General features: G+C 41.7%; 6 protein-coding genes across 13 annotated transcripts; 5 read left to right on the top strand and 1 right to left on the bottom strand.

Annotated features, from left to right (window-relative positions):
• The first annotated feature begins 21,749 nt into the window (after positions 1–21,749).
• erfl3 (Ets2 repressor factor like 3) lies at positions 21,750–73,687 on the top strand. The gene is made up of 5 exons (XM_038711040.1): positions 21,750–22,438; positions 57,397–57,631; positions 67,680–67,795; positions 67,978–69,119; positions 69,407–73,687. Exons 1-5 carry the CDS (start codon positions 22,417–22,419, stop codon positions 70,076–70,078), a joined length of 2,187 nt encoding a protein of 728 aa, XP_038566968.1. The 5' UTR covers positions 21,750–22,416; the 3' UTR covers positions 70,079–73,687.
• Positions 73,688–84,990: 11,303 nt separating this feature from the next.
• On the top strand, positions 84,991–122,786 carry cicb (capicua transcriptional repressor b). 4 transcript variants are annotated; one of them, XM_038711039.1, is made up of 22 exons: positions 84,991–85,208; positions 91,105–95,107; positions 107,479–107,628; positions 107,779–107,953; positions 109,500–109,611; positions 109,715–109,897; positions 110,050–110,182; positions 110,289–110,467; positions 110,795–110,933; positions 111,693–111,790; positions 111,916–112,090; positions 112,193–112,933; positions 113,038–113,177; positions 113,315–113,475; positions 116,084–116,274; positions 117,569–118,039; positions 118,129–118,448; positions 118,574–118,731; positions 118,837–118,997; positions 119,461–119,595; positions 120,400–120,531; positions 120,623–122,786. In XM_038711039.1, exons 2-22 carry the CDS (start codon positions 91,234–91,236, stop codon positions 120,910–120,912), a joined length of 8,118 nt encoding a protein of 2,705 aa, XP_038566967.1. In that variant the 5' UTR covers positions 84,991–85,208; positions 91,105–91,233; the 3' UTR covers positions 120,913–122,786. The 4 variants fall into 4 exon arrangements, with proteins under 4 accessions (XP_038566967.1, XP_038566966.1, XP_038566965.1 ...); XM_038711038.1 differs by having other exon boundaries at positions 112,163–112,933; XM_038711037.1 differs by having other exon boundaries at positions 111,916–112,933; positions 118,846–118,997.
• A 3,454-nt stretch (positions 122,787–126,240) lies between these two features.
• Positions 126,241–132,845, bottom strand: znf526 (zinc finger protein 526). 3 transcript variants are annotated; one of them, XM_038711033.1, is made up of 9 exons: positions 132,344–132,845; positions 131,674–131,834; positions 131,321–131,642; positions 131,011–131,180; positions 129,955–130,050; positions 129,042–129,835; positions 128,799–128,934; positions 127,068–128,699; positions 126,241–126,861 (listed from the first exon to the last, which is right to left on the bottom strand). In XM_038711033.1, the coding sequence occupies exons 3-9, from the start codon at positions 131,625–131,627 to the stop codon at positions 126,688–126,690; spliced, it is 3,309 nt and encodes a 1,102-aa protein (XP_038566961.1). In that variant the 5' UTR covers positions 131,628–131,642; positions 131,674–131,834; positions 132,344–132,845; the 3' UTR covers positions 126,241–126,687. The 3 variants fall into 3 exon arrangements, with proteins under 3 accessions (XP_038566961.1, XP_038566962.1, XP_038566960.1); XM_038711034.1 differs by having other exon boundaries at positions 131,321–131,834; positions 132,219–132,845; XM_038711032.1 differs by having other exon boundaries at positions 131,321–131,834.
• Positions 132,846–132,986: 141 nt separating this feature from the next.
• On the top strand, positions 132,987–151,816 carry gsk3ab (glycogen synthase kinase 3 alpha b). The gene is made up of 11 exons (XM_038711035.1): positions 132,987–133,087; positions 133,193–133,378; positions 140,627–140,814; positions 141,104–141,187; positions 142,750–142,860; positions 145,250–145,380; positions 145,674–145,878; positions 146,316–146,411; positions 147,238–147,424; positions 147,598–147,675; positions 148,970–151,816. The coding sequence occupies exons 2-11, from the start codon at positions 133,204–133,206 to the stop codon at positions 149,035–149,037; spliced, it is 1,323 nt and encodes a 440-aa protein (XP_038566963.1). The 5' UTR covers positions 132,987–133,087; positions 133,193–133,203; the 3' UTR covers positions 149,038–151,816.
• Positions 151,817–159,747: 7,931 nt separating this feature from the next.
• On the top strand, positions 159,748–184,322 carry znf574 (zinc finger protein 574). 3 transcript variants are annotated; one of them, XM_038711028.1, is made up of 11 exons: positions 159,748–159,829; positions 163,225–163,382; positions 163,984–164,049; positions 172,916–174,077; positions 174,188–174,405; positions 174,723–174,902; positions 175,181–175,275; positions 178,219–178,313; positions 180,262–180,410; positions 180,695–180,982; positions 183,288–184,322. In XM_038711028.1, exons 1-11 carry the CDS (start codon positions 159,817–159,819, stop codon positions 183,876–183,878), a joined length of 3,015 nt encoding a protein of 1,004 aa, XP_038566956.1. In that variant the 5' UTR covers positions 159,748–159,816; the 3' UTR covers positions 183,879–184,322. The 3 variants fall into 3 exon arrangements, with proteins under 3 accessions (XP_038566956.1, XP_038566959.1, XP_038566957.1); XM_038711031.1 differs by lacking the exon at positions 163,984–164,049 and having other exon boundaries at positions 172,919–174,077; XM_038711029.1 differs by lacking the exon at positions 163,984–164,049.
• An 8,440-nt stretch (positions 184,323–192,762) lies between these two features.
• Positions 192,763–276,813, top strand: grik5 (glutamate receptor, ionotropic, kainate 5). Its single transcript, XM_038711027.1, has 22 exons — positions 192,763–193,169; positions 193,439–193,595; positions 196,233–198,209; positions 240,451–240,612; positions 243,671–243,835; positions 246,399–246,496; positions 246,898–247,063; positions 250,872–251,050; positions 251,831–251,884; positions 252,617–252,775; positions 253,129–253,281; positions 254,703–254,807; positions 258,474–258,581; positions 260,448–260,651; positions 261,598–261,711; positions 262,317–262,426; positions 262,657–262,830; positions 264,619–264,784; positions 265,945–266,170; positions 269,331–269,459; positions 270,547–270,713; positions 272,009–276,813. The coding sequence occupies exons 4-22, from the start codon at positions 240,501–240,503 to the stop codon at positions 272,633–272,635; spliced, it is 3,216 nt and encodes a 1,071-aa protein (XP_038566955.1). The 5' UTR covers positions 192,763–193,169; positions 193,439–193,595; positions 196,233–198,209; positions 240,451–240,500; the 3' UTR covers positions 272,636–276,813.
• Positions 276,814–284,915: the final 8,102 nt, after the last annotated feature.

Here is a 284,915-nt window from a genome sequence, read left to right as displayed (position 1 = left end):
CTCTCTTTGGACTTTCTCCTTATTAATGATGATTTAGACTTTTGATTGTACTATTTATTCAGGGTAGGGTCAATTAATTTGCTTGTTATCTTTTTTGCCTTGCTATTTATTCGTTAATTTATTTCTAGAGGTGCTTTTTTCATATTCTGGGATGTATTTGTGATGGACTCTTTTGCCCCCTGCTGAAGTTCTTTCTTACTTCTGTAAACCAAATAATACCAGAAATGCAACCAGGGGTCCTATAGGGACTTAATAAGAGAATATGGCTGATTAGATGGTCAGCCATAAAGATATCCTCTTCCTCACTGAGACGACTCTCCTCTTAAAGGAGGAGTGAAGTGAGAGGCAGCACTGTGTGGACGAACACCTCGTAATTTACAGGAAAAATTGAATTCGGTGAGGCTCTCTGGACAGACACATGCCTTTGTGTCTCTTGATAAGAAGGCAAAAACGGCAAGTTGAAATCCTGTTTCAATGGAGAAAGTGTAAATATGATGTATGTGTGAAAACTGCCTTAGTTATAGCATGAGGTGTTCTTTGAGACACGGTGCTGCTTCTGTTCTCTGGATTTTCTCCACAGGGAGCTCACACTGAAAGCTTTACAGCTACACAACCAAAAACACAAACAAAGAAGATCAACTAGGGCAAAGGCTAAAGTTTTTTACATGATAGAGAGGAAAGAAGGAGGCAAGAGAGAAGAGGCTGATTTTGGATTCCCATCCATAAATTGCCCTCTAACTTCTCACTTTGTCTCTGTCTCTTTTTGTTTCCACTTTTCTATGAGTTAGTTTCAACTTTTTTCTTCATCCACTGTAGGATGTAAAAGAGAGATAGTTCATCATATACCTCATATTCTTTGATGATAAACCAAATAGATGAATGCTTTAAAATGCGGGGTTCAAGTGGGGATCAGGGTACCAGAATGGTACGTGTGGACAGTGTGTTGGTGTGGCCCGGGAGCAGACACAGTAAGGCTTGGTCAAAGGTCGTTGCCCTAATGGAGGTAAACATAGAGGTATGGGATTGAGCTCCCAAGTAACAGATCATTGAATAGATTGCAGATAGATTTTCTCCATGGGATTCAGAAGGAGCCATTTGAGGTCAAAGGGCACCGCTGGTTCATGCGCACACCCACACACTACACACACACACCTTATTCCCCTGAAAACTGCCCCCACCCGCTCTCTCTCCGCTGTCTGTGTTGAGCTTTGAACACAGCCCTTCCCTCATATCTGACCCCTCACTGCTTCCTCCCTGTCACAACACAGACTGGGGGCTTAAAGGTGCTCTTTGGCACAGATCCACGATCAGATCTGGATCAGTTTTTGACATAAAAAAGCTTTGTGCCTCAGAGTGACTTTATCACTAAGGTCGCTGAGCCCTCTCTCGCCTTTAGGTCTTCATAGCCTGATGAGGGGGCATATTGGCCAGTTGATACATGTGTATCAGGAAGCATTGTTGGGCAGGTAACTGGGGAACGGTTGAGACCGGGGTTCCTAGGTGACACGTCCAGACACTTCTCATGACTCTTTGTGGGTTGAGACGTTGGAAGTTGGAAGGAGAGGCGTACATGTGATCAAGCTGTCAGGATTCTCCTTGAGAGTCCGTCTTCTTGTTTTGCTCTCTCTGTCTCTCCATGTATACAGAGGAAATGGAAGCAGAGCAGCGTCACTCTGCTGTGTTTCTGATGGGGCACTTTTTTGTGAACCCCAGGGTTTGAGGGAGCAGGTGTAAAGTAAGGACCTCTGTAGTGGGGATACCCCCCTTAGTGAATGATACCAAAGTCAATGCCCTGCCATGGGATCCTGCACGCTCCCTAATATCCTGACGTCCACCCGAGTGTTCAGAAACTCCACTTTCCTCCATATGGTTCATACACCAGCAGATTAATTACTATTAATTACTAAGTCTTTCTCCACACGATCACATAGTCTCTACAGGAGAACAGGACAGATAGACTCAGAGATGTACCTTTACAACAGCATCTATAGAAGAATTTTTTGGGGAAATTCATTAATTTGGTTTATTTATTTTCTTGCTGAAAGTTAGATGAGAAGATACCACTCTCACATCTGGATGGTGAATGTGAAGCTAAAGCTAGCAGCCAGGACAACAAGACTCCAGGAAGTCATCGCAGCTGGCCAAGAAATAGTTCCAACACCGAACTCCTCATACAACCACACCATTTTTGTACACTATAAACAAACTATGTAACATCTCAATTACTGAGCTTTAAAGGTGCTGGTAGGCAGATTATGTTACCTGTGGACTGTAGTGGTGTTTTGTGAATGAATCTTTACACCATATTTAAACTAAACTGACTGTCCCAAATCAGTAGCTTTTAGCTGTGGAGCTCCCCTTACTGGTGACTCAGCCTTTATTCACAGTAAGTTCCTGCCTGATTAAAGGCTTACTGAAAGACACATAAAATAGTGTGAGGTGATAACTCTGATGCAAAGAAGTGTCTGCTCAGCTACTGACCTTAAAACAGAGCTTGAGTAGGTATAGTTCTGCACTAAACTGAAAGTAACAACTTTAACCAGCAACAAACTGAACTTCAGTGAGTGACTACTTATCTTTGAACTGAACTGAACGAAACTATTTGAATCAGCAAAGTGATTCGCAATTTCCACCGCATTTGGACAGAGTTTGTTTCCAGTCTTTATGCTAAGCTAAGCTAACTATCCCCTGGCTGTATCCACGAGAGTGGTCTCAATCTTCTCATTTAACTCTTAGCAAAAAAACAACAACGAATAAGCCTATTTGCAAAATGAAACTATTTCTTTAAAATGCACAATACAATGTTTGAAACCATGTCAAGACCATGTTAGGAAGCAACTTTCTCTGGACACAAAGGCACGAGAGGTGTAATTGTTGTTGGAGAACGAGAGACACAGCGAGCAGAGCAAAGAAAACAACAACAACAAGCTGCTTCTTCTTCCTCCACCCACTCTCATCCACACATACATGCTCTTCTCTTTCATCCCTTTATTCTTCTTTCTCTCTCTCCTCTACAATACAGCTTTAGTCCAAAGGTTTCTCCAGCAACACAAGCAAAAGCGAGTCAGATGTTAAAGAATAAAACCAAAGAGCTCTAACTTGACCTTCTCTTCAACACAAAGCTTCCACTGCACCCATTCACGTCTCTCTGTCCATCCTTTCCTGTCTGCTCTCCTTTGACTCCTCTGTCACCTAGTGAGCCGGTCTTTGAAGCATTAACCTCAGCTATCCAAAGGGGAATAATAATAATGATAATAATGATGATAATTAAGATGATGATGAAATGTATATTTTTAAGTATTTGTCATTGGAAAAATAATCTTAAACTTCTCATAATTATGATGATCATGATGACGACGACAACGATGATGATGATGATGATGACGATGATGATGATGATAATGAAGTTTCTCTTGGTATCTTTGTAGCTGTTGATCCTTCTTAAGTTCTTGTCCTTTCTGCTCATGCAGCCAGAGAGTACTGCTTAACTCCCATCAGTCCCCACTCTCCCCTTTTCATTTGCTTTACCCAATGTTTGGTCCTAATGTCTACCTGTCTGTCCTCAACCCCTGGATGTTTGTCTTTGCCCATATGTGTGTGTGTGTGTGTGTGTGTGTGTGTGTGTGTGTGTGTGTGTGTGTGTGTGAAAGAGTAAACTGTCAAACACTGATGAGAGAAGTTTAACATTAACATTTTCTCTGGAAGTGGTTTCTTGTTGTTTACTGTTAAAGAGGGGGAGCTTCAGTCTATTTTCACATTTCCACCTGTGAGCGAGCTTGAATATGTGTGTGTGTGTGTGTGTGTGTGTGTGTGTGTGTGTGTGTGTGTGTGTGTGTGTGTGTGTGCGTGACGGGGTGGGGTGGGGTGGGGTGGGGGTTGCTGGAAAGTGGCACAGGTGTGGTTTGCTGCAGCTATTTGCAAAAAATACAAAAAGATTTCTTGTTCTTCGGACAACAACAAGCCCCCACACATGACCTGTCAACTGTAACATACAGTTTGCCAACTTCCCAGTACATGTAGCTTTAATTCCCCGTCACAACAGTCAGCTTGTTTCCTTATTGTGTGTGTGTGTGTGTGTGTGTGTGTGTGTGTGTGTGTGTGTGCGTGTGTGCGTGTGTGCGAGCGCAGGTATGGTCCTCCCTTTGTGTCTTTCATCCTGTGAGCAACCCCCCTTTCCCTCCCCACAATACCCCCCTTTCCCGTTCTGTCTCCCCCTTCTTCTCCCTTGTGGTAGCAAGTTAGCCTTTTAGTGTATTTATCTTGAAAACCAAAAAAAGAAGAAAAATAACTCTACTTGTTCATTGTACAGTGTTGTTCATTTTAAGTCATTTTTGTAACTGAAAGTGTTTCATTCATCCAAATAAAACAGGAGACAAAAACTGTACAGATGATCCCCCCTCTGCCTCTTGTCTTTTTTTTTCTTTCAAGCTCTATTCTGTATATTCATTTTCATCTTGAACCACAGGTTTCACTTCGGTTGGTGAAACCTCACCCCCGAAACGGCATCGGTACACCAACGTGTCACACCACTTTTTAACCAGAGGAGGGTGCTATTAGACCTAATATCTTTCTCAACAGAGGCCAGCTCTGCTTCCACTCATGGCTGATGTTTCTGTTGCTCTATGACCCCATCAGTTATGGAGGACCACAAGTGTCATGTAAATAGCTAAAAAGCATCCATTAATTGATATCTTCTTGGACAATAAAAACAGGAGTTAATGAAGGATTTTAGAAATGAATGAATCATTTCATAAAGTACTTTTTTTTATTTTTTTAAATGGGGGACTTAAAAACATTTATATAAAATAATTAACAAATGAATAAATTAATTCATCAATAAATAGGTAAGATTAAAGAATAATGCAACAGTCTATACAAACATTTGATTATATATTAATGAAAACCTAAATAACTAATGGAATTTCTTCACAAATTGAATTTAGGCATTATAAAGGGTAACTCCATTTCCCATTAACATTTTGATTTTTTTCAGTGGAAGTGTAATTTTTTAAAATTACTTATTTACCTAAACTTAAATATGGTATGGTTTGGAGCTGCAATGATTTGCCAAATAAATGATCAGAAAATGTTTATTACAACACATTTACTTACCCGACACTTTTATCCAAAGCAACTTAGGTGCATTCAACCATGTGGACACAACCCCAAATTGCAAGAAATATGCAAGGACATCACCTTCATTAAATATGCTGTACTGCTTCAAGTGCTACAGGTTTGTTTTTATGGCTCAACAGATCAGATTTCAGTCTGCGACAGAAGATGTGTACAGTTTCTGCTTTCCTGATGTCAGTGGGGAGCTCATTCCATCATTGTGGAGCCAGGACCGCAAACAGTCGTGAGCGGTGGCTGGGCCCCCATCGTAATGAGGGAGTAGCAAGCTGGTTGGCAGTAGCAGAGCATATCAACGGACTGGGACGTATTATTTTACGTATATGTCCTGGATGTAGGGTGGGCCTGAGCCACACAGCACGGCAAGCAAATACCAATGTCTTGAATCCAATTCAAGCAGTTACCAGCAACTGGTGCAGGGTGCGGAGAAGCTGTGCAGTGTGGGAAAACCTGGATGGGTTAAAGAACAGTCAAACAGCTGCATCTGTAAGAGCTGCTGAGGTCGGATAGCACTTGCAAGAACACCAGCCAGAAGTTGAAGTTTGTTTGGCGCAAGATGATAAGATCCTAGATCAGTACCTGTGCCCTCTCCTGGGTGAGGAACGGACGTATCCCCCTGATGTTGTGGAGGATGAATCTGCAGGAGCAGTGATTTTGGCTGTGAAAAACAGGTCATCCAGTGTCACACCCAGGTTCTTTGCAGAGCTAGGGACACCACAAAGTTCTCAATGTTAATGGAGAGGTCATGGACATGCGGATGCCTTCCCTGGAAGACTGAGCAGCTCAGTTGTTGAGGTTGAACTTCAGGTGGTGTACAGACATCCACTGAGAGATGTCAGCCAGACACGCAGAGATTTGTGCTACCACCTGGGTTTCAGACCGGTGAAAAGACAAATTTAGCTGAGGGTCTTTTGCATAGCTGTGGTAGGAAAAGCCATGTGAGTGAATAACAGAGACAAGTGACTTGGTGTAAACAAAACCTGAGCGACTCAGAATGAAACTTTGAGGGACCTCAGTAGTGAAGGTAAAATGTTCAGACACAGATTATCTCCAAGTTACCCTGTGAGTGCGGTCCTTGTGGTATGTGAACAGGGAGAGTGAAGAGTCTAAGACTCCCGGTTCTCGGGTGGAGGGGAGGATCATTGTGTCAAACACTGGTTTGACACAATGGAGGAAAGAGAGAGGCTTCTCTAGCAGTTCCTCTGTGATGGCATGGAGGGCAGTCTCACTTGAGTGGCCTGTCTTGAAACCAGACTGTAGGGAGTCAAGAATGTTCTGGTGGAGATTTGCAGAAAGTTGAGTGAAGACAGCCAGCTCAAGTGTTTAAGAAAGAAATGGAAGAAGAGCAATAGTTATAATCAATTCATCATTTAGGTCATTGTTCAAGAAAAATGTAAAACACTTGCTGGTTCCTATTTTTAAAATATGGTAATGTGTTGCTTTTCCTGGTCTTGCCTCATTCTCATCAACACCATCTTTAGGTTTTGGTCTGTTGGTCAAACAAAACACGGCTTTTGATTATGTCACTTTAGGCTGGAGGCCCAAGGTGACTTTTTTTTGTCAACAGTCAAAACCCAAAAGAAATTTAGTTTACTATGATGCAGGAAAGACCAGGAAAAGTAACAAAATCTCACATGTAAGGGGTTGAGATAATCATGCAGTCAAGCAACTACACATTTAACTGACAAATTGCTGCAGCACTGATCCATACAGTATTTTAGTTTGGGTAAATAACCCAACAGTGATATAGAAAATATTTCACCCACGTGTTAGTGCTAAGATAAAGTTATTTATCTGAAAACCAATTTCCCTCTGGATAAATAAAGCTGTAACACTTGCAAAAACTATAAACTGGCAACAAGACAAAAGTGAGACAGACTTAAATACCTAAAGGGGGTGTGTGGAGACAAGGGTTAAACACATTAGGGCAGGTGAAAATAATCAATCTCGAAACAAAAAGACAGGAAGCAAAACCAGACACTGACACCAGGGGCAGAACAATTTCAAAATAAAACAGGAAACAAGAAACACCAACACCGCAGAACTGTGACAGATAACTCAGTATTGCATCAGTGCTATGTTGACCCAAACTGGATCAATTTTAATCCAGTGATTATAGACACTTTGAGCGAGAGGAACTCATGTAGACGAGCGCTGTGTCATCCAGTGTCCCCACACGCTGCATATAAGTTCTCACCCAGCAGAGTTGTTGTTTGTTGTGGGGTCATATCATCTTCATCTCTCCCTCCATTGATTTTCTCTCAGCTGAGTCAAGGGACATCTGCTAATTGACAAACAGCATCACATACGTTTGCCCTTTTCCTATCATCTAGAAGTGTATGTTTTCATCTCTCTGTCTGACTGTTTTTGTTGTCTCCTTCCACATCCTCCTCCTCCTCCACCTCCTCCTCCTCCCGCTCATCGCCCTCCCTCTCTTGTTAACTGCCTCTCCTTCAGTCTGTCTCCCTCTCCCGCGCTCCTGCTCCCCCCTGCTGTGTGGCACAGTAGGTGGATGATTAGGTAGGATGTTGGAGTGTGTAAGTGTGACAGCTTTCAGACACCCACCTCCAAGTTGAGTCACGGATGGCGGTGGTGAGCATGTGATCCTATCTCCAGGGTGACTCGGGTAGATCTGTGTTGCTGTGTTGTCACATCGATATGTAATATTTGTTCTTTTCCAAAAGTGTAGCCATTTTGAAGAACTGCCTTTAATATTAATATATCTCTAACATCAACTGTAAGTTTCATTTAAATTGTTCCTACTGTATATACTCAATGGTAAAATATAACTAAATACATTTACTCAAGTACACACATTTGAAGTACTTGTACTTTACATCTTTTTTTAATATTACTTTATATGTCTAATCAACTACATTTCAAAAGGGAAATGTTGTACTTTTTACCCCATTACATTTTTTAACAACAGTTACCCAACAATATATAAATAATAATAATCAAAATTAGCTCCACCTCAGCCCATGGCAACTAAATAAAAATGACATAACAGTGTTAATATTCCATTAATGTAAGACTCATACACATACATAGTTGTCATAGTGCTTTTCTTAGATCAAATGTTGTTGCTATGTAACAGCACTGAGTCAAAATGTCATAGTATCTCCAGATAGTTATTATAGGAGGGAGCAAATTATTTGCTGTGGCACTGATGGGCATCATAACTTTCTGCGTTCCATTGTTGCAGCACTACATGTTTGACATCATGTTAGAAATGATGCCTGTAAATTCATTCTCCATGACTGTAAAACCACACTATGGCATGAAGCAGGTAACTGGAGAGCAACATATCTGGTTAGGTGAGGAGTCAGTTAACACAGTAGTAATTCTATTGGCTTTGGAAGAGCCCCAGTAAAGGTGGAATCGGGTAGGAATAAGGCATCACTGTGTCAGTGGTACGAGACGACAGAGTGCCAGCTGTCAGTTTAACCAGGAACACTGCCAGTGTGTGTGTGTGTGTGTGTGTGTGTGTGTGCGTGTGTTATTGATGCCAGTGAGAGACAGTGCCAGTGGTGAAGTGCCACTAGACAGATCTGGTTTCCCTCGCTGAGCAGCAGTGTGTGCATGTGTGTTTTGTTGTACAATCTTGTGTGTTTTGTGTGTCCGCACAAGCTGCTGTTGCCTCACCTGTCAAACTCCTGCCCTCTACCAAAGCCACACATGGATAGAAAATTGTTCAGGTAGGAGTAGCTCACTGAAAAAAGAAATCCTGTTCTTTATTTGAACGATTGGGATTTATTTTACTATGGATCCTGAAAAATGTCGGCTGGTAAAAATGCCTCTTCCTGACATCAACAGACAAGTTAACACAGCTATTAGTTATTTATGAGGGGTGTCCATAACAATATAGACATTACTTGCCATTTTAACTTGTATTAAATTAGGGCTACAACTTATGATAATGAATAATTGTTTTGGTTAATTGATTATTTTCACCTATAAATACTCAGGAAATAATGAAAATGCCTATCAAAACCTCCCAGACATTGAGGTGATGTCTTTTAATTGTTTTTTTTTGGGGGGGGGGGACAATAAACAATCAAAAATCCAAAGATATTCAGTTTACAATGACATGAAACAGAGAAATGCAGCAAATGTTCCCATTTGAGAAGTTGGATGTAATTTTATGAGGTAAAAATGAAGAGAGAAAATTAAAGAGTTTGGCGTGGCAATAGAACAAAAACAACCACAGCTCTTAATACTTCAGCAGTAGTTGCTTTAGAAAAACCCAAAATACATTTTTCTTCCATTCATCAAACAGCTTTCTTTGAACACATTAAAGACAGATTTGGCCTTGTCTTGCCAGTGACATTGTTATCCAGTCAATTCAAGGAATGTGTGGTTAAATGCAAGAAGAGAAAAGAAACAGGTGTCTAAAGCAAGTCTTGCTTCCTAAAGCTTTAGGTCTAATGAACTCTCATTTTAAACTGTTGCTGTTATTTGACATATATTCAATATCAGTGAAGTGTTTACAATTTAGTGCTTCGGTATAAATCCAGAACAATAGCGTAATCAGCATCATGTAAATATGCTGCATTGAGAGTGTGGCTATGTTGTATGTTTCAGAGGCTCTGTTCCCTTATCCACCACCTCTTTTCTGTCATTCCCTCTGCCTTCACCTTGTCAATAAAATGCCAAAAACCTGAATGAAGGCAGGATGCTGACAGTCCATGGAAATTAACATCAGAGCGCTTTGGGAGAGATAAGGATGTAACAGTCATTCAGTACAAGTGCCTCCTCTATTCCTTCATCACAACAGTTTTATTGGGCTCTGAACGTCACTCAGAAAAACACACAAACTTGAACAGCACAGCAGGGATGCCGTCCGCCCCCTGAATGACACATCACCCAGAGCTCCCATTGCCCAGAGAAGCCCTCCACAACACTTACGCCTCCACTCTTCCCCAGAGTCTTACAGATGATGACTTTTATTATTGTCTTCACTGATTCAAAGCTCCTATATAATCGGGATGATCTTACTACCAACCTGCATCCAGAGTGAACAATAAAACAGTAAAAATGCTAATAAGTGGACAGTGATTTAAGATTCAAGGTCAAGAGTGAACTTTCACACTCAACAATGAAACAGGCATTTCTATAGGCTACCTGAGTATTGATGTATGTGACAGGGTTGTAGGAAACAGAGTTAGCTGCTAAGTGAGAAATGTACAAAATGTTATGCCAGATTAAGATCACATGACCAAAACATCATGATAACATGAATAAAAATGCATAATACATACTGTATCGTGTAACAACACCAGCAGCAGTACATTTAAGGTATATGTTAACAATTACATTTTTGTTTCCACCTGTTTGGTATTGATAAGGCTTCAACCAGCTGTACATACTGAAGATTTTAAGGTATTATGAAGACTAATAGTTAACAGCAGCTCTGTGAGGCTGTACAGCGGCCTTGAGACAAATGCTAATGTTATCCTGCTAAGCTGCTCACAATGGCAGTGCAAACATTCAGGTTTTTAGCAGGTATAATGTTTACCATGTTCACAAAGTTTGGTGTGCTAGCATTCTAACATATACTAATTGTCACTAAACACAAAGTAGCCTACAGCTGAAGCTTATGGGGAGGTCCTTTCAAATCTATTAGGTGTGTGGTGCCGGAAGGGGACCACCAAAGTTTTTGCAATGAATCCTCTGCGGACCAGACAAAGCCATTCCTGCGCTGGTAGCATGATAAAAACCTTAATGGAAGCGATGGTCATTTATTACAGTAAAAGAAAAACCTTTTTGAGATCTTGTGTGCATTAAGCAACACACATTTTAGATGTACACCTAGGTCCTAGGATTTTTTTCTCTCTCAGTAATGAAGAGAAATTAATGCTGGCTGGCTAGCTAGCTGGCTGGCTGGCGGGGTGGCTGTGAGTTAATTGGGACTATAGGTTGGCATCAGTGGCAAGCTCAAGCAGAGGCCCAACTGGCAGGCAACAAGATGGTGTTCGACAAGAAGTTAATGTTCAAGTTTTGTCGTTTGTGGTTTTTCAAAAAATGGAAACAAATCTGTAGGTATTCGGCTTAACAGTTCTAAGCAAAAGACAAGCAAACAACTGTAGGCTCTCTCTCAGCCCAACAGTGACACTGAATGTTGCTATGCATGAGCAGTTGATTCACTTAGGGTCTCTGAGTTAATTGATATGCCTCAACCACTACCAGCCAGCCAAAATGAAAGAAGGAAACTCAATATAGCGAGCTTAAACATACCTAACAATGTGGCCAATGTACTAGACAGCTAAAACATCTGCAAGGATTGCTTGAGAAAGTTCATTCTTGACCTTGGGAACAGTAATTTGACCAAAACAAATCTTGCTTTTTTCACTGTCCTCTTCAGCAAATTATCTAGTTATCCTTGGTCCTATCCATACCCGAAGAAGAAATGCAGTAGACAGGCCTGGTAATAGTGAGGCGACCTTGAGTTAAGATTCTTCTTTGACACACTACAAATAATTTTTGTAGCTTCCACTCGTATTAAAATGTGGATTATTCTATGGTCTATATTTGCAACTACGCTGTACTGAACATATACTGTGCACACTACGCAGCAGAAGGTAGATAATTAGCTGAGGATTTTCATGATGTAAAACATGAGCCACATCGGCACACACAGGTCAGAAAAAATGAATCAGTGCCACTGTATAACAGCAGCTCCCACACTGTGAATGAGCCCACTGCGCGGCACCTCCACAAAGGAACCTACAGTACAGCAACTCAAAAAGATTCACACACACACATACAGGCACGCACATACGGGTAGAAATCCGACAAAGCAAAGGATGATGGTGATTATGACACATAGCTATGCCACCCACAGTGGTGCCTGTGCGAGGGCAGAGCACATCAAACTGAGCAAGTGTAACACATGCTCTGTGTCAGTCCTCCTCCCCTGCACTGGCATGTAATGTATGACACATAGCTGAACCACCTACAGGCCTGCTGTCTCCATGCCCAGCTGAGGCCAAGGAGACGGATTCTGCCGGATTCTGCCGGATTCTGCCGGATTGTCCTTTGTGCAAAAGAAGGGGTAGTGTGTGTTTACAAGCTGCTCAGTATGTGTCAGTGAGAGAGTGTGAGGATCACTCGTTTTGGTTAAAATGTTGATTTACAACTTTTAAAATATCCCCAAATGTCACTTGGAGTAGAGTGCATGACTGTACCGCTGAACGTCATCAGCCTCTATGTGTTATGCGGCTGCAGGGGCATCTGTCCAGGGCTCAGGACTATTCTCTGTATGCGATGAGCGTGTGGTATTAGGAGGGGGGGTTGTCGGTGGCTGGAGGCCAAGAACCTCTGGGGTACCCAATCTGAAGAGGGGGTGAGTGACCCAGACTTAGCCCGGTGTGAGGATGACTAATTGAGGAGGGGAGAAGCTGAGGCTGTTACAGGATCTGACCTCTTCAGCACACACATACATCCCCCCCCAACACACACACACACACACACACACAACTACATAAAACAGGGAGTGATCCAGAAACCTAATCTAATTCTGCTATGACACATGTGGAAGACAGCGGGGAATAGAGTCAGGCATATTTGTACTGTACAAGATGAAAGGATGAAAGGTTAGGAATTACAAATAAAGTATTTTGTTCAATGACTTTTTTCATGAAGGATCACATCTGTAAAGATTTTTGTGTTCTCATCCTTCATTGTAATGTTGTTATTGTTAAAATTTATCATTTAATTATCTCCACAAAGCAGTGAAGGTTGTGATCACCTCCCTCCATCTGTTTGTAACTAACGTACCTTGAAACTGACAGAGAAGGTGGCATGAAAGAGCAGATTTTAGAAAGAAAGATATTTACCTATTCCTGACTCTTCGACCTTTTGTCTGCCGCCACCATCGGGCCAGACATCCATCCATCCATCAATTGTCAACCGCTTATCCTGCATACAGGATCGTGGCGTGGCTTGAGCCAATCCAAGCTGGCCCTGCGATGGACAGGTCACCAGTCCATCGCAGGGCCATACATAGACAAACCTATTGAGCCAGACATTCATTTTTAAAATGAATAAATTTCCCAACTTTTTAGCTGTAGGCTAAATTCGCAATACATGCACACAACACTTAATAGCTGATTTTGGTGTGCCATCATCAGGCCAAATTTAACAGAGTTAACAGAGCTTGAAAACTAACATCTGAGAACATTCACTGCGGCAGATTCTTGCATTTTAGAAACTGTCGAATGCGAATGTTGAACAGTTTCCTCTTGATGGATGACTTAAACCTGCAGTGACTGATCTGTTGGCCACTTTGGGGCAGCAGTAAGCACATCATTGACATCATCACCTTTTAAGTTTATCTGGCAAACATTCGTATTTACCCATACACCTGATATGGGGCAACTGTAGAATGAATTTGGAGTTGTGTTTTTCCTTATATCTCTGCTTTGGTCTCCACCAGCTCCTGAGGGAAATATTTGGCTCTGTAGCTGCCAGATTTCACCAGCTCCTCACTAACTTTGTCTGTGTGCTGTTTGGGGCTAAGAAGGTCGTGTACAGGTAGTTTTTAGAGCTTTTTTTTATTGAAAACAAAACAGTGCTGATAAGAGAGGTGACAGTTGGCCAGTTGATGGGAAATGGATTTTCACTCCTGTCTCATCCCGAACCCATGTCAGAATTAAAAAGATTCCTGTCCCATCCCAATACTGGAAAATTAACGCCCTTCATATCCCGTTCCCGATCAAAATCAGAGAATAGCATTCAGTCATATAAAACGGACCTATGATTCCGGTCCTGCCTGCTACTGATGAATTTTTTTCCTGTCCCAACCCAGTCCCATGATCAAGTCCCATCTTTTTTAACCATAACCACTTTAAATTTTAAAAATGAATAATTGTTACATAATTGTCTGTTGATCAACTAATCAATTAATCGAATAATTGTTTTCGCACTTACTGCTACGATTCTCTACTCTTGTCACTATGATACTGACAGTATAAGCCATGGCGATGGGAGAACAGGTCTTGGCAAAGATCCATCCTCTTGAGTGTTTAATTGTTGCTCTTGCAAGAATGGCTGCCTCTCTTTCATGCAAATAAATTGTAACTGAATTCAACTGACACAGAAAGAGGAAGAATAGGGAAATGTACAGTGAGTCCAAAGTGTATTGTACTGAGTGGAAAGTACAATTGCTCCCCAGATGTAGTTGTGAGACTGAGACATATTTATATCAAAGATAAGGGGATGTATAGGAGGAAGAGCACGTGCACTTTGGTCACTGAGGGGTAGAGAGGAGTTGAGAGGGGAAGAGGAAGCTCTGCACTGTGCCAATAGGAAGAGTTTGTTCCTCAGTGAGATACAGGAGACAGTGTCAACACACACACTGTGCTCAATATAGCTACTGTCACACGGCTAGGCATACCTCTTTCTCCTTTTCAGCCTGACACTTGCACCTTCCTGAACACCCCTCCTCACTCGCTCACGTTCTTCTACCCCTTCCCCATCTGAACAGGTTACATTCTTCCTTTCCCTCCCCTCTCAGTCCTCCTCCACGGCCCCCGTCCATCAATGTCCCGTCCCTGGAGCTAAATTAACTGATCTCCCTTCCTTTGCTCTTTCTCCCCTTCCTCTCCCCTCACTCTCTGTATATATTACAGGCTTGACACCCTGCCAGACATTGGTTTAATATAACACACATTCTCTGTGCCTTCCACCCGCTCTCACATTACCCTCTCTTTCCAACTCCCACCACCCCACTTTCATATGGGCACTGGCCGTTTGCTTTTTCCGTACTTTAACCACCGCAAAAGGAGCTTTTTGTTCTTGAATAGCTCCCTCATTGCCATGGTAATCCAACAGAAAGAGAGTGCGGTTTTTCTGTCTAGGGCCTCGCGGATGAAAATAGTAAGTCATGATGGGCTTCTTTAAGTGGCCCTGAATCTGAGAAATCAAAGTCAGAAGTTTATGCACTTATGTGGGTCGTGTGTATAAATGTCATAGTTTACCACTGTCAAGCCATTTCCCACAAGCCTTCTCCTACTTCTTCCAGGTGGACGTCTTTTGCCATCTCAGCCTTCCCGTTGATCCCCCTCTTCCTCTGTCTCACTTGTCCTCCAACGTCACCCTCCCCACCCCCCTCCTTTCCTCCTCCACCACCTCACCACTCGCTGTGGTAATCCCATTACTCATGTGCGAATACCAGCTGGGGAAGAGAGGGAGAGAGGGAGGGAGAATGTGGACAGAGGATAACTGTCTAGAGGCCTCGGGTCTCAACTAGACACTCTAGATGTTTTAAAAACTCTTGTCTAGGGAACAGAAGAAAATATTGATTGACACACTATAATTTAAAAAGTGTTAACACTAAGACCACTTATGACCCTATTTGGGTAAAGAGGGGGAGAAAAATAGAGTCAGATAGACAGAGGGAGTGATATCTGGCTGTGTCTCCTGACGGTTGGACTGGCAAGCTTGAAAATAAACAAGTTCTTTGATGACAAAGAAACCATTGACTCTCTTATTCCCTCTCTCTCTTCTCTCCCACTCCTTTTTCTCCACAGCTTGCTCTCTTTTCCTCTCTGTGTCCTTTATTGCTCTTGCCGTTTCGAAGGGGTGAGTTTGGAGGGTTAGTGCATGTGTGTGGGAGGGGGGGAGCATTAACCGCCACCCTGCTGCACTTGTCCCCTCAGCTGCCGGCTTTTTCTTTCATCTGGTCTGCTCTCACCCTACACGCCTTTTAGTCTAGCGACCCATCTTCCCTTCTCCTTTCACTGTCACACAAGAAGTTAAACCTTTTTTTCTCCTCAGTCAAGGTTCTCCACATGATGAATTAAAGCTGAACAAGGGTTTAACTTTGCAGGCGTTTCATAAAATACAGTCTGAAGTTGATTATGTAAGATCCCTTGCTGGAAATCAGCTCAAAGATGATTGTAGCGCTTACAAAGAATGAGGGGAATGGTAAAAGAAACCAAAGAAAGAGAGCTGTAAGGAGTAACTGAGTGTGTGCACATGTATGTCTGAGTGTGTGTGTGTTTGGATGTTTGTTCATGTCATCAGTGGTATGATTCATCACATATGTACATATTACACCACTGTTGGCTGTTTAACGCCCAGTCCAGGAATCAGAATCTTGCCTGGCTTCCACTGGTTGCTGAAATCAGGTTCTGTGTGTACATGCATCGTGTGTGTGTGTGTGTGTGTGAGTGTGTGTGTCTGCACTGCCTGTGGTGGCACTGGTTAGTGGGCTACCACACCCATTGTCCACGGTAATTACACTGACCCGAGCCATCTGTGTTGTAGAGGCACAGACCAGAAGGAACTGGTGTGTGCGTTAGTGCAGAGTGGATGGCATGCTATGCAGTTGCACCGCTGACATCCATTGAACAAAGTCTGTAGGGGGTCTTGACCTTCCTGTACACTAACTTGTACATCAGTTGTGATTGTTTGGCAGAGATCTCAGTCATATCGTCAATTTTCACTTGGGATGACACATCCCTTAGCTCACATAACATGCACAGTGGAATGGATGGGAGATGGGTGAGGGTCTCAATCTATAGGGAAGATATCTGGGGATGTTCACACCCACACCCACCCAACTGCGAGCATTCACAAACACTCCAGTGACAAAATCTCCGCACTCCCTTTCATTCTCCTTGTCTTTCTCTGCGGAGCGTCTGTCTGTCACTCTGATTAGGAACGGACAGAGTCACATAAAGCACGGTGGGGATGAAAAAGGGCGGGATGGGAGATAGAGGGAGTCACAGATGATGTGGAACCAATAGGACAAGGCTCTTCTGTGATACACTTTGTTTGTCAAACACACCATCAGGTTCACTCGCTAGGTCACATTAAATGGCATGACACAATTTAAAACATGAAATGTTAAAAACACACTGCAGATATGGGGAAATATGCCTTCTTTTACACTGATCCTACAAAGATTTTGGGCTCTGTTATGCTGTTAAAATGTTTATAATAGGATGATGACAGGGTATGGTGAAAGAAAGAGAGCAACGTGCAACAAAGGTCTCTGCCCACACATGAACTGGGAACTTTGCCATTACCCCTAAGCCACCAGGGAACCCTATAGATACTGCTTTTAATATGAACACTTTTTACAGTGTCAGACCTTTATTTCAGTTATTTATGCGTTTTGAGGCAAAGTGCTCAAAGATACTAAATATTTGGCAATTTCTGATATTTTACTGTGTATTGTACCAATTGTCTGCAGTGGCAGTTACTAAGAGACTGGGAATGTTTTTTTTAACCAAAAACCTAAAATCTTAAAAAAAAATCTATTGACTGGCAACGGCTCACATCCTAATGAGACTCTCAATTATAACTTTATTAAACCATCTGTTTGAATTAGGTCTAAAACAAAAAACAGACAGTACTAGCGTTAACTGGAGGACAAATACGCTATATGTTGCTTGCTGGATGTGCCTAATTATACAGAACAGGATCTTGACAAGTTAAAATTAAAATCTTGTTAATATTTCTTTTTTGATATTGTTTTAAGTTTTGAGGTATTTAAAATGAGCACACTTGTAGCCAAAACACACAAAAATGGAGAATGGCTACTACTGATTCTTTCAAAAAGGAAGAATGATTGTATGATCATGATCATACAAGGGAGATAATAGCAATAAATGACACGAAACATTTTCACATATTCAGTTCAAAGAGTCCAACAACCTTGAGCTTGTAGCTCTAATAATGACTTGAGGAGCGAAAGTGAGTGTGAAGGAGGGAAAGAGATAAAGGCATGGAGAGGTGGCAGAGGATGGAGCAGGAGGAGGAGTAGACGAGGTGTGAGAGTGAGGGCTGGACGGACGTATGGATGGATGAGTGGTAAAAGACGACGGGACAGCAACGGACAGAGTATGGCAGCAAAGTAAAGAGGATATGGGGAGAGAAAAGAGGAGAGGTGGATAAACAGCTAGAGTGAGGGAGGAGGAGGAGGAGGAGGAGGAGGACACGGGTGGGAGAGAGGGGTGGTGTTGAGTGAAGCACTGTGTTTATCAGTGTTCAGAATGTACTGTGCTGTAGATTTGTCTGTAAATGTCATCTCCTATTCTTGAGTTACATTAGAGTGTGTTCACACAAGTCACAGACAGGCACAGACACACACAAAGCCATTTGCCCACCCTGCACTTAATCGCTAAATCTCTCCTCTTGTCCTCTCTTTGATTTCTTCTTGCTCATCTTTTCCCTCTGCGTGGAGAGCCCGGGGGCCGCTGAAGAGCTCTTCACCTCAACCATAAATACAGACATCAGAAAATAGGAAAACGATAGATATTTGGTGGATGTGTGCCAAAACAGGTGACAACACATCAAAGACAGCAACAGAGAAACGGGGGGAATAATGCGACTCTCTTGTTCTCAGCTGATCGCCCTCTTGTCAGCCTCTGTGTGGGAAAAAAGCCACGCAGGTCTGTCCAGTGGTTTTCCTGCTCTGAAGAAGAAGACAGGACAGGATAGCAGTTTCCTGGATGTGAAGGTTCACCATCCAATTTAGATGCTCTTTTTTTCACCCCTTTTTTTGGTCCAGTTTCTTATCAGGCAGAGCAGAGTGGGCTTCCTCAACCTGTCAGTGAATGGCCAGCGAAGGGAGGAGAAATCCTGTTTGTAAATCACACCACAGGGACGTTGCTGCTGTCAGGGGACTTTGTTTACTTTGTTTTACTACCGCTGTTTTATCCTGTATACAAGGCAGGGCAGTGGTGTGTATTGCTGATGTAACAACACAGCAAGAAACGCACAAAAAACACACATAAAGCCCGTGCGCAGGTGCCGATGCACAAGAAGTCTAAAGAGGAGATGCACTTCACCTCCCATGTATGACGCCTCGCCCACTCATCTGCATTTATCCATAACACATAACAGCTTCATATCAGCGGCACGTGAGGAAGCAGAAGGTCGGTGTGTACCAGGAAACAAGTCTGGGCATGACACCGGTTCTTACAATCAAACAAACCATGAGATATGCTGAATATCTGATCAGGTGAAACATATGAAATGACCAGATGTCTCTGTGCATACATACTGTGCAGCATTATGCTAATGAATACTCTGGGTTGGTGTACATGTGTGCGTTTGATTGAGAGTTAAAGGCCATGATACAGTTGGCTTCACCTTAAAAAAAGAGGAAAGGGGAGTTAGTGCTTCATGAGAGACTGGCAACAGAACAGGATGCAGGGTCATAGTCAAATTAAGAGGTAGAAGGTTTTTTTTTTTTTTTTTTCACTTTTATTCATTGTTTATATGTGAAAAGGTTTTTGGTCTACATTGCTTTGATCCAAGGGCCCACGTGCTTCAGAAAATCAAAAAAGTAGTGACTATGGAGAAAGTAAGAAGTACATTTAATTGCAGTTAAGATTCACTCTACCTCAGACCATTTCGAGCTTTCACTCAATTACAATAACAGGTAATGGTTTAATTTACAGCCAGCAACTATTATATCTGTGGGGCACCATTACACTACATACTGGGTACTTACTAACATGGAAAAAAGTAGAAGGAATAAGTTAATAAATTTGTGTTCAGGAGCACAGAAAAAAATTACACTTACTGACTACTTTTTAAATTAACCACTTTGGTCCAGACTGAGATATCTCATCAGCTATTGCTGGGATTGCTGTGAAATTGCACAGATATTCATGGTTGCCACAGGATTAATCCTAATCACTTTGACGATCCCCCGACTTTTCCTCTAGCGCCACCAGCAGGTCAAATTTTCACTTATCCGGTGAAATATCTAGTATTGTACATGGACAGGGACAAAATGTGGTTGAGATATTCAAATTGTAAAAACTATGGTGATCCTTTTCATCTAGCACCCATATCAGGACAAAATTCAAATTGTCCAATTCTTCCAGTATTCCAGTCACAGTATATTTGTGTAATTTCACCTGTTCAAAATATGGGACTTTTTTTTTCTAATTTGGGAAACAACATGATCTGGACACTGAAGAAGAACTTAATTGACTTTCATGGGAATGACAGATTGTGTGAACTTTGTACTCTGCAGGACATGTCCTCACCACTTTATGTGTTGACTATGGCTATTGGGGCTGCAACTAAATATTATTTTGATTATTTTCTCAATAATATTTTGGAGTGAAAAATGCCCCAAAACCTACAGTGAGGTCTTAAAATGTCTTGTTTAGTCTTGTTTGCAATCATAGAGGAAAAAAGGAAAGCAGAAAATATGCAACTTTGATTAATTAGGAACTAGAAAATGATGAATCGATTATCTAAATTGTTGCAGTTTAATTCTCTGTCAATTAACTAATGGGTTAATCTACTCATCGCTGGAACTGATCAGCAGCAGATATATGTTATCCCCCTCTCTGTATAATTAAAAAAGACCTTCACTTCAGTTCAGTGTTAGCACAACTCTGTGAAAAAATAAGTTTTACTTTTGATGCGAGGGTATATTTCACCAATAACAATATAAAACAATATACTGTAAAACAAAAATAATCTGCTCTGAATAATCATTTGTATGATTTTTAAACAAAATGTTCAATACACTACTTACAGATTCTTAAAAGCAGATCTACTTCTTTGCCTGCATTGAAAAATTAACACGCAAGTTAACTGCTAGATGCAAGCTGTTTCCTACTTCACTGAAAGGTGTACATTATGCACTGGAGGTTTCAAGTTCGAATAATGGCTCACGATTGGCTTCCAAACCAGCTGTATGTATAGGCCTACATGTTTAGAGCTGCAACAATAAGTTGATGAATCGATTTGTTGTCAGTTGTTAAATTTATCGGCAACTGCTTTGATAAGTGATTAATCTCTTTGAGTCCTTTTTTTAAAAAGAAAAAAACGTCCAATTTCTCTGATTTCAGTTACTCAAATGTGAATATTTTCCTCCTATGCCTGAATATATTTGGGTTGTTTACAAAAGACATGAGAGGACGTCATGTCACCTTGGGCTTTGATCGACATTTTTCAATTTTCTGGACCTAACAAGTAATTAATTAATCAAGAAAATAATCAACAGATTATTTGATAATGAGAATAATCATTAGTTAGTTCATTAGCATGAATATGAAAAAAGCTAGTATCAAATTCAAACTCAAGAGCTTACATCACACAGTGAAGGTCAAGTAGCAATATACGAAACACATATTCTTAATGCAGAACCTTTGTTTTTAGTAGTTTTTTTCTGAGTAAAGGAAATTAGTATGTTTGCATTACTACAGAAAAGTGTAGCACAGTGTATCATACCTAAAAGGTGGCTGACTCCATCAGGTATACAGTGAGACAGAGTTCTCCTGTTTTCAGTGTTAATCACTAACTGACGCTTTGATATTTATTTTGCCATTCTAATAAGAGTAATTATCCTGATTATGAAAGAGCCTAATTAGAACCGTAGCCCCTGATTGACGTAAACGGACAATGTGAAACGAGCTGCTCTCGCGCCTCTCTTGGATCGTAGGATTCGGATGTGACGTCACCACGGCAGCGCTGTGGCGGTCTCCACGGCAACACCGCGTGCTGCAGTGACGCCAGCCCAGGCCCCAGCTCGTGGTGAGTGGGCGTGACTCGCCACGTTAGCCCCCCCCCCCCCTCCTCTCCTGTCAGTGTGGGCGGGCCCCGCTCAGAAGAGAGCGAGCGAAACACGACACCCCGAGGACGGAGAGAGGCACGGGGGGGAGGAGAGACTAGTGCTGAATGGTGTGAGAGAGTGAGTGGAGGACTTAAAAAAGTCTGTAAAGAAAGAAAGGATCTAATCAAACGTTAATTTCTGTCAAAGAATTAACAAAGCGTTGCGGTGGAGAGATGTCAAACAGCGACGAAGATGCGGTTGAGACGGAGTAAACAGCCACCGGACAGTTAACGTTAGAGAAAGAACTTGTTAAAAAGAGAGAGAAAAGCTTATTTCGGCTGGCTCGAGTCGGGACGGTTGGCCGTTTTCCGCCGCAACTTGAGCAGATTTCAACTGCTGCTGGTTACGGCAAGAGAAGCGAGGGACCGGCAGCGAGGTCTTGACCGCTCAGCTCAGCGGAAAGCAAGAGCTGTTTGGTCGGTTGGCTGAGAGCCGGGGGGAACGGACCGAGAGAGCGCGGCGGCTCGAGAAGAGAAGAGAGCGAGAGACAGAGCCGCTGAAGCAGTTCGCTGCAAAAGTTTGCCGTTTATCTTCACCTAGTTTTCCCAGATTGGGAACTAGAGGAGGAGGAGGAGGAGGAGGAAGAGGCCGAGACACTTAACTTTTCTTTCCACAAGCAACTTTGTGGAATTCATCCTGTTTAGCAAACTTTAACCGCTTGCTGCCTAGCTGAAGTAGCTATAACAGAAATCATGAAAACACCTGGAGATTCTGGTAAGTTTTGCGTGACTCATGCTCAGATTTTTTTTTATTATCCACCATTGTCTTTCTTGTTTACTTGTGGTCGTTGTCGGTAAAGATAACAGTAACTACACTGTTGATTAACGAACAAGCCAGATAGTTATCTGCATCCTCTTCCAATCAAAAACACGATGACAACCTGTTGATTTTAGTTTTGTTCAGGATAAGTGCAATAGTCCGTTGTTTAGCTAAATAATATACTAAAATCTGGTGCAGGTTTAGTACTGTACTCCGATTCAAGAGGAAGTGGTTAAACTACTGTACAGTTGTTATAGCGACATCCTCTGTGCCACACTGCCAACCTAATTTCACCATGCAGCACCTTTCAGAGAACAGAGTGAAAATCCTAGAAGCACTGTGTGCGTGTGTTTTTGTAGAGAGATGTGGACGTGTTGCTAAGTTGCTTGAAGACGCATCTCCTCCTGGCGGTGGTGTTGAGGTGATTGGATCTGGCCAGGTATCCACTGAGCAAGCTGATATTAACCTAGTAACTGAGCATACATTTACAAGGTACCTGGCCTGTCAGCATATTGAAGTGAAAGCAGGAGGGGGGGGATTTCCAGTAGTCAGCTGAGGTCTCTGTTTGTCTTATTATCTAATTCCTGAAATGCTTGCATGTGTTGGTTCTTGCTGAAAGCCAAGGCAATTTTTGTATAGAAATAAGGAAGTGGAAGTACTGCCTTTTGTGCCAGCTATTCACTTTTATCATTTCTGTCAGTGATAATCTGCCTGACATGACACTTTCTTTAAGTGACAAAACACTACATCTGTTTGATTTGTTTGACATTATTGGACAGGGAATATAAGAGACATGTTTGATAACGCCTGAAAGCATATAACAACTATTTATTGTCTAAGGCCCTATAAAACAAAATATACATATTTAATATGTTATTTTTCCTGGAGGGAGCAATGTGGTGATGACTTCCTAAGTTACTGGTAAGCATTTGGCATAGGGCCGTGTGTGTGTGTGGAACTGACAAACTGTGTGGGACCCTATTCCACTTGGGACGTTCCCCTCCCTTCCCCCACCCTGTCCCCTCATGACTCCGGCTGCACCCGCCTCAGCCCCTCCACATTCCTGCACACACACACCCACTCCCTGCAAGCAGCCTCAAGGAGGCTGCCATGACATCACACCACATCCCACCACAAGTAGCCCCTTTTATTAAAAGGAACTCAGTGTTTGTGTGTGTGTTGGTCATCAGTTAAGAACGTTAACTGGTCCTATTTTAGTGTGGTCAGTGTGCATGTAGTGTTATTTACCATTTATATTTGTTGATAGAGCATCCTCTAGCTATTTTCAGTGTTGATTGCATTTTTTTATCACTTGACTTTGTGTACAAAATTGTAAGCTTAAAGTTAAGTTTTGACACTGCTTAGTCTGACTTACAGTCTCAAAACCCAAAGTTCTCAATTTATACTGACTAGGGCTATAACAAGTCAGGAAATAGTGAAAAAAATAGTTGCTGACTAAATTTCTATTTATCGGCTAACAGATTAATTTACTATTCATTTCAACTGTAAATATTACAAATTTAGAAAATCAAGCAGCCTCTTGCAGCACGGTGGTGCAGTGGTTAGCACTGTCGCCTCACAGCAAGAAGGTCACAGGTTCAAACCTCGGTTGCCCTGGCCTTTCGGTGTGGAGTTTGCATGTTCTCCCCGTGTCTGCGTGGGTTCTCTCCGGGTGCTCTGGCTTGAGTGGTTGTTTGTCTATGTATGGCTCTGCGATGGACTGGCGACCTGTCCAGGCTGTACCCTGCCTTTCGCCCGATGTCAGCTGGGATAGGCTCCAGCCCCCCGCGACCCTGTACACAGGATAAGCGGTTGAAGATGGATGGATAAAGCAGTCTCTTGCGCCTGTGAAGCTATACATTTCATCAAGTGATTTGTCAGTTATCAGAAGTCAATTTGATTAATTCTCTGTTGATTAACTAATTGATTAATCCTTTCAGCACTCATTGGTAAACATAGCAACTCTGTCTCGTATCTAAAAACAAATCTGATCTTATAGCAGCACTTTCAGATAGTCAAATTATTGAACTGGTTTATCCGTGGTGCTGTGATATCTGATCTCCTGCTGTTGCTCCATTTGCAATCAGGACACAAGTTTTAACCCTTAACCTGTGTATAGCCCATCATCTACAGTGAACACATTTCTTGAATGTGGAAGGATATGGCACCACCCAGATATGTGCAGAATAAAAAATATAATCATCCCTTCCTGGGTTGTTTGGTGATTATGTCCCATATGATAAGCTGGCACTGCGTCTATGGATCTCGCCTCCTTTCTCTCCATCACCGGACACTTCCTCTTGCACCCCTGTTTTCCTCCACAGTCACTTCATTAACCTGAATGGATGAAAGGATTTATGCTGAGATAGAGGATTGATGTGAAGAAGCAGGAAATGGCAGAGCTGTAGCCGCATCTGTTGTTGCTGGCAGACAGGTGTTGGATTTGTGGTGGTGGGAAGTATCTGATTTAATTTCTGTCTATATCTAATCACTGCTGTTTACCTGGTCTTTTCGGTGTAGTCAGGGGAGTTGGTCAGAGGCAATGTATTCCATCGGTTGCATTAGTCAGCAGTCGGGGATTTGGTGGTATTTAATGTCTTCACTTACACAGCCATATATCTGCCTTTTTGTTCACCCCAAAGGCTGTGCTAATGAGCACAATAGTAACTTTCCTAATGTCTCTCCATCCCTAATATGTTATCTACACCCCCACGCCGTTACACTTACTCATTTTCCTCCATCCTTCCCAAGGGTTGCAATTTTTCTTCTGCCACCTCTGTCATTCTTTTCTCTCTCTGACGGGATAAGGACTGGTGTGTGTCTTTGTGTGATGGAATTGCTTAGCGGGACCCCTGGCTCTGGAGTTGTGTGTGTGTGTGTGTGAGAGAAGTGTGGGACAATGGTGGGAGTGGGGCAGGCCTTGGGGCTGATTGTGTGTGGACTTGTGGGGCCAGGGACCTCTCATTGTACTCATAATGGTGCGGAGTAGCTCATAGTTTGGTGGCGCTTTTGACAAGTGAAGAGACTGCACTTCGGCATGTGTGTGTGAAAGAGAGTGAAAGAAAGAGTGAGGTAAATGTGCACATCCCATTTTTTTCCATTACTCATTCAACTACATTGTTTAATCATGATTGTTTTGTGCTGCTTTTCCAAAATGATTGACATCTGTGGAGCCATTTAAACAATTATTCTAGACACACACACAGTCCTGCCTTATGATGTGGCAGGGCAGGAAACAAAAGGGTAGCTTGTGAGCAAGAAATTGAGAGGGAACATTTCACCTTTTCCCCGTATGGGTTTATATGTGCGATTGTGAGCATATGCTTTTCAATCTCAACACACAACCCCTGTGATAAGCGCAGTGATTAGCCTTATCTGTGAAAACTCCCTTGCAGTGCTGACCACAGCAAAACCACTAGCTCCCATTATCCCAATACAGTTTTACAGCCTGGTTTATGGGACAGTGCCCTGCTGTGATCAAGCTCAGCCAACATGCTTTAAGCCTGAAACAGATGATGTTCCATAACAAAACTGGTTATCTGCAATCTGAAAAAGCTGGCAATTTCTGTTATGTGCCAAGAATCCACTTTGGGAATCGTGGGTTAAAATCTTATGCAGCACTCTGTAGCTTAGTATTGACATGGTGACAACACTTGTGAGGTCATCAATTTTAATGTAGTGTTTTTAAGTTGTTGTAAAATATTGAATTTTACATTCTATTATAGAGATTGATTTTCAAAACAGACAGAATGAGCATTCCCAGTTCAGAGGCAGTGTGGCCCACTTTTTCTTGTCACAACAGTTCTTCATAGAAGTTTTGATATGGTCATCTGCAATGCTAAGTTGACTTCTGGTAGAGGGGGCCTTCAGTTGTGGAAATGTCTGTATTTAGCCAGGAATGTGACCAAAGGGAACAATGTGCTCAGCCAGTCGACACTAATGGACCTCCCCATCATTAGTCCTGTGCCGCCCTTGACCAGGGAGACCACAGCCAACAAGGCAGCACTACCCTTGACTGCCCGGGTACTTCTGACCGCTGTCCAGCACTGCTGGCGGCCTGTTCGCCCCCTGCCTCAGAGACCCACACATTAACCTCAGATCTGGCCATCCTAGAGATTATCAGCCCCTCAGACCTGTTTGGTCAGCTGCACGGTTGTAAGGTTCAACACTAAAGAGTTCCATTTAAAATTCGCTTTTTTTTCTCTGATAACACAGCAGCAGATCTACATGTGTCCTCAGGCCATGTGTGTATGTCTGTGATGTGAGTTGAGCCTAGTTTTACTGCGATGCCATTGGTTGTAGCCACAGCATGACCCTATATCGACTGTATTGGTTATTAGTCAGAGATGGTAATGGGGTGGGTCTACATGTCTATAACTGTAACACTTTGGGGAACATATGTGTGAGTACACATGCACAGAGCACACACAATCGCACACACTGCTGCTTTTTATTGGAATTCTTGGACCTCCCACATTCCTGCTTAGAAGGTTAATAGTTGCCGGCTGTGTTGCATTACACATGAGGGGAAAACACAACAGTTACTATCTCTGCAAGCCTTTCTTGAATACACTCACTCAGTGACTTGCAAAGGCATGCATGCGTAACATATTTTTAATACTGATATCATTTGAAGAATGCACTGAAAATATTGGCTATTTTAAGCGATGAGAAGTAACATTTGTAATTAAAGCTAGCAGCCTGAAAATGCACACATACCCCACCATGCGCGCACACACACACATACACAAAGAGGGTCTCTTCTCAAATGGGTATCAAAATTCATGTTGAGAATGCAGTAGGGTGTGTTTGCGTGCATGGATTGACCTGCACTGTTCAGCAGCTGTTTGTTTTTGCGCGTACATGTGTATTGTAATGTAATATGGGGGGTTTACAGAGCCACATTGTTGTAGAGGTGACTCAGAGTGAGGCACAGAATGGCATGTTATTGTAAAAGAATATCAAGTGTGTATATGAAGGAGACAGAGTTTTCTGGGTGGGCAGCTATGTAAAGTGTTACTTGTGAACAAAGCGTGTACGCTGGTGCTTGTGGGTGTATGTATAACAGCGTCTTGGTGATGGCGGCGCCGTTGAAACTGATCTGAGTGTGACAACGTGCATGCGCACGCACACACACACACGTTAAGATCAGGTAACTCTATTCCTGGGATCCTTCCAGGTGAGAGGTTTTATTTTGGATCCTCACATCACAATGACCTGTCCTTTAGGTTAGAGTGTCACCGCTTCGCTGGTTGGAGTCTAATCAGGGTGTAAGCTGTCAGGACCATGACTGCACTCAGTCAGTCAGAGCAAACTCTTCCTTCTTTGCCCCACCTCTAAACCACACCACAGCCACCTGTCCTGGCCTGTTACATGTACACACACACACACACACACACACACACACACACACACACACACACACACACACACACACACACAGAGTAGTTTCTCATAATCCTCTACTGATGCAGCTGCACCCAACAGTGGCTTTTGCCAGTGGCAGCAGTGGTGTTTTAATGTATACTCCTAATCTTCTTAGATTAACCCCCATGATAAGGACATCTTTACAGGATCAGCACACATTTACATTACATTCATTTAGCAACTTACAATTGCTATATATGTCAGAGGTTGCTCAGGGACACATAAGTGGATGTGTCACAGTGAGATTCGAACCCAGGTCTCCCACACAAAAGGCATGTGTCTTATCCACTGCTCCATTGTCACCCCGCCAAGCAATTACTCTGCCACTTAATCACACAATGCTAATGTACATTCTAGGCAGGAACAGAACAACAGGACTGGATCTTCTATGTACTGTAAAGTAAAATTAACTTAACTAAAATTAACTTATGTGTAAGGTGAGTGTCTTTTGAATATTTGCCTATTGAAACAGACAATTGGGAAGCAGTGTAGAAGAGTTAATCTGCACTTTGCATAGAAACCCCAACAGCATATTTTCTCATTGTTAATTATAAAAAAGCCCTAAAATTTCAACTTGTACACAGCAATTTGAACCGCTTTAGTGCCCATGTGTGTCACTAAGTGTGATAGAGAGTGGGCTGTCCCAGCCCCTCTGATTCACGGAGGTGGTGAGTGGAGCTCCTAACCCCGTTCTAACCCCTTAAGTCCAGTGCAGTCAGCAGACACTCCCTGCAGAAAGGCAGCAGTGTTTGAATAGTTCCTCTGGCTATTTTTATCTGGGAATCTGCCTCTGTGCTGGACCCAGGGAGCGGGGGTGGAGGGCAAATATCTAATCTAATTTCGGACGATGGGAAGTCACCAAAAGGACTTCTGTGCCACTTGCATAGTGTCGATATTTTGTGCTCGTGTCTGTGTGGTTGGCTCTCGGGTATTGAAATGCTGTCTGGCACCAAGTTAAACTTTCTCTCTTGTCACCCTCCTCCTCTTCACCCCTCTCTCCCTTCCCCCATCCCCCCCCCCCATCTCTCACTCTCCTTCCCTGCACCCCATGTATGGAATGCAAGATCACGTTTGCAGTTTGCTTTTTAACCAGTCTTTCCTCTTCCTCTGCCTGCCTGTCTTTCACTGCGCTGACTCCCAGTCGCTCTGTCTTTACCTTGTGCCTCTTGCTCCCTCCGTGTTCAGACCTGTTCTCTTTCATACGTCAGAGCTCATTTTGAACTTTGAGCCAACTCATCACAGCCTAGTGAATGTATGTATAAGAGTGTGAAAGTTATGTGCAAGGCAGGGCTTCGGGTAGAAATGCTGAGGTAAAACGTGTATCTATGTGGGAACAAACTCTCCCAAACTGTTGTTAATAAAAAGATTAATTTTGTGTAATTTTTGGCACTGTAAACGTATACACCTTCATGGCAAGGAAACAAGCACACAATCTGAGCACAGGCATACAGTACAAAATAACAGCTGGACTGTTTTCAGGTGTCTACATACAGACGCCACATAATTACTAGCCAAATGGCATGCTGTCCAGTAGCGTTAGGAGTAGCAAACTGTGTGTGTGTGTGCGTGTGCGTGTGTGTGTGTGAAACTGATAGGTGGAAAGAGAACATCCTCTGCTTTTTATCAGCTGCGACTGCTTGCTCTAATTTCATCCTTCTGGACAACCCCACATGTAAGCACTCTGTCTGTAGATTTAGAAACACAAACCCACTGTCTCAATCTAAATTAGACCAAGCGATTGTTTATCTACCTCTTGCCTGAATCACAGGCCTGTTGCTGGATTCTGCTCTTCAGCTACACTTCTGACGTTTAAGGCAGATGGAGCCGTCCTATGAAGTGTGTGTAGGATACACATTTCCCTTTAGGGGAGTGAAACCTTTTTAAGCATCGATTGACCCTCCCATCCCACCGTCCTCTCCTCCCTCTCACTATCATTTCTGTGTCACCAATCCATGGACTAATACCCCAGTGGCAGCTCCTCTTCCATTAGCCTCTTCTTACTCCTCTTTCCTTCTCTCTCCCCCTCTCTCTCCTGCTTCATGTCACCCTACCCTGTCTCTCTTTCTTTCGATGGAGACCCTGATTTACCAAGCAGCACGACTCGATGACCAGATACTGCGTGTTTGTCAGCTAACATGGCTTAAATAGTATAGAAACCTGTCAATCACTGTCAAAATGCTTCAGCAAGGCTGGTGTTAACTTAATCAAGAGTCAGACTAGAGCACAAGCTGGTATCAAGTGGAAATTGGCCTCAGTGCATGTAGCAGTTTGAACATATGTCCATAGTCACACAAACACAAACACACGCAAGGGCTCCTTCCAAGACGTGTGGTCATGGGCAGAACAAAACAGCGGGACAAACATCTGACTCCATTTTTGCCAACTAGCCATCGTCCTCTTAAACGGACATAAGACTTGGCTCCTACAGGGCACTGGCTTTTTTCTTAGCTTTCCAGGTGTGTGTCTGTGAGTTTCTCTGCCTGTGTATCTGTTTGTGTGCCGGCCTGAGAGAAACTGAATAATGCATTGGATCATTGGAAAGGTATTTATAGGAAAGCAGAGTTTTTAAACTTTAATGCCAACGCTGGCCATCAGTGCTGCACATTATATAGCATATCCTCCTCCACGCGCGCGCACACACACACACACACACACACACACACACACACACACACACACACACACACACACACACACACACACACACACAGCCGGAATTTCTCATCACATCACATATTTCTTAAGGTTTGCCAGGCAGTCTTATCTGCTGTGCTACTCTCGAGTCTTTTAGTGTCTTGACCCAAACATTTCCACAGATCCTATTTACCCAACAATGGGTATTCTGACTCAGACCTGTCATTTGATGGGATCAATTTTGAATTACATTTACACTTATTTGAATAGTTATGGTGTCAGCCATTTGCTGAAGAAGTAATTTTTCATGCAGGAGATGTATTACACTTTTTTTGATAAACTATAAGCCCAGGGATTGGTATGGGAACTGAACAAGTCAAATCGTTGCATCCCTAGTTTAAATTTTCATTGAGGGAAAACATGCATGGACACTAACATGACTGACAATCCTTTGGTTAGGCAGCTTGTCCAGCCCCTGCTGTCTGTGTATACATCTGCACATGTGTGCTGTGAGCGCGCCAATGCCTCTGTACAGTAGCCCTGCCCTCGGTCGCAATAGTTTGATCCATGTCCATTTTTAGCATCAGATGTGGACCAGTGAAATTACATAACAACATGCATGCGGGTGGGGGCACACACACACACACACACACACACACACACACACACACACACACACACACACACACACACAGTGATTGTTATTTTAGGGGATTAAAGCTTTTGATGAAGAGAACAGTGAGCTAGATCCCCTGACCAGTCACAGGTTGAGAGGGAAACGGAAAGTAGGGGAGAATGGATCAAGAGCTAGCAGAGGGATTTATATGACTTAATGGGAAGGATGGAAATATGACAAGCTAAATAAGGACAATCAGAAGTATGATGGAGGAAGGGGAAATGGCAAAATGTTCTTGGTCATAGGCGTTAAGAAGCGTATTGGTGATGGGCATGAAGGCTCTCAAAGTAGTAGAAGTAGTAGAAATTCATGCACGTTTTAATGCATATCACTGATTTAAACCTAATCTAGATGAGGGTGGTCACATCACATCAATAATAGTACTCAATGGCATCTAAAACACTTTATTTAAAGGAGGTGGCAACATGAATCTTGAGCAAAGAATCAAGGAGGAATTCAGATTTCATTGGTATATTTAGTGTTTCTGATTTTATGCATCTGTGGTAAATAATAATACTCTGTATACATGTTACCTTGGAAACAAATGCAGCATCTTTTGCCTGCCAAGAGATGTCAATCAAAATATTACAACCCTGACTGTAGGGCTGAAAGAGTGTGAGGAAAATTAGACTAAAAGATGTTCCTGGTTGACTGGTTGTCATTAGTTCAAACCATTAGTCAACTCTTTGTTGCACATTTATGATGTTAATTTAATTATTAAATATATATTTTTGCGGCATCAGAAAATGGCACACTGCTAGATTACAGAGAAATAAAACCATAATGTGCCTTTAAAATATAAATTTTACAAGGTGCATGAAGCGAGTCACCTGTTAATGACTAACAGCAAAAGCAGTAACACTTCTGAATGTGTCGGAACAACCAGTACATTAACATCACACAAGTCTCGTTGTTCAAAACATAGGAATAAATAATTTCCACAAGAACAAGTACATTAATTAACTAGCTACAAACCCTCTCCTCTCCTGCTGGGCGCCCCTCCTATCCCCACCTGAACCTTCAATGACTTCTTCGTCCCTGGAGTCAGAGTCCTGGCAGGAGCTGCTGTAAATCACAGTACTGGTACTGGGTTCCTTGTCAAACTGTGTTCGGTCCCTGTTCGTGTTCACTGTGAGGCTGCTGAACCTGGTTCCGTTTCCTAATCGCTCAGCTCCGGTTCTTCCGTATTACAAGAGAAAAGGTTTGTGTTGCAACACTTCCCTGATACTTTCGCCCCGGCCCCTAATGACAAGGTGCAGCTCCCGATTGAAGTTTGACTAATATAAACTCAACTAAGACTCTTCTCATCGACAAAAGGTTTAGTTGACTATTAGGGGGCAACCCTATTTGTAACCATGAATTTAGTGAATTATTTTTGCCCATACTCACTCTAATATACATTAGGGTCTTTATAGTCTCGCACTGGACATCTCACACACACTCTCGTGCACAGCTTTCTCTCCAGCTGGCCCCCAGCTAGTATCCTCACTGTTTGTGAGTGGGTGTTGTGTTAGTAGGGTTATTGTGTTCGTCTGGCCCAAGTATTAGCCGGGTTCTGTGCAAAGGTACACTCTCTCCCTTAGGTTAGTTGTGAGAGGAGGCAGAGTGCCGAGGTGTGTGTGTTTGTGTTTGTGCGTGTGTGTGGGAACGTGGGATCTGTGTGTGTGTGTGACTCATTGATGTGAACGTGTAAACTTGTTTCTCTGGTAATTTAGCGGTGGGCAGTAAGTCATACATTTTTGCCACCATCATGCATTTAATCTGTGATTGCCAATATTTGGTCCACTCCATTTTCTTAATTTGAGCAACCAGACTGTGCACTCATATTGCTTAAAAAATCCCCATGCCTGTTTCCAGTGTGCCTGCTGGTGGCAGGTGTCTTAGAGGCCTTTTATTTTGCCTGATGCTTAATTTTATTTCATTTTTTCATCAAGACGTACACTATTTCACATAATAATTTCACATAAAACACAACATTTGACAAAAAACACCAAAACAAGTACTACAAACATATATTACATCAGATTACAAAAAAGTGGCTGCAGTGCAGTCAGTTTAATTGCTCTCTTTTACATTCAGTGCTTAGTCTACACAAGAACGCTCAGAACCCAAACTCTGATTACCAGTTTGACAGGCCAAGGAACAAAAGAGTTCTTTAACCTGTTCAGTTGAGCCTGGTGATACTCTAAATCTTCTCTTTGATGTCAAAAACTGATATTCTTCAAATAAAATAGGAAATGGGTCTGGTGGAATACTACCAGCCAGAGACAGGCTATTTTACAGTATTGACATATAATCTGAGGTCTTCTGATTGCTAATAAAAAATTTAATTGGCAAAATTAAAAATATCCGCAGGTCAGTCTGTTGCCAATTGTTGGGGTATTTACTTAAATGTCACAACCCAAGAACCATCAATCAGCATATTTACTCACATTTCTGAAGAGTAAATAACCAGATTAAATGTAACAGTTTAGTGATTACGTGATTTACAATAACCAGATTATGATTTATCCAATGGCCTGGGTAACACGCAGAAGTAGTACTTCAAGGGAAAGAAAAATGCCAGGACATTATTGATGCCCTTTATTCGCATGTTAATTTTCCACTGCTGTTACAGTCCTCTGTTTGTGTATAGAAACACATTATTACATTTGTGCACTCTGCAACCTATTCTGGGTTGTACACAAACAGACATCTGTTACATGCTACAGTGATTTCAGAGGTTGAAGATCAAAATCTCTTACTCCAGCGTCTGACATAATTGAACTAAGATAACACAATTAAGATTTTAAATGTACAGAAATTGAAGTATTTCCTAAATCTGATTACACTAATTAATACGAGTGTATCTGAATGCATTGTCTGATCTATTATGTGTAGCTGTATGTGCGTGTCATCAAACTGGTATTGTGGAGGTGTAACTGTAAGCCAGTGCAGCTGTCACTTCATGGGGAACCCCTATGTTACCTTACACCTTGGATGGATGATCTGACCCCTTTTGAATCAGTGCTCAGGACAATAGCTTGCATGTGTGCTGTCTGTAATGTGTTTGTGTCTTTGTCCGTGAAATGTAACTGAGAGGTATCACCATTGTATGTCCGCTAACCCACGTACTACCAACACACACACACACACACCCACACAATGAGGCAGTGCCTCATGTTATGAGTTCCACCGAGCGGAGGTAATCGGTGTGTGTACACTCAGCTCTTACATAACACCATCCAAGCGGTGTACTGATGGAGGGGAGAAAGTTCATTGCTCTCTCCCTCTCTGCCAGTCTTTTATCTCTGAATTCACTTCCTTCCCCATTACTCATTCATTTCTCTTTTTTCACTTCCTTCCCTCTTGTCCTTTTGTCTTTCTGTCTCTCCGGACACCTGTTATTTTAGTTTTTTACTTGATATGCACGATTTATCAACAACAACATCTGAAAACCAGCCGTGTAGATAAATATAGTGTTGTAGCGCACTTAAATAGTGTGAAATAGTAGAGCTAAGTCAGCAGCAGTCGTAAGATAAGTGTGGTAGGACGGGGAAGGGTAACCGTGAACCTTGTGCTGTTGAATTATGTAAATGTTTATATTACATTTTGTGAAGGTAGTAGGACATTTTGCTTGGGGTGAATCAGTGGTTTAAGGTGAACATGTAACTGGATCGTCCTCTGTATTTGTCCAGTGCAGGTCCTTTATCTTATACTGTCTTTCAGCCCTTTCTCTTCCTTTTTGACTTGAACTGTTTAATAAAGGTAAAAATGTCCCCCAGCATTTTTGGGAGTTTTCTAATAATTAAAGCATGACAGCTAATTAACAAATTAGAATGGTCACATATAAACTATAATTTAATTAAACTCATGATTATCCTTTTGATAAATAGATTAGATTAGAATAGTTTATGAAATGTAACACAACAGCTGAGCCAAAGGTGATGTACAATGTTTTGTTTTGATCAATCAGTAGTCTAAGCCCACAGATATTCAGTTTTTAATGATATAAAACAAAGAACAGCTGCAAAGTTTCTCTTTTGAGAATTGACAATTATTACAAAAGAGTTGACGTTTATTTTTGTTGATCAGCTAATCAACTAATCATTTCAGCCCTAAAATGAACTTTCATTTGTGGTGCTTCAGCTGTCTCAGCGAATGACAAGTGAACAGCTGACTTTAGATCTGTTGTTGTGGCAGCGTTGCTGCAGGCAGTGTCGTTTTTCAAAGGTGACCAACTGCCCTCACCTTTATCCACTATTTTTCCAATCCAAATTGCTCCCACGCAATATTTGTCAGATTGTTTGGTGTCATGATTATCTGTTCAGTGTGGCTCACTAGTGTATTCCATTGTGTTAACAAAGAGGACAACAATTGTTTAATGTACTGACAGGTAGAGATGGGGATCAAGACCCGGTACCAGAAGGACCCGGTTCCAAAATTTCTGAAAACCCGAAAATCACTAAGGTTCGAGCTTATCAATACTGCTATCGAGACTTGCCGGTCCTTTGATATAACATTATGTCTTGAGTGTCAATTCTGAATTTATTTGAAATGCAGTGGATAAGGAATCATCAGGCTGCAGTCTGCACAGTGGCAGCAGAGCAAGAGCCTGCGCCGTCACGATGGAATACGGTGAGGGTTAAGTTGGTTCCAGGGTTTGAACCCATGTCGTTCTTGCTGTGAGGGGACAGTGCTAACCACTGCACCAGCAAAAATTTATGATCCCCATCCCTACTGACAGGGCAGGGTATATAGTTGATCAGATTCAAAGTACATTTTACAAACAACCCCTCACGGCCTGTTGCGCTTAAATACTGTGAATTTCTCATTTTTTTCTATGTTCAAATGGTAGTTTGAATTCCTAGTGAACGTTGACGGCCATTTGAGTCACAAAATCCATTGCCATTTACGTATGCAGTACTTCAGTGAACATTTAGGTAGTTAGTTTAAGCATTGAGATTCTGCTCTATTCAGAGCTACTTGCATTTTTGGGTCTGGCAGCCAGTCAGAACCACATTGTCGGTTGAATCAGTAACACGGTCCTATATATTTCACTCAGCGAAGCCATAATGATACCAAATATAACACTGAGATTGACCTTAAATCATGTCGTCTGGTTTTGTGTGTGGCTGGGGCAAGGATTTGAGAGAGCGAAGAGGACTGGTCTCTGCCAGTGTAGGGCAGCTGTGTGTTTACTGCTGAGCTCATTGCCTAGTAGAGCGGATTGTCAACCATTGTTCAGATGGGTGGCTGGCACCATATAGCACAGTAAGGTACATACAGCAGGCTGCGATGAAGCTTGGTCATTTTGTGAGGTCAGCTGCTTCACACACCTCTGTAACTCCTTCTCTTTCTCCGATGCCATTCATTTCTGCATTTTGCTCTCCTCTCAAGTTACATCATCATCAGCCTTTCTCTCCCCCTGTCTCTCTCTCTTCCTCCCTCTCCCGGTCTCTTGCATAACGTCCAGCTTTATTTGCTCCAGCTAAGGATTCTAATCTTTCCCACGAGGCAGAGCGCAAGAGCAAACCAGGAGAGGAGAGAAGAGGAGCCCGGCCGACCTTTCTAACCTGACTGCGTGCATTGTCTCATTAACTCAATAACTCCACCAATTAATGAGATCTGGAACAGGGCTTTGTTTACAGGCACCACCAACACAGTGTTAAAGCGTGCGTGCGTGCGTGCGTGCGTGCGTGTGCGCGCTTGTGGTTGTAAAGATCTTTTTCATCATTTATTCCCTCAGTATGTCATGTCAAGCACGTGTGTCCCAACCCCTGCTGCAGTGTTGTAGATGCATGGTCTCACTTGGCAGCCCCTTGCTAACTGAGGGATAAGCGGTGATTATCTACACATTCTGCAATAGGAGTGCACACACACACATGCAGACACACATTTACACACACCTGGGGAAACTATCATGATGTGCACATTACACCATTGTGGCCAAACGTGTTCATGTCAATGAGCCCATGCACTGACTTGGCTTCAATTCAAGAAGACAGTGTTACTGTAATACATGCACACTGGCTGTGTGTGTGTGTGTGTGTGTGTGTGTATGTGTGTGGCAACTGCAAATTCTCCATGCAGAGCAATGTTCATTGAAGCAAAATTTCCTTCTCTGATTTGCTTCAATCTCAGACATACACAGAGGCACAAAGACAGTGGGCTGGCTGGCTGGCTGGCAGCGACGTCTGTGCGAGGTGAATGTTATGTAAGGCTGATCAACACTACTTAATCAGCTTTAGGAGACGTGCTTAACGAGCTGACCAAGAGGGGTGAAGTTTGGAGGAGGGGAAGGAGGCTGTGAGGAGACGATGGGGCGCAACACAAGGCCACAGGGACGGGGCTTGATGGGGAAACAGTAGAAACTGAGTGAAGGGTGAGAACAGCAGGGTAAGAAGAGAAAGTGGTGACAGGCGGTGACACGGCATGTGTCTCTTGTCCCTGTTTACGATGGGATAAACACACAAACATAAACACCCTGTGCTCTGCCCTCTATGTCCCCCTCACAGCCCACTGTGACGCCCAGTGGTGGTTGCCAGGATCTGGTGTGTCTGTTTGTAGAGTGTGTTTTTTTCTGGACACTTGCTCTGTCCACTCGGGGGGTGAAAGACCCCACGCTGGTCAAGACAATAAATACGAGTCTTTGTTGGGGCCACTTTTTACAGAAGACATATGTTGCCTTCCGCGAACGTAAACCTGATATTTTCACAATCTGTGTTCAACACGACGAATGTTGAATTTACTGAAGCCGCCAGCATGTGTTGTTGCCATTCCAATGACTCACCACTGTAAACACCACTCTTGCAGGTTTTATGTACCGAGAAAATGAGCCAGTTACCTAGGCTAAGAACCAAGCTTTCAAGGCAAACAAGTCTGGTCTAGTTATAAAAATATAATTTTAATCGAAATTTTTGTAACTCTTATCAGGGGTAGGTGAGTTTTGGTTTAATTTCATCTTACGTAAATTTTTAAAGCAGTAGGCTATTAAAAAACCCTAAAGAAAAAGAATGTGTTAAATACTATAATCCTACTGTTTTTGTATTTGATTCGCACTGAGTTTTGACTTCTCCTGTGGCCAGCAGTTCAAAACCAAAGGTTCTGCGTTCTCCCTCTGTTTTTGTTTCGGACTACAAATTATTCCCATTTGGATGATTCATGATCATTAAAGAGAGCACCATTTCCAAGCACCCTGCCTTAACATTTGTCTGTGCTTTTTGGGGCAAATTGAGCTAAATTATAATGTTCGGATCATTTTGCATTCTCTTTACTTGTTATGGCTCTGTGTTGCTCTTGTGGTTCACCACTGTCAAGTAAATGCAGAGGAAATACTAAATCTAAATGATTGTATTTTAGTCATGATGAACATTTGCTCTCTTTACTAATATTTCCTTTTCAGCACTCATTCTACTTTGACATTTTCCCAGTTTCCTTTCTCTCTTCTCTCAATCCTAAACACACACACACACACACACACACACACACACACACACACACACACACACACACAGAGACCTCTTAAAGAATGACTAGCAGATGTGGACAGAGCCTTTTCCTTCATCTAAAATTAGCTTAGATAGAAGAATAGAAGGAAAGCACACAGGGTTGGACGCACAAACACGAGGGAAAACGGGGGTTTGGGATGGGGGACTGATGGAGAACTAGACTAGTGGAGGAAGGAATAGGTTGATGGGACTCGCGAAGAAGTGTGTATTTTTGGTGCTGTTCACACACACTACTGACGCACAGGAACCACTGAGGGCACATAGTCTACATCCACGTGAGACTTGTAATGCACTGTTTTTTGTATTGTTGCAGGTTTGTGGGCCAGTGTGAAATAATTATAATACATTTGGGGCACCAGATGTAATCAAATATGGTAATTGCTTGTCAGTGTGCTGGTTTGTTCCACACTTTTTTTTTTACTATTCTTGTTTATTACAATCTGCACAGTTTTGCAAAGTTAGCATCAGGGTCGGAAATTAACTTTTTGGCTCACCTGCCAAGGTGGCTGGTAGATGAAAAAATCTACCAGCCAAACATATTTTTTACTGGCCAAAATAATAAATTGCCTTTTGTGTCACATATAGACTGAACAAAATTATAAATGCAACACTTTTGTTTTTGCCCCCATTCATCATGAGCTGAACTCAAAGATATAAGACTTTCTTTATGTACACAAAAGGCCTATTTCTCTCAAATATTGTTCACAAATCTGTAAAAATCTGTGTTGTGAGCACTTCTCCTTTGCCGAGATAATCCATCCACCTCACAGATGTGGCATATCAAGATGCTGATCAGACAGCATGGGTATTCCACAGGTGTGCCTTAGGCTGGCCACAGTAAAAGGCCACTCGAAGATGTGCTAACGCAGATTTTTGTGTCTTTCTCGGACACTTTAAAATGCTTCCACACTGCCAACATAAGTAATTGTTCTGTAAAATTTAATCGGTCTTTTGACATATTAGGCCGAACATATATACCTGCTTTTTAGTTGTAAACGGCAAAGCGGGCCTATTAGCTTTTGTCTGTTTCTCTCACCATCATCATGATGCAATGCTGCTGTGAAAACTTCACATCCTTAATTTTTGTAATTACCCATCTGTTAGCACGTTTAAAGCTGGATGTTGTACACGGCTCCAAAGCAGATCTCCCCCAAGCAGCTGGAAGGTGTTAAGGACAACAGTTCTGGTTGGCAAGCTGCCGATGTCCCCTGTTCACTCATCACCCAAGGGCCCGTTAGAGCACCAGGTCACCAGCCCTCAGCATCACTCTTAAATAAGCTTAATCTCTCCCCTGATGATGAAGGGGTATGCTTTATGTGCTGGATTGGAGCATATTGACATGGTCAACAAGTGGTACTTCAGTGTTGTTTTTCCACATACAAGCACTTTCGGTGTACATTTCTTAACCTGTGCAGCTATTGTGCTATAGTTGCCTTTGTTTATCAGGAAACACTCTAAGTAACTATGCGTTTGCGTGTGTGTGCATTTTGTAACATAGGCTACTACTCACTGCGAATGCCTTGTGAATGCAAGCCATCATCAGCACAGTTTGTAGCAGCAGAGCAGTACCAGAGAAAAACATGATTCCCCAGGGCCAGACACCTATTCCACTCTCACCTCTAGTCTGAACAACAGCACGCAGCTCATAACAAAGCACACACAAACACACATATCTCCCCATTTGAGCTTTTGAGTTTCTGAAGATGAGTGTGAAGATGTTTTTCTATTCTGTGGCTGTCTTTGGGATTTTAAAGGTAGCTCCAGTTGAACAAGTAACGTAAAATAAAATTAATAGAAGCTTTTTTAGGCTATACCAGAGTATTGTATCAAAAGATTTCTCCATGCATGTATAGTTAAGAGGACTACCAGGGAATAATTTGAGCTGAAAATAGCTTTAGATTTTATTTATTGTAGTGAAAGATGGTTTAGGTAATGAAAGCTCTAGAAGCATACATGGGGCCCGATTTACTAACTTCCCGAATAAAGAGTACTAAACTGCGTGTGCATTCTAAAATATTGCACATGCAATTTTAGTACCTGTTATGGGTGATTAATTAAGAATTATTGCCTAGATGACAACAGGAGCAAACACAATGGAGGTGGGAGTATTTAAATGAGGGTTTTGCGTGTTTTAATGGTTTCCGCCATGGAGAGTCGGGAAAGAAAGCAGCTAGGTACTTGGGACAGCACACCTGGAAAAACTGCTTTGGGAAACCCCAGCAGAAACAGCTACAGTATGCTGGAATGACCCAGACGCGAGGAAATGCCAGCAGATCGTGCTTCATCCAGCCAGAGGGAACAATCACCGACTGTCGCTCCGCGATCTCCTGTCCCTGTCCCTGTACACACCCTCTTCGATACCTACAATTGGTTGTGTTGCTATATAACGACCGGCACGCTGTGAACAGTTGGTGATCGTTCCCTCTGGCTGGATGAATTTTACGCGTGATCCGTGCACTACTGCAGATGGTGGCTCTCCGCAGCGCCACGCAACTTTCTAAACTCTTACATCTCACGGAGAAAAGAAATCAGGTCGAAACGAAATTTGCTTTATTGGCATGAATGTTAATACAACAGTATTGCCAAAGCTAAAGGAAAATACAAAACAACTCTATTCATATAGTTCATCGAATAAATAAAATAAAATTATTGTATTTCTATATTAGATATAGAATAATATTATCTAATATTGTTAATTTCTCTACGTTTTCTTTCATTACAGCTGTGTCTCCTTCTTCAACAATAACACAACAGCACTTGGCGGTTTGCACCTTCCTTTCAAACGTATTAAATACAGAGGCTGTTGCACTCACATGAAATTGCGTTTAGGCTTGGTAGATCACATTGCGTGTAGTAAATAAATATTTGCATGTTACGCCCCAAATTTCATATTCATTAAGGCAAAAGTACTAAATGAACAACAGGTGCTATCTTGCGCTGTTGAAAGACGTCACTCTGCATGCACACCGTTAGTAGATCAGCTTACCTGCTAATTTGCTGGTGATATCAAGTTTTCACACGTTTTTACTCACGCAAAACTTTAGTAAATCAGGCCCATGTTGAACAAAACTGGAAAGTGTTTGGCAGGGAATGCAAACAAATTACAATCAAGCCATGTATGGCTCTTTCTCTGTTAGATGGGTCCTACATTTTCAAAACAAAATTGAGATTGATATATCTGTGGCACCCATAATTAATGTGTAATTACTGTGTAGGCAGGTAGTAGAATAATAACATGAGACTCCCTCAAGGTTAGGGACCTGTCTGTAGCTTTTTCTGATTGACCGCAGCATTACGCATGTAGCAAGCTATGTCAGGGGTTAACAACAATCTGAAGGCTTTCTGTGTATTAGGTCCATTAGTATATCATCATCAGAAACTACCTCTCAGTTAGATACTTTGCTAGCTGTTAACAGACTCAGAATAAAATGATAAAAAGAAAGCAGATGCATACCATAAATTTCAGTCTAAATAGATACATCACTTTGCATCTATTCAGAGGCTGTCTCCACATTATGTGTCATTGCTATGAATGTGTTTCTTTGTTTGGTCAGATATAAAAACACCTTTTCAGATGCAGAGCACCAGATGCTTGCTGCACTACTAAATGGGGAGATTTGAATTATTACGATGGGGGGCACTGGAAGCAATATTTTGGAATGGGGGGCGCTGAGCTGCTTTTGGGGGGCTTTTGTTAGTTGGAAATTCTAAGGCGAGTTTACACTAAAGATTCACAACAATACGAGTTTAAACTTTAAACTACTTGCAAAAAAAACCGTGGCCTGCCACATTAAAACCTGCCAGTTTAGTCCACTGCGACTGGACGAGACGGTGTATTTTTTCTCCGTCAGCTACTTGTGGTGCAGCTCCGTGCTGCCTTCACGGGAACGGGAAGTTAGAGAATCATCTGTAAAATTTTATCCACATGGCGTCTACTGTGTAAACTCTGGAAAATTGATGCTCTCTTCCTTGGTATTACCGTGGAAAAGAGTTTATTTCTCTGAGGAATACACCATGAACGTCTTGGTGCATAAAGTTTTGAAAATGAGCAGATAAGTTACAGTGTTTCCCATACGTTCATTTATTTGTGGCGGCCCGCCACAATATCAACGCTGACCGCCACGTATTGATTTTCGATAATTTTTTTTTTCTACTAGGCCTATTTAAAATCGTAGTTGATTGCAGAGCTTCAGGCAGTGCGTATTCACTCGTCCCTCTCTCTCTCTCTCGCTAACCCGTCCCTTGCTCTCTTGCTCCCTCTCTCTCATGAACACAGCTGCACAAATCTGTCCAACACAACGCTGTCATGTTGGAGACCCAGATTTAAAAAAAGTCATTAGCAAGCATGTAAGGAGCCTAGCTAATAGGGAGATCTAAGTTAACGTTAGAATACAACTGGGTTTTCGAGGCTAGCATGCTGTATATAGCTGCTCCACAGTTAGACTGTCATTTAGTGCTTGCTCTTGGTGGGAACTGTTGGGTTTCCGTAAATATCAACACAGAGTACAGTCTAGACCTACTCTTTTATGAAAAGCGCTTTGAGAAAACTGTTGTTGTGATTTAGCGCTATATAAATAAAATTGAAGTGAATTCTGTGGGAAACACTGAGTTATCATATGATAAGTTATGAATAAATGAGCTTCTAAAGTCCATTCAATAACTGAATTAAAACAGATTAATTTATCACTGAGATGAAAAGGGGCCACAAACACATTTAAATAGGTTACTTCCCCACAAAAGAGGAGGTAAGACTTAATCACGTGTGTTGACTCAGCAGGGATGATATTAAATAAGTTGATCTACAGTAGAAAAATATGGAAAAGCAATAAAGAATGCCCGCAAGCCTCACTACCTTATTATATTTATATATTTTGAATTGTCACCTGCCACATGAATTTTGTGTTTCCCTTTATATAATAAGACATTTCCACCATAAATTGGTGCAGAGAAGTCAGAAATTGGAGCAGAAATTTTCACCAGAATGCAGGAAATTAAGTGTTTAATGCTCAATCTTCTGGGGAAGGACCGCCATACCCCCCACTTATTAAGTGCCCCTTCCAAGAAAACAGTCTCTGGCTTCACACACAGTTTCTGGGAGGAACATTCACTTATTAGTTAAATATAATTACTTTTCACATAGCTTTTTTGTTACCTGGGAAAGTAAGTGATGTGATGTTTGTCATTCAATTATGTGTTTTTTCCATGTTTTTAATAACAATAGTAACAACAACAATTAAAATAGCAAACATATTTTTTGATGGGGGGCGGTAAGGGACCTGGATAATGGATAGGGGGACGCTGGCCCAAAAAAGGTTGAGAACCACTGCTTTAAAACATACTGAGCCTTCAGAAAGGACTGCTTTACCAGAGACCTAGCTCATCATTTGTTCTTAGCAAGTTTATTACCTTTTAATATCTGAGCATATATTCTTCAGAGCTCACTTTAAGAAACCTTCACATGCATTAGTGATTGTTCTATCAAACGTTTTTTTAATAGAACTATTGGACCAATGGAATCTGCGTCATTGGAATAATGCCCTCAATAAGATGTTAGTGTAATGCACTAGTTATTAAGAGATCACTGTTCATTGAATGAAACTGGGAGCCCAGGTAGGGGACAGAATAATTAACATTTTGCTAAGTTAATGTGATCAGAGGACCACACAATGTTTTAACTAGAGCTGAAACTGGTTGGTCAACTAATTAATTAGTTGAGGGCTAAATAATTTGTCATACAAGCTCTCAAATAGGAGATTTGTCTGTTTTTATAAATTTAATATCTTTGGGGTTTTGGCTGTTATTGAAGCAAAAAGACAAAAAAAACACCAGGCTCCAGGAACTTGTGCTGGGCATTTTCCACTATTATCTGACTATTATTAATTGTTTAACAAGTAATGGATTCACTGAAAATATTATCCATAATGAAATGTGCCGTTAGTTGCAGCAGCCCTGGACTTTTTCATATGAACATCCTTTAAGTTCAAGACCTTGCCAAACACAACACAAAAAAATACTGTGATAGTATTTTTGATTTCATCTTCAAAAGAACAAGAACAACTCTTCATAAACTGTTTAGACGTCTGGTGTAAAAATCAAGTGTCTGGCTGCTTTGTCTCTCACTTGCCATCACGCATCTGAAATGTTAATCCACTGTGGAATGTGTCGGCATCAGACTCTAGACAGCAGGCCTCTGTGTACGTGTGTGTTCATGACTCAGTTGTCTTTTTACTTTGTTTCATAACATTGTGTTTACTTCATAATGTTGTAAGAAGAGGAGGGGGGAAAACTCATAATAAAAGTGCTTGCCGTCAAAGACGGGCGAGAGAGAGAGGCCTTGGCGGGTCTTTTGACGTGGAGCATGTTCTCTTCAAAACCTGTTTAACACAGGCCTTGTTGCCAGCTTGTTGCAGGGCCACTGAGTTGGTTTACACTGGAGCCTTGTTTGCCTTGAGCAGCCCCTGCTTTTGGAGAGGGTGGAAAAGTTCTGTCTTGTTCCCAGCCAACGCTAGTGGGCACAAACACACACATTATGCACACACACACACACACACACACACCATGTCTCCTGACGACTACCTGTTGCTGGCAGATTCATCCTCCCACTCCTTTCTCTCTCTCTGTGTCTCTCCATCTCTTGCTCGCTTGTTCCTGCCCTGCTCTTCCCTTTCTAATACCTGGTCTATTTGAGTCCGTGTTCCAGGCTTGAAAGGATTAATTGCCGTTTATGCTTTATTTTTTTGTTCTGTGCGTTTCTGGGGAGTTATTTTTAGGCCTTAAGTGTCTCGTTGCTAGGAGACTGTGTGCGTGTGTGTGTGTGTGTGTGTGTGTGTGTGTGTGTGTGTGTGAGAGAGAGAGAGAGAGAGAGGAAAGCGAATGGAGAGTTTGCGTTGTGAAGGCTGAATTACAAACACATTCACGCACTGAGTCAGCACTGACACACAAAAATATACACACGCACAGGGTGTTTTAGTCTGTAGCTGTTATTGTGGACTTGTTTTTCTGGTTCTGTGGATCTGGATCTGTGTGTGTGTGTGTGTGTGTGTGTGTGTGTGTGTGTGTGTGTCTGTCACATACATAAATATACATAGACAGGCAGGTTTGCACATGTGCATGGTGAGTGCTGAGTTCATGCTCATTTGTATGAAAGAAAGTCTAGTGCAACGAGTTTGCGTCACTGTCCCTAGATCCTTGTTATTCCTCACTGTTTTCTCCAAAATAGTTCTATTATAATTATTTTTTAACAGTGAAAGCAATCCTCTCTGAGGAGAAATAATTATTATTTCTGAGTAGACTGAGCACGCTATGTTTAACGTTCGTGAAGTTCTTGCCTCTGTATTGCCTTTGTTAGTTTTGATTCTAGCCAGATTTGAATGTGTATAAGAAATGACATGCGCGGACACACACACACACACAGGAAATAGATCTGTTGTTGTGGTGCATAACAGTTGCTAACATCCTGTCCCGCTCTAGTGGCACATTCCAGGAAACCACCTCCCAAAAGTACCACCTATCTTTTAGACGCGCGCGCACACACACATGCACGCACGTATGCAAACACATGCACTCATACATATACACAGACCTCTGACAGATATATGGTCAGATTGCGATACATCTAATTTACTCCTGTGTCACCCTTTGACCTACTAACCTTACGAACACATAATATCCAACTGCATATCGTGGGATCACAACCACATACCCACTGCTCCATGGTCACACACTCTGTGCAATTGGTGCTGAAAGACTGAGTGATAGAATAAATGAATTAAATGGAAACACTGACTCAGGTAAAGAGATAAATATAATATGGTTGCAACTAACAATTATATGTAGTATTATTATCACCTGATTCTTTTTTTATTTTATCAGTTACACATTTGGCTATATAATGTCAGAAAATAATGAAATATGCCAATTATAATTTCCCAAATTGACATCTTCATGTCTTAGACGCTGTATTCATCCAGATATTTAGTTTACTGTCATTTAACAATTTATGATATTCCATAAATTGAGTATTGCCCGATGGACTAATCATTTCAGTTCTAAAAATTATGCTTTTTTCCTAGTTTGAATAAGATTTAAACAATACACACCATGTAGATATTGAGCTAATGTCTATATCATAATACCTATGCACTCCTACATACAGAGGTGCACACACAATCAAACGCACTCTTACAGGCAGTAGTGAGTGTAGGCAGTGTGTTGTTGAACCAGAGGTTAAGTGTCAGCTGGCAGCTCTCTGCCAAGCTGTTGGCTGGAGAAGTACATTAACACAAGCCTGTGAGGTGGGGCGACAGAGTGAAAGAGAAGAGAGGCGCCTGTGGCCTGTAACATGGTTATGTTAGGTCTTAACAGCTTTTCCCTAAAAGTAACTTTGAAGGAAATTATTAGCCTATCTTGGGAAAATTACACAAGAAAGCCACTTCCCTAACAATTTAAAACCATATTTAAATGAAGGTGTGGCAAAATTACTTTTAAAATTTGTATGTAAAGGTGAAAAGTATGACTTGCAAGATGATTGCAGTGCTAGATTTCACCGAAAAGACATTTAATCATGAATATGAAAAGAAGGTTATAGGCTCTCGTATAACAGTTAACCAACATATAATTAACTGTCTAAAACTAGGGAGGATTAGACCTGCCTGATCAGTATCGACCCCTGACCTGATTTAAGTAGACTGGGTTTTAGCCATATGTTGTCTATTGGCATTATATTTTCCACGTCAATGTGAATTTAAAAATACCTTTTCGGCCTCAACTTACATTCAACTCAGTTTTCAGTGCCACATCATACATACCGTCGTCTTATCTGTTGTAATAAGTTCCACTCCGAAAGTGGGCTGTTCCATTCTACATGTGGGCAAAAGAAAGGGACAGATTAGTACCTTAGTTTAGGTTTCTAAAATATTATTGGCAGAGAAGATCAACCATTATAAAGCACAACATGTTTCAAGTGTATCTTTGACAAGCCCTGAGTATATAGTACAACTTTAATTGAATACAGATACAATTATGCTAACAGTTGAACTAATACTACTTGGCTGTCATTAAAGTGAATTGGAGTATCACACTGTTAAATCTGGATCTGCCATTAGTTTGTAGTCTACTAATACAAAAACTAAGCTTAATTCCAACTTCTAAATTTATATGTATAAGTTTTGATCTTGGTCCTTTACATGGGTGCCTGTGCGGCTGCAGCATGTAGGAACTGTGTGTGTGTGTGTGTGTGTGTGTGTGTGTGTGTGTGAGTGTGTATATCTGTATATCTGTATATCTGTATGTGTGCATGTCGAAGGTTAATGTCCTGGGAGCAGTGCATCACTTTGGTGAGAGTAAATATACCTAAGGGTGCCTTGAGAGCAACAGGACTCTTCTCTTGCTGACACAATATTATTCTGCTGTTCTTAACACACTCTGGGGAATACATATACACACAAACACACAGTCTCCCACCAGGCTTGTTTATGAGTTTGATTACACAGAGCGAAGTCCAGTTGTCCAGCCCACCTGACAGGGAACATCAGGTACAGTGCCTCGGGGCTTTCTGTGTGTTTGTGCGTATAAAGTGTTCAGCGTTCACATGGTTCTCGTCCTACGTGCATTTGCGGCTGCCAATGACTTTTGCTCTTTTTAGTTTTCAAGTTCCCATGTGAAAAAGCTGGATAGGTGTGTATTTGTGCCTTTTCTTAGAGCTCCCATGTGTAGAACCGGCTGTTGTGTGTACATGTTGCTAGATACAAGGCTGGATAGTGTGTTTAGTTGTCTCATGTGGTTAGACACTAGACCACTTACAGCCTAATATCAAGCTCTCACCAACAGACTCAGCCTCTTTGGAAACCAGGCTCTTAGGTGATTAAATATTCAAGTTTCATTTAGTTTCACCTAGCGGTTAATCAGCTGAACTTGTTTTTTTCTTTTTGTTCTGAGCCAGGTGGTTGGGCACATTTTGGCCTTTAACTGCAAATCAGGTATATTATACATCTGGCTCTCTTTTTTCAAGCATGCAATAACTTTATTGATTCACCAGGCGGGAACTTATATTTATTTTAACTTGTGTTTGAAAATGAACTTAATACTTCCTTCTTGTCAAAGTCGTGTTTTGTTTTGTCAAAATTAGGAAACTCAAATAAGAGAGATATAAAAAACTTTCTCTACTTGTAACTGCACACTTTGCTAATGCTCATGTTACCAAATGTTCACTGTGTTGGATTAACTATTTCTATCAAGTTTCAAATCTTAAACTGATTTCCATAATGTACTGAAATAAATGGATGTGTACTGTTTGCTTCAAGAAATAGTTGACTCAACAGTAGTGTAAAATAATTAGTAGTTTTTTGGCTAAAATATGCAAAATAACTAGTACAGCCCTAAAAGGGTAACATTGTAGGGTTTTTTTTAAATAAAGTGCTAGTCAGTTGATAAACCGTGCATAGGCTTAGAGTTCCTGCTTTCAAAGTCAACCCTGAAACACACACACTTCAAAGCCTGTTCCTCCACTAATGGTTATTTAAACCATGTTGTGACTTAACAAGCTGTTTACGATCTAGCAGTCGTGCATGTGAACTAGAGGTGGAGGGATGCAGGAGAGGAGCTTGTCCGGAAAGAGAGGATCTCTACGGACGTGCCTTTTTTTCCCCCCCTTTTCTTGCTCCTCCCCTACAATTTCCTGGAAAAGACGTCTGTCTGTTCACTGAAAGGCGAGCTGTAGAGCCAAGAGAGGCAGAGACACAAAATCTTACTCGAGGTCCTTGTCATTCTCTGTCCCACTTGTTCCTTATTGCTGCCTCCGCCTCCTCTTCCTCCTTGAGCACTTCTGTACTTTCCCTCTTCTCCCCATCCATGTTGTGTGTTCTCTCTCTCTCTCTCTCTTGTTCTCCCACAGTTGAACAATAGCCCCAGTGTGTGTAAAGTGTGTGTGGTGCTATTTTTGGCCCCTCCAAGGCCACTCTCTTCTCTCTTGCTCTTTCTCTATTCACTGTTATGCAGCTATATAGGCAGTGAGTAAGAGCCTATAGAAAACGTACTGTGGTGGTGACCTCGCAAGAATAGTTGAGCAGCCTGCCAGGCTTACATGTTTTTGTGTTTTATGTGTGTTTAACCCCTCCTGGCATTCAGGTGAAACAAGGGGCAAGAGCATTCTTGGCTCGAGGACCTCCAGCAAGAACGATTGCTTCAGGGGAAATTAGTCTCCATCTGATTATTTACAGCAACCCACATTTCTCTAGAAGATAGTTTCCAAACCAGTAAAATCTACTCTGCATGCTACAATAAAAACATTTATAGTTATCTCACTCAAGTCCTGCAGAATTTAAAGTGTGAAATTCAAATGCAAACTTACTGTCATCAGTTACTATTCTAATTTGCATCTCTACTAGACATTTCCACTGGTGGCGGCTTTAAACATCTGATTCCTCCATTGCTTCTTGAATAGACATGAGCTGCAAAGAAACATGCAGCCAGACGCGGTAACATTTTCCTCTCTGTATTGAATTTTAGTAAGAAAATCCATTTTTAGGTGACCAGTTCTGTGCACATTTGAAAACGTAAAACTAAAGACTGATGTTGTTGGAACTGAAAACCATAAGTGGTTAGACAGAAAGTTTATCACTAACTGTAAATAAAAAAAATTTAAAAAGCCAAAAATTCCCTGCTTCCACAAATGTCAGTATTTGCTGTTTTTAACAAGAAAATAAATCACTTAATTGAGAAAACAATCAGCAGTTAATCCATGTGTCATTTGCAGCTTGTAATAATCTCAAAATACCATTTAGGATATTTTCTTTCAGTTGTGGCGATGTGATGGTGTATACTGTGTGTCCACCTGTAGAGATTTGGCAATAGGCTATGTAGCAAATCAGAGCTGGATTCTCCTGTGCTTGTGAATTCAGCTGTTTTGCATGTTTGTGTCATGAAGTAGGGTATGTTTAAACCTTTTCTTCTATTACTTCTGCTTCTTAATTGAATTTACAGAGCAGTTACTGTACTCTGATATTGATACCATGATATATATTTACATATACCCTGATAGAAGTTTTTGGCCATCCCTATTTTGAGTTAAAAGTTTCCTTCCAATTTAATCACTTTTTCCATCAATATGTTTCTCGTATCCCCAACTTTTTACTTTCTCTCCCCCATTCCCCTGTCTTTTTCTGTGTCTCTCTCTAGTCCTCCTTCAGTATTGGCCTAATGAATCTTTAATAGACTTGGTGGGAAGAGTCCAGACACTTTGGGATTCAGGGGTATGGGCTCTGATTACCCTCCTCCTCCATCTCATCCTGCAGAGCCCACCCTCCTCTTTCTCTCCCTCCTTTCACTCTTACTTTCTCTGTCTCACACTCCAAATCTTTTATTATCCTAAAATCCCTCCCCTCCACCTCCTGGTCTTGTGTTTCTGTCCTCTCTGTTCCCCAAGCTCAGTGCTTCAGGCAGTTTCACTTATCCAAGCAGCTGTGACAAATACAAGGCCGCGTATACTTGTGAATGGCTGCGCTTTAGTCAAACGCTGACTGTCTCTCAATTTTTAGTACTTTTTACAGACTCTCAGAGCCGACAGTGACCTCACCCCCTCACCCACGCGCACACTTTTGCAGTGGTCGTTTCCCACATCCACGCTAAAGCTGAGCTGGGTTAAAGTAGTACGGTGCTAGCCAACTGCCGCTAATGGCTGTTCAGAGGCCCAGTATAAAAACCTGAGTCTGCAACTCCACTGTTAGTTTGGCACCGGCCTGTCAGTTGATTTGCTGCTGAGTAGGACTCGCAGCTCTGGGAATCTCTCCTCCTCATCTCTTTTCTCACTCTACCACTTTGTCTGGCTGCCTGTCTGTCTCTGCCTCCTTCCCATCAGCTCTCACCCTCCTTGGCACATTTAGTCCCAGGTCGGTGTTCCCCTCAGTCATTCCTGTGTGGCGGTGAAGTTGACAAAGGCTTTAGAGCTGCAACTAACCATAAGAAGGAGAATCTGAGAATGTTTGGCCTTCTGCTTGTTAAACTGCTAATTGACTAGCCATTTCAGCTCTAAAATGTTTCAAGTTGCGTTAATGATTTTCACATGTAGTGTTGCCAGAATGGCATTTGGGAGAATGCAAGACAGACGAGACAAAAATAAAGAATGATTGAAACTGCAACAACACATCAGATGAATTATGAACTCCATGAAATTGGACAAGAACCCATGTACGTGTGCCAAAATGCAGTTAACCAGGAAGTTGCCCTTTACCCAGCCTTAGCTGTCTGTCCAGTTCTTCACATCTCAGCACCGAGTCGCTTCATCTTCACAAGTCTTTTGTCATTTTTCTTTTCTCTTTCTATCATTTCTCTTTTCTCACTCAGCTGCTTTTATCTCCTCAGCCCCCCCAACTCCCTGCTCTCGCGCTGTGTGTGAGAGAGTGGAGATCATTGTTGGACTGGTGAGCAGTGCACATAGCTGGAATAGCAGCAGTGTTAGAAGTCTGCTAGGGGCCTGCCACCAAGATCACACAGAGGAAAAGAGGCATCCGCACTCTGAGAGAGGAGGAGGAAGAGGAGGAGGAGGAGTGGGAAGGAGGAGGGGAGGAGGGGGATAAGCAATCTGATCTGGATGACAACAGACTACCAGACGAGCTATGATCTCATCCCTCCCTTAACCCCCCACCGCTCCCTCCTCCTTCCTTCCCTCCATGCACCCCCTCTCTCCTCTCCCATTCTTGCCATTGTCTCTCTTTCTCTCTCTTCCCACTTTTGTTTCCCCGATCTCCCTCCTCCGTCTTTTTCTACTACTTTTCTCTGTTCTTCACTTGTCCTAGTACTCACCCCATTTTGTCTTGCCTTCTTCTCTTTCACTCCAACGGAGAGGAGGAGGATGGGGGGCTCAAAGATAAGGGAAAGAGGGGGGCTCTTTCCCTCCTTTTTCAGCCCCCCATCCTCCTCCTCTCTGTCCCTTTTGCATCACTTTCTACCACCTGCCCCTCACTTGTCCCAACTCACAACACACACACTCACTTCTTGACGCACTTGCACTCTCTAGTGTCCCAGGGCAGAGATTAGGCACACCCCTATCGCCAACCTCCACACCAGTCTCTACATTATTGATGCCGAGTCTGTGTGTGTGTGTGTGTGTGTGTGTGTGTGTGTGTGTGTGTGTGAGACGCTTGCACATGCATGCTGTAATGGCTATCTGGTATCTCCCCTGGGAGGGAGGGGGGGGGGGAGGAAAGTAGCCAAAGAGAGGGAGAGTCGAGGTCAGAGAGATTAAGTGTGGTGGAGGTGGTTAGGTCGTGCTCTGCAAGCTCTTCTCTGCTGCTCCTCTCTCTTCGTCTTCTTCTTCTTCTTCATCCTGACGCACAGATCATATGCCCACAAGCACACAGATTCCAAAAATTCCCTGCTGAAATTCTCCGATCAGGTGTACAAGGCTTTAAAAACAGATCAGTGTGTGTATGTGTGTGTAATAGCTGATCCAGTGTGAATCAGGACAGCTCAGCCTGGGTTGGACTCCGGGTGGATAGAAGAAAGACACCTGTTCTTGCTTTCAGCATTCCTCTAAACATAATCCCTACCAACTCTCTCTCACACACACACATCACGTGGGCTCTTTGATGTAAAGGTTTTGACAGGTAAACTGATTATACAAAGCACCCTGACATGCACAGCACACACATATACACCTGTGCACTGTACTCGTCTATTTGATATACGCTGTTGCTGATGACAGTGAATTGTGCATCGTTTCAGGTAGGGAATGTCCCCTTGCCTTTATTCACACTCAGCCTGGCTGCCAGTCTGAGTCCCAAGTATTTACATGGGATCCATTTCACTCAAGGACCTGACATATGATGTATGTGTGTAGTGACCTCTGTGGTCCGTGCCAAAGTCAAAAAGATCAGATACATCTTGACCGATAAACACATGCACGCAAAGTCACTGACTCACATTTGCACACAACTCTGGCAAAGTAGCTTAACTGCTGTAATGTTTGCTGGCTCATTTTTTTTAGCAACTCCTGCTTTACATGCGGACAGTTACACACAAGGCCTCTGCTGTTGGTCACTGAGCAACGTCTGTGGAGCTCAACTGCAGCACCACGTGTGCGTGCGTGCGTGATTATATGTTATTGTTGGAGAACCATGCTCGGCAGAGCTAGTATGTTTGTGATTGCCCCCGAAGTGTTCCTCTGTGAGTGTAGTTCACTCAGGGGTTTGATCGTGCTACAAGTGTTTGAATGCTTGAAAACGAAAGAAGAGGAGGAGGGTGGGAAGAGAAAAGGGACATAAAATGACAGTGAGCGTTCATTTGCATGCTAACTTCTTCCTACATATGCAAGTCTGGAAAGTCTGAGAAATAACAGACACAGACGACACAGTTTATGCAGTCTTTACACCCATGGTCATTTCACACATTGTGATGTTTGTTATAAAGAACAATAATCTGTGGTTTGAATAAAGTGGCTAAGATGCCCTCACAGCTTGTTTCTCATTGGCCACCTACTATCTGCATATTATTCAACACTGATAAAATTTGGAATTTGGAGATGGAAACTGTGTAGGCATCTTGTCTACATGGTTTGACTGATATTCAGAATTTTGATTGTGATTTGCAAAATGACTCCTGAGTAGGCACAACTGAGTGATTCATTGACCATGCCTCACAAATACATCAGTGTGATGGGAGGAAAACCACCAAGAAACAGTGATGAGAAATAGCTTGTAGCCTACATTTGATGAGTATGAAGACACATGGGAAGATAACTTTCCTTTCAGACTATTTGTTTTTATCAAAAACTGGAAGCCTGAATATGCCTGTGTGTGCTTACAAAGCATAACAACAAAGCATAACAACAAAGCAAACAAATCATAAAGTAGTTAACTCATGCTGATGAAAGACTCCAGTAGCAACACTCATATACAGATTCATAGATGTCTGGCAGATGTGCTATCAGCATTATCTTGTGTTACGCAACAGTGACTAAATGGTCAGAACAGGCTAGTGCAGAAGAGATTATCAGGGCTATCTATCTCTGCCTCAGGCTGTCATCCAGCAAATCCATTGACAGGCCTGCACATCCATAATCTGATGATTTGGGCTGATGATTTGTTTCCCAATCTCCAGCCCAGCCTGTCTCATTTCCTCTGTTGCCATTTGCATGAGGTGCAGTTAAACACACTGCAAACACTGGTTTCATGCTACCCTTATGTTAGATAAGATAAAATCTAATATGCCTTTATTGATCCCCAGAAGGGAAATTCAGGTGTTGCAGAAGTACATAAATAAGTAGGCCTACAGATAAATAGAGAAAATGAGAGATTAAATAAAAGTATATAAAATGAAATAGACTATACATAAGCAATTTCACTTAAAATTGCAAGGCAACTAATACAGTACCGTCTCAAGCAAAGTTGACATAGTGGTTGGCATAGTTATTTTTGAGGGTGTAGTTTATGTTCTTTATCACACCAATCATACAACAGTCAACATACACACAATTAAAGAAGCAGGCACAACTAAAACTGTACTGTAGCATTTATTGAAGGGCTATTGTATTGCATTGCATTATACATCCGACAGGTAACTCCATTTTTCTGGTTTTCACTGTAATGTGACGCTAAACATTGCACAACACTCAGCGGGACTGACTGGCATTAAATGTCCTGCACAACGACACTTTAGCAGGGTGGATGCTATTTCTCTGTAACTCTACCTCCTCACTTGTTTATCATTGGATGATTGTTTATCAAATAACGTCCAGCCAAAGCTATATCTGGCTGAATATTACACTGTTAGTCTATTTCGCTCGGTCGTGTCAAATTTTCTTGACCACCCAGGCAACAGAATGTTGGTGGGAGACTTGCACAAACATTTTCAAACACGCGCACTGGCACAGCAACTCCTTCAAACTTGTACATTTGGGCACACACATGCTCACACAAACAGTCATATACCCACGCCCACAGTCTCGTTCTGTCTCTCTTACTCTGCGTTTCCTTCGAGCAGCGGGTGGGGAGAGATAGAATGGATAGACAGGAGAGATGACTGGCCATGTTGTTTTCCTCCGTTCATAGGAAAGTATGACTGCATGAGGGGAAAGAGGTGGAGGAGAGGTGGAAAGGTTTTTCATGTGCCTAACTGTTCCATGAAGCCCACTAACACTACAGCTTTCATTATTGTAGTTTCAGTGTGCGTGTGTTTCCTGTGAAGAGCTACTGTGGTGAGGTGGTGACCTAATGACAGTAGAGGAGTGTGGTTTGTAAAAAAGCCTTAGCCTTAATTTAAAAAGCAATTTCACAATCACATTTTTAGGTCATTTAGTAGAGACCTCTGTCTACATTGAAACACCGGAACAACACAAAACACTTTGCCCTGTTTTCATTCAGGAAAAAACAAACTGCATCACAGCCAACATCTGGTAATGACCGACAGCCTAACTGACCAAATCGGTATTTTATAGTCGCAACATCTTCTGACAAAATCATCATAAATACATGTTAGACGACAGAAACTCAACCTGTGACTAGGCCACACACACAGCCGGTTACTCTGCCAAGTGTATGTTACACCTGTGTCCTGTACTGTGTCTTAATGCAGCCAAATTTATAGTGTAGTTTTCATTTGCATATTCATTGTTTCTCATGTCAGACAGCTCAGTGCGCCTGTAACTATTACCTGTTAACCAGCAGTCATTCCCAAGCTGCTGTGCTGCGGTGATAAAATCATTATTTTATAATCGAGACGCAATCTGTCAAAATCAGTGTAAATCCAGGTTAAAGACGACAGCTCTTCTGTGTATTCAGCCATATTGACATTTATGATGAATAATCACAGAGAAAATTAGAGGCAACTGAAGATTGTCTTCGTAACTTTACCATCACACAGCCTCCGACCCTCATTGGGCTGAATTATGTCATCATTTTTGAAAAGCTGTGTTTACCCTGTACACACTGAAACAAGCAGGTGTTATAAGATTTACACTCTTAATAAAAAAACATTTTAGTCTGGACATTGTGTTTTATATACAATGACAATAAAGTCTCTATCTATCTGTGAAACGAGAGAAAAAGATGCATTTACAAATGTGGGCATACTCTTAGACTGTCTTGTAAGATCAAGACAATCAAAGTTATAAGGGCATCCGAGGATTCAGACGGGTTAAGGCATCTTACAGTGCTTCTCATGCCACTGTTTGTGACATATATTGCTTTATTCTCTCTCTTCTACTGTCTTTACTTTTTCCTGGCTTTCCTCTTGCTCACCACTGTGTCAAACTGTCCAATAAAAGAGAAATTGCTTGAGAATAACCCACAAACACTTATCAAAAATTGACTGGAGAATGAAAAATGCATAGAAGACTTGGGGAAGTAGTGAGGACAGCTAAGTGCAATGGGAAGTATCTCTGTGCTTGACTAAGCTGCTCTGTTGTATGTGATCTATACTTGGCTAGACACCCATAATCCTCTTTTATCTCATTGAACAGAGTGCACTCACCTGAAACAGCTACAACTGCTCACTCCTAATTTTCTTTTGCTTTGCTTTAAAGCTGTTTTCACCTACAGAACGCAATAAGATGTGTCAGGGTTCATTTGAGTTATATGTCACTCTATTGTTTTTTTCTGTTTAATGTGCTCTCCACATCATCATTCAGTGTTGTTGTCGTTGTGCTCCAGTGACCCACACTAACTCCCTCACTCTCTTTATTTTCTCTATTACAGGGTTTGCATTCCCAGACTGGGCTTACAAGCCTGAGTCGAGCCCCGGGTCCAGGCAGATCCAACTGTGGCACTTCATCCTGGAGCTGCTCAGGAAGGAAGAGTATCATGATGTCATCGCCTGGCAGGGGGACTACGGCGAGTTTGTCATCAAGGACCCAGATGAAGTGGCCCGGCTGTGGGGGGCCAGGAAGTGTAAACCACAAATGAACTACGATAAGCTGAGCAGGGCACTGAGGTATGATGGCAGAGAAACTTGCAGAATATGTTTGTTTCATTATGTATCTGTATGTGGGAGTGTGGATTCATTCATGGTTATTTACTCAGATTCTTGACCTTTAACTTCTTTTGTTTGAGGACCAGAAAAAGAGATATGAGCTGTTTTCCGTAAAGCCTAATTTTGCCTCATTATTATGATAACGATCTGTGGAACTTACGGGCGGCAAATTCACATAAATACTTATGATACGCTAAAATTTACCTACCCCTCATGCTCCAGTCGAATTACTAATTTACTGAGACCTTGCATTCAAATTACATAGCCATGGCGCTAATATAAATCCAAGATAGTGGGGTTGATGAAGCTGTACCAAATACATATAGTTAGGTTTCCCCTCCATCATCACTGTCTCTGGGTTCCAACTCATGGACAGGGGCTGAAATAGCTCCTTTTCCAGATAATTGAGGAAGGACAGGTAGTGCCTTTCCCAGGTTGTCACACCCCTAGTGAGGCTTTGCAGTGCCATGATGCAAGATTTATCTGGATTGGTGCAGCAGCAGCAGCAATCTTTTCACTGGACTGTGGACTTGGTGTATAGAGACAGCTGAGCTTGAAGTCTCTATGTTCCAACCCTCACCTGTGGTCAAGAACTCCTGAAGTGCCACTCCCTAAAATACTTTATCATGAGACCGAGTACACTATAATCTCCCTCCCAGTGACCATGTGGTTTCCATGTACATAAAGGATGTGTGCACACGTTGAGTGATCAGAGAGGTTGTTCCACTCGCTTAGATAAACAAGCACTAGTGCAAATGTTTAGTAAATGAGGTTATGGCTCTTAAACACACACCCCTGAGGCTACATTTGTTGTAAAGAAACATTCTGTAATCCAAATAGTGAATACCATCTGTGACCCAGGCAGTTGATTCCAGTCACAGCAATGACCTGCTGGAAGCATTTCATTCGGGCCCACAGAACCCAACAGCTTTGACTCTCTGGCTCTGTTTCATGCAGACATTCCCATTAGTCATGCCTGCCTGGGCACTAATAGCACTTAACCAACTCTCTAATAGTTTTGCATGAGTGACCCTGGCCACATGCCTTCACACGGTATTGACCTGGACAAGTAGAGTTACAACACTGACCCATTTGGGCGGTCATAACTTTAAGCCTTTTGATTAAAGTTTATGTCCATGCACCAGCCAGCTCAGCCAAGCCCCTTAGTACCTTGGTGACTCTTTCTGCTCATCATTTATGGGTTGATGTGTCTGTGGTTATTGATCCACAGTGTTAGTTAATGTCATTAGTCAGGTATTTTGATATAAACTAGGGATGCACCGAAATGAAAATACTTGACCGAAGCCAAGCACACTTTTTTCCATTTATTTTGAATTTTTGAACAATTGCATAAATTAAATAGTCAAGATGTGCTTTTTACTCAGTTTCCCACAGGATTTGGAGAGACTATGGTGGGCGGGTCTGAGGCCCAAGAGGGTCTGGTAAAGTAAATTACATGTGTCCATTTACTTTTAATGTACACATGATATGATAGGTTTTATACTTTCTGTGAATATAATCCAATTAATCTTATTTCCATACTGTATAGACACCTTATTTTGAAAAACGGACGTTGTCACATGTGTATCCTCATGCTGAATTCATCAAGTCTGACCCAATTTGATAAATAATGTTGAATGTGGTTCTTGTATCACGTAACATGAAGTCTTCATAGGCTATCTTCAGGTAGGACTCTCATACTGCAACATTTGTTCTTTGTAAAGAGAGAAACTGACGCTAACTTGCCTGTCAGTTTGCACTGGTCCATTTCAGTGGATTTACCATAAAGGCTTGAATACATGTGCGCTCCAAATTTAGATGCAGCTAGCTTAATTGCCTTATCACAACTGAGTGACAGAAACACTCAAAGCGCGTCAGACCGTTTGTTGCCTTTTCTAAGAAGTCAGCCACAGATAGTGTGGATGTGCTAGGAGACAATTCAGTGGAACAGTGTCTGCAAATGACTATTTTTGCATCTTTCTTGGATACTTAAAAATGCTTCCACACTGCCGACATGTCAATGTAACTGTTCGTTAAAATTTAATCGGTGTTTTGACTTATTAGGCCTAACCGAAAGTGCTATTTTCAGCTGATTAATTTCGGTGGCCGAACATTCGGTGCATCCCTAATATAAACTAAATTATGATTCATCGTCATCTGTTGACTTTATGGCTATCATGTGCTTATCCCTCACTTACTGTGAAGTATAGCCTACTATCGGGGTGAATTTTAAACTTTTTTTATCCGATGGTTAGTTTGAGTTATTCTCTGGCTAGAGCTGGTTTGCTGACTTTCAGATTGCGTTCGCTCAGTATGAGGTAGATCAAATTGACGTGTCAATAAGCAAATTGCTTCAAGACCAACAAAATAGTTGGGAGTTAAAGAAAACAACACAACAGATGCTTCTGATTTTCTTTGTACTTTTGGCTTTCAAGGTCACCAAAAGTTTGATTTTACATGTTTTACATTTTGTGATCTATACTATAACACAATGACCTCTCAGCACATTACAGTTCAGTATTACAGACATCACATATCCCTGGGGAACTCTTCTGTGTAAGCACAGCATCTTATTCACTGCGTCATGTGTCCCCGGCTTGTTGTTTACAGCCAAACATGGCCAAGATTAGTCTAAGCCACATAGGCCATTAAAGGGGGGAAACACATTGAATTGCTTAATTTAGGGTGGGAGGGCTTATTTTCACTCATTTACACTGGTGAGATTAAGATCACGTCTATTACATATGTCGGTCCTATGGGGACAGAGGGAATTAACAAGGGCAACTAATCATGTGTTCATACATGTGATGCACACACACAATCAGACTTGGAGTCCATATATAAAGTTCCTGAATTAGAGAGAAAAAGAATATGGATATTTGTGGTCAGGCTGTGTATTTATAGCTTGTCCATCCTCTAGAGCTGTAACGGATTTAGAGCTTAGGCTGCAGCCACTCTATCTATCTATCTATCTATCTATATATATATATATATATAGAGATATATATATATATATATATATGGATATTTGTGGTCAGGCTGTGTATATGTATATATATATATATAGAGCGGGTCTTAGTGCCCTCTGATGGACCGGCCTTAGATTTTCTATGCAGGAGTGGAGCTCTTGTGTCCTCAGCCACCCTCCTACGGCCAGGTTGTCTCCCTCTTTGCCTATAAATTGAGTAACGTCACTTCAGGCTTAGAGTGAAAAGGTCAGTCAACAAAACGGCACACACCCACGTCCATTTTGTCACCTGATTTGACACCAGAGCTCCTACCAGTCCTTCACCACAAGAGACACTGGAAATTAAGCCTCTCAAGACGCACATTAATAGTAATGTAGCAAGCAGATTAATGTCACTAAGGATTAAGAAGTTATAAAGGAGTTACACAAACACGTGCATGTGCATGGTAACAGTCCCCATATGGAGCAAACTGATGGAGAGCAGGCCGTCTCGTGCCCTTCATATGGAGAAAACCTGGAGTCTGCAAGTCACCATGTGGCAATTAGCATGCACACACATTCACCCATACTTAAAAAGGCAGGCCTGTTTTAAAGTATTCTTTTTATCACTTTGCCTTTTGTAATTATTATTTTTACCTCTATGATCTTATTCTTTCCTGTCTGCCATGCACATGGTGGAAATTCCCTTAATCAGGACTGCTGCATTGTGTGTGTGGACATGTGCGTATGTGTTGGCTTTCTGTTAAGGGGACACAGCCTCAGTCCATGCGTCATCTTGGTCTCCCGCTCCCATGGCCGGTGTGAAATTCCCACTCCTGTAGAGAGGATTATACTCACACTGTGCGTGCTTGTGTATGTGTTTATGTGCAAGTGTGCGCATGTGTGTGCATGTGGACATGTTTTGAAAGTGTGTTTTTGTCTTTTTTTTTTTTTTATTAAAATAATGAGTTTGTTGTTCAAAACATATAATATTAGGGCCTGATTTCCATAGTGTGTCAGGTCCTGCATGAATTCAGCTCCTTTCAAGTCATGCTTACCTTGGGCTTTGATATTCCTCAACATTTGAGGTGAGTGCTATCTGACATTTTTGATGCAAGTAATTAACCCATAGCTGCATTTTCATAATGAGGGATCATTTGGTAGGACGAGGAAGTAAACCTGTCCACTAATAAAAAGGCCAAGCCTTCTCTCCTTCTGATTCCCTGCACCACCGCCTCACTCTCATAAATGAAACTTGTACTGAACCACAAAGGAGAGCAAGGGAAATGAAGCCTGTTGCTAATCAGTCATTTCAGAGTGCTTAATGAGTGTAATCATGCTAAGAGGTCCCAGCTCCTAGAGACCTCCAGACCCCCCTGTCCTCCAGTCAGCAGCCCGCATTGGCTGCAGCAACATAGTGGTCAGAGGTCAGGGAGACTGCCACGCACAGCTGGCAAAGATTAACAACGCAGCACATGTGCACAAATGCACCATTGTACACAGACTCTTGCCCATGCATGCTTGCTTGCACACATGTTTGTAGTGTTTGCTGCATTTCCAACATTTGTGTAAGTGTGATTGGCCACAGCAGCTGGAAAATTGCCCACTGAAAAGCACATAAAGAGAATGAATGTTCCTCAACATTCCTGGGCATGGTGATGCTGTAGCTTCAGAATATTTTGTTACCAATATTTTTTTCAGTTTGTGCTAAAACTATACAAGAACATACATAACATTTAATACCTTGTTTTAAAGTGAAGTGATACATTACATTTGTACTATGGTACAATCCAAGAAAAGCCCATCAAACATTTTTAAACTGCTGCTCTAAAACTGGTTCTGATGTGCATTTAGAAGTAACCCCAGTGACCACATCTACAAAACACGCTGAAGGAAATACTGCTGCATATGCACAGAGTGTTACTCACCTAGCTGGCTGGGCCTGTTTGTAGGTCAGAAGGCCTCTCTCTACAGCAGTGCATTGTGTGGAAACACCTAGGGCCAGAGAGAAAGTGCAGCGGGAGCACCCAGGGACAGTACCACTGTATGACTTTGTGTTCAACTTGTGCTTGTGTGCATTGTCTTTCCATTGTCTCTATCTGCAGCATGTATGTGTTCAGCGTACATGAGCGTTGTGTGTATGTCATTGTCCCTGACTGAATGAGGCCTTTATTTTCTATGAGGGCGGAATGCACACACACCAGAGCGTGCTCGAGTACATATTCGCACCCACAGAGCATGTGACCAGTCTAATCATACCCTGACCAGATCCTCCTTCACACATATACACACCCCCCGACACACACACACACACAGAGCTTGTGACACCTTGCCTTATCATACCCCCTACCCAGCCCACATCCCCGCACAAACACATTTAATTTCCTTTTTGAGACTGTAAACACTCGTCAAACCTGGCTTCTGCACAAAGCACTCTCACGTGTGCAACTTGTAAACACACACACACTCACCTGATTGTGAGCAGCCGGTGTGTGTGTGTGCATGTGTGTATAGAAGGATCTGGCCGGGATGTGTGTGTGTATCAGCCAATGCTGACGAAAGAGGCAGAAAATAAACTAGGGGCTCATGGGGAGTATTGTAATCCCAACTTCCTGTCACAGTCAGCGCCTATTTACAACCCAACAATAGGCAAGGCACAGCCTATCCACGCAAACACAAGTGGGTTGGTTCACTTCATTTTTAGTGTTGACATTGTGTGTGTTTCTGTGATACTGAAATAGACTGGTGAGCTTATACACATATCATGTTAAAGGGTAATAGAGAGAGTTGTCCAGAGTGGGCAAGTCTGCCATCTGAACTGACTGTACAAATAGACCACATCTTGTCCCAAAAACATTCCTGTTCAGTTACTTTTTGTTTTTTACTTTTTATCTGAAACTTATCTGAATCTCAATATTTAGTACTGACCGAATTATATCTGTTTGCATCCACTGCTATGTCAGGTCCTGATATTTCATGTTTTAGACCTTGAATATTATTTTGTTGCACTAGCCATCGGTTCTAATAGTTATGTTAGCATCGCACTCTCCAAAGTAATTGCTGACATATCTGAACAAGGCAACGTGGCTAAAAAAATAAGTCCCAACAAACATTAGTGGTAATTCTTGGTGCCCTGTTGGACCTTTTTATAGTGATGTTGCTGCTTTTTGAAATCTTAGCAATTAATTGACGAGCACAGTGTTATCCTATCCGAGTTGTAATGAACAGTTTCCTTTGGGTCATAACTTTTCCAATTTTTATTTCATTAAGTTCTTGTATAGCTTATTTTGAGTGTTTCAGAAGTTTGTCTTATTTTGTTAAATTAACAAATGGAAGGGGTTTTACGTGGGGGGTGCTGTTTTATATTATTCGGAGTTAGAAATCAAAAAATCTGCTATTGTATTGACACCAGTATGAAAAGAATGTCAAATAACACAATTGTAAAAGATAATACTACCCAAGTTTTTTTATGTAAATGGCTTAAACCCTGGTTCAAGTGCTGTTTTGAAATATCTATGTTCATTCATTGCCTGTGTGTGTGAGAGAGACTCTCTCTCTGCTTTGATCATAATGTTTTGGACCACAGCAGGTCTGTGTAATCTAAGCCTTAATCCCTGGCCTAGAATCACACACAGTAACAACTGAGTTGATGAAAAGCCTCCCCTCTGTTCCCCTGAAGGCTTTGCCTAAATCCATACTTGCATTGATTGTTCAATCTACTCTTTTGGTTAAACAGGGAGCGGGATAAAGATGCATCTCCTGGATGATACGGGCAGAGGGTGTGTGGGGGCACACATGCACATGTGTAGCGTATGCCTGAATGAGATTGCAGTTATGGAGTCAGGATATGGGAGAGGTGTGTGTGTGTGTGTGTGTGTGTGTGTGTAAGCCGAGTGCGGTGGGCAGCTAAACACAGGCACTCAAAGAATCTCTTTCTTCTCTTTTGAAGTGAGTTCAAATGCTCTTCAAAGACTGTCTGCCCATATGACGGCGCAGGAGGAGGGAGCATGGAGAAGGAATGGGTGACCATGTGTTCTAAACACAGCTTCAGTTGCCTCGGCTGGGATTACGCAAAGTTGTCCGCTTCCAACTATGCGTTTCAGCGGGGTTTTTCTGTGTTAGCTGCATGTGTGAGTGCAGCCAAGCACACACAAAATTTTAGTTGGCTACCCTCCCTAGCATCCAACAGCCATGAGCCACGGTCAGATGTGTCAGTGATATTTTTGGCCTTTGGGATACGTCCATGTTTATGTCATTTATACACTCAGTTGCCAGTTTATTAGGTCCACTCATCTAAAATTAATAGATCCTACCATCATGAAAGTTAATAATGATTAAAAGTAATAAAATAAAAACTAGAGAGGTGTTGATTCAACTTTATAGTCATTTTGAAGGCTGTGGCCTGTGGTGATGAATAGTGTTATACTCAGAGGCATTTCTAATATTTTATCCTCCTCATTTACATCAATGAGGGTAGACTGAATATTAACAAGGCCGCTTTATGACCGTGGAGACGCACTACATGGGTTTGCCCCTATTCACTTTCTGTTTGAATCGAACAAGACTGACCAACATCAAAAACAGGGAGAAGTTGAAAGTTAAACATTTGTAACTTAAATAAGTTCGCCTGGATGCGCTACGCGGATTTGCTGAAAAACTGACAACAACAAGTCATGCGGTGTTGGGAGAGGCAGTTTGGTCTTTACCTGCTGTGGATAAATGTCTTTGGAGGAGAAGATCATTATTTTAGACTCTTGGATCCCTCTTATGTATCTCCCCTGCCTCCAGATAGAAACAAAAAAAACATGGTGCTTCGCATAAAGTCAGAGGAATAGTACAAAAAGTAAATTGTTGGAAAACATTTCAGGTTGCCTTTTTACACAGTGTTTGCTAACTAGCATGCTACTCACTAACGACGAGCTAGGAGCAGCGAAGGCAATGACATGCATTTTTGAGTGTTCACCATAAGACTGCCCTAGTTTAATTTGGATTCCCTAAATAAACTTGCAACTAATCTCAGAAGTTGTATTATTTATTAAAATTTTAGTATGTGTGGTGTTTCAGAAGCTGATAAAAACGCAGTGTGTCATGAAATTTTGCTCCAATTAGGGGTTGCAATGATGCTGTGTGAGACATAAAATAAATTAATCTCAGATCATTTTGTTTGTTTGTTTTCTACCCTTGCAATTCATATTCATATTGGGCCCAAATGTAGACCCTAATCCAGCCTGTTGACTTTTCAATCTTCAGCTAATTTGATCACAGTCCTGTTGTGGTTTTAATTCTGCTTGACTTCCTGCCTGTCTCTGTCCATCCCCTCGCTCCCAACTGCTCCTCTCCCCTCCTTCCCCGGCCCTTGTGAGTGTCTCCCCTGGAGCAGAAATTACATGCTGCTTTGTGCCTGGCGTAAACAATGTTTTCAACAGTGCGGGCTTGTCCTGTCTCTCTCTCCCTCTCGCCCTCTCCCATCGCCTCAGGGGACGACTGGAGAGCGCAGGGAGAGTGTATGGATAAAGAGGGGGAGGTGGATTGATGAGAGAGAGCGAGAGAGAGAGGTATCAGTAGGATAATAGGAGGAGGGTTGAAGAGAAAAGAGCAACAGTCTGTTCCCAGAACAAAAATGCCCCAAACAATCTGTGTAATAAGCATAGTAAGAGGGGGTGAAAGGCAAAACCTCCCTACTGCCAGACAGACACTCACACACACACACACACACACACACACACAGCCGTCTGGATAACTACCATTCAGTGTAATGATAGTCAATGGGCTCTGATTAACTCAGCATTACCTATATACCCTGAAGCCCCTATCTTTGTCAGCACACTCAACTTGTGCCAGCAGACACATGCTGGAGGAAGGAAAAGTGGTGCCTAGTGTTAGAAAAGCAGGTAGGCATGCAGACATGATGAGCAAATGTGCCGTCTGGTTAAGTCTTGTGTTTAATAGCCAGGGGCGGTGTTGAATGGGTAGGTGGTGGTTTTTGTGATCGTGGCGCACAAGCTTGTTATCTCCCTGACGGACAAACACATTTCGTCTTTGTTCCTTTCTTGCTCTTTATCTCTTCCTCTTTCCTTCGCTCCAGCTCCCTCAGTGTGTGAGGCTTGGCAGCCAGGGATCTAGAGGTTACATAAAGTGGATGTGGATCTGGGGAAGAAAGCAGAGAGATGTTACATAAAGCGCTGTAGCTGGACAAAGGTTAATAAAAAGTAAGGCTTGTACTGTAGGCAGGAGCGATGGGAGAGAGGGAGCTTGAAAAAAGAGAGAGAATGGCCATTACATAAACAGATAAAGATGGGGTGAATTATTGGTGGCTTTGCTTTGGTGTTACATAAAGACATGGGTCCATCCAGCAAAATGAATAACAGAATGTGATTTTGTGTGTGACACTGAGACAATTTGAACTTAAAGGACCCTAAGACACTTTTTTCAAATTCCTGACCTTTCTAGACAGATATACATTAATGAAGGTACCACACATACAAAATATACACAAAGTAACAGGAGTCGCACACACTTACAATCCGTTTACCATACACATTTTGGTGTTAACGCTGCATACGTTGACCTCTGATCGCTTGATTGTTTGTTTATCCCGCCACACAGCATCACTACTGCTCCACAGCTCAGTCCATCCACTGTTTCTCATCTATCGGTTTTCTCTCTTTTTCACCCCCCCTTCCTCCCGCCTCCACCCTTTACTGGGTCTGCTTTGTGCAAATGTCATACAACACTCTGTAATATCTATCATTAGAGATGGGGGTGCGACATGAAAGACTCATGCTTATTAAAGTGTGTGCTTGAGTGTGCAGGCGCATCTGTCATAGTCTCAGTGACTTCAGGAACAAAATAATACTTTAAAATGTAGATATATTGTGGATGTAACGTTTCAGTGTTGTTAATAATGGTGGGATAAATCAAAATGGTTGCATAAGAGATTATGCAGTCAGTTATTTAACCCTGATGTGTGCCTTTTATATGTGTCTTTACATGCATTAGGCATGTGTGAGCACAGGGTCTTACTGTTTTTATTTATCATGTCTGCTTTATTCTCTTTACCAGATACTACTACAACAAGAGGATCCTCCATAAGACCAAAGGCAAGAGATTCACCTACAAATTCAACTTCAATAAACTGGTTTTGGTCAACTACCCTTTTATCGACATGGGCTCAACTGGTAAGCCTGGACTGCTTAGGGCTGTGTGTGCATGCCTGTGCATGTTCATGTTATCTCCTAATCCCACAATAGGATCGCATGATTACATAGGATTACACAGGAGAACATTATATATGATTTCTCAGTATTCTTCCCCTCTTTTTTTTTTTTTTTCTCCTCCCTCCCCCCCTTAACATCTCCAGGAAGCAGTGTTCCTCAGAGCGCCCCTCCTGTACCCACTGGAGCAGGAACTCACTTCCGCTTTCCTCCTTCAACGCCCTCTGAAGTCCTTTCCCCGAATGAGGACCTGCGCAGCCCTGGTGGCATGTTCAGTTCTGTGGCCCGACGAATGGCACGTGGATCTGTCAGCGACTGCAGCGACGGCACCTCCGTCAATTCTGAGATCGAGGAGGGCAACGTGGGAGCGGGAGAGGAAAGGGGAGACAGGGGTGTGAGCGGAGGAGGACCTGGTGGTGGAGGAGGAGGTTACCGAAGTATCATCCATCCCCGTCTGTCTCATGAAACCCTCTTCCGCATGTATGGAGGACCAGGTAACCCCGCTGGGCACCCAGGCTCCCGTGGCCCCACAGGGCACCGCATCCATGCAGAGCCCCTGTCACCCTTCCCTGTGTCCCCTCTGCCAGGGCCAGGAGGAGCTGGCCTTCTAGCCCCTCCTTTGTCCCCGGCGCTCTCCATGACTCCGACATCTCACCTCCCCTACACTCCCTCACCCACCCTGTCACCCATGTTAGGCTCCCACTTCTCCTTCAACCCAGAGGACATGAAGCGTTACCTGCAGGCCCACACCCAGTCGGTGTACAACTACGGCCTCAGCCCCAGAGCTTTCCTCCAGTACCCCAACATCGTTATCCCTCAGCCCCATCGGCCCGCCGCAGACAAGGCTGGTCTGACCGGAGAGAGAGGCGAGAGAGCAGAAAGAGCAGCGACAGTGGGGGGAGGAGAGAGGGGAGGAGAGCGGCACCACCATCCACCTCTGGCTCACTCCGCCCATCACCACCCGCATCCACCTCACTCTGCCCACCCTCACCCCCATTCTCATCCCATGCATCACCCACTGCACCTGGGTGAGGAGCCTCCACACATGTCTCCCTTCAAGTTCAAGCTGCAGCCACCACCACTCGGCAGGAAGCACAGGGAGAGTCAAAGCCAGAGTAAACCTAGGCAGAGCTCAATGTCCTCAGGATCTGGATCCATGTCATCTACCTCTGGCCTGGGCTCCTCGCTGTCGTTCGGCAGTGACCTGAGCTCAGCCAGCGGCTCTGGCCTCGTATCTGCCTCCTCCTCAACGCAGTCCCTAAACAGTGCAGGGCTTCCCAAGATAAAGGTGAGATACATAGACCTAAATATCACTCACTGTAATGTATTCAGCAATCTCAAAGTTACACATAGAGAAAACCACAAGATCTTAAAAAGTGTGTCCTTTTTAGTAAAGCCGCATTGTGAATAATTTATTGATTTATCATAAACATCGACTTCAATGGTATTCACTGTCTCTTAAAACATTGCTGGACTAAAATGTTATACTAGTTCATTGTCAGTGAGTTCCTTACTTTTCTGTTTTCCTCCTGTGTTCACCTCTGTCTCTTTTCCCATTTTTATCCGACTGTCCAGGTGGAGCCCATCTCTGATATCGAGTCAGAGGAAGAGGTGGAGGTGACCGACATTAGTGATGAGGACCCAGATGACAGAGATGAGGAGTTTGAGCTTTTCTCCCATCGCCACTCCAGGGCCCCTGGCCACCACCACCACTTTGCTAACGGCACAGCCGCGCCGCAGCATCAACCCCATCCTGATGAGGACCTTGACGAGGATGTCTTCAAAGCCCCTGCTCCACCTCCACCTGGCCTGATGCCCTTCTTCACCTCGCAGCACACACACTCCAGCGTGCATCGCGGGCTGCTCACTCTCAAGAGTGAACCCACCGAACCGGGGGACAGTAACACACCCCCACCTCAGACGGGCTCGGTGGGAGCTTCCCAGACGAAGTGCATCCCCCTCAAGCTGCGCTTCAAGAGGCGCTGGAGCGAAGACCAGCGTATGGAGGCCTCACAAGAGGAGTCGGACGACAAAAAGGTGCGACCAGAGGAGGAGAGGGAAAGAGAGAGGCAAAGTAATGGACGGATGGAGATTGAGGAGGATAGGACAGGAAGTGGAGAAGGAGACAGTCCTCCGCCATTGGCGTACGAGGGCTCTTTAGCCACACCGTTGGCCACACAGCGGAGGGTGAGCGCTGAGCTGCACCGTGCCACTGCACAGCTATCTCTGGAGAACAAAGACTGCTGATGAGAGACACAGCCCAAACACTACTGTTCCAGTAGCACTAGAGGTGGTACAGGAGTATGTAAATGGTTCCTCTGTAATCCCTCTCCCACACTGACAAACTAGATTCCTGAAACCTCCAGTGAGCTGAGAGCACAGTCCAACATACACACATATAAAACAAACACCTCAGAGACAACCTGACTCTTGTTCTGCCCCCTATCAATCCTTTGTCTGGATCAGGACTCTTCTGGGACACATCCTTTGGGAGGTGGGAGTCACTCAGACTCAGCCATCTCAGGCACCCCGACTGTAACGAGGCTGAAATCGGAGGGAGACTCCCTCATGAAACTTCAAGTTGACCTCCCGTCTGGCCAGTGAAGCTCCAAATGCCCTGTCCCAGTAGCACAGCTCCTGCCTTCAGGCCCCATCAGCCAGTCAGCACTTTCCTCAGGGGACACGCACTCCCTTACAGCCCAGCACACACACCTAGGATGACGAAGTTCATACTCTCCTCTGTGCTACTTTTCCTATAAGCTGACGGGACTTTGATAAGTGCCTGTATCTAAAACCCACAGCCCTGGAGTGACATGGAAGACAACAAAGAAGAGAGAGGACTGCTATGAGTAACCATTCTTTCACTCATGAAACCCTTGTTAAGATTGGCACAAGCTGAAAAATCATTGGGGGGGGGAGTGTGTCTCCAAGACTGAAGAGTGGGGCTGTTTGGTGTTGTCTGACTGACTCTTAAGCCTGGCCCACTCCACTCAGGGAAGCCTATTGCTGTATGTTTATTGGAATCATGCACACAAACACACAAGCAAAAACAAACTAACAAAAAAAACAGCCAACAGTGAAGAGGACTCACAGTGGAAGCGCCGTTTATGGATGCTTAACCATTTTCACTGCGACGCAAAATCATCCACACATTCACATTAACACATACATAGACTTTGACTCTGGCACACTGTTTCTCTCAGAGCTTTTGACTTTTGTATAACCTTTCTGTCTCTCTCCTGTCTTGCCCCCTCTTTCTCTTGCGGACCACCTGTGGAAAGATCATGATTCCACTTAAAGAAATAATTTTAACCCCTGGGAGATGTGAGGAGAGCAAAAGAGAAGAATGAAGAAGTACTTCAGCGTAGAGAAAGGACTGCTGAGGGGACCACGAGGGGGAGGGAAGGGTTTGAGGGGTTCCAGTAATTGTTAACTAGACTTCTCACCTCACCCTAACATGGCTTGTATCCTGAAAATATTCTCATTCAAGTCCCAGCAGCACAGAATCCTAGTTCACCAGCTCAAGCTCCTCTAACAATCGTAGATAGTGTTTAAACTAAACCAGCAAAGACACACACACAGGACTGCCTTCAGCTATTAAACATTAACCTCTCTCTCCACCTCTGTAGTGGCGTCATCCTCTGGTTCCTGAGTGTGTGTTAGACTGCCAGGCCTGTTACCTACAAGTGAGAGCCTGAGAGAGCAGGAGACATCTTAGACCTCATATACACACACACACACACGCGCACACACACACACACACACACACACACGCTGCCTCTCTATGCCTTGTTTTTATAGCATGTAAAAAAAAAAGTGCAAACTGAGCTCTAATAACACACATACAGACTATATCTTTATATATTCTAAATGAAATTATTAAAAAAGTGAGATTTTAAAAGAACCATAGCATTTTAATGATATGATTTATTCAGGATTTTTTTTGTAAGTGGATTATTTTGAGTGGTGAGACGTGTTATGCACTGGGTAATATGGTGTGATTGGTGGGTGGACAGAAAGAAGAGGAGTAGGTGTCCAGGGTTTTCTTGTACATTTGCTTCATAGACAAACAAGCCAGAGAAAAACAGCACAGGCCAGTCTACCAGAACAAGACCAGCAAGAAGAAGAAGAAGAAGAAGAAGAAGAAAACAAAACAGGGACTCGAACAGACTGATAATGCTTCACTTTGTGTGGTTCATTTGCAGTAGCTTGCCCTTTTAGCACGCAGTACTCTGCTCTTTCCTGTCTGTACAGTCTTGCCTGTTCTAGCCCCAGGCCACCTCTTCAGGCCCCCCCTCCTTGTGTGAGTGTGTGTGCGCGCGCTCAGAGTTAGCTCATGGGTTATTAGCGAAGTAGTAATCCTGTCTTTTCTCGTAGGCCAGTTAGCATAATGCTCCAAAGTTCACAGCAGCTCTGAATTGGGGCATGGGGGGGGGGGCGGTAATCATTACTGCAGGACAGCCTGGAAAAAGTTGGACATGTGAGGCCCTGTCCTGAAAGGCCCTCTCCTCAAACTATGCACATTCAGACATACACAAATGATTTGTGATTATGTTTTCAAATCCCGGAGCTTTTTTGTCTCTGCGTCCAGGTCATCCAGGCGCCTGATGGGTTAACTGAGCCATGTTGACCCGCGGGCTGTCCCCAGCCTGGCCAGTGACAAGACGGATCTATAGCAGCGAACTGTGAGATAGATGACCTCCAGGCGGTCTGTGTAGCTGAGCTGATTGAATTTCCTCATCAGACCCCTGTGGTCTGGAATGGAGCATGTCACAACATGCGCACACACACTCTCGCACACTTACCCACACCAAGTCCTGTGTCTGTATTTGAACTGACAGCTGCCTTATTACTACTTTTCATATCTCTGCACCAGGTGAGGCCATCAGTCTTACCTGCTCTGCATTCTTTCTCTCTCCTTTCTGTTTCATTTTTCCTCGCTCTGTTTCAGCCGTTGTCTGACTTCCCGCTAACTGCAGCGTGATCTGACTCGGTCATGATATTGCAGGGTAAAAAGATTGATTTGGACTCTGATTGTAACACAGGCTCTCTCTCATCCTGTTTCATGCCTCTACAGTCAAAGAACGGTAGATAAACAGCACAAAGATTACATTTCTCTATCAAAAGAATAAAGGTTTCTCAGTTTATTTTTCTGATGTCAATATTGCTATTGATTATTGTTGTTGTTATTGTTCTTATTGGGTTATTTACCTCTCCACCTGGCATTATTATTATTCCATGGCTCTGTTAGCTGTTGCTTTTTATGTTGTGTACATCACTTTGGATGATGTGAAAGCCCCCCCCCCAAACTCCATTCCCTGTTTGAAACCTTTAAGCCCCCGAAACCAGAGACCTTGTTCTTGTCTTTAGTTTTTACAAATGTAATATAACTAAAATGTGTAATAATAATTTTGATGCTGACAGAGAAATAACATCGGGGACTGAGAGAGAAGGGCAGCGGCGGAGGATTTTATTTAAGAAGGGGGAGTGATCTTATCTTTTTTTGTCATGTATTGTAATTTTTATTTTATAATGTTACTTTTCTCTCTCTCTCGCTCTTGTATTTTTTTTTCTTGTTTTTTTTTTAGGGGGAGGGGTGGGGCGGGGTGGGTTGTATCATTTTAAAAGAAGAAAAAAGATGTGTATTGTTTGACTGTGTAAAGGTCTATCTTCTCCCTCTTTCAGTCTCTCTTCTTTCATCTCATCTCCCCCCCCGAGCAGTTACATAACACTCAGATGGAGAGATGAGAGTTAATACCATGATGTAACATTGAATTTCTCCACTTCTTTCATGTTTTTTTCCCAAACTTGTAATTAAGCTGTAATCAGGGTTAATTAAAACCAGTTAAAACCCAATATGAATATCACTGTGTTTGTTTATGTCTGCTCTTCTTTCATACATCCATATTTATTAATGACACTTAATCAGACAGTGAAGTTTTATTACAGGGTTATTTGTAAACAAAGAGATTAACCTGTGACATTTTGTCTCGTCAACAGCAAGCCAACTGTTATTTGAGGCCTTTTGGTATTTCTGTGGCAACATCAAAATTACAATATAAACAAAATGAAACTAAGCAACTGTACTTTAAGCTCCATCCAGCAGGGGGTTAACGTAAGCTTAGCTTAATGGTAGTAGAAAGGCTTGAATCGGGAAATGGCTAGCCTGGCTCTGTGAAATGGTAACAATCCACATACCATTACCTCTAAAGCTTATTATTGAACAAGTTATATCTCCTCTATTTAATCTGTACAGAAACCAAAGTGTAAAAAACATAATTTGCTTTTTTTATGAGCTGTGCCTGCCTATTTGTTGGCTGCGACCAGTAACCTCTGGTTGTCTAGCTCACTAGGACTTAGGACTTAGTACAAACCATAAAATGATAAATTGTCGTTTTTACACTTTTTGTACGGAATAAAGGTTCATTGTGTAGGTTTTAGTGGCATATAGTGGTGAGGGTTGCGAATAGCAACCATCGCTCAGCCACTGCTCACCCCTCCTTTTGCAATTTTCACGTCTCTTCTTACTTCTAACAAACCAGACAACTGTTACTACTACTTCTACTACTACTACTACTTCTTCGTACGTAATCAACGTAGTGACAAAATGCGCTCTGTAAAGCAGTTTGTCCGTTTGGGTCACTGTAGAAACATGGTGGTGCAAAACATTTTACACACCAGACCTTTAAACAAACTAGATATAACATGCTATTTAGTAATCTTTAGAGGTGCTGGTGGGCACCTGTAAATTACCTTTTAACCCCATGTACCATTTAAAGCCCATAGTACTAGCTCCCTTATCTTAAGCACACTTATAAGCACATGTAAGAGGAGGAGGAGGATCCACTGGAGCGAAGAGTTGCTACCCTTGAGTGAGACTTTTAAAGTTTTAAGTTAAAGTAAAAGAAAATGCATTCCATGTCTCAAACAGATATATGAGGATTCATACGGAAACATATTCCATTGTCTGTATGATCATAAAAATAGAAGAAAATAGGCATTTTTTTAATAGATGGACATTTTAATCCTGTAGTTAAGTGCAAAAATTAAATTAATTAGACATTAAATACCAGCCAATACCTTGTGACTCTGTGTGTGTTATCATGGCAAAATGTGGACCTGGAGTGACCTACGGGAACTACAACAGAGGTGGTTTTGAGTACTTTGCTAGTTGCTTATATGTCTGTGGACAGATTTTGTCAACTATAAGACATTAGTTAAAATCTGTGTGTGCATGTGTGTTTTATCATCGCAAAATGTGGTCATAACACCTAATGTAGCAGGAACTACCACAGAGGCTGTTTTGAGTTCTTTGGCAGGTGTATATATTCCTGTCTGTGGACCAGGGAAGCCGCCAAGGTGGAGGTGTAGGGGGGGGTCTCGCTGCCAGTCACATATGCAGAATAAACTTCTCAGTAAAGTAAGCAATGTATCTGATATTTTAAATCAGGCAAGGCAAGGCAAGTTTATTTGTATAGCACATTTCAGCAACAAGGCAATTCAAAGTGCTTTACATTAAACATAAAAGCAAAATAGGGAAATTGAAAAAATACACATTAAAATATAATTTTGGTGAAATAGAAAATAAAAACAGGATTAAAAAATAATAATTATAATAATAATAATAATAAACAGGGTAAAGCAGGACAGTAAAAGTTACAGTGCAGTGTACAATCAGGGTTAAAAGAGTTAAATATAATAATAAAAACAGGCTGAGGGGTTGAGCAAATAATTGAGTTACAATTATTTTGAAAAGAGAATAAACAGATAAGTACACTTAATCTACTCTCTCTAGCTAGTCTGTACTCGGGTCCATAGCAATCTTTGGGTCCACTGAAACTCCAAAAACCCTCGGACACTACAGAGAAATCAGGACATGTCTGTCCGCAGGCCACTTTAATTCCAGTTATACTCTGGACCCACTTGCGCGTTTACAGGTGGACAGAGGTTCCTGCAAATCACTCAGATTTAAGACCACTTCCTTCACTCTGTTCAATCTCACTCTCTTTATCTTTTTACTCAATTACCTATTCATTTCTCACCGTGTAAATATTTAATTAAAAACAATGGTAAAAAGAAAAGTTTTGAGTCTTAATTTAAAAGAACTGACAGTTTCAGCAGACCTGCAGTTATCTGGGAGTTTGTTCCAGATATACGGAGCATAATAACTGAATGCTGCTTCTCCATGTTTAGTTTTGACTCTGGGGACAGAAAGCAGACCTGTCCCAGATGACCTGAGAGGTCTCGATGGTTCATAACGAAGCTGAAGATCAGAAATGTATTTTGGCCCTAAACCATTTAGTGCTTTATAAACTAACAGCAGGATTTGAAATCAATTTTTTGACATACAGGAAGCCAATGTAAAGACCTCAGAACTGGAGTGATGTGATCCACTTTTTTGGTCTTAGTGAGGACTCGAGCAGCTGCGTTCTGAATCAGCTGCAGCTGTCTGCTGGATTTCTTAGGGAGCCCTGTAAGGACACTGTTACAGTAGTCGAGTCAACTAAAGATAAATGCATGGATAAGTTTTTCCAAGTCTTGCTGAGACATAAGTCCTTTAATCCTTGATATATTCTTCAGGTGATAGTAGACTGACTTTGTAATTGTCTTAATGTGGCTCCTCAAATTCAGGTCTGAGTCCATGACTACACCAAGATTTCTGGCTTGATTTGTGGTTCTTAACATTATAGATTGAAGCTGAGCACTGACTTTCAATCGTTCCTCCCTGGCTCCAAAAACAATAACTTCAGTTTTATCTTTGTTTATTTGAAGAAAATTCTGGCACATCCAACCGTTGACTTGTTCAATACAGTTACTCAGCGCTTGTATGGGGTCATAGTCCCCTGGTGATATGGTTATGTAAATCTATGTGTCATCTTCATAATTATGGTAACATACTTTGTTGTTTTTCATAATCTGAACCAGTGGGAGCATGTAAATGTTAAACAAAAGAGGCCCCAGAATGGAGCCTTGGGGAACTCCACATTTAATTTTTGTTAGCTCAGATGTGTGATTACCTATAGACACAAAGTAGTCCATGTCCTTTAAGTAAGATTTAAACCAGTTTAGTACTGTGCCAGAAAGTCCAACCCAGTTTTCAAGTCTGTCTAGTAATATGTTGTGGTCAACTGTCTCGAATGCAGCACTGAGATCCAATAATAGTAAGACTGAAATTCTGCCACTGTCAGTGTTTAAATGGATGTCATTGAAGACCTTAACAAGAGCTGTCTCAGTGCTGTGGTTTGGTCGAAATCCTGGAAGACATCAAAACAGTTATTTAGTGCCAAGAAAGCACTAAGCTGTTGAAAAACAGCTTTTTCAATTATTTTACTTAAAAATGGGAGATTTGGTATGGGCCTATAATTGCTCATTAGTGAACTGTCTAGATTGCTCTTTTTTTAAGAGTGGCTTAATGACTGCAGTTTTCAGGGCCTGTGGGAAAAAACCTGAGAGGAGAGACATGTTGACAATTTGTAGTAGATCTAACGCCATGCATTATTATTATTCATTATTATTCATTATGCATTATTCATTTAAATCCATCCTTTCTATTTTTCATAATACACTGCTCAAAAAAATAAAGGGAACACTAAAATAACACATTCTAGATCTGAATGAACGAAATAATCTCATTAAATACTCTAATACTTTACGTAGTTGAATGTGCTGACAACAAAATCACACAAAAATTATCAATGGAAATCAAATCTATCAACCCATGGAGGTCTTGGTTTGGAGTCACACTCAAAATCAAAGTGGAAAACCACACTACAGGCCCGATCCAACTTTGATGTAATGTCCATAAAACAAGTCAAAATGAGACCCAGTAGTGTGTGTGGCCTCCACGTGCCTGTATGACCTCCCTACAACGCCTGGGCATGCTCCTGATGAGGTGGCGGATGGTCTCCTGAGGGATCTCCTCCCAGACCTGGATTAAAGCATCCGCCAACTCCTGGACAGTCTGTGGTGCAACATGGCGTTGGTGGATGGAGCGAGACATGATGTCCCAGATGTGCTCAATTGGATTCAGGTCTGGGGAACGGGCGGGCCAGTCCATAGCATCAATGCCTTCCTCTTGCAGGAACTGCTGACACACTCCAGCCACATGAGATCTAGCATTGTCTTGCATTAGGAGGAACCCAGGGCCAACCGCACCAGCATATGGTCTCACAAGGGGTCTGAGGATCTCATCTCGGTACCTAATGGCAGTCAGGCTACCTCTGGCGAGCTCATGGAGGGCTGTGCGGCCCCCCAAAGAAATGCCACGCCACACCATTACTGACCCACCGCCAAACCGGTCATGCTGGAGGATGTTGCAGGCAGCAGAACGTTCTCCACGGCGTCTCCAGACTCTGTCACGTCTGTCACATGTGCTCAGTGAGAACGTGCTTTCATCTGTGAAACCGTAATTGAACTCCTTGCAAGTCATGAACATACTCAACCAATGATGAGAGGTCACAAGAGGACGCTGATTCATTTTAAGGGGTCGCCAATGAAAAATATTGGTCACCAGGCAGTCCTTAAAATTACTGACTGACACAAAAGGTTCTAATATGTCAGTGTGGGACATATGACTCATGTAACCTGGTTTTACCTTCTTTGACCTTGATCTTGGTCTGTGTCTGTGTGTAGAGATTCCTGGCCCCCATTACTGGCACACCAGGTCATCCAGGTGCTCCATTCACAGCAGAGGAGAGAGGCAGAAAGACAGAGACCACAGGAACCACTGTACTCTCTCACCTGTGCCACATCCCTCTTCCCTCGCTTCCTCTTAGCGCCTGCTTTCGCGGAACTCTATGCAGAGCCGGCTCTGTGCTCCACATATAACCACAACCTATGCATTATGCACATGCTGCACAGCAAGAAGCCTTTGTGAATGCACTCACACACATACACACACATGCTAGACTGTTGCATCTTCTGTGAGAGTTATGGTACGGTGACAAACGGAGGCATGCTAGTAAGTTCACCACATCCTCCACCATACAGAGAAAAGCTGCACCGCACAGGAGTAAGGTACGTTCACAGTGACGGCGCAGAGCACAGACTAGTGTGTGCTCACATTGATGTGGTTTGTTTGAAACTCTGGTGCTTCTATTTCCGCTTTCTCCTTCCTTCCCGCCAATCTTTCTATTCGACCTATTTGACCCCAAAAGAAATATCATATTCATTTTCCTCTCACGTAGGGGACTGAAATGTCAGTGACTGACCTGATTTGTGAGGGGTGAATAAGACTTAATGAAATAGGCCTAACATGGCTTTTCATACACCATCAAAACAAAAAAGCTTTACTTTTCCCCCTCTGCTTAGTTATTTCATACTGAATGTCTCCCTCTGTTGTTGAAATACTGCACTGCATATTATTCAGCTGTATTTCATAAATTGTTTCATTTAATAAATTGACATTTAACAGGAATTAGATGTTTGTTTTTGTTTGGATCAGATTGTTTCTGCTGCTTTCAGTCACTCCTTACTTATTAACTAGTAACACACCAACTTGCTCTTCATTCATCCAACTAAAACATAATCACACAGTAAAACATTATCCTTTCTGTTCACTAAATCAGTCGGTACCTTAAGGATGGGCTAAAGGGACCATGCGATTTGATGATTTGTAATTTCCATTTTCTGTTGACAATTTAAACATGAGGTGGCAATTACATAAACTACGTTTTATGTTAACATTTCCAAACACATCACATTTGGAGCAAAGGGGGTGCGCCGGTTTGAAATTCTTCATCTTGTCTCTAATACAGTCAGAAATCTGTGTGTCCAAGGACGCCTGTCCATGAGAGTCCTGTCTTCAGCTCTGGGACATGACGTGGACCCTGAGGAACAGCTGAGTGGTTTAAAGTTACTGTGAACAAGAATGCAGTGAGCACAAGGGCCTACTGTTCTCCATACTGCAGGTTATATGGATGATGGACTTCTGTGGCACCTCTGTTAGACTTTCTGATGGTATGATATGCTCTCACTTCAGAATAAGTATGATAGAGAGACTTTTATACATTTTTGTCTACATTTCTTTTGTGGTGATATCCCTTTACACAATATATTTTTATTCCCAGGTTTAATACCAGTGTGTGCTAGCGGGATCTTCCTTAAATCCTTAATTTTGCACGGTCAGGGTGCAGCATTTATCAGACATTATTAGATACCACGACTCGTAGCTGCCTCCTCCTGTAAGCTACAGAAGAGGACTTGTCCTCTTCTGACACTTGATACACAAAGAGCCTTTCCATTCCTTCAATTAAACAGTCTGTCCCTAAAGGCCCCAGGTAAAGAGTGCACAAGTTCAGTGGAAAAAAACAAAACATACAAATCTATTCAAAGGCTCTCGGCCCATTACATAAAAATGCTTTTGTTGAATTTGCCTAAGTCTTAAGTGGACTGTGGAAGTTTGATGGCTAAAAACTGAAATTTTGAAATTTGACAAGAATCAAAATCATACAACCTATAGGCCAAATATGATGATAAAATCAGATAGTAGGTATTAGATATTAAAATTTTATATTAAAGTCCTCCTTAGAGTCTAAAGCCATGCTCTGGGAGCTCTGTGAAGCTGCTCTTTAATACAGTGGTGCTTTGAGCTAAATGCTAATGTCCGTATGCTAAAACGCTCACAAAGCCAAAGCTAACATGCTGATGCTAACTTGCCATGTTTGGTCTGCATATTAGCATGCTAACATGTTCTAATTAGCACTAAATATAAGTACAGATGAGGTTGGTGGAAATGTCGGTGGGAGTTTTTGCAGGTATTTGTCATAAACCAAAGTATTAGACAAATTAAAATTGTGATGATGGATGACGAAAGAGAACGAGATCCAAGTTATCGCAATTCATCCTGAGGAGGACATTAATGTCTGTACCAAGTTTCACAAAGAGATTGCAATCCATTCAGAAATTGTTGATTCATTTAACAAAACCCTCATGGTAGCGCTAGAGGAAAAGTCAGGAGATCACCAAAGACATTAGAATTCATCCTCTGGGCACTATGAATGTCTGTACACAATGTCATGGCAATCCATACAATATTTGTTGAAACATTTCAGTCTGGACCAAAGTGGTGGACCAACCATCCATACAGCCATGCTGCTAGTGTGTCATCTGAAAGTGATGTGTCTTTGCTAAATATATAAAATCCAAGACCATCTCTGAATACTCCATTCCTTTAGATATCAAGAATTCATAGCTGCCGGGACTGCTAAAGACTGGCTTTCAGATGAAACAGGGTGCATGACTTTAAGGCAGTACACTTGAAATCCACACTGAACCCTGGGAATATGATTTTTATTGTTGGTTTTGAATGTTTTATTGGAGCGCAGCATCTCCATGACTGCAAAGCTGTTGCTTTGAGAACCTTGCAGTTTTTCACTTTTCTCCATCACTTGTCCAGAGTTTGATAGGACATGCGTGGTCAAACTGTGCTGGGTGAGAGGTCATGGTGAGGGTCTGAGGTTAGAGACATTCCTGATGTGGTTCTGCCTTTGTGTGGACAGTTGAAAAGATAAGATTTACTTTTTACTTTTAGTTTTAATTTAATTTAAGTTTATATTATTAGTCATTAGTTTGCCCCTCTGTCATATCATGCTCTTCCACTCTCTTTTCTTCCAGACTCACAACGTTTCTTCAGTTCTCCCCTCTCTGTGTTTTCCTTTGCTGTTGTCTGTGCCTGACAGCAGAGCCCAGCAGGAGGGGGGGGGGGGTCTGGTGTTTGACTGACAGACCAGTGATGAGCACACAGAGAAAAGGTGAAAGGTGAGGGTCAGAGGTCAGGCTCCCATAGATGGGAGTAGAGCAGAGCTGGGGAAACAGAAAGGGGGCAACTTACTAACGAGGTGGGGCGGTCGCTTGGATTGTATGCAAGGAAAAAGAATCGACTTTAAAAGTTATATGATGAGACTTTATTGATCCTCATAGTGGGACAATAGAGCCCCTATAGCAAATAGTTATTGGATACAGAAAGAAGAAAGATTGTAGATTATTATATATTGTAGTCATAGAAGGTTATATAAACAAAAGCAACAATTGTAACACCTGTATAAAATTAGTGATAAGAGACATAATAAAGGTTGAGTGTGAACTTTCATTCTTGACCTTTGGCACAGTAGTTTGGCCAAAAATAACTAAAAAAAATTTTAAAACAAACTCAAGGTCAACTTACTAGCTTTTTCTCCGACCAACCTAAATACTTCATGGCTAGAGGGTATTTGAGGGAGGATAGTTGAGGTTTCTCCATGACAACTAAGCACATTTCATCAACAACATTTGAAATTTCTAATGATGCCTCTTGATTAATGCTAAGGGATCACCAAACTTACTACAGTTCACTTATATAGGTTGTTTTGCTGACATCAACTATGGAACTATTCTTTCTACATGAGGATGTGCTGGTTCATACTGAGGCAGACACGCAGAAATGAATCTCTGAACCAAACTAGTTACGCGGCCCCGTGCGGGAAAAGGAGTGGAACTCTGTACAAGCCTAGTCTGGCTTCGTTCCCTCCTTGCATTGTTCTGGACTTGTACCAAACGTGCTAAACAAATAAACTAACTAAACTAAAACTAAACTAAACTAAACTAAACTTCTTGGCAGTCCATCCAGTAGTTGTTAAGATTTTTTATCCTGAAATTTTACAAGTCGTACAAACAATACAGATAGTATGTATCCTTATGGTCAATTTTATAATCCTGCCTTCCTTCCTTCCACTGATTCATATAACAGAGAAAATTGCAATCAAAAAAGACAATCTACCACCCTCTCTTGTGCAGCAGCTTGATTTGAACCTGTACTTAGAGCTCGTAGGACTGCATCTACATATCTTTACATGTTTTTTTCCAGACCCCGACTGATAAATTGGCCAGGTCGATATACTGTATACTGGCTGCTGGTATCAGGATAAGGTATGTCTACAAACAAGTATCAAGAGACTGCAGTTAGAAAGATTTGTTTAGGCAGTTTAGAAACAGGTTTTCTATTACATAGTTTGTCCACCAGTGAGCACACAAGTTTTTTTTGTCTGTAAAATGCCCTGCTTAGTACATATCCTGGTCACAATTCTTTAATAACCAAATTTCAACCATCCTTATCCGAAATGTTGTGTTCTTATCTTAAAAAAAAGGAATTTCAGCCAGTATATCTTTATTAGATGTTTAACCTCTAAAACATCAGTATCAGTACTGACTTCAGAAATAATAATAATGATGATTTTTACTTTGTAAACCCAGTATGAGAGCTTCCATCTTCCTGATTTTGAGCTGCAGATATCTGTCTCCTCATTGGGAATGAAAAATCTTGTGGGATTGACAGAGGACATACATACATGATGAGAGATTGATAAGGACCTATGTAGTAAACTAAAAAAAAGTTATTGTAGAAGAATGAAATATCTTCTGATTGAAAAAGTGTATTACAGAGTAGTGGACCCCAAACCTTTTTGGTTTTAATTGATTTAAGTTAACTGTTTAATGTGAATTTCTTAAGGCCTGAAAAGGGGGAAACTATCCGGTGTCTCACAATAAAAGCCAAGTTCAAGAAAAAGTCCAAAAAAGTAGAAATACCAGAGTTGTGGTTTTTTTTTGGTTGTTTTGATGTTTCAGTGGAATCCTGAGTAAAACACAGTACCTCTTGAGACGTCTATGTGCACAAATTGTTGTGCACAAAGTTGCAGTGTTGAACAATTACAACTAGATGTCACTCTCCATCTATTTAATCACCTTTCAGCCTTCTCTCTCTTTCTCTCTCTCTCTCAACACTCACACACGCACTCACGTATAAAAACACAAACAAGCACACATAAGTGGTAGACATACTCTTACAAAATATACTGCTTCTCTTAGTCAGAACTTTCTTCTGTTTTTAGGTCTACACATCGTTTCTTTCCCGTCATTGAGTGTGATGAGGGATCAGCATGTATGCATCAGAACACACCGTCAGGAGGCGCTGCTCCTGTAAGCTTCCGCATGGCGGTCTCAGCATGAGTCTGGTCTTCTACTACACACAGAGCACGGGATTATGTAATGTTTACTATTATAGCACTATTATATCACTACCTTTCGTGCTAGGTAGTGTTCTATCCCTTTGTCTATGCAAGGGTTAAAGGTCACAATACATATGTTATAAACCAAACTGATCACACGTGGAGGATTCCCGTTTCACACACGTGCCATCATCTCAAACATGCACATCTTTCAGTCAGTACTTAGCACACCGGTTGTCTCCTGTCTCCACCACTGCCTGCAAGTTACAAACACGGGGTTAGCCGAGTTTACGCCAGACCACGCCCCCTAGGTTCAGCTGGTGGCAACACTATTGATGACATCACCGCCGCGCGCACCCATTGGCCGCGAGACGTCGCACACCTGCCCAATCGCCTGCTGGTGAAGTGACGTCAGCCTAGCCCGGTCCCATTCACTTTCAGTGGAGTGGGCGGGGTGGAGAGATTACCGACGTCAGAGCCAGCGGGATGCTGCCCTGTGATTGGCTGACAGCGGAGAAAGCGAGCGTCTGTTGCTGAGAGAAAAGGGAGAGGGAGAGCGGTTTGCGAGGGGCATCGATGCGTCGGCTGCACCATATGAGTTGTCCAGCATCGAAGCAAACTTTTTAAACATGCTCTCATGCCCATTTTTCCTCCTGTGTCCAAGCTTTCACTCTGTCTGCCTAAATAATTATACAAAAGAACCATTAAAATGCACTTTGCAACAGTTTGGATGATGGACCACATGGGTAGAAATAACTGCATTGTGGTGCTTTATTCCTGCTGCACCACCTTCTCTCTGGACAAGCAGTCAGATTGATGCATTCTCACCGTCTGCTCAGGGATGGCACTTGTGCTGTCAATTATGGTAAACATACTCCTTTTCAGAAGGGGAGGGGGCATTTGTGCCTTTCTATTGGCTCTCAGTTATTTGCTCCCTCCTCTCGGCCCTCCCTCATGCTGTTCCTATGGTTCCCAAAGCTCTTATTGGATACTGTAAAGTTTGGGACATTACACCGGTCTGGCTCAGCATCCCGCCGCCATTGGCTGGATCCCCCCGTCTGTCAACAGGACTTTGACAGCCCGCCACGCCCTCTTATCTGTGGCACCGGCGCTGATTGGCTACTGTACCTGTCAGCGACCTCTGATTGGTCGACTCACCCAGCTGTTAGTGGTTCATTCACCATTTTGTGACTGTAGTGGAAAAGAAGACCGATAGTTTTTTATATCCCTCTTTGAGTTTCTGTGGGGGAAAGACATGTTTTGCGGAGGAAAAGTAAAGTGTGAGCCCGGACCGCACAGTCGTCAAAGCCGACAGCCAGGGGATGTTACCGAGACCAATGCGAGCCTCCTCATCAGCAAATAAATCTTTCTCTGGCGTGGGGAAAAGCTCTGTTGGGGTGAGTTGAAACTAAGTTAGAAAAAGGTAGTGAATCTCGACTGACATGAATTTTCCATTTTCAGGAGCAGCGAGTTAGCACGAGACGAGAACCAACTGCTAACGGTCGATCGTTTGTTCCGTTACCGTCCGAAGAAATGGAGTGACACCGCTCGCGAGGCGAGGAAGAGCCGAGAGAAAGGGGAGGGGTGGGGGTGTAACAGCCTAAAAACTTTCTCAAATGTTTTACCGCAGTCCCACGAACGACTTAGAGACATTTTAGCTTTCCTCGGGTGATATCACAGTATTGCGGTTAATGTTGAGCACTTTTCCTTGACCTTAGTTGTCGAGTTTTGCGTAGAGCAGCGCTAGCGTAGTAAAAACAATCGACCTATTTGCAGCACTGCAGCCCTAAAATGTTTACTAATATCAACGCAAGCTCGACTGGTGTTTATAAAATGGACTCGGGAGTAATTGGAAAACAACAAGAGAGCGAATAACATCCCGTTTCCTTGTGGTCTGGCTGACTGTGTCATTATGTGGGTACTAGTAGTCTGCTACCGTCGCGTACTACGACTACTACAACCACCACTACTAACGTTACTGAGCTGCTTACTAGAGCGAAACACCATCGGGAAGATTCCTGCTTTTTCCAAGTTTTTAAAAATCACATAGGCACAGTGTCACCTTACTGGCTCCGTTAAGGAAGCTTCTCTGGAGTGGTTGCGTATATAAACACGAGGCGTTGTAGTGGATATTTGCATGTCACACATCATTGTGCGGGGAAAAATTTAGACCTGTCTAGTTGGGATAATAAAACGTCACTTTAAACCGGTTGTGTGTGTTTGTTACCGAGCACCGTACAGCAGAGCAGACCGGCTGACTGCCTCGAGTCATAATACTCCTTTGACATTGTGCGGCGCCTCTCGTAGTACTCGCAGAGATCAGCGCAAAGAAGCTAAGGATGCATTCGGTGTTTTTTCGTTTTTTCTCTCGCCGACACTCCACTTTTTCTGCACTGCCATCAGTGTCGATGCAGCGTTGACATCCCTGACTGGGCAGTGTTAAACAGTTTGGTCATATTTCTCTTTGGGTATATTTTCAGTTATAGGAATGTAATACTTGTTTTTGACATTTGGACTTCAAAGTGTCCTCACCTGTTCTGCAGATATACACTGTGGCATGTCCTTATTAGGCTATTACACCTGTTTATGCAGAAGGCAAATCCCTGATGGTGTAGGTCATGTTTGCATAGCTTGTAGAGCAGTTGCCCATTGATGTGGCATTGGCAGTTCTGCCATTTGGTCCCAAACAGCAGCAGTCACCTCTGATCTATGCTACAGCCTCCTGATCAATATGGGTTCAGAATGCACAAATTCCAGGCCTCCATGTGTCTATTTTATTGATATGATATCTACAGTCAGTTATGCCACCCACTAAACAGCTGCCAGTATTCATACTACGTCACAATGGATGTTCTCCATAACAAGCGCAGTCACACACTTGCATGCTGGCATATCACAGCTCGCTCTCTTGTTACACCTAAAATACCAAACGAAATGTTTTCTTTTACTTGTGTCATGTTGCATGAATGATCACATACTCACTAATGAGCGCATGAACCAAAGTGTGTGTGTGTGTGTGTGTGTGTGTGTGTAACAGAGAGCATGTTCTTTTTTTTGCTGTTTCATGTGTGAGTGTGTTCCCCGGTGACCCAGTTAAGGGCAAAGCTGCCCTGCCATGCTGGAGTGTACAAGGGCCACGGTAGGCTTCACCATCACAGCTGGATGCTGTCTTTCTCTTTTGTACCTTTGCACGTTCTTCTCTCTCCATCTCTGTCCTCGTCACTGCAGCCCTGCGGCCATACAGACACCCATAAAATGCTTTTAGGAGAGGGATGAGCTGCAGTGTGCCTGGTATATACGTATACACTCAAACTGACATATAGTGTAAATGCAGCTTTGAACAAGGTAGACACAACCTGAAGACATATATAGAAGTCATACACCTTGTATACTAACCAGCTCAAATGCCCCCACATCAACCATACACACACACGCGCGCACATCCTTTGCCATGGTGCGGTGGGGCATAGGCTAAATTCTCAACGAATGACTGAATAAACTGGCATCAAGGTGGAGGTTTATTAGGGTTGTATAGTCCTGTAATAAATACTGTAGGCTATAACTTTTTCTTCTCGTGGTGTTGACATTGAGATTAGATTTCCTTATGAATGACGGATCTGTGAGTGTGTGTGTGTGTGTGTGTGTTTGACGCATACATGCACCCCTATCCAACCTGCTAAGAAGTCACCATTAAGGTGCTGTTTGTATGAAAATGTTTATATTTAATCTAAGAATTATTAAGTCATTTTTATTAAGAATCATAAAAGTCATTTTTATTTATGTTTGTTTTTACAGAAAAGCTGAACTTATACCGGACAGAGTGTGAGCTCCTTCATATATGTGTGTGTATGTTTATATGCCACAATGAATGCATGAGACAATATATAGGTCCAAGGGAGATTTTAACAGTCTATGCATGACTGCACTGTAAATTCCAGGGAGAGCGTTTAGTGTGTGTGTGTGTGTGTGTGTGTGTGTGTGTGTGTGTGTGTGTGTGTGTGTAAAGTTTGATGTTGCTATGTGGAGGGGGTTTACCTTGTGTGCTCCATGTTCATTGGGTGAAACAACAGCTTTTAGCTGTTTAAGGAGGAGTCCAGTCCAACGCCATGGAGACGATAGCCGTCAATAATATCTGTCTGTTCAGGATTTACAGTCGCTTTAGAACAGACCAGCAAATATCTCAGTCTTAACCTGCTCAAATGCTGGAAGGTCTAGACGTCTTGAATTACCTAAATTATGACAGAGTTCCTCTCTGTTACGTCTGGATTCAGCCCAGAGGACAATCAGGATTTGTTTAACAATTTCTTTTATATTTTTGGTCCTAATTCTTGATTAACACTGTAAAAGCACTAAAATAGCACCCAGGAAGAAGAGAGCTTGATTTAGATTTGCTCTTGGCATCAGAGTTAAAGGTCTGCAATTTAGGGTATGTTTGTTGAGCACACATTGTGCGGGAAATTGGGACTATGATATGTTAAAATCCTATGCCATTTACTATATGGCAGCACTGAAATTATAGCTGCTTCATGCAAAACTTCACAAACCCTGTGATTTAGTATAACATACTTGGTGTCTTTGGCAACATTGGTATTTTGTCTGGAATTTCAAATTAAATTCTGTTCATAAGATGATTGCTTGTCTACACGTGGTTTTCCACAGTGGACTCACAAAGGGGTTCAGATGGCTGAAATTTTTTTTCCACAATTTAATTCTTGATAACAAAAACATCTGAGGGTTTCTGTGATAAATAAATAGTTTTTGAATGGTTGCAAACTCCAAATTTTCAGCACCAAAAATAAAGATAGGTCATTGTCTAATTCTGAATCTCCTCTGTTATCTACTTGCACAAACTCTGTCCAGTGTCTTCAAAGTTACAGGATGTGAATACACACATGTGCCTGTCACTGGCTTATCAGCAAAATGGTGAAGCATTTTAGGAGGCCATGGGCATGACTAAATGCATTTTTCTAAGCTAAGATCAGATCCTCCTGAGTCATTCAATTAATCAGTCGGTCAGCCTAGTGGCCCTGACTCCTTTCTTTTCCAGTGCACTACTCTGCAAGACCAGCACTCCCAGTCCAGACCTTAGTGTCTACTCTAGTGAAGGGGTACTGGTAGGAGGTAGATTCCTGCAGTCAGAGTTTTCTTTCTTCTGGACTGCTTAGGCCTATACATTGAATTTTAATTAGAATGTGAGTAATAGACTGTATATGAAGTTTCACTTTATGTTCTTCTCTTTATTTTGTTTTTGTTAATGGTACGTAATATACCGTATGGTCTGCTTATTGGTAATGAGGAATATTTGTTTTCTTTTCTGCACTAATATCAAAAGTACATCCAATATTTTGTATTAATAAGATGCAATAATTATTATTAAACTCAAACTACTTTAAAAAAGATCAGAGATGTCTTAAAACGTTTGTATCTGCTTTTTTAACATGAAGTAAATGGTGCTTATCTTCTTCGGTTACACATACTTAGGAACAGTTTTGTAGTAATATGTGTATATTTCACTACTGTGTATTTACAATCCTTGACAAAAAAACTGATACAATTATGATTCAGTAATGAAAATGAAACCCTTTTGCCAGTTAATACTGTATATTGTATTGTGTGAGGTCAAAATGGAGTCAATGATGAGTGTGAGTGTGAATGACTTGGGTTGTTTATTAGTCATTTCAGGACCAGGAAGAAATTATTTTCCATACTGCAGGAAGTGGAACTGGTGTGTTACTGGTTTATATTGTGTATTGCTTGTTACAGCAAACAAACGGTTAACGACAAGGTCACCTTATGTGTGTGTGACGAACTTTTCCAGTGACTAGGACAGGAAGTGTGAGTATGTGTACCATATAAATGTGCCCGTGTGTTTTTGTCTGTATTTGTAAGAAAGCAGGCATTTTCATATGTTGGTGATTTGCCGAGCTTAGACGAGGGGAGCACATATGCACACGTCTGTGTACGAGTGTGTAAGTATGTGTGTGTGTGTGTGTGTGTGTGTGTGTGTAACTGCATTTAGCCTGTAATCTTGCATCAGTGATTGTGCCTGATCCTTTTCCAGCCTTTTAATTTCTCTCATTTTGGGCGTATTTTACCATGGCAGATTATTCCAATTATATTGTCTTTTTGTAGAAATGTGTGTGTGTGTGTGTGTGTGTGTGTGTGTGTGTGTGTGTGTGTGTGTGAGTATCAGTGAGACAATGACAAAAGACGACTGGGAAAGACTGGGACATCAAGAAAGAGTGAGAGAGGTCCAGCGAGTGCTAGAATGACTGTGGAAATTCCCAATGACTACACAAGAACAAGAACTATTTGAACAAACAGCCAAACAGCCGCATACGCCTACCTCTCTTTCTCTCGCGCTCTCTCTCTCACTTTCTCTTTCTCTCACTCATGTTGTAGGGTGACCTCACCCAGGCCACAGCCAGCCCTTTTCCTCCTAATGGAAGTCAAAGTAAATTCTGTGCCGCTGTTTTGATCAGATGCTGAACATGCAGCATCGAGTCTATAATGCATAGCGTGAGAAAGCTACCCTGTCGCATGTCGAAGTAGCTGGAGGGAGTAAAATGAAGAGATCAGACGTCCTGTAGTACGAGACTTAAGTGTGTGTGTGTGTGTGTGTGAGTGAGTGTTAGATAGAGAGATGAAGTGAAAGCATTTTTGTCTCTGTGTGCATTTGAAACTAAAGAGATGTAGGCCTCATTAAAAGACGTTTGGATACTGGAGTATTGTAAGAGACAAACTGAAGCAAGTGACCTTGGATGTTTACGTTTCTTTGTTTTAATTGTCCTTTTGGCTCTTTTTCTTTTTTTGCTGACACTTTATTTTTGAGTAAACTAACCAACTATACATTACCATGATATCATACTCACACAAGGTTAACCAGATCTCAATCTCAGTAATTCCCATAAGTAATTCCTCATAACTATCAAAATATAAATGTATATAACTATGATTAGGGCTTGAGAAGAATACAGCTTTTTATAACAAAAGCAATCATGACCTTTATTTTCATGAAGTAGTCATGCTGGATAACTAATGTTGGAAGGAAGATTTTATGTTTCGAGTATACAAACTTGCACCTATAGACAAGCACACACAGACATGCTTGCACACACACACTAGTGGATCAGGCAGACAAGGAGGGTCAATGAGACAGACATTTAGCCAATGTGATAGCCAGTGCAGTGTAGCACACTTCCAGGTATGACGTCATTTTTATTCTCAGCTATTTTTGATTATGAAGATAATAAATGACCACCTGTCGTTTTGCTTTTCCCTCTTCCTTTCCAGCCTGCAGAATAGAGGACAGAAGGACAGCAGAGAAGAAAAAGCAGAGAAAGACAAAAAACGGAGTGCCTTAGAAGTGAAAAAAGAGGAGCGCCACAAAATCTGCAGCACTTTGTGAACAGTGAAGAAAAGATGAGACCATTAAAGAAACACAAAGGCCGTTCTCCCCCGTTAACTAGAGGCAGAGGGGGGAGAAGGAGAGGGGGCTCCCAGCCCCTCCAACAGAAAGACCCCAAAAGAGTCAAGAAGGAGACACTCATCAAAACCACACAGCACACACCCAGCATTCCTTCCACACGTAAACAGACCCCATCCACAGCTACCAACTCTAATGAAGAATCCATCACAAACAGCAATACCCCCACGAGTGAACAGTCTGCCGAGCTGAGGAAACCTGTGGAGTCAGTTGAGAAAGATGGAAAGAAGGAAGAAGAAAAGACAGAAAAGGAGAAGATAATGATAGTGGGGACGAATGTAGTAGTTAGTGCCACTGATACTGTAGCAATTCCTACCTCTGCCCCAGGACCGCTCTCCACAGCCACACCCCCTCTGGCCACCAATCACAGCCCCAGCTTAGGCTCAGTCTCTAGTAGGAAAACAGCCACATTTAAGGCCCGTGTACCCAAGAAAAAGTACACTTATGAGCACTTTGCTAACAATGCAAGTGCCCTGATTACCATGCCTACCTCCAACTCTGCACTCATACAAAACAGTTACTGCAATATTAAAAGTAAAATCAGTGAAAGTGTAAATATGCCCAATAATAATTTCAAGAGTAGTAACAATATTAGTAATAGCATTAATAAAAGCATTAATCTAAGCATCAATAGTGGTAACAATAACATCACAAGTGGTATTAACAACCCAACTAACAGTAGTAACAGTAGTGCTGGGAGCCATAGTTCTTTTATCAATAGCAGTAATAGTAGAAGTAATAATTGCTCAGGTAATCAGCCATCAGTGCTTACTGTGGATAGTAAAGCTACAGAAGCAAACAATTTTGTTTCTACAGAGGATAGGGCCCTCAGGACAGCAGATTCCCAGGAAAAAGATTCCCAATCTGGGGAAAATGAATCAGAGTTGGCCCCTAACTCAGTGCGCTCCTCGTCCACTGATACAGCTAGTGAGCACTCAGCTGACCTGGATGTGATGGAGGCAACAGGGCCGAGCCTTCATCAAAAGAACTCCCACATCACAGCTTCCCTCCATAACTTGCATCCTAAAGAGGCCAGTCTGTCAGAGGGGCTGGCTGAAGCCCTGGCCAAAGGCATGAAAAACCAGAGAGTTCTTGCTCGTCAGATAAAGAGGACCATAGAGAGTGGGGTTGGGGCTACAGGGGTCAGAAGGGTTAAGGAGACAAACTCATGCCCTTTCTCACCTGTGTTCAGACCAGGGGTGGTGCGTAGGGTGAGTGGAGGTACTGTTGACGTCCAGCTCCATGGAGAGGAGACCCTTGTTAAATACCCTTTCCATGGTGGAACCGTGATGACATCGTCATTAGGGACTGAGAGCACTGTGGAGTTCATTTTGGATGCCCCCCCACCTGGCATGGCACCTGTGGCTGTTGGGACCCGAGTGTGTGTGCCCTATGGTGGAGAAGAGGGAGGGCCTCTGCTGTACAGAGAGGGGATTGTCACTCAAGTGGACCCCCACCCCGGTGTCTCTTTTCCTTACCAGGTTCTGCTGAGTGAAGACAGGAAGACTCTGGACGATGGAGGGGTGGGGGAAGAGAAAGAGAAAAGGAAAGCTAATGCTCATGCAGTGTGGGTGTCCCGACAAAGTCTGAGACTTCTCACCCCTCCTTGGGAGGTCTCACATTTGGATGGTGGGAGGGCCAAGGAGAGAGAGCGGGAGAGGGAAAGGGAGGAGAGAGAGCGGAGGGAGGAGATGGAGGTAGAAAGGGAAGTGTGCCAGTTGAGTATTGGAATGGGGGTGCTCGGAGGGGGAGCAAGGTTGAGCCATGGTTTTTCGAGTGAAGGAGTCAAAGTAGGGATTCCCTATGGAAACGTACATCCACCACCCCATTCTAGTGTAGCTGACAGCACAGTTCGTGGCTGTGGAGAGAACTACTCTGACGGAGAGAGACAGAAACAGCCAAACACTCCAGAAGAGGACGTTGAGGTATCTCGTTTTAACATGAGCATCACTGCTGGTCCTAAACCAAATGCTGGAACCTCTCAGCACAGAAACATCATCTCCAAGTCCAGTGGCTACCCTCCCTCCTCCCCCCACCTCTCTGTGGTGCGGGGTCTGGGACCCCCGCACCTCTCCACCCTAGCTAGTCCTCTACCACCCCCTTCCCCTGCCTCATTGGGGTCTGAAATAAACAACGCCACTCCAAACCTACCTCCGTCAAAGACCGTTCCCACTCAGACCCCTACTCCTACTTCTGGTGGGGGGTCCTCCTCTACCTCCTCTCGCTCCAGGACTCCCCTTTCATTAGCTCAGCAGAAATACAAGAAGGGCGATGTGGTGTGCACCCCTAATGGTATCCGTAAGAAGTTCAATGGTAAGCAGTGGAGGAGGCTGTGCTCCAGGGAGGGCTGTATGAAGGAGTCTCAGCGTCGAGGATACTGCTCTAGACACTTGTCCCTGAGGACCAAAGAGATGGAGGCAGCAGGGGGAGAGAGGGGAGGAGGAGGCAGCAGCTCAGGGACAGTCACCCCCTCTGACCTGCGGGGCAGAGCAAGTAGTGAGTTTGAGTGGGATGACACATCAAGAGAGAGCAGCGAAACGAGTAGCAGAGGAGACTCCAGACCCCGCTTGGTCCTCCCCTCCCTCCTCCCCCATGACCTGTCGTCACGCTTTGACTTTGATGAGTGTGAGGCCGCCACTATGCTTGTATCATTGGGGAGCTCCCGCTCTGGCACCCCTTCCTTTTCTCCCATCTCCAACCAGTCGCCCTTCTCCCCTGCCCCCTCTCCCTCTCCTTCCCCACTTTTTGGCTTCAGGCCAGCCAACTTCTCCCCGATTACTGCCTCCCCTGTCCTGCAACACCGGAGGCACAGGCAACCCAGCGGGACGGGGGGAGGAGGGACAGTGGGCAGCAAGGTAACAACCTCAGCTGGAGGAGGAGAAAGGGAGAGACACACTTCAGGCATCCAGCCCTCATTCCACAGCAACCTGACCTTTACAGTCCCCATGAGCCCGAGCAAACGAAAGCCTGATGCGCCTCCCCCACCGCCACTCCCCTCACACCACCATGATTACACTCCCAAGACAGAGCTGGAGCAGGGGGACCTCAACAACTCTTTCAGGGTGCTGTCACCCCACAACCCAGCTTCACATTCCCGCACACACACACCTACCTTCTCCCGACCCAGAGGAGTGACCACCCCTTCCTCCAGTAGGCCACCGTCCTCCACTGCCGTCTCCCCTCCTCCTCTTCTGGTGTCTCCAACTCCTCCTTCTCCTCTCACTCCAGACGGAGGGCCTCGTCGTGTGGTCCCTGTATCCCATCAGACCTTGCGGGACTCCCCTGTCATTGTGAGGAATCCCGAAGTCCCACTGGCAAAATTTACAGAGTGTCCCTTGGGAAGAGGAGGAGGAGGAGGTGGTGGAAATGAGGGAGGGACAGATAACACCACATCTAAAGACACTGGCCTAACACCTCTTACCCCTCAGCCAGTTTCTGGCCTCCAGGTTCCCGTCCCCATTAATGCTGCTGCAGCCACAGTCCCCAATGGCACCGTCCTCTTGCGGAGCCCAGCCCAAACTCTAGTGCTTGTGTCCCCAACACCTTCTTCCCTGTCCACCACTGTTACCCCTGCCACTCCCCTGCAAGCCCTGTCAGTTACCGTCAGCACAACAGTCACAGCTCCAGCTCCAAGTAGCACAGACAGCTCTGGGGAACGAGAGGAGAACAGGGGGACAGGGTTTGGGGGTGAGCTTCAGCAGCCAGTTCCCTGTCACCCTTCTCCCACCGCTCTGCTGCCCTTGATCCTCCCAGCTGAAAGCCTTCATCCCGTCCCACGTAAAGATATCATCATGGGACGTCCTGGCACAGGTGAGAATTGCTCCATACGTGTTGGTGTATTTTGAATGTGAGGTCAGTGACTTTAAAGGAATGAGAAGAAACCTTGGAGACTATGGAGAACTTAATTACAATTTGTGAACTGAGCTGCAGTTAGAAAACAAGAGATGTGTGGGATAAGCATATTAAATGGTGTATTCTGTGCACCTTTGGAAATACTCTAGTCACATGATAACCATGTTTAGTCTCTGTTCCAATACAAATTTAAAAAGTAAATGTATCTTGTCGATGAGAAAGTATTATAGATTAGAATAGAAAATTAATTAGGATTACTACTTTGAAAAATGTATTTTACACGGTACCCAAACACACAAAAATCTCCGAAAGTAGACTTTCCATTAATGGTATTTTTTTAAAAGTTTTTTGAAACATTTGAAATGTGACTGAAGTTTAACTTTATTCCCCTATGACATACCAAATTACAGCTCTGTACATATGAAAAATTAAGAAAACATTCTCCCCCTATCAGATTTTTTATGAATTCCAATTTTTGAAAAGCTCAGTAGTGTGGGGTTAGGAGCCCTCTGTTTTTTGTTTTATTTTGCAATTTTATTGCATGTCAAGAAATTAAATCAGATTTCCTTTAAAACCATTTTAAATTATGTCTTTTTTGTTTGCTGTGTGGCTCTGTAGTGTCAACTACTGACACACACACACACACTGTCAACTCAGATCGGACTAAGGAAGCTCTGTTTGCTAGACTTGAGCTAGCAGATTAACAAGCATTTTGCGGTATGAGGGCAATGATTCTTCTACCCAGAAACTAAGACTCCACAGAAAAATACAGTGATAATGCAGCTGCGTCGTGTAAAGTACCAGAGGAGATACAGAAAAAAAAGATGTTCTGTAAATGTGAATTCACTTGAAGCTACTACAAGTGGCATACACAGTAAAATAATGAGAAGACTAGGCAAATTGTGTGTAAATGTTGCTTTATGAACTCCTCTTTTTATTTTGTACACACACACACATCGGAGAGGGAGATTTATTGAAGCCTTAATTTAAAAATGAAATTTTCCTGTTAAATTAAATATTTAAATAGAAAAGATCTTGCTTAGTGATTTGCTTCCCTATGTATTTTTTTGTGATTATTAAATAGCAGCCAACATTGTATTTCATTCATCAAATAAATCTAATTCAGCTAAACAACAATTCACTCAACAATTGAAGCTGTTTTGAACAAAAAAAGTTTTAAACTGCTGTATAGTGTTTTTTTTATTTTATGTTCCCTAATAACTTGTCTCAGAAAGCCCACAGTGTAATAGAGGGTTAGATTCAAATTAACATGCCACGACCTGTGTGTGTGTGTTGATGCCCAGTGAAAGAAGATCCTGTTAGCCAACATGCTGTTGTCCCATATGGCTTCCTCTAGTCATCTGTCCACCATCCTCATGTCTGCTGGTAACACTAAACTAAATGGCTGGTCATGTGACCCATGTAAGCCCTCGAGCAGGCACCTGTGATTCACCAGGTCAGGACTAGGCTTGTTGTAATCACTGCTGATGATGAAAACGAAATACTATATCCGCTATATTCACTGAATTCACTAGTCAGCAGCACTCAGTGAGGGAAGAATAATCTGTGCCATCCGTCCGTAAATCAGAGTAAGGGAGCTTGGTTTATCAGATGATTTTTGGAAAAGAACTAGTTTACATTACGTATCATATTTAAGAGCCAAACACTGTCATTAGGAAAACAAAATTACCAAAGTAATAATTAAATTGTTGTAAGTTTGGAATTTAAATGCAAATGGGCACACTAGCTGGATGCAAAATCATTTCTGTGTATTCATGTGTGTGTCTCAGAGTGTGTGGTTGTGAAAGAGAGAAAGTGCAAAAGAGAAAATGTATGCATGGGCATGCATGCTTTGGTGTTTTTGTTTTTTCCATAGGGATTAGACTGTGCGTTATGCAGGATTATCTTTGTTGATATTCAAGAGTCCCTCTTATATTCCAAGTCATTATAGACAGAAACTTCATGGCTGAGTGGTAGCAATCGTACCTACACTATATAGACAAGATAAATGAGGCACAATGCAACAGCATGGATTTATATTAGAAAGGAATGGGAGAAGATCAATAAGAAAAAATAAGGAATTTGAAGAAAAAGAAAATGATGGAGGAGTGAAGAAGTATAGTTGTTCCCTGCTTAAAATCAGTGCTACACAAGAAATTAACATTTAAAGACGGAAGCAAAAATGGGTATGGAAAGTGTGGGCTAGATTTATGTAGGCCAGTTATGGACTGTTTCCATCAACTTGTTTTTGATTTTTTGTTTGAGAGAGAGTGAGAAAAAGGGGGATTAGAGCAGAAAGAGGATGAGGAACGTCTCAGAGAGGACGACGGCAAAGATGAATGAAGAAGAAGAAGGAGCAAAAGAGGAGGTTTTAACAGCAAGTTTTATACAAATCTTGCAGTTTTTTATTTCTGAAAAAGTCTGACCAACATGCCTATAATAAGTATGCGTGTGTGTGTGTGTGTGTGTGTGAGAGACTTCCTGACCCTAGCGACTATAATCATCTTACTCACTACAAACTATTTCTGCTGACTCTTGCCGTGTGTATGATTATGTGTTTGTTTGTTTATTAGTGACTCATGTGACGATATAGTGAAACAAGGTGCGGGCAGCATTCTTGGCCAGTTATACCGAGGTGGGTTGCTTCTAAATGTGTGTGTGTGTGTATGTATGTAGGATATATGTTGTAAGTTTCAGTGTATGTGTGGGTGTGTGAAGAATTTGTTTCTCAAGCTCCTGTGTAGAAATATGCTCTACTATAAAGTGCGTGTGTGTGTGTGTGTGTGTGTGTGTGTGTGTGTGAGAGAGTCTATGAGAGAGCATTATTCATCATCAGCTGAAAATAAGAGCCTGCATCTGAGTTCTGTTATATACGCACATATAGTATCACCATGGCCTTTTGCCTGCAGTGTATGTACTCATCGCTGTATGGACTTTCACAAGTGTGACAGAGAAGTGGACAGGAAGGGGAACGCTGTCTATTTGAGTGTACGGTCCCTCCTCACATCCTCTTTTTTTTTTTTCAGCTTAAAGGATGCTGAATGAATGAATAGCATTTCTTTGTGTGAGTGCATGCACGCCTGCCAGTGTGCGTGTGCATTAATTTTTAAGATCTGTGAGTGAGGTGCACATGTGGGTGTTTTCAGTAGTCTCAGAAACGGTGCGTGAGCTTATGGTTGTAGGAGAGTGTGAAATACGAGGGACAGTTGGAAAAAGCAGTGCGCATATGTGTGCAATCACAAGTGTGGTTATGTCTGTAATTTGCAAGTTTGTGTAGGTGTTAGTGTCTTCTTATCAGTTTGTAAATTATGTGCAAACAGTAAATAGTTTTTCATGGTTAAGTTAGCATTTGAAATTATTTTATAAATAGTTTGTGTCAGAATATATCATAAAAATCTACTTTTAAAAATAGTTTTATTCTCTGGAGTCATTGGGAATTGTTTAACAAAAACAAAAAGGAATTGGTACAGTAACACATCACATTAAATATCAGTCTCACTATGAATTTGATCATATTTATGCCATAAAGTAAATACGTTTTAGGTCAGAATTATGTGATGTGAGGATGAAAACACTCAACTAAAAAATCTCCACTGAAACCCAGATTATTAAAAGTTATCCTGCCTGAATTAACAATCCATCAATAATGAGCCATTACACCCATTCAGGGATAGGGAAAACACTAGGGTACTACCTTTAAAGCAATTAGTATAGTAAAAAATATTATTACGTATTATTTACAAAATGTTTAGTATGATGCAGTGGTCAGATAGGAACTTAAATTTCATTAGGAGTGAATTAATTCACTGTGCAATATTGACAATTTAGGTTGATATTTAAGGAAACCAATATTGTTCTGTGTCCTTAGAGATCATATAGTAAAGTGCAGATTTAGTGTGTAAGAAGACGAAGGGTGCTCCCCTCATACAATGCAGAAATAAGTAGTCTGTGAGTTGTTCCTCTCTTCCTGTCTATGTTACATACATTATAATTCTACATTCTACACATAGTCTATGTTTTTATAATTCACTCAGAAATAAGGCATCAATCCCCTGGTTCAGTTAAGCTACTCAACTGACACTGTCACACACTTTTAAGACAACACTGCGTATGTTCTCTGTGTGTATGTGTTTTCCCACATAAGACACGCTAATGAGTAAGTAAATTAAATGTCTTTTCAAGCGTCCTCGTAACTTCCTGTAAATTAAAACTGTTAAAAGAACAGGCAGAAAACAGTGACAAGGTGAAGGATGAGATCGTTTTTTTTTTTTTTTATGGTGTCACGTGTGCGTTGCATGCTGTGTGTGTGTGAGACAGAGTAACCAAGCGTCAATCATTGAGTACCGGATATGATGTGTGAGCGCCAAACGTCTGTTGCCATGGCAACAAAGCAAACATCACACTGATGTAGCCTGTACATAACAAGAATATTCACAAATAGAAATAGCAGCCCGTGTGCACGCATGTAGTGTGTGTGTGTGTGTGCGTGTGTGTGTTTGTGTGGGGCACGTGTGCTTGTGTCACTTTCCACTGAGAGAGGAGGAACTTCAGCAAGCTCACATGCAACACACCAACACTTTAGTGGTGTCTCCTTATTTTGTCGTTTTAGTCAACATACCCTGAAAACAGAAACGATCCTGAATAAACAGAGGATTTCCTGTAAATTATTTAAGCAGTGACTGAAGTGTTCCAGGTCAAATATCCTTTTACACACTCATATTTACAACAGGCATGTCTACAGCTATCACTGCTTTCTGTCATTTTGAAAACCCTTATTATAAACATTTATTTAGATAATACATTTATTTTAGCATTCTTGAGCCGCAGCTTTGATCAGTCTAACTCTCAAGTCAGTGAGGACAGTGTGTATGGTGTCCTTTTTATAAAGAGGACCTAGAAGACTGTGCTGCTGTAAAGGTCTTAAATGAGTGTTTGTGTGTGTTTGTTCGCTTGTATCGAAATCCCGTTTTTGACAGAAACACCAGCATTCTCTGTATGACCACGTAGGGAAACTGTTCAGCATCTCACATAATGTGCTGCATGATTATGTCTGTGAGCATAATTATTATAAGCATTATTGTTTCTTGAACAGAAAATCTTTCTTTGCCCTTTTAGCATCCTAAATGAACGCGTTCAGAGATATGTTGTTTGAGATATGTGTTTCAGTATGACTCAAATGTCAATATTCCACAGTTACAAATGATTGAAAGTAAAATTACAATATGGCCTTTGTATATTATAAAGTGTGCATAATTCTCTATCTCTGTCGCTCACACGCACACGCAGTTTGTGCAACACTAAGTAAACATGTCACACTCCCTTCAGTACACGTGAATACACTTTTTCGCACAGTTATTTTGCACTAGGATACGTCTTTTTCTCCTCGCGCCTCGCTTTCCTCCATCTCACTTTTTATTTTTCTTTCTAAAAAATTATGACACATTTGTTTTAACCCTTTGCTCGATCGCATTGCAGTGGCTTCCCTTCTCCTCCTCTCCACTTCGTTCTCTTCATCCTGGTCTACCCGGATACGGATACCCGGGAATAACATCCCCACTCCCTCCCACCCCTGCTTTACGTAATGCTTAAAACCCTGCATATCCTCCCTGGCCATGGCAACAACCACATCTGGATCACACAGCAATCTAGACTGGCACCAAAGAACATGTGAAGCCCTCAAGACTTACCACAAAAGTCATGTGCAACAATAATCCTATTTCCTACTGGGCGAAGCATACTTTGGGGAGATTCTCAAAATGCACTGGTGCAGTGGGACTCCTTAGTCTGAGGTGGCTCCAAGACTTTGACTGCATGCACGCAAAGTTAGACCGATTGTCAGATTTGGTACTGCTTCTTCGGGATTTTAGTTGAACCCACATTCACTGTTCTAGGGAGATCACAGTTTTCATGTGTTCCTCACATCTCGAAGTTTGGAATGAGAGGAGTTTTAACTTAGTTTAGGAATTTCTCTCCTTCATCCCACTCTCCTCCTCTCTTTTCATTGCATCTCTAGCTCCACAGTCTTTGCACTGCTTTTCTTTTTGCTGCCCGTCTGTCAGCCATTTATCTGCAGGCTAGTAGTGCCCCCAGATGGCCAAACACACACATTACAAGTTCCTTCACACAGTGGATAGAGCGATCTAGATCTCCAAGCACTGGTCTGAAGTTTGCTTTTCATGTATTTTTCCCAGTGCCAATTATTCGCTGTTGGGAGGAGACACAGAGTGTAAAGTGCGTTTTGTGGGTGATGAGATCTATTCAGTTCCCAGCAATAGTCATTTTATTTTTCTCAATACTTACTGATCCCTTTGAATGAAATAAGGAGTCGCAGTTGTTTTTTTAATTTAACTGTTAATCTCCTGTTTGCATCCCACAAAGCCATCCCTGTGGGCGTCCATGAGCCATGTGAAAATGACTGTTAACTTTATTCTGATGCAATAGTTGGTGATGGTCAGTGGCAGACTGGTGACCACGGGCGACACGAGGACCTGCGCCGAACATAGCTGTTGCCATGGTAACTGCAAAGGACTGGTGGATCGAGTTATAATTGGACAGAGCAAATGGTGGGTTGTGGGAGGGAGAGACACAGAGCACAGGGGTGGAAGATGAATTAAGGGATGAGAGAGATGGGATGGGAGAGTGAGCGAAGGCGGTGCGCCGCCTGCATGGTGCCAGCATAGGTAAAGAGGAGGAGGAAAAGTTCCTTGTGTGAGGTCACGTGGCGTTTGACAGATGTAATTGGGGGGGTGGGGGGGTAGAGATATGATTACATACGCACATTAGAAGCATGATGTCTGTAAGAGGAGACCGCCAATGAAAGCTGCTGAACACCTACACAGTTATTGCACTGCCAGCACGGCAGCAGGGAGAGATAGTTAAGCACTACTGAAGGGGGAATTTCTCTTCTGCTGTTTTTTTCACACCTTCTCTCTTACCGCTTATCTATTTTATGACTAAGCTCTGAATTTTGTGCTTTCCCATCAGCATCTCATGCCTACCTCCCCACCCCTCAATATGTGCAGTCAACAGATTTTCTTATCTTAAATGTACATCTTTTTGTGCTCAAATAGCTGTTGTGTTATACTCGAAGTTGTCTCTGAAGTGACAGTACTTTTACAAAAATACTTTTGCAGTATTTTGTTGCTAATCAGTACAGAATTCGGTCATATTCAAACCAGGAAAAACTAGTCATAATTATAATATTTATATTATATTATAATATAATTATAATAATTGGTCAGATGTAGTTCATTACTAAGAGCTTGTAATGTTTACCCAGGGTTGTAACCAATGAGAAGCCGCAGTAATCCTTCATCTCCACCCTGCCCTCTTTCACCCTCTTTTCCTTTCACTCACACAGCCAAACTGTCCAACTCCCTTCACTTAACACACTGTGTTCACTGGATCAACTTGTTGAGAGCTCAGTGCAGATGATAAGCCTTAATCTCTTACTCTCTCTGTCTCCTTATGCCTATTAGTTGAAGTTCTGGAAACGCCCAGGCTTAATAGAAGTACAGACACCCCGTATTTTTACATGACTCAAGATGCTGTACTGAAGCCAATGGACTGAGAATATAAAGACACTTGAGAGTTAAATTAAGGTGGAGTTTAGGCATATTGCAAAAAAGGCTTGTTTTTGTTTGAGATGTTAGACTATTATTTCTCTTTTTTCCAGTCGTGTATAGTTGTATAGATCAAACTTTAGATTATTCAGCGTTTTATTATTAGAAAAGTGTAACCCAGGACTGAGAGGGTTAACTATTTTTACTACTGAGGACAGTGGCTGCCAGTGGCTCTCAGAACCTTATTGGTCACTTTCCAAGCTCCTGATGAGATGACTGGCTGGTAGTGGTAATTAAGTCCCTCCCAGTATTGTATTTGTCTTATGGATAGAGGGGCTAAGCTGAGCATGACTTCTTGACTCATACAGTATGACGGGAAACCACATCATGCGCACAAATCCTCTTCCTGTTTGTCTGTTTGCTGAGTTATACCTAAATAATATACTTTAGGTATCTTTAAATGCTTTCCTTTTGTCTCCCCCATATCAGCCCCCTATGCCCTTCCTCCCTTTAGAGAAGTTCTGTTTTCACAAGTTGTTTTTTCTCCACCCACCCACCCTCCTCCTCCATCCCTCCCTGCCTCTCCTGCTGAAAATGACTCTTAGTCTATTTTTACCCTCTGGTCCTCTCCACTCTTAGCCCGTTCCACCCATTTTCCCTCTCTTTCTAACCACCCCTACTCTCCTGTTTTCAATTCTCTCCTTCTCTCTCATTTTCTCTCTCTCTCCCTGTGAGTGTTGCATCAGAACATTTCAAATTCTGTCTGGAGGAGGCATATTTATTTGCATTATGGAGAGATGGAAAAATGTTTGGGGATTTAAAAGGGCTTTTTCATGGTGGAAAATTGCATCACTTGCCTCTCCACTGTTCGCTGCATTCCTAAAAGCGAAGGTGTAGCATTACCAGAGAAAGGGCTTACAATCCCTCTCACAAGTGAATATTGCTGATTTATAATACAGTCAGCAATTGTGTTTGCATGTAACACCTTTGGACAAAAAACATTCAAATAGCACACTGAATTACACTGCATGCTCATATAGGTTCAGTGACTGTGCATTGTCATCTTGACCCTGCTCAGAGCCCTCATCAACATCCATGACCTGTGCAGAATGCATAGAAAGACCAAAATCAATGTGGAAAGTAAACACTAAAGAGCTCACTGGCGCCTTCCTGCATCGGATGGTCTTCATGGGTAGTAAAACGGTGCTAGCAGAGTATTTGTAGGAAGGAGGGATCTTGTCTAACTTCTGTTAAGCCATTGGTTGGCCTACATCTGAGTGTCTGCTTTTGATTCCTAGTTTCACGCATCAGTCATGGTTTACTACGAAACCTGCACCAATGACACGAGCCTGGGGGTGGGCTTACTGAAAAACAGAAAAATACACATTTTTGATGAATGTTTTAAAGCACGATACTGGTCCTATATAAATATAAGAGAACTTCATTACTTTTTTTAAGTATTGGTGTTGTATAGTCAAGATAAGTTAAGTTTCTGTGGTAACAAGAGCCAATGGTCGTAAAGCCGGGATAAAATTTGCATATGACTGGCATTCCAGCGCACACTCTGACCAATCAGGGTTCGCGGCGGGCAGATGACAGTTGGCTGCCTTGGCCAATAGCCGAGAGGAATTCGCCGATGGAGGCGGGACAAGGCTGGGCGAGGTTGACAGGACGAGTAGGGGAGGGGGGGGCGAATACAGGGGGGGTAAGCAGCCTAGTTTACAACAAGAGGAAGAGGGAGGGAAAGAGAAAGAAAGGGCCAAGGCTAGCGTGAGAGACGACGAGACAAAAATAAGGCAGTAAACTCGGGCTGGGTGATGTGGAGATACGATACGAGGACTTTTCTGGACCAAAACAACACTCGTAACACCAAGTATTAAACGAAGTGGACGGTGTGCGCCCCGATGTCGTCCGCACGAAGTGGCTAGCTAACCTGCTGCAGACGGACGGACCTCACCGATGGCTTTAACCTAACGCACTGTATCGCTTCTTGTAAAGCTACCCCCCCCCCCTCGTCGGGTCCGGGTCCGGGTCCGGGTCCAGCGTTGGGGCATCTACAACCAGCTACTCGCTCCTCGCTGCCTTGAGGAGGAGATAGAAAAATACAACATAAACTGCGATTCATCTCAGTTTTCTCCTCGCTGCCTAGAGCCAGGAGTCCTCACCGTGGTCGCTTTTTGTCGCTGTGTTGTAGACTCATCAGCTGCTAGCTAACGTCAGGTCTGTGGCCAGATTGGCCAGGTAGGATAGGAGCTGGTAAATTAGAGACTGTACAGGGACCAGCTGAACTACTTGGGTTCTAGAGAGGATAGTGTGTGGTAGCTTTCATGATAATCAAGCTGATGGATAGCGGGCTTTTAAGAACTGGGTGATGGATGAATGCACCAGATTTAGAGTCAATGACATCTGCTTGTGCGTAGTAAATACGGATAAACCCAAGTTGGTCGCTGTCCTATTTTATGTGATTTTTGGTGGCGTTAACTAAATTGTCAAGTTAAGACAGGTGCATAGTTACAATTCTGGGGGCAGGTAACGGAAAAACAACTTGGTATTTGGTGTAATGCACTTGTCAAACAGTCCTCGCTGGATTATTTTTGGATCCAATACGTATGAATACGCATTTGTAGTTGAGACATGAGAACAAGCGCGTTTCTTTTGCCTCTGTCTGTGCGGCGGGTGCACGACCAGGGGCGTTCCCGAGAGGTTGGTCCAGTTTGGAGTGGTGCACTTGAGGCTCCGGTTGTTGCAAGAGACAGCTAAATTAGCGTCTCTGTGCTTTATTAAATGAATCGGCAAGTATTAAAGTCAGTATTTAAGTAAACGGCGCACGCTTGGACGCGAAGCCTTTCTCTCAAGTTAAAAGTACACGAATCCCCTCAGCTTGTATCGCCCCAAGTTGCTTGTTGCAGCGTTGCTTCGCCAGATCGATACTGCGCCTTCTTCCATCAGCCCTTTAGGCGATTTACTCTGGAGCTTTATGTGCTTCTTAATACCAACCGATTTCACCTGTCTGCAGCTGTATTGTAGCACAGAGCAAGGTTTGTCATGGCCCAGAAAGACTGCGCACTGTCCGGGCAGATGTCTTAATCCAGGCCGTGGATGGACCCGAGGCCTTGTTAACCCCTTCATGGCCAAGCTGCTTTAGTAATGTAAACAAACAGAGAGAGAGGGCATCGGGGGTAATTAGACCAAAGGGAGGAGGAACCTTGCCTTCGATCATAATCATCGTTTCAGTGGGTGGTCTATACACTGTTGCATCCTTACATATTTAACTTAAGTTTTGTGTTTTATTGTCATCGTTTATCGTCCATTTTGTCCACTGATGTTTGATTGTTACGTGTGCGAGATTGCGGCATTCTGCGATAACGAGAGATGGACTCTATTTGATAGACATATTTCATCTTTACTCGCAAGAAGTATACCTCTCTATGCTAAATCTTAAAATCCTCATGATGCAGGTTGACGATGCAGCAGTTATTGTGAATGATGACTGCAACCTGTAGGGATGAAACGGATACAGATACCATTGAGCACTTGCCCTCATCTGTGAGCTTCCCGGCAACATCAGCTAGAGATTTTGGATTAGAGATGTTTCCGTACCTGGATCTCTGTGCGCTGTAGAAGAGCGATTTTTAAAGGACAAATCATTATTCTTTTTTGGAGAAACATCAAGGATTTCATCCAACCATGTTCTCATCAGAGAATCCTCAGTATCTCCGCCAAGGACTAAGCATGTTTGGTTAGTCCATGTCACTTACCTTACTGTCTACTATCTTTATACATACAGCAGTATGTCATTATTGTTTAGTTTTAGCATGATGCAATCCCTAATTGTTGAATTAATAATCTATTTTTAAGGTTTATAGGGGACAGATTTTGTTACTTGAAAGTTTTTTGGGGAAGCATCCTTCTTAAGAGATTATTTTCAATAATGGACATGAAGATCATATGACTTGTACAGGCCCTTATTCCTTTAAGATGGTTCAGAGTGTACCAGCTTCTGTTCTCCATCCAGCCTGTTATTGAGAACAGAGAGTCCTTTTGTACATCTGCTGTTGTTGGAGTGATTTAACCAGTTAAGTGGCAGGGGGTGTGCTACTGTGGCAGTACTGATATTCTCTGTAGTTCTGATATACTGATATGAAGTAGTTAATTGCATTCCCCTAGTGTCCCAGATGTTAACCAAGCCCTTATTAGATGGCTAAAATGAAAGCCACTAGTGCTGTGCATCCAAAGGGACTAGTCTCAAAGCTGTGGGCTCTAGTCTATCACTGATTTTAGTCTATTTATTTGTGGTTATATCACTCCAGACTAATACAAAAGATGTGTGGTAACATTGCAAACAATTTTTAAGACATGATTAGTGTTGGTGATTGGAGTAGGAATGCATTTCTGGTGGGAGTATTACACTGAGGGCCCTGGTTCCCCAAATAAGGAAATAGCATCTTGGTAATCTGAATGTAACAACGCCTCGTTCTTCTGAATGTGATATCGGAGCAGGAAAGCTTATAATAAAGTTCTCCAAGGAAGGTTAATTCAAGGGCAATCCAAGAGGCTTCTTCAGTTCTGAAATGATCAAGGGCAACTGGACTTGGTTGAAGATACTGGAAACGTCTTCCAGTATCTTCAACCAAGTCCCACTGCCCTTGATTTAACCTTTCTTGGATAACTATGACCTCGATGGCTGAGAATCCTCACAGACAAATTATGAAGTTGTGGATGACTGCGTTGGCTGGTAGTAATAAACAATGCTGTTTTCCTCTGCAGTGTGGACCAATGTAGAACCCCGGTCAGTTCCAGTCTTCCCCTGGCATTCTTTGGTCCCTTTCCTGGCACCCACCCAATCAGATGCTTCTTCTCAGCCAGGAGAGGGCCAGCACCCAGTCAACCACCCTCAAGCAGCCAGTATGAAGACAGGTACTGAAAACATTTATGCCTGACCTAAGGGCTGTAGAAAATCAGCAGTGTCATGTCATTTTCTTGGATTTTAATACTATTTTGAATACCATTTATATATTTTTGACTTTGTCCCAAACAAGGATGCATCTCTTTATTGTTCTTCCTCAGAGTGTCATGGGGTGGCATCGCTGTCACAGGAGCCTGCAGAGGCACCTCCCACTGTAGAGAGAGGTCCCCTGTCCCGGCCTCCCCCCTCTTCTGATGAGCCGCATCCAGAGAAGGAGAAGGGAGAAGCAGAGAGGGAGAGGCCTGACAGTGAGACAGAGAGTGACGTGGATGACCCGTAAGTGCAGTTTGTTTGTTTTATAGTGATTTTATGCGTAAAGCTTTTAGGTTACACGAACACATCAAGATGCACACTGCACATATACCATTATCAGTGTCCGAATATAACAGTGGTTATGTGTTGGGCCAAGTCAGCCTTCACGGTAATATTGTGTGTGGTACAGTGTACCCACACATACCGTAAGGGAGTGTGATATTTTCTGTATCCTCGCACTAATTTGGGCAGAAGAGCTCAATGCCAGAACAAAGCAGATGGGAACAAAAGCATTCCATCTCTGGGCTCTATCACTATATGAAAGGCAGTGGCCAGGCTGTCAGCAATTGAAATGGATGAGCTATCTGCTGAATCTACTGGTGTATCTCATAGGAGATGAACTACTTGTGCTGTGTCTACATCGACATAGACTTGTAGCTGTAAGATAAATAAAACCAGTTACAAAGTATAACATATCTTCTTTATTTTAAATATTAAAGATAAAATATTAATCTACACACCCAAATTTTGCTAGCTCCTCCCATCCCAACACATTTTAAAGATGCAGCCAAGTGGGAAGCTTCCGGTCTGAGACGCGAAGCTGACGCAAAAGTCCCTTAAACCTGCATTCTATTGAATGGTCAGGATGACACTTCTGGTTGCAAAAAGAAGTCCGGTTCCATTAGAAATAATGGTAAAATGACCCTACTTCTCACCTGAATTTTTTTACCTCAGTAAACACGTTCCTAATACTCCACCTTCTTTTACAAATATGGTTACGTCCGGTGCTGCTGGTTGCAAAAACTCAACATGACGGCGCCTTATCAGCCAAACTTGAGGTTTCAAAACGGCACTCCACAAACCAACGGGTTACGTCCTGATGACTATGTCCGCTTCTTATATACGGTCTATGGATGCAGCAGAGCACTGCACAGGACAACCACTGTAGGGGTGTGGCCTCTTGGCTACATAGTATATGACGTGGGAGGTAAGGAGACACCGACCAGAGTCACTTACCGACAGTGTGACAGACTGACCACTGCTCAGTGTAGCAGGAACACCCATATCGAGCTGGTAGTGAGAGCTAACCAACCATCGGCAGCTGCTGTCAGCCTCTGTGTCTGCGCTGGAAACACAGGAAGTCCTCTGAGTGCGTGTCTGTGGGGGAGTGTCAGTTGGCTGGAGGAGGTAGGCTGACCTCCTCTGATTAGAGTGCGTTTACATTCTATTTTTATATAAACTTCATGATATAAAACGGTTGACTCTGTGTCAGCATTGGTCGTGCAAGGCTCAGGATGATTTTAAACAGATTTTAAACAGATGTTGTGCCATTTTCAACCCTCGAAATGCAGATTTTTATCATTTTGATAAGAAATGTCAATATTAACACCAGCGTTGAAGTGTTTCATCACAGTAAAGTCATAGAATTTGGTTTACGGCTTAAAGAACACATTTACATGTGCAATACCTCTGAAAGAGGTAAAAAGAAAGTGGTGCTTAGGTGTAAGCCAGCATGTGAGAATATCTAGTGAAGATTAAAAACAGAGGCCTGTTTGTTGTCTCATTGCAGCTTCCTCCCAGGAGTTGTACCTGAGCAGCCCATCTCTACATCCCCAGTAAAGAGGCGCACTCAGTCCCTCAGTGCGCTGCCCAAAGATGGAGATAAGAACAGCCCTGGAAAGGTAGTCTTTTCACTCCTCCCACCAGAACATCAAAAATGTCAATGTTACTTTTACTAAAATATGTAATGTAATATGTCTCTGTCTTTCTTGGTCACTCTTTCAGAGGGAGAAGGACCACATCCGGCGACCAATGAATGCATTTATGATTTTCAGTAAGCGCCATCGAGCATTGGTGCACCAGCGGCACCCAAACCAGGACAACAGGACAGTGAGCAAGATTCTTGGGGAATGGTGGTATGCTCTAGGACCTAAGGAGAAACAAAAGTACCATGATTTGGCCTTCCAGGTACACAATGCATTTTCAGACAAAAAAACAAACATATAAAATTCAAGAACTGTGACAACTAAATGCTTCTGTGCTAACCTATAGTACATATACTATGTTTTTGTCTTCCTTTTCACTTACTCCCTCCTTATTTTCCCTTCTCCTGTTCCCAGGTAAAAGAGGCCCACTTTAAGGCCCACCCGGACTGGAAGTGGTGCAACAAAGACAGGAAGAAGTCCAGCTCTGAAGGCCGTGGGGTACCCGGGGGCAAAGACATCAGAGAAAGGAGCATGTCTGAGTCCACAGGTTGGTTTCACTTAGCTCTCACAACATGTATTTTGGTAACATTTGTCATTTACAGTATCCTTATGATCTGCAGGTCTTTAACAGTCCTCTTTTTGCCCCTTGATAGAACCCCATTCTGTGGAGTTGAAGGTGTCTGGTCCAGGTCTTGTTGGTGTGTCTGAAAGGGGTACAGGAGAAGGCCTTGTTGGCCAGCTAACCCGTCCTCGAGCCTTTTCTCAAAGTGCCATGCACACCCTGGAGCGTAGTGACAGGGGTAATACACAGGCCCTGGCAGAACTGGCACAGGTAAGAGAGGAGCACAGCTCATAGACCCGGAGAGTTGATATTGTTAGCATAAATTGCTGGAAAAACAAATCTAGTTTGTTTGCAAATGGACTCACTTCAACAGAAATTGTTTTCTGTGCCAAATGAGTATTGTTTTCTATGTCTTTTAACCGTGTGACAGTTATGACCATACTAGTATTTTTCTGTGATATAAGGGTATCTCGCACACTAAAATACACAAAAGACAGTTGAAACACAAGACAAAAAACACACTAATGAGAAATCACAGCCATTCTGACATGATTCAAAAGCATCTCTGATTCATGGTCTCTTGCTTTATTTTTTCAGATGTGTGGGGATAGTGGCAGTCAGTTTTCTAGTCATGCACCACCCCTGTCACAGTCCCAGCGGGGGGTCAGCGAGGACATGACCAGTGATGAGGAGCGCATGGTCATTTGTGAGGAGGAGGGAGATGATGATGTCATCGGTGAGAAATCAGACCTGCTCTACTCATGAAAACAAATGTTAGATTCAGGGATGCACCAATCCAACTTTTTCAGTCTCAGTACTGATACCAACACCTGGGCTTGATGCATAACGCTGATCCGATACCATTGTACAATTAATAAGCTATATCCCTCGCTGTGAGGAGGAGACTGGGAATCATTCTTTTATGTGGAAGGCAACATTAGGCTTGATTTAAGCATTTCTTCCTAACTTTGTGAAACAAAATGTTGTGTTAGCTCTCCTAGCAAAATGTTCGGGTCTACCGGTACACTCCTGACACATTGTGTAATTAAAATTGAATAGATCAGCACTATAGATCAGCTCCCTTGTCACTAATACCCGATCCAGCTATTTGAGTCAGTATTGGGCCGATATCGGTATTGGATCAGTGCATCCCTTGTTAGATTCAAAGAAATTAATTAATGTGTTAGTAGACACATTCCTATGTCACTGACCCACTTTGTAAATTTCCAGCAGCTGCATGTAGGTAGAATAAGGTTTTCAATCTGAAGTAATGTCTGCAGCAATGCCCTCGTGTTACTCTGTCATAGTCTTTTTTTTATGTGGTTTTATTTATTCCCTGCACTACTTTGCCCCTACTTCTTAATATAGATCATAAAGTGGGTAAATTGTGTCCAATTTATGACCATGTTTTGACACTGAGAACACCCTGACTTGATTCAATTATAAATTGCAAGGAATGTCACATGTAGCTGTAGTGTATTTCTCTTCTCCACAGAGGACCCTTATCCTAACAGTTCCATAGACCTCAAGTGTAAGGAGCGAGTGACTGACAGCGATAGTGAGAACGGTTCTGGAGACGAAATTGATCAGAAGGTAACCGGCTTGAACAATCATGTTTTTCCTGGACTTTTCAGTGTATCTTTATATAGAGTGAGTTGTCAAGTATTTACCCTCCATGTTTTCTTAAAATAATGTTCTGTGTCTGTCTGTCTTTTCAGAGAGTTTTTGCTCCAGTCATTTGCTCCTCTGCATTATCATCTTCCTCACACCATACCCCTCATGGCAGGAGTGTCTCACTGTCCTCTTACCCCACCAGCAAGCATTATGATGAGGGGAGATCAGGAGGGGGAGGGTATTCAGACCACAAGAGAAAGGAAAGAGGAAAGGGAGAGGGTAAGGACACATTTGGGGGGGAGGGGGGAGGAGGAGGAGGAGGAGTGCAGCAGTCTCTTTCTCTCTCTTTAGGCCAGTCAGTCATCTCTACTTCTCCAGCAGGAGGGCCTCCGTCCTCATCAGTAGGTTCACTGGGTGCGAACCCACTTCTGGGCATTGGCGCTGTAAGGGTGGCTTCTACGGTGGTGACCAATGTAATGCGTCCTGTTATCAGCACACCGCTCCCCATCGCCAGCAAGCCCAGAGAGGGAGACACATCATCCAGCCCGCATCCACCAGAAAGGAAGTCCCTGACTCCCCATCAGCAGCCACAACTTCTAATTGGTTCAGGATCAGGAGGTGGGGCTGCTGCCACAGGGGGTGGGTACTACTCTTCATCTTCACCTAATCCTGTAGGTGTGGGCCCAGGTGGTGTAGTGACTAATTTGGTGTTAGGAGGGGCTCTGTCTGCTCAACCTGCTGTACAGCTCATCACTCCCTCCCACCAGACTCAGCCCTCCCAGCATCAGGTGCTTCCCTCTGCCGCTGTTTCAGTACCACATAGCCAAACCAATGGGCCCCTGCCTCTGCCCCTGCTTCAGCCCCAGTTCCTTCCCGCCTCTTCCCTAGCAGCCCCCGGGGGTAAGGCCATCACACAAGTTCAGTACATCCTGCCCACCCTACCCGCCAACACCCACCCCAAGAGTCCACCTCAGCAACTCAGCCAGCCAACCAGTATCTTCAACTTGCCTACAGCTACACCCACACATGTGTCCCTGGCAAATGGAAAGCAGCAGGGTACAGGTTCACTGACAGGCTATACGTCTAGCTCAGCGGTGGGAGTGGTCAGCCCGGGAACTAGAGGTGAGAACAGCAGTCATGACAAGGCTTTAGGTACATTCAGCTATTATTCTGTGGTGACTCCAAATAAAATACCTATTCTCCATCTTTTTCTGTCTTTGCTTCAGTGCAAACACAGTCTCCAGTGCTGCAGGGTAAAATGCTTGTTCCCATGGCAACTGTACGGACTGCGCCAGCCCCTACCCAGCAGTTTCCCATTGTGGCTCCACCTCTTCCTGTCCAGAACGGAGCTCAGACCGGAAGCAAGGTCAGTGAGAGACACTGACATGAACACTTTATACATTGTGCCCATTTTGTTAGTAACACTAAGTTTAAAAACAAATCATTAGCTTACAACTTTATTGTATTCCTTTTTTATGGCCTCCTCTTTTCATTCCTCTCCAGATCATCCAGATTGCTCCCATGCCTGTGGTCCAGTCCCAGCTGCCTCAGGGTGGAGCAGTCCACCCTTCCAGCCCCTTCCCTGTAACAGTGGGCACAGCAGCAGTGGTGGCTCCAGGATCAGTCCCCTCCCAGGCTGTACTACTGCCACCAGCACCTACCAGGTAGGAAATAACAATTGAATTGGATCCTGTATTGAACCTGCAACAACACCCCAACACCCCAACAACACATTTACTGCTGACTTAACACCATCTGGCATGATGTATACGCAGACAATAGATAATATGTCAAATAACAATTTCAATTTTGATTTTACTGAAGTGGTAAACTCACCACTTTAGTACACCATAACAAACGAAACAAAGAGTGCAGATTAGTTTTCAGTCACAACAGTTATTCTAAATTGACAGTGAAATGTGTTTCAGTAATTGCCACTCTTTTTATTTTCGTGAGACTGAACCAACCCACCTGCTGTTGAAAGAAGGCTTAAAAAACGTACTTTCAGTTGAACATGTTGCTATCACGTTTGCAAGTGTTCTTTTTTTTTTCATAAAGGTCATTCTGGCATCCACCTGGCTGGATGTCTAAATACAGTGCATTCACATTAATGCATTCAGGATGCTAATTGTCATGATCTAAATGCGTGACTTGTGCCACCTTCTTAAGATAGCTACATTTTGAGTGACGCCCAATTATAAGTTCTTATGCGCAACAAGTCTTTATAGTGTAGCCTTTTCCAAATCTAATACTGTACATGAGCCAGTTTTAAGGTAGGAAGAGATGTTCTCTTTTCATTTCAGGTGAGAATTATGTTTTTTTCATTGAGGATTTTTTTTTTTTCTGTAGCATTGCAGGGAGCAGTTGATCTCATTGAACAGATTACTAGCCAGTTTGAACTAAATTTTAAGCTTCTGTCAGTCGAGCTGTGGATAGAACCTCTAGCAAAATGTTTTACCTACAAATTAAACGCCGTGTGAGCAAAATGAGAAATTAGTTGAGAGCCAAAACGTAACTTAAATATCTTTTTTTTCTTACTACAAACGTAACTGGAGGAGCTTGGGTGCTGTTACCTTGTGTTAAATGTGTGTAAGTTTGTCTAGTTTGATAAATTTATGACCAGTGGGGTTACTAAAGCAGGAGCGAGCCTCCTTCCAGAGCTAGCAAAATATATTTTAGTTTTCATCACGGGGCCTGTATGAAGGCCCTTATTCCTTGATGACATTATTTTCAAACTCGTTGTCCTGTCCTGTGTCGTGGAGGGGGAAAAAAGGATTTTAGGGTTTCCTTAATGCTGGGCATTGCAGTTCTCTCCGGGATTGAGCCAGCTTGGAACGTTCTATAATCGGAGATCTGTGTTTGAAAGCCCAAAAGCAATTTCTTTAACCGATAGATGAGCCCAACGATGTTGCAGATCTGATGTCTGAAAGGGGCTGTAAACAAATTATGTGCCAGTAAAGCTTGACTCACCCATTTATTTGTGAACATATGCCAGCCTCACTCTATTACACCCTACCCTGGCTTACTGTTGATCACAGTAGTGGTTTCATTATTGCCAGTTTGTCTATACGTCATAGTTACATGAGCAAAATATTTTTTTTCTGTGTGATATTAATCTGACTGACATCCATGAAATGATTCACATAGTGCTTCAGAAAAAAAATGGATATCTGCCTACATGTTCTGTGTACATGCTCCAGAATAAATATTTAGAAAAGGGGTATTTGAAAAGGTAGACCAGCACTTTATTGTTTTTCTGTTGTGCTTTCTATTGAAGCAACGTTTTTTTTTTTTTTTTTAGAATACACTAGTAGTTGCAGTTATTAATGGGAGACAGCAGCCACTCATGGGACTTGGAGTGATTCTGAATCTCACTAAAACTGTGTGTGTAAAGATAATTCCCTTGCGAATGTTTTGGACTTAAATAAATTGGAAACTTACCTCCAAAAATAGATTGTAATCAGACTAACTGTTTACATGACAATTTCCCCCCTTTGGACAGATAATAAAAGGTTTATTCAACCATTTCAGACAGAATGTAATACCATTCCAAATGGGCCCGTTTATGCCTAAAAAGATTTTAAATAAGGCAGTTTTATTCTGAGTGGACTTTTATTCCAGTTATTAGTGGGATAAAAAGCTCCATGAAAAACACAGACTCATGAAGCTTTTGCTGAAAGGGTTTAACAGGTGCTGTTATCAAAAATAAATGCATGCAGTTTATGGATTGCAGTAACTCCAGTTACATGCTGATATTTAAGGTGGGATAAATGATACCATACATAAGTATTGTTTCTGATAGCAGGGATGTCCAGATTTCTTAAAGCATATCAAGCAGACAATACAAGAAACAAAAAACTCCAGCAGGGGTGCAGCTGTAACAGCACAGCTCTATTCTGGATGCGTTAGTCATGCTGCTGGTGGCCCAAGTTGCCTCTGCCTGCCACCCCCACACTACCTCTCAGCTCCTAACACACACACACACACACATGCGCACACACACAAGCGCACAGCACAGCACAGCACTAGTCATCCAGTGCTGCTCGCTGTGATGTACATTCACCCACTGACCCTCACTGCAGCACTGTTTTTTTCCTAATCATGTCTCTGTTCCCTTTATTCCTGTTCAGGCTCATTATACCATAACACCTTCTGTCACTGCTACTATACCTTTCCATTACAAAAATCTTCCCTTCTTTGCTCTCCATGTGCCGCCTTCTTTGTTATTTTTATTTCTCTCATCTGATCACCTTTTCTGTACCTCCCGTCCAGGATCACCTATGTCCAGTCCACTCCAGGGGTCCCATCCACTCTGCCTCTGGTCTCCACGACATCAGGCTCTTCCACCACCCAGCAAGGCCTGCCAGTGGCTGGATCTGCATATGTTCCCTCGCCCCTGGCAACACTCGGGTTCACAGCCATCGCACCACCTGCACAGGCTCTGGTTCAGCCTCTGATTGCAGGTCAGTGCTGTGCAGAGCTGGATTCATGTGCTGTATGAAATGAGCTATATGAGCCCATAGGACACAAATATTTGGCCCCCTGACAAATATTTACTTAATCTACCTTTGAATTAAACACACCTACATTAAAACTCAAATTCATACTTATACATGTTTTTTTACTATAGATAACAATACAAGGCCAACCCCAATAAATATGACATCAGAACATCTAATACTGCGCCAACACGAAGAGAGGCATGCAAACCACAGACACTATAGCTATGTTGAAAAAGAATACATAACGAAAAAAACATACACTATACACTGCATACTAAATTGTCACAGTATACTAACAGGAAATTATAAAATATGTGGGACACCAATCAAACTGCAAGTTTTGGTATACCACTGCCAGCTTCATAAATGTGAAATTCTTTCCTAAGATTTAATACTGATCTTTTTGTTTTCCAGTATCTTTCACCACCATCTGCAATTGATTTATTTTTTTTCCATCTCTGAGCAGCTTCTCCATTTCCTTTGTGCATTGCATTGTAGGAGAATAATGTCCATCAACAGCACACTCAAAAATCGACCATATTTAGTATGCATACAGTCTGGTTTGACACAGAGAAATAATATAATATCATAATCATATATTTTAATCAATACAATCGTCATGTAAATGAAACAGGTACTCTGTGAGTTCAAACAGTTTACCTTCCATGACTTAAGCCTGTTTACCAACAGATTTGAGTTAACAACTTCCATTCAACCATTTATGTGTAGATAACCTATCAATCACATCTCTAGTCTCATAGTGCAACACAGAACATAAATTAGCATATATGATTTTTGCCAAATGAGTATTGACATAAGCTGCTTTACCTCAAAACACGAAACCTGCCCTCAGATATAATAATAGTTTTATACCTTAAATTAATTCTTACATTAAATAAATGTTATACACAAAGAAAACAGCTGGCCCGTAGTATTACCTTGTTTGTTTAATTGCTGACCCCTGAACTACAATATCCACACTTGTCTCTTGATTGAATGAATATACCAACCAATCTGTTCTGACAAAATCTTTTGTTGTCAGGACTTACTAGTTTGTATTTCGACCAATTTCAGTATGCCAACAGTCTGACATTAGGACAAATTAAATACCTCTCATCATGTTAAAAGCACATTCATAGGACAAGAAAGACTGAATTTGTTATATAAATTGCAGATAAAGAAGCCATATGGACATTCATTCAGGTGAAAGTGTTAAAATATTTTGCCTGTTGGGTCTCGTGTTTCCTTCATCCAGGTCAGCCACCAATCTTAGCCACTGCTCAGTCTCCATCGCCCTCAGCCCCTGCCTCAGGGTCTGGGGGACAGATAGTCACCGCCATATACCCTCCTTCAACTAGCGTCACCATGGCAACAGGGGTGGTCTCCATGACGGCAGTGCCCCCCAGCTTGGTCTATTCTGTCTCCAGCCCTTCCAGCGCCTCCCCCCACATCCTCTCCAAACACACAGCAACCGCCACTGCAATCACGCACCCACATCCTCAGCTCCATCCGGACAGACAGGCAGACAGGCACCTGCCTCCTGACAGACCTGCCGATCGACAAACTGACAGACAGGCCGAGAGGCAGACAGAGCTGCTGACGCATTCGGACAGGCAGCTGGAGAGGCAGACGCAGACCTCCAGCAGTAGTGGCTCAGTGGCACCTCCCAGTGGCGCAGCTGTGTCCATAAGGCCCTGCAGTCCTCCACTTCAGATCCAAACACCTGGTACTTGTTTTTATTCAACACTTTGTTCACAAGGTTTTAATTTGTAGTGAATTATTTTATTGATTTTTATATTTTCTTTCTGTTTACAGGTGGCACACCCAAACTAACCCAGCTTCCACTCAGGACGCCTCAGAAGGTGAAGGCAACGGTGGCGAACATCCCCGTGGGCAGCTATGAAGGAGGAGGCCGAGGAAAAGAGAGAGAAAGGGAGAAGGACAGGGAGCGGGAGAGGGAAAAGGAGAGGGAGAGAGAGAGAGAAGCTGCAGCCACTAGTCATTTCTCCTTTGATCCCGAGTCTCCTTCAACACATCCTGCTGAAGAGCCGCCATCCACTGACAGACCCCTGGAGGGCTCCAGTGCGACGGACTCCTCTGACACGCGAAACAGGGAAAGCACAACCACCAAAGAGGTGAGAGGAACGTCACACACAGACTTTCAGCTCTAGCATAGTGAGACAAAACTACCTAGTTGTTGTCGACTAAATAACATCTCTGTGACTTTGACTAAAATGCGTAAATTGAACTTTCTGTGCAGGCTGGATGGAAGGAGTCCCTCCCCTCCTCTCCTCTCCCCCCTCCATCAGCCACAGAACCCGCCCTGCCTCCGCCACAGACTGACAAAGATGGTCCTACACCCAAAAAGGTCAAAGCCCGCCCACCACCACTTAAGAAGACGTTTGACTCTGTGGACAAGTGAGTTAAAACCTTTTGTGAATCTTTCTCGTCGCAGAAATTGTTGATGGACAGTGTATATATACTGTATATTGTGTGTGTGTGTGTGTGTGTGTGCGCGTGTTGGTCTGGCAGGGTGCTGTCAGAGGTGTATTTTGAGGAGCGCTTTGCCGAGCTGCCAGAGTTTCGGCCTGAGGAGGTTTTGCCTTCACCCACCCTGCAGAGTCTGGCCACTTCACCCCGCGCCATTCTGGGCAGCTATCGGCGCAAGAGGAAGAACTCTACAGGTGTCACTCACAAGAGCATTTTATCATACTCTGATTTAATGCTTTTAGACTAATGTAGGGTAGTTGCAGCAACTGTCATGAATGTGCAAGCATTTGGCTAACAGCAGATAGTTGTTGTTTATGAAAGTATGAATGTATATGAAGCATATATGAACTATCTCATCGGTGTTTATTGACATTAGCTGTATGATACAATACAATTTTTTTTGCGACAAATCCTGTTAAATAAGGAGATTTGATGTCTGCTGATAATTATCATTTCACGCTGTTATATTATTGTAATTCAACATTACTGCTGGACCAAAATTATAGATGTTACACAATGTAGTTTTTTTTTGTTTAGCAACAGCTGTACAGTAAATTGATACTTTTAAAATGGGTGATTTTATGTGAATTAAATAAATGTGTTGTAGGTTTTAAGGTGGTTTTTATTTTCATTTTCTTACCCTCCGTGTGCTTCTAGATTTGGACTCCGCCACTGACGATCAAGTCTCTCCTAAGAGAAAGAGTCGTCGGCGCTCAAGCTGTAGCTCAGAGCCCAACACTCCTAAAAGTGCCGCCAAGTGTGAGGGAGACATCTTTACCTTTGACAGAGCAGGTAACGCACAGGGAAGGGCACATAGACACTGACATAGTCTAAGTTTATACTTCTGGTCTTTTATATTTTAGTTCCGGATAGGTCATGTGTGCAGCAGAAGTGTAGGTTCAGGGGTTTGGATTGAGGCAGAGCTCTTGTTTTTGTGTAAGGTATTTTGCTGAAGGATTTATCTCTAAATTCCTCCTACATTTATTTTGGTTACTCTCACCTCAGTGAGAATAAACCTAAGAGAACGTCTTGTATCTATTGTTGCTTTTTAAAACTTTTTAATGGTCAAATAAAGAAATATTAGTAAGAGTAAAAACAATAAGAACCAGGAAACAATTAAAACTGTCATATACTTGCAGGCCACAAGTGACTTACCGGTGATCCAGTCTCTGCAAACTTTTTTGTATTTGTACTTTTTTTTCCTTTTTCTTTTTTCCAGCAATAAAAACATCAGATGAGGTGCCTAGGCATGTAGTAGTTTGTAGGCAAAAATTGTAGGCTAACAAAAATAGTTCTGTATTTACCTTTTGAAACACTAGTTTAAACAGAGAGTTAACAGTCCAGTCATTAGCGTTGTCTTCAGGGGAAAAAAAAGTATCTTTTTGTCAAACTGATGTTAGCACTAGTTTAGAAAAATAAAATATATGTGAACCAGATGGGAATCCCTGACTTGGAGACACATTTTGCCACTGCTGTATTTTTCCTGCTTGGAAAAAGATGATGGGACATAAGGGGACATAAACAAAGATGTTGATTATTGTAACTAGCTTCTTGAATGATGGCTCACCCACTCCACCTGTTTGTCCCTTTTCACAGCCACAGACGGAGAAGACATCCTGACAGAAATGGAGTTTGATAAGGTGCCATACTCCTCCCTGCGAAGAACACTGGACCAGAGGCGAGCATTGGTCATGCAGCTATTCCAGGAGCAGGGCTTCTTTCCGTCAGGTAAGACACAAACATACACACTATATATGGAAACATTTTCATGAGGTTTCACTTGCAGCCATTCACAATCTTTCTGTTATCCTGTTTCCAGCTCAGGCCACTGCAGCCTTCCAGACAAGATACTCCGATATATTTCCCACCAAGTTGTGTCTGCAGCTGAAGATCAGGGAGGTCCGGCAGAAGATTATGCAGACGGCCACCCCGTCTGATGCCTCTGGTTTAGGCATACCTGACTCAAGTGGTCCCCTCCCTGGACCTTCTGGCTCCCAGTCGGGGGACGGATCTGTGAGAGGATGCGGGGACCTGCAGGATGAAGAAGAGGAGCAGGGGGCAGAGGCGAGCCCAGAGGATCCTCGTGATTCACAGGACTCTTCTAGATGAGGAATGCTGACAAGTGAGATTGACCAATCAGTGACGTCACACCTTTCCAACCCCTACATGCTTTCACACTGTTTTTAAAATCAACACTCTCATCTCTCCTCTGGTCAGATTTTTTTCCCCTCAGCAGCCAACCTATGAGTGACAGACGTTTATATGCAATGTTGGGCCTTTTTTTTGTATTGTGTGACCCTTGTACCAAAAAAAAGACCAGTGGCACAAAAACTATCACCTAAACCCCCCCAATGCACAAACACACACCCAATTAGCACTCTGCATTAAACCACCTTTGAGAAATCGATGCCAGTGAGAGACAGACCATTGTGTACAGCTGCATTCATTTGTCTTGAAGAAGAAAGGGTTCTTGTTGAGGACGAAGAGACCTGCTTAACCCATTCTGAGATGGCGAAATTCAGCAGTTGTGAGGACATTATGTTTTGATATTTGTTTTTAATTGGGTTAGAGGAGTAAAAGCAGCACATATCTGCCGGAGGAACAGGCTGCATGTAGACTTAACCGTTGTAAGCTTGTGTCTTGTTTCTGCTAACGTTAGGGGGCTGGGCCCTCGACAGCCGGAAACGATTTGATTCAACAAGAGAACTCATTGCTGCGGACCTGGAAAGATCTTTTTCTTCATTTTATTGCTCACATGTAGACCTTCAGTGGAGGTCTACCAGGAGTGACTGAAAAATGAAACTGAAACGTTAAGTGGACTTCTGGCAGTGCCATCATTCCTGCAGTTACCTGTCTGGCCAAGTCCTCCCTTCTCGTGATTGACCCTAGCACATGCCAGTAGGTAGGAACCAAGCATTCCTGTGCCTCGTTAGCCATGAAGGAAGGAGGTGGGTCAGAGTCAACAGGCACATCCTGGCTCTTAGTTCTAGAGGCTCAGGCTGATGAGGCCTTAATCCTCTGCTGCCAAGCAGTTTTAGTAACTTTTTAATAGATTTTTTGATTTGTATTTAACATTGTCATATTCAGTTTGTTGTTGTACTATTCCTATGGATATTATTATTACTCTTCATATCATTGCAGTGAATCCCGGCCCTTAGTCATGTTGTCATTGCTGGCAGATCAACGTCATTTGTGCCAGCTGTCTTGTACTAGGCTTTTTTTTTTTTTTTTTTTTTTTTTTTATATATATATACACACACACACACACACACACACACACGCATATTTGTAGGCAGGTGCTCTACACCTGTACAGTTCCTCCATTGTAGTCTTCCCTTGACTGGCCTCTTCACCTCAGCAAGGACCTGCAGTGCAGTTATTTTTATTGTTAATTTCAAAGAGGAATACAAACACAACGTGGACCTTTCTATTCTTTCAACAGTAATAAGCCGTATGTTTTTAGACCCTGTATGCCTCTCTGTCCCTTGCGAAGTTTGATTCTTTAGCCTCAACACTTAATGCATCTCCTTCCTCCACCTCTTTCCTTCCCTCCTTCCTCCCTTTGTCACTTTATTGCTCTCTCCAGACCTCCTTTTTTAAGAGAGGGGGAGAGAAAACTGGGGGAAGTGAGGGGAGGGTGATGAATCAAAGAGAGCTGGTAGGATCTAATACTGGTTGTGTCTTTGTGCAAGACTTGGTTGTGTTGTAAATAATTACTGTAGAGTCAGAAGACTCATTATATTATTGATAAGGAAAAATCTGTCATTGAAGATAAGTTGACTTTTAAGACACCCATTACCGAAGTAAAACATGAAATGGAAAAAACAATAATAAATATGGCTATTAATGTTTTTGTGTTATGTTTCCTTGTTTGGCTATTCCGGTATAAAAGAGAGGAATTTATATGAATAACTTAAGTTTGTATCTGTATCTTTCAGTATGCAAAAAAAAAAAAATGTTCAATTAAAGTGACTTTATCGCTGGCAATGTGAAAAATGGGTTTTTCCTTAAGCAGAGATACAATACACTGAGTGGTCCAGCAATGTCATACTAATTGAAGCACGATCTTTGTTCAGCCCCTTTAAATAAATGTTACAGTACAACCCCAATTCCAATGAAGTTGGGATGTTGTGTAAAATGTAAATAAAACCAGAATACATTCATTTGCAAATCCTTTTCAAACTATATTCAATTTAGGACAGGGGCAACAAAAATCTGGGAAAGACACCTGTTTGGAACATTCCACAGGTGAAAAGGTTAATTGGTGCGTTAACAGGTGAGTGTCATGATTGGGTATAAAAGGAGCATCCCACAAGTCTTTCACAAGCAAGGATGGGCTGAGGTTCACCACTTTGTGAAATACTGCGTGAGCAAATGGCCCAACAGTTTAAGAACAATGTTTCTAAATGTACAATTGCAAGGAATTTAGGGATTTTACCATCTACGGTCCATAATATCTTCAAAAGATTCAGAAAATCTGGAGAAATCTCTGCACGTAAGCGGCAAGGCCGAAAACCAACATTGAATGCCCGTGACCTTCGATCCCTTAGGCGGCACTGCATTAAAAACCGACATCAATGTGTAAAGTACACTGCTCAAAAAATTAAAGGGAACACTAAACAACAAAATGTAACTCCAAGTCAATCACGCTCCTGTGAAATCAAACTGTCCACTTAGGAAGCAACACGGATTGACAGTCAATTTCACATGCTGTTGTGCAGGAATGGGTGGAAATTATAGGCAATTAGCAAGACACCCCCAATAAAGGAGTGGTTCTGCAGGTGGTGACCACAGACCACTTCTCAGTTCCTATGCTTCCTGGCTGATGTTTTGGTCACTTTTGAATGCTGGCGGTGCTTTCACTCTAGTGGTAGCATGAGACGGAGTCTACAACCCACACAAGTGGCTCAGGTAGTGCAGCTCATCCAGGATGGCACAGGTTTGCTGTGTCTGTCAGCGTAGTGTCCAGAGCATGGAGGCGCTACCAGGAGACAGGCCAGTACATCAGGATATATGGAGGAGGCCGTAGGAAGGCAACAACCCAGTAGCAGGACCGCTACCTCCGCCTTTGTGCAAGGAGGAGCAGGAGGAGCACTGCCAGAGCCCTGCAGAATGACCTCCAGCAGGCCACAGATGTGCATGTGTCTGCTCAAACGGTCAGAAACAGACTCCATGAGGGTGGTATGAGGGCCCGACATCCACAGGTGGGGGTTGTGCTTACAGCCCAACACTGTGCAGGACGTTTGGCATTTGTCAGAGAACAACAAGATTGGCAAATTCGCCACTGGCGCCCTGTGCTCTTCACAGATGAAAGCACGTTCTCACTGAGCACATGTGACAGACGTGACAGAGTCTGGAGACGCCGTGGAGAACGTTCTGCTGCCTGCAACATCCTCCAGCATGACCGGTTTGGCGGTGGGTCAGTAATGGTGTGAGGTGGCATTTCTTTGGGGGGCCGCACAGCCCTCCATGAGCTCGCCAGAGGTAGCCTGACTGCCATTAGGTACCGAGATGAGATCCTCAGACCCCTTGTGAGACCATATGCTGGTGCGGTTGGCCCGGGTTCCTCCTAATGCAAGACAATGCTAGACCTCATGTGGCTGGAGTGTGTCAGCAGTTCCTGCAAGAGGAAGGCATTGATGCTATGGACTGGCCCGCCCGTTCCCCAGACCTGAATCCAATTGAGCACATCTGGGACATCATGTCTCGCTCCATCCACCAACGCCATGTTGCACCACAGACTGTCCAGGAGTTGGCGGATGCTTTAGTCCAGGTCTGGGAGGAGATCCCTCAGGAGACCATCCGCCACCTCATCAGGAGCATGCCCAGGCGTTGTAGGGAGGTCATACAGGCACGTGGAGGCCACAGACACTACTGAGCCTCATTTTGACTTGTTTTAAGGACATCGGGCCTGTAGTGTGGTTTTCCACTTTGATTTTGAGTGTGACTCCAAATCCAGACCTCCATGGGTTGATAAATTTGATTTCCATTGCTAATTTTTGTGTGATTTTGTTGTAACTATGTAAAGAAAGGAGTATTTAATGAGATTATTTCATTCATTCAGATCTAGGATGTGTTATTTTAGTGTTCCCTTTATTTTTTTGAGCAGTGTGTATATTACCACATGAGCTCAGGAACACTTCAGAAAACCATTGTCAGTTAACACAGTTTGTCGCTACATCAACAAGCGCAAGTTAAAACTCTACCATGCAAAGCGAAAGCCATAACGTTATATCAACAACACCCAAGTTCATCTGAGATGGACTGACGTAAAGTGTGCTGTGGTCTGACGAGTCCACATTTCAAATTGTTTTTAGAAATTATGGATGTCGTGTCCTCCGGGCCAAAGAGGAAAAGGACCATCCGGATTGTTATCAGCGCAAAGTTCAAAAGCCAGCATTTGTGATGGTATGGGGGTGTTAGTGCCCATGCATGGCATGGGTAACTTGCACATCTGTGAAGGCACCATTAATGCTGAAAGGTACAGGTTTTGGAGCAACACATGTTGCCATCCAAACAACGTCTTTTTCAGGGACGTTCCTGTTTATTTCAGCAAGACAATGTCAAGCCACATTCTCCACGTGTTACAACAGCGTGGCTTCGTAGTAAGAGTGCAGGTACTAGACTGGCCTGCCTGCAGTCCAGACCTGTCTCCCATTGAAAATGTGTGGCACATTATGAATTGCAAAAGAGGACAACGGAGACCCCAGACTATTGAGTGTTATGGAAGAAAATAGTGTCCTCTTACATTTAATCTTTTATGTATGATCTTTTAATATTACTATTCTCGTTATGGCTATTGTGTAAATGATGATGGATCCCTTTGCTGGGGGCTAGACGCCGGAAGCTGCCCTAGGCAGCAGGTCTCTGGACCAGCTGTATATGTGTTTTAGTACTTTTTGTTCTCTTAATAAATTATTCAAAGACAACGGTTGGTTGTAACTCATCATTTGCGCAACCCCTTACCAGGAATATAATTTCCATGACATTAAGCAACTGAAGTTGTACATCAAGCAAGAATGGGAAAGAATTCCACCTACAAAGCTTCAACAATTAGTCCTCAGCTCCCAGAGGCTTGAGTGTTGTTAAAAGGAAAGGTGATGTAACACAGTGGTAAACATGCCCCTGTCCCAGCTTTTTTGGAACATGTTACAGGCATCAAATTCAAAGTGAGTGAAACTTTGTTTTTTGCAAATATCAGTTTGAACATTAAATATCTTGTCTTTGTGGTGTATTGAATTGAACATAGGTTAAAAAGGATTTGCAAATCATTGTAATCTGTTTGTATTTACGTTTTATACAACGTCCCAACTTTATTGGAAATTGGGGTTGTAGCTCAGGAAAATGAAGTTCACATCTCCACAGTGTACATCGTTGACTCTAGGTATGTGGATTTTCATGTATGGTTGTGTTGAATGAGAAGGGGTTACAAATGTATCACCTTGAAAAAACATTTATTGATTTCACCTATTTACAACAGCATACTTTGCTTCAACAGCACGACTAAACCTTGAAACCGAAGGAAAATCACATTCATTTCATATAAATGATAATTGTACATATGTCATCTGAGGCACAACCAATGGTTGTTATTCATAATGCCAAATCCTTAATTTTAGTATGCATCATTTCAATAAATTTGAATATGGACCCCTCTCAGCTCTGTAAAAACAGGGAAGTTGACAAACTTTGGTCTGTTTGGTGAACTTAATAAGCATTTTCTCATTTTATAGCTTCTTGTCCAGCTCATTATCTGGTTCCGGTTCCAGTAAATCATTTCTCTGAACTGAATGCTTTGTTTCAGCCAGTACTGAGACTAGTATTAAACATCAATTCGGCGATACCAGAATAAATTCTGTTTGTTGTCGACTTAAACTCCAGTCCTCAGAGGAGCTGCAGCCCATCCACAGAGACTGTGTCCATGGCGAGGCCGTTCTCCAAAGCTGTTTGATAGATCTCCAAGGCCTGCTCCAGAGGCAGCGCTCCACCCTCGCTCGTCTCAATGATGGCTATGGTCTCCCCAAACTCATTACACATGATAGTCGGTGTGCCCTGTGCCTAAGAAGAACAATTCAGTATTAGTTCATTTACAGGCGCTGATTAAATGTCATCCTTTCACTAATTTTAACAGTTTAAACTCAAAGCTTTCACCTAAAATAGTTGACAAGATAGGACTAAGCCACTTTGACAACCAGTTCATGTTATCTTCATACAGTGCTTGTTAAATGGCAGTTTTTAGAGGTGATTTGGAGCTACATTCTGACCTGCTGGAGATCAGACGCTTGGATCTGGATGAGCTGAGGCTGCCCATTGGCCAGGTCCACTGTTGAAGCGTCCACTACTGCCACAGCAGAGCTGGTCTCCATGGCAGCTTGGGCAGCAGCCTCCTCATCCAGCCTCTGCTGCCTGGCGTGGGTCTTTTTGTGGTTTCTCAGGTTGGAGAAGGTTTTAAAGGCTTTGCCACACTGTGGACATACGTGCGGCCGTTCGCCTGTGTGTGTTCGACGATGTTCAGCCAGGTGCATACTCTGGATGAAACCCTTCCCGCACACCTCGCAGCGGAATGGCCGTTCACCAGAGTGTGTGCGCAGGTGCTCTCGTAGGTGTGTGTTCTGACGGAAGCGCTTGCCGCACACTTGGCAAGGAAAGGGGCGCTCACCGGTGTGGACTCGCTGGTGAAGCGCAACTCCGGAGGAAGACACAAAAAGTTTGCCACAGACGGGACACTGGTGGGCTTTGGGCCGCTTCCCCGAGGTGCACCGTGGCCGTCCAGGGCCCAAGGCAAAATGACTCAGTCTATGAAGTCGCAGATTGGCAGGAGAATTGAGCTTCTTCCCACAAATGTTGCAATCTAAACCTCCCCGCAAGAGACTAGTTGAATCCCCTGATTCTGTCTCTACTGTGGTTGAGGTGGAGGGCTCTGAGGTCAGATCTTTGCCTAACTCTGCTAGGCTGTCTGTCTCTTTGCCCACTTCTACCCCTGTACCAGCCTGCACCAGGGTGGGGTGCCGCTCCAGACAGTGGCTGTCTCGTTGCCTCCTGGTCAGGAAGCCAGCCTCGCAGTGAGGACATGGGAAAGGGGCTGGAGCCCCTGGATGTTGGGTGTAGCGATGTGCTGCTAACTTGGTGGGCCAACGAAAGGTGGCGGGGCAGTCCGGGCAGCAAAGCGCTGCAGCATTGGAGTGCAGTAGGCTGTGCTGACGGAGGTTGGAAGACTGTGAGAAGGAGCGGTGGCACACATCACAGCGGTAGGGTCGCACACCAGAGTGGATGAGATTGTGCCTCATGAGATTGGCTAGAGATGAGAAGGTTTTGCCGCAGTCAGAACACTGGAAGGGCCGCTCACCGGTATGAGTGCGGATGTGGTTGCGCATGTGGATCTGCTTCTTAAAAGACTTGTCACAGATGCCGCAAACAAAGCTGCGCTCAGTGACATGGGACTTGCGTCGATGGTGAACTAGCTGTAGCTGGGAGGGAAAGGTCTTCGAGCATGAACGACAGGAAAAGGGGGCTTTGTCCGATGATGCAGCTGAAGCAGCTTCTGCTGACTCAGCGGAGCCAGATGTGACTCCCACGCCAGTGTTATCCAGGACCGCAGGGTTTGTAGCTAAGCCACACTTGGAGGTGGCATCCTCCATCTGCTGGGGGTCATCCATGCTGTCTTCAAGCAGGGCAGACACCTCCATGTTGTTGTCCTCCCCCTGCTTCTCCGCTCCACCTCCTTCCACTTGGTGCTGAGAAGTTTTTATTGGATCTTCTGCCAATTTTTCCATCTCCTCTTCGGTGAGAGGGGCTAGCAGATTGATTTCTCCCTTATCAGTGTGGGGATTCTTCTTCTCTCTTGCTCTCTGTAGGATGGCAAGAGCAGAGAGGGGTGCTCTTCTTGGAGCTGAGATCTAGAGAAGGAAACAGGCAATGTATAAATCAAACTTATACATCATACTAACTTGAGGTTGTGGACACAATTGGGAGGGGGGACATGCTTATTTTAATACCATGGAGACTGGGGCGGGGGTGCCAGATGAATCGCGATTGAGGTGGGTTCTACGGTGGTAGAGGTACTTGGTCATGTTGGTGAAGGTTTTGTTACAGAACTGACACTTGTGAAGGGGGTCTGCAGTGTGGGACTTCCTGCAAGACACCAGGAGGAAAAGATGAAACAGACAGAAACAGAATCAAAGGTTCATATCAGCTGTCTGTGTCTCACGGTTATCTTGGCTGCTGTTGGTAAGTCTTACCTGTGCACGATAAGAGTCATCTCAGTGGTGAAGCCATTGCCACAGTCCACACACAGGTACCTGGCCACGCCTGAGTGTGTGCGCATGTGTGTCTGCAGAGACGTTGCCTTCTTGAACACCTTTCCACACTCGAGACACTCATACGTGCCCTGCTCGTGCACACGTTTGTGAGCAGCCAGCCTGTTGACGGAGGTGAAGGTGCGTTTGCAGAGCTCACACTGTTGGGGCTTGGCCCACACAGCTGCCCTCTTCTCCGATACTCTAATCCTGATGTCCTCTACCTTCTCTGTAGTCTCTTCCCTCCCTCGCACCTCCTCGAAGCCACTCATGACGCCTGGCTCTCCGCTCTCTTTGTCCTGACCCAGGAAGTGCTCCCCCTGGTGCTGGAGGAAGTCCTCTGGGGTCTGGAAGAGAAGGGAGCACTCGGAGCACTCATAAGGGTGGATGACCACCATCTCTGTTGGCTGCTGCAGCTGCTGACCGTCATCCTGGACACCGGGGGCCAACCTTAACTCCAGTCTCTGGACACCGTTCTCCAGGACCCCTAGCTTTGCAGAGGAGCCTCGGCCTACGGCAGGCAACAGAGGGGGCAGCTTAGAGCGGCGCTGACTGGGAGTGGTGGAGTTGTCTGCTAGAGCTTGAGCTGTGAGAATCTGCAGGTGCATGGTGGCAGAGCCGGGAGTCGGTGTCACTGGAGGCAGCAGAGCGGAACGGGAGTGTGCGGCAAGTTTGGAAACGGACTGGCGTTTCTTCTGTTGCTGCTGCTGCTGCTGCTGCTGCTGCTGGGCAAGTACCTGGAAAATACACACAGAATCGTACAGAAAAGAAATTCTAAAGACAGCGAAACCTTACTCCCCTTCATTGAGTTCTCATATGTATTCCTCTGTTGTGAGGTGTTTACAAACTGAAGTACCTGTGCCAAGATCTCCCCAGCCTGCTGCTCACTCAGCACGTAGTTCTGCATGCTGTTCAGTGGAGTGACTGTGCCATCAGGCTGTAGCACATACTCCTGTTGCAAGGGCCAAAAACACAAAGGTTACTACATCTTTATATTTAGTTGATGCAGTACTTAAGAAATTAAGCAATGTTTGATAATAGCTCTTTTATTTAGAATGTTATCTATTATCATCTCTTTAGTTGATTATCAGATAATTTGGAGACTGGATGTCTGCTGTTTGGCCGTGACGCCCATTCAAACTAGTATTTCTGAGAATTACAGTACAGTCGCAGCGCAAGCAATCTGTGCCAGCCTACACAAACCAAATCAGAGTCACATGTTTTACTTTGAAGCGACCTGAATGCTGAATGGCAAATGAAATGAATACAAAGTCAAAAACTGTCATGGGCTATCTGTCCCCGAAAACAATTTACAAAGTGTCTTCCAGAGGTTTTAGAGAGTTTGCTCTTTCCATTTGTACAGATAAGTTGGGCTGTAAACAACACGAATGACTAAGCACAGTGTAAATTTACTGCTGTTACCAGTATTATTGCGCAGATTTAGTCGTTCCATCATCAACCTCAATCCTCTATAATACGATTTGATCCAGTATTACCAAGTGTCTGCTGGTTTGTGTATCAAATATGTTTCTCACGTCTCATGATGCACAGTAACTCTGCTTTGAAACTCTAGGACAAAACACCCAATATAAATGAGAATGCACTTGATCTTTTAAAATAATTGCATCAGCAAACATAAATCTAGCACTGGGGTGTGAATAAGTCTGCACAATATAGCCTACTTAATGAACTACTGTAGCCCAATATGCAAGTTTTATTAATCATTGTTACTACTCACATTGTGAGAATCTGCACCAGTTGGCTTATTAAATTATCAATAATTCTGACGGAAAAACTACTTAGTAGTTATACAGGAAAAGGTAAATGGATTCTACTTTCCAGATTAGAACAAGCGTTAAATCCTTATTTAAAGTCATTAGTAAGTTGAATTTTTCTCATGTCTGTCCCTTACCATGGTCTCTGTGCTACTGTGTGTGCTACTCCTGCTGTGGGTCCGCCGGTGCTCCAGCCAGGTGTCAGGTGAGTCAAACAGAGCCAGACAGTCAAGACACTGGTACTGGACCGGTCCCGACACCTGAGCCTCCGACCCTGCTTCCTCAGTCTCCAAAACCTCACACAGCTCTGGGGAACAGTCATATACGCAGTTAGTGTTGTATCTTAAGTGACTATGACTAAAAGCTATGCAAATAAAAAACAAAAATGAATCTTGTGCAAATGCCATTAATGTGAATGGATGCTCAAAATACAATCAGATCCCTCACCTTGCCGCTCCACCTCCATCCCAGCCTCTCTCATGTGCATTTCCTGGTGCTGCAGCAGTTCCTCTGGGTTCACAAGGAGGGTCCCACACTCCAGACACTGGTACTGCTGGGTTTGCCCCATCTCTGTGACACCCTGGAAGGTCATGGCCTCCCCTCCCTCCCCTTCTCCTTCCCCCTCTTGGCCAGTGTGGATCTGCTGGTGGATCAGCACATCCTCAAGGGTGTTGAAGAGCTGATGGCACTCACTGCACATATACTGGTGCTCCACATACACACCTTCTGCCTCCTCCTGCTGCTGCTCGGCCATGGTGGTACTGTGGTGTGTGTGTGTGTGTGTGTGTGTGTGTGTGTGTTGTGTGTGTGTGTGTTGTCTTATGTAGGTTGCAAGTGTGTCATGAAAGGCGATTTCTGACAGGTGATGAGGTGGTGAGCCTTAAACTGAAGGTCCACTGCTGTGTCCAGTGAAGGAATGAAGACTACTGTTGTCATCCAGAAGGCCAATATAAGATCACACCTGTGGTAAACAAAAAATCAAAATGACATCGTGCAACACTGAACAATATCAACATATAAATCAGCAGTTGTGTAGTAGCAATCAAATATGAATTGAGTGTTTCTCTCATCTAACGCAAAACTACAACGGTCATGTATTTGTACCAAAATAAAGACCCAGCAGTGTTCCCACAGAGATATTATGGAACAATCCCGCGAACAAACACCGCATTTTTTATCCGTTAGCCAAATGAGGGCCCTCTGTTGATAACAATACGACCACCACTCAGCAGAACATCACTAAATCATTGTCTGATTTCCCTCACAAATGTGATTCATATCTTTGTTTACAGTGTGTGATGGCATATGGAGAGCTGTGGGCGGCGCTCCCTCCGATATTGCAGACCTGTTTCTCGGCACCGCGGTTTCCTGACAGCGGCTCCCCGGTTCGTCGGGCGGTCCGTCAGGCGGCGCTACCCACTTTTACCCGAAGCTCTCCGGCTACGACGGCGGGCCCTTCTTTCTCCTTACCTCTCATTTACTCTCGTTGGACAGTCCCTCGTGTAGTCATCATTCTTAGTTCACACGAGTGTATTCCTTTTGATAGTCCTTTTGTCACCATGTGTGGTATGGAAATCAAAAATGGGATACGGATCCGTGAGAAATTATAACTGTAAGCGTGTAATGAAACGTTTGCCCACCGATCGCCTCCATTCTTGTGATAGGAAGACCCACCCATTGCGGTAGCCTTGACATTTCAGAGTCTGTGATTGGACAGACTGACTGACTGTCATGCAACTGTGATTAACTCCTGGGATTTGTAGTTTTTTATCGAGTGTTGGAGGACTGTTTTCCCCGGAGCCCTTTTAACATAAAATAAAATAAAAATTAAAAGTTTATTTTTAATGTATGTAATTTTAAGTTAGCTACTTTGTGTGATTTGGTGGATGTCTGTCTTTTACAGAATAAGTTAGGCTTATCTACATCGTTACTTTATTCCGTTTAAAAAGCAACGTTGGCCCTGTTAATAATGTGTTAGCTATATGTCCATGACCCAATTATAAAGTGGTAGTGAGTTTTAAGCACTGTAAATTACGATTTTCGTCGTAAATTCGATGTCAAATGTTTGATAGCGCTGACTCGAAGCCACTAACAACTCATTTTCCCAGACACCCTTGCGAGCTTTACGTCGTTGTGCGTCAACTCCCCAGTCCCCCCACCATCACTGTTCTACAGAGGAAGAAAGGGGGAGACGGGCAACCTGTATTGAACGCTGTAAGTGTAGTTTAAATTTATATCGAATATTAAAACACACGTTTATATAGCTTAAGTCTGTACCGGCCTGGCTGCTAATAACGTTCAACCTTGCCCCGGGTTTAGTTCACACAAATATGAGCGGCAGCGGGCGGCCCAGGACCAGCTCATTCGCTGAGCCTCCCGGAGCTCCCGGGTCCGCTGCAGCCGGTGCCGGATCAGCAGTAGCCGGTGGAAGCTCGACAGGAAAAACTGGGGCTTCACAAGCCAGTGGAAGCACCTCGACGAGCTTTGGGAATTTGAAACTGCCTAGTGAGTATTATTCAATGTTTATATCATTAGTCAAACTTTCATGTTATTACAATAGCTCGGGTTGAACGTTATTTGTGAAGAAATGTGTCGGAGTGGGTTTAATGTCGATCATTGCCGCGGAGCTAACCAGCTAACAACTTGCTGTTAGCTAACTTAAGTTAGCTGACCTGCTAACGTTAGCGGTGTTTTTCATTGAGGAACCACTGCGATCAAGGGCTTTTATCGCATAGCTAACTTTATCGTTAGCTGCTGTTGGCAGGCTTGGAAGTAACTGTTAAGCCATTGTATTTCGACGGTAAATAAAGTTATGTCATTACCTAACCATTATTATTGCATTGTAACCCAAGCATGTAGTTGGTGTTAGCTGACGCTATAATATATTCATTATTAAAATCAGATGTGAAGGCTAGCTAGCTTGCTAACATTTGTAAAGAGTAGGTTTAAATGATCTGATCTAAGTTTTTAGCCGACGTCCTCGGTTCGGTCTAATCAAACAAGTGTTGTTAGTATTCTCGTAGTAATTAATGTTATCCTGAAGAAATGGAAAATATTTTCACTGACAATATCTCAAATTACTGAGTACCAGCTGCATTTTATCTAGCATGGTGACCTTAACAATATTTAACTGTTCACCTGGATGCATACATGAAAGCATATATGCGTCGTTTAAGCAGCTGCTCCAGTATATAGATCCATCTTAGATCATCTTTCACCAGGAAAGTGAGAATTCTAGCTTAGCATTTAGGAAACAGTTTGGCAAACCTGTTTTTGGCACATTGCCTGTGCAACTGTGTTAGTAACCCTCCGGTGGAGGACAAGTTCTGAGTTCTCTACACCTTATAGGAAGCCATTATTCCCTTAAGTATGCTGTCTGCTCTTACACTGATGGTTGAACATGCTTACTCCCTTCACCATTTTGACGCCTGTGCAGCAAAGTCCCTCCAGTTGGTTTTGTTGGTGTGATGTCAAGAACTTGCAGAATGCTCAGGGGTCATGTAGCTATGCAGCGGTAGTTGTTGGCTGAAGATCTGTGGGGTTGGACAGAGGTGTGCAGAAGGACAGACTCCGAGAGAGACAGAAGAAAATAGCATTGCAGATCGTGTGTCAAATAGGACAAAGTTTGATCAAAAACCGATTATTAGAACAGGTGTAATGACTAAACATTAAAATTAATGGAAGCCAAAGATCAAAGTTGACTCTAGCTGCTGTGTAGTAGGTCTTTGCTGAACTTAGTACATGCAGCCAATCAGCAGATCTTCATCAGGTGACTCATTCACATTCATTGCTTTTGAATGTAAGCTCACTTTCTTGCTCAGTTTTCAGAGTGGCTCAGAATCATCAGAATCTCCTACACTCTGTGAAATTATGTTATTGTGTCAGAGATGCCTCGGCCCTCGATTTTTAATATGCATGAAAAAACAGAATTTCCCTTCAGGGATCAAAGTATTTCTGATTTCTGATTAAAACCGAGTATGTGGCCATATGCTGCTCTGTAGCAGTAATGTTAGAAAAACACTTTCTGCTTACTCTTCTCTCTGTTGTTTTACCAATACTGCAATTACACAATACACATGTCACTATTAACCTCTGTTTACTGTTGTCAGACAACTTGGCACTATGTAACAGTGATTTGATCAATGGTTTAAGTGCAGCAGTGAAGGAATAGCTGTTTATGATTAACAGGTAGCATTAACAAGCCATAGTTGAATCACTACTTTATACTGATGACAGAGACAGAAAAATGGGAACAACTACACGGTGCCTTCAGCAATATTGAAAAACATAAGTCTACACTGAGAGTAGGAGGTGACGGAGAAAGAAGAAAATATATAGCCATTTTGGCTGATCAAAGCCTTTAGTGATCATGCAAATCACTGAAGTAAAGTTATTAGAACAGTCACAAATTGATTCTTAAGGTCTTGGTATCCATTGAAATGATTTGATGCTACTTGCAATATCATACGAGTTTTGGTAGTGAAACCAAAACAATGATTTTTTTCTATTCTCTACTTGGACAATGTAATGTGATGTATATCCCACTTTTCCCTGAAGCTCTCCAGCAACGACGTTGTCACTAACCGAGACTTCACTGATAAACCACAGAAGTGTAGAGTAACAATAGGCTTCGTGAGCCCACAGCTTGTTCTTGTCCTTGGCTGTGAAAGCTCACAGAAGCAAACTTAGCCGATGAAGAGAAAAGAGGCACTGAGCAAAACTCTGTAAAGATGAAGGCCCTCCTCATAAGCTTGAAGCTTTTCTTCACTTTAGTAGCCAGCTAGGCTAACTGACTGGCTAAGCTGTCTCGCAGTCTAAAAACACTGAGGTGATTAGGCTATTGGAATGATCAAAATACTATATACAATAAATGGTTAAGTAAATATTATGTACAATGCTAACTGCATTCAGACCAAACGCAAATTTAATCCTCGCGCCGCTTTCATTGCAGGGGACTGCTCTCAAACAACGCGATAATGCAAATAAATGCAACCTGCTATTACTACAGTGGTATAAACCCAAAGTAAACATTTGGCTGTGATTTAGTTGCAATAAACGGATCAAAAATGATGCCAAAATAACTACAACATGATGCCAATTTGTTTAACATGTGAATTCATGCTTTGTCACGTCTGCTAGCAAGAGAGCAGGACAACAACTTTGAAAATGTGTGTTTTCTGAATGGAGTTTGGATTGAGCAGGGCTATGCTAAGTTGTTCACAGTAAAGTACAACGATAGCTGGAATCACGTAACAGACACACATTTTCTGGACTCACCAGGTAGTTCAACTTCTTCGCTTTCCTTTGCTCCAAGTAATGTCCAGTTTTGTCCTGTTTTTATATAAGTATGAAGTAGTAATATCACAGAGCTCTGGCTGCCCACAGACACTAGCAACAACAGCGGAACCGCAAAACACACGGTGGCTCGCTGCTGAGAAGTGTGAGTGAAGATAAATCACTGTTTTAATCCCAAAAATTAAAGTAACGAGTTAATTTAATAAAAGCAGTAAACTCTGAGCTCTTCCCGCAGGTAAACGGCGTAGTTGTCAGAGGATAATCCATCCAACTGTGGGTGTTTTATATATCTGAAAGCTCCAGCGCTGCCCTGGCTCTCTCCACAGGTCTACGTAGCTCAGCAGCTGTCTGTCGGCCAGCAGTGATTCACTCCCCTACTCTGCCTGGTCCTCTCCAAACAATGCTCTGAAGCCGTCGGAGACGTCCGGACAATCTTGGCGCTGATAGGCTATCGCGACACAGCGTCTTGGAACTTTTTTGCTCGAGTTTAAAATTTGCAGCTCGCTCGAATACCTTTGCATTGGCCTTGTATGTAATTGCCCCGCCCCTAACCCTTGCTTTGTGTTTGGTCCGAATGAACAGTAACTGTGATAAGTGGCTAGAATAAGGATGAAACGGCACTGTAAGGAGTAAACCGGAAGTAAGCACACGTGCAGTTCATAAAACAGGCTATATGTAGCACTACATTGTGCAAGTAGTCTAATTTGAGGAATTTACACTTGACAGTTTTCAATTCTTGGTGCTATGGACACAAAGGTTTTAATAATAGGAGCACTTTGGTAGCCGACGGTTTACAGCACATGCCGTATAACTCAAGCGTTGCTGGTCCTCCACTCCCATTCTGGTGTTTTCACACACGAGAAACCTTCTTCTTCAGTACAGCATGTTCAATTTTGTAAATTATGGTCCCATTTAGACTACAATACATGATTAAAGCGTAGGTCTTTAGAGAACGACTACCTTGTAAATAAGAAGTCACTAGCATGGCGACCAGTTAGGCAATGCATCTCCCTCCCCAGCTCTCCTCAAGTTGTCCAAATATGGTCACTTCTGGTTAAATAAAAAAAAACCAAAAAAAACGGCAACGGCTAACATGCCAAATTCGATACTTCAAAGCCAGTTTACAAACCAATGGGTTACGTCACTGTGACTATGTCTACTTCTTTAATATAGTCTATGCTTGGCACCCATGTTGTTTTCAAAGTTGTTCCACCTCAAAATTTGTATTCCTACGACTAGTTACTCATTTCAAAGGTATGGAGATATTTTACTGGGACCTGTGTTTTTTTACGTGTAGTTACATCCTGTCACACCCTTTAAAATCCTAGTTGCCTCTGCCCTTGCTTCAAATCGTTGAAGGAAGACATGACCAATCCACATGAAATACATTTTCTTTATCAATGTCATTATAAAATTAAGTGTTTTAGTGGGCTTCCAACTTTTTATTTAGTGCCAGGGCAACCTCTGGCCTCACTTCATATCACATAAAGATCATCCCAATGAGTTCAACGCAGTGTAGTAGATTTTAAATGTAGGAGAAAGAGAGCACCATTTTGGATCGGCACATGGCATCGACAGATATCCTGAGTTTAGGTATGAATTGGTAACGGAAGAGAAAAAGTTAGATTGCAAGAGCGCCATCTTGAGTGGCGTGAAACAAGATCATAAACTACAATAGTAATGTCTGCAATGTAGTTTTTTTGATCGGCAGATGTAAAGACCATTGATAAGTTATTTGTAAAATACACTATAGTGTGGCTCTGATGTCGGGTCAATTGAAGCATCTTCTATTGTGGAGGAGGGGAAACATGTAGACATATGGATTAAAAGGCACCAATAGCTTTCGAGTGATTTATCCACACCACACCCTGTGTAAAGCCATCCTCAAACAATGTCAAACACGGTACTGCTGTAATGCCTAAAGGCCACTAATGATAGAATAATGTATCATGTAGTTGCTGATAATTTTATCAAGTTTAAAAATGTGCTTGAGTTTTTCACTTACAAACTAGCTAACAGATAATTGCTTATAAGTGTGGGTGTAATGAATGTCACTGTGCTCACCCTTTTTCACTTACTCATCAGGCTTGCGTTGACGTATCAGAAACCAAAGCTGCTCACTGACAGCTGGGCAGAGTGCTCATCTTTGCATTCATTATTCAAGGGACTATAATGCCACAGCTGCTCCATATTTAATGTGCTCCCCTCTGACTTGACTTGTTTAAAAAGAGTATGAAAGTGATGCTAAAAGGAAATACAGAGGAACAGTGTATGGTGTAGCTGGAATACAGGAATGTGCAGAAACCACACAGTGACTGATCTCAAAAGCTGAATATTTCCTGCTGACCTTAGGGTAGAGATCAGATCTAGGCCAATCATGTGGATATGCTATTTACTGCTAACCGTGGAAAGGTTTTGCATGGAAAATTGCAAAAGTAGGAAAGTGAATTGTTGTTTTTTTGGTATCGCAATCATCCAATCATGTTTTTGTTAAAGTAAATGTATTCATAGAGGGAGGAATAGCAGGTGATGAAGCCAAATTACTGTCTTGATTTGTCAGTTTGTGAGAGAACCCAAAATTCATTGTCTGACTCCATTTTGGAGACTTACTAGAGATCAGGAGGGGTCCTGTTGAGACAGGCGAAGTGAGCAAGCCCAGGAAATGGTAGCACTTTTGGGTGTGCTACTGTCCACGCAATTTTATCACAGGCTCTGACAAGCCTTTTGGCAACGGGGCCTCTTCTCTACTGTTCTTCCCCTCCCAGCATCATTGCTTCTGGTCCCAATTTGTCAAATCATTCTTGACCCCACACGTGCACGGGCATGAAACACTGAGCAGCTACTTGACCCAAACTAGAGCTGTCAGTTTTAGTTATATCTTGAACATCTCACTATGCCTGATTTCCACAAGGTCAAACGTAGGCTGACAGTGACACTGCTGGACTAGTTTAAAACACACACCTAGTATTTCTTCTGTCCTGTAAAATCCTCTCTAAGGTAAGTTCTAGAGATCTCACTTGTCCTCTTATGTGGACATAATGTGGTCAGGGTTGTAGGGGCCACTATATTTATGTTTCCAGGGCCACTTGGTGAGAAAAACGTCTTAGTTTTGAGTGGTGATGATCGATTAAATTAAAGTCAACTTTCTTTTGAATTCAACTAGTATACTCATGTCCTGGAGGCAGGGAAAACTTAGAATGAGGTAGGTTTATTTTATTTTTATTTGTAGGTTTAGATCACAACGTCACTAGGTGTTTCTTATCCAAAGGTTACATCTCCTCCTTTGTCTGTCTCAGACTTTGTCCCGTTTCTATTTACACAATTTTACACTATATCTATATCAGTCTTAAGTGTTGCAGACTTCTCTACATTTTCCTAGCACCATGCCTAAACATCTGTATGCCACAATCACATGTTGCAAATATACCTACCTGTACTTCAGCTCTTAATGAAAGCATAATAGCAAAACATATAACAATAGCAAAACATATAACTATAGCCTAGTCCACCTGTAACACTTCAGTGCTAAGAGAACATCCATAGTGTGATGATTACATTAAAAAAAATGACCAAATGCAACGATTTTCTTAAGTGGCTCGTACACAGGGATTATGTCAACTCATCCCTGGGGTATATCTATAATATTGGAATATAGACATTGTGGTAATTGAGATTGCAGAGGTGCTGGGCTGGATCTGTGATTGGGAAAGTAAAAATCTATTCAGATCGACAGAGAGACGCAGATAAAACCTGCAATCTGAACGGGCTAACGCACGTCACCTGGCCTGGCTTTGTGACTCTTGTCACACGAGGGTTGGAATGAGAATTTAATGTTACTGGAGTTTGAACAATACTTTCACAACTTTCTAAAAATTTGCCACAGGTGGAGGAATTGGGTATGCAAAATAATGAAGCTGGCCGCCAGGAATACAAACACGTTTTACTGGTTTTCTTTATTTGATCATAGGTTACATTACATAGGTAATATGTCTGGGATACTCTTGTAGACTCAAGTCTCTGGTAATTGTGTGACAAGGGATTTATCTTTGACTAAAGTCTCTTATGAATTGATTTAACTCAGAAGGAACGCTGGTTCAGTAGACCTGAACTACTTGTGTTTTTCCAATATGAAAGGGGTTTAGGCTAGTTTTACCCAGGGGAGCAGTGGGAAATAAGTATCAACAGTGCATTACCAGCCAGTGGAGAGTGTCTGGGGAGCCACCACATAGGTCACAACCATTTAGAGAAGGACGCAGTGCTTTCTGATGTTTAGCTTCCCTCTCTTAGGGACACTTGTTTAAAGGCTGTATTGGAGTGGGTGTGTTTATCAAATATCAGAACATCAATGTATCCATGAAAAACATTGCTGCTAGTTATGCCATTTATGATTTCATTACATTATGTTTGGATGTTTACATTTTTATTACTGACGAGGTATATTTGTGCTTTCATCCACAGGAGACAGCGGCAAAGTGACGACCGTGGTAGCCACACCCGGCCAGGGCCCTGATCGCCCACAGGAAGTGTCTTACACAGACATAAAGGTTATAGGAAATGGCTCCTTTGGAGTGGTCTACCAGGCTCGCCTCATCGAAAGCCAGGAGATGGTGGCGATTAAGAAAGTTCTCCAAGACAAGAGGTTTAAGGTATGCTTAAGACAGGCTGACTCTCTGAGATAATTACAGTAAGTGAAATGCTTTAAATAGGAGCTTTGCATCTTCAAAGAATGTTGTGGTGGATTTTGGTAGACGCAGATGACTTAATGTATATTTTTTTCTAAGCATTGCTCATTCACTCAGTGGATTTGAGTATGATGATATTCTGAAATTGTCCTGAATTAACACCGTGCGCCAGTTTGCTATGAAAGTCATATTTTTGCTCAATTCCCAATGTTTCCTTGTCTCTCCCTTTTCTTTTTTCCTTTCTTCATTGTAGAATAGGGAGCTGCAAATTATGAGGAAATTGGACCACTGCAACATAGTCAGGCTACGTTACTTCTTCTACTCCAGCGGAGAGAAGGTGTGTATGCATTGACTTGACATTTTATGTGGTAGGAATCAAGTTTCTAGATGAAGCACTACCCACCCAGGATGATTCATAGACAGGTTTTAGACAAGTTGATGGTGATCTTTATTGTACATCAAATTCAAAGTCTTTACTTGAAGTTTTAACAGTCCAAACTCCTATACTGAATTGCTCAGATTATTATTGTGTTTTTGCTTTTGCCCTGAATGTGTCTCCATCTGACGACATAGCAGCAATGTACTGATGATTCTGCAAAATGGTCCCTGTCAGTGTTATATTTTTAAATAGATATATTATTTTGATCTTCAGAGGTCATTGACCTTGAAAACAGTATGGCAAAACTACCTCACCCCAAGGTCACATATCAAATTATCCTTTTTGCCAGTTGATATGGAAATATCAATATATTGAAAGGAAGTTGATTTAACACATTGGATACTTTCATCTGTAACAATACATCATTTTATAAACTATTATCAATTTAGGTTTTGTAAGTAAATATTAATCTGCAAAGTAACTGCTTTATATAGTGATCCAACCCTTCTTATAATTGATGTACAAAGTAGCCTAAAATTAAAATTCAAGTTACATTTCACCACTGCTAGTCTTAAAACCATGTGTGTAATTCTACTTGAAAATTTTCCTTAATAAATGACAATGTTATGATTCTTAGAATACTTAAAGGAACAAACAGTTTTAGAATTTGCCTTGGAGGGCATGTGACGCAACAAAACTGTGTAGACAACATTTAAAAAATACAAACTCATGAAAAACATAATATTTTATACAGGGCTGTTATGAACCATACATTTCATAGGCATTCTCACACATACCCTAAAGCCTTAACAAACACCAGAGATATAGAATGATGAACAGGTTTATGTTTTAGTCCATAACCTCTGAACTGTATGTTAAAGAAACAAAATATTTGTTAGCAGATCAAAAAGCATTTTTATATATAAGCCATGCGCAACGATGCATACTGTGGCACAGCATGCATAGCACAGTATTTCCATAAAGAATCCCCATATAAGTCATTGTATGTTAACTCCGCTGAAGAGTAGACATTAATGTATCATATTTCATAATGAAAGATTTTATAGTTAATGAATTAAGTATTGCATTGATGTCACAGGGCATTAAAATACTCAAATATTCAAATTTGAGTCAAACATTGTTTACACTGCAATGTGCTCTAACAGTATTTACTATGGCTAATCAATTATTTACACTTGTGATGATAGATGTGTTATTACTTATAAAGTGTAAATATTGTGGCAATGAGCTGCACGAAATGTAATCATTGTAATCATTGCTTGCAGCCAAGTATTCATGTGAGATGTTAAGTGCAAAGCATAAATGTTTAACTTATCTTATTGTCAGTCACCTAGAATAATTATAACTAATTATAATTGTTAACTTACTCACCCCATGTGAAGTCCAATATATTATTTTAGATTGGATTGTTGTCATAACATCCGATTTACAGTAGTAGTAGATGTCACTTTCCACCCCTAATTATTGCAGTCCTCTTACCTGTTTTCCCCTCATTCCAGAAAGATGAGGTGTATTTGAATCTGGTGCTGGACTACGTTCCTGAGACAGTGTACAGGGTGGCTCGGCACTTCAACAAGGCCAAGACCACCATCCCTATCATCTATGTTAAGGTGGGTAGATAACGCTGGATGTGCTCCTGGGCATTTTGCCCTTACTGCTTTCACCATGCGACTAAAGGCATCATAAGGTTAATTCATTCTTCTTTTCATGTACCATAAATGAAAGGTGTATCTGGTCTTTCTGACTACAGACAAACCTGTAGTCCAGATGTTTGCAGATGTTATGTTTTCACTTCTGTCAGTTCATCTTAAAAATTCTGAGAAGGGACATAAATTCTGAGTACATTTAGGTGGTGGTGTGGGATTAATGCATCTGGAATGAATTTTGGCTCTAACTTGTAAATCTGCATTCGTTAATTTTTGACAGTACGATCAGTTAGGAAGGCAGCTGCTTTACACATTGGAGAATTGTCCATCTTTGGTAGAAATTTCTGCTCTTGGTGCTTTCGAGGTTTGAATTATACTACTGTAAATATTTAATTCTAAAAAGATGAGACTTTAAGACACAATCTGCAACTCTGACAAGGAATATGGATCATATATTCACTTGGATGAATAGGTCTGATTTTGTACTTTTTGATTTTTAATGACTGGTTTCCATGCTAGGTCATTATCTCTCTGTGTCAAATAATAAGAGATTACATTTAAATATTTCATCCCAGTCTTTTGAATAGTATTTCATCAGTTATTTAGCATTTTTAAAAGAAACTCGTGGAAACTGAAAGTAACATTTTGTTCAGTAATTGCCTGTGGAAGTAATAAACAGTAGGTATTTTCCGGTTTTGTTTTCCACATGCAGCTCACTGTTCAAGGATTATGAAAACATAAAGGGAAAGATGGTCCCCTGGGAATGAATCTGTTTGCAATACACTTGGTTCTCTGTTTAAAAGGGTGCTCGTTTTAGAGAGTGTTTGTGTGTTTACTGTGTTTGTAGCAGCAGAGAGGACATTATTGCTGTCTCATGGCCCATTTCCCTACCTCAGCTTCCCATGTGGCTTTGAGATGCATACTGATCTCTCTTGCTTTCTCTCTCCTCCTTCATCCCTCCATCCTCCAGCGACACACTTCTATCACAGCATGTACGGGGTCGTCTTCTCCCCCTCCCTCTCCCCTGGGTCTCATGTTTTTCGCCACGTCTCTCATTGTTTTCCTCTTCACTCTCTCTGCCCCCTTTTTAACCATCATCTCTCAGTCATCTTGTCTGTAATCATTTTGTAATCTGTGGCCGGCCTGCTGTCACTGCATCATGGGGGTAATAATGACGATAATGGTGATGATGACAGTGATTTGTCATATTAAGATGCTTACTGCCTGCATTCCACAAACGCATTAAATGGGTGCAGACTTAACTGTGTGAGTAATTTTTATTCAAGGATGACATCATTGACCTAGGATGTGTAGACAAATAGGAGTTGGATAAGGATTGTAACCATCCTCATATAACCCCTAGAGAATTTTTTTCATCGTTGTGTTATAGAAGCGCCTCATCAGATGCTACAAAGCTGCTTGCATAGTGTACCCACAAACAAAATTAAGGCACATGTAGAAGTGAAAATCTATGCACACACACATCTATGTATGTCTAGTTTACAAATTGTGAGATTAAAATTGATTGCCTCCTTAAACATTTTTTTGCAAGAATTTAGCTAAGGTTAAAGAAAACTCTGAAAAACAAATCTATATTTTTGCAGCAGAACAATATTTTTCTTCTCTTCTGTACGAAAAAGTATCTTACAACCTCTCAGATTTATCTTTTGATCTAGTGGAGGATCTCGACTCCCAGGCTAGGAACCACTGCCATAGCTGGGTCGGCTAAGGTCACACGTACTGTGTGCCAGTTTAAATGACAATGAAATTTTAATTTCTGGATCGTATACATTATAATGTCTGAATTTATACAATGCAATTCATGGACAGGGTAAAAAAATATTGAATTCACTTTCTAAACACACTATTAAAAAGTCTTCTATTTAATTTACGTAAATCTGAAATATTTTCTTTTGCCTGCTGTAGCCAGTAATGTTAGTTATAAAATGTTGTTGTGTCCAGTTGCAGCCCGTCAGGAGACACTATACATCTATAAACTAAAAGTGGGAATGTTGCGATAGCGGACTGTACTCGCAAGAGGCTGATAAATCCTTCTGTTTTGGGGTTTCTGTCATTATCATCAGACCTGTAACAACCAGACATTATATACTACTAGGAAGTACTGAAAAAATAACCCTAACCCTGCAGAAACCCTGATTGAGCACTGAGCTAGACACCTCCCCGTTAGCCATAAATCACCTGACTAAACATGAGAACAAAGAAAAGACGTGACATTAGTGAAGTTTGGTGTCCTGAAATGTTGTTTTGCTTTCTTCTTGGAATATCTGTATGATTCTGTCTAAGTTGTTATACACTGTTGGGCATTATGCCAACCCCTTCTGTCGCCCCTCAGGTGTACATGTACCAGCTGTTCCGCAGTCTGGCTTATATCCATTCCCAGGGCGTGTGTCACCGAGACATCAAGCCCCAGAACCTCCTGGTGGACCCAGAGACTGCCATCCTCAAACTCTGTGACTTTGGCAGGTCAGTATCAAAGCTGCCTCTGGACGTCTCTGTCTATCATTCTTTCCATTGTGGTGAATGTCTGTGTCTCAGCGTGCGTGTTTAGTTGGCTGTCTGTTTGTGTAGCCATCTCTTTCTCAGTCTTTGACTGTCCCTGTGTTGATCTGTCATATGTCTTCTTACCTCTCTGTCTTGGTAGCTAACATGCTGTGGTTTCATGAAAACAAACACACAGAAATGAAAGTGTCATGTTGAATGGCACTGCCCTCCTCAACTGTTTGTTTCTGCCTTGTCTTGCTTCTACCATCTCCTAGTGCAAAGCAGCTAGTTCGGGGGGAGCCGAATGTGTCCTATATCTGCTCACGGTACTATCGTGCCCCGGAGCTCATCTTTGGTGCCACCGACTACACGTCCAACATTGACATCTGGTCAGCCGGCTGTGTGCTGGCTGAGCTGCTGCTAGGCCAGCCCATCTTCCCCGGGGACAGTGGTGTGGACCAGCTAGTAGAGATCATCAAGGTACAGTAGGGGTACTACAGACAGTGGCTGAAAGCCAACTGATGGCACAAGCTGCTAGATGAAAAGAGATAGTTTGGAATTGAAACTACTGTCAGTATAGGCTTTGGGTATTAAGAAACTGTTCTGCGTTTATAAGAACTAGGGAAAAAGACACATCCATTGATTGATTGGTTCATGTAAGCAAAGTTTATGCTACGTTCTACCTCACCAGTCAATGCATGTGTACTTAAATTAAATATAGTATTTTAAAATACAGATATTATTAACTGAAGAACAGTATATCCAGAAGGAAAATGCAAGCTGTACACTTAATATAACAAAGGGTATTTATGTTATCATCCACACTGATAATCCTTCCTCCACATTTTGCAGGATACACCAATGATTGTGATTAATATTAATGAATATTAACTTTTCACACTTGCCTTGTTTGTCAGGTTCTGGGGACACCAACAAGGGAGCAGATCAGGGAGATGAACCCTAACTACACAGAGTTCAAATTCCCACAGATCAAAGCACACCCTTGGACAAAGGTATGTTCACACTACTGGAGAATATAATACTGGATAGCCGTTATCCACACATCAGTATGAGGTTTTAGAGTTTATATGATTTTTTTTTTTTTTGCCCTTTATGGGACAAGAAAACACCAAAATAAGAAATTGGAATTTGATGGTTTACGTCAACATAGAAATAGACTAGTCTGTTTTCAGATTAGAAAAGTAGTCCATACTTCTTTCTTTCTTTTATATATTTGTATATTCTTATATATTTTCTAGATTCATTACACATAAAGTAAAATATTTTAAGCCCTTTTTTTTTTGTTTTTAATCTAGATGATTAATTAAGAGACGATTACAGCTCATGAAAAATGAAAACTCTGGTATCTCAAAATGCGTATCTTTTGCATAATTGTCGACCTGAGAAGAGTTCTAACCAGCTCATTTACTCAAAACACCTGATCTTTTTAATCTCTGTCTGCTTCTGGTGCTCACAATGTGCCTTTCCACAATATTCAAATGTTTTGATGCACCTGTATAAACTAATCACGCAGCTAAATAAAGTGGGGTATAGAGGAAATTATTAGCAATATGATGCCAAGTTTTGCTAACTATTATCATAAATATTGCTTATTGTCCCAGACTGGATAATCAGACTATGAAACAACAAACACTTTGGAGCAATATCTCCTATATGTTTCTCCTTATTGATCTGGCTGTTCTCTGCTGGTGTATTATTCGGGGGACTTGGATACAGGAAAATCAGCTCCTGTATCTTATCCCTCCCTGTAGTTTCTATGGTTGCCATGGTCACACGGAGTATGTTAATACAGAACCCTAAATTTCTCTCTTCTGTCAGGTGTTTAAGCCTCGTACCCCACCAGAGGCCATCGCCCTCTGCTCTCGACTGCTGGAATACACGCCGGTGACCAGGCTGTCTCCCCTGGAGGCATGTGCGCACGCCTTCTTTGATGAGCTGCGCCAGCCCAACACCCGCCTGCCCAGTGGACGAGAACTGCCCCTCCTCTTCAACTTCAGTCCCATCGGTCAGTTTACCTGCCCACCATCATCATTCATTCTTTTTTTTTTTGCTCCACTATAGGTTTCTTGTATTTGACCTCTGATGACCTTCAATTTGTTGCTCATGGTTTGGCATGTCATTGCAATGAAGGTATTTTATGAGTGATTAAACATTTGTTTGCCTTTTCTGCTCCTTCAGAGCTGTCTATCCAGCCCCAGTTGAACTCCACACTCATTCCTCCTCACGCTCGTGCACAGACATCGCCTGCCTCACATGGTATGTGTCACAACATAAAATGTTTTTGATGCTGGGCTTTTATTTATACATTCTGCATGTATTTATAGTTTTTGATTTGGAATGAATTTACAAAATAAATATAGTCACAAGTGGCAATTTTGGGTTCAAACCCTTTTTTGCTCAACTGAATGAAGCATCTCAATTACCCAAAATTGAAGCCGTGAGCAGCAACAAACAGGTTTCAAGCTTCAAAGCCGAGCAAAGCCACTTTAACTGGTTTAGTTCTCTTTGAAAGAGTGAGCCCAATCACACACTTTTTTTTCTTCATTGTATTTTATGCACACTCAAAGTTCTGCCCTTCGTCCTCCCTTCATTGGATTTTATTGAAACTGTGTATCTTGAGGAGATGGTGTGAGTCAGTCAGGATTGTTCAAAGGCATCTTGAGTAATGAGCAAATATGTGATAGGCCACGCCGACTTGCACCAGTCAATATGGCACTTCAGATTTTTTAGATACTTGGCCCTTAGAGCATGCATACCAAAATTGGTGAAATTGCTGTCCTCTGGATTTTGAGGTACACGGTTTTGGCATGTGTGGTTTTCTCAAACACAGACTGATGATATCTTTTAAGATTTATGATGATTGGAGATATCATTATTGAGTTATGGCCAATTTCCTGCTAAGCCCTGCCCTGCAAAGATATTTTGGTTGATGGCGGCCATGTTTTTTTCATCCAATCTTGCTCATTTCCTGCAGTGCTTCAAAATCCAAAAAGTTCATTGTACTCTTTTTCACATCCAAAAGTCCATCATGACTGACATTTAGTGTCCAAGAGGCTATTTTGTAGAGCATATTGAGCTAGACTTGTTTGATAAATTTCAAGTGACATGAGATCCTTTCCAAAATTTCATTTTTGGGCCTTAATTAGAGCGCCACCATGAAAGCCGATTGGGCTCATATTTCTGTGGAAGAACTTGCACATCATTTCCAGCTCATTCCACGTTAACAGCAACTTGAGCCGATGGTGGTGATGATAATAAACCAACAAAAGCTCAATAGGGTTTTACTGCTTTGCGGTTTGAACCCTAATTGCAAGTAACACTCAATTTGGATTGTCCAATGATACTCAGCTAACAGTTAAAAAGTAGTGTCTTTTGCCAACATGGTTAATTTCTGGCCTATATAACCCTGACCAAAAACTAAGAATTACCACAGTCTGAACTCTGACCCATTTTGAAACTCTGCTTTTAGAGCAGGATATGTCTGTGAATTCTTTCTGTGAGATAATCTTGGTGGTGGTAACCAGTGTGCTCTCCCTCTCTCTCCCTGCAGAGGGCAGTGTGTCAGACAGTTCCGCCCAGCCCAGCTCAGCACCTGGGTCCATCAACAACAGCACCTGAGCATCCATCCCTCTGTCATCCTTTCTTTTAGTCTTCCCCCTTTTCCTTTTCTCTCCTCTGCTCTTCTCCCTCTCAACCTTCCTCCTGGCTCCAAACTCTTAAGATAGAAAAGGAATAACTATACACACCCACACAAACACAGCGTTGCTGTTATCCCTGATTTTTAACCATTTTCAATAGAAAGCGATTTCTGTGTGTGTTAGCTTCAGGGAGGGAGTGGGGTTGTTTTAGGGACATTTAGGTAGCCAAGCTTGGGCTAACTTTAAGCTGCAGTCCATGTGGCCCTTGTCTGGCCTGTTAAATAAAGAAACTTTATTTGGTTGCGTAGGAAGTTTGGAGATGAGGAGGGGGGTTGTACATGTTATGTGGATTTTCTGTATTATAATCTACAGTTGACTTTTATCCCTCTTTTATGTTCATTTTATTTGCATTAGCTAATTTTATGTGTGGCCGTGGTGCCATTGAATGGGGGTCCTGATTGGCTACAGAGTTGAGAATGAGGGCCACGTCTAAGGCCTGACGAATATTGACAATCATCCTTAGAAGGGTCAAAAATGGCACACTTGTACAACACAGTGTTTGATCGTACAACACACTGTTTAGACTGGTGTCTTTTGTCATTTTCTACCCTGAACTCATACTCAAGTATTGTCAGTTCACCCAGCCCAATGGTGAACAAATGTGAAGACTTTTTTAAAATCTCCCAGTTTGATACCAGACAGAACATATTGGCTGATTTTTCATTGTCATTTTAGATAAGAGGTGGTTTTAAATTTTATTACAAAGGGGGGCACCACAGCCTGTCTTTACAGTTCCTTTTTGAATATTAGCTCCTCAACTGCCTTTTATGTGAATGCGAGGGAGCTTTATACGAGCAGAGTGCACATCTTCAGTTTCTTCAGTATAAGCTCTTGTTTTCATTGGTTAAGCTGGAAACCAAGCGTTTCATGTTAATTAATTTTCAAGTGAGTATTGCACATCTCCAAAGGGAGTAGAGGGGAAGCAAAGGGGCGAGTTACGTGTCCTGTCCAGCTGTTAATATAACTTCACACAGAGGGAGCCGTTGGTTTGGGTCTCCAGTTGCATCTTATCCAGAAGCCTCAATGTGTCTCATAAACACAGCTGCCCAGCACTGTAGGGTGCATAGTCCCCTCACTAATTATGTCACTTTGCGGTGTTAGGTTTCATATTAGCTTTATTATGGTGACATCAGGTGCAGAGGGCACAGAGAGACTACTGGCCGCTTTCACTGCTCACCTGGCTCGTCATTGTCATTTCAGATAGTATACACAGTTATTGTTTGTGCAGGGGGAGGAGTATGAATGAATTGTCTTTGGTTTGTGAGAGATTTGTTTAAAACCCTCTCTGCCCCTTCCCAAACAGCCTACCTGTGACACTCATATCATGTTCTTCTTGTCCTGTGATGATGCTAGGAACTGATCTTGAATGATGTACGCAGCCGCTGTCCGCATGGACTAGTTTTCATTCTTCCACCACGCAAATGTGCATGTTCAGCCCAAGTTGACCACACTGTTACTTCCACTAATCTCAGTAATAATCTGACCAGAAATGATGCTCGAACCCCTGAAACCCAACAGCTTTTGGAGCCTCCCCTTCCATATCTTTTTGTCCTCATCCCCTCTGCCTTCTCTTTCCCTCTTTCCTCCTCCTTTTTTCACTGCTAAACTGTAAATATCAAGTACCTTTTATTTTATTTTGTTATTTTTGTTATTATTGTTATTATATTGTTGTTCTTGTAATTTTTTTTTTTTCTCTCTAGTAGACCGGCTCAACAGCGGCCGGACTGTTTATCCTCAGTCGCAGTCTGTAAATACGATTTCATTTCAGTCCCTGGTTCAGGAGGGGAAACACAGAACAAAATGTTTCATTTATTCTCTCTCCCTCCATTTCTCTCTTTACGACTTTCCCTTTTCCCCCATAAATGTTGTCATAACTGTTTTATTTATTGTATTGTGTTTTTTGGAAGGGGACGGGGATCTTTTATTTTCCACTCGGGTGGTAAAATTGAAGGTTTGTTTGTTTGTTTTTTTGGGTCGTTATTGTTTTCCCAAATGTTTTGTCCAGCAATGTCACATGCAAAACAATTTCACATCCAAGATACTGTACTCAAATCCAGACGTCGGTGTGTGTGTGTGTGTGTGTGTGTGTGTGTGTGTGTGTGGCACATGCTAGCCAACAGGTGGAAATCCAGTTTTCCATTTAACTTCAATGTGAAGGGAATGTTACAAGCTTCTGGGTTTATGGAGGTCGCGATGTTGGGAGGGATCACCTGGTGTGTCTGTCTGTCTGTCTGTCTGTCTGGAGGAGAGGGGAAATAATGAATCTGTCCACTGACATGTATCATCTCCTGTGTCCGACCGTGTCTGTTTTCGCTTCCTGTGTGTCGTATGAGTGTTAACAGGTTTGACCTGTTAGTACAAGTGTGTATGCTTCACAGATAACTTAGCTGCAGGGAATGTATGTGTGCTGGCAGACCATGGACATTGTTCTCTGTACTCCTGACTCCTTCCTAAATGAAGAGCTGACTAAATGTGCTATTTTAATGTTTTTTTTCCCCCCTCCTTCTGATCTGTCACACTTTGTTTTTAATTTGCTGTGAGCCTGCTCTTTTATCAGCCTTGTCTGAGGGTAGAATCTCATGGTTGGGAACAGAACGGTTGGATTAAGGAGATGATGAAGAGAGAGGGATGGTGGGAGAGAGACAGTTTTTGTTTGTTGGTATAAATAATTAAACTCATTAATAAAGTGATGAAACTGTTCCTGTCTCACTTGATTTAATTATACTTGAATAAGCGAGCCATGTTTACATGATCACAGTGGGGATGCAAGTGACAATGACATTAAAACGGCATGTTTATTAGTTTCTTTGATTTCTTGTCCTGTGTATAGAAAGAACATCAGTAATTTGAAGTCAAGTCTCCCCAATGCTAGTTGAAGTCCTTCTGTGCACCACAAGGCCAGATTACCAACTGGGCAAAGTGGCAGGCTTGACCTAATTGAATTGATAATTTGCATGGAAGCTGCCAATAAGAACAATATGAACTGGTATGTGTTGGGCTTAAGGTTGGTCCTCCTTTAGTAGCTGATAATGAGGCCTTGTCTTAAAGAGGTTCCCTGCATTAAATTGTAATTTCATGACGTTCATGGTTTCTGTTTTGTGCTTATGTTATATTCCCAGGTTAATGCTTTTTTGTCAAATCACCGGTTAATATTTCTAGGACTAAGTAGTAATCATCTGAGCATGCACCGCTCTGGAATTTTAGGGCCAATCATGATAACAGATTATCTGTTTGTTGTGACCGATGCAATTGTAAAAATGCGAAGAGGACAGAAAAAGTAAGTTTATTTTCAGTTCTGCCAATCTCTGGTTTCTTTAGTACCAGAGAGAGTATAGAAGAATTATCATCAAAATGTACTTAAAGAAACAAGTAAAAGTACTAAATGGCCCCTTGTAATTGATAGAGATATAGAGATATATAACATTATTATTTTGTTTACGGATGCGTCAATGTGTAATTAGCATTTTACTAGTCCAATCCTTCCTACAAGGTATACATCTGGGGGAGTCATGAGACGATTAACAGGATGATTAATGGGAGATTTAAGTTCTGCTTAAAGTGGTATTCATTCTTTTGACTTCTCTAATCCTTGCTTGTATTGTAAAATATTGGATTATGTGACATCTTTGGGCCTGAAACACTTATTTAAAATAAAACCATCTTGGACGTTTAGATGGGAAATGCCTCTTTGGTGGAAATGCTAACTCTTCATATCATATGGTTTTACATGTCTGATAAATGTGCAGTAAAATGTACACTATTGTCCTGAAATATAGTGGAATGTAAGTTTCATGTAGCAGGAAATGGTCTTGCACTTAGTTATTTTCCACCACTGGTGTTTACTAACTATGAAACGGTTAAGAATGGAGTTTTGGGTGACATCATCAGAACAATAACTATCATTTATTTTCTTAAATTATCCACCAATAATGTATCGGCCACCAATTGATCAGAAGTCCAAATATTTCAGTATAAAAACACACTACACAAAGCACACAGAATGAGAGGAAAAACAGCTCCTTTTTGCCCCAGAGTCTCCTCGCAGGATAATCTTGCCACGATACAGAATACTAGTCGTACAAAGTAACAAACTAGATTTATTTACATGGTGTTCTTAAGTATAATTATGAGGTAACTGTACTTGAGTATTTCAATTTAATGTTTTTTTTATACTCAGGCAAATATTTTAATTTTTACTTTACTACATTTATTTGGCAGCTCTACTTTCAGATTAGGAATTTAAAACGCCTATAATGGTTTTATAATCTACAGTGCATTGTTACAGTAAATTAAACAAACCAAAATGAACATCAAACTATTTTAATGGTTTTAAGCTCCACCTCAAATAGATGACATTAAAATTCTGCTGCATATTAAGTGCTTTTACTTATATATTTACTGATATTTTAAATAACATTAACTGACATTACTGCTGCACAGGGCTGGACTGATAATCTGGCATACCGGGCAAATGCCTAGTGGGCCAACGCACCTTAAGGGCCGGTGTAACGTGAATTATTCATTTATATAACTGTTTTTAAAAAACGGGCCAACGATCGGCCCATAAAGCATGGACAGCGGCCCATTGGGTTATTTTCTATACTGAAACCTGCAATGCAATGCAAAAAAAAAAGTAACTTAAGCAAAAATTAATAATAAGCTACTGATTACTGCATTATATGTTATATATTTATATATTGTGAATTGTTACCTGCCACTTGAATATAGTGCTTCCCTTTATAAAAATAAATACTTTTCCACCATAAATTGATGCAGGAAATATCTCCAGAATGCAGGAAATTAAGTGTTTAATGCTAAAAATCTTCAGGGGGAGGACACCCAGACCCCCCAATCAAATATTTTATCTATAAATATTTTTTTCCAAATAGTAGGTCTATTAAAATATATTCTTGTTTTGTAGTCATGGACACCAGTCTTGTGCAAATGTTACGTCTCAGTGTTTCATCACACCCCTAATCTGACCCCCTAAATGGATCGATGGTGTATTGGTGAGGGGTGTCCGACCGATTTTGGTGGGCTGGCTCAGCCAAAAATGCCAGGGCCGATTTTTTGTCCCAGTCCAGCCCTGCTTCTGCACTTCTACTTCACTAATATTTTGAGTGCAGGACTTGTAACAGTATTATCACAGGTTTGAATTGGTACTTTTACTTAAGTAAAGGTTCTGAGTACCTCTTCCACGCCTGCAGAATAAAGTAGTAATGAAACATGCTAATGAAGATGTATGCAGTGAGCCAGATGATGGTGAGTTGGGGGTGAGGAGGCCTGGAGATTTTGTTGTGTAATTCTGGCTGATACAGCTGGGCCATCCTTCAGGAGATAGGGTGGAAACAACTGATGCATCTCGCATTTTTCTCTTCCTGCTGGTAACCCAGGATGCAATCTGTTTTCAGTCATGCATCACCGCGATGAGCAGTGTGAAGAGGGTAAGAGCAAATGTTAAGTTTGTGCTCAGCTAAGGTGGGCGCTGAGCCAGTAACAAATCTATTTCTTTTCTTGGAGTGCAGTTTTTGTTTTTTTAGTTTCTAGGCTTCTTTTATTAATGATACATGTACCATTTCTCCTTCAAGAAATGTTAATAACACACATTTAACATCAGGTGTGAGTCATAGGATTTACTTTAGCTTTGAATTAAACTTTTTCACGGAGGGATTATTGAAATGAAGCTCTTGTTATGCTCTGCGGTGGAGTCGGGTGGATCAGTGAACTCTGGAAGGAACCATGTGGAAAATGATGAAATCAGGACAGTTGTTATGGGAACCATGCTATTGCAAATGTCAGTGAAATTTTTTTTTGACCTTGACTGATGAAATCTTGCACTTTGACAGTTTGATAATATCAGACGTGTGAACAATTAACATAATGGAATTCATACTGTCTTATGGTGATGTATTTCAGCGATGCTCTCTTTTAACCTTTATCTCTCTTTTTTTTGAGACAGTCGCACTTTAGCTTCAAGGTATCGGATCATAACATAGAATTCAAGTCTCATTTGGTTCCATGACTTCAAGGACCTTCAGCACACATGTCGAACACGGTTGAATATCTTCTTGGCCGCTTAATAAGGGCCAAGGAAGTCTTTCCCACACAAGAGCGCCTCAAATGTTTCATTCAGATCTACTGTTCACAAAAGAAGAGCAGGATTTAATGAAGTCTCAGGCTGTCTGTGAACTTTCATCTTTCGTCTTTCTCTGTTTTTAGTTGAAAATATTTATACACCTGGCAGAACCTTTAAGCCTGCCCCTCAGGTTCAGCTCACATAAATTATTACTTTGCCCTTGTATGACCAGGCCCAGTCGTTGGTCTGGATTCATAAAGATATTTTCAGAATCAGAAATCAGAAATACTTTATTGATCCCCGAGGGGAAATTTAGCACTGTGTGATTGGTTTTGAAGAAAAACTTTGGCAAGACAGAAGATATCCTGTGATACTGGGTGACTTATGTTTGTTATTAGTAGGATTATTAAGAAGTAAACATACCGTCAAAGCCTTTTTAAATCATTCTAGCAGCTGATTTAAGCTGAACATTTTGTTGATAGTAGTAACCGCTACAGGCACAGTTATATAGCAGTTACGGTTTAACAGACATTTTAACATAAATGACAACTGTTGCTGTCAATTTATTTTCTGTCGTCATTAACAACAGCTCAACATGTGTTTCGAGTTGCAGACACAGAACATATACTGTACAACATACATTAAAAAACAACACCTCTACTGTACATCCAGACAGAACATTAAGTAAACAGGGACTAATGCATTAGCACAATATTGCCAACCTGTTGTGAATTTAGAAATCATTTGACAAATTGTTAACAATTACATTTATGTTTACTCATTTGGCAGATGCTTTTATCCAAAGTGACTTACATTTGAGGAACAACATACAAGCATCAACAAAGCATCAATACAGCACGAGAATTACAACTGACAATACATCCTAGTTAGAGCCGCAATAAATTCTAGTAAGAACTAATAGCACGTATGGCATCATCATGTAAAGTAAATACCTAGGGAAAAAAGTAAGAGTTAACAAAAAAGTGCAATCAATACAAGAGAATTGTAAGGGGATAGAAGAAGAAGAGCACAGGAAGTGCATGTTAGAGGTTAGAGGGTTAGAGGTGTTATGAAAAGAAAGTGTTCTCGGGAAGAGATGACATCTTAATAATGTCACCCAGAGCAGCAGTTTACCCTAATGTAAGATAATAAATTCTGAGACATACCCTTAATAATTTTAGATGGTATTTTGTTCTGATTTGTTATACGTTTCATGGATTTCAATTAATTTACAAAGTCTGTCATAAACAGGGCATATGAGGGTTTGGTGCCTTTCTACTTTGGTGTATGTTATTTGCTTAGAATTAAAATGAGATGAATCATATCAGATATGTAATATGGAAGGTTGTCAGAAAATAATCTAATGGGTGAAAACTCAATTTGGACGTAGATGTAATTTCAAAAATGTTTGCTGACAGAACATGCCTTATTTCTAGCCTCATAATTACGAAAATGCTCCACTTGAAAACTCCTGAAATTAGTTTGTTATCATTTTTTTTGCAGGGGAACAAATCCAGCTCATTGACTCTAATAAATACAAAAAAAGTGAACAAGAACAATGAGGGTCTACCAAGCTTTCGGCTCCGTGAGGCTGTACTTATGTACAATGGTGCTTTGAACTACATCAACTGTATCAGCATGTTAACATGCAGGTAATAACAAAGCTAACACGCTGATGGTCAGCAGATATAATGTTCACCATCTTAGTTTCAATCTTGTTTAGCACTTGCTAATTAGCACTAAACACAAAGCACAGCTGTCAGTAGTTCTGCAGTAACTTATATAAACTAAAGTATGAGACAAATTGCAATTTTGGCCTGATGGTGACGCAACAGTAAAATCAGTGGATCACCAAAGTAATGAGGATTAAAGCTTTGGTAACCATGAATGTACGCCATTACTTAGAAAGCCATCCAGTAGTTGAGATATTTCAATCTGGACTAAATTGGTGGAGTGACTGACTGACTGACTGACAGGCAGATGTCCCCAGAGTGGAGAACTGTGTATCTGTTTGGTACCTTGTTGGGTATAAAAAAGACATAATAAACACAATAAAATGTACACCCAACAACTCCATTCCTAACAGATACAGATTTATACTTATGAATGACCCCTCCCAAAATTGCATCCCATTCTGTTATTTAATTTCAACCAAAAATCCATAAAATTCTCTTATCAATGTTTATATCAGATATCATGTCAAATAGTGTTTGTATCCTGCTGTTAGAGAAAAGCACATTCTTATTAGCCTATTACTGCAGGAGTGCAACACCAGCTGCGCTCACAAGCCTCAAGCTAGAGACACAGTGAAAACTACACAACAAGAGATGAGGAAGAAAATGATGAAGAAGGTACATGTGTGGGGATGCTGAACAATCAGCACTGCGTAACAAAGACAGCCTCTTTCTCCTGGGACCTACAGTCTCTGAACCATAGCCTTTAATGAAAAACATGGCTCCTAAGTCTGGGTGATATGATATGTCAAGGTTGAATAACGTTATTCTGCAGTGTGTCGAGCAGATTGCACAGTTTCTGTGGATCCTGAGTGGCCCTGGCCCCTCTGGCTGAGCGCCCGGCCTGCTCTTTAATACCATTTGGAGTCAGGTTAAGCAGTCTGGAGGAGCTGCTCATCTTCCCAATCAGCTAACGGGGCAAATCGGGGCACTGTGTAATTCTGGGAAATGAGTGGAGTGGGCTAGTCTATACTTTCACTGACTTAATACTTGATGCAACTGGCTGTACTTACTCTGAGCAGCGTAAATGTGGATTGTGTAGATTTTATAAACCTCTGTAATCAAGTGCAGTTGACATCACATGAGACAGTTATTGCTGCCACTGCATAATAAAGTTGAAAAAAGTCAGTAATTAATCCCTGAGGAGCTGCAGTAACAAACTCAGAATGTTGTGTCACCACGTAGTAAAACAATTCTGAAACTAATATCTTATATAACAGTTTATGTGGCATTCTGTGTGGCTTAAAATAACAATCTGAATTTTCACAAATTGTACAAATAGGCCCATTTTCTATCTGACGTACTATAATCAAAGGCATTATTACCACATCCACAATACTGAAGCTTTCAATACTGCACTGTGTTAACTAAAGGCAAAGGTCAGCTTAAATTAACCATTACTGGAGGTGTGCTGTATTTAAGGTTATGTAGCTTACCCACAAATAGCTGCCAACAACCAAAACCAGCAGTAACAGCACTTAGGTGGTTTTAAGTAAATATTCATGATTGTACTTGAAGTTGATTTTATTGTCACTTTTCTGTGTTATCTATCTTATGTTGTTTGTCTGGAACGTATTGCTGCCTAGTCAATAAGGCTTCATTTGTAAATAAGCTTAAACAAATGCTTGTGACACCATTTTAGGCTCTTGTGAATTAACTTTTGCCTATGCATGTATAACCTTAGTCTAGCGTCTCTTTGCTCTTCCTCCTTTGCAACTCAATTTGCAAAGAGAAAAAAAACTATTCTGGTTTGAGACAGGGAAGGGGAAACATTAACTGACTAGAAGTTGATTTTCTGGTTTAGAGCCTGTATGTCCTAGCTTTGTGTAAACTAGGCCTTAAAAGGCTATATACCTATTTTGACATCAGCATTTTGGACATATGGGATCCAATTTAAACAATCTGAACAAGAAAAGAAAATGTATTGATTTTACTAACACAACTTTATGAACTTAACACATTTCTTATAAGCCATTTTGTACAAATAGCATTTTATCCAACTGAGCGTTCTCTTACTTGCTTTTCCCTGAGTTATCAACTGTGTCACACTGTCATCGTGTGCTTTTAGTACCTCTTTTCAGTTTTTGGCTTGACTATAAGCATAAAAAGTTATCCTTGACATTGGAAATTGTAGTTTGACAAAACAACACTGACTGACAGGCCACTTACTAGCGCTTTATCTGGACATAGAAGTGTGAACTGAATCATAAGAACTGCTGAGCTTGCATGTCACCAGATTTGTCTCCATGACAAGTGAGCAAACCCTAATTGACTGATGAAGACCTTGTGATATAGTTCAAAGCTATGGAAAAAAGCTAGTAAGTCGACCTTGAGTAGGGAGTGCTTTGTCAACTATTATTTCTTATTATTAAGATAAGCACAGAAAACAGCAGCGCACACTGCTTTAAGGTATTTCAAGTAAAATGCACTTGGAGTATCAAATGTAAAAGTAGTACAGTAGAGTATTGTATACATTATTGGATCATTTTTACTGTTGCATTAAGATGCATATTAATTAATTCATTAATTAATATTGTAGCTGCTGGAGTTTAATTTACAACAAGGCATCATATCTTGTCATAGCCTATGTATGTGTTGGACCTTTATCTGCAAACTTGTAACTGCAATGTATGGAGTATAAGTACAGAGTAGTAGAAGATGGAAATATTAAATTCTCAAAGTACAAGTATCTCAAACTGCACAGTTCAGTACTAGTATATCTGACTGATCCTGCTGCAGTCCTGGGCCTGGCGCGCATTTGGACTACAAACTCCCTCAGTGTTATGTGTAGTCGAACACTATTGGTGTATGAAGTGACTGATACAGCCAATCAGATCGAGCCTTCTAACATGCAGAAAAAACTGAAGTTGTCCCATTTCCTCCACCGGTAATGTCTGAGGAAGGTGAGTTATGTTGAATTAATTTAACTTATTTCATATGAATGCTACTTTTTCGGCGACATATTGCACACTGATATTTATGTATGGAGGATTTCGACGGGGGGAGACAGCTAATGTTAACTTTTAGTCTGTCGCCGCCATTATACCACCGAAGAAGCGTATCCCGCCCTCCTTCTTCGGTCTTTTCTTCTTCTTCTTCTTCTCCTTGGTACCTCAAAGTAAAAGCACCACTGGTCCAAGCGGTAAAGGGGTTTTAGTCGCTAGCTGATTTGTCTTCGACGCCCGCTATCAAGGAATAATAAGACGGTTGTTTAAATTAGCTTCCAAGCTAGCAAAAATAGCTAGCTACCACGCCAGGGACACGTTAGCCATGTTGCTAGAAAGATGGCCATCGTTGCATTTTAGCAGCCCAGCACTGATCAGAGATAAGACGGCTTACTAGCCAACTGCTAACCGTTAGCTGTGGATCTGTCGTTCGTGCTAGCTCGGGACAGACACCCCCCCCCCCTCCAAAAACAAACTGTCAAAGGAGATAACACGAGTCTTGGTATTAGCCGGCCTTTGCATGAAATACGTTTTATTGGTAGTTGTGTCCTCCTGTGTCTCTTTGTGAATCAACTTTGGAATGACATTGTCCCCGCAGTAACGTTAAACATTCATACGTGTTGGCTAGTCATCCACCACATGGCTTACTAATAAAGGCAAATTATAATGAGGAAACTGCTACCAGTGATGGGAGTGTAAAAGCAGATGAACACCACCTAGCATCTGATTGTTTAACGTTACTGCCAGGCTGAGATGGACAGTGTTGCAGAAACCCAGTGGTTTGTATCTTACCATCCGTGCCAGGACAGTGTAGTTTCTGCTGAAAGGAATGATGCAAGCAGACTAGACATCCCAACAGGCGGCAGTGGGACATTATTATTAATAATAATTGGCTGTTTAAATGATAACTCTGGTTATATCTATTTTTCTCTTACTATAAACAGGTCCACCTGACCAAAACCAACAGTAAATATCTCCCACTGACACATATTGTCTGTGTAGCAAATGCCTGACAAAGTCTATTACGCTGTGTCATTAAACACGTCAATAAGCAAAGCTATTGTGACATTAGTGTTGTAGTCAAGACAAGACCAAGACTTTTAGGGGGTGAGACCAAGTCGAGACCAAGACCGAGGGAGTGTGAGACCCAGTCAAGATTAAGACCAGTTCCCCGCATTACATGACACACAATAAAATGTGGAACAAGATCATAGGTACTTCTCAAATTGATCTCAAAGATCCACATTCCCATTAAAACACCCACATACAAATCACCATTAAAAAAATTCATATAATTTGGTATAAGTTATACAATAAATGTAATATCATTGTTGTTGTTAATTGTGGTTTTAAACTATTCTTTATGGTCACAACAAACACTTGATGCCAATCAGTGGATCACTTTACAAATCTTAGGTAGAATATTTAAACTATTATTATAAAATCTTTTTTCAACAAAAATGCATGAGTTAAATTTAAGAAAAATCTTTTTTCAGTCGCTTTTCCTCAACAAAATATCCTAATAAAAAAAGTGCCGATTCATTTGTTATTCAAATTAATTAAATCAAACATTTATTTAACATTTTTATATTGTTAGAGTAAGATTATATCACTATAATTATCATTATTGATTGATTATACAATACAGTTTTTTGTGAAAGCATGAGGCTTTCTGGGTGACTCTTGTAACTTTATTCTATATTTGATCATTTGTTTTTGATCTGCAGCTGTGTATTCAAACTCAAAATTAGCTCTCTTAAGTGAGTAAAGTGCCAAGTGCTTATGGCCATACAGAGCAACCTATTTAATATGTACATATATCATAGAAGTGTTGGCGCGTTACTCTGTCTTCACTCTCTGCTGTCACATCTCTTGGCTAGCTCTCTCACCCATATGAGGGACCGTTATAACGGAGCGTAGCTTTAATGTTGGGCGCTGTATGCAGCTGTCAAGTAGCTAACGATGATGTAACTTAACTAACACATTAGCTACATAGCTTTAATGTGGCATGTCTCAACATTGTTTATCACAAGCAAAAATGATTTTAGGAACAAGTTTTCCCCACATGCTCTGTCCTCAGTCTCTAACAAACTAACTACATAAGCTACTTCCCCCAATATGTTAACTAAATTAGTCACTTGCACAGTAGAATTTACAGATTGCAGTGTGTTTTCTTCAGGTTGCTGTGTGACAGATTAACTCTTTGTAGCTTAGGTAGCTAAATGTTATTAAGAAGATTTTGCTGACATATCCTCTTGCTCTCAGACAGCCACAGCTTCTGCTGTCTCCCTCATTCACTTTCTTGGAGTGTGTGTGTGAAGGGGGGGCCGTAATACTGTAATATTAATTAGGGATTTTCAATTAGGGTTATTGGCATTTGAAGCAATAAGTTTAACATCCAATCAAAGTTAGGATGTTAACAAATTAATAAGATAAGAAAACCTTTAATCAGACAATGCAAAAGCAATTTAATGATATTCCCAAAGTTATGGTCTTGACTGGTCTTGAAATAAAATCCAGAGTCCTCTATGTTCGACACCGAGACTAGACCGAGTACAAATGTGGTCGAGTCCGAGACCGGTCTCGATGCCAAGACCGGTCTTGAGTACTACAACACTATCTGTGACATTACGAAGAATTTTTGACCCATTTTCAAAGATTTACATCTTCTGTAGGCAATATGAAAATAAAAAAGCAGCGTATCCCTTAAGTAATGGCCTTACCTGCTAATTAAAATTATCAACTAGAGGCTGTGTCACATTGGTATCTTTCAAAGGTAAGATGTGTGTCTTTCAGTGGGTTTCTTTTGATTTGTAAGGTAAGATCTCTGCTGCTGCAGTATGAGGTCTGATTTGTATCCAGCGAGTTGGAAGGATTGTGTTTTGATTATAGTTAAATTCAGAAGCAGCATGAGCTAGACTGCACTGGGTCCAATTACAGCAAATATCTAATTGATGTTGGAGCTAAGCTTGGCCCATGAGATGGCAGAGAGAAAGACTTGGCAGGGTCACTACCTGAGCAGCAACCTGCATGGTCAAAATAACAATTAGCCTTGGCTCAGCGCATGGTGAGTCATCTTGGCAACCCCAGAGTTAGCCTTCTGGCACATGAGTTCAAGCTGTTGTCTTGATAATATATGCAGGGATGTCTTTTCATCAGGAGAGGGCAATGTTCACAACCCAACTTCAGATGTAATGTACTGGTGGGTAGGCATCTGTATAAGGCTCACATTGTGATATTACTTTCATATTTTAAGTGTGCTGAGTTTTGTGAACCGTTTCATCTTTTATCCAAATCAGTTTTGCATTGCTACGTTTCTTATGAAATGATTTTGATTTCTAATCCCCTGGCAGCCATGGAGAGTTCGTCTGTGTACATGTGCTTCCCCTGCTACCAGGAGTTTAACACCCTGGAAGAGGTACTTGAGCACCAGTTGACGTGCACTGCTGAGGATGAACAGCCCGACACATCTGGAACCATCCCTGTCAATGTTCCATTGCTACAGACTCGGGTAAATAATGGCACAGTCAACCCTTTCCCCTTTTTATCATATGATTGTGCTTCGGGTGTTTTTGAGTGGAATAGAATAGAACTGATAATAGAGATAGGAATAGAACTGAATATTGTGATGGTGTGGCCTGACATGACCAGCAGTGTGATCACATAAAAGCTTCTGAAATAGCTCTGGAGAATGACATTGAAGAGTAACTTTAGTCATAAATTGACAGTGCTATGCTACCCATCATAGTAATAGTAACCCTGATCAGAGCACTTAACATTGAGTTGTTTGTAATAATTTACTCTGACACTGATGTCATATTTTTATTTAGGCTACCTTCATTGATTTTAATGGTGTAGACAAAATAACAGAAACAACTGCCAGTTTAAAGCAATACAGTTCAAAAGCACCCCAAACTTCAGCTGTTTCAACAAAACTGAACATTTTAGGGCTGCACGATATTGGGAATAAATGATATTGCAATATCTCTTTTTATTTATTTTTTTTGCCATATATATATATAGCAGTATGAAAAAAAGACAGAAATTTCACCAGATACATTTGGGTCCTTAAAAAGTTTATCTTCTTCTACTTTCTACCACACTTGGTTCAGCCCTGTGCCAACCCTCCAGAAATCAGCTGGTATTCGAATCTGACACCAGCATGGACAAGTGGAGAGGTATTTGGGAAAAACAACATGCTTCTTAATAAACAAATGGCCTTGTGTGTCGTAGTTGTGTTATTTACATGTAATCTACCATTTCTAACAATGTTCAAATGTATGCTTAATCTGCGTGGTGGAAGATAAACAGGCCTGGTATATACAGATGGAGATCATTTTTGTGTGTGCGTGTACATTAGCGCATGGAACAGCCCAGTGATAGTAAATTTTAACCAGCACTGGGACAAGGTGCTGCTGATGACGGGAATACACGCACTCAGAAGCCGCCTCATGTAACTGAACGTCAGTAGCTGCATTGTATGCATGACATGTTTACAGGCAGGTCTGGAAAGGGGTGCATTTGATTAGTTTATCAAGCAACCAAAATGGCAGCACTCATTTTCAGGTTGTGGTAGGCGAGTAGTGGGGCCTGCTTTGGTTGTATGATAAATGGATGAAGTACATCCCATCACACTTTGGGAACTGATGAAACTCCATGTATCCAACAACCCTTAAATCGTACTAAATAATAATAAAAAAAAAATAATAATATCAGTTTGGGCTATTCTTGTTGATTACCCATGGATAGTTGTAGCACGACATGTTTGACTTAATTTGCCTTAATCGTGCAGCCCTAATTTTAACCTTCATGAAGGTAGGTATGCCCACTCTTCTTTAAAAGAAATCTGGCCAAAAGGGCAGAATTAAAGGGTCAGTATGTAGTTTTAGGAGGATCTATTAACAGAAATGCAATTAATATACACTGAACAAAATTATAAACAAAATTATAAACTAGAGGTGTTAAAGTTAACAGATGATAAAGTATCATGAATTGACAACTGTTTATTTTATTGCCAGGAAACATGGGCAACAAATTCCACTCAATCTGTGTTAGAGACTTAAACCATAGCAGCCTTTGCCTGGTTACTGTGAACATCTTATAGCTTAACAAATATAGCTTTACTGTGGAATAAACTACGAAAACTGAACGAACAGCATCTTTATAAATTTACTACAACCATAAAAACTGCAACAAAAAAGGCTGTAGCCAAAATATTTAGGAGATAAAGGAGCACAGGCATCATGAGTCGATGATAAACTCTGAAGTAGCTGCTTTTTGTTCTGGAAAGCTCAGGCAGGTTCTGTGGGCTTTAGTGGGGAGAGAGAGGAGCAGAGAGAGGGAGAAGAGCTACAGAGAATAAGGAAGATTTAAATAAATAGGCTACAATGTAAATTCCATATTATACAGTCAATTGTTAATATTACATAGGCTACTACATTCATTATAATTTCATATGGTTTGCCATTAGTAGGCTATAGGCCTTATATCATTTCAGTGGATTGTTTTCATTTTTTATTGTGCAAAAAGCACAGTCTACATATTTTACATGCTGCCACCGACTTTACCAGAGGGAGAGTAGCAAACACTTTAAATACGACCAGAAGGTTTTTGTTTGATTTCATAAAGGTTATAAATACGGGAGATTTACGGGGAAACATTTAATGGGTGGATACCGGGTGAGAACGGAAAAATACGGGAGAACCTCGGGGAAAACGGGAGGGTTGACATGAGAGGATTAGAGAGAGGAGTGGGGTAATGTGAGGCTACATCCACACTGCTACGTTTTTAAAACAGTTTTATAACGAAAACGATCTTCTCCGTCCACAGCAGCGTTTCAGCTGCGTATCAGAGTTGATCTCTGTCGGCCGTTCAGGTAGCTACACTGGGCATGCGCGTGCCAGTGTAAGCATGAATTGAACTGTTACTGAAAGTAACACGGGAGTACGAGAGACGGCAGTGGAAAACAGACTGGGAGTTGTCGCAAAGTAAATACAGCAGCATGCACAGTAGGCTAGGCTAACTGTTAAGTGTTATTTACACAGTACTTATGTTTTAATAAAAATACTAAAACTCTGTAAAGCATCATATTTTTGCTTTGCATGACTGATAAGACCGACTCACAAAGCCAAATGTGAGTGTCTGAAAACGGAGATAGAGGACTTTATAAAACGATGACACACAAACATCTTCTGATTCACCGTTTTAATCTGGACGGGAGGCAGAAACGTAGCAAAAGGTCTCCGTTTTTGTAATGAAAACAGAGAGAGAGAGGCAGTCAGCTGATTGAGTGGCACCACTCTTTGCATCAGGAAACTCACACTGAAGGATCAGTCTCTCTCTCTGCCTGATGTGTCTGTTAAACTCCAGTTGCGGGTGGCGTGTGAGTGAGATGAGCACAGCTGCGACAGTTTCACATGATCACTCCTGCGTGTTGCTCCACTCGTCTGATTGCTGCTCAACTCTAATTGTAAATGATTATGTGGGCACTTTAATCCCTTCTTGTCTGAGAAGGACTTTGGTGCTAGCTAGCTTTGAAAACCGCTCAAACAGCGTAGTGAAAATTTGTCTGGCGAGTATTGCATAATCTGATCGGCTTTTCTTATCGGCATTTTTAGCGGCCACCGATCAAACTAGTTAAAGCCATTATCTGCTGATTATGATTGGAGACCAATCGATCGGAGCACCCTTATTATAAACGCTTATAAACACTGAGCTGAACTCAAAGATCTAAGACTTTCTCTATGTACACAAAAGGCCTATTTTTCTCAAATATTGTTCACAAATCTGTCAAAGCCTGTGTTAGTGAGTACTTCTCCTTTGCCGAGATAATCCATCCACCTCACAGATGTGGCATATCAAGATGCTGATCATACAGCATGGGTATTGCACAGGTGTGCCTGGCCATAATAAAAGGCCACTTGAGACCCCGATGAGGACGACGAGCATGCAGTGAACAATATTTGAGAGAAACATTGCTTTTGTGTACATAGAGAAAGTCTTAGGTCTTTGAGTTCAGCTCATAATGAATGGGGGGGAAACAAAAGTGTTGCGTTTATAATTTTGTTCAGTGTAAATAACTATGTTTTCAGTGGTGTATTAAGTAAGACCTTACATAATGAGCCGTTATGTTTTTATAACCTTAAAATGAGCCATTTCTATCTACATACACCGCGGGTCCCCTTATATGAACCTCGACATGTTTCTACAGTATCCCAAATACAAACTACTTCACAAAGCGGAGAGCGGTGACTGGTGCATTGATGTGTCGGAATAATCTGATTGTTTTCCGCTCTCCTTAAATCTTTATTGCAAAAAGAGGAATAAAGTGTACAGGGTACATACAGAAGTATATAAAACGGTATACAAATATAAAAGAAGACACAAATAATAAAAACTTTGCCAGGGGTAGTCTATATTTTTATAAAGATTTTAAAATAAGACAGTAAGTTGACAGTTTTCAAAGCCTTTTTGTTGTTGGATTTAGAAATTAAACTGATGTACAACCTCATGAAGAAAAGGTACAAAGTTAGTTTTTTGTACTGCTGAATTTACAATTGCCGTTAGAATTAATACATTTATTATAAAGTACTTATTCCGTCCGAGGAGCAAGTGAATGCACAGTGAGCAATTGGTTGCAATTCGCATCGTTTACAACTAGATGCCACTAAAACTTACACACTGAACCTTGAAACATTGTTACAACCATAAATACAATCAACAGGCAAAGACTACTATACCGTGCTACAAAAGAGTATAGACAATATTCAGTTGAGATGCATAAACACGTGAGTTTCCAAAATGATCTAAAATAACATTAAAAACAAAAAGAATCATAAGCATTCACATGATTATATGTTTTAGGAGTTATAAACCATACATTTTTAAAAGGCAATTTTTTTGTGTGTGTTCACTAGATTTCGACATTACATATAATGTGTTGGGCTTGCATCCTTTTTTTATTGTTACTGGAACATGTGCAATTGTGCATACATTATACCGGTAGTCTTATTTAAGACAAATATCAGTCACTCAGTCAGTACACCAGTCCATCTGTTAGACCTCTAGCTTTCATCCTGATAAATTGGCAATGGTGTAGTAATGCCTGCAGATTATTCACCAGTTTTTGTAAGTACTCAAGCGCTACCTGGAACTGCTTACTGTCTGGAGTAATGGCGAAATAACACATTAGTTGTTTATCAGTAATGAGTCACTAGTGAGGCGAACAGGTGTAACAGGCAAAAATGTTGCAGTGTTAAAAGTGGATTGATTATCGATTTATGGAAATTTTAGAATATGTGACAGTGCATCTTTTGTATTTTGAATAAGCTCTCCTCTGGCATATATCAGCCATTTCAGAGTTGTTGGTTGAGCTTTGTTCTGAAAGTGTGTGTGTGTGTGTGTTTTAAGTCCGGACAGACAGTATAGGCTCGCTTAATGGAGATGTTGTTTTTGGTAACATGTTTCAGTACAATAGCAACATAGTTGAAATATAAGCCACCACTGCATTGTTTTGGGGCGTTCATTTGATAAAACACTGTCTGATTGAGTGCAGGAGGGAAAGGCATGATAAAGGTCGCAAGTCAGATTGAGGCCAGGATGCCGTATTTACATGGTATCCGGCATGGCCTGCTGAATCACCAGAATGTTCCTCATGCTCCAATAATAATGAACAATTTGTTTTCAAGAGAATGAGGGGAAAAATTAATTTTCTTCATCTTTTCATTTTGTGTTTTCCCTCTGTGTACTAAATGTATGCTTCTCTATGTAAATTCAGTTGTGTTTCTATTGTTTTGGCTCAGTGAAATTGAGAGGCCTGTGGATTTTTGCATTTATTCAGTATTTTTTTAAATTGTGTCCTGTTTAGAATATATTCTTTGGGATGTATTTCATCAAAATGCTGAGCTCTATTAATTCTGAGTTCTACGAAGGCGCTATTTGAATTGCAAAGTTTGAAAGTTGTATAATGCAGCGAGTTATTCTGTTTAACTTTGACATATTGAGCTGAGTCTTGGTGCAACTGGCACTTTTATCTTTTGGCATTCCCATGACAACTTCAGAAAGCCCTTGGGGTTAAAAGCAAGTCATTGGCCCTCGTTTAGCAGTAGGGCATGGCTGTCTGAGCTTGTGCCCAGACTTCCATCCTTACAGTCTTCAACACACATCCATAAAGCAGTGACACTCATGACAGACAAATTGCATCCTGAGTCGCCAGCAGGGAGAAGAGCATGAGGAATGCATCAGTCAGTGCCATACTTTCTCCTGATGAATCTCTCATTGGCCTTCTCATACATGAAACAGCTGGAGAAACACTATAAAACCTGGGTACCTTATGGCTTCCTGGCCTCCACTTTTCCATAATCCGGTTTATTGGAAGCAGCCCCACTTCATTAGTTAAATTATCATAATTTCTGTGTATATTGTATGACATTGCTATAAACCAAAGGCTTTTTATGTCTCAAATGGACACAAGGAGCTCTTTTAACAAATGTTTTCAACATTTCTCAGATGAGTGGGGGAATTCAGGTAACTATAATGATAAGAAATGGGGTTGCTTGGTAAATTTGAGACTGTGTAACTTAAGATATGTCCCCTGTATCTGGAAGTGAGAGACTCAAGCTTTAAAGGAGAACAAAAATGTCTCCTCAAAACTGTCCACCGAACAAGTCAAAGTTTGCCATTTCAGTGATTTGGTTCATCAGAAGCTCACCCTGCTTTCACTAAACAAATTTACCCCTTCGTCGGATTTCCTTTTAGATGGTGTGACTCCTGCCGCATCTGCCAACTTCCTTATCAATATACATGAAAATGTGCGCTTCACATATGGCACCATTAGAGGCTTTAGAGGAAATTGACTAGGGTTGCTCCCTGAAAGCCTAAATCCTTCAATTTCTTGTAGTTTTAAAAATTGTAATGCATCAGCTGCATGGTCAAGTGTTATATCTTGAAGACTGGCACCTTATGCATAGTTTACTTGAAGTGTATGTTCTGCTATTCACTCTCAGTGCTCTGACCTTTCTGACTGATAATGCTCATTAAGTCAAACAATAGCCATTGCATAGTAGGTGATGCCCTTTTTGTCATTTCAGTAATTGTAATCAACAGCAAAACGTAAGGAAGGGATGAACGCCACAACTTGTGCAATAGATAAATCAAATAAAGAGACAACTAGTAGTGCCTGTACCATGGCATGTTTATTCAGCTTTAAATTAACATGTCCAAATGTTTAGTGAGGTCAGTTGGTAAATGGGCAGTGCAGGCAAAGCTTGTAGGATAAAGTTGGGGTGTCTACTATGTGAATGTGTTTGTTTTTTTTGTTTCATCCTCTACTGAAGCTTCAACACCAATTAACAATACACAGTCATGCTATAATAATTTTGGGTAGTCATCTAGATACATATTGTCACAAAAGCTGTTATGTAATTCAGTATCAATTGCAAATCTAAACAAAATGCATAAATCACCTTATCACACGGGTAAAAAAGACTTCAGTCATTGTTTGCCTTTTGTAAAAAGTATAATGTCACTCTTGTGGCTTGCAACTTGTATCTTTTGTGTATATATATGCCTAGTATGTCATGACATACAAAGCATTTTCAAAAATTCCAAATAAAAGCCTCACTCATAATAAAAATGAAGGGACTATGAAATAAACATGGAAAATACTATATACTAAAAATACACACCACTGATATGAAACATTTCTAACATTTAGAGGTTTAAGAGGATGCGAGCCATATTGAGGTAAAGGCCTTCTTACTTGTCAGAAGAATCACAAAAGAAGACTAGTGATGTTTGATATAGATATGTAAGTCTTTATAACAGCCCTTTTCACATATGAAACCTCCAGCATTGCTTGGTACAGTCATTCGAGTGAGTCATTTTTGTTGAGCCGTTGTTCACATATTACATTACTGCTATGACCACAGGATATACAAGCTTTTTTTTCTTCAAATATGTTCCTGCTGATATTACTTTCTCATGATTTTTAATAATGTGGAACCCTATCTCCAGTTTAGTGGCAGAGATGGGCTGATTGACCACTATTGCTTGCGGCTGTTCTTTTGTACTGTATTTGGGAATGTTGCTGGTTTTGTGCATGCTTGAGCTGTGGAGGAAGATTAATTTACTGTACATGTGCAGGAATAATGTTTTTTTTTTTTTTTTGGAGCCTCCAGACTGAGATTATGTCCTGTTTAGATTGTACAAAGAACTCATTCTATCTGAGATAACACGAGTACTCCATTGTGTAGAGCTGTACTACAGAAGATTAAAAAAACATTCTTTACATTCCATGCGAGTTCAAAACATAAATCTTGATTTAGACTAATCCTGGCTTTCTGTTCCATTACAGGCTTGAGTAATGTAGACAAAATAGCTTTTTGTCAGAGCAGGCCTTAGAGCTAACAAAGTTAAATTCTGTACCACCTTAATGGAAAATGTGCCATTTCGGCAAGAAATTTAGGATTCTCACCACAGACAGTAACTGTAACTGAAAGTAACTTGTTCCTCACCTGTGACATAATGTTTTAGCATAATGTGTAACGTTTTATCTCATTATTGTTCACGATTGACTAGGGTTGGGCCGATAGACGATGCCATCGTCCATTGGCGATGGCTGACAGACATCATGACGTTGAGCCGGCATCGTGATTGTAAAACCCCCGCCCCCCCAGCAAAAAGAAAATCTCAAATTTTCACATTATAACACCCTGTGAAAGCAGGTTTTAATGACCACAAACATTCTTATCATTGTTTTTAAGTAGCCTATGCTTTGCACCTGCCACGGAATTCTCTTCTCCCTACACTCTGACACACTCACACACACCTACATGTCAGGTAAACACCCCGGCTCGCCCCGCTTTCTCTCTCGCCCCCCTCTGCTCCATTTTCTCCATCAGCAGTATGTTTTTATAAAGTCACCTAAAAGACTGACAACTCGTCTTTTTTCAGTATATTTCCTCCCGCGATCAGTTATCACGGCAGCAGGTGAGCTGCACGTCGGCTTATTAATGACGTAGCCTATCAAACAACTTAAACCAACATCTGCACCCTGTGTGTTCCCTACTGCTTTACCTGGTCGTGCGTAAAATATCCACCGTGACTTGTGACGTAAGTTAATTTTTTTTTTTTTTTTTTTTACCGAGTGAAGTCTGCGCGAGAACACATGAGACGACTGCTGCCCCCCAAGCGCGCCCGCGCACCTGATGACATTGTCCATCCTGATGTTTCATTGTAGACATCGTCCGAGGGAAATTTGGATTCCTTTGATTGACGCATTTAATTATAATTAAAAAAACCCAAAACAATTTAAGTCATCCACTTACATTTTACTATGAATACCATGAATTGTGCCCATTTCAATTTCAGATACACTAGCATAGGGGTGCGTGATGGAACCTAAAACAATATCACAATAATTTAGGGGTATTTCTGCAATGACATTCTTGAATAATGAAAAATACATTTGGTTTAGAACTCACAATAAATGTTGAGCTCAGTGCATAAGAAAAATGTATGTTAATGCAATCGAAATGCTATTGAATCAACCAAACCACATGTGGGGGTGGTCTTCAGTATTCACATACTGAATGAATGCTGAAACAAAAGCCCATAGATCATTAAAGCATGTGAGACATATTAACCTGTCATGATTGAGACAGTTTCAGACATCTTTTTCCTCGACCTCGATGTTCTGTTTTTATCATCTGGATAGATTGAGGGAGAAAATGTAAAACCCTGTGGAGTGACCTATTCAACCCTGATGGGCTTTTGATAGTTATCGGCCAGGCTGAGGCCTTATCTGGGCTGTCTGGAGCTCTCTGAGGAACTTTGGCCATAAACACATGCTGCTCTAATTGACCTTAGTACCCCAACACTGAATTCTCATCCGTCATGTGCCAGAAAGAATAAAATAAAAACACTGCTGGTTGAATTAGTAGTACAAGGAGGTTTTTCTGTTGTGTATATAAATACACAGTGAAGTGAAACATTGAGGATAATCTCTTATTTTTTCTTTTTTTTCCCCCTCCCTTGTCTTTGCAGCAGCAGGTAATAAATATATCAAGGACAGTTGCACACCCAGAGATCCAAGCTCATGCAGAACACTCCTCTGAGCAACCTTTGAAGAGTGAACTCAAGCAGGCTACAGACCAGCCCAGAATCCTCTACCAGTGTGGGGATTGTGATGAACTTTTCAAGAGCCTGGACCTTTGGCAGCAACACCGTAAAGAAGAGACATGTCAGCAGTCTGCTTCCGGGACCAAGTCCAAACCTGATCCAGAACTTGAGCCAGAGACTGCTTCAACTCAGAGCTCCGATTCAACTGTAAATCCAGATAATTCTTCCCTGTCGCAGAGTGAAATTAGCAAAAAGCCAGAACCAGAGGAATTCGTAGCAGAGGAAGAGAGGCAGCAGGTCACAGATACATCTTCAGCTCAGAGTTCTGATCCTGCTGTTTCTGAGGTGGCCCCTTCAACCTCTAACCTAGAGGATTCATCTCCCAGGAAGAGAGGCGCAAACAAAAAGCCTAAGCCCGAACCAGTGCTATTGTGTGTGGATTGTGGCTCGTGCTTTGGCCTGGTGTCTGAACTCGTGGCACACCGCAAGACCCAACACGGCTTTGAGGAAGCTCTGCACCGCTGCGCTGTGTGTGGGGAGAGCTTTCTAAATACCACCCTATTTCTCTACCACCGCAAGCAGCACCGGCAGAAAGGCGAGGAAAAAATGCTAGTGGTTCCTGAAGAGACATCAGAGGAAGTTTTTACTCAGAGCAATGGGACTGGCGAGCAGGGACAGGATGCCACTCCCCCCACCACTAGTGCCAGCTACAGTTTCACACATCCAGAGTTGTTCATGTGCACCCAGTGTGGGCAGAGCTTCAGCGATGAGGAAGAGCTGGTCACCCATCGTAAGCAGAAGCATGACCTGAAAAAGCCACTACACAGTTGCCCCCATTGTGGGGAGGGCTTTATGAACACCACCCAGTACCTGTACCATCGCCGGCAGCACCGCTTCTCATCAGGGACAGAGGTGGCAGATGCAGCTGAAACTGGTGATGAAACAGCCGTCACTAAACCTCAAGATACTCCACAGAGCTCGAAACGGCTGCTTTCCCCACCTGCCTCTGCTAGTGAATCAGGTTCACCCCTTTCTAAGAGAAGTAAGCCCTCTTTCAGGATCCTGAGCGGTGTCAGTGCGCTAAAAGGTAAATGAAAGTGTTAGTTTTGCCCATTTGAGGGGACAAAATAAGGCATTTGTTGCATGTAGATGGTTTAGTCCTCAATTAACTTTTTATTTTTTTATAAATCTTTCCAGGAAACAAGGGCTCAGGCACCAGAGAGGAATCAGAAGGCAGCAGCACTGCAGCAGACTCAGACAACACCAACCACCCTCCACCTGCCAAACTACTGCAGGACTGGGCCCGCACGCCACTACCCCATGTTTGCCCCTACTGTGGCAAAACCTTCACCCGACGCGTCTTCCTCCGCACCCATGTCTACAGCCACACCGGGGAAAAGCTCTTCACGTGCAAGGTGCCAATCACAGTTGAATTAAAATCTGCCTGAGGGATAGTTTTCTTTGATGTGAATGCCATTTATGTCATATGGCAGACATTGATGTGATGATGTAATGCTTTTGAAACGGGTTGGGTTTGAAGTAGACATAATTTGATCTTTCAACCTCATTATATTTGACACATTCTCCAGTGTCGCTGCACAAGGGAACTTGGTTTGAATAGTATAATATGAGCAAACAGCCATATGCAACTTTATTTATTCCCTTACAAGAGGTACTTAAAAATGTTGTAAATACAACTATGGCACTAATCCTGATTATTGTTGTTGTGAAGGTGTGCACAAAGTCCTTCACTAACTCCCAGAGCCTGCTGCGCCACAGCATGAGCCACACGGGCAACAAGCCCTTCAGCTGCGACGATTGTGGCAAAAACTTCTCCCAGGCAGCCACCCTGAAAAGACACCAACGCATTCACTCATCAGCCCTGCCTCGGCGCAAGCGTGGACGCAAACCGGTACCGCTCTCCTTATTAAATTAGATCAAGTCCAAAAGCTCACATATAAAATATAAAATAAATAAATAAGCTGCATTCAATTTAGAATATTAACTAAACTTTATGTGCAATGTGAAATTAACTTGGAGGTCAGCAGTCATTTTGTTTGTAGGTGTCACTTTTGAAGTGATGGGTTTTTATTTTAACATGTTATCTTTCATAATTTAAGACATTATTGGTAGATGACTTGCCGTGAAATTGTTTTTTATTGACTTTGACTGTTGTGTCCCTCAATACAGGTTTGTACTTTGGACAGTGAGGGAGCTGCTCATCTCTTCCCTTGTCCTCACTGCCCTTCGCGCTTCAACACGGAGGATCAGCTTAACCATCACAAGTAATAACACAATAACACTTCATTAGTTATTCAGCATTCTTTATTTGCGGGAGTGTTGGTGGAAATGCCTACAACCCTCTAACTACTTCCATTACACTATATTCAACTCTAACTACCACTAACCTTCTGGATTTCCATAGAGATATTCAATCATTTCCAACCCTGTTTACTGTGTAAATGCAGTCGAATTACTGTTTCAAACAGAACCCCGGACAGGATTTAGATAAACCTCCTACCCCTCGCCAGGAGCTGTAGTAGCTGAGCCGTGTCCGACTACAGAGCAAGACCTTTAAGCTGTGTAGCAAACACGCTGACTGAGATGTGTGGGTGCCCTTGAGCCTCAGCCCCATATGATTGACAGACAGAGGCCCAGTAAATTAAGATGATAACGATAACAAGCCAGGAAAGGGGAAGAGCCTGGTCCTGTCCTACCTGGTTGAGGAACAGGGAGAGGATATACTGTGTGTGTGTGTGTGTGTTGTATTGGCTTTTGCTATAGCACACTGAATGTCACATTGTGACATCACATTGAAGGTAACTTTGAGTTATGATTGTTTTGCTTATTTCCAAGGTCAAGAGTAGAACTTCAGCAAAACAAAGATATTCAGTTTCCTATCTTAGGGCCCGTGTCCACCAAAGCGTTTTTTTCTATTCATTCCAATAGGAGCATGACCGCTGAGCATCTTTTCCACGCTGGGCGCTGAGCGTTTTTTCCCGGGCGCCGAGAGTTGAATTTTGGGAAAAATGCTGCACAGTAGAGGAGGGGCGGGACAAATACCACAACATAGCAACGGTTACTATCCTGGAACCGGGCTTCTTCCAACCTCGGCTCTTGGACTAAACGGTGGTACTCGCCAAGATGTTTTCCTCGCCCACAAAATCTCATGAACCCACATACCGTCCTCTCTCTCTACCTGCTTCAGCCTTCACTTCATGCAGAGCAAGGACTCTACTCTGTGTTGACATTTTTACATCCAGTAAAGTTAGGTAGAACTACTTGCAACAAATGTATCATAGCAACCAAAGCAGTTGGAAAAAACGCTGCGCCTCAATAACGCCCGCTAGCGCTCCCTGCTGGCCGTTTTCAGAGCAGCAGATGCTGTTTTCAGCTGGCAAAAAAAAGCTTTGGTGGACATGGGGCCTTACGGTGCTTTCAGACCAAAAGCGAAGCGAGCGTTTGGGGCGGTGAGTTTACTTACAAAGTCAATGCAAAGACACGTAGAGATGCGATTTTCTGTTGGGCGGTGCGAAGGGGGCGGGGCCGGCGACGTAAAGGCAACGCGAAGGAATTCAACTCAAGCGAAGAAGTCGCATGATGCTGAGTCGCGATAGCCTCAGTGTTGAGAGTGTCCGTACGTCACCGAGGCTTCAGAGCGTTGTGTGGAGAGGACCGGGCAGAGCGGCGGATTGAAAATCTGGCCAGCTGAGAGCTGCTAAACATGGGGGAGAGGAGCAGGGAGCAACGCGAGGAGGTTGAACTACCTGATGATTTCAGAAAACATGTGTCTGTAACTTTATTCCAGCTATCATTGTACTTTACTGTGACCAAGTTAGCATAGCATAGCCCTGATCGATCCAAATTCCATTCAGAAAACAAACATTTTAGAAGTTGTTGTCCTGCTGTCTTGCTGACAGACCTGACAAAGCATGAATTCATATGTTTAACAAATCTGCATCATGTTGTTGTTATTTCGGCATCAGTTTAATCCGATTATTGCTATTTAATCACAGCAAAATGTTTACTTTGGGTTCATACAGTTGTAGTAAAGGCGAGTTGTGTTTATTCACCATATCGTGTTAAAATCGGCTTCTCGCGTTGTGTGTGAACACTTGCAGCGAATGTACTGATGCAAGGAAAGAGTCGCGAGGCGAAAATTTGCGGTTGGTCTGAATGCGGCATTAGAAGATGAGGAAAAGGAGCATCTTAATATTTGAGAAGATGGAACCGGCAAATGTTTGGCATTTTTGCTCATAAAATGGTGTAAACAGTTCAGTGATTATCAAAACTGTTGCTCATTCATTTTAGGTCCATCAACAAATTGATTAATCATCGTACTATTTTAGCCTCTAGTCAGCATATTACCTACTTGTTGTACTAATATTGTACGTACGTCACCTATACTCATTAAAGAACATCTGCCTAGAAGAAGCGACCCTGACTGAAATTTTAATGCTCCAAGCTGCCTCAGGGTCAGCTGTCCCTGAAATATTGATTACTATTTTCTATGTAACTGGGAACAGAAATGACCTTGCACATCACCTCTAGCATCCTGCTTTACTTTAAGTGACTTGTGTAGTTAAGTACATTTGTTGTAACACTACCTGTGGCATTATGATATACATAATGTATACAGTATACTTACTTGTAAGTATGCAATATTTAGTGGATCATTGTGTTTCCTGAACTTCAACAGCATCTGTGTTTGTTCTGATTATGAGAAGCTGCCCAAAGAACCAGCATTTTATTTTTGTTCCATGTTGTGAAATCGGGCCTGATGCAGCATTAGGTGAATACATCCTAACACTTCTCTCCTCCCCTAAGGCTATATCCAGCGTAACGTTATGCAATGGATAAATATAGTCTTTCATGTCCTAACTCTGACTCCTCCCAATTTGTTGCTGTTCTTTTATCTCTAGCCTTTATATGCTCAGCTAATACCCCTTATTTAACCTGAAGCACAGCTAAGCACATACTTGCTGGTAATCCTCCTACAAGTCACATATAGAGTGGCAGATTAAAACCAAAGTATGACTCCCCATCCCCTCTTTATTACAATTTTTATGAGTCTTTATACTTGCATCTTATACATAATTATTTCATGTAATTGTCTATTGCTTGTTCCTATGAGTTGTTTCCATGTTAAACTCTCTGTAGATTAACTTATAATTGTCAATATTATGCAAAATAGTTATAAACAAAATGTGTTCTTGTGTTTGTAACAGACTGCTCCACACCAGCCATCCATTCCCTTGCCCCGAATGTGGAGAGGCCTTCAAACGCAGGAAAGACCTGGACCTGCACTCGCTCACTCACCAAGGTGAGAGTTCAGGGCTCAGCCCCGCGTATATTGTTCACCCACATGTTTTTATGGTTAGCAGGAGCAACCTGGAATAACAAAAACATAAAATATATTTTACACATGTCAAATCCTTTCACTGTGCGACCATTTCCTCTCTTATATCTCTAATCAACTTTTCCGTCTATTTATCTGTGTGATAACATTCAAGATTGAGGATGAGACCAAGTGCGGTTGTGGAACATAGGAAATCAGTTGCAAGGATCTGTGTCAGCTTTTAATGAAAACCAATTAGATATGATTTTCTTAACAGTACCGCATGCAATTTGATTAATGTAAAGTTATAAAAAATGCCTCCATCATCCCGCTTGGGTGGCCTATCTTGTTTATTTACAAACATACAGTACATCCATGTAATATGTGCATTGTTCCTCCGACGCATTAGGTCAATGACTTTCCATTGATCTGTGTCCCATGTGCAAGAGGAGGAGGAAGGTGGAGTTAAATGTATTGGGGGGGTGTTGGAAAGTCATCCTCATTAGTAGCGGTTGGAAGTATGTGACTCCTGAGAGAGATTATTGGAGAGATTGATCCATTGATCAGTCCAGGGCCATAGGCTGTGAATATACTTATTAAAGGTTTAATTAAAGGGTCCCAGTGGGGAGCAGAGTGGATCGCCCCCACTGGGATAGACAGTACAGATGCTTAGCAGATTGCAAGATGTTGGCATGGCAACCTATGGACAAGTTGATGAACCGAATGAATCAGTGGCCATGATTTCACTTCTGGGTTTTAAAGAGCAACCCAGTGAGAGTGCGGTTTGCTTTGCCAAAATAAAACTTGGGCACTAGATGATTAGAGCTGAGATTATCATGAGTTGATCAGTTGATTAACTGACTGATGGAATATTAATCCGCAGCAATTTTGACCATCGATTAGTAATTTCCTGGATCTGGATTCTCTGTTGTGAGGATTTGCTTCTTTTCTATGTTTTGTATCACTGTAAAATTAATATTTTTAGGTTTTGGTCACGTTGGACTCCGGGAATTTACGATCGGTACTTATTTGCTAGACCTTTCACAGACCTAACCACCAATCATTTAATCGAGAGACTAACCGGTTAGATCAATTGATAATGAATATAATTGTTTATTAGGGTGCTACGAATAATGATTACTTAATCTGTCAGTGATTGACAGTGTATTGATAAATTGATTTGTCTCCAAAATGTGAAAAAATGCCAATTACAGTTTCCTAGAGCCTGAGGTGACATCTTAACAATTGTTGTTGTATCTGACCAACAGTCTAAAATATGTTTTTATTATTATTATTATACAAAACAGAAAAAAGCAGCAAATCATTACATTTGAAAAGGTAGAACCAGCAAACGTCTTCAGATAAATTTTTGACTCAGTTGACTAAAACATTAACTGACCAGTAGGCCTTTTTTCACAGCAGACATTTTGATTATTGCAGAAAAAAGCACTCTATTAGTGTTACTAATAACATCAATGATAACTTTGTTCTATTCAAGTGTCCTAGTAAGCCGTGACAGGGAGTGTACACTACCAGGACCCGGAAACTGAAGCAGCTAAATAGCATTCAGCCATCATTCATTTAATTATTGACACCTGTTTTTCCGACTGCGACATGGAAAAGGTCTAGAGGCCTATTGCTTTACCACAATCTACAACACAAGTAACATAAAAGTACATTCCTTAGATCTTGTAGCATACATCTGTTGGGTCCAACTCTCCTTGTGTTTTTACAGTAAAAGCAACCACAGGCTCAGTCTTTTTTGGACACAGTGTTTGGGCACCATTGCCCATCACCAGCCATTATGCCACTTGTCAGTACATGGTTGTTGGCATGATGGCTCGCAATCAATATTAGCATGGCATGAGAGCTGCTTGTAGTAGGAAGACAGCGTATGACCACCTGTTTAAAACTTGACACTGTTCCATTGCAGACAAGCAGCCGGCGACGTGTCCTCACTGTTCATCCCAGTTTGTGAACCAATCAGTACTGGAAATCCACATGCAGCGTTGCCCTACAACAGAGGAGGAGAAGAATACTGGTCGTGGACGTGGTCAGGGCCGGGGACGATGCACTGGACAGGTTGGGAGTACTCAAAATCATAAATGAGTTTTCTATTTTTGGTTTTTGGCATTTTGCCTTTATTAGGTAGCTGACTTAAATGTGGGGTTAGTGAAGGGGGGTGACATCTAACAAAGGTCCCCAGTCATAATCAAACTGTGACGTGGTTACGTCTCAGTTAGACCACGAAGACACCGACCTTTTCTCTTTTCATTAATTGCCCTCCTCTGTCTGTTCTCCATCCCCTCGCTTTCCGGTTTGTCTCCCTCCCATCGTGTCCCTCCTCCTTTTCATTCCTCCCTCAGATTGAGTGTGACCTATGCGGTCACCGTTGCATGACCCAGGAGGGCCTCGACCTCCATCGATTATCCCACACGGGCCAGACACCTCTCAAATGCCCAGTGAGGCCATGCCGCCGCCGATTTACCTCCAACAGTGCCCTGGAGGAGCATGTGCTGGCCCATTTCCAAGGAACGCTCAGCAAGTCCAAAAACCGACCTCGCTTCCGCTGTCAGATTTGCCACAAGGAATTTTCCTACAATTCCACCTTCCAGGTCCACATGAGGACACATACTGATGAGCGGCCCTTTGAGGTAAGAAGGGTGTTGGTGTGTGTCTGTGTTTGCATAAAAAGGAAATTTCTCTCAACCTTCTGAATCATATTTTGTAGGGATGCACGATAATTATCGATCTGATATAATTAGGGCTGGGAACGTTAGTGCATTATTATCGCCTTAACGCATTAATTAATTAACACCAACGATTATTGTATCGCACATTAATTCAGTTAACACTGCCAGACACTGCAGCCTGGTAATAAACAGTTCATCCCCGGGCACATTTAATACTAAATAACAGAAGTTTTTTTTTATTCATCACGTTACAAACAGGAGGAAGATTGTAGGACATTTTAAGCACTCCCAACATGCCATCTCTCCTCTAAAAGAATATATTTTACATGCTGAGGAGTTTGCTGGAACAGTGTGAACAGCTGACAATAGATATTAGCTCTACAGCCACAGCAGCAGACGTGATCTCCTCCATTAGCGCAAGTTTTTTTCAGTCTTGTTTGTTATGCTTTAAAGCGCATCCTAAGGACTGAGGCACCTACAGTGCTGTTTGTAGCTCAGAAAATATATTCAGCTTGGTTGTTACGGTTTCACATTAAAATGTGGCATGTAATCATCTCCCAAGTGAAATAATGACTTAGTTTTCAGGGGTGAATTATAAAATGATACATTTTTGATAGAATCAAATGTTATTTGTCTTGTTTAATATATGTTTCTACAACAAATGAGAGTAATATAGGGTAAAAGTAGTACAGGAGAGACTTAGTGTTCTCTTCAGAGAAATAAAAAAAGATAAAAATAAGATGTAAATATCGGCATCGGCCAAAATTAGTTTTAACATATCGAATATCGGCCAAAATCCAATATCGTGCATCACCAATATTTTGTGCTTTTCATACAAGTCTTTCAAACCCTTAAACACCTGAATTTCAAATCCAGCACCGTCTCACACCCCATGGTCATCTCTACGCTTCTGGACCACGGCCATTTGTGCAGTGTGTGTCCTGTGGGTGTTTCCTCCCTCCCTGTGTACCTGTGATTAATGGCAGGGTTGAGTTAGGACCTGTCAGCTCCCCTCTGTGCCTGTTACTATTCTGGGACTCTCTCTCTCCCTCTCTGCTGCTCTGGTGACAAGGCAGGACATCAACTATGGACCCACCCAAGCCCATCACAGCACGTCGGACTGTAGAAATTGATTTAATGTTTGTGGCTTTGCTTTGAGCCGTATCTATCAGGCACGCTAAGGACTGAGGTTCAAGGAGCATTGGTCCTCAAACACACAGGCAGTTATGGTGATGAATTTTAATTTAAATCAAATATACGGTGCGTTGCTGAAGGAATATCTATATACTCTGGCTATATAAAGAGCAAACTCAACAGGAAAGGTAATTTTATTAGAATGTATCTCACAAACATACTGAAACTGCAAAACTGACAACAGGGATTACAGTTTCAATCTGAGTGTCCCCAGTAGGAATCAAAACAAAGCACAAAGAAGTCATTCTTTTGTAGTGCTTCAGGTTTAATCAGGTATCTAGTTGTCGTTCATTGTCTGCACTCAGGTGGTAGCAAGCGGAGAGCGAATGTTAGGGTGTCAGCAAAGGTACAGCTGTGGAATTGTTGATGTGAAAACATTATTTAGATATTGTTTAGCTGTCAGCTCACTGGTTACATTTCTTTCTGGTGTCAGCTGTTCAGTTGATCGTACTACCCTACACACTCGTAGACCTGGAACGATTAATCGATTAGTTGATCAGCAGAATTTTAATTACCAGATATTCTGATCAGTTGCGTAAATCATTTATTCAGGAAAAATGCAAAATATTCTTTGGTTCCAGCTTTTCAAATGTAAATATTTGCTGGTTTTCTACAAGAGCATACTTAATATCTTTGGGCTCTGGGCTGTTGGTACATCAAAACAAGACATTTGAAGACATCACTTTAAGGTTCAGGTTATTGTAATGTGCCTTTTTTTTTAACAGTTTTCTGATATTTTATATATTAAACAAGTTAATCAGTTGTATGATGTGTGAAAATAACCAGCAGATTAATTGATTGACTTTTTTTTAGTTGCAGTGTAACAAACTGTTTTTATTGCTTTGTATCTGTCTTCCTACATACCCTGTTCTCTCTGCGCTTCATCTACCCCAGCCAGAAGTGCTGCAGAGCAGACCTGCAGAACAATATAAAGAAAGGGCTCAGAAAATTTTTGTCAAGTTTGTGCACTGGCACTGTTGTGAATGTAGCTGTATTGTCTTGCTACCCTCTTACCTTTTTTAAAAAATATTTATTTTGTCCACTCCCCCATTCTCCTCCATCCCTCCACCAGTGCACCACATGTGGCAAGCGCTTCCGCCAGCTGCCCCATCTGCAGGACCATGAGCGCATCCACAGCGGCCTGCGGCCTTTCTGCTGCTGGATTTGCGGCAAGAGTTTCAGTGTGGCCGCCCGACTCACTGAGCATGCCCGCACCCACAGTGGGGAGAAGCCCTACCCCTGTACCCACTGCCCCGCTGCCTTCCGCTCTCGCTCCAACCTGGATAAACACATCCGGCTACATGGAGACCTGCCTCTGGAGACCGCTGAGCAGGCAGCTGAGGCTGCCCATGTCGCCAAGGTGCTGGAGGGGGGCAAGGTGCTGTCTTCTTTGGCCACCACAGGGGAGGCTGATTCTGGCTCAGTGCAGACCATCTATGTGCTGCAGGGGGGCGAAGGAGGCACTGAAACGGTCATGATCCCGTCTGATCAGCTCAGCGGCATGGAAGGCACTTCACAGGTCGTCATCCTGCCCTCCTCTGTTCTGGGATCTCGGACCATTACTGTTCCCACGATCACCATGGATGGAAATGAAATTACCATGGTGGAGACAAGCCAGTCGCCACAGCATGCCATTGAGTTCATTGTGGAAGAAACTGTGTGAAGGCTGATTAAAAAACAATTGTGTGAAGGACAACAAAGTAGAGAAAGACTGAAAGATTAGTGGAGAATATGGACTGTTGATGGAGTTTGATAAATGCAGGATATACAGTTATTACCTTTATATGTATATAGTTTTAGTTTTAAGTCCGTTTCAACAAAATATCCATCCTGTGTAGTAATATATATATTTTTTATTTAATAACATTGTTGAATCAGAGCAAAACTAATGGCTTAAAGGCTACTACACAGATAAAACTCGCAGGAAAACAGAATGTACCTTTAAATTAGTCTTTCAAACTGATTGAAAAACGGGTTACAAAATTGGCCCTCGATTGTATACAGACGTGGTGTATTTATAGCCCCTATTTATTAGGGGAAAGACCAGTAGTGGCCCATGAAATGTCTTCTGCTTTCTTTATAATAAAACTCTTCAGTTTTCATACTGGTCAGTGTCCATCATTTTATAAGGTGGATGACAGGAGGGCATTGCTCCCATCCCATCAGATGGGATTGACTTTATAGGTCCTGCTGTAAATTGCCACTTGTGTCTTTTGACAAACAAAATGAGGTTTTCTGCTATGAAATATACAGACCCACTCAGCACAAGTCAGTGTAAAGCTTTTCAAACCGCTCTGTTTCTCTCTGTCACATGTACACTAATGTTAGTGGAAGGCAGGACGGAGTAGATGTGTGTGTGTATAGATCAACCCTAATGTTCGAGCAATTTGTAAGACATTATGTTATTGATTGGTTTTGTGCTGTAATTAAATACAATAATAACAGGGATACGGCAAGATCTATGATGATTTAGCTGAAGTACAGCATTATGCAGTGGCAAGTAGTGCAATGAAATTATCCAGCACTTGCTGTATAGTTATCAAAAATAATGATCCTATTTGTGTCTGAATGGGAAGAGGCATAATATGATATAAGTTTTGCCAGCGCTGCAGTAGCCTATTATAGGCTTCTAAAGCACAGTTTATGGCTGTCTCCCACCCAGTGATTGCTGACAGGGGGGTTTGAAACCACACACACATGCAGAGGCACTCAGTCTTAGTTTGTTTTCATGTCATGGAGGGAGAAATGCTGATGATTGTGCGGGGAACTGAAATGGGAAAATGGCAGAATTTCTGCAGAGTGAGAAGCATATCAGGAAATAGAGGACTCCTGAGGAGAAAAAAGAAGCCAGTGCCAAGAATTTAGCTGCTCTTCACTGCTTTTCTGAGAGAGTCAACAGGCAACCAGTCGATAAATACATGTTTCTTTTCTCTCCTTCCCAGCAAATCTTGTCAGCTGATATTCTGGTGGAGTGCCGTTTATCATACCTGCTGCCTAACATGGAAAACACACCACAAACACAGACGTGTAATGAAATTGTTCATGCTGGATTTGAAATCATGTAACTATTATGGTCTTGGGAAGCAGTCTGAGTGCAGTATAATGGTCTATTTGCTGTACAGAAAACGGGATATTGTCGGTGTTCGTTCCTTAGCTCAGGCTTATTTTTGTGTTGGTTTTTTTTTGTACAAAAACAGATGTTTCCCCACAGTGACGCATAGTCTTGAAATCCAGATTTAAATGCAATTTAAATTCTACAGAGTCTATAGTTTAAGTTATGGCTTTAAGTGTGATTTTTCATGATGCCAGGATGATAGCTGACAGATCCGATCTGGTCTTTTGTAACTGCAGACACCAAACTGTAAATATTGGGATAGAGAATGGCTATTGCCAAACAAACTGCAGCTGAATCCAGCAGGTGCTTGATGTGGAAAAATGAATTAAACTGAGAAAAGATGCAGAAAGATGTAACTGACTGGTCATTTTTCAAAAAAATGTATTGAATCCAAAAGATGTGACCCCCACAAAAGACCTTCAGTTCACCTCAAATATTGTGTTTTGTGATCTGACATGTCTACTGTTTAACTGAATAGCTTTCTATTTTGCACCTCACTGATGAAAACACACAAACCAGTATTCAATAAATGATTCATAATCATGCATGTACATAGCTGAGAGGAATATAAACTGCTGTAGCCTATATGCTTGTATGTGTGATACTTTTTGCAATTACGTATTTAAATTATTCATGGCGTTAATAGACTGTAGAAGCAGGCAGTGAAAAGAGGGTTTTTATTTTTTAATAAAACCAAATGAAATGGACAATTATGCAGATACATGGGCCTAAAATAACCATCAGATTTAGGAGCGTCCGTGTTACAAATGAAAAAAAGGACAAGCACATGCAGTAGCTGCTTCCACTCTGGGCATTCCTTTGATTCCTACCTCTTTTTATATCATAAACACTAAAAATACCCAAATGACCCTCAGGAGAGAATGTGCATATTCAGCTCTCACAGCAGTAAAGTCGCTGACAGTGTCCCGCGCAGGTGGAGGACACCACGAGCTTTTTGGCTTCAGCTACACCTCCATGTAAGCATAGTGCTGGAGCGGCAATGACGTGGTTACACAGGTTTAAAACAGTAATAAGTTGCTTTAGTTTAAGGTGTGGCTTTTATTTTTATTTTCTGTGGCAATGTGAACCTTTGTAAATAGGTTTGTGAGACGCATTCCTAATTATTGTAATGTAGCATTTACTGACTACGGGTCGCAGGTAAGGACATTTCAACCGTTTATCTATTAGCTTGCTTTAAGCTAGCATTAGCAATTTCAACCACTTATCTATTATCTTTTCCACGCCCTATCCATTACTTTAAGCTATTTTTTCCTTATTTTTACAATGTTTCCATTACGTAATGTTTATTAATTGATTTTAGAATTTTCAACCATTTATCCCTTTTCTAGCTATTTAAACCTCTTATCCATTAATCAACCATTAATCCAATCAATTACCATAAGCAATTTCAACCATTTATCCATTAAATAGCTAATAGTTTGCGCTTCTCTGCTTTCTTGCTAAATACACTGAACAAAATTATAAATGCAGCAGTTTTGTTTTTGCCCCTCATTCATCATGCGCTGTACTCAAAGAGCTAAGACTTTCTCTGTGTACACAAAAGGCCCATTTCTCTCAAATATTGTTCACAAATCTGTCAGAATCTGTAGTGAGCACTTCTCCCATTTGCCGAGATAATCCATCCACCTCACAGGTTTGCCATATCAAGATGCTCATCAGACAGCATGCTTATTGCACAGGCTGCCTTAGGCTGGCACACCATGGGTCACCATTTCCCCACCGTTTATAATTTGTTCAGTGTAGTTTTCACATACTCAAAAATGCTAAAGTTACTGTGCAATTACAAAATGGAAAATACATCAATATTTCCATTTGTCTCTGAGAAAATTTAAAAGAAAGGGGAAAAAAAACATGTTTACATGTAGAAAAAAAAGAGTTGACTATAAACATAATGGGAAGTCAACTGAAATATATATATATATAAAAATAGTAAGAATGACATATAGCATTACTAACCTAACCTATTGCAGTGGTGTTCATGAAAACCGTATCTATTAATAATAAAATATTAAGCAAATGAATAAAAAGAAAGTAAATAAATACACACACACATATATATATTTAACCCACATATTTAAGGCACATACACGTGATATGCATAAAAGGAGAAAATGCGTGTGTGTATGTGTGTGTGTATATATATATATATCAAAAATCCCCCTCCCACCCCTGCTGTGGTGGTATGTGTCATCATCATCAAGCTTGGGTCCGCCATAGGTTTGTCCTGGAAGAGTCATACATTTAGGGTAATTTCTTTCCACTCAATTTAACCAGCCGCAGGGCAACTGCCGAGATAACCCCTGGTTGTGAATCACTGGTGTAAACCTGTGTAAACCCTTGTCTTGAAGATTTAGTTTCCATCGCAAAAGAAAGTAACACCAATATATGCTGTCAGTAAATACTACTGTATTAACAGTACTCTTGCTTTCCTTCATGTTAAATATGAATTGAAGCTTTTTCAGTCTACAAAATGGGCCCTAGAGTAATGCTATGATGATTTATCTGAGGGATACACTTCAAATGTTACTATGGGGGGTATAATCATTGGAAATAAAAAAAATATAGACCTACAATAAACTTCTATACAGTCACTGTAAACCCAGTCTCCAGAGAAGAATTAAAGTCATGCTTTTTTGATGCCATTTTTATTGACATCTTGGCAAGTTGGAGATGCTGGGCAAAGCTTTGTTTCCAAGGAAACATGATGGATTCTGTTTGCTGACACAGATTAGTACTGTGGTGAAAAAGACTGAACACGTAATCGTGGAACCATTATTTATAAATAATAATTGCAGTGTAACTGTGTTATCTTTATAGCGATGCGTGGTATAATGTCCAACAAAGTTAAAGAACTATGTATTGCTATAATATATTTATGACGGATCGCAAAACTATCATGTAGCCATTAAAGGTCAAACATTTACCGGTAAAAATCACATACAGTAGTAGAAGAATGAAAATATCATAAATCACCTTAAGGTCAATGCACTTTATGTGCAGTGCTACACAATACGTCCTTACAAGATAAATTATACTGCTTTTTATTCATGGAGACCATGGTTTATTAAGTTATATTTATATATACACTACCAGAGATTTACATGCAGAATCTCAAAATTGGTGACATCTGCTTGGGGTGTGTTATATATGTTAGCCAAAATCATGCATCCCTATTCATATTTACCTTACATGATGGTACTTACCTACTTAAATATACATTTAAGTAGGTAAGTAGGTATATGTTGTATATTGAAGTCTATTTTTGCTGCCTAAAATCAGAGCATCAACTTTTGACCTATCTATTTAAAAATGAACGTTTTCTATTACAGTAACTGATACTATTTTTTTAGCTCTACAAGAAAGATTACAGTAAATGATATAATAGACAACTGATTTTCCATCTTAATTGAAAACGTTTCACTTCTCTTATGATAATCCATCTTAAAAAGAAACTCTGAGTTAGGGGGCGTGCAAAAACATGATGTAGTTCTTTGTATTTGACTAAGTGAGCACACTTATGCAAACTTACTCAGTCTGCTACAGCTGACTTCCCAGCTCTATTATCATATTGTAGTTATTAATGTATGATTGACCTATTTAAGTAATGGTATACATTTATCTTTCTCCATGCCTTGTGATTACATATGTATTACTTGCACATGCTTCCTTTCCACCCTCTGTCCTTCTCTTATTTTTTTTCTCCTTTCTCTCTCTCTTTTCATCATCACTCCCCCGTTCTGTCTCTCCCTCTCTTTCCCCCCCTGCGACATAGCCTCTGTCTCTCTCTTTGCTGAGGTGGCTGTACCTGCTGTGACTTTGACAAAGTAGTCTCCATGCATGTAGTGGTGTATTTCTGTGTGTGTGTGTGTTGATGCAAAGGTGCATGTGTGTTTGTGTGCATTGCTTGCATTGGCTTCGTTTTTAGTTAGCAGATTTGTCTGACTGTTGCATTTGTTTAAATGTGCACACTGAACACATGCAGCGCGCGCGTGTGTGTGTGTGTGTGTGAGAGATACTGCAGCATACTAGTACCTACGTCTACTGCTTATGTCATACTATACTTTGTCCTCCATTACCCCTCGCCTTTTTCATCCCTTGCTCTCTTGTTCACCTTGTTTCTCCCTGTGTGCTCCTCTTCTACCGTGCCCACCCACCCCTCCATCCTCCCTCCCTTTCGCTCCCCCACCTCCCTCTGCTTGTCTCTTCCCCCTCTATCCCCTCCCTCATGTTTCCTCCTTCCTCTCTCTCTCATTGATAGTGAAGCATTTGTGACTAGAATACCGAGGAGCTAATCATTATTCCACGAGCACAGCGCAGTGCTCGGGCAGAATGTCAATTCTCCCCCCCCCTTCCTCTGTCTTCTTCTCCCTCTCCCGCCCCTATTTTGCACACTTTCCAAGCAATAGTTAACATGGAAGCCGCATTTGTGTTCTACAAAGAGAAAAGTAAGGAAACACTACAAATACACATTCACAAATGCAAACACTGGTGCTCTTAACACCTGCAGCAAGGTATATGTGTAATGGCCGAGTAAGGTTTACATTTCTGCTGTGGATGGTATTTGGAGTGTGTGTGATACGTAGTTGTTATGTAAAAGTGCTCCACATCAATTTGTCAGGAGCAAAGTGGTGTGGGATGGAGATGAGAGAGAGACAGCTGTTGAATGCATATTTAGAGAGAGCAGGGAGACTAAAACACACAGTGACAGCAGACTTTCAGTGGACACAGTGAGGCCTAAATCACCAGTAATAAAAGTTAAATTGCCTTGTAGCATTTATCTTATGTTGGATTATCAATATATAGTATAAGCATAAAAAGGTATAATTTGCAAATAGTCAATCTCACAGGGAGATTCAGTGTCACCAAGTAGTGCTGGAAACTAAGAGAGGGGTAAATTAGACCAGAGGTAAATTAGACAACACAGACACACACAGTGGGACTGCAGGGCGTGTGTCAGTGTGTGTGATGGAATGGGAGCGACAGCACATGGAGACTCCTCCTGACTTCCTGAAAACTGCAGCTGTGGGTCACAGCCAGGGGTAACGTTGTGCGCGCAACCCTAACACACACACACACACACACACACACACACACACACACACACACGTGTGTGCACAGAGCTTAATACTGAATTTTAAATTTGCAAGTCGGACGGATGCAGAAACAGTCATATCCAAATGTCCACACAGACACACACAAAAAAACCCATGGCCTAAGGGAACCTCTGGCGTGACATGGCTGCAGTCTAATACGCTCAAACATGAGTGAGTAATAGGTGTTCCAGCACTGTCCGCCCACTGGACAAAGACATCTTGAGATGCACATTATTTTATGAGATGCAAAGTGAATAGGTGAAAACATGATGAAGCATTGTGTGTGTGGCGGGGGGGCTGTTTGAGACCAAAGCAGAAGAGACAGCTCAGCTTTGTCACAAACTATATTTGCTTCTCTGTTTGATTAGGGGACAGCTTAGTGGACGAACCTGAGTTGATGTATCCAAAGGCTGGAATCAGTGGGTATCAGTCAATGTGGGAGACACAAATAAACCCTAACTTACACCACTGCGTATTTATATTATGGGTGAACTAAGTACAAATGTTGGTTGGGCCGGGAAAATGTGGATAAATTGTTAATAGACGCATGGCAGATTTAGTTGTCATTTCATTTATTTAAAATCCAACGGCAATCTTGTAACTTAACACCTCTTCTAAAATCTTTTAAAGCACAATTCACAAATATCACTGTAAGGCAACACAGAATTGTCACTAGCAATTAAAGAGCCACCTCATGCACAGAGTGACAAAATCAATGATTCAATACACTGTGACAAGTTTAATAGCCTTGGAGGACATGAAATGCTAAGGGAGCATTGGGGCTGCAAGGTTAAGAAAAAGATCTATATTGGAAAGTCTACTTGGACTGGCCAGAGCACCAGAGAGGAACAAAGGCATCATAAGGCCAACGTCCCAGTCTCGTTAGTTGGGATGAGACAGCATAGCATGATAGAAGTGGGATCTAGGAGTTAGGCGATGACATCATATAGTGTGAGACTGCTGTCTGTTTGCACTGCGCTCATGCTGTTGTGGAGCTGTGCCTTATATGAGTGAACATTATAAATAGTGAGGAGGATGTCAGCTCCATTCAGGGGAGTCGCATATTAAGTGTCAGGGTGCTCTGGTGAGAGGAGAGATGATTTTCAGCAATGTGTGAGTGTGTGTGTGTGTGTGTTTGTGCCCAGTGGTGGTTGAAGTATTCAAATCTAGTTTTCTATTCAAAACGTAAAAGTGCAGATGTATCAGTAGCAAAATGTACTTGAAGTATCAATAGTATTATGCTAGAGTACTGCATTACTATGCATATATGTGTAAACAGCATTTTAATCTTGTAGTTGGTCATAGTGGAGACAATTCTTAACTACTTTCTATAGGTTGTATAGTATATAAGCTGTACAACTGCATAGTAAATCTATAAAAAAGAAAAGATGTGTTTTACGTAAAATTGTAATCTACGAGTAACTTGCAACATCACCAATTCACGTTTGACCAGACTGTTGCATGTTATTCCCCATCTGTCGGCTATCCAATACAGGTGTAAATATGCCCAAAACAAACAAACAAACAAACAAAAGAAATCTTAATCCACAAAGTAACTAGCTATAAATGAAATCAAAGAAATGTGGTGGGGTAAAAACTACAACAATTATCTCTGAAATCAATTGCGGTTGTTAAAAAAAGTTTAATGTAGCGTAAAATGGAACTAATCAGGTAAAGTACAAATACAGCTGAATACCTTAGAATTGTACAGTACCTAAGAAAATGCACTTAGTTACATTACACAACTGTGTACAGTTGCATACATGTTTGATCTAACCTCATGCTGTGATAGGTTTTATGCCTGTCTGTGTTTGCTTCTACTACCCCCGCTTGTGTTTGTGCATATCAGTGACAAAATGTCAATATGTGCCTCAGCATTTGAGCCCAATTTTGTATTTACAGTTGATTCTGCTGTATGTGTGTGTGTGTGTGTAGGTATGTATATGTTTGTGCATGATGTGTGTCACAGGGTATGAGTCGAGTCGCGTGTCGTTATGATGGTGTTTGTCACCCTGAGCATGTAGCCATGTCAAACTCTGTCAGGGTAGTTTACTCTCACTCTCTCTCTCCTTCTCTTTGTTTGTATGTGTGTTTGTGTATGTGTGTCTGTTTAAGACAGTGTGTATTTTTTATAACTTTCCTTTATTTCAAATGCTTATTGCACAGACTGACAGAGAGAAGAGAGAGGGAGGGGTGGGGGTGATATTCATCTTTGAGAAAAATACCTTGGAGGTAGAGAGAGCGTAAAAGGAGTGGGTGTTGGGAAGGAGGAGGGAGAGAGGAGAGAGAGAGAGAGAGAGAGAGAGAGCGCGCTAGAGCTGATTAGATTGGAGAAAGCCAAAGGAGGTCTACGGGTATACTATTGAGCAATGGGAGAGACAGAGAAGAGAGAGGCAGAGGGGAGGGTGACTAAGTGAATGCAGTTTGCTGTCGCGTGTCACAGAATCACAGCGAAGTCCACAGGCAGGCGGATGGATCGGACCTGAATCAACAAATGGATACAGAAAAACTGGATGTACACTGCATATGTGGAGAAAATAACAGAGGACGAAGAGGCTGCCTTCATATCCTTTTATCTCTGCACCAGATACTACTGTGTGGAACCCACGGGGAGGGAAAGGAAAATAGCGGGCAACTCATTTCTCTCTAACATCCTTGGAAGCAGAGGAGCTGTGAGCCAGAATAGAGTCGACTGTGGGACTCGCTGGGATTGAATATATGCTCAGTAAGTATTTGTATAGGCTACAAATGCTGTGTGTGTGTGTGTGTGTGTGTGGATTGATGCCTCTGGCTAGTGCACTGTCTCTGATGCTTTTTTCATGAAGAAAGAGAAAATAAGAGAGGAAGAACGGAATGCAAATGCAGTTGTGCGGCAGTGTCTCTTCTATTGTGATATGCTATTTGCATCGGCGAACAGCTTTTTTTTGGTTTGTTCTCTAATTTAAACAACTACCCCAGACTTGACTCTGTGTGTTTGTGCCTTTTGCTCCACAGTGCTGGTGTGTGTGTGTGAGTGTGCGTGTGTGTGAGCTGATAATAGCAGCCCCATTGGTATTCAGCGGAGGGAGCTCCAGGATCTCGCTGCGCCTTTCCCCAGGATGGGATCACAGAGCAGGGATTGTGCTCGCCTGTGGAGAGCCCGCTGAAATGGGTGAGTGTCTGTCCTTCTCTTGCTCCTTTTTTCTTCCCTCTTTTCATTCTCTTTCACCTCTCATTCTCTTATTTCTTACTGTCTGCCTCCTCTTCTTCAGCCTGCAGTTATGTTCAGAGCATTTTCACCACTGATGGGTTTTCCCTTCATTTCTCTGTCTCTCACCCACTCACCCTGTCCAACCCACCTCCCTACCACTCCCCCACCTGTTTCCCTCCATCCCTCCTTCCATCCTCTTTTTTATCAAGCATCCATCTCTCCTCATCTCCCCCCCCACCACTGAAATATAAACATGCCTGTCCACTTTGATGAATTTGGATGAAATCTGAATGGCTCACTTCAATGTGTTACTTATCTCCCCCTCTCCCCCTTATTCTCTCTCCCTTCCCCACTTCGGCTGTGTCCCCCCTCCCCCCTCGTCTCCATCCCACTCTCGGTCTCTCCAAGCTCCTATCTAAATTCTGTTTGAATTCAGACACACGGAAGACGTTTGAGTCTCTTTCCTGACACAGGCAATGAATGGAGATGCTGTGGATGTGTGTGTGAAAGGATTGCTATTTCTGTGTCTGTGTCAATCATTTTGATAGCGTTTCATGTGTGTGTGTCTGTGACACAGTGCAGAGAGGGCAGAGGTGTGTGTTCAGCCTCAGTGTGTGGGATTGGTAGAACAGAAGGTTATGAAGTAGATCAGTGTGTTTAATTGCTTCAGGCATGACAGCTGTGACACACACACACACACACACACACACACACACATATACACACATGTTGTAACTAGTTTTACACACACCTCCGTCTTTGCGCTCCTTGCTGACATACCTGCTGCACACCAATTCGCACCCAGCTACATCTTTTCACGTGTGACACAATGTCATGCTAACGGTGCCAAAAAAGGCTGGGAGCACAGTTAGACAGTCACATACAGACACTGAGCACTAATCTAATCAGGGAGCCAACACACATGGTCTTTTCCTAAATGGCCCTGTGAGAATATGGTTTGGGGTCACATGTATCCACACAGCAGTATCGATTGTAGCTGATATACTGAATGGCCTTAAATGTTTAATTTTAAATGGACCATCGCCTCACCTGTACTCTGGAAAAAAAGGAAGGAGTCCCTTAAGCTTTGTAATGATTTTATTTTGTCCTGTTAAAAGAGATGATATCGTCACTGCGTGGCTCTGAGTTTACATATAAGAAATGAAAGCATGCATTTCTGTACTGTTCTGAATGAAATAAGGTATCTATCACTCAGGAATGAGCCTTTTGATTAGAATTCAAAAATGACTTTTATATATTCAACAGGTACAAACTGTTGCATAGTAACAGAGGCGAGACTACCTGTTGAGTAGCTAAGATTTGACATCCTTGCGTTATTTTTAGATTTAGGCCATCCATTTGACGAAAAGGCGGTATGATTTATTAAGAGGGGAAAAAACAAGCTCCTCAAACATTGAAGTTTGTCTAAGCTCAGGACATTAGTTTTGCCATTTGTGATCTGCCTGGAAAATTGATAGTTTGACTGTTAAATGGTGAGAATATGTCTTGTGACATATATATGACACGGTATAAAGGTGAAAGAAAGCACAATCAAATGTCAACGTTATGACCCAACAGGTCTCTAAATGCTGCCTGAAAATCTTAAAGTTTTTCTAATTCATAAGACTAGAACCTTTGAGAAAAGTATATATAATAAAGCTTAAAACCCCAGTACTGTTTTGTTTACAGTACAATATTAAACTGTGCTCCTCATATGGTATATTGTACCGAAGCATGAGCTTATTATTACTACCCTCTTATTTGTTTGAGAGTGAAAGTGATGCCAGTCGATACAGCCAAGTTGTCAGTTTTTCCAAAATCTAGTTTTTCTGCACCATCCTTCCTCTAATTACCTCTGAGATGATTATGATTATCCATTCAGCACAGCTCTCATGTCTCTTATTTATATTTACCTTAGCAAAGAGAGCAACAACAGTTTACTGAGGGAAACAGGGCATTCAGTGGATCAGATGGACCTTGTGTTTTAGGAACAATCACTCTGGACACACCCTAATGAAAAAAATGTGAATGCTAATTTGAATTTAAAATAAAAATGACATTGCACCATTCAAGTATGACCACTTGTATTTGACCAATACTATGAGCTTGGACTGCAGTCCCCCACCTGCCTCAGGCACATTCAGTCCATTCAGTCAGGGGTCTCCCTCTGTCTTTCAGTGCGCTCCCTCACAAGCATCCTGCCTTGGACACTGAGTGTGGTGGACAGCCAACTTGGAATTGAACAGAAAGACAGGAGAAATGATTGGATGAAAGCAGCCTAGGCCAGATATAAAATTGGATGGAGGGAATAAAAGAGAGATGTGACGGGGGAGAGTGTTTGAAGATATGCTTGTTGGGAGAGAGTGAAAGGATCAAATCAAGTGAGTGGAGAGGAAGAAGGAGCAAACAAGCAGCAAAGTCGGAGGAAGAGTGACAAGGACGGAATAGACAGCAGGATGACAGGCAGGGTGGAGTGTGACGAGGGGGAGAATGACGTACGCGATAAGGCAGAGTGACACAAATGTCACCATGCTAACCTTTCATGCACTCTCACGCTCTCTCCTCTCCACTTTGCCTCTCTTCTTTTTCTCCTTCTAGATCTGAAGCCTTGCAGAGATAGACACCAAATGGGCAGCATGGAAGCCAACATACAGCCTCCAGCAACCAGCTTTCCGCACCTAACCATCTCCAGCCATCAGTTTGAACCATCCCAGCGAGGACTGAGCCTGAAGAGTTGAGGCCGGACAAGCTAGACAGAGATACCAGAAGCCGTCTACAGGAAGTAGAGAAAAGCAGAGGGTGACAAGCCTCAGAGGAGTTGACTTACAACGATCCAGTGAACCTGTTGAGCATACGTTTGAGCTTCTTGGACTTCATCTGAAATAAATAGGCTACAGTGATGCTTGAGCAATGGTATGGAGCTTTTGGACATGTCCGGATTTATCGACTGGATATCCTATCGAGATTACGACATTTTTGTGCACACCTCAGAGCTGGGCCACTTTTCCAGATTGGCAAAAGCGAATAATTGAAAATCATCCCTCGAGAGGATCTCTCTTCTGATTTGTTGTGGGGGAAGAAGGTTTTATTTTTCCTTTTTTTTTTTTTAAAGGAACAATTACCCCCCCCCCCCCCCTTCTTTTACACCATCTTTCTCACACATTGCGGAGAAATACATTATGAAGCAGCACCATTCTTCTTCATCCTCCCTCGGTGATGGAGAGAGAGGAGGGACAGACTGTCCAGAATAGATAACGAGCAAAGAGACTGGCACTGAGGAGAGGAGAAGGAGAGAAAAAATCAGAAAACAGGTAGAGAGAGAAAGAAGAAGACAGAGACAGAAGCAGAGAAGGCAAGAAAAGAAAAAATAGAGAATTAACCAGGATTGTTCAAAATCCTCTTGGAGTCTCTTTCTAATTCGTCTGTGCCGTGTTGGAGACTAGTTAGCACAATGTGCAGGGGAGGGGTCAGGATTTACACCAGGGGGGGCACTTGAACAGAAGAGTAGGGTTATGTCCCCCCTGCACCTGACTAGTCTGTATCTTAGTGTTTGGAAGGAAGACAGACTGAAAGATTGGCCGTTAAACAGACAGCTATACTGAATGATAGGCAAGTTCTGAAGCTGCTAAGACAGACAGAGAGGAAGATAGACAGACAGGAAGACAGGTACACAGCCTATTCCAAGTGTCAGGCAGAGAGCCAGGCAGGCATCCAGTGCCGGCACAGTAGACAGCGTGCGATTCATTGTCATTCTATGCAGTGTGTGAGGAAGAGACAGGGAGAAGGAAAGAAAGCAGAGACAGACAGAAAGAAGGAGCATCCCTGTGTTTGTAGCTTCTGGAGAATCTCACTCCATCTGCATCCACCTCAGTCAAGCCCATGCACTAAAAAAAACAGGCCAGGAGGGAGGGGGCTGTTACTAGAAAGGAAATACAGGTTGGGGAGGGAGGCAGGCAGAGAAACAGAGGGAGAGAGCAGGTGTCGGAAATCCTCCCCTTCATCTGCTTGTCATTTACTCCTTTATGTTCTATCGTCGTCTGGCAAAGTGATTGGTTTTCTGATGCCGGCGTTCCTCTGCTCATAGGCCCTCCGAAGTCCCAAGGAAAACAAGAGGTGGGCAGGCAGAGGAAAGCAGAAAAAGAAAGCACAAAAGGAAAAGTGGAGCCCCATTTTGATTGACAAATCTTTCACCCCTTTAATTTTTTTGTTTGTCAAGACAGGCTCTTGCTATTTTTTTTGCTTTTTTTCTTAAAGTAAAAGAAGTAAAGAATAACACCGGCCAAATCAATCCCTCATTTTCTTTGTACACAGAATTGAACCTCTCCTTTCATCAGCTGTTGATTTTTCTTGCCTTGTTCTAAAGGAATTATCTGACTATAAATACTGGAATCTTCTAGAATCCCTCTATATGTCCTCACCCCCCAATGACACACTGTGAACCCCTCTGACTCCCCCACGGTGCCCCAAACCTCCTTCGGCTGAAGTTCTAAAAACCCTGTGGTCTCAATGCCTATGTTGACTCACTACTAGAGCGATAATATGGCACAGTGCTTCTGATAACGTCTGATTCATTCTGTAAGTAGGACTCTCTCTCTTTCTATGTGTGTGTCTGTACATGTACGCTGCATGTCATTAGCCTGTATTCTTCTCACGGGTGCTGGAACACAGACATGGTCTGTCTTTCTGCAGTGTTGGTTTTATGGTGTCTTCACAGCGGATTTGCTTTCCTGTGCTTCCTGTGCTTCCTGTGCTCGAGGCGATTTGAGCATGTGTGTGTGTGTGTGTGTGTGTGTGTGTCTGCCAAAGAAAGAGATTTTGATCTTACAGCCAAGCTTACAACAGCATCAGAGCGGTGTCAGAAAGAGGCGAAGGAGGTGCCTTTTTGTGTATGTGTGGGTGTGGGTGTGTGTGCCTACATATTGGTCCTGAGGTTAATTTGAACTAATTAGTGGTGAGTATTTTTGCTTCTAAGAGCAGTTTTTTGGTTGTGTCAGTGTACTTGCATTCATTAGGGTGAGTTGGAAATGGGATGGGGGGCTAAAACTGAAGAGGGTGAACCAGCTAATGAGAATGACTCTGATTCCCTGACTAGTTCTTTGTTGCCTCCATTTCACATCTAATGCCCTGAGCATTATACCCCGGCTGCATATAATTTCAGCCTCCTTTTATCTCCCTATGTGTTGCCTGGGATGAAACTCAGCCTCTGCAATGTCCTGCATATTACTAAGCCCATCTATCTCCGCGGACACATCCACATCTTTATACACTCCCACAGTCACCAGGCCCTGCACCGGGAGACGCTCAATCAAGATAGTCCCTTCAAACAGACCAATGAACTGTGAATAACGCCATTACACAAACTCCTAGCTCAGAGTGTTACAGAGACAGAAATGTTGGGAGGGTGGAAAAAAAGGAAGGGGGAAAAAGCGAGCGGGAATGAAATGAGAGTGTGAGACAGAAAGCAACAGAGAGGAGGACACATAGAAGAGGGAGGGTGAGAAACAGAGAGGGAAAAGGGAGCGCATAGGTCTAGTGGGGCCGCGGAGCAGGAAAAGACCTCTGCTCCATGGGAGCACTCTGATGGGCTTAGCAAGGCCCCGCTTTGTTCACACTGTTGGTCAGCCTCTCAGAATAAAGATTACTAAATAATACGATTACTGCAGCTGCAGACTGATAACACACTGCTGCCGATCCCATTTGTCACTGTCAGAAGACCCAGAGAAGAGAGGAGTGGCATGATGGCATCAAAGGCATGAGTACTGACTACACTGCGCTGTCACAAGGGCCCACGCTTCACAACATGGCTTCTCTGAAAGAGCTGGTGTGACTTTTCATACGACAAGTGGCCATAAACAAAAGGATAATGAGGAAAAAATAACTCCCGGGTTTTTACCTTAAATTGCTGGGTGTTGTCATTATGTCCAATTATGTGACATAAATTTTGACTCGCCTTATCTTTTCTTCAGTTGTTAATATCAGCTCCGAAAGGGACTAAAAATCAAGTAAATGGGGAACCTCTCAGTAAATTACCACACGTGTAAACATAAACCAAGGCTCTCGTGGTGAGACGTCTGCCCCTTATCTCGATGTTTTACACCGCATCCTCTGCGTGGGCTATTTGTTTCATGTTTCCGCGCTTGACAGCTTTGACACGGATTCCTGCCAAGTTGACCTTGCAGTTTAAAGTGTAATAAAAGCTGAATTCCCAGGCTGTGTTGCACATCGATACATGTTCTTCTGGTAGCTGATAAATAGTCTCCCACCCCCTGGGAGAGGGTAAAAACAAGCAGGCAGCAGAAACCGGTGTCCAGTACTGCTCAGTGGAAGTGAAATACAACCACCTGAACCCCACTGCTCCTACAGTAGTGAGCTAATATCAGGGTTGGACTAGGCTCAACTCCCTCCTTTGAGATATGAAGTATCTCCACGCTCCTCTCAGCAGGAGCAACCATTTGCCTGCAGTGCTAAAGATTAGCTTGCAGCAGGAAACACAAAAGACACATTTAGCATGTGATGGTATAGTATAACAGTAACAAATAACAAACCAGAGCAGAGGGCAAAAAACAAAATCAATGAAATATGACACACAGCACAAACATGCAGCTTAAAACAGCCGTCAGCCAATGCGAGTTGGCAACCATTGATTTCAGTTTCTGTTCCTGTGCAGCACATTTGTCATCTAGTGGAGGTTTCGTGTACATGTCATGGGCTGCATTTGCTTCAGTGACATCAAATGAACTTTGACCCCAAACCTCCCCAGCTGAGCCCCATAGCCACAAAATAACTGTATGAGTCACTCTGCATAACCAGTACAGCTCCAGTCAAAATGCATCTATGTTGAAGCACATGTACTCTGCTAAGCCAGATGCAGACATGCAGAAACAGAAAGACAATTAAGGAGATGATGTGCCAAATTACCAGTTTCGTGTCATTCGCTCTCCCATTTTTTAACTTCTTTTTACAGCAGCAGTATACTGTGTTGGTACTGCGTGCTGTACGATCATTTCACTCGACTTGGTCTAAATTGTGGCAGAAATGCACATGGTTCAAAAGATAATCTTTCATATTGGGTTTCTGAGCTTCCTATTGCCCCTGTTTGTACCAGTTAGGTCCTTTCAGATCAGTGATTCCATCATCCTTCAGGGTTACATTTTCTAATTGCTGGTTTAGATTTGTGCTGGTTCCGATTTTGATTGTGCTTGACGATATGAGATTTCTTGTTAATTCTCCAACACATCATTTTACAGTTCTTGGGTGGGAACTGCTGTTCTTTCTTCAAAGGTTCGTCAGCAGCTGTTAGTTTTTTAACTGTGCCGTAATGTAGCAGGGAATGCTTCATTCTTCTCAAAAAGGCATACAATACATTTATTGTCATACATACTGTATATATGTGGGGTGGTGATGGTACAGTGGATAAGACACATGCCTTTGGTATGAGAGACACAGGTTCAATTCCCACTGTGATACATCCACCAATGTATCCCTGAGCAAGACACTTAAACCCTAGTTGATCCAGAGGCGTGTGACCTCTGACATATATAGCAATTGTGAGTCTGTTTGGATAAAAGCATCAATGAAATGAACAAATGTAAATGTTACAGTAGGAATACATCACTGTTAGATTGTTATCGACACTGAATCCATCATTTTCCTATCAACCTGGGACTGTGATTGAATTCTGCTATCATGCCTCATGATGCCTGAAGTGTCTCAGACAGCCCCAGCTCCAAAGCGAACCAGGCTAATTTGGGATATGAAATCTCTTCTAACACTGAGCTGCACTTCAGTTTCCTCTGCCTTCAATCTTCTACCGCTTGACCACCAGTGCGAGGCACTGCAGCCTGCGCTAAACCTTTGCTCCTCATTGCCTAATGGAGCACAAAAAATGGCCCTGTTTGCTTAGTCGTTAGTCCGCTCCTGCTTGCTTCAGGCTAGCTGGCCTTGGGGGAAAGATTGAGTGAGTGTATGAGTGTGAGAGAGAGAGAGAGCATGTGTGTGTGTGTGTTTGTGTGGGGGCGCGGGGTGGGTGACAAGAAATGGACATTAGGACACACATGCCCTTTCCATAATGTGCTCCCGGCTGGGCTGTTTGGCTGGCCATAAAGTGAATGCCGCTAATGGCCTCTCAGTTAATGGAGTCATTAAGATTGGATTGCAAAAAGATAAAAGCACTGTGTATAATGTGTGTGAACCGGGTGGAAGTGTGATCGTCTGTGTATGTGTACTGTTGCTGTGACCGCTTTGTGTATTTCTAATTATTTAGTGCTTCAGTAGATACACCCAGGACAACACTAAAGGCAGCAGTGACACTCTCCCGCACTAGCATAAGTTGAAAAGGTCAGTATTCTATCAGTGTAATTGTAATGTGGTCTGAGGCTCAGGTGATCAGTCCTGACCCGGCCTGTCCTAATCAGCCGGCTGATGGAGGCTCAGAAAGTCACAGCTATAACATTTCACCACTAGATCGCCGCTGCCCCGTGTGTGTCGAAGTGATAAAGGCTGATAGGCTTCTTTGAGGTAATTTCAGGACCTGTCTCTGAGAGAATATGGAAAGGCCGGCGAAAGGCATTCTGGGTAGTGTTGCGTGTTGTTTTCATGGTGGCATGACTGCTCATTAAGTCTCAATTTCTGGATTCTTACCAGAGGGTTTGCTTATGTCACCGTGCTCATCGTGTTTTAAGCTTCAGCTGCGGTTGGTCCAGCTTGCCTCGTTCACTTGTTGTATTCAATGAAATGATGCCTTTATTGCACCACAAGGGAATGCTAGTTTGCAGGCAGAATTAGCATTAAATCACAGGATAAAATAATTAAAACACAACATAAAACTCTTTCTAATTAGCCAGACAGAGAACCAATAGTTTAACTACTAAACTTTCTGTATGCTCACAATTGTTTTGTTAACTTTGCTTGAACTCAAAATATAGGTGTATATTCCACACTCACAAATCTTTGCCAGCCTCATGATAATAACCATATTTATCTGTCAAATGGTGTCAGTCCATGTACGAGAAGATCAGAAAATAAATTGAGTGAAAGAGCACACCTTTTAATCTAACCAGCTGCTAAGCAGGCAAAGCCTGTAGCTGGAAAATGGAGTCTCAGCAGGGGATGTCATACTGCAATCACTGATCAAACCTGTCTGCAGACCCCTGAGGAGGCCTGAGGGGGTCATGCTGCAAAATAAGGAAAACTGGCTTAATTCACTGTTATTTTATTTTAAGATAGGATATATAAGGCAAATTATAAGAGTGACACGATCACAGATGTCATCATGGTTAGTCATCAAAACAGGTGTAAATGATAGCAGACTGAAATTATATGTCTATGTGTTTGGGGAGCCTTTTTGTGAAGATGTATGAAAAGCCCATATTTAGACAGATCGTTTACAGTAGTAGAGAAATGTTTTTTATTATAGTATGAGCTAAAGCACATTGCAAGCAGTCTTCATCCACTCTGGTATATTTCTACATAATTGCTTTTGCGTGAAAAATTGTTCAAAAGTCATTCAGGTAACAGCATTTTCAGCCTTGGTCTAGTGAGTCCATTTTACATTTTAATGCTTCACTGTGGCCCTTGCTGAGCAGCAGTTTGCCTGACAGTGTAATAATGGCACTCATCATGATATCTGCAGGTATCACCTCTCTCTGAAGCCAATCATTAATATATGTATATGACTCAGCTCAGCTCTGCTAGACTCTACAGGACTCCATGGTGGACCTATATTAGATAGAATTTCCACATATTTGCTTTAATAAACTTAGACAAACAAAATGCTGTTAAAATACCAGTGCAGTTGAATACCAGCCATGTAGTGTTTGCAAGTGAGATAGTAGTTTTATTGTGTCATACCAGTGCTCGGCCCACGTGGACTTATTAAATATACTGTTCAAAACAACATTTGCCTTAAAAGAACATATGAAAGAACTTTGTCTCCTCTGTCAATCTGTCACAAAGAAGAAACAATATTTTATAGAAAAATGTATAAATATTAAGTGGACTTGTCTTCAGTCTCACCTGAATCACACAACAAAGAAAGCCTTTCCTCCGCTAGGAGACCATTAAACCTGCCTGTTTCTGTAGAAAATGTAAATTTACCTAAACGTCACTTTGCACATATTGATCTTGGTTACGTCCTTCTTCACATAAGGCATTTCACTGTTGAAGTTTTCTCATGAGACAACATGTTCATAACTTAGATTTGTGCCAAGCATCAATAGACCATTGTTGATTAAACATAAGGAACAATTTGCATAAATATTACACTTCAATTTTGTTTTGTAAATAAATAAAACATAAATATTTCCCCTCACTAGTCCAAGCATATTTATGCAAAACGTTCCAATGAAAACTATTCGGTAACCTCCCTCCCTTTTTAAGGTTTTCATCCCATATCAAGACTGATTTTCATCTCAATTTGAAATCTACAAAACATGACACAGCAGGAAATGTCATTCTAGGAAGTTGATGAAACCACCCACTTGATAGTTTTCATCTTTTATATAATTATAAAAAAATCATTTGGTATTAAATTATCCTTATTTATTTCCTACCTGGCCAGATGTCTTGACTCCAGCAGATGCATCATCCTCTGTTAAATAATCCGTAAAATGTCCATTCACTTAACAAGAAGTTGTCACCTTTTGGAGACTTTTATTTCTTCAATTAGCCAGCCGTCCAGCTTTTTCCAGCATCCCTTAAAAACAACTGTAAAAACTGCAGCATACAGATATATAGCACATTAAATACCAAAGACGCCATCTCTGCTTAATGTTCCTAAAATATAGTTTAAGACCAAATGTCATCACCACTTCCATGTTTTGCCACATATCTTATTGTTTCCACAACGCTTGTATTTTGGGATTTTCAGTCAAAAGCCTGTAATCAGCTCCACCAATCGGAAGTTATAGCATGCGAGTCAGTTCCAGCTCAGCTGCCTCGGTCCAAATGTTGATGCAGCACTTGATTATGGGCTACTGCCTGATTTAAAACTGCTGAATATTTAATTGATTCAATGAAACATAATACTCCAAATGGACTCATATCATGTCATTATAACTGAATTAAAAAATGCAAATGCAAACAGATGTGATTAATTAACTCATTTGTAGTTTTATGGCCTCAGATTTCCACTAACGTGTGGTGGGTCTGTTTTTTTCTGCTGAATCCAAACTTGGCTGCAAGGACAAACCTCCCACCACTGCCCCCCGCTGCAGCCGCATACACAGAAGTGTCATGAAATAGTAGAATATGATCTGCATCATTGCCTCTTTGAGGTATAACTTTCAGATTAGCTCAGATGTAAAATGGTAGCCTGTGAATAATTTAAATTCAGACATCCAAGGAAGGAGGTGTTGACTGTAATTAAGCTCATGTGGAGGTGTGCGTGACACAAAGTAAAAATGCTTCGCTAAAGCAAAGTTACTCTTTAAAGGTTCTGACACCTTCCTGAGGGCTTTTCTACTTTACTTAATATACTTTATATATACTTTACTTATACAATAGCAGCACATCATCCAAGAGGCTCAGTTAAAATGAAAAACAAATTTTGTCTGGTACTTGATGTAATCCATAGAGTTGTTTGACCAGTGTTTATTTCAAGTCCTCCTGAGCTATTCAATTGCTCCGGAATCAGAGTCTGAAGCTCGATTAATTTATCTAGTGCTTTTCTCTAAATCTCCAAGTGCTGCAGTGATTTTTCACCAAACCCAGAAATGTTGCATGAAAACAAAATGCACGATGAACTGCATTTGCACACGAGACAAGTGACAAGGAGCGTTTTGTTTGTTTATATATGAACATCTGAACATGTATACTATGCTTGTATGTTCCATACAAATGTTGCGTAGGCTTTGTGTCAAGATAAGTGATCTGTCAAGAGGAGAGCCGTATTGTGCTGCCCGTGTGTGTTTATAATTCCTTTGAATTCCGTACATGATGAAATCCTAAGGGAGGGGGTTTCATCTGTGGATTCTGCCCTTGTCATGGTTAGCGCTGGCGTGTGTTCGATGCCAGAATCAATGTGTTTCACACAAGCAGAGCTGTGGTCATGCTGAGAGGCATAAAGGATTTCAGATTACTCATGAGACAGTCTTTGATCCACAGTAAAACAGGCTGAGAGAGCACATACTCTGCTGATCCACACAGATGATAACAGTCTATTAGCACCTGCTGTCAGCCTCAACTCTGTTGCTGTTTGCAGGTCAGTAGTAGAAAATAATATAAGAACGTCAGTGTGGCAACTTGGAACCCATGTTGTGTTTCTTACTTAAAAGCTGCTAGATTAAAGATAATCATTGGTAATTAGTGAGCAAAGTGTGGATCAGGAATAGATTGCAGGTATTACATACCAGGTTCCCAAGCTCTAAACACAACACTGACATAAAGTTGAAATGGCGAACAGTTGCGTGTTTTAACACCCAGCAGATAAAGAGAATAAGTATTCAGTCTGAGTCATCTGGCCACTGATGAGTGTAAGTTCTTCTTTCACTCTCCTTTCAGCTCTGTTCAGTTGGTCTCTACCAACTGTTAGGGGAATATCTGCTCAATGCTCCAACTACTGAACAAAATTATAAACGCAACACTTTTGTTTTTGCCCCCATTCATCATGAGCTGAACTCAAAGATGTCAGACTTTCTCTATGTACACAAAAGGCCTATTTCTCTCAAATATTGTTCACAAATCTGTCAAAATCTGTGTAGGTCAGCACCGAGATAATCCATCCACCTCACAGATGTAGCATATGAAGATGCTGATCAGACAGCATGGGTATTGCACAGGTGTGCCTTAGGCTGGCCACAGTAAAAGGCCACTCGAAGATGTGCAGTTTCATCACACAGCACAATGCCACAGATGTTGCAAGTTTTGAGGGAGCGTGCAGTTGGCATGCTGACTACAGGAATGTCCACCAGAGCTGTTGTCAATTTATTCTCTTCATCTTCTCCCTCCTGGCCTATTTGAATTCTGTTGTATTGATCAAGTGATCAATGAAAGTTATCACACATATCAAGGCAAGCTAACATTATCTAGTTTAAACCAACTAAAACACAAAATCACACCATTTCACATCATTTGCGCTCAAAAACATCATAGTCCTTCACATAGAAAACAGTAGCCCTACACAGGCTGTTATGGGAAACTGAGAAAATTGGTGAATGCCTCAATTTTTAGGTGAGGTTACAACCTGATCACATGTAGGCAATAAAAATGTTATAAAAATATTTAAATTCCTTTTAAAAACTCTACAATTCACACTGATTGTGTGTGGCTGACTTAAAGGGGCTATATGTAAGTTTTTGATTTTAATAAATCATTGCCTTATTGTCAGTGGGCTCAAAACTTACTTAGAAATGATTTCTCCATTGCTTGCATCAACCACTATTCTGCTTTTAATGTGAGGTCTCCGGATCAGATTCAGCCCTGTGTGCGCTCCCGAGCCTCTCTCGTACTACAGCGACAACACGGCAGCTAACGACATGCAGTCCACTAACACCATAAAACAACTGGCTCACAGCAAAACACAGGCTCCACGTAAAGGATACAAAACAACAATAAAGTTTTATGTGCTGAAGCCCATCAGACCAAAGAGGTTCAGATGATGTTGAGTAAGAACAAAGTGAGCATTAGTAAAGCTGGAGAAACACAGAGAAAGTCACGTTAGCTCGCAGGTTATTAGTTAAGCGATTTGTTTACTAAAGGTAGCCTATAGTGATGCAGCCAGGAGCAGCCAGCTAACACAACAGTAGCTCGGACCTGTCGCTGTTTTCTTCGTAACATTCAGTTACGTTCATGTTTATTGTGGTTTTCCCAATACTCAGATACACAGCTTCTCCACCTCTCAGTCGCTGTAACTAACGTGACCCACATAACATAAAACACTGCAACAAAATGGTCACAACAAACCAGAGGAAGAGCCATCCACTAACACTAGTTACAGTAAAGTTACTTACTGCGGTCTAACTGTTATAAAGTGTGACACAATCTCATTATAATATTCAGTCCAGCTCACTAACCGTTTCATTATCATCCAATACATGTAGCTGTGCTGACATTGCTGAGCCTCCGGTGACAGATTCATAGATAGTAAAGATGGTTAACGTTACTGAAATGCAGTCGGCTAAATGCAGTAAATTTAATGTTATCATGTAACGAGCATGAATTAGTTCAATCTGCAGCTGATAAAACTATTACTGTAACGTTGCAGTGGGAGTTTACCTGAGATTCCAGCTCTGTCTGTTCTCCCTGTCTGTCTATAGCCGCTGTCACTCTGTCTTTTTTCGGGAGTATTGAGCCGATATGCGGCTTGCTGCGCTGAATGAAAGGTACGGTGTTGATCTGCCTCTGAGACGGGAACGTTGAAGTAACAGAGCCTGAACCTATGGCCTGAAATGTCTGAGTGAAAAGCCACAGCCTGCATGCTGGTGTTCCTGCGTTTATTGTGGTACTTCGGTATGAAAGTGGTTGTGTTTCGGATTATGCTCGCTTATGACTTCAAGCGAGCACGCGTACGAGCACACACCTGGTTGCAATCTTAGAACCGCACCGCTAGTGACCGCTGGAAACTCCGTAATGCCCCTTTAATCGGTTACAGGTCTGAATTTTACTTCAGGATTCCTGTATATATCCTGAGGTAACAGAGAGCTTCAGTTTACAAGCTATTAGCAAGTTAGACAGACAAACCATGACATATTCCCTCATTCTGAAGTCCCCACATCATGTATTGACCTAAAACTCACCCTGCATTCGCTGTAAATTTTCTTCAATCAAGTTTCCCTCAACACTCTTTAAAAACCAAAATACGATCAGACTTCAGATTGTTTGAAAAGTCACTGCCTTCTGCTACGTTTTCATTCATGCAAAACAAACCCATGTTGCAACTGGGAGACGGTTGCTAGCTTTGGTTGATGCTGGACCAGATTTACTGTAAGTTTTTCAGAGCGTGGTAATTGAACACAGTTTTCATGATAATTAAAATTTATCATTAAACTGGTTACTGCTTCTTCCCTGCTGCTACACTTGGAAACAACAACAAAGCCAAAACAATGAGCTGAAAGATGCTAAAACACTTAAGGGCTGGGGGGAACTGCAGAGTCATGTGATAATTCTTGGTGTCAAAACTATAAACAGCCCCTTTCACACTGCATACAGAAGTTTTAATTCTACATCTAGCAATAATCTGCATGATACATCAGGAAATAAGATTTTGGGCTTCAATCTGATACTGGTGGAAATTTAAATACACACCAGGTAGCTAATTTGCAGATATTTTTGTTCTCCTGGAGAAGATTCATTCATTACCTGACAATGTCAGAACTTTTCTCACTCTGACAAATGAGGACAAAAAGACACAGACATCATTTGCACTGCCTGAAGAATTGCGAAACCTCGGTTTCTGATATCAGCATTTTCCAATTTTGCTGTCGCTGGTCTCAATGGGACATAATCAGTCGCTAGCAGTTGGCCAGTGGCACTTGCTGGTGATATCCTGTCCACGATAATAATAACGACATCTCATAAGGGGATAACGTGCCTTATTGCTATGGATTTACATACAGCAGGTAATCATTGTGGCCACAGGCTATCTGTGACTGATGGTGTGTCAGCACTGTACATGCAGTCTTTGTTTTCATTTGGCAATCAGGCCTGTCGTGCCATGCTGCTGCAGAGATCAATGTACCGTTTGGATGATTGTAATGTGTGTGATTGTGCGTGTGTATGTGTGAGTGTGTGTGTGTGTGTGTGTGCGTGCGTGTAATGCCTCTAAATGCGTACCTGTGGGCCATCATCTTTGCTGCCTCCATGTATCTTTCTCACTCAGTGCTGTTGTGAAGTAGAAAAAACATAGGGCTTCTTTCATGAGAGACCACACCATTACAACAGCAACCTGATTTGCTCTCCCACAGAAGTTTTGATATTAAAACGCTGTTGTACAATAATCCATTTTAAAAGAAAACCCAAATTCAGAAATATGCTAATAAAGGGAAGTGTGTGTGTACAACTGTATCCTCCAAGGCTTCTCTAGTGAGGGGATGTTGGAGGCAGAGGGGAAGAGGTGTGGGGCAGAGGAGATAGGAAGCGATTGCTCAGCAGAAAGGTGTAAAGTCCTCCAGTGGCTAGCTAATCTGCTAGGTTTAGGGCAGCTGGTTTTCTCCGTGTCGTCATGGAGGAAAGCTCACCTTTCAAGCCTATTGGGCCACAATCACAGGGGGAAACCCAAACACATTGATTAGCCATCAGGTGAGGTGTATGCTTGTGTGTGTGTGTGTGCGGGGGGTAACCCACTGCCTATCCCCTCTCCCTCCACTTCCTCTGACCACCTCCTCCAGCTCAGGCCAAAGCTTTCTCACGGGAACATACGGGTAAAGGGGAGAGAAGATTGAGGATAGAAGGAAAGCAGTCAAAAATGAGGCGGTTGAAAAATGAGGAAGGTGTGTTAAGTGAGAACAATCGACAAAAAGAAAGACAGCAATCTAACAAACAGGCGAGCCCAGAACAGCCGTGTTTTGTTTTGCTCTGATCATAAGCCAAAATCTGGGTGCGTGCTTGTCCACAAATGCTCTTGCGTGTGCCTACGTGTGTTTGTGTGTGTGACTGTGTGTGCACGACAGCTGCTGTGTTTATCTGTGTGAAAGCTTTATGGTAAATAAAGCTCGAGTCCTGGCAGGGAGACAGGTGCAGCAGGCTGGGCCAAAGGAGAGCTACTGTAACTCAGGAAGAGAGAGAGGGAGAAAGAGTGAGAGGAAGGGGGCAACTCTCTTGAAAGTGCCAAACGGACAGTCTTTTGAAGTGGCCCATATTGGCATATCATGAATAAACATGAACAATGTTTGCTGTCGAGCAAAGCAAAGCTGAAGGTGTGAGGCTCATTAGAGACCAAGAGGCCATGTTGATAAAAGTACTGTGGCCATGATCATTTCCTGCACTGAGAAGCTCTGCAAGTTCATCCAGCAGTGTTTATCATTTTAACCCTGATGTTCATCTAATCATGCATGCACTGATGAAAAAGAATGGAGGCACTAATTAAAAAGAAAATCTCACAAAGCTGAAGTATACCATGTAGACACGAAAACATCTGAGATAATACTGTACTATCTATTCATTGCACAGTATTTCAAAATTACCTACCAATTATGCTGTCAGCTACCTAATGATACTATTTTGTCAGCACATTTATTAAGAAAACTATTATAATAATCTCTAGAGTTTCACTGCAGTGCCATTTTGTGGGGATAGGTTTCAATTTTTTTAGTTGCCGGAAAACAAACTGATGATAACGTCTATTACTGCTGATAACGATAGTGCAAATTACATAACTCTCCCAGCACTTCCACTCCAAATCATAACTCATCTATAGGCACTTGGAATATTAACCCCGTGCTTCCCCAAGGCTGAGAACATGAACCAGCACCTTATAAGCCCATGCAGCCCTGTGCAGCGGTGGTTTGATTAGAAACCCTGTCTGGTGAATTGCTAATACATTTGATGGAGTTTGATAGCCTCCAGTATGGCAGGCTGCTGGTTATGAATAACCCCCTGCATTACCGACCCTCCCCCACATCACTCAGGGTGAAATACACAGTTTTCACTGCCTTTTCATCAGTGTTTAAGGCTGTGCACTTTAAGGTTTTTTTCATCTAGCTAACTGAATACATGTCAGAGCATAGGGTTCATCTGAAAGCATTACAGGAATCAGTAACAGCCCTTAAGTCTTTCTGAGGCGGATCGGGGTGGAGATTAAGCAACATCGGTTAAAGGGAGATGGGAGGGGAAATGTGTTTTGGTCTTATAGGCATCTGACAGCTCCTCCATAATAGTGAGCTAATCCTTTTTATACAGTGTGTGTTCCTTTCCTACACACATTGGCAACATCCAGACACGCACACAGATGCACCACGTGCATGCAGACACATAGTGTGCGCACACACACACACACGCTCATGGGCACATGCATTCATTAACTAAAAACATAAACAAAGCAGTACATAAACACGCTTCTCAGCAATGTTGGCTGAACTGATGAATGGAGAGTCCTTTGAACCGTTGATAATTTGTTGATGTGTTTCACCCTTTCAACTTGACATCTGTCAAAACTGCTCAGGCCACCGTTGCCAAATGAATGTTGTCCTCCTACCAGGACTGTGGCCAGGAAGTATGACTCCAAGTCATGCTAGTGGCTAAGGTGCTAAGGGAATGTGTGCGGTTACTCCTGGCACGGCACTACAAGCTACTTAGACACCAAATTGACTCAATATAAGTGCTAATGACAGGTGTCCCTTTCTGTTTGGTTTGCGGTATGAAAACGCTGCCAAATGCCTGCCATCACTAGTGTCAAACGCTGCGGTGTGCAAATATTCTGTAGGAGGAGGTGTGTTATCTATTGCTGCACACTTGTTCAACTCATTAAACATTAATTGATATGTGACATTTGATATCCATTGTTGAATCACATTAATGACATTGATGTGACAGACTCAATTCAGCCAGTTCGGCTGCATTTCATTTAGTCCCTCCCGTCATTATCTTCCTCATCGCACCCTGTGATTGCACAGTCCAATTAAAACAGATTAACCTCCCATCTAGGTCACCCGTTTTTGCCACCAAATTGTTGTGTCATTTATAGAGCATCGTGTCTGCCCGAGCTCACTCTTTGTTTTTTGTTCCACTCTCTCCCGGGCTGTCGAAAGTAATAATTGTGTTTCTTGCTGTGTGATAATACGGTGCTCTCTGTTCCTTTCGGGTCTGGATTGAAATCTTGATCCTGTCCCTCTGCAGTGGCTATCTCCTTCCCTATCTGAAGAACTGATGGTATCTCCCTCCCCCTGTGAATTTCCTCCTCTCCAGCTGAATTATCCATTCTCCCCCTATGGCTCTCTTTTTCAACTTTCAATATTTCCTCTCCAGCTTACCAATCTTCCCCCCTATCTCTCCTTCACCACAACATTTCCTCCATCTTGCTCTCTCTGTCTTACTCTCCTACCTTCTCCCCCTTCTCTCCTCAGTTCTCTCTTTTGCCTCTTATCTGTCCACCTCAATCATTCTGTTCTGTCTTACTTCAGTCTAACTCTGTAAACTAAAGACGCCTTGCATGTCTCTGGCCAGGAAGCATCGGAGTGTAACCTGCTAAATTGGAACGTTATGGTGAGGCAACACACACGCATGAGAAACTCTTGAGTTAATGGACAATTTACCTCACCTCATTGTTATGGCCTTTACATTCATTAAGCCCCCTCTGCTCTTTCCTCTGCCTCTCTTTATCTTTCACCCATGCACTCACTCCTTTACTCCTTCATTCTCTCCTATCTTTCTCTGCCCTGGTTGTCTTCATCCTAAAAGCCTGCCTACATTCTTCTTCATTGTGTCCTACCTACTTTTCCTGTGGCTCTGGTGTTCCACTCTCTATCTCCCCTCCTGCCTGAGCTGTCCAGCCTGGTTCCTCCAGCCCGCTGGAGTAAATGGTAAAATAATGGTTACAGCCAGCCATAAATCAACCCAATTGAAAAACATCACCATTAGAGTCTGCCTCTCTTTTCCTCCCTAATCTGCTCTTTTCCGTGCCCTTCACCTTTGTTCCATGAGGGAACGAGGGAGGGAAAAACGATTAGCAATTGTTGTGGGGGAAAACAGAGGATTCCAAATAAGGTGAAGGAATAATGAAAAATAAATACACACCACATGTGTATGTGTGTGTTTCTGTGCACATGTATATTTGCCAATTTCAGAGAATGAGATCCAGTCTTTAAGCTGTTGCTGGTATGTGGGTGCTATGTGCTCTCTCCTGACCCGAAGCTTAGAGGAGAAGGCTCATGCGGAAGGGGGAATATCCTTGTGTCAGCACATCTGCAATCCGTTTGTGTGTGTGTGTGTGTGTGTGTGTGTGTGTGTGTGTGTGTGTGTGTGTGTGTGCGCGTGTGTGTATGGCCACATGTATTACAGGCTTTAGGGAGGGAAGGGAAAAATGCACCACAGTGAGACCGATAGGGCAAAATAAAGAGAACGCAAAAGAAAAGGAGTGATAAGGAGAGCTCATCATGGTAGTAAGTCATTTGCAACAATGGGTAGTGAGTGAAGCGATGCGTTAAATGTAAAATGACAAAGAGACATACATATTGTATCCTCATTCATAGAAGACAAAATGCATGGACACACACAAACACTTACATGCACACACATATTTAGTGACAGCAGCTGATTGCAGGCAACGGTACGTTGTTCAAGCTTTATTGGAAAATAAAAAGGTACAGGGCAGAAATCAGTGATGGAGGAAGTATTTTGATCTGTTACTTAAATAAAAGTAACAATACCATAAATATTATAATACTAACAAAAGTTCACTCAAAAAAACGTAATTTAACACTTTAGTGTGGTGGTATCTAGCCATTAAGATATTTTTGGTTTTGATCACACAGCTATTAAGATATCTGTCCCTGGGATGCTCATGGTGCTCAAAGCAATAAAATATTACCTTTAAAAAAATTCAGCAGCCAAGTGTCTTTCCACAAACAATGTCCCAATTGCTCTGGATGAATCACATACTTTACTGTGAACAGTTTTCATTGAAACTACTTTCTACCCAGGAAATAATCACTATTTGAACCGCTGATCATTGAAGTTCCAACAAGCCAAAGTCCAAACTATCTGCATACCACTCTAGGTTAATGAGAAATTGGGTGGGCAATTCTTTAAATATACAATATAGTATCAATAGCAAAGTCTACTTACGTAGGTATGAAATATAAAAGTACTCATTCTTTTAGAGTATTATGTTATTGTATGTTTTTTTCCCTGATACATTAACTGCTAAACTGTGTCTCATCTTAACTACTGATACTTAAAATAAATATATAAACAGTTTGGCAGTTAAATCCATAACTGTGTGTCATATGTAACAATCTGATCATGTGTTTGTGTGAATTAAAACTAACAGGTAACCATAGCTGTAAAATGAAAGTGGTCGTGTAAAAGGTACAATAAACCAAAAAGCAGCAAACAGCTGAAAGTACACAACTCACATCCAATAACCATGAATACGTATTCATGCATGTACTGTACAGCTCTCAACTCCCACACACTTGAATGAACCACACGTGCCATGACACATCTTTACAGATACACGCACATCCATGCATCCTTACAGACTCGAAGCGCAAAGGCCACGCTGCACAGAGGTGCTGACGGCTGTCATGTTAATATGCCAGCGAGGCTGGAGGATTGGGTTGTTACCAACGGGGTGAGTTGGAGGAGTAGAAAAGAGGAGGAGAAAGGTTGTGCAAAACAAAAACTAAATTATTTATCAAACTCTTTTATAAAACGTCACATCTAAACTTGCAAAATGATTATCTGCACAAAAAGCTTTTTATTTTTCTTTGTAAAAGATTGAAGATCATTAACACAACTGTGAGTAGTTACTAAGGAACGAGTGAGGAACTGCCTCATAACTAATTAATTGTTAATAAGTAGATTCTGAATAACTCTGATTCAAGGACTCTATAGTAGATAATGATGAGTTAGAACAGAACAGACTGGGAGATATGATATTCCTTTCATGGCATTCTATCCATTAGTTGTATTATATTCCAGTCTGGACCAAAATGATATGAATTAAAATGTGAAACATACTGTTAATTAAAGCCATAGTTTCCAGCTCTGATACAGAAGGATCAACTTCAGGTTACGATGTGTTCCCACAGAATGAATAAAAAGAGTATGTAAACGGTAGTGGATGCAGAGAGTGGTTGATGAGAGGAAGACGAGGGGAGTGCAGACAGGGGAACGAGGGAGTTAGGGAGGGGCAGGAGCGGGCCAGGATGAGGGAGGGCAGAGAAGTCAAGACGGAGGAAGCACGAAGGAATGTGGATGATAGGATGGAGATAAACAGCGCGTGTTGTGAAGGGATTGTTGGAAGGAGGCAAAGGATTTGTCCTCCAACCGTCAGGAGTGTGGTCTTCACTGGCCCCTGTGGCATTGTCTTCCAATCTCCATCCCTTACAAAGATGTGCATGTTATTAAAAATCAGGCCCGTCAAAGGGAGCAGGGGAGAGAGGGAGAGATAGAAATAAATAATGGCATAGTAGAGTATAAATATAGTAATATCCTCCAGGCATGTTCTATCTATCGCTCATTTTTCCTCGGCCATTAAGGAATTCTCTCTTTTTCGCCTCTCTCTTTTAAATAAAAATGAAATGGTGTTGATTTTCATTGTCTGCCTTCGCTATGTCTCTTCGTCCCATCTCTGATTGCCCATCTCTTTTTTTTCTCCCATTTCTAGGTTTCTGTTCTGTGACTTTCTTATTAGCTTTGTTCCCTGCCTCTCACCTGTTTTTTTCTCATTTTTCTCTTATTCCCGCTCCCTCCTCTATCACACCCTTATTTTGTGTGATGTCAAGCTAATCACTCCACCACTGTTTCTCTCTGCTTCTCTCCCTCTCTCGGTCCCTCTGTGGTGTGAAAGTGATTATGTTGGATGGCACATTAGGTGGTTTGTGGTGTGTGTGTGTGTGTGTGTGTGTGTGTGTGTGTGTGTGTGTGTGTGTGTGTCTGTGTGTGTGGGAGTGATGATGATGGCATGTTCAAAGACAGGTGAAAGGTGAGACATGGGGCGCGGCTACAGATGGAGGCGTCAGTGTGTCATCTCTTATCAGCAGTATTTAGTACTGGATGTGTTATCCCAGTGTAATTTGCGACTCAATATGGAATTATACAATATTTACAGCCCAGGGTAATTAGAGGGCTGCAGTCAGCTATCACAGTGTCACCAAGGACACAGGCACTCTTAATTACACGTCACATGTTTGGATTTAGTCAGCCTTTAATATTTAGATGGGTCTGAGAATGATCTTTTTGTCCAGTAGGCCTAATAGTAAAATAAATGCTAAAACTGTGTCCCCATTCCATGCAACATATTATTTGTCAGCTGGTTTTCATTGTGTAGTGTGTACCACTGGAAAAGTATACTTAAACCAGTCTGCATTTTTAATCCATGTATGGTTCGTTCTTTCATTAAATATATATTATATATATTTCGTTTCAACACCAAACAAGTTGTACGTTGGTTTTTCTGTTTTAAAACCAAAACGGAAAAACAGAAAACAAAAAAACTCCCGTGACCGCTTCTCCCTCGCCCTATACGGTCCAGCGCCCCGCTTGCTCTACGGTAGATCTACTATGGGTTGTGTTGCCAGTGGAACCAGCGCACTGGACAGTCAGTGGTCGTTCCCTCTGGCTGGATGAAGTCTGATGCTCCTGATTTCACGCATAGCTTCAATCATGTGTTAGTGCAGCCGGAGGCTCTCCGCCGCGCAACTTTCTAAATTCTTCCATCTCATGAGAAAATAAAGGTCAGGTCGAAACAGTGTCGAGAGGCTGAACAAAAATTACCGAACCTTTTAATCCGTGTATGATTTGTTAATATACAGCTTGCCGATTTAACTAATAACAGTTTATGTTTGTTGTGTACCATTGGATGTACTGACAACATCACTGAATTAATTTGATACTGAAGAAATCTTAAAAACTGGAGGATTCTTAGGCAACTTCTCAGGCGTTCTTGTTCCTGTCCCACTTGCTAGTGAGTTACAAACTGAACAGTGCGCCTCCTGTTTTTCTAACTAAATGTTCAAGCTCATCTTAATTACCTTTAATCAGGAACCGCCCTCGCCCAAGTGTATCTGCTGCAGGTTTATCAAGTGTAACACTTAAAGCTACACTGATCGGACAGATTAAATATCAAAATCAATATTTTTCCGTTTTGGTTTTAAATAGAAAAGCAAAATCCGATGTCTCTCTTTTTGTTTTCTGTTTATCTGTTTTTCCGTTTTGGTTTTAAAACAGAAAAAACAAAAAACTACTTGTGTTTTTTTTGGTTTTCCGATTTGGTTTTGAAACAAAATAGTCAAAGAATGAACCATACACAGATTATTCATACAGAGATCACTTGATTTTGGGGTGGGTATTACATCTTCTGGGATCATCACATGATGCACGCTGGCCTAAAAAGCATTTTCCCCATACACAATTTTTGGAAAATGAGTGGCTTTAAAATTGTGAATACATTTTTCTGAGCATCACATATCCCCGAAATGAGTCTTTGTATTACCAGAATTTATCATTTTAGCCCATTAACATTTGGAAAGTCATGTAATTTAATCATTCTATCCCATTTATCTGAGCATGGATCCTACAGGATGTTAGCCGCCTCAGCTGAAGAAGAGAGCTAGTGCACGTGCTCTGTGGGCCCAAAAACACATTTGCGAGAGGAAGCCCGTAGAGAAGTTAGGAACTTGACTTGGGCACCACCGTTGAACATGGTATCCAGTTCACCTCAATACATCCTTGTGATGTACACTATTACCAATGCAATACACAAAGGAAATGGAGGAGTTGCTCACATATTGCATCATATCCTGTTAGCACGTTTACGAACGCTCACTGCTGGAGTACAAGGCACATCTGTTGCACTTGAACAGATCATCACAGATCCAACATTTACCTACATATTAACTGTAATATGAATTTGGATTAAAAAATGACAGACCTAGTGTGTAGTATTGAATTCTGTGAGGCTGTAATGCACATTACGAAATTTGAATTTGAATTTAAAGTTCAGGTAGTGTTACCTCTGCAAGTAAGACTTCTGCTTGCTAGCATGATAATACCACCAACACCTGTGTAATATTTTGGTTTACTTCAAAAGCTGTGCAATAACTACCTTTGTGGAGCTGTTCTGTTGAGTCTATGTCAGACAACTGTTTATTCATAAGCCCCATAATTTACTCTCCACAGGAGTTATTGTGTTGACCCCTGTATTTGCCATAATGTTAAGTTTGAATGAATCACTTACCAACCCTTCTCCCTCTCTCCTCTCTCTTGTTGTGAAAATGTGACAACACAGAGAGGGCATTGACCACTTTGACCTCTGTTGACCACCTCCTTCCTTATTATTTATGAGTTTAAATTTTTTCTGTATCAGTATTTGTACTCTAAAAGCTCATAAACTGAATCCTCTCTATGCCCTGTTTAGCCTCAGTCTTTCTCTTTCTCTCTATTACACTCTCTCTCACACACACACAAACACACAAAAATGTACCCGCCTGACACAAACCATTTATTCCAATATATAAACAATCTACCAAATGCTGCCCGATCTTTCAGGTTTTTCAGCTGCATTCATGATTTTCCCTCTATGACGAATGGACATTTGTTGGACAAGAAATACGCAAACTGCAAGGAAACAGATTTCTTGCATTGCTGTGTGCATGGTTTCATGGCATTTTTGACAGCAGTGTGTGTATGTTTGAGAGTGTGGCGCTTCAGTCGCCCTTGGTTGGGCTCATTAGACAATTATGAAGATGGTATGTGCTCATTAGCAGATGAAGATTCACAAGAACCCCCATAGTATCCGACATAAAAGTCACTGAGGAGGGCAACAAAGAATGTGCAGCACATGATTTGTCTTCTTGTACCATCAGTGGCCGAGACGTGTGTTTAGATCAAAGAACCTTTACTGCACAAGTTGAACTAAGCTGCGACTGCCTCTGAAGTCAATGCAGAAGTGCCTTATGTACAATTAAAATTACAATGGCAACTACATGCAGGCTCCTAAGGATACAAATCGATACAAATCTGTTTTGTCTTTAAAAACAGAGTTTTAAAACAAATACGATTTCCTTCCACACAAGCGTTTTAGCCACGTATCAGAGTTGATCTCTGTCTACATTAAAATGACTGAACATGCACATCTAGGCCGTACACTGGGTATGCATGTGCCGATGTAAACATGAAGCAGATGGTCTATTCCGTAGTTACAGAAGATTTGGCGAAAGAATAAAGAAATGCCGACAAACCACACCACATTTTATTTTGCTTGGACCAAGAATGAGCTAGGACTGTTACTGAATGGAACACACGGGAGTTAAAAGCGGCTGAGGTGGCCGAAAACAGACTGGTAGTCATCACAAAGTAAATACGGCGACATGCACAGTTCAAGTGTATGCTATAAGTGTTTTTTGCACGGAACAAAATATTTTAATAAAAATCCCCTGTCAAAAAAATCAGATAGCCAGATGTGAGCATCTGTGTCATTGTTTCTAAAGTCCTCCGTTTTTGCCCGTCACACTAAAAAGCTCTCCGGAGTCAGGCTCAGCAGTGTTTTCAAACTTCTCCATTTAGTCTGGACGGAAGGTGCAAATGTAGGAAAAGGTCTCCGTTTTAAAATGAAAACGCAGTAGTGTAAATGGGGCCTAAGATACTCAGACTTTATTCAGTAGAGTGCTGAAGTTAAAACGGAATGTACAAGTTCTGCTTTAGAAGGAAGAAAACCTGATTCAAAATTACATGGACATTTGTAACCACATTAACCTGCCCTACATAAATTTAAATGACCTTGCTTAGCAGTATGTTGTGCAATCCACTCCATTTGTGTAGACAGGGTGGTAATCAAAACATTTTTTATTTATTAGAAGGAATAGTTTTACCTTTTGGGAAATACGCTTAGAAAATCAATACCACTCATTTATGTGCAAAAATAATGTCGCTAGAGCCTGGTTAGCCATAGCTTAGTGTAAAGACTGGAAACTAGGGGAAGTAGATAGCTTTAAAAGATACCAGCTTGACAAACTGAAGCTAGTCGAGTGGCGAGCTAATGGATTTGTCCATCTCCAGCCCAGACATGACTGTAACAATGGCACCGTGGCTTCACATCAGGACTTCCACTCTGTTAAATACAACATAAAACCCTCCTGATTGATTTAGAAAATTATTCCAATTGTTCCATAAGGGGATATTAAGGTTTAAATTGAAGTCATGCTAGTGCACGCAGCTGTGGTAGTTGCTTCTTGCTTATACCATCTCAGCTCCACAAAGCCTCCGCACCATTGCCAAAAATTTAGATTTTCTTGCTTTGGTATCTGATGGCAATGAGTGATTAATCCAACTTCAGGGTTTACAACCTCCCATATCAGTTGCTAATCCCCTTTTCTTCTACAGGGTTCTCTCTCGCTCTCTCTTTTTGATTCCAGCAGGAGCTGCTTGGCATGCTGTGGATGTGTCCTCCCTGCAGACATGACTAATGCATGGAACACACAAAATATCTGCCAGTCAAAGCGAGCTAGACGCGTGTGGGCGAGCGTGTTCTCACGTTTACCTTTTGTGTGTGCTTAATAAAATAATTCTGCTGAATATATGTAAGCCTGGATTATATTGTACAATACATACTGTAGAGCAAATGCACACAGATTTTCTCATCTCTGTGTTGATTGTCATTCACCTGATGAGTGTGTTTATGTAGCGGTGCTGAGATTCCTGTGGTTTGCTGATGTTCCATCATAGCGTTCCCTCTCAGTGAGCTGGCACTTCGCCACAGGGCTGGTCACGCTAATAAAGACCCTTTGAACTGAACCGAATTGACTTGAGACATGCGGAGAAAGGGGGAGGAGACAGAAAAAAGAGAAGGAGAAATGGATTTAGGAACAAAGACCAAAAGAAAAAAAGAGATAACGAAATCTTTTGTCCTTCAGGTAAAGACCTGCCATTGTCACCCATGCTAACATTAATAATTAAAGGCTAGGCAGGCTGGATGGGATCCCTAGATAATGGCAGATGACGTCCCTAGATAATGCTTGTTTCAACCTTCATTTTGATTTTTAAGGTCGTACTTGAGGGGTATTTGACATTTTGACATCTGACATTTAAAAGGAGTGGGCAGTAGACTTCACTTTGGCATTTTATTAGTTTTTGGGGGGGAGTACAGTACATTGAAGTTAAAATGTGAAGAGAGAGAAATGTGACACAAGCCTGATCTGAACCCATTTCTGGCTCTCGTGTCAGTACTGGAGCGTTGCCAGACTTCATGTTTTGCCCTCCTCTCCAGTCATTCTGCACCTCCAACTGTTCCTCCAATGACAACAGAAGTCTTCAAATTTCGCCGCCCCGATGTTGTACTTACAGTTATCTGTTATCAAATCTATCAAAACATTCCTAAGAACCAGACTGAATGTCAATCAAACAGTCAGTTATGGCACAACAAGACAACCACGAGCAGGATGAAACCTACGGGCTGTGTGCTTTAGTTACTGTACCACTGATGAAGCAATGTGACATCCTGTGTGTGGGCCTGCGGCAGCTTCAGGCCTGCAGAGGCTGTCTAGTCCAACTAATGAGGATGGAGAGAGAGGTCAGAGATGATAGCCAATCTAAATAAGGACCTTGATATGACTTTAACACTGTGTCATAGTGTGTCACTGTGTATAAGTGTGTGTGTGTGCTTGGAGGTGATGTCCTCCCACCTTCCTGCTGTTATGTTATGACTGGCGTCTCCGCTACAAGCTCACTGTCAACAGGAGGTGTCATCCACGCAGCACAACCATCAGCGAACTGCTGGCTATGTTCTGAACACTGACAGAGATGGACACACCTTCACGTATATTTAAATGTGCACAAATACACACACAGTTGCATATCTAATGTACTCCTTATAAGGCATTCTGCGAGCATAGACAAATACAGGACACGCACATGCTCCCTCGTGCGCGCACATGCTTCCTGCTCTGTCAGTTCTCCCACTGGCCGTTGGAGAGTGTCCATGTTATGCAAACTCATAACAAAACACTGTCAGAAACTGTGAGTGTGTGTCAGCTCACCTGACAGGAACAGAGGGCCGTCTTCCTCCCTCACCATCCCATTTTCCCTCTCTCCAACCTCATCCATCCTGAGGCAGACTGTACAGCACTTAAATTCAACTGAAGTTGACGTATACTCACTTAACATTGACACATTTCTTGTTTCTGTCTCTCCTCTTACCCGGTTCGTCTATTACACCTGACCACTCTGATTTTCAAGAGATAAAACCAGATTATACTTACCAGTTATAGACCATTTGCCATGATACACTGGACATGTAATAGCTTACTTGAAATTGGTATTTTTTGTTTTCAGGAAGTCTGTAATTTTCTCTGCTCAGTGGGACTCTGAAAACAGGCCTGTCTAACGAGACATGCAGAGAACTATTTTGGCATGTTATCTATACTTTAATACAGGGCTTAGCAGCCACAGCGGAGTTGTTAAGTAGCGTAGTAGCTGAATGTTAACCAATACAGTGATGCCAGCAGGCCTCATTGTAAGTGTAGCTGTCAGGAAGAACAGGAACTAAGCCCCACACTGGGGTCTGACTCAAACACATACCAGATGAGCGACTGATGAAGAAGACGATGCCGTGCAGAAGAACACACGAACAATTCCCAGAGTTGTTGTTAAAAACATTTCCTGGGCGGAGGCAAAGGATATGAAAATGTGCTGTTATTGCACATATGTTTTGATGATAATGGGTACATTTGTGTGTGGGCTGTGACAAAGATACTGGATGCAGCATCTCTCTGGTGTGCAAGTGTTTACAGTTTACAGCTGGCAGATACATCGTGGGTGTATGTTTCAGTTTCCCCATGAAATCTATGTTCACTCTTCTGAATCTTAATGATAACGTCACAGTTCTTTGAATCCATATGCTGCCTTCCTGGCTACCCAAACAGCTTGTATATAGTTTGTCAGCTGTTGTTATTTTAGCCAACAGGCCCTTGTGAAAGGATTGTTTAAGACTTATTTGCTTCACACCTCCCTTCATGCGTCCATATAGGGAGCTGTGTAAGAGGACCTCACCTAGCAGCCCAGACATTTCTCGCCACATGACTGCCTTTACTGTACAGTATATGAGTTGTTTAAGTTGTTTCCACAGCTGAAGGAATGTGATTGTCTCTGCAGCTCCTGACACAGAAGCCATAATGAAAGACACTCCTTTTTTGCTTCTCATGTAATGACTTAATTCAGGCAGGAATGAAATTTGCTGTGCATATGGATGTGAGACCCACTGGTCAATCATAGCAACTCACATAGCAACAAGGCCTACGTAGGACAACTGAAATAGATGAGATGAATCAGTGGCAGTGCTTTACTGTGGGCATGCTTCATCTCCTGGCTATGACAATGTCTTTGTGATCAGTGTTTGTTGGTTTGTCCCGACATTCTGTGGTGGATAACATTGCCAAGAAAAATGCTGCGCACAAAAGAAGCTAATTAGGAGCTGGAAATATTCAAAAGGAAAAAAAAATGTTTACAACATAATATACTGTTGCTTTTATCTGAGAGCACTGCCTTTACTTCTAAAGCAAGAGAGGACACACACAACAACAGGAGGTGAGCCACTTGCAGCGATGCCCTTGGCCAATCCGTATTTGTACATCCCTGATTGCTGGCCATGCGTACAGATGTTGCGGCTGAAGGTTGTTTACCTGGCCACATGTTGTGTGTATAGTGAGCGTCTATAGTCTATTACACTGTGGCCTGAAGTTAAACCTGAGAGTGACCTTCATAAATTAAGGAGCGTTCACAAAGCTTGGTGGAGCTTCGGGTGGCATGTTGACGATGCATCTAAACAAGCATGCAAGAATACTTAGTCAGAGAAGCACACACGTTCACACACAAACACAGGTGGACGATGCCTTCACAACCTGTTCACGTGTCACCCTCACGCACTATAGAAGCGTCCCTCTCCTCCATTTTCTAGATGGGGTCAGCATGTCAACTAGCTCACCATGAAAGAGAGGGAATAAGAGTGTGTGTGTAAGCACGTGCGTGTCTGTGTGTGTCTTTGTTTGTAGATTAAGACCTGCATCACTCATTACAGCACGACACATCAAAGAGACAGAAGCTGACGCCCCTGCCCGCTGACCATATATGGGCCTTCCTGCATCATCCAGGCTTTTGGTTTAGCTCATTAGAGAAAGTAGGACAGAGCTGGGTCCTGATGACCATATTTGGCCGGGTGCTCTGTCCCCTGCAGCCATCTTGCCTGCTTCCACCGCATGCTGCCAGGGCACTGCTGCTCAGCTCCTTCCCTCATGCCGACTATCCCCATTTCTTCTGTTTTCTCCTCCTCCTCCTCCTCCTCCTTCACCACCACCAGCCGAACAGAACAGAACACTCTTCATCCCCCTCTTGGTTTCTCTTTCTGCTCACTCTGCCGCTCATTGCTCCTTTCCCCTTCCTCTGTCCTGCTCATCCTGTTACTGCGCTGTTTTGTATTTTCTCCCCAAACCCGCTTTTTCCGCTCATCCTCCTTCTCCCCGCGTCACCCCTCTTTACTGCTTCCTTTGTTCTTTCCCTTCTCATTACTTCCTGTGTTCCCCCTTTCTCTCTTATCCTTCCCCAGCAGGAAGCTCTGCGCATCCAGGTTTACTCCACTGGCTGTGTACAGAGAGCCGGGTCTACTGGCCCCTGGCCTATTCTAGCTCAATCCCTGCGTTCCTAATCAACCCTGCTCTATGATGCACACATGTTTGCAAATTCATTAAGGTACTCTCATTCTCATACATGTGCACAGACACTTTTGTGAGTCTGTGAGGGTGTTAAGCCTACATCTGCTCACCCACACCCATGTGAGAGCACGTTAATAGTCTCACACACACACACACACACACACACACACACACACACACACTCTCTCTCTCTCTCTCCAACTCCTGGCAGTGGGTTTGATCGGCTGGAAAATGAATACTAAATGCAGGGCAAAATGGCTGGCAGGGATCACCTTGGCTGCGTGCAGCTCACCGCCTGCTCCATGCAGGCATGAAACTGGAGCACCACCACACCTATCTTGGACTCCACAGCTTGGTAAGGAGACACAAAGTGTTAGTTGGCTTTGGTTAGTAATTTGGTGTCTAAGTAGAGAGGAGAGGGACTCCTCCTGTGCCCTGGCTGTAGCATTCCCTCTGAGCCCTCAGCCTTTCCTCTCACTCACTGTTAACAATCACACACATACAAACAGAGACAAACAGTAAAGGCACATATACATATATACTCGTATACACACAAACAAGCACGCACACGCATGCAGAAACTAGTTGATTTCCCCCATCACTGGGAATCAAAGGAGGTGGAATAGTTAGCTGAAGACTGGGTCAGCTGGGAGTAGGTCTTCCCGAGGCTGAAGGAAGCTGTTTGGGATATAGACACACACACGCACACATAAAATTAATCACAAGATGTTGTTTATTCAACTTTTTTTTAAATGTTATTTCATATTATTAGTTAATGTGATAATATTCCTTACAGAAAAATGATTCTTAAAATTGCAATCAATCTTTAAATTGGTTACAATCATACAGAATCATCTGTATGTTTTTCAATATAGCCTCCTATCGTGGGAGTGTTTGAAGACCTGGATGTATAACTGTATGCTGTAGCAGTTGGGATGTTGTTTTAGTAGTGTGAGGCATTGAAGAACTTTTCCTGGACATTTAGTTGTAACATTTTCATCTGCACTAGGTGCTCAACTTGTTGAATACAAATGATTTGAGGATAGAGGCCTGCATGTCTGGTGAAACTCCTTATTCCAAAAAAAACTGTAATCTGCTATTTTACCAAAAGTCTGACAGATCTGCTGCAGGAATCCATCCAGTTGTATTATCATAATAATGCCATTTCAAGGTTGAACATGCATATTGGCATGAATGACATTTAAAGACAGCATCTTTGTTTCATTACTTATGAACGTCATCAGTATGTGAACACACAGATACACAAGCACACTTACTGAAAACACTGGTCTTCTGCAGCTGTGCATGAAAATAATTGTCCATTATTACCATAATTTCAGGTAATAATGTGATTTCAACTGCCAGTATTCAAACCAAGTTCTTGAAGAGCACAAATCAATCGACAATTAAGGCCGTTGCCATGGCTCATTGTGAGTGTTTTCTGTCTGCATGTGTGTGGTAGAAAATTAGCATGGCTACTTGGGTGTAGTGTTTACAATACAGCCATGTCTGCGTGTTTATATGTGATTATGAATCTTTTTATGTATATGAGATGTGTTCATGGCACTGCAAGAATGGGTTTGTGTCCGAGTGTTTCTGTTTGTGAGTGTTTGCTTCCGTTATCAATCCGGGCCAGACGACAGAAGCTCTTTAGTGGAGAGTTAGTTCAGTTTAGCATGAAGATGAGGTTTGCTGGTCCGCGTGTGCCAGACTTACTTTGCAGAGTGTGTGTATTTGTCTGTCTGTGTGGTCTTTGATGTCAGCTGGTGGCTGCTACTGTTTGCAGATGTGACGGTTAGGTAATCACAAAACACAATCACTATCTATTCCTGAACCTCTACCATTATATATAGCATTTTCCTCATCCACCCACAACCTCTCTCCATTTCACTCACACACACAAACACACACACACACACACATTTTCTCTTTTTTTCCCTCTATTTTCCATCTCTCCTCTGCCTCTGCCACTCCTCATCTCTGTCCTCTATCTCCTACTCCCACACTCGCTCTATCTCTGTGTTTTGTTATGTATTACTGCTCTTTGTTGTTTGTCTCCGGTCTGTGGACATTTTTCTTGTCATCTCTCTTTTTTCCCCTGTTCCTTCACCCGCTGCCCCCGAGCCCTGCACTCCCCATCACTAAGACTTCCCTCCTCCCTACCCTTTCTACCCCTCTTCTCTCTCCAACATCCTTTCTTTACCCTTGTTGTCCTCCTCCTCTCCTCCTTTTTTGCCTTCCATCACATGTGTGCATGCTGTCGGAGGGGCAGTATTGATTGCACGCTTGGCTGACAGGCACAGTAATGAACAGCTTAGAGTGTGTGTGTGCACGTTGTGGTGGGGGGGTGTATAAGGAACAATCCTGGAAATAACTCACCTGACCAAGCGGACGGCCGCCGGGCAGGCAGGCAGGCGGAGTGAAAGGTGCTGCAGCACGCGACGCAACTTGACCGGCTGCATTTGAAAGCAACTGAGCCAAATATAGGGCAACTTTCAAATCACACCCTATTTCTTCCTCGGGGAACTTGTCTTTGACCAGACGTACCACTTGAAAAAACGATAAAATGGAGAAGTAAATTCAGGAACTGCAGTGACTAGTCTCCCCTGCCGTCAAATTATATTGTTTTACATTTATCTCAAACATGCAGGATATCAAAAGTGCTGCTTTCAAAAACACAGTATGCTTTGTTGTTGCCAAATCCTGAGCCATGCTTCTCAATAATCACCACTGCAGCATGGACAGCAACACACTGTAAGACATACACTGCAGTTAAAATGCTAATATGGGTGATTCAATTAAAACTTTCTCTTTTCCATCGCCCATAACACCATTTTGTGGCTTTCTGTGTCCACTCTTTTATGGATTATTATGGAAACAGAGAGTTTGGTGTCTCTTCTCTCAGGCAGTTTTTGGACATTGTCATAATGATTGCAGAGCTTTATGCAGCAGCTGCTTTGACAGTGAAATAGCTTTTGTTTCATGGTGCTGATCTAATAGAAAGTGCCTGTGACATTTGGGTTCAGACTGGACGCTATTACAAATCCTGCACATATATAAACCTAATTGTGGTAAATGCACTGCATGCCAACAGCTAATTATGTGCCTTCTATACGCACAAGTATGATGCAGAGTGTATCATTACTAACATAACACGCATAAGTGTTACAATCATTCCCGCTGGCATAATGTGCATCACATATAAGACATAAATACATGCTAATAGTCATGACATCACATTGTAGGATTAGGTATTAAATCACATATTATATCACTTTTATCCTTAAACCACATCATTTGAATTTATTTCATTCAGCCTGTTCAAAAGTGGAAAAATACAATAAAGGGTGAAATACACTACAAGTAGTAATTCAAATAGATAGGCAATTGAATAAACACACATTTTGTCATACATAATTAAGTGAAACCTGACCCAGATCAAGTAACGTAAATGAGTGATTCTAATTTGAGATGCCAGTTGTAAGCTGTATAAAAAATGAATGTGGAGATTCATAATTCTGTAGTAAGTTGTGGAACTTCTAAGGCTAATGTACCATGGGCTAACTTAATGTATTATGCATTTATTCACCAGTGCTTGGTACAGATTTACTGAACAATGGAGCAAACAAATGCTAATCCTGCATTAAATACGGTGCTGTTGCATAAATATTCTAACAGACATTGCTTTTAGCATATGCTCCCATCTATTAGCATAGAGCCGGCGGAGGGATAACCAACAATTTAGCATGAGAAAGCTGGACTGAATGTACTGCAGCAGTGTTTGACCACTGAATTCAATCTGAATCACTTAATTGACCTTGTGAAGGTTACACTGCGGTCATGGAGACACACACACACAAACACTTGCACACACAGCCTAAAAGTGACCTGCATTTCTTCTAAAAATAAGCAGTATAGCGCTTTGTTTTCTTTTTATGTTTCGATGGCTCTTATGCAGTGAGGCAGCTCTCCTACTCAGCTGAAACATGGTTTGTGGAGATGGTTGAAGAGCCAATCTGTCCTGCTGGTAAGGGACATTAAATATTGACTTACAGATAGAATCATGGCCCAAATAGCAAGAAATTATTCATCATTCATAGAATGTTTTTTATCATCTGAGCCATTGTTATGCTTCAGACCTCTGGCCTTCAGTGCTCTGCTGAACTAACTTATTTGTATTGTTGATTATCCAAATAGTTTTTGAGTCATTGTTGCAGCTCTGTTGAAGCTCACTTCTAAAAACACTAATACATCTGGTATATAATACATACTCATCTGGTATTCTAGGAGAATATTAGGGATTTACTCACAACAAAAGACTCTTTTACGTTCATTTGTACTTGTTGACAGAAGGTATTTGCATTTACTCACAGCACAATGAATTTTTGATAAATCCAATGTTGGTAATTACTAGCTGAGCAAAGTCTTCATTGAAACGGTATTAGTTTATCAGTTTACATTCATTTAATTCCTTCCTTTAATAAATTTTAATAAAAGGTAAATAATCTACAGTTCAACTATGTGTGGCATGTTGTAAAATGCTGAAGGAAAGTGATGCTTTCGCGACAGCGATAGTGGAAAGCATTCTTCTTCCCACATCATGGAAACAAAACTTGTGTTCATTAATCACACTAAGTGGTTGAATCCTCAAAACGTCCTCACTTTTGCTTCATGTGTGATGTCCTTGTTTCTCAACTGGGCCTGACAGGTACAGAAAAGGAGAAAATGCCTGTTGCCCGGGGCATCTGAAAACAATTTGAGGATGTTGTTGTCGGGAATGCATTTAGCACAGATGGATACACAAATAAAAAGCTTTTTATGCAAAACTGATGCACAACAACATTTTGAAAGTGCCCAGTCACTCCATATTTCTGTATTTTGCTGAATCTCGCTGCCCCTCCCTGTCCCCTCTCCAGTCAGTCCCTATCAGGCCTAATAGTGTGATGTCTCGAGTTGAGTGGAGATGACCAATTTTAGACTCAGTCATGGGTGACAGAATTATACAACATCTTGAGGAGACATGCAATGTATTCAGGCAAACTGTGAAATAACTTTTTGGGGAGTAAAATTCAGATAAATATTGACCATTAGCCCCTGGATAGACCACACATCTAAAAAGATAATTATGTAACTAATTTGATCTGATTCATATGTATCGCAGCCGGTTGAATAACTCAGCTAGACTAACAATCAGAGTTGGACAAACTCTCCCCGGGCAATTTACATAGCATAAATACCAATAAATTAAACTTTTATTTCATAATATTTATTAATAATCTGAAACAAGATGCCATGATAGAACAAATGCACAGCTTTAGGATTAGTATAATAAAACATGGTCGGATAAGAGCCGTTTTCATGGTCAGTAGTAAAATATAAAATTTAAAAAGGAGAGTAAAACTGATGAAATCATTTGATTAAAAGGATAATTTATGGCTTCACACAAACAGAAAAGTAATTATTTCGTGTTTGTTGCCTCCTCCAGCAACGTGGCATTTTCTACGTGTTTGAGCAACTCCACAATCTGGCAAAGGACATTATTAAAGATTATTCTCCTGGCATTTCCAGTGTGCTGGAGTGCAGAATGAACGACAACATGGAAGAGAGGCAATGACATCGACCAAGGTCATGAGCTATATTCATACCCATGTTGTTTTCAACATGAGACACAATGAAAAAAATCCCCCAGGGCTTTAACTGTGTTGTCACATTGCTTCTGTGACCTTTTAAAAATTGATGGCGCTGTTTTTTTGTTTTTTTATTGTTTTAATGAAATTGCTCATAAAGAATCTGATCAATTATGTAATCTAATACAGCCACCAGAGGTGCCCCTGTTTTTTTTCTATCCCTCAATGTGCATGTGCACATTGAGGGATAGAAAAAAAACAGAAATATAGAAGAAATAGAAGAAATATAGTTCATTTAATTGTTGTAATATTTCAAGTATATATTCCTTTAATTGCAGATACCATATTTAAAATACATTTTCAGTGAAAGTCAGATTTTTCCGCTATAGTATAGTATAGGAGGGCCAAAGTCAGTATTATCTATTAAGACGCAGACTTCAGATTGTCGCTGAGTCAACACAGATTGGCGCTGTCTCGAGTTGCATGGCATTATTCATGGCTTATATTCACCATCTGGCACTAATGCAAAGTTCTCAGCTATTTTAGATGCAGCTTCAAAAGTAAAAATGTATTTTTATGCATTTATCCCAAGGCACAATCCTAAACACGGTGTCAGCCGAAGAAACATGAAGTAAACAAAATAATTACTACATTTGTTTTCATTAAATTAAATTATTTTTTCATCCACTCCCTGGCGCCTACATAACTTACACATGTATTACAGTAACCGATTAACAAGTGTGAAGAGGGCTTTGATTCAGTGGCAAGTACTTAAAAATAATAAAACACTGTGCTTATGCTGTTGTTAATTTGATATCATCACCTTGTCTGGTCATTTAAATGATCAACTTAAATGTCTCCTCACATAAAGACAGTTGCTGGAAATTCATAATGATGTTTTTATATTGTCAAGCCTTTCATCACACCTGCAGCGATCATAAAAATACACTGCATCTAACTTAGAGATGATTCAAGTCTTGTTCATTTATTACACATCCATGCACACTTTCCTTGAGCAGAGAAACTGATTTCTCACACATTTCTCTTTGTGAAGTGAATTAAATGAAGGAGCTGGTAGAAATCCTCTGAAAAAAAAGATGATGTAACATTTTGTTTTTCGACATGATTTTTAATCCTGGCATTCTACATTAATACTCGACCATTTAACACTACAAGACAGCACGATCATTCCTCACCTGAACAAGAACAGTGGCTTGCCCTACATATTTTGGTCTTTGCAAAGTTACTTTGCATAGTTGCAAGTGAATCCTTTTCAGATGTTGAACTGAGGCTGAGAAGTGCAGTCAGAGAGAATTTGTCTCTTGCCCGGAGCAGCTGAAAACAAACCAAGTTTGAGCATGCTGCTTTCTGCAGAGCAAATTAGTAAAGACGAAAACACAAACCAGAAGCCCCATATGTAAACTTTAATCACAAGAGCGCTTTCACAGCACTCGGTTGCCCCTTTCGTGTTTTCTCTTTTTCTCCTCTCCTCCCAGTTCCTCTCTATCAGCACTGATAGTATGCTGGCTCGTCCTGATGTCCAGATGACCAATTTTAGACGTAGTCATGGGTGACAGAATTATACAACGATCTGAGTGGACATACAACATGTCCTAGTCATGCAGCGCACACACCGAGTCACACTTGTTCCCAGTCACGTAGCAAAAACACATTCCTTGTGTTTCTGCCTCTCACTGTTACAGCATAGTCAATCACGCACACACACACACACACACACACAGAAAAACACACACTGCAGCAGTGACGACGCCCCGCCTCACATGACCAGTGGGCTCTGACTTCCCGATCTCTCATTTACCTGTTCCATAACAGGGGCCCAATCCTCTCTCTCTCTCTCTCTCTCTCTCTCTCTCCCCCCTTCTCCCCCACACTCCTCCCCACTCCCACTCCCTCCTCATCTCATCCTCGACTCTGTTGCCACGGCAGCAAAACCTGACAATGAGAGAGAGAGAGGGAGAGAGAGAGACAGAGAGAGCAAATGCCATCTGAGTCATTTAATCCACAACCTGTGTATGTGTGTGTGTGACTGTGCGCATGTGTGCATGAAGGCGAATATGTTGGATATGTTTGTGTACATCTCCATGTATCTGTTGTGTGTGCGTGTACGGCGCGTGGGTGTCTAAGTGGGAGAGCTGTGTGGAGTCGGTTCATCGGTTCATCACAGAGCTACGGCAGTGCGAAGGCAAACACTCTACCTTTGTCTGTCTCACAGCATATAGCATCGCTGTTTCTACTTTCTATTTCATGTTCACTGTAAATAGCTGTTATTTTAAAGCAATGTTCCCTCACCAGCTTCAAGTGATTCACAAACATCTCTGTGTTGTGAAGCCTTTGTGCTCTGACTGATCGAACAACTAAACTTGTGACTCTGAAATGCTTTCATGATGTTACACTGTGTCCCAGAAACATTCTGCATCACTAGTCAGATGAAACTCAAGGAAGATCTCCGTGTTAATACAAGGTCCTGAAGTCAAGTCAGATTTATTTTGTATAACCAAATATAACATCCAAATGTCTCAGTGGGCTTCACATGCTCACACCATTGGTGCTACGTTTTCTTAGAAGATGGAAATAAAAATACTATTCACTCACACAAAAAAAACTTTAGCACATAAGTGAAAAATATTGAAAGAAGCCTCAGGAGAGGCAATTCAAAAAGACATCCCTCCTCCTCGGATGGCCAGTTCTCCATTATGAGCAGTAGTTGGGGAAAAAGACAATTGCGAAAAAGAGCAAAACATTTTGAAAAGATTCAAAACACAGCCGATTTATAATCCAACAATGGGATTATAAAAAGTAAAATAAAGTATGTAACAATAAATAAACCCATACCAGTCATTTATGATGAAAGTTAAAACATTCACTGTGACGTCCACCTGGTAGCTAACACTGATTTAGATTGACAGCGCTTTATTCTCTCAGACACTGTTCTCTTCGCAGCGCTGTGTGGAATAATATCACTCTTATATTTCCAAGGCTTTGTTCTGAATGCAAATTTTAGCTCTCCAAACAAGCCAGGGGGCAAGTGAGTTCAAGGAGAGCTTCCTAATTGTGATTAAACTGCTGTGCTTACATAAGCCACAGCTGCAACAAGTGGGACCTACGTCGACAGCTAGTGACACTGAACAGCACATCTTTTTTAAACAACTCCTGGGGAAAGCAGTGCACTGAGCTTCACCCCTTTCCAAACATGCTGATCTGAACAGCAGGTGGTACATGTGCATGCAGGAAGGCTGAAATGCAAACTCACCGCTGGCACATACAAACACATAATACGCAAGCATGCATCTGGACGCAGATGCAGAGACAAAAAGGCATGCGCTTATGCATAAGCAAGCGGGCACACAATGTTCTTTGAACCTTCCTCGAGAGTTGGTGCATGTGTGTGCAGCAAGTGGATGCTTGTGTGTTTATGTGTGTGTATGTTTGTGCGTGACATACTCGGATGTGACAGTGTCACAGGAGCACTGTGGTTCCCCAAGCAGGCGGTGTCACTGACTGAGGGCCTCTTTGTCAAGGAGAACACTGGGAAGAATTTATCCATGTCCAATGAACAGAGACAGAGGGGGAGTACGGGGTTTGGGGGGGGTGCTGTAACAGAGAAAGTGCACTGTCGAGATTGAAGAGACCGGTGAGAGCTAAGATAGGGAGAGAGAAGAGAGAGAGAGGTCAGTCAAGTGACAGGGGTATAGAGTGTTCCTGAGGAAGAGAGACAAAATAGATAGAGGCTGAGTGAGAAGAGATACAGAGGTGGGGGAGGATGGAGAGAGAGGCAGGAAGAGAGAGAGAGAGAGAGAGGACAGAATGGCTGAAAATGAGAGATCAAAGTGTCTGCAGTCCTGCTGAGGGAGGACAAGGTGAAAACATATAGGAAGTGGGTGGGCGTAACAGTGAGACGGAAAGCTGGAGACTAGTTACTTTGGTTGTGTATATATGATAGTATATGTTGTTGAACGTCTAATTAGGGTTGCAACTAATGTTTATTCTACAAATTTAAAAGAGTGTAATTATTTGCACATTACTTGTGGGTGTGAGGCTATTGGAGATCAGCAGTGATGAAGTTACATCTGCACACTTAGTGATTGGAGTAGACAACGTTTTGATCCCGGTCGGATCTGCGTTTGACCTTGTGTGCTTACATAAAACACTTGTGGTTTGGAATTAATGTTTGTCAATATCTTTTGCAACTAACGATTATTTACATTGTCGGTTAATCTGTTTATTATTTTCTTGATGAATTGATTAGTTGTTTGGTCTATAAAATGTCGATCAGTGACGTGCTCAAATGTCTTATTTTGTCCATGGGAAACCCCCTGATTAATCTGTTATCAAAAGTTGGCGATTACTTTAATAGAATAGTAGACAACTTATCGATTAATCGATTAATTGTTGCGGCTATAATTGCCAATGTTTGGCGCCAATCATATGGTAACAACTCAGGGAGTAGTGTAATATTTTATGTAGCAAAGTGGGAAGCTGGTTTTTACAATTTCTGTCAATACAACATTCAGTGTTTGCTTTTAAAAAAAAATGTAACCACAATCTTTCCCTAACCTTAAATCAAGGGATTTAGTTGCCTCACCTGAATAGAAGACATTATTTGCACTGCATGTTAAAAACAATTGTCACTGGATGTAGCGTGGGGGTGAACGCCTCTTGGTCTGAGAGCTGTTGATTCAAATTACTAGTTGCTAGTTACTAGAGGAACTCTTCTCTGAAACACACATTCAGCACTATAGGCTTCACAAGGTCGTTTTATGGAATTGCAGTATTTATTATTGCTGTCCATGTTATTGTTTTTTTTATTCCATATAGGCGAGCTAAAGTAACCTTTTATCCAACATTTTGCACTCAAGTAAACATTTTCAAAAATCTAATTTAAAATATACGTACCAGATTCCTGGTAGTCAACACTACATGAATAAGTGATATTTGCTCAAAATGTTGAACCTCACCTTCAAGTTTGGCATGCTCCAAATCCAGGACTCTCAAAAGACGGTAATACTGAGAATGGCTATAAGAAGGAAAGGTGAGGGTAATAATCCACAAAAAAACCCATAAATGCTGAAACAAAAGGGATAAGAGATAAGAGAGTCAGTGGTATAGAGAGGAGGACAAAGGTAAGATAGAAGAGAAAGGCAGAGATGGCGAGATTAGAGAGGTACATGTTAGAGGAGAGGACAAGTGTGAATGGGTGCAAAGTGAAAATGCTGAGTCAATGCAACCAAGAACATGTCCTGCTGCTTTAATATTAGACGCAGACACAAAGTACTAAACACTTAATCCTACAAAAAGCCTAAAGGGGTGAGCAAAGGGTCCTTGGTATTTTTCCACTCCCACTGACACTGCTTATACACACACACACACACACACACACACCAAACCAACCTCCCAGCTCATCTTTATTATCTGGGGGTTACCAAATGCTCTGAAAAGTCCTGACCGTGCTCATTCAGGGACAGCAGACCAGCTGTCTGCAACAGCCCCTCTCTAGTCAACAATGACTATTAATTGTGAGAAGAATGAGCAAAATAACACTTCTGTCCCTGCAATGGCTGTCGGTACAGTCTTCTTAAATCCACAGCTGCTGAAGCCGTTCCACTTGGAAATTCAATTATGGGAATGATTCATCCTTTCATTATGATAACTGTCAGATTTTCTTGTGTCATACAATAAGGCAGAAGGGGAAAAACAAATGATTTGCCAGTCCACCCACCAACACTCTCCTTCTCCTCACCGCCCCCCTCCCCCCAAGCGGGTTTTCTCCATCTGAGTTCTTGTTGTCTTTCTCCGCATCCCTCTCTTCTTCCACCCCTCCCCTGCTATCGCTCACCCTGCTTCCTCTGCCTAAGTCTCCGTTCCTCTCCCCAACTGCCTGGGGGTGTGAGGTGAGATAGCGTTCCCTCTTTTTCTTATTTTCTCCATATCTACCCTCTCCTTTCCTCCATCCCACTCTGGCGATTCCTTTGCTTCCCCTCGTTCCACCCCCCTCCCTCTTCTCCCTCATGCTCTCTCTAGATAATTAAGATCTCTGATTTTACGGTTTTCTCTTTCATAATAGGCACTGCAGACACTATAAGCAAGCCGCTAAGTCTCCAGCACACACACACACACACACGTGCACACATGCAAGCGCGCACACACACACACACACACACACACACACACACACACACACACACACACATTAAGATGAATGCATGCACCAAACAGCTAAATCTCCAGCTGGGATGAATGTCCTCTCTCTCATTCTCTTTTATACTCTCTCCTGCACACACACACACACACACACACACACACACACACACACACACACACACACACACACACACACACACAGCGAGTCAGGATATTTATGTATTTTTGCTTTTGTGTATTTCTCAGTGGTGCCAGCATGCGAGGTGACTTACAGCAGGGTGCAGAATGAAAGCGAGCGTAGGGGGGCTAGAAGCCGTGTTTTCTGCACAGCTCAGACTAGTCTGGCTCTGCTCGGGCCTCTCGCTGCTCATGCTCCCTGCAGACTGACACCCAACTGCTACAGGGACTCATGTACTACACCAACAGAGCACGTACAACAGCCAGACACACAGCCCTCGTAGATTAAACACGGTAATAGTATTTCGTACCTCTTCCTCCCTGACTGTATCTGTCTCACTCCACCCTCTACTACCACATTATAGCTACTTGCTTTCTTTCACTCTCCTGCAGTGGTGGAAGAGGAAAAATCACTAATGTCACAATTTAAAAATGCTGTTATTCTCCGTATTCAAAAGTTCACATGCAAAATGGACCCTTTCAAGCAACTTTAATCAGGTGATCTCACTGAAATCAAGATCTTTTTTTAAGAGAACATGAAACATTAATGGTCAGGTAACCACTCAACCTCCAAACAAGAACAACGCATCTAAAGTACTGTTTTAACTAAAAATCAAATGACAAATAGAGCCATGAAAAGACATTGGATAGTAAAGCTTTAAAAAGCACGCATTTTATGCAAAGGGTGCGTCTAGGTTAGTACATACTGTACATATGAGATATCTAAGTTTAAGTAGTTACTGGATCATGTAATGTTGTTACAAGATTTTAAAAAATTAAGTTGTAGAGAGAGAATATGTGTATATGTGAGGTGGTTTGGAAGCTTTAGCAGCGGAGTTTTAGAGATGAATATTGTGATATTATTATTCCTTCTTGTCAGTAAGGAAGTCCATCCAAATTATGATACAGAGAGCAGCGATGAGTTGGAAATTTGTCATTGGTGATAAAAAGCAACACAATGTGAGAAACAGTTTAACTGCACTGACAGTACAGAATGTCCCCAATATATTTTATTATACTTATTTTGGAGTACATTTAATGATGAATTATAGTAATATACAGTATAAGCAGCGTTTTAATGCTGCAGCTAGGTGAGGTGGAACTATTTTTACTTAATGTACTACAATATTTCCCTTTCAAATGTATTGAAAGTAAAAAGTAACATAACATTAACAAGACTCAAGTATAGAACAAGTACCTCAAAATTATATTGTAGAAAGTACAGCACTTGAGTAAATGTACTTTACTCTCCACCACTGCTCTTCTGTCTTTCTGTCTCTATCCTGCTCTGCGTCTCTTTCTGCAGAAAGAAACACTTTCCAATCTCTTCTCTCTGTATTCAATTTTGTTCTTTTATTCCCCATCGTCCCCAGCCCATTCCCTTTGCTTCTTTTTTTCTATCACTCTCCTTACTTCTATCACAGCTTTCCATCTCATTCCTCCCTCCCCTCTCTTCTTCTCCTTGGAGTTTAGATGCTGTAATCTTCCCTGTCTAATCCTGTCAATAGCTCTCAATAACAATGAAATAGCACCGGTTCCATCCCATCATTGATGAAGGCATAGCCTCTGTTAGGATCTTATTCGTCATCATGGCAATCTGCTTCTTGGTAATAGCCAATCAGATGGCTCCTGTGAAATGCAGTGCTCCCATGATAGGTTCCCCATTGTTTTGATTGACTGCACCTGAGGGCCTGCCACTTCAGCTGGGCTCGATCAATACACCATCACACTCACACAAGGAGAGCGCATGCCCATACATGTTCTGGAATAAACACACAGGTCTGTACACCTCACACACATTTTGGTGAAGAGTAAATTGACAAAGAGACCACTGGTGTGGGAAGCAAACCTAATACAGTAGGAATAGTCAGCAGCACACTGCTGTCACACAGCTGTATGCCGTAGTGATCTCACTGTATCAAATGACTCGTTTTACATGTACACCATTATACACATGCACACAAATATGCAGCGTAGAACTATTTACTTTTTGATGCAGTGATTATTTATTGGCATATTTAATGTGACATAAAACAAGAATGATTTATTGAAAACAATGGGTGGGGGTAAAAAAACGTCTCCCACTGTGTGCCTGTTAGTTTATGTTGGTTCACACATACGATGGCCTCGTATAAGCCCTGCTTCGATTCACTTTGAGCTGCGGTGACTATAATGAGAGCAACACAGCCATCTGCACAGTATGGCGCATGCTATTGGTATTACAAACATGTTTGCACACAAGCCTGCCCACCCTTTGACACAACAAATCTGAGAATGAAAGATGCGTAAAGCTTGGCAGAAAGAAAAGGTCAGTAATTGTATAGAGACTAAGAAACAAAAGGAGAAAAGGGGTAGTATAGTTTGGTTTATGAGACACAAAGAGGGATGCAAAAGTTTTAAGTGCTTTAAACATCAAAGCTGAACAGGTGTTCGAAAGGTGAACGTGGGAAAAAAAAAGATTAAATGAAGATCCCAAATTGAACAGGCTGGAGAAAAAAAGGATGGGGGTGTGAGGAATGTTCTTTCAACACACATCTACATCATCTGCCTCTTTGATGTACACATAGTGTATGCACAAACTCACAATGCCAACTCATTAACATCATCTCATGCACTTGGGTCAAAGGTCAGCCTTCCACCACTCCAGCGCCCCCGTTTACAGCATAAAGGGTCAATAGAGGACCGTGAGCCGACTCTTTCAGCTGTTTGTCAGATCTGTCTAAAGCTCAGACTGGTGAACTAGGTGTTTGAAACATTCTCAGGTCAACAACACCGGCCGCCATCACCAACCTCACCCTTCCCCTTCCCTCATCCTCTCCGCGTGTCTGTCATTCGACACTCCTTCTCCTTTCCCCTGTCTTCATCCCTCCCTTCTCCAGCTTTGTCATGTTGTCAGTCAGAGCAAGGCTTTGTCACTCCTGGAGAGGGTTGCTGAGTTCTCTTTGTGTGCATTTGTCCTGTGTTTGTGTCTGTGTAGAAGTGGGGGTTGAGGGTTAGGTTATGAAAAATTTCTAAGTGGGACCAGGCGTGTGTGGGTGTATAGTATATGGTTTGTGTGTGTATTCAAGGCTGCTGTCTTTGTACTTGTGAGTCTCTCCCTCTGTGTGTATGTGTTCAGTAAGTGTTTCTAGTAAGCGACCGTGCATCAGTTCCTTTAAATGTATGCGTGTGTACGTACAGTGTAGATGTGTATGAGTGAATGTGCGGTGACATGTGTGGCAGTTGTTGCGCGTGTGTTGTCTCTAAACCCGTGGAGAGCTCTTCAAGGCTGAGTCCTGTCACTTCTAAACAGCAGACTTTCCACAGGAGACATGAATAGAGATGTGCGTACTGTATTTTATTAGACAAGGAGTATGCATGGGACTGCGCTTCCTCTGTGATATGAACATCTTCATGAAAGTCTATTGTATGTGCTGTCAAATTGCAGGTGCTTCCGTTACATGGAAATGACAGAGCAAACTGAAGATATAGCTGCAGGATGACAATTTAAAGAGAGACATCTTGTGCCTGGAGAATGATTGTGTCCAGTAATATGCAGCATGTCATCCGCTCCTGCAGGTGGTGGTACAGGCAGCCAGCAGACCATTCTCCATGAGGAGCGGTAGAAGATGCCGGCTCTGCCAGCACTGCTGCTGTCAATACACTTCCTCGGCTTCCTGCTAATCACCATGCCGCCACGTTCCCTCAGTCAGGCCCCCTTGCTCTCCTCTGTCCGCATGGGTGAGTGGCTAGCCGTCTCTCCATCCCTAAAACACCTGGACCATAAAGTTTCTTAAAATACTTTTCGTGGTTTATTTTTAGTCTGCTTTGGTGTCTCAAAGTGGGTTTTGCCACTTTGGTCAGCACAATACGAGAGACAGCAAATTATATAGAAGCCAAATTTGTCTAAAAACTAGGGTTGGGTAAAGTTTAAAATTTTATGCTACCAGTACCAAAACCAGTACCCTTAAAGTGATACCAATACCAATAGAATACTTTATTCAATACCTTGCATAAAATGCCACCTGTTGATGCCATAGTAGTTGATTGGTAGCCTATTATTATTTTTATTGTTGTTATGGACAAGCAAGGTTATCTTTTTTCTTTTTTTTTGTTTCGAACAACTGTTACATAAAAGTATTGGGAAATTGTATCAGATTGCTCCTCATCCTAATTAGTTCATCCTCAAGGGTAGTATCATAAGCGGAAAAAGACTACAGCTTGCGAATTGTTTTATATTTGAATGAGAGAGGAGGAGTGAAATAGTTTAGTGACCAAATAAGTTGTGGGAAACAAATTTAAAGTTTTGTTAACTTTCAATCAATAAATTGAATTGAAAGATCTCCGCAAGTGCTTTTTCCTTTATTGGTGAGTTGCATGAGTGGTGAACCTCCAAAACTTACAGTCACAAGTATGAGTAAGGAGTCTGTTTAACCAAGTCACTAAACTATACCAAAGACTAAAGAAGCAAACAGAGGAAAAGAGAATCTGCATGTCCAACTGAAAGAAACACAGACTACATCTGAAGATGATGTGAATAGCAAATAAAAATGTACAGAGAAGTGTTAAATGACACCAGAAGATGAAACCAATGGAAATCCAAGCTTGTAGTTAAAAACTTGCAACAGTGACGAACATGTCTGAGACCGCAGCCAAAGGTGAGTGGCTATTAAAATCACGCATGGACTCAGTGGGCGCAGGCCTTTTTTTAATACAGTTTAAGGAAAAAAAGGCATGCTCTTTCTTTGGTGTGTTGCTTGTGTGTTTGGCTGCAAGCAAAACAAAGAGTCATTTTTTGCTGTGATCTGGTTACAAAAATTATCTATTGAAGTACTGGTTTGACTGGAGACGTTGCGATTCTGCTGGGCTGTTTTGGTCAATACCATAAAGGTATCGAGTAGCGATACGCATCCCTAGTCCAAACTGTTTAAAGTTTAACACAGTTAAAATATTGGCAGATGCAATCTTAGCAGAATTATAGATCATTCTTTTTGAATTACTGTAAGTATGTCGGTGTTAGAATAAGATTATCTAAAAAAGGCTTCATCTGGTGCTGAAAGAGCTGTCTGACACCTGCGATGATGCTTTTTTTTTGGAGTAATTCTACTGTTTGATCTTTTCAATATTACTGGATGTTTTGGATTTAGGTGTAAGTATCAAATACTTGAAATGGACATTTTCTGTAAGCATGTAAGCAGAGACCAAAACAGCTCATGTACACAGAGGTTTGACAAAATAATTGACAGATCATAGACTAAAGGACTGGAGCTTTGAAGCAACTTTATCACAACTATAAACACCACAACAAAACTGGGAAACATAGTGCCTAATGCCAATTAGCAGCATTTGTCAGCCACTGGATGAAAAGGGTCTGACAATCAATATTTTATTGTACAAACTGCAGTCACAAGCTGAACCAATCATATGTGACCCGCCTTTGTATAAATGTTTGCACTAGTGATTTAGTTTCTTGAAGTTAAATTCTCAGTCATGCTCATTCTCAGTAAGAATGCGCCCATCTTTAAAGGACTATTTTGAAATTTTGGGCAATACCTTTTTTAGCAAGAGTTAGATCAGATGCCATTCTAATTTCTGTCTGTTCAATATTAAGCTAAGAGTCAAGAGATGGTTAGCTTAGCATAGCATAAAAATTTGAATTGGGGGAAACAGCTAGTTGGTAGACTGGAATTGATTATCTCATCTCTGCAAGAATATATAATATATAATATATTCCCCATAATGTCAAACTTTTCCTTTAAAGCCCCCTCCAGCCAGTTTTGGTTAATGTTCTTTCTCAAACAGAGAATGGGGGTGTGGTTGATAGTCGAATGTAATCAATTACCATGACAACCAAAAACTGCCTGGCTGGAGTGTTCACTAACGATATGCTTTGTTAACATCACTACACTGTAAAGTTTAGTACACTTTACTGTCTGGCAGGAGTAGCTATTACTTACCCATGATATAAACTAATGTGGCCTATCAGCTGTTATCAATCATACAGTCGATGGTCCTTTTACGCACTGCACAGGATAACTCTCACTACGTTTTATGGTGCGCTTACATTACCACGGGGTTGTGGGGAGGGAGAGGGGGCCTCCGCCAATGCATTGGTAAAACGGCCGTCAGTAAAATGCATGTTGCAGACTCTATATAAGACGGTGGAAGGTGAAAGTGCGACGCGTTTTCTGTCATCTATCCTCCAACACCGCACGCACAGATGCCATAATGAACATACTGTAAGTTCTAAGTAAATGACATGATAAATTTGTTAGCTAGCTCACAACGATGTTTATCGGTTTGATGCGCTGACGGCGTGACAGTTTTTTAACGAGGCATGACAGTGCGCCTGCGCAAGCCTGGAGAATGACGTATGACTTATTGAATTACTATAGTCATACGTTACCACCCTGTTTTAACAACTAAGCAATTTTTGCAACATTGAGCACAAAATTAAGCTATTTGTCAAAAAATATGAACTATGTGGGTAATCAACATTGCAAGGAAATGACTCAGAAAAATATGAAATATCATAGAAATGTCAAAATACACTGGAGGGTGGCTTTAACTTCTGATATTGTTTGGATTTCAAATTACTTACTAATTTGAACAAAGACAAATCCCTTAATTCCTTCAACAATCTGTGGTTGTGATCCCCGTGTCAACCCCACTCTTCTTCCCAATACACATTCCCTCCCACACATGAGCACGGACAACATTGTCCTCACTGTCCATCATCTTCATACCCATGTCCTTCTCTCTGCTTCACCTATCTCTCTTTCCCTCTCTGCTTCTATAGCGGCAATCCTGGATGACCAGTCTGTGTGTGGGCGTGGGGAGCGGCTGGCGCTGGCCCTGGCCAGGGAGAACATCAACAGCATAATGGAGGGTCCGTCCCGAGCCCGAGTGGAGGTGGACATATATGAGCTGCAAAAAGACTCCCAGTATGACACTACTGACACCAGTGAGTGGAGCCGATGCACACCAAGGAAGACCAGTATAGCAGATTGACAAACAGCAATAAAACCTGTATCCAATACAGTCCGATAGGCCATAGAGTTTCTAAACAGCACAGGCAAAATGTGACCACTAAATATACCAGTAGATATTATTATTAATGTGGAAAATTAATATTAATAGTAACCAGTACAGAGTAGAAAAGAACAGTAGTCTACTAAATACTGCAGGTTTCATTTTATTCCAAAAGACTTAAAAAGGGTGCTTTTATTTTTCAAAAACCTCAAATGATGACAACCCTACTGCTTTCATGTGATAAGGAACCAGTAAGGGCTTGTGCTGATTAATTTACATCTCGTTGGAGACCAGTAATGGGCCAGTAAGTCTGTCTCATTAAAAACAGAGGGCCGGTGCCCTCCAGTAACAGCTGGCACTGTCGACTGTGCAGGCCACGACAAAAACAAATCATCAAATACTAATACAGATCAGCGGTGCAGGCCAACAGAAAGCTACACCAAACTACAGAAAATCCATGAAATTTATATTGATATACAGAGTTAAAACAGAATGTTTGGTGTCTGTAAAGACAGAAGAAGTGCTGAATCCAGTCACAGAGGAGACAGAGACTCCCTGCTCCTATTCGAATAGGTCATTGACCCTGCCACAAGCTACTGGCAAAATGTCTATGTGTGCTTGAGAAGGGTTGTGTACATATGTGCATGCTTGAGTTATGTGTGTGTGTGTGTGTGTGTGTGTATGTATGTGTGTGTGTGTGTGTGTGTGTGTGTGTGTGTGTGTCCTTGACCGATGGGCAGGAGACTCTGACAGGCTTGTTTGCTTGCAGCGTTTTTTGGTCTCTGGATCAGAGAGCTCATCATCTTACAGCTACGGCTGTCTGAGGCACGCTTGCACGCACCCAATTGCACACAAACAATTGCACATACCCGCTCACACAGGCATTTACACATGCACGCACACACATCTCTCTCTCAGATTGTCACAGTGTGAGCATGTATGCTCGGGCACACATATACACGCAAACACACACACACACACACACACACAACACACAGGCATGGCAAGGACTGAGGAGGACTAATTGGGATGATTTAAAATACCAACCAAATATACCAGCAAGAAAAGTGCTTTATGACTATCTGAATAACACAGTTAAGTCACCAGCCTCATTTCTGCTGTTTCTGTGAAAGAAAACATTGTCAATAAAATACTACACTACACACTGCAAATCCAAAAGATACTGCACAAAGAAAGTATTTCTGTATGCTAAAGGATGTAGCCCCTGAGAACTTAACATGGTCAAACTTCTATATGTTATAGATACTGGTCAATTGTGGATGAAAGGAATTGTTTAACGTTTTGGGAAATACACTCTTTTACTTTCTAGCTGAGAATTAGATGAGAAGATTGATACCATGGTTATAATGGATAGTTAGCTTAGCTACAAATCAAATCAACTTTTATTGTCACATATACAATTATACCTAGTACAAAGTGTATGCGAAATTTGTTCTCTGCATTTAACCCATCTTAATTAGGAGCAGTGGGTAGCGACTGTGCAGTGCCCAGGGACCAACGGCAGACGGATTTTTTAGTTGGATACTTTCAAAAACTAGCCATCTCTTGTTAGTTTCTCCAACATTACCTACCCTGGATTTAAGCATCTCCTGGTTTCTTTTAATGTCTCGTCAATGTCTCAAGTACAAGACAGACAATGAACATAACCTGCTACTCAACAGTAGACGTTTCGTGCAAATATGTGCAATGAAGCAATCTTCTGGCACTCACACGTAAAGGAGCAGGAGTGGTAAAAAAAAAAAATTAATAGTTACATGGCTTGTTCATGAGACATTTAAAAATAATTTTAACATTTTTACAGATTTTACATTACAAGGAGAGAGAGGAGTATGGCAAGCTCCAAAGGTCACTGGCTGGAATTGAACCAAAGACCAACAAAAACAATGAACCAAAAACAGAATATTAAGGTAACCATGGTAACTGCCTTAAATAAAAAAACGTAATATACATAAAATGTTAACATAAATGTATCACACAATGTATTTTTTTAAAGTCCTGGATATATGACTATAGTGGATACATTTGTTGTCACGTGGGTGTTCTGAATAGTGAAATCTATGCTTGAGACTGTGTACTGTATCAGAGATGGCGTTTCCTTGAGCATTTTGTTAATTGAAGGCGACCACCAATCTGTTAGTATTATGCCAGAGATATCATTATAGCAAAATGTCTTATAAATCATTCAAATCATTAAAAGTGACTGTTTAAACAGTGAATAATAACAGCAGGCAACCTCTGGCTTGCCCTGCTGTAATCCTTGGAATATTTATCTCACGATAAATCAGGTCATTATGAGACAGATTGTAAAATAGAATCAGTGATTAAACTGGAATTATAATGCATCCTGTGAGTTTTACACTTTCCCCTGACTGCATCGCCTACTTTATGCCAACTCTGCGCTGCCATCAAACACGAAGCAGAGGAAAGGTGTGTGGCTGCATATTCAGTGTTTATTTTCCTTTTTTTCCTTTCAGTGTGTCAGATTCTACCCAAAGGCGTCGTCTCTGTGATAGGTCCCGCCTCCAGCCCCGCCTCCGGCTCTACTGTCAGTCATATATGTGGAGAGAAGGAGGTGAGTGTGGAAGATAAACACAACCACAAGCACACACAAAAATATGTGCAAATCTGTGCGTCATGTGCGTACAAACATCACATACCACTTTCTCTCCTACCCACATACATGTCATGACGAATGTATCTAGGGAATTAGCTTTCCTTGCCCATTGAATTTCTTCTTTTAGAATTAACCATCATGCACTTCTTCCAGCTGTTGTCTCCTTTCCTCCCATAGCCTTTTATCCTTACGTCGCTCTATTCTCTGCCATCTTTCTTATCTCTCTTTTCATCCTGTAGCCTCTCTAATGGATCTTTTTCACGTTTTTTCCCCGTTGAGTGTGTTTGGAGGGGAGTTAATCATGACACATTTGCTTATCCTGTTTCTCTCTCCTCCCCTCTCCTCTCTCCTTCTGTCAGATCCCTCATGTAAAGATTGGTCCGGAGGAAACTCCCCGCTTGCCGTACCTGCGCTTTGCCTCTGTCACTCTGTACCCTAGCAACGAGGACCTGAGCCTGGCCATAGGAGCCATTTTGCGCTCGTTCAGTTACCCCTCAGCCAGCCTGGTGTGCGCCAAGGCTGAGTGTGAGTACACATGCAGCCTGTCTTATGGTTATACAGTACATTATGTGTGACTGCGTGACTGTGTTTGTGTTTAGGTGGGTGTAAATGCACCGGTTGTGTTCTTGCAAGCTTATTCACGATGTATATGTGTGTGATTCCGTGTGTGCATGCAAATCTCTCTGTGGGAGTGTTGGCACATTCACACTCTTTAGGCGGATATGACTGTTTTGCACTGTTAGGCACTCATTTTGACAGTCTGGTCAAGTTCTGTCTGTTGTCAGAGTTCAGAACATGGCTCATGCTGCAGCCTTCCTATGTATTACTCATGCTCTTGCACACTCTTATCCACCTCAGAGGGTTGTTAGGCCAAACAAATTTAATAAATATTCAAGTTTGAAATGCTTTCCAGTATTGAAAGAACTTTGATTTAACTTGCCAGGAGCTTTAACATCACAGGGGATTCGGGGCTTAGTCACTAGCCCTCTTTATTTTCATTTTGAAAGAGTGCGTTATTGATTTATTATGCACTGAACTATCATGAGTTGCAGGAATTAAGGGGCTTGGTCGGATTGTGGCTGTAGTGTTCAAACAAAGCTTTGTGAAGACAGAATATACTCTGTGCTGTAGGAGGTGTCAAAATCCTAACTCTTCCTGACTTTCTGTCCATTCCTGAGTGCAACTGAGCTGGGATGAGTTGTTGTGCAGCTGTTGACTGCTCACGCCAGCCAAGCAGAACCCTGGAAGAACTGAAGGGCAATTCCATAAAGAATAAGTGGGACCGTTGAAGTCTCAAGGCAGCGTAAAAAGGGTAGATTTTGACAAACAAAAAGCTGTGACATTATGAAAAATGTATTCAATCATTGAGATGCTTTCATTATCTCCCCTGCAGTTAACCATCCTCCCTGCAGTTTCCTGAGAGTAAGCTGAATTTCTTGTGGACTTCATTGAACTGAAAGAGTTTTGAAATTGCATCAGACATCTTTTTCCAGTTTTGATCATCAGTTGAATGGGTAGATAAGAGCCTTGTCTTTCACCGGTCTTTTCCTCTCATAGGAATTAGAGGCTACAGATAGCCTGATAGGTACCGTCTGGGCCAAAGGATGCAGCTTTTACTGGTATAGAGACTGAGGGGTGCATATGTGTAATATATTTGGCTTGAAGGTGATCTATACAAGGTTATCACACTCGCAGACTCTGACCCACTTGGCTGCGCTATCTATCGCCATGGAGCTGGTTGCCATGGCTGCAGAATAGGTGCTAACTGCCACTCAACAGGCTTGTTTCACACTCCGAACAGTTGTGTGGGTGTGTGTGGCATAGTGTGTGTGTTTGATATACTTTTTTCCTGTGTGCTTGGTTCACTTTTTTAGTACATGTTTGTGTGTTTGAGTGCCGGTTTATGCATACATGCGTGTTGCCCCTGAGTGTACTGTATGTCCATACATGTGTGAGTGGGGTACTAATATGATTGTGTGTCTGTGTGTGCAGCTCTGTTTTGGTGCTGCAGTGGTTCAACATCAGACAATGTTTACCACCAGCCCACTTGTTTTATTCATCTTGTTTACCCCAGTGTAGAGTGGTGTGTTCAAGAGAAATAGACCTTCTCTCTTTTTTGCCAGTGAGGCGAGTAATGTGTAAAGTCTCACATTTCATTGACACCCACCATGCACACATCCTAATTAAGTAACGTATTTAGAAACGGTTCATTTTGGCAACAGCATGTTAATGCTGTTAATCAAATTTTTTCCTCTTTAGCCCGTGCAAGTAGCAGTCCATAGATATTCTGTTAAATGCGAGTGAGTCAGAGATTTTAGGTCATTTCCGACGTATCCTTCTCTCGCTATGCCTGGGTCACTGAGCCCAATTCCATTATGCAGTTTTCATGAGATGGATGAGGTTAAGGACAGCGAGAGGGAGAGACGGTGCACAAGGAGGAGGAGATGGTGGCGGCGGTAAGAGCGAGATGGATAAAGACAGAGAGAGGTAACTAGAGCACAGGGCTAAGACGAACGAGATAGGTTAGAGCTTATGTTTGAGAGAGAGAGAATATGTGAAAGGTGGAGTGTGAGAGAGGGGAGAAGAGGAGGCTGTAAAGTGCATTGATTTTTCCCCCTCCTTCCTCAAACTAATTAAAGTTTTAGCCTGGTTCAGTGATTACCCCACTGCTTACAGAGGCTTTCTCCTGCTGAAGGGCCCTGTGCACTACCTCTCCCTTCCTCCTCTTCTCTCTCTCCCCTTCCCCTCTGTCCCCCAGATGCCTGCCCCACCACTTATTTACATAGCTAGGGGTGCTTTACTATAGAATTACAATTAGGAAGCAGCAGGGTAGACTTTCTAGTAAAGGCTCATTCCATGCACGATGTCAAGTGAGTCTTGACTGCCATTGGTTATACTCATTTTCAAGAGGAATTTGCTTGAAGTGGGTGAATTGTCTCAAGTACTGTATTTGATTCTTTCTGCTCCTGCAGTCCTGCTCCCCTTTCCTATCTTTTCTGTTTCTTCCTTACGTCTCCAGTTTTGTAATTTCATTTTAAGGTTTTCAGTTTTTTGAACACGTACTATTTTACTCACAGTACACACATCACTGAAAGAACTGAAAGACAATCATTGATGAATGAGACAACAGCCAAGCGAAGGCTTCAGTACCCTCTAAATTTATTATTCTATTAATAATAAAAATGTTTAGGAATTTGTGATGCTGATTGCCTGACAGCAGCTGACACCTGAAGGATGTCTGGAAATATTAGGACTTTATACAAGGATTTAGACTCACTCAGTTATGCCAACTGAGTTATATTTTGTCATGTTGCTGTAGCGCCACACATGGCTAAAATGTCATCAGATTTTGTCGTTTATATATGCACTTGTTGTGTTTGCATAGTGGATGTGGATAATGGTTTTGTGATATCAATGCTAGCATGGAAGCCCGTCATTGTCCAACTTTTTTGAGATCGTCCAAATATTTTATGTACCAGATTTGGTTTAGATTGGAAAAAATCTGCCTATTATGTGATATGTGAAATCTACGGACACAGTGGATAGCTAAAAAACCTTTAATACATATGGTCTTAACACATTGATTTCACATCGTGTATCTGTACTTTTGCTTTCGTCAGTGTCTCTGTAGCAGGAGTGATGAAAAAAAAATCAAGATAGTGGAAAATCTGTCTAGATCAATAGTTCTCAAAGTTTTTCTGTCATGCCCTACTTTAAAAGACAAAAAAAGTTCAATCCCCCTGACTCCAGCAAAAGAGGATTTCATTTTTATAAATCAATGACAATACAAGTGATTGAAATAAAACACATGATTCAGGTTAGCAAAACAGTCAAAATAGCCAAAAAGACCAAAAAGGTTGTGATAGTTGCATCAGAATCCTTTTTTTTTATGCCACCACATGAATCACATTCAACTTTATGTCTGCATGAAGCGACTGTAGATTGTGCACCCCCTGCAGTGGCACTATGCCCCCCCAGTTTGAGAACCACTGGTCTGGATTCTTTAACATGAATCAGATTACATGTAATCTGATTCATGTTAAAGAATACGGAATATGTTTTTTGCTTCTGTAAAATGTAAAGTTATTTATAAATGATCATATGGTGGTGCTATCTCCAGTGCAAACTGATCAGTTGTTCCCTGCCCATAGCCTAACTCTGCTTCAACAAAATCTGTCCAGTTCATTTGGAGATATACTACTAAATAACAGAGAAACAAACAAACACATGGCACTGAATACAAAACCTTCGCAAAGGAGTATCAGTATCACTATCAGTATCAGTAGACACAGGCATTGATATGCGGCTCGGCTCTGCTTTGGCTCTGCCTCAGGCCTGCTGAGATTGGAGGAACTGGTCCGCCGCTTTCTCATCTCTCGGGAGACGCTGTCAATCAGGATGCTGGATGACAACCTGGACCCTACGCCGCTGCTGAAGGAGATCCGTGACGACAAAGTGGCCACCATCATCATTGATGCCAATGCTTCTGTCTCCTATCTCATCCTCAAGAAGGTCAGTTCTCAAACATCAATACATTCTTTAGGTCCGCCCATACGTGTAGGATATGAAGTTACTCTTACTTGTACAGTACGCACAGTTGTGCTTGTACAGTACATGCAAATCCCCTGGGGTACACCACTCGGATTTTGTTGTTTAGTGTTTTAAAATTCAGGTTACAGTCATGAAGGGCATTCAGAGCTTACCATCTGGAAAATAATAAAACAACTCTCTCACAGCCCCACAGGCTACACATTTGTGGTCGTAACAGAATTAACTTATATTTTTACCTCCTCTGCCCTCCAGAGCTGCATAGGGAACAATAGTTATGCATGTCTGCTAGCAGTAATCACTTAAGAAAGTATTTGACAAAAGGACATCTTTTGCTGGGTTGAGATGTTACACAGGCTTGTTCTGATTCATGTTACGGCCTGTAGTGCCGATAGCCAGCGTGGTGAGTCACAGTTTGAATGCGTATGAGATGTTTTCACTGGGCACATTGGAGCGGCTGTCCGCCCTCAGCGAAATGTCCTAGTGTTAGTCTGATGATGTAAAACTGTGATTAACGTATGCTTCCTCTCCGTCCTCCTCTTCTCCCCATATTCTCTCCTACTTTGTCCCCCAACTGTCTTCTTCGCTCTTTGCCTCCCAATGACTCTCCTCCTTTGCCCTCTCTCTCTCTCTCCCTCCATCATTCTTTCTACGTCTACCCTTACTCTCTCATTCCACATTCTGTATCCCACCTGCCTCTTCTTTATTTTTTCCTCTCAATCTCTCTTTCTCTTTGTCCTACAGGCGTCAGAGCTGGGGATGACATCAGCATTTTACAAGTACATCCTCACCACCATGGTAAGAGCTCACCAGTTCTGCCCCTTCCTCCTTCCTTCTGTCTCCTGTTCCTCAGTTTTCGCTCGTTCCTCTCTCCTGCTCCTCCTCTTCTGTCCCTTTATGTGCGAGCAAAGGTGCTAAGGCGGAGAAAGTATTAAATAAAGGGAGAAGAGAGAGGTGACAGAAAGAGGAAAAAAAAGAGAGAGGGGATGAAGGATGGGGAGAGGGAAAGAGAGAGAGACATCTGAGAAATGAACATACAGTGCAAGGATGTGGAAGTGCAGAGGAGGATGGAAGAAAAAGGGGTCGTAGGTGAAGGTGATGACAGACGTGATGCGCCCTTTTCCTTCTACCACCCGGCACCTTCTCTGCGCTTCCGGTGTTTTCATCTGCCTCTTTGATATACTCCCCTCCCCTTCTACCATTTGAATTAATGTGTCACTTTGTACTCTACACCCCATTTATTTCTCCCCTCTCCCTCCTCTGTACATGTTGTGCTCTTGCTCCTTATATGCCATGACTTGTGTGTATATTTCTGTGAAAAGCTACTGGAGTAATTTCCATCAACCTCTCTTTCCCCTGTATTACTGTTTTCCCCTTTTCCTAGCTATCGACATACTTTTTCTCTCTCCGTCAGAGATGTTGTCACTCCCCGTAGCCTCTCTTTTCCTTTATCACACTCTACTTTTCACAGTGTTTTTCAAGGTTGGATAAACTGTCAACATTGTCACTCACCTGAATGTTTTGTCCTAGGACTTCCCACTACTGAGACTGGATGATATAGTGGATGAGCAGTCCAACATTGTGGGATTCTCCATGTTTAACACCACCCATCCCTTCTATTTGGAGTTCATCAGGAGCCTCAACCTTTCTTGGTGGGAGGGCTGTGACCTTACGTACCCCGGCCCCGCGGTCAGTCTTATTGACATTTGAGTACTCATGCATGCGCACATTCAGGAGTGATTTTCAAAGCTTTGTTTATATACCATGTAACATTCCAAGCAGCTTTCTTCCTCACACTGATTCACGGAGCAGTTAAAGAGATTCAGCTAGTCTTTTGCTTGTATTTAATGGGTATTGATGTATCCATCTGTGTTTCCTCCCCACTGGGTTACTCATACCTCACATCTCTTCTCACTCTCCTTTTATTTTCCCTGCCTCCCTCCTCATTGCATCTTCTCCCTTGACTCGTCATCTTTCCATCCCTCCCCCTTTTGCCTTTCTCCCCCTCTATATCTCTTCTGTTTCCTCCCCCCCTTCCACAGCTCTCGTCAGCGCTGATGTTTGATGCGGTACATGTGGTGGTGGGAGCGGTAAGGGAATTGAACCGCAGTCAGGAAATTGGAGTGAAGCCTCTCAGCTGCACCTCACCTCAGATCTGGCAACACGGGACCAGTCTTATGAACTACCTGCGCATGGTAAACGCTGATAAATACAATATGTAATCACCTGCTGATATGCATTCTCATGGACATGTACATACATCATGAGAAACATAGTAAGAGATGAGCTTGAAGTTATAGTTTAATTTCATTTTTAATGTTACTGTTAATTTAAATATTCACATCCATTGTAGCATCACTTCTGTATATAGGCTCCATGTGTTATCATCATAGTCAAGATGTTTCTGTTTTACATTACCACAATATGTTGGGCTGCCACTCACAATTATTTTCATTTTTGATATTTAGTTTTTGATGAATCTACAAGTCATTTAGTCAATAAAATGTCAGAAATCATATAAGGTGACATCTTCAACCAATGACTCAATTAATCTCAACAAAAAATTAATTGCTGATGAACTATTATAATCGATGATAATAGATAAATTGTTTAAGTAATTTTTTCAAGCAAAAATGCCAAACATTTGCTGGTTCCAGGCTCTAAAATGTGAGGATTTTCCACTTTTCTTTATTGTATGTCATAGAAAACTGAATCGTGTTTTGGATTGTTGGTCAGATAAAACAAAACATTTAAAAAACGGAATTTTTTTTTAGACAAAACAATTAGTCAACAATGAATTATTATTAGATAATTATTGCTGCCCTACTTCACATGGCCTGTCTTGTTGGACCAATAGCCCAAACCTCTACATTTTCAATTTATAATTATTGTAGTTGATTCATTTTTCCTCGATTGACTTATTGATGAATGACAACATTACAACTGCATTCTCTATCATCCACATCTCATGTCGCATGTAACCTCTGTCTCTTGTTACCGTTTTTCATCCCCCATCTCTGGTCGTCTGTGTGTCTCTCTCATCGACGACCTGTTGTCAAGGCTGCCTGAGTCCCATCTCTCATTGCCTTCACCCCACTGGCCCGACATCTCCTTTGTTAGTCAAGATCATGGTGTGCTCCATCTTCAGCACCGTGCCATCAATCATAGATCTCGCTAACTGTGCCAGCACCTGGCTTGTGGAAGGGCAGAGCTGAGCTGTGAGGTGCAGTTCTGAGTCTTATTAGGGAGCTGTTGACTCTTTTTGCTGCTTTATCTGAGCCTCTCGCTCAGTTTCTTTCTCCTAAGTTGATCCAGAACTGATCATCATTGTCTGATCCAGCCTCGGACACTTCCTCTATCTCTTTAGCTCTTTTTTTCTTTTTGTCTTGCACCTATTCTTTCCTCCTAATCACTGTAGCTAGTACCTGTTAGTCTTATTATGATGGATAGTGAGAAGTTGTTTGCTTTGGTTTTATATAGAAGCTTGCCTGTGCTTATGCCTCCATCTCTCCTCATTGTTTTTTCCTAGTTTCCTCTCATTTTCTTAAATTTCCATCTCCTCTTTTCCCTTCCTCTCTCATACCTCCTCACCTCACTCTCCCCGTCTGCCTGTCAGGTGGAGTACGATGGTCTGACGGGGCGCGTGGAGTTCAACAGTAAAGGTCAGAGGACCAACTATACCCTGCGGATCCTGGAGAAACACAAAGGAGGCCATAAAGAGGTCAGGAGTCACCTGTTATCATGCAGCAGCCAGATCCCATCGCCCATAGGCTTTGGGTTAGTTACAGGTCAACTGTCTGATTTCACAAGGTCACAGAAGGAGTTCAACACTGAGGTCAGCCTAATCACAGATAGTAGCTAAATATCTTTACTTCGTGAAGTTGGTTTGATGAGTTTCACCTGTAGTCTAACCTGCTGTCAGACGTGGCCATGTAATAGCTTCAAATATGTGTTCACATTTATTTTTATCTAAAGGCCACTGGAATAAATTCGCTGCTCAAAAAGTCTAGCAGTTGAATTTCAAATGGTTACAAAATTTTGCTGGTTGATAGTATCAAGTAGTAGGTGTCCAATGTAAGTTTTTTTTAGTCTTATGAATGTATGAATTTGATGTTTGGACTGTCTCTGTCCCAGATGTTTTTTTTGTTGTTCGTTTTGCCTCCGACCTGTTTTTATCTCAGCCACAGGTGGATGTTGACTTGATGTTTTCTGATCGAAAAACAACAAAACAAAATTATTTTATTAATGGTTAGTTTATTTTCTTCCCATGGCTACAAACAATAACATTCATTTGTTGGAATCAGTGTTTGTAATTGGCCTCAAGCTCAGTACAGAGCGGCTGTGCAGATAGATCTGCATCTTTGTTCATCCTATATATAATACCGTTTAATCCAAATAATATTAATCCGAGTTTATTTTTGTCTTTGTCTTGTATAGAAATGGATTTGCTTATGCTTAGTTTTGATCTGTATAGGTTTTTGTGTCTTTTGGACTTGGTCTTCACTTGAACTCAACTGGATTAGATCTTGCACTTGAAATAGATTAGACTAAAGTGGTCATGACTACAGTGTTGAAAAAGTTTTTGCGTGCTCCTTTTTAGTAATGCCCTGCAGTTTCTTCACATTGTTATTGTACACATTTACATCAAGGATCTCCTGTGTGTATGAATTATTGCAACCAAACTTAAAGAGGTGGTATTATGCTCATTTTCAGGTTCAAAATCTTAATTAGGGGTTGTACCAGAACAGGTTTACATGGTTTAATTTTCAAAAAACGCCATATTTTTCTCATACTGCACATTGCTGCAGCTGCTCTTTTAACCCTGTGTGTTGTATGCACCACTCTTGAGCTACAGAGTGATGCATCTTACTTGTACAAAATCTTTGTTGGGAGTTGCACATGCGCAGTTCCCAGGTAAGGACTACTAGCCAATCAGAAGCAGAGAAGGGCGGGTCATAAGAAACAAGGTAGTATGATCCAAATCAAAGTCGCTTCAGACTGCGACCGTAACAGATATGTATAAGTTACTCACAGTGCACAACCACACAACATCATTGTTCCACATCTTACCATTAGGACTAAACGTTGAACTGTTGCCGGTGTTCTGACGATCTATGCTGCCTTGCCGAAAAATGCTACCATAGTGCAAATCAATAGACTCGACTCTACTCGGCCCTGCTCCGTTTTCCATTGCAGATAGTACCCAGAGATAGTACGTAGCTTGTCTTCATAGCGACGCCACACACAACTGCCACGATGTAATTGTTCAATGTGACACACACACCAGCGATCCACACAGCTCTTAAAATATATACAGTCTACGGTTAAAACGTCTCAACATTCCTCAGAATGTAAAGTAAGATAAGTGGTATGAAAACCTTCCAGCTGTGTTTTCCTCTGCCGTTGTTGCTGCAGCGGTCTGTGTGACGGCGGGAGCAGAGGGCTCTGTGAGCGGGCGGCTGGCCGGCTTCACACGCTCCTCCCGCGGGTTGGCGCAGGCATCCCCCGCAGCCACTTGCGGAGCTCCTCAACATTTTTGTTCTGCCATCACTTCTTGTAAAACTGTAAATATTCGAAATCTACACAGCTGATTTCTCACCTCAAAACTTCTCAGAAATGGATTTAATGAAATTCTAAACTGTAAAATATAAAACTTTCTGTTGCTTGCCTCTGTCTGGCGCACGCAATAATGATGCAGTGAATATTCTCCCCTGACCAATCAGCAGTCTGTCGTGTTTTCAGGTTACATTTTAGTATCCTAAAATGATGCTTTATGACGCATTTTCATTGTGACGTTACAAGTAAAGGAAGTGAAGGGCTGGACTACAAACGAACTGTTTTCAAGCGGTTCATAGCAGAGCTTTCAGTGGGAGAGGGGAACTCCCTTTGGGCTGGACTTTGGGCTTTTTCACTTTGCAAACCTGTTCCATGCACAAAATATATATATAATAAATAAAGACAATAAAGGAGAGGGAAAAAGCCAAAAAGCATAATACCACCTCTTTAAATTACCACCTCTTTAAATTAAGTATTTAAAGTGACAGCGCCCACTGTGGCCACAAGAGACAGGATAATTGTAAAATGCTAAAACTTAGTGCAACAATAACACAAGTGACAGTATGCAAACTTCCTAAGTAAAGTAAACATAGTCTTGCTTCAAAGTTTTTGTTCTATACATTAATTAATTTTAATTAATTTTCCTGTTCCTTCCCTGTTAATGTGGGGCATTTTATCTTTTCAATGTACTAGTTATAAGCCACAACATATTTGTTAAGAGTAGTTAGACATTGTTGGGAACCAAAATAAAATGAAGGCAGACCCAGTCAACAAGGTGTGTTGGACCATTTCTCTGCATGTATCAGTGCAGACTCCTCCACTGAGCATTAGAAGGAAAGGTGCGGGAAGATCAAAAAGCATTTCACCTGCATTTCAAAGTCAGTGGAATGAAGCACAAGTACACACATCACTGCAGATCCAGACTGAGGGAATTACGTTGCGGCTCATTGACTGGAGAAAACACTTTCTCTTCACCTTCCCTTAATATGTCTTATGCTCTACTATAGGCCAACATTCTCTAATGTTAACACTCAATGCCACCTGACAACTATACTTAAATCTAGACTTAAACTCAGTGGGAGACCTAGCTTGTGATAATTAACACTTTAACTCAGCTCAGCTCTCTGCACAGCCACACCCACGCTGTAGGAAGGAAGTGGTGGTTCATAGAGAAAAGACCACTCTTAAATGTCAGGGCAGGATAAAGAGTGTCATAGAAAAACTGAGATTCTGTCTGAGGATTCATTACCTCTCCTCTGACCTATTGAAAGATGTACAGTAAAATCTCCCAAAGAAATGTCTCTGCAAGCTGCGTTTCCACCCCTGCTCACTGGTTAGGTCATAATCACACACTTATGTACCTAAGTGACTTTACTGTCTCCATAAAATGGAAAGATGTGAGCTGTGTTTATGCAATTAATAAAAAAGGTGTTTGTAAAGGAAAATACACATGACAAAGAAACTCCCGATCATGAACACTTTTCATTTACTTTCATCTTGTCCCAGCTCATTGTTCTGCTTGTAAACAGCAGTATTTTTTATTTTATTTTTTAATAACGTATGGTGCTGTAGCTACGTGCATGGCTCCAGTTGGGGCAATTAAACCAATGTGCATATACAGTATGTAACAGTATAGATACCAAAACAAAGCATAAAATATTCAACATGCAGAGGTACTAAAATAGACCAATAGTCATAATGCACTCACTGAATTTGCTATAGGTGGCGCGTAGCCGGCCACAAGAGTAAAACAACTCCATTTAGAGCTTAGCAGTACATCATTTATCCCACAAAAGCCATTGATTTGCTCTTGCTTTCTCTTCTCTGTTAGATCGGGATCTGGTACTCCAACAACACCTTGGCAATGAACTCCACCAGTCTGGATATTAATGTCTCAGAGACGCTGGCAAACAAGACACTCATTGTCACCACCATACTGGTAAGGTCACAGTTACTTTCTGGACCACCACGCTGGCGAGGTCAGAGTTTGGTTTGTGTTGCTGCGCAGGCTGTGGCTCCGTTCATGCTGTGTTGTTGTCTGATTCTGCTAATTTTGCTGTCACTATAGCTGTCATAGAAACTGAGAGAGCACTGAGAGAGACATGTTACTAAATTCAGACTGCCAAAATCCTGGCCAAAACATTAGAAGAAGTCTGCTTCTTGTTTCCATATGAATAATGTTGTATCGGAAAATCAATAAATCCTTTATATGATGCTGTTCCACCATCTTCAGGTTGCTCTTGGCATAAATGTTGATGTTGCATTATAGCTGTAGTTTAATTACATGTTATTGAATATTACATTAAACAGACAACAAAATAAAAAAGACAAACAATACCGTCTTTCAGGACAGCGGTTCTCAAACTTTTTCACGTCAAGAACCCTAAACCGACACAAATTTGATAAGATTTGGTGCCAGGACTGCCCATCTGATAGGATTTTGGTTTTATTACAGAAAGTGTATGAAGCCAGTGGCCAAAATAGTCATTGTCACCGTGTTATTTCTGAATGGATTCATAGTGAAAATAAATTATTCTCCATTTTGCTGGGGACCCCATGGAAACCCCTCAAGGACCCCTGGAGTCCCCAGAACCCACTTTGAGAACCATTGCTTTAGAACATACTGTAAACCAGCAAAAAATAGTTGAACGAAGGAATAGTCTCAAGTGTTTTATGTTATTATGGCTATTTTGCTGGTTTCTCCCAAGATGTACGGTACATAGGTTTACCATTGTTTATTTGGCGGGGGATTGCTTGCCGTATATGCTAATTTTGTGAAAGAATTCTTACTTTAGGTCAATATATTTAGTACACTCAGTGAGGAAGTGACTCTCTGTCTTAGTGGCTTGCAGATCACAATGAGAACACAGCCTGTCTCCTCTAGGTAGCCAGGTTTGGCTGGACTGTGGTCACTGAATCTGTCTGTTCTTTGCTTTCTCTCCCACTTCTGTAGCCATTTCACACAAGCCATTTTATGTAATTTAAAACAGTCCTCCAGCAGTTTGTATTGGACTTCCATAATGTAGGGGGACTCAAGAGACAGATGAAAAAGGAATGGTCTAAATGGATTCTGCAGAAGCCAACTTACCCTGGCTTTCAGTCCAAACCTCCTAAAAAGCTGCATCCTACAGTTCCCATGATAAAACTGTACATATTATTTTTGTTAGACCCTCCCTGCCTGAATGTCCCATGTCTTTAAAACTCAATGCCCCCAGTTTACAGGCTTTCCTGCACAACTGTTCTGACAGACTGAATAGTATTCCCCATGACAAATGAAAACATTTTGATTTTGACACAATTCTTTAGAGAGAGTTACATTTGAAAAAAAAGGGACACTTGCTCTCTAAAAGTTACCAGTGACACGCTAATAGCATCTTGTGCTGAAATAAAAGTTTGATATATTGGGAAATAATTTTGTCAAGGGATATCACACTCATGTCTGCACAGTAAATATGAAGCTACTGAAATATGAAGGCTGGACTGTACTGATTAAACAATCTATAATGTGTTATAATTAGAGAGATTTAGAGATGGTGGATTTTGTTAACATTCGATAGAGCCAGACTAGCTTTTTCATCCTGTTTACAGTCTTTGTTCAAGCTAAGCTAATCATCTCCTGGTTGTAGCTTCATATTTAACAAACAGATCTGACAATGGCATTGCTCTTCTCATCACTCTCTGCCAGAAAGCAAATATGCATAATTCCCTAAAAAGTCGAACTGTTGCTTTAATCTATCATTGACATAACTGCGTAATTCCTCCTCAAACAGGATATTGAAACCCCTCATGTTTTCCCCATGTTCAGGAGAACCCATATGTGATGCGCAAAGACAACTACCAGGACTTTCAGGGTAACGACCAATATGAGGGTTTCTGTGTCGACATGCTGAGGGAGTTGGCAGACATCTTGAAATTCTCCTTCAAGATCAAACTGGTGGATGATGGGCTGTATGGTGCTCCAGAGCCCAACGGCTCTTGGACTGGCATGGTTGGAGAGCTAATCAACAGGGTGAGTACTCCCCCCCCCCCCCCCCCCTCTCTCTCTGTCTCATGCATACACCAGAAACATGCTGAAATGTTTTAACCAGTGTCTCTACAAACAGAAACTTACACTGAACACACACGCATACACACACACCCACCCACCCACACACCACATGCTGTAGCCCCAAACCACAACTCTGCTGTAACTTCCTATGTCTCAAATTGCCCTCAGAGGGGAGTAAGACTCTTATCTAGGACAAAAGCTGACTTGATAATTCCCCAAAAGAGAGCGGTAGCATTGCCTAAAATTGTCTGCACCATCCTTCCTCACAGTAACCCTCCTCCATCCCAGCCTGTCCCCCCTCTTTTTCTCCCTGTCCAGGACTAGTGCGCCTCTGACAGACACTTTGGTTGAAGCAGGCTAATGAGAGCCCCTCTTTGCTTAATTACCATACGGTTTACTTCAATTACCAGACTGTGGTCCCTGTGTGGGGCCTGCCACACTGGTGCTCCCCCAGCTCTCCACGCTTTCTCTCCCTCCTTGCCCTCCCCAATGCATGATCACTCAGCTCTAATTAGCAGCCCATGTTCATCAATTAGCTTTTAATGGAAAAGATGGAGGGGAGGCAGAGCGACCAGAGACCTGGTTTTATACAGGTGGAAAGACCAGCCACCCAGTGCTTACTTGCAATTAGCCTCATTTGGATGGTGGATAATGTGTGTGTGCCAGAGGGAAAGGGACAGAGTGCATGTCTGTATGTTTTTCCAAATGGTGTTTTCAAGTGCACAGTCAAACTTTTCATTTTTCATTCGGGAAGCCAACATTTTATACAAACAGAGCTCTCATCTACCCAGTGCAGCATCAAGTGTCTTTCTATTTTTGCACTTTCACCACTTGTCGTTTTTCTTTCTGACTCTCCTCCACTACCTCTATCTTTCTCTCGCCCCCACTATCTATGTCAATCCTACAGAAAGCAGACCTGGCCGTGGCAGGCTTCACCATCACGTCAGAGAGGGAGAAAGTTATTGACTTCTCTAAGCCGTTCATGAACCTGGGAATCAGCATCTTGTACAGAGTTCAACTGGTGAGGGTGTTATCGGGGGCTGTAGGGCGTCTGCTGGGTTATACGCACTACAGATCTTGTGTTGGATTGAATTTCTTTTGTTTGCGCTACTTTTAAGATGGCAGGGTCATACAGAAGATGATGGGCAACACTTGTTAAAAGATTCTTATGGAATCAGACTGAATATTACATAAGAGTTGATCTCATCTTTGAAGCTGAGGATTATGTTTGTGTATTAGGCTGCATGCTGCATTCACTGTGTTCAGAGTCAAATATATAGGTATAATTTAAATTGCTCAATAAGCCAGTGCTCCCAAACTGGGTGGCAGCTTTACATTGCTAATGAGATTTTGGGTCTAAGCCAAGTATGCTTCAGCAGTAGGCACTGTGAAACGGAGCATTTATGGATTGTAGCATTAGCGTATCAAAGCACTGCAGACTTACTATCAGAGTGCAGTGAAGGACACTGCCCTCCTGTGGTGCAAAGGGGACATTCTCTGACTGCTGAGACCTGACACCTTGTTTTCTAACAGACTGTACCTTCCTGTCTGTCTGTCTGCCACCGTCTGTCTGTGTTGCTCCTTCTCTCTACTTTCTTCTCTTCTTCTTATTTCTCTCTGTACCAGGGTCGGAAGCCGGGTTACTTCTCCTTCCTCGATCCCTTCTCTCCAGCTGTCTGGCTCTTCATGCTGCTCGCCTACCTGGCTGTCAGCTGTGTGCTCTTCCTGGCTGCAAGGTCCATACATTACATCACACACTGTACTGATAGTCTGCAGCTGACATCTGTGCTCTATTGCCATTTATCGCCTGTCACATAATGGAATTTTTTACCTTGTATAACCACAGATGATTTGACTGGGATTGAATAACTGATTGGGTGGTGACTTGAATGATATGACAGAGGTACATTACTGTAATGTAGTTTCACCTCAAGGTCATTCCACTGTACCTGTGTTTCCCCACCAGGCTGAGCCCCTATGAATGGTATAACCCTCACCCGTGTCTGCGAGAGCGCAGGGACATGTTGGAGAACCAGTACACCCTGGGAAACAGCCTGTGGTTCCCTATCGGAGGCTTCATGCAGCAGGGATCAGAGATAATGCCCAGAGCCCTGTCTACCAGATGTGTTAGTGGGGTGTGGTAAGTTACAGAATGGTTAAATGTAGGTGTGTGAGTGACGGCCAATTTAAAGTCCCCATCCATTTAACATGTGTAACTTCACTTTGCTGTGCTGGGTGATGTATGTCTTTGAGACTCGAAGGCTGTTTTCTAATTCATCTGCTGAAGGGGGGGATGTTTCTCTTTACTCAGGTTACATCTGAGCTCAAGATGTGTTTGTATGGGCAAGATTTTGTTATATCACCGGTAGTTTGGAACACAGTTATGACCTATTATGCAATTAACACAAGTGTGTGAAACCTGAAGCTTCCGGTGCACATTCACTGAGAAGTAGGAGACATTTTGCATCCAATGATAAAAATCTTTGAAATGAAAAATATTTGCATATTCATAGATTCTGGTTAGATGGAGATCATGCACTTTCAAGAAATGTAAGGTAGTTTTAAAAACAAACAAACATGTCAGACACAAATTAATATTAAATGCAGACATTTCTGGAGGCAATCTGTAAACTTATAAAAAGGTCACATGTGTTAATTGTTGCTATATGATGTTATATATTTAATTCACATGTTTACATGGTAGTAGTATTAATATGTATGGCACAAAATCAGAGGTTTACAAAGTGCTGAATGGTATCAACAGTAATACAATTGTTATAAAACAGTTATAAACACACACATTTAAACACATTAAATAAATTAAAGGGCATGGTAGACAAGATTATATAATAAAAACAATGAAATAGGAAGGCGCAGTAAATACAGGTTAAGACAAGAAGTCCAAGCCATACAAATGAGTCTTCAAACAACATGTAAATATATTAACAGAATCAGCCATTTTGACAATATATTCTCAGTTGTTCTATATTTTAGTGTCCATATTTGTAAAAGCTCAGTCCCCTTTAGACATGTGTTCTTAACTCATTTCTTCTTCAAGAACCTTCATTTTTCCTTGAGGCGGCTCTTTTTCTTTAAGCACATCTGCTGTGTGAGATTATGACATTTACATTTTAAAGTTTAAGCACGTAGCTGACATATAGCGTGGAAATTTCCATCCCTGAGCTCCAACATTTCAAGCAAACAATACAAAAATGCTAAGTTCACAGAAATACTAAATTAGCCTGATGATATTCCTGCGGCAATAGAGTGAGTGTGAAAGAGCCATGTGCAGAGAAAAAAAAATGCCAAGAGCCAAGGAGATAAAGGGTAGAGGAAGACAGGATGAGTAAATTACAGCAAGATGTGGTCTAAAGAATGTTATTACTATTGTGTTCCTTTTGAAGAAAGTTTTTAACATACAAGAAAGGTCATAAGAGAGTCCCATCTTCAAAGTGGGTATAGAATATTATCTGTGGATCCAGGAAGCCTTACCTTTAGGGTTGGGCGATATGATATGGATATACTGTATATAAATTTGGGAATTTCAGAGATTTTGCCATTCTGTTCATACTGAGGTATCTCTCCCTGTAATATCCCTGTATCAATGTAATGAATATCTTGATTTGTCAGGCAATTCCTGGTATTGGTCCTAAACAAATATTAGTAATTGGTGGTTTAATCTGGGAAAAGTCTTTCAATTCATTTTCCAGACAATTTATTGTATAATGATATGAAGCATCAAATTACTGTACATATACCATAATAAAAGACTGTATCCATATTGCCTATCTTACTTACCCTTTTCACTTTTGTCCTTCCTTTGTGGCCAGGACATCCTTGTAAAAGAGATTAAAAATCTCAATGGATTTCCTTCCTGGTAAAATAAAGGTTAAATAAATAAAAAGAAAAAATTGTCTCCACCTCGTAGGTGGGCATTCACCCTGATCATCATCTCGTCCTACACGGCCAACCTAGCAGCCTTCCTGACCGTCCAAAGGATGGAGGTTCCAATTGAGTCTCCCGACGACTTGGCCGACCAGACAAACATTGAGTATGGCACCATCCATGGAGGGAGCACCATGACCTTCTTCATGGTACGACCCACTGCAGCAGCTATGGCTCTGGTTTGGGATTTTTGAACGGGTATTTGTGTGTGTTCGTTATGGCAGTTGGATTAACTCTAGAATCTGACAATTTTCTGAATTGCTTTTAAAGTGACAATTTTTCATAAGGTTTTTGCGTTTTTGTGTGCATGTGTGATTTAGTGCCGTGTTTTTGTCTTTACTGCCGTGCCTGGAATGAGTGCTTGTCCTTGTATTTGCTACTATATGTCTGAGTTCCTCTGTTGTTTTCTTTATGGCTGTTTGTGTTAAGTGGCTGACTGCCTGTGTTTGCTTATGAGAGCGCTTCGGGCATCTGTGTTGGCATCTGTGTTTGTCATAGAGCGTGTGGGTGTGTGTGTTTTGTCTTTGTGTGTAGGTGTGTTTGCACATGGGAGTGTGTGTAGGTGAGTGTATTGAAACATATGTATTTGTTTATTTGTGCGCACGCATGGAAAATGGCTACACGCCACGTTGTGAGTGTGTGTGTGTGTGTTTTGCCTTCTTGTGGTGTTGAGTGTGTGAGCTGTCCACATTGAGGAAATAGAAAGAGTGGTTTATGTTTGCCTACATAAGCCAGTTCCAATGCTACAGTACATTACCCCACTCAATGCCTAATCCGCACACACACAGACGATACACACCCGCATTATTACACACAGATACCGCTCTCTCTACATTTTGCCTTTCTTCTCACAGACAATACATAGAGATCCAACATGTAATTGTATACTTTAAACACTTAATCCTGTTTTGAAGCTTGCCATATTTTGTTAAGTGCTGAACCACCTCCTGTGTGCTGATTTACCTCCATCTGTATGAAAGATGATGCATCAGCTACGCCATGAGCGAGTAATCTGTTGCCTTGATTCACATCGTTTTCCCCCTTTACTCTTTTCTCTCCATTCTCCCTCTATTTGCCGTTTATATTTTACTCTGCTTGTCATTATTCACAGTGGATTCTCTGTTCTACGTGTACTTCTCTCCCCTGTTTATCGAGGATGTTTTTTTTCCTTCATCCCTCTTTAATTTTTATCAACTTCCATTTGATTTCTACTTCAAAGACAGATGATAGGAAATGATAGGAACCTCGAATGTACGAACACACAACTGTAGTCAGTGTTTACCATGGCTGTGTTACCATTCCTCTGCAGAACTCACGTTACCAGACCTACCAGCGGATGTGGAACTATATGAACTCCAAGCAGCCCAGTGTATTTGTGAAAAGCACAGAGGAGGGCATCGCCCGGGTGGTCAACTCCAAGTATGCCTTCCTGATGGAGAGCACCATGAATGAGTACTACCGTGGCCTCAACTGTAATCTCACACAGATAGGAGGCCTGCTGGACACCAAGGGCTACGGCATTGGCATGCCACTGGGTAATAACACTCATATGTCATTTTTCAAACAAAACATACATTACAAAGTGCTTGTAGCAACTGATAATGTAGTAATGTAGTAAAACCTGTACATTTTATAAATTGCTAGAGGGAATTACATCACAACAATAATGAAGATTCATTAGTTCATTACAGTAACTTAAATTATCTCAGTGTAATTATGTTATCTCATCATTAGTTGGGTGTGAATGCTGCAAGCATTTGCATCCTATGTTGTTGCTTTTTGAAGACCCTTTTCTCTTTCTCTCTCTCGCCTGTCGTTCACTGGTCTTGTGCAGTGTTTAGTGTGCATTCCGTGCTGCCGACAGCTGCATGCACGCTGGGGTTCCTTGCAGGTATTTCAAGTAGCCGTACATTTAAAAACAATGTAATATTTTTTGGGTGGTTCATCAACGGTGATAAATTATCCGAAAGTCCCGCGAAGTGCGGACAACTCAGCACAACACCAGTGAAGCTGGAACTCCATCTGTTTGAAGCCTATAATTGGGTTTTGAAGACTTAAGTTTTGATTTAGTCAGTGCAATTTTCAAGACAAGCGATTTCAAAGCCTACAAGCCTTAGAGCAAACACTCAGTAACCTTTTGTCTTTTCACCTCTACTGACAAGATCTAAGGCTATGATCGGCCTTGTCAGGGATTTTATTGATCCCGTCTTTGATAAGACCTATAATTTATTAATAAAAGCCTGAAATCAATTGGAAAATAACAACAGGCAACTAATGCAGGGAAGTCACAAGGTATGCAACACTGACCCTTTTTTTGGTCCTGCTACAAACACAGCTTTTGGATTTAGGCAGAATAATTGGTAACAACATATCAAATTATGTGTGGTTGTCAGTGGTCTATTTTATATAACACTAAAATGATTTAAGTAGCATTCAATAGAATAGAAACAGCAACTGTTTTGGGATGTTACTTAAACTTTAAACAGAGATCAGAGATAACAACTTAATATTATGTTAAAGCACCAGGTTCCTCACAGTGATTGTGACCCTTCAATATGAAGCTGCATCTACTGTACTTGCAGCCCCCGGTCACAGTGTGCGTGTTTGAGCTGAGAGCAGTTCAGCTGAAGAATGACATTCCTTTATTGGACTGCTTAAAAAAAGCAAAGATAAGAGAAGAGTCTGAAAAATGAACACAAAAGTATGCAGATTTTCTATCCTCCCATGGTAATCATCCCATATAAACCTTTAGATTCCTTTTGCAGTGCCTTGTGGGGGCTCCGAGGATTGAATTCGCAGTGATATTCTTGCATTTAACATGTCAGATATCCAGCCCTGAGCATCAAACTTGTGATATATTGCAATACAGCTTGCTTACAAATGTCATTGGGCTTTTGGTACTGTAGTAATGGAAAACAACGGCATTGCAGTGAACAAGGAGTCCAAATTATAGGACATTGTACGACATGTAGCTAAAGAGGCAGAAGCAACATAATCACCAAAGGGACTCACAGTTTTGAACATAAAAGTTAAGAACAATTCAGTCCAGTACTAGGGATATAAACATATTACATTATAATCAGTGGTTTCACACAGATTTACTGTAGTTAAAAATGTATAGATGGCATATATAACTAACATTGTGTTAAACAATCTCTCTTATCTGATCTTAAAATACTTTCTCTTTAAACCTCATCAAAACAAATAAATAAATAAACTCAAATGACTCTGGGAGAGGCAGAAACACCTGCATGAGATCAATTATGCTAAATAGACACATGTAGTAGTACTGATGGGTGAGAGATTAGAGCTAAGAAATGTCTTGTACGTGGTTGATTTATTTTTTTTCTAAGGGATTAGTAAGTATTTCAACTGGAAGTAATGAACATGCAGTTAATTGCTTTTCCACTCACGTCCAGCTCTTCTGAAGCTCCTTCTTTAGCACATAGAGGTGGTTTCAATGCATCGATTTGTTCTAACAAAGAGGAGGAGGGCATGGCCAGAGAAAGGAAGGAACAGGACAGAAAGTGATATTTGACGGACTAGATGATGATGAAAGATGAAAGCAGCGTTACTGTACATCAGCATGCAGAGCAGACACAGACAAGAAGAGACGGACCAGAGAGGAGAAAGAGGTCTCAAAGTAGACCGCAAGGAGAAACATTTAAATATTTTATAATACTCTGAAAGGGTTGGTTCACCCATGTAAAAACAAAAACGATTTTATTGACAATTTGGACAGAACCAGTCTAACTTTTTCCCTGCTGAGCTAATCGTCTCTTGGCTATAGCTTCATATTTAATGGACATATATGAGACTGGTATCAATCTTCTCATCTAATTCTTGGCAGCAAAGCGAATAAATGTATTTCCCAAAATGTTCCAAAACTATTCCTTTAATTCAATTGAATTCACTTTGATGTCATTGCTTGGACAACACACACAATGACAATTCACATTAAAATATCCTACAACAGTTCCACAGCACAGAGAGCAATATATGCTGCTAGCCAGGAGTTCCAGTTCTGTATTGCAGCGGATAATAAAACTATTGTATTTTCGATCGGTTTGTCATGACGGGAAGTGATTTGATCCCAGAGGATCACTCAAAAGTGAAGATAAATGCTAGCTGAGATCATTTTCTCTGCTATGTTTGTGGGTAGTTTGGTTTAATTTGAAAAAAGTGCCTTTCAAGACCCACTATCCCCATTAGAATAATTCACAGAACAAAGCTATTATCATATGGTCTGTTTTCTTTTAGTAAGTAGTTCCAATGAAAACTGTTCACATCGAGGTCTGCTGATTATCTTCATGGGTAGATAACACTAAGGTAAATGAGAAAATGTATTTGCAATTTCTGGTGAACTGACCCTTTAAACCATACCATTATTTTCTACTGTATCTAGTTTATAATATGCTTTGTATTCTGTCTGACCAGCAGATGTACCACTGGCTCTGTCTGGTTGTAATCTCTCACTAATCTTCTCTTTATTCTCACAGTAAGATCACTCGTTGCTATCTCCAGGCTGTGACAGCACTCCTTTCCCTGTGATTCTGTCTCCTTTTCTCTTAAACATTGCTGATTTCATGTTTTTCTCCTCTTCTGAAATAACTCCTCTCTTGTTCGGGCTCTTTTGCTGCGCCTTTTTTGTCCTCCTTCACTTGCTCTTATCCTTGATTTCCTGTGATTTGCCAGGGTCCCCGTTCAGAGATGAGATCACGCTGGCCATCCTCCAGCTGCAGGAGAATAACAGGCTGGAAATACTGAAGAGGAGGTGGTGGGAGGGAGGCCAATGTCCCAAAGAGGAGGACCACCGTGCCAAGGGTCAGTCGACCGCAGCTGCCTGTCTCCTCTCCCTCCTCTCTAATGTCCTCAGTAATAGTCTCCTCACTGTCTGCTGCAGTCCAGCTAATGGCTAACGCCTAACCTAATGTCCTTGTGAAGGGTGCTTAGCGCAATCTAGTCTCCCAAATGTCTTCTGTTTGTCTCAGGTGGTGTGTAATGGGAATTTTATTAGAGTGTATCTGTTCACGCGTGTGTGTTAAATGCGCATGTTTATGTGTGTGTGTCTGTGTCTGTATAAATGACAAAGAATGAGGCAAAATGAAAATGCCTCTGCATTTATGCCACTGCTGTCAGATGAAAACCTCTTTTAAAAATTGTTTTTGTAACTGTGAAAAGAAAAGACTTCATGCCTTACTTTTCAGCATCATTTAGCTTCATCTGTACAGTGTATTGCAAGCATGTAGGGGGCCTATAATTCTGGTATTCATCATGGGCCATTTAACATTTTTTACATTTTATAATTCAATTGAAAGAGGACTCCAGTGAAAGGTCAAAATTGGAGCTGAGAAATCAGCAAATGTTCCTTGTATGAGCCAAGCTCCAAAAAATTGGATCCTACATTTAAATCCTCCCTGAGTGGTAAGGCCACACTCTTTCAAATTCCCTGCAGTTTATTACACAGGCTGTCTATTAAAAATGTATGGTCTCCAACCTAAGATTATGAAAGTGAGGTAATGGAGTAATTTTCTTAGACTTAAAGGAATAGTTTGACATTTTGGGAAATATGCTTATTAGCTTTCTTGCCGAGAGTTAGATGAGATGATTGATACCAGATTCTTGTCTGTACAAGAAATATGAAGCTACAAGCAGCAGCTGGTTAGCTTAGTATCAATCTTCTCATCTAACTCTCTCGCAAGACAGCAAACAAAGCTGTCTCCCAAAATGTTGAATTATTCCTTTAACAGAGCTCCTTCCGAGCCACAGAATACATTATACAACTGTATTCACAGGCTCTGTAGTACTCCTCAGGATTAGTAAACAAAAAAAAAGACATTTAAAACCATGCCAGCGTTGGTGTGTTTCAGCATGTGTGTACTAATGTTTGTCTCCTGTGGCCCACTCTCAGGTCTGGGCATGGAGAACATTGGGGGCATCTTCGTGGTGCTGATCTGTGGTCTCATCATTGCTGTGTTTGTGGCCATTATGGAGTTCGTGTGGTCGACTCGCCGCTCAGCAGAGACCGATGAGGTATGCCCCCATACCTGCCCTCGCCGACCCCACAGACACACCCCAGTAGGTTCCCATGGCATCCCGCCAACCCTTTTGATTATGTTGTTTTGTGTGTATGTGTGTGTGTGTGTGTTAGCGTGTGAGAGCGAGTAGATTTTTTCCAGCTTTTGCCTCCACTTGTGTTTGTTTCTTTGTTTGTTTGTGCTGTAACATCTGAAGTTCAATGTGTTATGTGCATGCGAGATGAGAGGAATGTTCAAGTATGTGGCACTGAACTGCTCTAGTTGCAAAATGTATACAGCAAACAGATAATTTGATTTTACTTTGCATGTCCTGCCTGTTTTGAAGTCACTGTGCCTTCCTAGTGTTTGGTGTTTAACAGTATAGCACTGTGTTTGTGAGCTAAACTTGATGGTACGGATAAGCAATATTGAGAAATGCCAATATCTGCTTGCATAAAAAAGTAGTGTGATCTTTTTCCCTGGCATTAAATGTCATGATGTATCTTCTTTTACATGCCTCACATGTACGCTGGTATTCTTCGTTTCCATTCTTGGATTACTTCTCACCCATTTCACTGTGTGTCTCCCTCTATCTCTCTCTCAAAAACACACACCTCCTGTCATTCGGCCATCAGTGTCTCTTCTCCGATAATGAGTACTGTTTCTGTTTATGTGAGCACATGACTTTTTATTATGATTTCGATGAGAATGTTGTTTGTCTGTAGTGGACATATTGATGCATTTTGTTTGTCCTGTGTGCAAATTACAGTAGTCATGCTGTTGGAATGATGGTAAAGATGGGTGCGTGTTCAAGTGTGTCCTACCGTGTGTGTGAGTACACAGCTGCTGTATGCGTGAGTGTGCCTTTGTGTGTGTGTGTGTGTGTGTGTGTGCACCTGAGTTTGCAGGCCAGCCTGTCCGTTCATAGTGCATAGTGCCATAATGAAGTGCCCATAAACTAAACAACATTTTGGTGTTTTGTGTGTTTGGATTGTAATAACTCTCTCTGCTCCTTGGATATTCTCCCATCTCTATCCATTTCTACATCCTTCCCCATCACCTCCTCATTTCTGTTTTCAAACCATCCCTCCATTTGTTAATCTCTGTGCCCTCGCTTGTTCTGCGACTTTTTTGTTAACCATGCCTTACTGTGTCTGTTCTTTCTGCCTTGTTCTTCTTTTTCTTTTCCTTTAAATTTTCTTGTTTACCCTCCGCCCTCCTATTTATGTACTGCCTTACCACTGTCTTGTTCTGCTGCCTGCCTACTTGTGTCTGTGGCACCCCTCCTACCTTTGCCTCCTTCCCTTCCGTTTTTCCCTCTTTCCTCTTTCCTCCCTCCTTACTTTTTTCCTTTAGGTGTCTGTCTGTCGGGAGATGATCACAGAGTTCCGAAACGCCGTCTCCTGTAAGAAGAGCTCCCGTATGCGCCGCCGTCGGCCCCTCAGCAGCTCAGCAGCCCTGCGCCACCCCACACGCATAGCTCTGGGGGCCCCTCGGCCCTTGCGCCTGGTCCGGGAGATGCGCCTCAGCAACGGCAAGCTTTATAGTGGAGCTGGCCCGCTGACAGGTGGAGCTGGAGGTGGAGCAGGAGGGACAGGGCTTTCCGATCTGGGTCCTGGGCCACAACGGATTCTAGATGATCCACTGGGGGCCAACACCACCCCTCCGCCACCAGCCCCTACCCCAGTAATGCTGCCTGCCCGCAGCTGCGCCCATGTAAGGATCTGTCAGGAGTGTCGGAGGATCCAGAGCCTGAGATCGAGCAGCAGTATAGGATCAACCACAACAAGAATACCACCTTCATCAGCACCCCTGCCCAGGCTACCCCCACCCCCACCCCCATCCTCATCCAACACAGACAGTGAGGGTGGGGGCGGGGCCAGCCCGAGGCGGCCACACCACAGCCCCCCACCTCATACCTCCCGACCCATTCCCCCTCCACAAAACAGCAACACCACAGACCTACTGGGTGATCAGGACTGAGACAAGAAGCAATGGGCTGGATGAGAGGGCCGCAGGGAGTCAGTGATGTGACACTGAGAAACACCGCTAGTTTCCACAGGTGAAATTCATCTGAGAACAAAAGAGGGAGAGATTGAGGAAAAAACGTTGAACTCTGCAAGCTCAGCCAATCGAAAATGAGATGACCTTTAAAAGGAGAATGAATTGAGAAACCGTGTAATCCTTTCTCCAGTTGAGCTTCAGGCCTACAGATACAGACCTGGCTACAAGCACGCTGTTAGATGGTCAAGGGTTAAGCTTCTGTAATCAACTCCGAAGAGCAAATCTGAGCGGAGATGCACATGACCTGATGATGGTTTCCATTGGCTCCTTTTTCCCTCCTTACTCCCCTCTTACTTCACCTTTAGATTTGAGGATGCTGGTTTTCTTCCGCAGACACTTCCCTGGAAGCTAACTACACCTGTAGTAAAACGAAGCCTTGTTGGAGGACATACTGTATCCGTATGTGATTTAAAACAGCAACTTAAAAGACTTCAAGAGAATTATTTCCTGTTGTTTTTTTCTTTTGTTGTCTTTCTTGTTTTGTTACCATTGTTCTAAGTGGGAATTACAGAGTTAAATACAGACTATGTGTGACACTATGGTGGATTATAACATACTAAGAAACTTGACTGCGGCTAGTTTTGTGTCCCTCCCTGAGCCCCAAAGCTGCTTTTAGGAAGGTATCAGGTAAGGTGGATGAAATGACTTCAAGGCAACATAATGCAACCAGTAGCAGAGGAAACTGTCGGTCTGCCTTTCTTTACACTGTGCGTGTGTGTGTGTAAAAATTTGTGCTTCCTGTAAGTCCGTCTGTAAATACACAAAGCGAGCAGAACCATGTACCCAGCTACAGCACCCTTCTACAAATGTTAGATTATCAGACAGCCACAAAAAGAGAAGAGAGAGAGAGAGAGCGAGTCTTTGAAATGTGAAATTAATGTCCCTCGTTATCCTGGGTAACGCTTGCCAAGCCTTTACTTCTTTTTCACCTCTGTTCACACAGCGTAGAAGAGATAGAGAGACCAGGCGAGGCAGAGCCAGAGACAGAGGGGCAAGATAGAGAGGAACAGAGAGAGAGGACACAGAAAGAAGCAGAGAGTGAAAAGGACACTCCTGAATTTGAACGAGAAATACCTAACTGAACTACTTCCATTATTAGATCTGTCCGGATCTGTTAATTCTGGGCATCTTTTAAGGGGCTTGTTAATGCGCCAGCAGGCTGTAGCTGCAGCCTCCTCCCTTCTCTCTGTTTAACAGACAGACTTGGCCGTGCACTGTAGAGGCTCCTGCCAGAGTGATAGACTCAACACAGCCTTGTCAATACTGTCTCAAGCTTTTGATCGCCTAATTACTTCCCTCGGTGGCTGGGGACTCATTCAGGAGGGGGTTGAACACAAGAAAACATGCTGATAAATAGATTTAGAAGAAATAAATGCTTTTTACTCTGGCTGCAAAGGGAATCTGGTCTCTTTTAATTATGTAGTTAATGTTACAGCCCTACAGTTGTATGAAACTCCCACTAAAACATTTTAAACTCTACAGTCGCTACTAGCCACAGTGCTTAAAGGGAATACACTGGTGGATTTGCATGTCTCAAATTGTACACTTCATATTATTCATTAGACAGATTTCAAATCTCCCAAATAGCCACTGCTTTCACAACACATAATCGTGGTGTAAAAATCACATTGCACAAACTTGCTTTAGATAGCTGGAACATTAAAGGATAAGGCTGGTGACATTCTATATTTTTATAATTGTCAACAAATCCAATGCAAAGACCAAAACCACCAATCCATTAATCTGACACTAAGTAGCCAAAGCCTCATGTAGCGTATTCCTTTGTGCCATAGACCTACATTGTTTAAAAAACAATTAAAAACACATTAATGAGTCACATTGTTGCACTGGTTTGAGTAGAACCTTTTTTTTAAAATGAAAGTATATATTTGTGAACATTTTTTAAGAGTTGCATCTTCAGTGGGGCAAAATGGGATTGTTGATGAGCGCCACAAAAAGGCTGGGGAACTCAGAAAGTATTGAGAGACACACGAGATTTGTTGAGAAGAAATAAAATATAAAATACTGCCAGCTTTATCACTTAAATCCGCTTTATTTTATGCACCATCTTCATCCATCGTCAACCGCTTATCCTGCGTACAGGGTTGTGGGGCTAGAGCCAATCCCAGCTGACATTGGGCCAAACAAATAACCAGTCACACCTAAGAACAATTTAGGGACACCAATTAACTGCATGTCTTTGTGGGAGGAAGCCGGAGAGAGAACCCACACAGACACAGGGAGAACATGCAAACTCCACACAGAAAGGACGGGCAACCAGGGTTTGAACCCACGCCATTCTTGCTGTGAGGCGACAGTGCTAACCACTTTACCACTTGCCGCCCCGTCACTGTCTTATTGATTTGAATTAAATAAAGCTCTTGCTTGCATTGATGTTCAGGATCACAAGAGATCAGATCAGTTTTAGGTCAGTAGTAAAAGAATGAGCTGCAGTCCACTTATTTACATGAGTGCAGGACAGATAAAAGGTGTGATTGGTTACTGCAGCATGGTTTCATTTTAGTTTACCCTAATCAAACGTGCCCATGATTACTTTTATGTGCTGCAGCTGTGTTCTCTGTGGTATAACACATCTGTAAAAGGGTCCCCTCAGAAGCAAATGTTACTGTGTCAACAGTATTTATATACATTTCAACAGTATCATATTTCCTGATATGTTGCACAATAGCCTATCAGCCCCAGATTATATATATATTTTTTGATATGACATCATTATCAAGTGCTGTATTAGCAATTTCTGCACTGCAGGTAGTTGACTCATCAATTTCTCAGTGTTCATTGAATCAGTTACCTAATCAGTTCCCAAAACATTCACTGTAGAGTGACTCACTGCTTACTGCTGAACTATGGGGCAGTCTGACACAAACAATTAGTTATAGTTAGTATAGTATACTGTGCTATAAAAAGGAAATGCTGACATCCATGATCTAAGGGTTAGCTAATGCAACGTTTTCAATGCAAGATATTACTGTATTCCCATCATCCTGTTCAGTGTTCATGTTTGCTTATTGTTCATCTTTTATGGTTTGATTTACTGACAGCAGATCTTTTGAATGTAATGCTTTTCAGCAGCAACAAGGACACAGGCCCTCACTTGCTTCACACCCATTCAGACTCAGCAGTAACGCACCAAACCACCAGCTTAGCCCATTGCAAATGAACCCTTGATAACTGGCATTGTTGTTTAGGCAAACATTGCATTGCTGTATAACGGTAAGTGTTTTGCAGTGAAGCTGATTTGTTGACACTGTTGTGCTCCAGATAATGATTGATAACATTGTTTGCGCACATTATGCTGTTTCTCTGAATGACTGCTGTCAGCAGAAGCATGCCTGGATTTCATGTGTCTCTTTCTCTCTGTTTACTTCTGCTTTTGTGTTCAGAATGCTGACTAGGCAACAGGAGCCAACCAAACTTTCCACATGTGGTCACAGTATACAGACACACACGTGCTCACATACAAGAGACACACAATATCTTCACTTCTGTTTCCCTTGTTGTCTAAAGGCTGTAAACCCACTGGCAGTTTTTTTCTTTCATTTTAAAATTTGTCTTCAGAGTCTTCTTTGGTTTGTTCTGTGTACAAAATCACAAAACTTGATATTTGACAGCACCACATAGTCAATAAGTGACTATCAAGAGCTTTAAACAATCAGCTGAAGCATTTATAAGCTGCAAAGCATTACTGTGGAGAGACAAGAAGAGAGTACAAACCCTAAAAAGCCCAAATATTGCTAGTATGAATATCAGAGGTAAGGGAGGGTCACAAAACAAATCTGGGGTGTCTGAACGGCCACCCCACAAAACAAACTTTTTTGTTTACTTTTATGTTCTTTTCTTTGGTATTTTTTCATATTTCTATACCAGTGCTAAATGGATTATTAAAACTGATGATGAATATTATTATTAAATTGTTGTTATTATTCCTATTGAAGAGCAAGAGGTTCTATAGTGTGATTGTGGGTGAAGGGTGTGGGATGGGAGGTGTTGGGGTACAATGACAGATTGCCCTGTTGTTCAAACCTATAGACACAAACTTCTTTTGGAATAAAAATATACAAACTGTTCCACAGTGACATGCGTCTTTGTTGTCTGGTTGATATGATTTACTGATATGGAAACAATGTAATCATAACGCACTGCCTTAAAACGCCATAGGTCTTATCTTCATGTCTCTTACCTTCTAAACAGAACTCTACATTATAAAGAAAAATGAGAAACTAAAGATAGGTGAAAATGTGGAACTTCATTATACAACAATAGCCACTAATACAAAGTTCTGTTTTAAAGTAAATGTAGAGAGAGTTTAAAGAATTGTGCACTGTTGCTTCTGCCTATCCTGTTGTCTGCATGATTTGACAAACAAGCACTGACTTTCAACAGAAAATACATGTAACAGAACAGCAAATAAAAAACAAACAAATAAGTTTATTTCAGCTGAGAAATATTGACATGGGGCATCTACAATCTAATTTCTCCACAGAAATAGAAATGGTTAGTTTCACTCAGTTTAGCTCATTTTTGCTTCTGTAATTTTCATTTTTTGTCATTATTTTCTTTGTTTTCTCTAGTTTGGAGAAACAGGAAGTTTGTGTGCTAACTAACTAAACTCTTATTGCCTCATTACATTACATAACTCTTTTTGGCCAATTGCAACAAGATTAGGCATCTTATGTTATGTCAAGCCCTCAGAAACAGCGTTTGTGCTGGGAACTTGATGACACGGGAGGGGGGGTCTCTTCTGCAAGATATATGTAAATATACTGTATGTATATTTGCTGGGTGAGCAGCTTTCACTGGAACGAATGGCCACCAGGTTTGGATTTCTCATCCATTGTATATTAGATCCAAAGTTTAGTTACAAACCGTGTGCATGACATGAGTGACATTCATGTAGGAGCCCCACCTACAGAAACAGTCATGATTGGCTAAGATTCAGATGCTGTGAGATTTGTGAGGGCCTGGAGGAGCCACAAGTTTTGAGTTTTATTTAAAGAACAGGCCTTAGGGTGGCAATGGTCCAAATTTTATTATTGTCGACAAATCCCATGAAAATCCAAAAACTAACATTGATCCATTGTTGTCCAAAAACTAATGAAAACACAAAAATGAGCCACATAGTTGTCCTGGGCGATATTCCTTTATTGTAATGAATTATGTAGCCTCAAACTAACTCCAAGATCATCTTGTCTCTTTCAATCACTCATCAATGGACCACCTGTATCTGAAAGACAAACAGGCTTTTATCAAGCAAACTGAAACAAACAAGAGATATACAGTTCATTAATATGGTGCTGTAAAAAGAAGAGAAGAGGAACTTGTGACTTTTTTCTCACCAGTGTCCACGCCGTGTCTGACCAAAGCCTCACGTCTGATAAAAAAAAAAAACCAAACCAGTTTTGATTAGTTCTTTTGCACATAACTACCTGATTTCAGAAGTGAATTTTCTTCCAATTCATAGGCACTTTAAATTACAGTATGTGCTTTTATAAAACAATGAATAGCAGCTTCTCTTTATAGACCGAATGGACTGAATGTAAAATTAACTTTATCTAGTGTCTGCAGTGATACTGTAGATGATGAACATATAGTTGTTGATCATTTTGAACTGTATACTCCATAAAACACATCACACACACAAACATACACACCTTTTTCTGAGAATGAAGTAAGTTATTGCAAACATGGTCACAACCATGAGCATGAATACTCCAGCGGCAATCATCCTTGCTACAAATGACGTGTGTTTTGGCATTTGTTCTAGGAAAAGAATCACAACTATGATCAACTCCAAAACACGTTAGGAGTATTTTTGACAAATAGTTTGACATTTTGGGAAAAACACTTAAATCATTTAATTTTCTCCAGGTAAAAGTTTAAATTAAATGTAAGTTTCTAGAAATAGTTTGGCACATACAAGGGCGGGGGCACACAGTGAAAAAATTTTTACAAATTTATGCTTTGTGGTTCACAATATTGTGCAGTCTCTGCACATGTTTACACAATTTTGAGCTGTTGTTCATTATTTTAATGAGCAAAGACGAGCAAAACCGTTGCATCTCAGAGATCATTGATCAAGTAAACCTCATTTTAATTCCACCAGTTCAGCGTTTGAGTTGAGTTTCAGAGGCCAAAGCTTGTACCATTAAGCTGTTACAGATCTGACTTCAATATTTGATACTCACTTTGAACAACAAGGTTGGTGGTTCCTTCAAATGAACCACTAGGAAAGGCTGCAATATTGCAGGTGTATGACCCTGCATCTCTCATTTCCACATGTCTAATTATCAAGGATTGTTCTTTAATGTCCACTCTCTCCTTCAGAAATATTTTGAGCAGCAATTCCATAGTTCCCATTAGAAACAATAATGTTCAGTTTCTCTCCTTGTGGTGGATTCAGATCCCACTGAACTGAGTAACATTTTCACCTTTTGATCCTGGGATAAAGTGGCATGGCAGGGTGACATCCTGTCCGAGGTATCCAGTCACTTCAGGCCAGACTTTGACTTCTTGTGCCTCAAGAACTGCCAAAAATGTTTTGTGGAAGTAACATGTTTGTCAATGGTGTGTTAGTTTCACCATAAAAGCCTCTAAAAACATTTTATTTAATAATTGTTATTTTTAATAGGCTATTGACCTTCCAGGCACCACTAACCTTAATCAAGGGAGAAAGGTAACTAACTGCCTTAAAGCTAGGGTAGGTATGGTGGGAATCTAGCAAGAGACATCTAGATTTTAAAAGTATCCAATGGAAATATCCCACCACCTTATTGCCCTCCCTCTAAAGCCACTCCCCAAAACACATCATTTCGGATCTAATGAAATGACTGGCCATGCTTATTACAGTGCTGCCACAGATTAGTTTTTTTTTATTTTAAGAATAAGAATATTTGATTCATTTATTTATTTAAGAAATTTCAACAAACAACAAAACATGCTTCAGAAATAAATTGCCTACCCCTGCTTAATGTCACTTCACACCACTCCTGTTCATTTCATAGGGAAATATACTTTTTACTTCACTACATTTATTTAATAGGCCTAGTTAAAGTCACTTTGGCATGCAGAACATATGAGCAACTTGAAACATATGATGCAGTGTTTTACATTAATCTACTGTATTTAACTGTATGCTTGAAATGTTCAGCTAAAACATTCCAAGAACTTTAAAATTCACCTTGATGTATTAGTAACAACCCAATGATATTGGGAATGTAAAAACAAACGGTATTTCTTCTTTTTTCCCTATTTTGCCTCAAACGAAAAAACAAACCATGAAATGTACACGGACCATTTTGCTTATAATAGGCTACTTGTGTAGCCTACTTTTATTTGAGTACAAGGACTTTTACTTGCAATTAAGTATTCTGTGTTACATTTACTCAAGTAAAAAAAAGGAAGTGAAAGTTTCAGTACTTGTCTTAATGAAATAGTCAGCATTTCATAAATAACCAAAACCTCTTGTCTTACCTTGAATTGTGATATAAATCAACAACAGACGTACAAGGGGTGATCTGCTGCAGATTTTCATTGAGCACATCTACAGGGGTCAACAGAATTACAGAAATAACAATTATACAATGACTTTGCTGTGTTTCCTGCAGTGTTGAGACTTCCTATGGTTCATTCCTCCCTGCCTCCGCCAAGAAACCCCTGTAGCACACTGACCTCATGTGGTCAACTGATGATGATGTGCAGACATGCTCTTGTGTTGTGGAATAAAAGTAAGAGGTAATACCTGACAATCTATGATTCGTTCTACAATCACAGGTTTTAGGTGTCTGGTTACTAAAAGATAATCCAACACTTCCAACCAATCAGAACTGGGAATTCTCAGTGGCCATGGTATAATGAATACTAGAGTTTAAATGGAACAAACAAAAAAATCCTGTGAAATCCTGGCTGCTCAAAACCATAGTGTATGCAGTAACTGCGAAAATATATTAGAATATTTAAAATAGATCCATAAGTAGTAAAACTATATTTAATCCATCTTTATGTAGCATTAAGTAACAGTATGGTTGTTAAAGAAAGCCATGAAATAAATAAGTGAACATTCCCCATTGCTATAAAAATCTTCATAAAAAGTTTTAGGAAGCACCAAAAATGTCATTATTGATGACAAGCCTGAAAAATGATTAAGCAAAATAGGTTTTCTTAGATGATTTTGCAATAGGAATGTTTGTATGTCAGTGTTGCTTTGTTTAACCTGTCAATCCAATGAATTTATCCTTTTTAATATTTTGTATAAGCATCATTTTGATGTTGGAGGAATAATGTTGTAACTACTGTATATTGTTTACTGTATGTGGTGTAAGTGCAAACATTGTTGATTGTATGTAATTTATTTAAATGTCCCATGAGGGATACAAATAAACAATATGCTGGCAAACATGTTGTTGTTCGACACTGAAGTGGCTCTATGTGTCTAAAATAAGGTGAAATTACAAATCTAATAATGGTTCCTTATTACTCATTTTCACAATGTACACTGAGGGAGGTGCAGACCAGTTTTGCTTGAACACATGTTCATTAAAATAAAACCAGTTACACAACTCTTTTCCAAACCCCAAATGTTTTCAGCTATCTTGCCTTAATCAGGGTGGTGTTTCCTTAACTCGCAATTATGGATGGGAGTTAATTTTGTTGAGCTTTCATAGAAAGGCCCCTGTGTAAGTGCACAGGAGGTTTGCCTTGACTGTCTGCATTTGGGAACTATCTCTCTGCCTTGCATTACCAGTCGTGAAAATGCTTGCTGTTTTGTCCTCAGGTTAGATTACTTCACAACAAAGCTCATGAATATGCATGGCTTATTCTCAGTAGTACTACTACATTGAAACGTGTCTTTGCTTTATGAGTGAACTGCATTTTTTCTTCTCTGTCTGAGTAATATGATGAACTACCTTCAAACGGCATTTGTCTTATCTCTCTTATCTACTTCCTGTCATAACCCTACAGTACAAAACAAACCAAGAAAAGAAGAGAAACCACGGATTTCACAAGATCTGTGAAAATGAAGAATTTTATTAAGCAACAAACAAAAAGTTTTGTTTTAAAGCAAATGTAGATAAAATGTACATAACTGTGCACTGTTGATTCTGTCCATCTCTCCACTTGTCTGCATGAGTTGATAAGCAACAAGCAACACCACTGACATATCTCAAATGTATTACTTTGATTGTTCCACGCACTGACTTTCAATATAAGGTACATGAGCGCTTTTTGTTTGTTTGCATTTCTACACAACAAAAAAAACTGCTTATCTTCTGACAACACAAAGTGAGCAGACAAAATCTCACACCCACAAAATCGCACTGTCAGGAAATGCTGCTCGCAGACACTTAAATCTCTGATGGTATTGTTCAGAGATGGTGTGCACTACTACAGCAACTTTGCAAACAAACCAACTATATTTTGTCACCTTTTCCACATATGGCATTATCAGACCGTAACATCTGCATACAGGATTCTGCCATTGACACTGAGCAAAGTTCAGACCCAAAGCAGACAAAATACAGGGCAGGATGTAATACTTAAACTATTACCAAATTGGAATACATAAAGTATGCAATTCTTGTTTTTGTTTTAAAGCTGCTGCACAGGTTTGTAAGTGTGAAGAAATAAGCAGGATTAGGAAAGAACAAGTAGGAATTTGAAACCACACAACATTATGTCCAATGTAGTTAAATCACAATAAAATTAGAATCTAGAAAGATAATTGTAATGCAAGTTTGGCATTATATTTAAAGTCCCAGAGGCCTTCAGCTCTTGCCATCACATGCTACCCAGGAGTTAGTTCCCTCTTGATTGTGTATTTTTACATTTTTCTTATTTTGTCTTCCTCCTTTGATGGCCAGCAAAGAAGGAACACAATTGTTGTGTGATCTACTCATAATGTTTAGTTATCTTGGCCACAGTCAAAACACAGCAGGTCATTGGAGCCAGATAATATTTTTGCCTAACACATCCGTAACTAGAACATTACATGAGAGAAATTGCCTGCAAAAACATTGGATTGCCAAGAAATATGGTACAGACACTCACAGTCCCCAGAGGATGAAGCCTGCTGGCCTTGGCGATCCTCTGACCTTTCCTCTAGGGCCACCATCAGCTTACACTTTTAGTTCTTTATATCTTGACAGCTATTTGATGGATTGCTGTGAAATTTGGAACAGGCATTAACGGCCCCCAGAAGATGTATTGGAAAAACTTTGATCTCCTGACATCAGGTCAAAATTTGTCCAACAGCTTGGTTTATGACCAAATACATGCAAATTGAATGACATTTCCATCAGCCTCAGCTGTACTTAGTGTTTAGGAGTAATTAAAAAATGTTCGTATGCTTATATGCCATCCGATGGTGAACATTATACCTGCTAAACATCAATGTGCTAGCAGTATCATTAAGCATGTTAGCATGCTGATGTGAGCATTTAGCTCAAGTGCAGACAGAGTGCAACTGTGAGCATGGCTGCAGACTGTAGTCTCTGTTAACTTGGTGATAAACATATTGCATTTCCTTTATGCTGTTTCACCTGCTATGAGGCTGTAGTGGAAACACATCATCACTGCTTGGCTTGAAACGTGCCCATGGAAAAAGGTTATATGAGAACATCAATAGATGGCCTGGAGCAGCCAGAAAGGTTAGGTTTTATTTTAGGAGCAGTTATGCAGTTAAGCAGTTAGAGTTATGATACCAAAATTATGGTAAATGCAACTTGCACACAGCAGCTGTTATTTCTTTTGTCATCAGCAAATATAAGAAAGACAGCTTCAACATCACCTAGAATACATACATTTCATATCATTTGGGCTGCTGGCGCAAAACTACAACCTCTGAATATGTGACATCATCAGCACGAGCTGTCTCTGTGTGTTTGTCATTGAATGAAGGTGTGGCATCTCGGGATGATATGAGCTTGATGTCAGAGTAGACCACATCCTATAAGTAAGTGTGAGAGAAAGTGTCAAGGAGGAAACTTTGTTACTTTGCTCTCTTTTATCTCTTTTCCTTATCACAACAACAGCATAATTGAACTTAATTTGACTGAAACGTATTCAGCTGTAAGTCAGAAATTTAGCTTCAAACGAACTCTGAGCTCACCTCCTCAATAACAGGTGGCCTGGCCACATCAATCACTGAACCACCTGTATCTGAAAGACAGATACAGATAGATTTGGTCAAGGGAACTGAAAAAAGCAACAACAGATGCAACAAAAAATACATTCATGTGTAATACATTAGGTGTGTAGAAATAGAGTGAAGGGGAACTTGTGCTTTTGTTCTCACCAATGTGGACACGGTGTCTGACCGAAGAATGAAGTCTGAATAAGAAAAAACAACAAAGTTGCTGCAATTAGTTTAGTTTCTGCATGTAATAACCTGACCTGAACTGTATTTTCTTTCTAATCCTTGAAACCCTTTTGTATAAAGCATTTATACCGTCTTAAATAAGCCAAGAAAATGTTTTGAAGAATTTTACAAGTCTAACAATAAATATAAAACTACATGATGCAGAGTTATGCATACGCCTAAACAGCTCATGGTAGCTCACCATCTTAAAAAGTTGGTTGGTTGTTTCTGTAATTTGTGTACTGTATATATACAAATTAAAGACCAAAATAGAAAGAGGAACAAGATCCTCATTAGTCCAGCATATACAGTAATACTTTTAAATATAACAGCTGATATATTTGTCACATTTATGACATAAAAGTCTTGGTTATGGATTTTTTCTCTATAGCATCTACACTCCTACACAAAATACACATCAGACACACACACACACACACACACACACACACACACACACACACACACACACACCTTCTGATGAAGATGAGGTAAGTTATGGTGGCCATGATCAATAACAGCAACATGACTGCAATCACTATTGCAGAAACCATCTTTGGTGATAACGGCATCTGTTCTGGGAGAAGAAACATTACTGTGATGAACTTTGTGTGTGTCTATTGTGAAAATGTTTTAAGTTAAGAGTCTTTACATTATCCCAGTCCGTTTATCATTGCTATTTCATTGGTATAGTTGGGAGATATTAGGAAACACACACATAGCATAATCTTTCTTTTAAAAGTTGTATTAAATGATCCCACTTATTTACTAAGAGAATTAAAGCCATTTTATTCCCCACTGACAAGTAATTGACAGTATGTCAAC

Source organism: Micropterus salmoides, unplaced genomic scaffold (assembly GCF_014851395.1).
Source record: "Micropterus salmoides isolate LMB-PRFRI ecotype aquatic unplaced genomic scaffold, ASM1485139v1 Ms_hic_scaffold_11, whole genome shotgun sequence".
NCBI lineage: Eukaryota > Metazoa > Chordata > Actinopteri > Centrarchiformes > Centrarchidae > Micropterus > Micropterus salmoides.
This window is presented reverse-complemented; position numbering and strand designations above follow the sequence as displayed.

Coding starts and splice junctions, on each gene's coding strand:
- erfl3 (XM_038711040.1), top strand. CDS start 22,417: ATGAAAACACCTGGAGATTCTG. Junction 57,632..67,679: donor AAGCTGAGCAGGGCACTGAG/GTATGATGGCAG, acceptor TCTCTTTACCAG/ATACTACTACAACAAGAGGA. Junction 67,796..67,977: donor TATCGACATGGGCTCAACTG/GTAAGCCTGGAC, acceptor TAACATCTCCAG/GAAGCAGTGTTCCTCAGAGC.
- cicb (XM_038711036.1), top strand. CDS start 91,234: ATGAGACCATTAAAGAAACACAAAGGCCGTTCTCCCCCGTTAACTAGA. Junction 112,934..113,037: donor GGTCAGCCCGGGAACTAGAG/GTGAGAACAGCA, acceptor TCTTTGCTTCAG/TGCAAACACAGTCTCCAGTG. Junction 120,532..120,622: donor GCAGGGCTTCTTTCCGTCAG/GTAAGACACAAA, acceptor TCCTGTTTCCAG/CTCAGGCCACTGCAGCCTTC.
- znf526 (XM_038711034.1), bottom strand. CDS start 131,627: ATGGCCGAGCAGCAGCAGGAGGAGGCAGAAGGTGTGTATGTGGAGCAC. Junction 131,181..131,320: donor GATGGAGGTGGAGCGGCAAG/GTGAGGGATCTG, acceptor ACTGTTCCCCAG/AGCTGTGTGAGGTTTTGGAG. Junction 128,935..129,041: donor ATGACTCTTATCGTGCACAG/GTAAGACTTACC, acceptor GGTGTCTTGCAG/GAAGTCCCACACTGCAGACC.
- gsk3ab (XM_038711035.1), top strand. CDS start 133,204: ATGAGCGGCAGCGGGCGGCCCAGGACCAGCTCATTCGCTGAGCCTCCC. Junction 140,815..141,103: donor TCCAAGACAAGAGGTTTAAG/GTATGCTTAAGA, acceptor TCTTCATTGTAG/AATAGGGAGCTGCAAATTAT. Junction 147,676..148,969: donor GACATCGCCTGCCTCACATG/GTATGTGTCACA, acceptor CTCTCCCTGCAG/AGGGCAGTGTGTCAGACAGT.
- znf574 (XM_038711028.1), top strand. Junction 175,276..178,218: donor GATCAGCTTAACCATCACAA/GTAATAACACAA, acceptor TGTTTGTAACAG/ACTGCTCCACACCAGCCATC. Junction 178,314..180,261: donor GCACTCGCTCACTCACCAAG/GTGAGAGTTCAG, acceptor GTTCCATTGCAG/ACAAGCAGCCGGCGACGTGT.
- grik5 (XM_038711027.1), top strand. CDS start 240,501: ATGCCGGCTCTGCCAGCACTGCTGCTGTCAATACACTTCCTCGGCTTC. Junction 240,613..243,670: donor GCTCTCCTCTGTCCGCATGG/GTGAGTGGCTAG, acceptor CTGCTTCTATAG/CGGCAATCCTGGATGACCAG. Junction 261,712..262,316: donor TCTTGTACAGAGTTCAACTG/GTGAGGGTGTTA, acceptor TCTCTGTACCAG/GGTCGGAAGCCGGGTTACTT.